At 42.3% G+C, this 277,260-nt stretch overlaps 7 protein-coding genes across 16 annotated transcripts; 3 read left to right on the forward strand and 4 right to left on the reverse strand.

The window, feature by feature from the left end:
- Positions 1 to 5,629: 5,629 nt before the first annotated feature.
- On the forward strand, positions 5,630 to 44,908 carry RHBDF1 (rhomboid 5 homolog 1). 5 transcript variants are annotated; one of them, XM_075059428.1, is made up of 19 exons: positions 5,630 to 5,942; positions 23,058 to 23,199; positions 25,418 to 25,548; positions 28,315 to 28,419; positions 31,320 to 31,533; positions 33,309 to 33,515; positions 34,224 to 34,346; positions 34,509 to 34,669; positions 36,901 to 37,152; positions 37,769 to 37,880; positions 38,790 to 38,864; positions 39,465 to 39,626; positions 39,734 to 39,834; positions 40,587 to 40,650; positions 41,114 to 41,208; positions 42,188 to 42,263; positions 42,781 to 42,881; positions 43,148 to 43,301; positions 44,151 to 44,908. In XM_075059428.1, the coding sequence occupies exons 1-19, from the start codon at positions 5,857 to 5,859 to the stop codon at positions 44,568 to 44,570; spliced, it is 2,781 nt and encodes a 926-aa protein (XP_074915529.1). In that variant the 5' UTR covers positions 5,630 to 5,856; the 3' UTR covers positions 44,571 to 44,908. The 5 variants fall into 5 exon arrangements, with proteins under 5 accessions (XP_074915529.1, XP_074915530.1, XP_074915531.1 ...); XM_075059429.1 differs by having other exon boundaries at positions 28,318 to 28,419; XM_075059432.1 differs by lacking the exon at positions 5,630 to 5,942 and adding an exon at positions 6,662 to 6,930.
- Positions 44,909 to 45,040: 132 nt separating this feature from the next.
- SNRNP25 (small nuclear ribonucleoprotein U11/U12 subunit 25) lies at positions 45,041 to 48,719 on the reverse strand. Its single transcript, XM_075059434.1, has 6 exons — positions 48,587 to 48,719; positions 48,402 to 48,492; positions 48,167 to 48,272; positions 47,983 to 48,057; positions 46,643 to 46,705; positions 45,041 to 45,247 (listed from the first exon to the last, which is right to left on the reverse strand). The coding sequence occupies exons 1-5, from the start codon at positions 48,695 to 48,697 to the stop codon at positions 46,651 to 46,653; spliced, it is 438 nt and encodes a 145-aa protein (XP_074915535.1). The 5' UTR covers positions 48,698 to 48,719; the 3' UTR covers positions 45,041 to 45,247; positions 46,643 to 46,650.
- A 1-nt stretch (position 48,720) lies between these two features.
- On the forward strand, positions 48,721 to 49,919 carry POLR3K (RNA polymerase III subunit K). Its single transcript, XM_075059435.1, has 3 exons — positions 48,721 to 48,853; positions 48,939 to 49,026; positions 49,115 to 49,919. The coding sequence occupies exons 1-3, from the start codon at positions 48,743 to 48,745 to the stop codon at positions 49,240 to 49,242; spliced, it is 327 nt and encodes a 108-aa protein (XP_074915536.1). The 5' UTR covers positions 48,721 to 48,742; the 3' UTR covers positions 49,243 to 49,919.
- Positions 49,899 to 95,249, reverse strand: GTF3C1 (general transcription factor IIIC subunit 1). Of its 2 annotated transcripts, none has more exons than XM_075059427.1 (37): positions 95,026 to 95,249; positions 94,128 to 94,337; positions 93,776 to 93,952; positions 92,496 to 92,639; positions 91,820 to 91,916; positions 91,194 to 91,317; positions 87,003 to 87,161; positions 86,259 to 86,374; positions 84,365 to 84,689; positions 82,383 to 82,594; positions 81,512 to 81,648; positions 79,609 to 79,762; positions 78,549 to 78,652; positions 78,126 to 78,310; positions 77,474 to 77,749; positions 76,369 to 76,514; positions 75,852 to 75,949; positions 74,159 to 74,255; positions 73,231 to 73,408; positions 71,634 to 71,769; positions 69,681 to 69,816; positions 67,782 to 67,863; positions 66,910 to 67,095; positions 65,660 to 65,817; positions 64,794 to 64,936; positions 64,514 to 64,595; positions 63,173 to 63,285; positions 62,126 to 62,188; positions 61,497 to 61,590; positions 60,479 to 60,651; positions 59,545 to 59,829; positions 57,230 to 57,483; positions 55,467 to 55,753; positions 54,300 to 54,960; positions 52,744 to 52,783; positions 51,798 to 51,990; positions 49,899 to 50,289 (listed from the first exon to the last, which is right to left on the reverse strand). In XM_075059427.1, the coding sequence occupies exons 1-37, from the start codon at positions 95,244 to 95,246 to the stop codon at positions 50,068 to 50,070; spliced, it is 6,468 nt and encodes a 2,155-aa protein (XP_074915528.1). In that variant the 5' UTR covers positions 95,247 to 95,249; the 3' UTR covers positions 49,899 to 50,067. The 2 variants fall into 2 exon arrangements, with proteins under 2 accessions (XP_074915528.1, XP_074915527.1); XM_075059426.1 differs by having other exon boundaries at positions 81,512 to 81,651.
- Positions 95,250 to 95,341: 92 nt separating this feature from the next.
- On the forward strand, positions 95,342 to 160,378 carry KATNIP (katanin interacting protein). Of its 5 annotated transcripts, none has more exons than XM_075059333.1 (26): positions 95,342 to 95,611; positions 96,211 to 96,287; positions 98,230 to 98,399; positions 102,802 to 102,884; positions 106,151 to 106,285; positions 108,314 to 108,575; positions 109,958 to 110,107; positions 112,226 to 112,389; positions 114,465 to 114,577; positions 115,023 to 115,137; positions 115,570 to 115,776; positions 120,089 to 120,229; positions 125,557 to 126,421; positions 130,967 to 131,701; positions 132,276 to 132,484; positions 136,286 to 136,349; positions 139,973 to 140,150; positions 142,637 to 142,802; positions 147,436 to 147,593; positions 147,914 to 147,978; positions 149,167 to 149,277; positions 151,138 to 151,277; positions 153,873 to 153,974; positions 154,630 to 154,790; positions 157,134 to 157,222; positions 158,573 to 160,377. In XM_075059333.1, the coding sequence occupies exons 2-26, from the start codon at positions 96,226 to 96,228 to the stop codon at positions 158,626 to 158,628; spliced, it is 4,701 nt and encodes a 1,566-aa protein (XP_074915434.1). In that variant the 5' UTR covers positions 95,342 to 95,611; positions 96,211 to 96,225; the 3' UTR covers positions 158,629 to 160,377. The 5 variants fall into 5 exon arrangements, with proteins under 5 accessions (XP_074915434.1, XP_074915430.1, XP_074915433.1 ...); XM_075059329.1 differs by having other exon boundaries at positions 95,474 to 95,770; XM_075059332.1 differs by having other exon boundaries at positions 95,474 to 95,770; positions 114,468 to 114,577.
- Positions 160,379 to 171,283: 10,905 nt separating this feature from the next.
- On the reverse strand, positions 171,284 to 229,261 carry GSG1L (GSG1 like). Its single transcript, XM_075059285.1, has 9 exons — positions 228,961 to 229,261; positions 212,104 to 212,151; positions 195,720 to 195,872; positions 191,413 to 191,524; positions 186,632 to 186,887; positions 185,810 to 185,941; positions 173,559 to 173,746; positions 172,228 to 172,833; positions 171,284 to 171,710 (listed from the first exon to the last, which is right to left on the reverse strand). The coding sequence occupies exons 1-9, from the start codon at positions 229,259 to 229,261 to the stop codon at positions 171,284 to 171,286; spliced, it is 2,223 nt and encodes a 740-aa protein (XP_074915386.1).
- Positions 229,262 to 242,498: 13,237 nt separating this feature from the next.
- On the reverse strand, positions 242,499 to 257,434 carry IL20RB (interleukin 20 receptor subunit beta). The gene is made up of 8 exons (XM_075059286.1): positions 257,321 to 257,434; positions 256,724 to 256,805; positions 251,032 to 251,158; positions 250,127 to 250,317; positions 247,205 to 247,329; positions 243,855 to 244,005; positions 243,389 to 243,534; positions 242,499 to 242,789 (listed from the first exon to the last, which is right to left on the reverse strand). Exons 1-8 carry the CDS (start codon positions 257,432 to 257,434, stop codon positions 242,664 to 242,666), a joined length of 1,062 nt encoding a protein of 353 aa, XP_074915387.1. The 3' UTR covers positions 242,499 to 242,663.
- Between the last annotated feature and the right edge of the window lie 19,826 nt (positions 257,435 to 277,260).

Genomic DNA, 277,260 nt, shown 5'->3' on the forward strand with positions numbered 1-277,260 from the left:
TTTTTGTAAGAAATGTTTGTAATAAAATGCAATACATGCAGGGGTCTTGGGTGAGAGTCAAGATTAACAGTTGCTTTCTTCTTGGGTTTTATTCCTTTCTTGCCTTCCCCTTGTTTGGCATCTTATGACAAGCACAAACAGAATATTGGTTAAAAACTTCACTGGCGGGTTCCTCTTTCTACCATGTCCTGCAGAAGATCTGGAAAGACAGACAGCTCCATCAGTGCTTCCTCATTTAAGGTCGGCAGCAGCTTCTTTAGTTCCTGCACCGAAAAGTCTGCTGGAAAATGGGGAGTCTTTACAGCTTTGTGCCTTTTGACAGATGTTTGTAGGCTCACTGTTGATGGGGTCTAATTACAAATAACCTTTCTGTTCCTGTTAGCATAGCAGCAGTGTTTCTGTGTACATGCATCATGTACATGAGGATCCTGTTTGGGATCCTCAGTAGAGGGGAGAGGAAGAGAAACTGGAGAGCCCAGCGAAGGGCCACTGGGATGGCTGGGGCTGGGGAGGAGAGACTGAAAGAGATGCTTTGCTCACCCTGGAAGACGAGGTGGAGGGGATTGAAACCCACCTTGTATGGCCCGTGGGGGCTACACGGACCCTGCAAGGGCAGGAGACATAGCAGCAACAAGGGAAACTGGCTGTACACAAAGACGAGGCTCTTCCCTCTGAGAACGGCGCAGCCCTGGGACAGGACCCAGAGAGGTGGTGGGACCTCCATCCTCAAAACTCAACAGCAAGGCCACGCTCTAGACATGCCAGAGACAGAGCTCATAAAACCTTTGGAAACTGGTAATCCCCTCCTCTTCCTTGGCTCCTGTTTCAACCTGAAAAATCAGGAAAGTGCAGGAGGACCAAACCAGCAAAGCAGTGACAGATGGGGAAGAGGAGCCACCTTTCCAGCCATACCTTTTCCCATTTACCAGGCTGCGCAGGGGGACCGGAACCCTGCGGTTTAATTTAGACCAGAACCCATGAAATTAGATTGTTTGGAATAGTTTTCACATTAAATATTATTGTTCCTCAAGTCTAACTAACTACAGTATGACAAGGTTAAATTATTTGTTGCTGGAGAGTGGATCAGTATTACTGAAACAGGGACAGTGGATTTTACTTTGAAATTTCAGCCTCTTACTTTGTCTTTTACTTGCCTATGCCAAAACTGTTCTTAAAGATTTGTGTAAAGATTTACTGGATTTACACAAAGCACTGTTATTTTAGCTGAGCAAGTTCTTTACAAGGTTGTTGTCAGTACCTGAATTATTTTTTTCTCCAGTTACACATATTTTTACATCAAGATAGCATATCTCTGCTTTTTCTTCAAAAATGTAGTTTACTTCCGGCAGACCAATCAAAATTCCTCGGCTCTTTTATGAACTCCTTCAATTCATTTATGAGTAACTGAACTGGAAATTTATTTTTTTTTTTTAAATTCAATTCCCTTTTAGTTAATATGGGAACTTATGAGACAGTGAACTTCATTGTGGTTAATGCTGGGTTTGAGTCCTTTTCCATGACGCTCTCCTTTCTGAACTGAACTAGACCACTCATTATTTCCAATTTTGAATGTTCTCCTTCAAGGCTTGTCCCCAGCAGCAGGTTAGAAGCCGCATGGGCTAGCCTGGAGGGATGCACTTACTGGCTGCAGGCTACCAAACCTTGCTTGTCCACTTGACGTCATTTCTTGCAGTGCTTTGGGGATGGGCTTCTTTGGCATCTGTCAAGCGGATGTGTTGTGTTCCTACCTCTTGTACACCTCTTCTTCATCAACATGAGTAACTATTAGTACTGGAAGCAAGTTTGACACCAATGGCTGCTAAGCAGCCTGGCAGGGGGGGCAAGCAAGGACACCAAACACCACCATGACATTTAACTACTGGCCACAGAGCTCACACTCCTTGTGGCTCATCTTTCCCTTCTGGCATCCATTCCCCATTAGCAGAAGTTGGACATTTAAATGAAAGTCACTGTTCAAAACTCAGGCACCCCAGAATTACAAATCACCAACTAAAAGGTAATTTGCACAATTTGAATTCAGCCTCTTCCATGCCTGCATTCTGATAGCAAGGTTTGATCGCACACTTGGCGACTACACTCTGTATTCAACTTCTTTATAAGAGCCCTCATGTGTGTCTTGGAAATAAATCTGTCTAGTTTTGAAATTCTGAAGCAATATTATTTCATCTCTTGCCAATAGTGGATTAGAAAATGATAAGAGTATTTCAGGCTACAAAACAGATATTTTGGGAGTTTCATCTTACTTCTTCCATGACATTTTTATTCCTTCCATATGAAACATACATATATGTATGTGTTATATATCTATGTTAAAAGCTCCTTTTTGTTGGAGTAAACTGGGGAGAAGGAAGCTGTTTTGCCAAGTGACATTTCCTAAGTGTTTTGGAAATAATAAACTTCTTTACACAGGCTTTTTTTTCCTTTTTTTTTTTCTCAATTCCCCCAATGGGTTGACCAAAATTAAAATTGCCATTTTGATCTGAATGGATTTTCTGGGTGAAATACAGTTGAAGGTAAATACTTCTGTAAGGGCTGGCCATGAAACCCTAGTTTTATGTTATTTTCACTCCTCTACCTCCTCCTGGCACTGCAGACATACACATTCCCTGTGGCTAGAGCTAGGAATGATCAATTGCTTTTAATCTGGGTGGAAAATGAAGGGGTTGAGTTTTGATGTGATTTCCTTGTGCTCTGCTGGGCAGCAGCTCCTGTGGCTGTGAGCGGTCTGGGTACCATCGCCTTCCCAGATCCTCAGCATTTTGGCTCCTCTCCCACCTTGTCTCCTGGTTTTGGTCCCCAGCTCTACATGGACTCACTGAACATGCCTGTGAAGTGAATTATCCATCCCGGTTTGGGCTGAATAAGCTATGGACTAGGACGGTGGGGCTTGGTTTTATTTTTGGGCGTCTTCCCTGGGCTTTTAGTCCTGGCTTAACACCCCATCCCTGCTCTGTGTGCAGCCCTGTAGGCCTGCTGCCAGCTCAGCCAGCAGCACATCCAGCGCCTCACCAGGTGCACGAAATTTCCAGGCTAAAGTCACCTCTGTGTCCCTCCTTGCCACTGTGTGATCCCGCATAACAATATCTGCAATGTCTGCTGGTGCCTGAGGGTGACAGAGGCTTCAAAAGACTTTCTGCCTAGTGTTAGGTTTTTGAACTTAATGTAAATTGAGTGGATTATAAGAAATTCAAGTTGCAACATAGCTGATTGTTAGTAGGCTTTTTTTTTTGAAAGCAAAAGATAATTAATTTGCACTCCAAAAAGTGTCAATATTTTTTTTTGCAGGTCAGCAGCACCGTTCTCAACTTGGCATCCAATCTGGAGAGGAAGCATGTGCACTCCAGGCATTTTGCACCAACACTCCAGATTGATGGGCCGTTAGCACCCATCTCACCGGAGAAAGGGCACTGCTGGGGCTGGGTGCTCAGAGCAGCGGCACTGCTCTTTCTGGCCTGAGGTTGGGGCAGAAAGCATTAATGTCAGCTGCACACGCAGGAGCTGCAGGGTAGCAAGGAAGAAGAGGAGACAATTTGTGTAGCAGCTCTGGTGAACAGATCCCACAGTACTAAGCCCACTTCTCCTGCTCACAGGATCCCCCGGCGCTGGGGATAAAAACCTGACCTGCCGCTGGTGCCCAGGAACCTGGTTTGTTCCCCAACAAGGGGATGCAGGTGATCTCTGATCCACCCTGGAAATGCATTCCCCAAGGGAATTCCCCGTCCTCTCACTTCTGGCAGTTCCCTCTCTGGCTCCTGGCCAGGCCACCTGCGTTTGAAACTCCGTGGGACTTCGCTTGGGTTTCTGTGTTATTAATCCTCCCCAGAAGAAATCCCAGGCCTTTCTGGACCTCTTCCCTGTTTGCTAGGACAGCTGCCAGGGCTGCGCCGCTGCTTCATGTCAGCACAGGAGGTACTGCAAAGCCCGTGTATTTCCAGAAGGCAAGGGGAGCTCTGCTTTCCTGTTGAAGGCTGCAATCTGATGCTCTCCACTGTGCTTGCTGGACACTGGGATGCTTTCTTGGCCTAAACCCTGAACAAGGCAGGTCAAAATCAAATCATCTGTCTAGATAACCAGCGATCCAGATAAAAATAGACCTCTGTGCTCCTGGTGTGTCTGAGCTGTCCTTACATAAACTGTTAGGCAATGCACGCAGGCTGTAAGAAGGTAAGGGAAAAGGGTCTGCGCGGGCTCGGAGCATTGCACGGCTCCCCAGTGCCACGTTTCCAGCGGTGGCCATAAGCACATGCCAACACCACCATTTGCCTACTTGGATGTATAATCAATATACCGTGCAACCCAATTTAATACTCGATGACACAGGATCAGTGCTCCAAGGAGGACCGCATACAAATGTGCGTGCAGGAGGGAGAACTGTGGGGTGCTGATGAAGATGAGGTATTGAACAGACGTGTGAAGTACCCATGGGCTATTCTGCACCACTCCTGGCCAGTGCAGACCCACCAGTGCTGGCTGTAAGGTGGCAGGTGTGTAGCTCACCTGGCTTTGAAGGAGCAGTTTAAGCGAGCTGCAGCAGTAAAAGTGCTGCACTTCACATGCTGATGGATATCTATTTCATTGGTTCTTAACCATGTCTTGTGGCAAGATCACAGTTTCTCATGGGTTTCAAGCAGGAGGGAGGAAATTGCAGTTTCCAGCAGAGAAGAACGAAGCAAATTAATGTAATCACATGTTCATGTTAAATATAACAAGCACCAGAAGAGAGCTCTCCTTCAGCTGGTCCTCAGAGGCCAGGTTTCAAACACAAGTACTCCCTGCAAGCATTCACGAGGGAGAAAAGAAACAAGGCTGTTGGGCTGGATGACGTGCTCCGGACCAGGACCGGTGGATCCTCAACACCAAACTGCTGTTGTGTACCAGCTTGTGCTTGAGAGAGCAACAGTCAGAAGCTGGCCTTAAGTCACCCTGTTCCATGTATTTTAGGCTGATAGGACTCAGTGCACTGAAGGAGAAACGCTTGGTGGCGATGGGAGCAACGAGGGCGTATTCTTGACCAAGAGGGTAGATTTTATCCTACTAAGTGCAGATGCCTGCAGTTGGGTGAAAGAATCCCAGCCCACAGACCCCGGGGAGGGGGCTGGGCAGGGAAGCACTGGGGGAACAAGAGCTTGTGGGATGGGGTTAGCGGTGCTGTCTGCAAGAGTGTTATACAGGAGCAAGAAACCACGTTTCAGTGACAGAGCTTTGTTTTTCTTGCAAAACGCACGTACTGTTGGCAGGAGAATAAGAAAGAACAGGGGTGGGTCAGAGTCACACTCCGGCTCCAGAGTGTTCCTCCTGGGAGATGCCGAAGGGCCCCGCGAATTCAGCTCTGCTCTGTTACATTACCGGACGCTTCTTTTCCTTGTTTATGTGGTAGAAACATCTGAGAATAATTTGTGCTTGTTAAGCTTTGCGGATGGTCAGGGTTCTGTGTGCAATACGGTCTCCACCTCAGCCAGGACTAGCTGAGGCTGATCTGTGTTTGCTCATTAGCTAACAAGATGCAATGTAGTTAGCAGGTCTCTCTGGGGGGCTGCCTTCGAAGCGTGGTTGCTGTTGCTGTGCGTGGGCACGAGCAGGGGTGGGTGCGGTACCGATGAGCTCACCCTTCGCAGGGAGCGCCGGCCCCTGCAACAGCAGCTCTCCCGCTCGTCTCAATCGCTCTTGCGCGCAGGTCGGCAGGGAAGACGCCGTAAGATGGCAAGGAATATGCGGCCCCCCAGTTATTACTAATATTAAAAGCATCTGCTGCTGTGGGTTGGGGACCTGCTGAAGAGGGATGTGCATGCTGCAGGCCTCGCTGGAGCTCTAGGAAAACCTCTGCATGAGCAATACATGTTGACCGATGCTCCAGAGAGGACGGGTGGAGAAATCTTCGGCAACGATCCCAGGACAAAGGCAAGGACGGCTGAGCAATCGAGGTGGGAGGATGCCATCCAGAAGGGGAAAATGTTTAAGCTGGGAGGAAAGAAACAGCTTTGGGAAGGGATGATATGCTAACCACATGGCTGGAGGAGGAGGTGTGAAGAACTTGATGGGAAACACAGGACTAAGTGGCTGGGGGGGTGGGAACGAGGCAAGGAGCAGGTAGAGGACAGTGAAGCAGCGAGAAAGAGTGAGGTGGCTGGGAGCAACCCAGCCACGCGTTAGCTGTGCTGCGTGAGGGCAGCGTGTGCCACCACACAGAGAGGCTCGGCGGTGAGGGCTCCCCGTGGGTGGCAGCGGGGCCGGGGCAGGCCGGGCCGGGGCCTGGCCACTCAGCTGTGCCCGTCCCCTCCGCTGAGCTTGACTCCCGGCCCCGGGACTCCCCCACGCGGGGATCACCCCAGCTCCTCCCGGGCACCGCCGTGCTATCGGAGCCGGGCGCTCCAGGGGGAAGCAGGGCTTCCAGCAGCCGCGGGACCAACCCGCGGGCCCGGGGCTAACGGGACCTGGAGCTAAACACCGTCACTGCAGCTCGGCTGGGGGGGGGGGGGTCGGCGGCTGCACGCCCGAAAGGGCGATGCCCACCCCCCCGAGGCGGACCCCAAAACCGCGGCGGGGAGGTCTAGGCCGGGGGCCACGGGGGCCGCGCTGCGGGGGCCGCGGGCGGGCCGGTGGCTTCCGCCCGGCGCGGCGCATTCCTACACCGTGAGTCAGGGCGGCGGCGCGGCGGGGATGCGTCGTCCCGCGGCCCCGGGCGCTGGCAGCTCCCCGGCGGGACTCACGCCGCCGAACCCGGCTCGGTTCCCGTCTCCCATTTGCATGCCTCGGCTGTGAATGGCGTGCCCGGCCGGCCGGCCCCTGGCACGGGGGAGGAGTCTCCGCGCCCTAAGCGGGCCGAGCTCGGCGGCGCCGGTCCCTTAAGCCGCACTGGGGGGCGGCCCGAGCCGAGCGGCGGCTCGCCGCTGCGCTTCACCCGCCTGCACGGTGAGTGCGGACCGCGGGGCCGGGGGGAACGGGAAGGGGGGGAAGGCGCTACGCGGGGCCGGGCGGGGGCTGCCCCCGGGGCACGGCGCGCACGTGAGTTGCGGGCTCCGTCCCGTCCCGCGGCCCGACCGCCTCAGCCCGCGGCTCGGCAGCCCCCTGCTGGCGGCCCGACCGTGAGGGGCAGCCTCGGCGGGACGGCGGGGCAAGGCCGGCGCCCTGAGGTGGCGGCCCCGAGTCCTGTCAGCGGGGAGAAGCCCTCAGCAAATGGCCTCCCGCCGCCGGGCACCGTCGCCCGCCCCGTGAGGCGAAGCGCAGCGGGGATGGGGGGGGGGGGGAGGCTTTGGTTCGTGTCCCGGCGCCTCAGGTGGAAGTCCGGCCCTGTCAGTGACAGAAGTAGCGGCGTTGGACCTGCGCGATCTCGCGTTGCCGGAGAGCCGGGGTCCGGCTTGTCCACGGTTCTTTGGACGTCGGGGGAGCTTGGCGGCCCCGGTGCTCTCGGCCGTAGGCGAAGGTGCGCGTTCGTGGCTCGTTTTCAGCTGACCCGAGTCCACGCTGGAGCTGAAAGGCCCCTCCACCCCCGTCTCTTGCCACGCGTTCCCAGCCGCCCCTCCCCTGATGCTGGCACCGGTGTTTTGGCAGCCGCTTTCGGGAGCTGATCTGGTGGAAAACATACTGCCTTTTACGTGTAAAGGTTAGTTTTTCTCTGGATCGAGTCCCTGAACTGACTTTTCACGCCGTACGCTGCTGGCACAAGGCAGGGGATCCCAGCAGCCCAGCGTGAGCCTGAGTAAAGCTTCCGCAGGATTGCGCCCTCCGTACTGGGTCCTTTCGGGCTCCTCGGAGAGCGACCTGTCCTTTCCCCTGTCGTAGCACACGCACACAGCTAGCTCTGCTGTGCCAAAGTGCCCCTTGTGCATATTCTGACTTGCGCTTTTCTCTCGTGTAACTCGGGAGCGGTGAGTGGCAGCACAAATGAGTTTTGTCCCGTGCTTGTCCTTGTGCACGACTCGGTTCTGGCTGCTGATTCTCTTGCAGGTTGCCTTCATGGTGGGGTGCACAGTGTTGGTCAGGGATGTCTCCAGGCTGGGTCTCAGAGCGAGCAGGAAGTTGTTTCCTTTCTTCCTGTTTTTGTCCCCATGGCTGCTAATTTCCTCTGGGAAGAAAGCTGTGCATTCTGCAGTAAAGGAAAAAATAGTCACACGTAACGGGAAGGGACAAGGCAGCAAAGCCAAAGGTGCTTCTGAATGAAGCATGGGACAAGGAAGGAGCACAGGGTGTTGACTGCAGTAACGATGATAGAGCAGCAGACAAGTAGCTGCCTTTGTGCCATGACCACAGGGGTAACAAGGGCCCACGTGGGACAAGCTGGGGAGCAGACCCTTGGAAGGAAGGAGAATTGGATCTCCACTCCGGTGTGTGGATATATGTTGCTCTCCAGCTCTTCTATCTCAGTGGTGCAGAGTTTGCAAGAGGAGGTGATAACTTGTGTTAATTGGTTGTTACAGTTGGAAGAAACAGATGAACTTTCAGATACTTCCTTCAAGTTTTGATTGTTAAAAGGACTTACAAAAGGCCTTGTATGCCTGAAAGCTGCTCTGCTTTTTTTTTTTTTTTTTAACCTCTGTTGCTCTGATAACAGCTATCGTCCTTCTTGTGTCCTTACTGGCTACTGCTGGGCAGCCCAGGTCTCCACTGTCTGTGTGCGGGCTTGGGGGGAGCCCGCACCGTTCCTGAGCTGGGACCCCGCCAGCGTCCCACGAGGTGCCGTGGATTTGGAACAGTTTTGTTATGGTCTCTGTGCTCATCGGTCCTGAGCCCCCTGGAAGGCAGTGGCTCTCATGTGTGGTCGTGTGTCAGCAGTGTGCCTGCTTTGTGCATTCCCACGAAAGGAGGTTAATACTGTACAGCGTAAAAGCAACTCCCACAAAACTAGTTCTGCTCTGGGACTTCCCATGACAGGCCTTTTTTTTTTTTTTAGCAATACACTTGCAAGAGATCTGCCTACAAACTGGCTTTTCAGGTTCTGGGGAAAGCCATGGGTTGGCCCTGGTCTCAGGAATGTCTTGCTCTGCGCTGTGTAGGCTTCAGCCAGGGTGACGAGCTTTGGATGTGGAGGGCGCTGCTCTCCTGCAGAGCAGAGCAGGCACTTCTTCTCCAGTGAACTTCTCATGGCTTGGTTCTGAGACCGCGTGGCCCTGACGTGTCACCTCAGTCAGGAGTTACGTCCCTCAGAGACGGCCAGCGCCTCGTCACTGGACTTGGCAGATGGCTCGTTTCACTTTTGTGGCAGGGACTGCAATGGGCCTGCAGCTGAGCAAGGTCGCGAGGCAGGAATAGGAATTCCTTTTGGGGTCATCAGTCCTGTTCCTCTGGAATCCAGCCCCGGAGAGTAGCCAGCAAGTCTGAGCACGTTCCCCTGAAAGAGGCAGGGTCTGCTGAGTGTGGCATGATAGGACAGTTTATTCTGGGCACAGAGCCCACATGCTCAGCTATAATTAGTAAAGATTTGATTCCATTCAGTGTGTCGGATCTCTCTGCAGTGCAATCACAGCCTGGTTAGTCCTGAAGGCCTGAGATGGGCAACATGACCGGGAGTCCTGCGTTGTTTTCCTCTTCCATTCAGTGCACCCAACAAAAAGGCTGGGAGAGCACCCTCTGTGCTACTGGGGATGCTGCCTGCTGAGTGGGACTGGCTGTGAGCTGAAGATCCTGATGTTTCTCTATCTGTATCTCTAGAGCTTTTATCCAGCAGAACAGTCTTTGATAAGATTCTTCCCTTGTGGTTGCTGCCTTTCTTCCTTAGTTACCTTTGGAGGCTTTGGCATCCCGTGGAGACTATGTGCCCTTCTCGGAGGTTCCAGCATTAATTGTGACCCAACACAACACTTCTATTAATGGCTGTTCCCGCAGCCACCTGCCTGTCACCAGTATATGACCATTTCAGTAGAAATACTTAAAACTTGAGGATGGGTTCCTTCCTTAACATTTTCCCTGAGCTCAGACATAGATTAGTTTCCTTTCTTTTTAGCTGGAGAGGTTCTGGGCTCCAAGTCTAACTTTATCATCATCTAGTTGGAATGAAACAGACATGAAGTGTGCAGATCTCACACTGTTATTGCAAGGTTGCCTCCCTGCTGCTGGGTATATACCTGATGTAGTTTTAAGTAACCCGCAGAATGTATATGTTACCTGCCTGCTCAGAGAGCTGTGTTGCATCTTCTCTGCTGAGAATGTGACAGCGTCTCAACGTGCACTGTGGGTGCTGGAACCTGAATGTAGTGGGACTTGCGTCTGGGTCATGGGTAAAATGTCCCAGTGCTGCTGGAAAGTAGAGTGAAGGTAGTTTCTTTCTTCAGAGGAGGGGAAGCCCTGGTGTCCAGGGTCATGCAGGTAGTTGTCTCCCCAGTGGTGGGGGTTATTTTAGCTTTGTGGTTGTTGTTTTGGCTTTGGGGTATTTTTTTTTTTGGTCTTTTTGTTTGTTTATTTTCTGCCTTTTCAGAACTAGCAGATGAATCATGTGAACTGAATGGACATCAGGACCTGTTGTTTACTCCCCTAGTGTCCAGTGACTCCCCTCTAAGGTCAGCACCCACCAGGCAAGTAACAGAAGAATATTTAGGAGGGTCAATCCTAGCCCTGCAGCTATTAGTCCCAAGAGATTAGGGAGGCAACAGGCAAGATTTAACCTTGGAAGGAAATGGCTCTATTAGACAGCATTTCCCATGGTCATGCTGGCAGCTCTGTTTCTGTGTCCTTGAAGAACCCCAGACTGATTTGGTGTGTGGTGTGTGCTCTTGCCATCCAGGCCTGCTTGCACAGAGTTGTAGAGACCCTCACTCCCACTCAGGGCAGGGCGGGGAAGGCTTGCTTCCAACCTCTCTGTTTTTACAGGCAGGCTTGACTATGCCATTGGGAAGGTCTAGGGGCAGCCCTGGGAGAGTGAGGTTTCCACAGTGAGTGGTGGAAATTGTGTCTGTGTTGAGATTGCCTATTGTCATGTCCTTGTTAGTTGAACTTCAGGGGTTTACGACTGCTTGCTCCTTTTCTTGGTCCTGCTCATCTAGGTGCTGTCCAGCACTGGTTGAAGCCCACTTAAGATCACATCTCTCATACTTGTTTCAGTCCTTGCTGCTGTAGGAATGAGGAAGTGGTTCTTTTTTCAATGTGTGTTGGGATGATGCCACAATGAGCAAATTAGTAGCTGAGTTTTTGAACAAATCATCCAAACTATGGTCAAATCCTTTTGAATAACAAACAGTGGCTGTTTGCTACTTGGTGAAGGCGGAGAGCTTATTCTTCATGTTAACTCTAACTGTTAAATCTCCTAAAGCTATAGAGTGCAAGTTTCATTGGTTGTGTGCTCTGTTTGCTGCAGAGACAGCAAATGTCAGATTGACATAAGGCTTGCTCTTGCTGAAATTTCCTTTGGGTGCACTCTTCAACTATGTAGATAAACCTTTTGTTTCAAATATAATTAAAGCTACTTTTTACACGCCATAGAAATGTTAGAACTATTGCAATATAGACCTGAGCAGTGGATACGTTCTCAAATTCTGGGGCCTTTAGCAACAAACAGACCTTGCTTTAGTAATCAGAGCATCTCTAAAACACAGTGATTATTAAAGGAAATGTAATTTCTTCTCAGTGAACTAAGAAGTATCATTTCAAAATACTTCCCTGGCACAGTACAGCCTTCCCAGGGGCAGAAGAGATATCAAGACATGCCTGATCTTGCCTTTTCTGGAAAGCCTACCTTTGCCGCCTCCTCCCCTTCCTGTTTCCACTTCGCTGAGAGACAGCCCCTTGCTCTGCTAGTCAGCAGCTATCCCTGCTTTGAAGTTTTTTTTTCTTTAAAAAGGAACAATCCGTATGAGGTCGTCCTGAAGCTGTGCAGGACACTGCTTTTACTGTTCTACAGGTCCGGCACTTGGCTTTGACTGAGTGAAAGTTATAACAGCTTGAATTTTAAAATCTTGAGGGCTCAGATGGCTGGGTTGACGAATACAGCTTCTGTATTTCAGGAGTTACTGCCCTGTAGCAATCAGCACACGGGAGGTGTGTTTCTCTGTCGCTTGAATTCAAAGCCCAGTGCTTTAAAGTGAACTGCAGAAGATAGCAGGCTGTGAGTTGTTTTGCCAAAAAGTGTGAGCATATCTTCCTTTTCTGTGACTGCTCTGGGACTGTAATTTCAGGGAGAACAGTGAGAGAGAATGGCATGTTCACTCAGATTGAAGTATGGTTCACTTAGATTTTAAATTTTTTTTGCTAAAACAAAGTTAGAATTATGATTATTTCTATTTGTGTTATAAATGATTTGGTGCATTGGGCACACATGAACGTGCACATGTGTACACAAACCTGCAGAGCAAGACAAGCTCTTCCTGCAGCTGCTTTCCAATTAGACAAAGTAGGAGATGGTGTGCGGCCAGCTGTCGAGCACTAGCAAGAGTAGAAACTAGAGCATCAGAGTGGCAGGCTAGCTCTACTATGTCCCTGGCTAAATCAGCTAATGGTTAGGAAGAGCAGTTCCAGCCGAACCAGCTCTGCTCTGAGTCCTTGGCTATTTAGTTATTCCTTTGAAGGGTCTCCATTGAGCCTCATTGCTGTGGGCATTGCTGGTGGATGCAGGCTTGTTCTCTCACTTGTATCCAGGTGAACAGAACTGTGGTCGTGTTGGAGAAAGCAGGTGTGTGATGGTGAGTGAGGATGCTCTGAATTTTAAAGGAACACGCAAAGAAAGCTGGCCTGAATGGCTCAGATGCTGTGGCTTCCATCCTTCCTGAATATAAAGTCTGTCTTCTGGTGGCTCCAATGTTTGTTTTTGTTATTTCCTCTAAGATTTTTTTAGATAGCTATTCAGTGTGGTTTTATATAACTTTCCATAGGAAATGTTGTCATTTGCGGCAGTTTTGATCTCATTTGCCAGTGAGGCATTTTTATTTAGCACAACAAACAGTGATTCTTAGCTGCTTTTAGTACTGAGAGTCTTTGCCATAGAGGTTGGGTGGCTTTTGGTCTAATGTAATTTTTGGTTTGGGGTATTGTGTTCCTTTTAGGGGAGGTTGCTAGTTTTGGCAGTTCCTTTTCCATCAATTGTTTATTGATGTCATATTTTCTAAATGAACAATGTTGTAATCGCTAAGAGGCATTAATTTACCAAGAAAATTGCTCTTGAGGTGGGTGCATAGGCAGCAGCTATTCCAAAAGCAACCAGAGCCAGTGTTTACTGCTGTCTTGAGAGTCATACCACAGCTGTGTTCTTAGCTTTCCTTGTGTCCCGAACCCTTACGGTACTTGTGATGAATATGAGAGCTGATAGAAAAAAAAGTTACAAATGCAGAATTTCAGTGAAAAATGATATCTTTGTTAAAATACAGTGTTAGGATTTTGTTGGTTTTGTCTTCTGTTTTCTAATGTGGGGTCATGGCTGCACCGACAAAAGCATTTTTGTGAATCTTACCTTGCTGTAAAATTGAGGCAATGTCTGTGTCCATGGTACTCGTGGATCAGCCAGTAATTTACAGTGCATCTATTTTACTAGTAATGAAAATAAATCTGGAACAGGGTCTTCTGGAGCCCCATTGAATTGTTGCTATGAGTTAAACTCGTACTAAAATAGTTTCTGTGATCACTCTTTCCTGCTTCTTTGTTAAAGAGGAGCTGAAGAACGTGTAGACCCAGGCAGAGTACTGAGCCAACTGTGCTTTGAGGCTGCTGGGGACCCTAGGGCGAAGGGCTCTGCCGGCTCTGCACAGGTACTGCTAACCCAACAGGCAGCTGTGGTTACCTTTGAATAGGGTGCAAGAACAAGGCTTGTGTAGAGGATCCTTCCTCTGGATACACTTCCAGTGCTGGCAGTCAGTTGTTTATAATTGGAATTGTTAATATTTGAGTTGTTAATGTGATTATACTTGATATCCATTCTGGCTATGTTCACTGTGGCACTGGACCAGCAGTAGTATCCTTGCTTTCTGCATAGGCATGCCGACATGCATCAGCCATCTGGTAGCTGGTAATGGATCTCTAGGTAGAAGCCAGCTCCTTTTGAGGACCAGGCAGTGCTGACTCTACAGGCTTCCCTAGGGAATGGGAGTGCTGGTCAGTGCTGGCTTCTCATGCCCTGTGCTTGACATACCTGCTAATAGCTCCAGTGACAGTATCGTCATCAGTCCATGCCCAGATGTGGCCTTTAAGTGGTGTGCTGTGACCAGACTATTAGGATGTGGGTGCTGGAAATACGGCTATTGCATGGGGTGGCAGGCCGGTGTTCTCTGTGCAAAGCTGCAGGGTGTGTTCATGGAGAAACACAGAGAGGATGAAGACGCCAAGGTACTCCAGAAGGTTTTCCACTGCTGCCCCCTCTTTTCTGGTTATGTTTTATGCTCAGACTGTTGCCCTTGCTGGTATCTAGGTAGGTTGTAGATGGCTCTGTATTGGCTTTACTCTAGAAGGTGGAGTTGGTTGCTGATTGCTCATCGCCTGGGCCCTGCACAGGCACGCTGGCTAGTGCTATGAACCTGCTTCTGTCATCTGGGTTACACGTGCTTAGGAGATGGAAAAGGCAGCCCCTCTGCCCAGTCTGCTCTACTTGACTCCCTTCCACCTAGTTGCTTTGTGGGTGCCACAGGCCATAGGTGAGCAGGGGAAACTCATCCCTTGGGAACTCTTCTATGGAAGCTGCCCATGCATGAGGCTTGGCTGTCAGCTCTAGAGAAATCTGTGGATGGTTTGGATGTTTTTGCATCTAATGACCCCACCAAAATCTCACTCTGCATCTGGTGATATAGTAGTATTTTATTCCTGCTGCACTCAACACCTGCACTGAGGGTGCTTCTCAGAAGATTATTTAAGCCTCAAGAGGTATAGAACCCACCACCTCCCTTGTGATAATTGCTAGCTTCCCACAGTGCTACAAGTGTGAGTTTTTGGCTGTGTTTTCACGATTGCTTTAAACTCTGTTGCCTTGAGAACCAGTCCAGTCGTCTGGCTCCAGCTGCTCTTTTTGTTCCTGCTTCTTCCCCTTTCCTTCTGCTGGCACAAGTGTTTGTGGAGCCATGTGGTGACTTGGATCAGGGAAGGAGCTTGGGCTGAAACAAACCATTTTCTTTGCTGAGCTAATGTGGGTTGGTTCCCAGTGTGGATCACCCAACAGCTGCGGGGATGCTCGTGCCAGCACGAGGTGGGGGGCAATGCAGAGGGCTGGGGGCACTGCTTTTTCTGTTGGCTTGCATCTCTTTCAAGTGGCCATGACTTCTTTATAGCTTGAATTTTGAGCGTTGGCTTCTGTGTCCTTGTAACTGTTCTGCCTTTTGTGTGCTCCAACAAAAGGACCTTGAAGGTCAGAGTCTGTTGCCTGTGTGAGTGTTCACAGGTTGCAGTTGGGGGGCATCTTTTAACCTGTATTTGGAGAAGTTCAACTACAGATCTGGGGACTAACAGGAATCGGAAGAGTTTTTTGAGCTCCCTGTTTTTCCTCTCTCTTCTATATGAGGGCACCAGACCTGGACACCCTTCAGGTCCTGTGTGAAGCTGCTTTGAAAGCTTTTAATGCTGGTGTTCCAGTAGGCTCTCATTTATGGTTGATTTCCATCATGACCCACATCTTTTTCTGAAAATCAGGAAAAACAGTTGCTCAAAGGGACACCAGATCTGCTTTCCTGATCATGGGATATGTTCAGACTTCACTGGCAGATGTTTTTATTACCTCTATTTAAAACCCTGTGCCTTTGTATATAGCTGAACCTTCTCCAGGTTCAGTGGGTCCCAGCTGAAGCTTTGCACTCTTGGTGTGCCTCTTGCATACTAGTATCGTTCTGCAAGTCTTTGCATGAAATCCAAACCCTTGGGTTTTTTCTAATGTAGCTTCCTGTTTCCTGTCTAGGGGTCTGCCTGGCCTCTTTTAAGCTGGGAAGTTTCCACTGGTATTTCTCAGCTAATTAAATTAAGTGGTTCATGGTGAGATTCCTCAGCGCGCTGCCTTGGTTGCTTGGGTAGCCGCAGAAGTTAAAGACCTTCTCCATAGCATTCACCCCACCTTGGTGGGTTCCTGCTGGCACAGCTCTGTGGTGGTGCTTGCGTGCTGCTTTGCCACAATCTACTTGCATGCTGCTTTTATGGCTACCTGCTCAGGTGTGTAACTCCTGTTCTAGCTCTTTCTAGAGCACTAGTTGAAAAGAAAACTCCCAGGAGGAAGATTGTGTGCCTTTTAATTCACTCTCTACAAGGCGAAGGCCTTTGTTCCATTGGAGCCAGGACGAAGGCTTTTGCTACTCCAGATCCATTTCTTCTATGTTGTACTTCGACATAAAGTTTCAAAGACAGTTTGGGCAGGGACAGGCCTTTCCAGTGTGCCACAGTGGCCTGCAGGAAAGCTATGTCTTTTAATAAGAGGTTAGCTGTTCCCCAGCCCTCCTGTCTGGTCCTTCTTCAGAGGAGAGTGCAGGGGCTCAGCGTGCTGCATGCGTGGTGGTGGGGGCAAATGCAGTTCCCTGAGCACTGGTCTGCTAGGCTGGGGATGGAGGAGCACTGTTTCACATAAGCAAGGGATAAAGGCTAGGGCTGTAGTTTGATGTTGCAGCTAAGCTGCTATCGTGCTGAGCTATCACTGAATAGGCTGGTCCTACCCTTCCTCTCTCAGGTAGCACAGAGCTTATCTGAAATCGTCTGAGCCTCTTCAGGATGCCAGATCAACAGGAAATAATTTACTAGGGTTAGTTTTGTGCTGATAAAACACCTTGAAGTGGCTCACTGGAGTAAGGCAAGACTGCTTTTTGGGCAGCAGCTAGCTGTCAGATTGGCTTGCTTGCAAGTGGAAGGCAGGGCCTTGGGGAGCTGTTGCCTGTGTGATTTGGTGCAGGCTGTTGTAGGCAGCATCAGTCTCTACCAGCACCCAAGCAGAGCTTGTGCGTGGCAGAGGGCGGCGAGAGGGGCAGTGCATAGTGTGTGGGAATGGTAGTCCTGCCAGATCCCTGCTGTGCAGGGCTAAAAGGGCAGTGTGTCTGCCTAGCTTACTGCCAGGCTTGTGCGCAGACGTGCCTGGATTACTCAGACCCCAGCTTCTGCTTGGCAGCCTGTGGGTCTGCAAAGCCTAACGGCATCTCCTCTGAGCTTGGCAGTGAGGGTCAGGAAAGCAGGAGAGAGCCCTCCACAGGGCCGCTGCCAGGGCAGTGCCGATGGCCTTGTTTCATTTCCAAGGTAGTTTCTTGGGGTGGGACATGGTGGTGGTCTCAACCGAAGCCTGGGTGTTGCTGTGCCCTTGGCAGGTTTCCCCAAGAGTGCAGGGTCACAGGCCTATTCCACCTTCCCTGTCCCTGCCTGCCCTCAGTTCCTCCATCTGGCTTGTTTTAAAGGTCTGGCTCACGCCTGGTATTTGAGATATTATTCGTAACTTGTTGGGTCTGATCCATGCTAGATGGTTTTATTGGCAGCCACGAGACTGAAACCCCACTGCTCCTCTTCTCCTTGGACTTCCTGCCTTTTCCCTGCTGTGCCAGCAGAAATCCTCCTGGAGACAGAGGCAAAGCCAGCAGCCCGCTGTCTCCCCTGGCTTGCTCTGTCTGGAGAACACGTTTAGGATCCTGGTTGCTTTGGTGTCTCTCCACCTGGATGCCTTCTGGTGTGCCTCAACCAGAATAGCTGCATGGGTAGACCCCTTCAGGTACGCGGGACTTGCCTGGGACTCTGCATAGCAGGCACTGCAAATACAACCTTTGCAGTGATGGGGGTTTGAAAAATGGAGGAAAACAGCTGGAGGCTGACCATGGGACGTGGTGATTGGATTGCAGTGGAATAGCCCCCGTGTCTGTTACCTCCTGGGGGTGTCTGTAAGAACATGCAGACGCTGTGCTAGAGAGGAGCAGTGTTGTTGGAAAAAGCAGATGATGTGTATTTGTGTGGTAGAGTTGAATGAAGTTTTTTTGTTTTGTTTTTTTCATTTGGAATTTTTTTGGGGAAAAAAAAGTGCTTTATTTTAAATGAGAATACTGGTAAAATGGAAATTTTGGAAGAAAAAAATCAACATGGGCATAGCTTCAGTTGTCTTTTTAAATGGAAGGATGGTCTGTCTTTGAAATGACTATGCAAATCCCTGAATGTATTTGAGATGCCTGTCAGTTTTAGGAGCATGCTGAGGCTTCTGTACAAGGCTTTTCCTTCTCTCTTTGGGTCAGTGGATTTCACTAAGCAGCTTTTCTTGATCATGTGCCAACTTCGGAATTCAATGCGCTCTCCCTCTTTCTTAGCCTGACCCACAGCACAGTGGATTTGGCTTTTGTTCTGGTACTGTGACCTTGCTTTGGCATGGAGCTTTTGAAGATGACTTTCCCAGGGTATCTGCAACGTATAAGTTTTTTGTTTTGTTTGTTTATTTTAATTGAAATGGACTTTATTAATAATGTTTGTGCTGCTACCACAGTTCTACACGCAGCTGATCAGTTAGAAGAAGCTAGATTTACAAATGCTGTGCGTTCAGCCTGTGTGCTGGAGAAGAGTTTGTATTTCCAGATTCCTCAGTTTTGTGATGCTGAGGGAACAGCTTCTGAGCTGACTGAGCAGTGCAGGTGGTGGCACCAGGACTGGGACTGTGCCAGCACTGGGAATAGAAGTCCAGGCAGGTATTGGGCCATTCCACCTTTTTCCAGTCTCTTCAGACAGTCTCCTTACCCACGTCTCCAATGGCTCTTACGTGGGTTTGGTAATAATGGAGACCTCTCCTGATGCCACCTGTTGGAATTGCTATCCTGACAGTTTACAAAAGTTGAGTGTCCAGCCCCAGTGACAGTTCACAAAAGCTTGAAAGCATGAACATTTCCACTTACCCAGGATGAAGATATTTGGCTGTTGTCTAGGTTGGTGGAGCATTTTCTGGACTTTGGGAGACACTGCAAACCACAAGCACAGGTGAGAAGTCTGGAACAGCTCCTGTCCAAGGACTGAGCCGCTGGATGTGGATCCCGCTGTGTTTGTGGGAAGAGAAGATAGTAGGAAGGACATGGAAGAGATCTGTAGAGTCAGGATTGGCATGGAGAAAGAGGATAGGGAAAAGCTGTTCACTCTTCTAGCCCAAGAACTACAGGGCATCAAGTAAACCCAGGAAGTGGCAGGTTCAGAGACAAAGTGAAGAACATGGCTTGTCACACAGCATGTGTTTCAGCTGTGGAGCTCTTTGTCACATGCAGTTACAAATACGAAAAGTTTGCTTGGATTAAAAAATGAGTTGGATAAATTCTGGAAGAAAAATCATTAAATGGATATGGAGATGGATACAGACCCATTACATGCAAAGACATCTCTGGCACAAGAAGCCTCTGAGTTATTCATAGCACATGCCATGGCTCTGTCCAGGGAGATATGACTGTTGAGTGATACTGTACTCTGTACATCCTCTGTTGGAAATGAGATACTGGCTTTAGATGGACATTTGGCCTGACCTTGCATGGCTCTGCTGTGTATGTTCCTATCCTGCTGCTGTCAGTGACCTCTTGAAAACCCTTGTTAGGACAGTACTGAGAAACTGGGATTGAGAATATGGGACTGCTCAAATGAAATATGGTCAATGCAATCGACTTTGAAACAAAGCCCATTGGCCGGATCAAATATGTGGACACTGTATCCAGAGTCGCTAACCCCTAAGGGGTTAGTGTGAAACATAGCATGTGCTTTTAGTGCAGTGCTGAGACAGAAATCGGTGACTGCAGCACTTTGAGTGAGGACCAGGTGTAATAAGGGGTGTCACCTACCTTGCAAAGACTGTGTTCAACCATCCAGCTGTACATCTATGTACACTAGTCTATACATCTATGTATACAGCTGGATCCACGTTCAGTCTCACTGTTAACTTCCTGGAGACCTGCCTCTTGTGTCCATACCCCAGTCTCTTCTGTGCCCTGGGTCAGAGGCAGTTGGCTGACTTGTGCTGTGGCCGTGTATTCACAGCGTGCAGGGAGAGAATCAGGCCCTGCTAGGGCAAGTGCTGCAAGTTTCATATTCTGTCTTTGTAAGGTTTGTTCTTGACCACTCCAAATGCACACATGTAGTGGGGAATGCTGAACAGCTCTGCCTTCACTGCACTCTTTTATTGGGAAATGAACATTTTTGTAAGTAAAAAAGGTCAAACTGATAGAAGAAATTGCAGACGGTTTGCAGTCACCCTTGAAACTCACCTGGTTTTTAAATACTGAGTGCACTTACACAATTATATATGCATTTTGGTGCTTTGCTATTTAAAGAACTCTTTAACTGCTGAAGTTGGGAGAAAGCAGTCCATTGCTCTGTCAGCAATGTGAATTTCATCTTGAGATCTTCTTGCCTAAAGTACAAAGTTGAGTCAACTTTGGGGATACTCACAAGGCCACGGGCTTGACCCCATGATTGTGCATGCTCTGTTCTCTTCTTCTTGTGTGGCATGTGTGCATGTTGCTGGAAATCCCCATGCACTAGCCTGCAAGGGTCGCAATGAAGCCAGTGTGATGGATACATGGACATCCCTGCCTGTGGCAATTTAGGAAGGGGGACTGAAAACAGATTTCATTGGAAAATCTTTCGCAGAGTGCAGCATTGTTGCAGCAGCTTTTGGGCAATACAGGAGTGATTCATGCACTGCTTTCCTGGCTTGGCCTCACTGTTTGATAAAGCTGCAAATCTTACACGTTTGTATGCTTCACATCCAAAGCACCTGCTCACAAAGGCAGCTCTGTAGGTGGACAGGAAGGAAACTGAGTGATGTTTGCTCATTGAAGAGATGCTGGAAAAAGAAACGTTGCTAGTTCAGAGGCTCTGAATTTGCCCTTGAAGGCACAGAGAGGAGGCTCTTGATTTGTGCCATGAGGGGCATGTGTGAAATAGGTTGTGTTTGGTCATGCCAGAGTGGTGGCAAGTACCTCTTGGCTGGTCTCTGATTAGAGCATCTCACGAAGGTATGTGTTCATGATCCTCATGGGTAAATGCTGGAGCTCTTTGCATTGCACCAAGGGAGTTTTTCAGATATGAGAAATCTGCTTTGTTTTCTGACCTCACAATGAAGACAAATTTGCCCATTCTGTATGTAAGACTGAAAGCTGTCTTGTAGTGATTTACCCTTACCAAGAGCAGGCGGGAGTTCCCCTAATACTCTCACTATTCTCATCTTATAGGAAGTTAGAACAGATGCATTTAGTCATCCCTGTGGCTAGGGGTGGAGGGAAGGAAGGAATTGTGCCCCTGTAACGTACAGCACTGCGTCTGTGCACGCAGGACTGTGGTGCATGTAGAAAGGGCATGTCTGTACAGGCTAGCTCATGAATTCCCAGACTTTTGGGGGCCTGTGGTATTTGCTGAAACCCAACCTTCATCCACCTACAGCTGAGTCCTCCCTTTCTGTCATTCCGGCTCAGCTGAGCGTGGCGCTCCTGGCAGCAAGCCCAGCTTGAGGGACTGAGCTAGCAGCTGGTCTTCAGCTCATTTTAGATGAGATTCTCTTCTAACCCAATCCAGATCATCCCCCACTCCCTTTTGCTGACCTATTTCCCCCCCCCCCCCACGCCATGTATCTTTTGCAATGGTAAGCTTCACTGTTTGGGTAGCTTCCTTTCCAGAGCAGCTGCAGCGAGCTGTGGGAATATGGTGGAAATGTCGTGAAAAGTAGTGCGTGTTTCAGAGAACCAGTCCCTGATTTAGGTTGGGAGGGACCTTTGCAGGTTGTCTGGGTCAGCTGCTGTGCAAGGCAGAGGTAATTCAGGCTGCTCAGGGTCTCTTTTAGTTGAGTGCCAAATGTCTTGTAGGATGGAGGTCCCTCTGCCTCTGGTCCTGTCCTAGGACTTGGCTAATCTCAAGGAAGAATCCTCGCATAATAAACTCATTGTGCATTTAAAATAAATTGACTGTGTTAACATTGTGAGTGCACTGAGTTTTAATCCAAACGGAGAGCTTTTCTCCTACTCTCTTTCAAATCATGTGTGCCTGCTAAATTAACTGGATGCTTATTTCATCCGTCCACCATGGTGGGGGAAGAGGCTGGGACTCTTGGTTTTTTTTTTGGGGTGGGGGGAGAGGGTTGGTTTGGTTGGTTGGTTGGTTAGGTTTTTTTGTCCCTTATGGGGCCTGTGGCCTAGGACAATGCAAGGAGGGAGCTGAGAGGGAATGGATCAGTTTTCCCATTCAGCACACATACTTACCACTGCTAGCTTGTGGTTGTGTATGTGCTAGGAGAGAAAGAAATATGGGCTTGTAGAATAACTTAGGCTGGAAGGTACTTGTGGAGGTATCTGAGCTGATCTCCCTCCAATGAAATCTATTTTCTTAATTGTTTCTCTGAGCGTGCGCAGTAAAGTTGGTGCTCTGCCAGCCTGAAAGAGTCACAGGGTCCCTGTCCTACTGCATGCAACCTAAACAGGAGGAGAAAGCTGCAGTATAGTAGAGTGGGCAAGGTGACAGTGAGTCACTCTGGTTACTTTAGCATTTTGGTAACACAGCGGTTTTTATTTAAATACCGTATCATTATTATTTATGTATGAAAACCACTCTTAGTTCAGGATTAGTGCCAGTTCTCTAATGTTCATACTATACTTGTATTACTCTGTGCACTATGTTGTGTTTCTAGACAATTACTACATCTAAAAGAGATTAGAACCAGCAATGAGAAATGGCCACTTGCTAATTGCTAAGCAGTAAAGTAGGAAAGTGTGGCGCTTGGCTTTGGGTGGGCAAGGGTGCCTGTGTGAGTCACAAGCTGTTTTTAGAGGGAGGTCAGTGGCTTTTGGTACTGCAGTTAGCTGGTTGGACGGGATCCAGATCTCATTAAGATTTAATTCATGACTGGTTCCTGAGGAATCTGGATCTCACAGTAGTCTCAGCAAAAATCTTAATGGGAGGTGACTCTCCAACTTGTGACTGTGGTCTCTGGCACCTGGCTTGAGGTCCTGTGGGCCTTAGAAATGCCCCATGTCCTCCGAGTGCCTGGTCCTGGCTGACCAGCACGGACACAAGCTGTGACACCGGAACCCTCACGAGGCACTTTGGGAAGTCGTCCAACGTGGGGCTTGGGTCCCATCAGTCACAGCCTGGAGGAGGGTGCTCTGCTCGGCCCTGCCGACACGTACCGTGTCAGGGATGAGACTGGCCCCCTCCTGACTGTGATTTCTTCCCTCTCCTAGGCCTGAGGACAAACGTGGGACAATGTCGGAGGCACGACACGACAGCACGAGCAGTTTACAGCGGAAGAAGCCACCATGGTTAAAACTGGACATCCCGGTGCCGGTGCCTGTGTCGGTGCCAGAAGAGCCCCAGCCTGTGCAGGTACAGAGGCTGGGGGCAGGAGGGAGGGTCTGCGGAGCCATGGAGGGGGTGTGCAGAGCCCCACTGCGCTGAGAGCCTGCCTGTGCCTGTGGTCTCCGGCAGTCCTGGCTGAGAGAAAGGCAGCTTGTGATGGCAGGTCATGAGGCCATGTGAGAAAGGGCAGAGCCATTGGGTAAATTTATGATCAGTAATTAACTCCCCCTTGAAGGGGATGTGGGAGGGGAGAGGGTGGGTTGCTGATGTGCTCAGATTAGTGGACGTGACTGTTTGGATGTGGGGATTGTGAAAAGTGTCCTGGCTGGGGGATGTGGGAGTGAGGTATTCAAACAAGCATTTCTTAAGGGGACTGGAGGAGTGAAGGGCTCCTAGACAAACACGAGGGTCTGGAAGTGCTGGAGCTTATGCTGAAATGAGCAAGGAATGAGTCTTGACTTATGAATAGCCAAGATAATGACAGGCTCTCATCAGTAACAGCAGAGAAAGAACAGTTACTGGCAACACAAAGCTGTTACCGGCATGGGGAACATAAGAAAATCATGTGGGATGAGAAATAAGTAATATTGAAGAGTGGTGCAGTGGAGATGGGGTGATAGGTTAATAAGAACCGTGCAAAGTATGAGAGTAAACCATCTGTATTTGTGCTGGGAATAGGAAGAACAACAGGAATTTCTGCTGCGAGGTGGCGAAAACTCTCATGTAGGGGTGAGACCTGGGTAGGATGATTGCTGGCTGCTCATGTGACCTTACTGCAGGAACAGAGACTACCTGCGCCAAAGGCAGAGCTGGAGGGTTCTTACTACCCAGCTCCATGGGTGGGATGCAGTGCCTGGGTTCAGTTGATTATGTGAAAGAACAGTTTAGCCATCAGAGAAACTGAGGGTTATACAGCTCCGCTGGAGGGGAGTTGAGGACAAGCTTGTCTTAAGAGGGAACTAATGTTGTGCTCGGAATAGCAAGGACTGGTCTCTTCGCCATTCCTTGATCCAGGGACTAAAATGCACTTCAGTTATGTGACAGCTTCTGGCAGATAAATCTTGGTCCTGGTCTTCCCGTGGAAGAAAAGGGATCGGGGTTCATTCTGCAGGAATTAGAAGTGGAATGCAGGGTTTTAACAGTGCAGGCTGAAACCTTCCAAATAACTTATTTAAGGCTTTGATGGATGTTCTTTTACCTGAAATCTGTAAATCCAGCTGGGCACCTTCTAGAGAGACACTCTGTACTTATGAAGGAAGCTGGCGAAGGTGATGTTCTCCGGAGATCCGGTGTGCACAGCAGAGGCTGTTGGGATGAGTGCATAATGGGGTCCTTTGCTGTATAACCTGAGTATCTGTGCATTGTTTTTACATAAAACATAACAAAAATGTTAAGATTAGTGGAAATTATTAGCTTTCTGGGCTAGAGGGGCTAGAGCAGCAAGTAGTCTTGAGGCAGAGACTGTGTCTGACCAAAGAAACAGTTGATCAGGCATTTCCTTGCCAGAGGAACAGTCTGCTTAGCCTGCATTTTACAAATGGGAGATGGTGTCTCTGCCAAGCTGATGAGAAGTTAATCTGGGGAGGCAGTTGTGTGAGCTGAGAACAGTCTTGTGAGTTGTGTCATATTTGGTAGGTGACATTCAGCCAAGACATGCCAGGAGCTTTCAGATCTGAGTGTGTCCAGACAGTTAGGTTATGAACAAAGCTGATGTGGCTTTCCCAGCTTGCTTAGCCTGCACCAGGCAGCAGCTACAGCACAGACCCACCCACAGCTCTCGCAGGCTTTAAATGCAGATTCAGAGTCACTTATGAAGCCAATCTCACTCACTGTGCTTCTCTTTACCTTGTGGAGTGGTCTAGCATTGTGTGATCTGGGTTCCTTCTGGCTAGAAAATAGCTAGAAGGATATGTTGCAGGAACTCATGTAATACACCCCATCTACAAATGGACTTCAGTCCATGGGCCAGGCTAGAGCTAGTCTGAACTGAAACTCACTGCAACATGCAGATGCTGTGTCCTTGATACTAACTATGCTGTTCAGCAGAGCCATTCCTCGCTAACATGAACACAGTCCTTGTTAGCCTGATTTTGCTGCCCAATTGCATGTACCCAGCTTGTGGTTGGGGTGTTGGGTGGCTGTTGAATTGGTAACTAAATGTTTTGCAACCTGACTGGCCTTGTAGAGCATCACTCTGAGAACACTTACTCCCACTCTGAGAACACTGACTGCCTTTTCTTCACAGCCAACGAGACGTCAGGCCTTTCTGCGAAGTGTGAGCATGCCCGCCGACAACACCCGTGTGCCCTCCCTGCCTAACGAAGTGAGGAGACCGGTGCTACAACGACAGACCTCAATCACCCAGACCATCAAGAGGTGAGACACTGAGTTCATGGAGCCTGCTTTGGTGGATTCTGCCATCCATTGCCATCCTTTATTAGTGGATTTATGGTCCTCTGCTTGTTCCATTGCCTGGCACTTAAGTGGCATGCTATCACAGCAGGATTAGGTTGTCTCCTTTGTTATTTATGATGAGGTTGTGGAAAAGGGTGGGTGCAGATAGGTCCCCAATATATAAGCCCAGTGGTGCTATGTAGCCTGTCTTTAGTAAGTGAGGAGACAAGTCCTTGGAGGAATGTTGTGATCAGGACAATGAATGATTCTTGCCACTTAGAGATTAATTTTGACTGCCCCCTTGCCTCAGGGTGCTGGCTGTTTCTGAGTAACAGGATGCCTCAAGCCCTGATGTTTAGCTGAGACTGTATGATGTGGTGTGCTGGGCTTGCTTTGATGCGGTATCTGAGAGCATATGATTGCTGTGGGAGGCAGAAGCCTATCCTGAGCAGTCTAGGGCTCTCAGCAGCTTGGCTCCTAGCACTAGCTCATTGGCAGGTCCTTGAGATGGCTATGGGGGGGTGATGGAGAGTAGGGAGAGGCTGCTCTGGTCCTGTCCCCCACACCTGCACAGAGGGTTATCATTTGTCCCCACAAACCAGGGGTCTCTAAGACCCAGCCTCATAGCTGGATGCTCTTTCTCTCCCTGTGGCAAAGGCTTATCCCCGTTTGTCCAAAGGGAGTGGCTCTTCCAGCTGCTCTCCTGAGATGCCTGGCTTGTATCCCTGGCAGTGTGTCAGGCCTGCCTGGATCCCAGGAGCATCCCTGGAGCTCCACAGGTCAGAGGCACTTTCAGCCAGCCAAGCTTCGCCCACTCACAAAGGAGCAACTTTCCAGCTATGGGAGAGACTGACCTCCCATGCACTATCTTCCTTTGCCTCAGACATTCCCCAGCTGCCCTTGGCGGTGAAGCTCTCCTGCAGCAGCTCTCTGTGATCCTGCTTCTTGTGAGGCTGGGAGGGCTAAGCCATGAAGCAGTGTCTGCTCTTTTCAGGGCTATGGGCAGCTTCTGGGCCTCTTCCCTCATGTCCCTGCCCTTGTCCCACTCCTTGCCAGGACAATTAGGCAAGAGCATGTCAAGGATGAGGGAATATCCTGGGAGGGTGCTGCCGAGGCCCTGACAAGAAGCATTGTGCAGGAGGACCAGGGTAACCTTCTCCCCGAGAGGTCCTCACAACATGGAGTGTGTGTGTAGGGTGGAGAGTTTGGGGAACTGTGAACAACTTTGGTGCTGGGGGAACAAATTTGCCCCTAGTGCTACTACACTATAAGACAGACAAGGCATATGTACCTACAGTGAGCAAGGTAGGAGTGCTGGACAGTGGTTGTGAAGCTCCCACACACTGAGGGAGATGCTAATGTCCTGCCTAGCCTTGAGGCAGTGGGCAGATAAATGTGACTGTTGCACCAACAGACACTGTGACATGTCTTCCTCTTGCCTGCCCCCGCTGTAATGGAAGTGCTGGGGCTCAGGTTGGTGGCTGTCTCCCTGCCTGTGCTTGATGGTCTGTGTAGGCATTTTGTACCCTGGGAGTACATGTGGTCCCACAGGGAGTGGCCCAGAGGTGCACAAATGGTTTTGGAATTCCTGGGAGTCTCCTGCTCAGAGTATGTCTGTGGGGGGTTCAATGCTATTGCAGTGCTGAGTTGTCTCACGCAGGTTATTGTGTAGCACAGGGGGTGGCCAAGTATCTTCCTCCTGGAGGACTTGCAGCTTGTGGGCAACTTCTACAGAGTGTTGTGGGATGTGGGTAGGAGAGCAGGTGCAGCAATGGGAAGGACTTTCCAACGGGCAGAACTGCAGGAAATGCACATGTGACATGACACTAGCAATGAAAGCATGAAATAAGTGGATCAGAAACAAGGACAGGGAACTGGAAAGTACCAAGGAAAGGCCTAAAAACTGCTCTGTTTAGCAGAGCTAGGTATGCAGTGGTGAATTGCAGACCATGCATCCATAAAGGTGCCTTGGGGATTTGTTTTGTGAGTCCAGGGAGACTGACTGCCAGGTTTTCTGCTTAACACAGCCTCCAGGATGCACAGAATGTGAAACTGTTCTGGCAGCAGGACTCCACACCATCCTGTTCCCTGGGGCTTGGAGGATGCAGATCAAATGGGAGCCTAAGGTCAAGCTTGTGTGGTCCAGAACATGGCATGAGAGTGGTTCATGTGCCTTAGTATAGGCATCTAACACCACTCGCAGTCTCCCAGGGTGTCCAAGATGTCCATGCAAGGCAGCAGATGTGACACAGATAGACTGGTGGACCAGGCAAGATCCTGCCAGGGTCCACCAGAATGGGCCCAGGGCACTTCCAGTGGCATCAGACACCTGTATCTAAGCAGGTCATATCTTGGCCTGCTGACACCTCCATGGTTTCACACTCTGGTGTCCAAAGCCAGCCAGTGGGATCTGTAGCTGGGCATCTGGGCAGAAGGCAGCAGATCACAGAGGTCTGGGGTTGAGGTGGATTGCAGTATCTCTGGTGTCTTCAAGAGCAATGGGAGACGTACGTCAGAGGCGCACCAAAAGGGTTCAGCAGCCTCCTGGGTTCAAAGATGGTGTTGTGTGGCTTGAGTTTGGTTGGTTGTCTTAGGTCATGCTCTCAACTGGAGGCCACTGTCATGTGCAGTGTGGCACAACTGCTGCTGATGGGGCTATGGAAGGAGATGGGGAGGTGTTGGATGCAGGTCGCTGCTCCCTTCCACAGCCCTGCAGGCTCCTTCCCTTCAGCTCTCTTTTCTTTGCAGCAGACAGGTACGGTTTCAAAGGAGTCAGACCCTGCCTGTTCATGGGCACCGGGTGGGCAGGAGTTCCCTGAGAAAGCGGCAGTCCCTGCCCCGATCGTTTTTCAGGTACTGGTAGCACTGTGTGAAACCCACCCCTGCATGTGTGTGCAAGGGCTGTTGTGAACTGCACAGATTCTGGCTGTTGCTGGGACCACATTGCCTTCCCAGGGCTGGCCAGGAGGCCTACAAACAGGCAGGAGTGAGAAAGTTCATGTGTGCTTCTAACAAAAACCAATTGTCACTCCTACTAAATGTGTAGGCAGCTGTCAATAAGTAGCATGGACTAACAAGCTGTCCACCCACCAGCCTCACTCCCTCCTGCCTTTCCTAACAAGCTGTCAACCTCCTGGTGTTCACCGTAGCTGGAATATCTCCCCAGGGCAGCCATAGCACAGCCTGCCTTTGCTAGCATCAATGCAACATGTGGCATATGCATATGTTGGCCCCAAAGCCTCCTTGGGGCAGAAGGGGAAGGAGAGGAAGCAGCACTGAACAGATGCTAGTCATGTTGGTCCAGATGCGGCTCAGAAGCTGGTGAATGGAAGCGTCCATTCTTACCCTGTTGACATCATGGCTTTTTCTAATCCAAATGTGACTGTCTTCTTTTTGAGGTGGAGGTCTTCGTTTACTTAGCACCAACAAGATGAGCCACTCCGGGAGTCCAGGGCACAATAGCCCATTGACCACCACCCCAAGACTGGAGCTCAGTAAACTTTTTTAAATCAGGCAGACGATGTGACTTTGTGCGTGGCAGGGACTGGACCTAATACCCAGGAGTCCATTCCTGTCCTACCTTCCTCACTGCTACCCTTGGCCAGATGCCATTCTGGCACTGTGTCCACCTTTGGTGACTGCTTGTGTTTAGTCTTGGGCTTTCAGGGCTGGTTAGCTCAGCACGATAGAAGAGCTAGAGTTGACCTCTGATGTTGGTTTGTTCCTTGTTACAGTGCTCCAGGGAGTCTGTAGGATGTGATGGGGCTCCCCAGCTGGATAGGGGCATTCAGCATCTTCCCAGGGCACTCCCAATACCTTAAACTCTGTAGTCAGCTCTCCTGGACTATCTTGACTGTGATCAGAGAGTAGGACAGCTCTCTACCCTGGCCCTGGACCAGTAGTGGTCTCTGGCAGTTCAGGAGTGGTCCTCAGAGTGCAAAACAGCTGTGGTGGTGCTTGTCCTTCCAGGCTAGCGGGAGCATAGTTTGAGGGCTCTGAGGTGCTGCTGTTGGCGCAATGGACCATTCATCAGCAGGCTTATATGGGCACAAACGACCCTCAGTCCTCTCCCTTTGAGGAGCAGCCCCCTATACGGACTTGTCATCCAAGGTCACCTTGGTGTTGAAATATTGGTTACGGCAGTCTATGAGAAGCCTTCCGAGTTGTAAGACTTTTTTGTGGAGTGTGTTGTGCCTGTGCATCTGCACAGCCAGAGCATTACCTCTGTGCTATAGGCTTGGGTTTGGGTCTGTCAGGCCAGGTGCTGACCCTAGGCCCTTCTGCTCTGAATGGAGACGAAGATTGCTCCGACAAGATGTGGGTCTGTGGGAGCAGAGCGGTGCTTTGAGACATGCACGTAGACCTGTCTCTGAGGTCTGGTTCCTGTTGACTTGCTGGAGGCATTTGGAGACATTTGGGTCAGTGAGGTTAGGTGAGATCTAGCAATGGCCCATGTGACCTCATGCCTACTGAAAGGTCTGTTCTGGATCATTGGGAAACAGGGAAGGCTGAGGGCAATGCATGGTGGTTTGCATCTGGAAGTTTTAGCTGGAAAGGCTGTGGGTTTCAAATTCACATCATTTTACATGGTGGCAGGACACCTTCACCTGTTGGTTGATGTATTTTTGCTCGGTAGGGTGCAAAACACAAGACTAGTTTCCTGTCTCCAATGCACTGACGCAGTTCCTCTGTGTGACCTAATTCTAGATTTAATGCAACCTTTACTTCAGTGTATGTTTTAATGCTCCCTTTGTGATGTGTGAGGTCTTGCTTCTCAGCAGCTGGAAATCCTGCCCCTGAGCAGGGGTCTCAGGCCAGGGTATTGGGTTTAGCTTGGAAGGACTTTCAGGTTTCGACACCTGGCCAGACAACTGTAGGCTGACACAGCTTGTCATCTTCTGAGGAAGGATTAACCAGAGTGGGAAAGGCTTGGCAGGGCTGCAGTGATCTTTGTAGGTTTAGGGTACCAGCTGTCTGTCCTGCAGTATGTGAAGTAGGTTGTTAGTCTGACCTACCCCGATCCCTATCCACCTTCCTTGAGATTTTGCTTCTGATCCACTGCTCTTCTGTGACAGCAGCCACTTGGCAGCAAACCTACCTCATGGCTGCAACGTTGAGCTCCTACTTCTGCAACCAGCAGCTTAGAACTGTGTGTGTCTGCTTTAGCAGAGATGAGGACCACAGCAAACATTTGCCATTAATGTTACCTTTGAGGAGGATAGAAATCCTGCAGCATGAGATGGAGAAGTTAGGGGTATCCTGGGAGTGTGGGGGGAGGCTGGGAGAGAACAGTGAATTCTGGTGGCTCCTGGGAGAAGCTACAGAACCATAAAACAGTACAATCCCACATGGGGACCTAGAGCTGGCCTGAAGATGGTAAGTGTTTTTAATAGATGGTTTTTACAGAAAAATCCAAACCTTTCACCAAGTTCTTTTCTGTATTTCTGTCCCATCTACTTTTCTTTGTTTTTAGAAAAACTCAGAACAAACTGTCCTTTACACACAGTGAAATCTCTGCTGTCATTTTTCTTTTGTCTGAGATAGAATGCTGTTGATGGTTGAACATTTCTGGCCAGCATCTGTCAGGTTGCTAAAACCAGCTGAGGACAGGCTGCAAGATGCTCGTGGGGAAGAGTTCTGCCTGTCTTTGAATTGGGGTGGGCTGGCAGTGACCACCAGGGATTTTGTCTTTTCATGTGTGTAGTCCAAGCAAGCATAATGCTTCTTTGCTCTTGTATGCTGGCATCTTTCAGAGGCACAGCAGATTGGTTTGGAGTGAGCAAAGACAGTGATGCTACTCAGAAATGGCAGAGAAAGAGCCTCCGCCACTGCAGCCTGCGCTATGGGAAGCTGAAACCTCAGGTCATCCGGGAAATGGACTTGCCCAGTCAGGACAATATTTCTCTAACAAGCACAGAGACTCCTCCTCCACTCTATGTTGGACCCTGCCAGCTGGGCATGCAAAAGGTGAGTAACCTGGGACAGAGTCAAGGGCATTGTGAGTTTCCTGCACAGTGTCTTTACCACTTTGGCAGCTGTGACCTATCTGCGAGCTTAGTTCTGCCTGAACATGTCTGGGCTCTCTGCTCAGACACTTCTCAAGTCTCAGATACAGTTTGGCAGCCTCTCTCCTTCAGCAGCCTCTCTCTGGTCTCGTTGGCTGAGATCTCTCAGCTGTTTTGGTGATAGGTTCAGAGCTGTGTTTGTCATGTTGTGACTGTGGTGGTGACTAGATACGTGCAGTGTGTCCAAGAGCTCTCAGCTTGGGCTTTTTGCTGCCATCTTGCAAGGACAGAATTCTGTTTTACACAGAGTGGCCAGTATCCTGGACCCAAATATACAGTAGCAAGCTTGGTATCACTCAGGACGCTTGCCTAGTGTATCCTTGTCCCAAGCAGAATGCAGACAGTAGCACAGCTACTGGTTATGTTTTAGGACTTTGAAAAGTGTTTCTTGCATCAGCGGTACTACAGCTCTGCTCATGGGTCCTCAGAAATGGTTTTGAGTGCCTGCACAGGGCATCTGGTAGCCCCCTACTTGCAACCTTCAAGTGTGATCCCAGGGGACAAGACCCAGTCAAGCACATCCAGTTACTAGCACTTCAGAACTAACCCACAATATCCCAGCTCTTCCCTTTGCTCCATTCAGCTATAGTAATTGATATGGTTGATTACTGTGCATTAGTGAGCACCACTGCAACCTGCGCAAGTGGGGAAACAAATTCCTTCCAAAGTAGGTTAGTCTGTGACCTGAAACCTGGCTGCATCACTGAAGCAGAGGAGAATATTTTGCATCTTTCAGTCAAGTTTCAGCTCTTGCTCTTTCCTGTTTTCTTACTAGCTGAAGTATCTTGCAGTTGATCTTTGGTCACAGGAGACTAAGAAATACTGTTGGGCTCTATGTGGGCTACATGAAATCAGAACATCGTATCAGTAGGTGTAAGCCCATAAAGCTTCCTGTTGAGTGTGCAACTGTGGATTAAAAAAAGCTCGTAAAACATTAGGATAAAGCATAGAAGTCTTATGGAAACCACAGCTGTGATGATGTAAGGACGGAGGCAAGGTTTGTAGCTGAAGGCAATATTTTCATTAGGTTGATTCGTATGTTTGAAAGAAGTGAGAGCTTTGGCCTGAAGAGTCCCAAAGAAGGGCTTGCAGCTCTCGGAAGCTTGTTTGCTTTTTCCAGCTGTTATAACTTAATTAATGGAAGTGGATGTAAATACACAGTTAAGCTTCAACAGGATACTGTTAAGTCCTGGGCTGTCCAGTATCAGAGAGGAAACTAGCTGGAGAAAGAGAATGGCTGTTTTCAGGGATTTCTCAAACTCCTGTTCAGACAGCACATTCTCTGACTGTAGAGCTCACTGGCACAGGAAATGAATGAAACCAAGAGTTTAGGAAGGGCTGAAGGAGTTTTGGAGTCTGCTGTGAACATCAGGAACATTCTGGGTGAAAATAGTCAATACCAACAAAACAAGAAGAAGAAAAAAAAGAAAAGGGGGGGGAGGGGGAGAGAGAGGTTTGAGGCCTTAGGTTTGAGGCTTACAACTAGGGCTTAGCTTGCAACAGGTTATTCCTTATCTCCCTATTGTAGAATTGCTTGTTGGTCTGTCCTGCCTGGTTCTTGGTCAATCCCAGGACCCAGACCACTGTCATGGTCTCAAGATGTTTGCCTAGAGGGAGGAGGGCTTGGTACAGAAGGGTTTGGGGGTGAATGGACTGATGGGCTTCTTCTTTTGGCAGATCATAGACCCCTTGGCTCGTGGCCGAGCTTTCCGTATGGCTGATGACAATGATGGCTGCAGCATCCCACACACACCTATCACACCAGGCGCCACATCACTCTGCTCCTTCACCAGCTCACGCTCAGGGTTCAATCGCCTCCCACGACGGCGGAAACGGGAGTCTGTTGCCAAAATGAGTTTCCGAGCAGCTGCAGCTTTGGTGAAGGTACTGTCTGTGGGAGGGCAGGGACTAGTCTGGCAGCAGGATGGGGCTCTGCCCTGAGAGAAGGGTGAGAGGGAAGGAGCTGCTGAGCAGAGAGGATGGGGAGAACAGTGGTGGAGGGGAAGAAACCAAGCCATCTCCTGTTCCATTTCAGCCATGTGTCTAGGAGGCAGGATTTGCAAGAAATGGGGATGATGGCTAGGTTTTGGTACAATTCTTGGCTCCCTTTTATTGGCCTAGGGGCTTTGGTTCCCACAGCTAGCAGCCTCAGAGGGTTGCAGCAGGTCCAGTGCAGCCTGCCTGGACCTCTGGGTGCAGACCAGGTGCAGATGGAGCAGAAGTACCTGAGGCTCTTACTATGCAGGTCTCTTCATCCTGCCGTGTGTCTGCTTTCCTGGGCCCAGTGACCTTTCTGCTGTGTCCAGAACCACCCATCACTGCGGTTTGGTCAGAGGCATTGTACAATATGTGGTAGAGGAGAATGTTGCAAGCCTCACCCACATGAGAGATGGGCACTGTGGATTGAGGAGTGGGCTGACACCTGTGAGTCTCACCAGGAAGGTGTCACACGTCAGCAGGTCTGCTGTGTTCCACACAGAAGCATGAATCAGCTCAGCACTTGGGCTCCCTGTGCACTGGCTGGGGTGGCCCTGCATGTGCGTGGGGTTCAGGTTTCTGGCAGCAACTTGATGCCACTTTCTCTGGCTACAGGGGCGCTCTGTGAAGGACAGCACCCTGAGAAGAGCGCAGCGGCGCAGCTTCACCCCAGCAAGTTTCCTGGAGGAGGACACGGTGGATTTTCCAGATGAGCTCGACACTTCTTTTTTTGCTCGGGTGAGGGGCAGGGCTCTGGCATGGTACTGGCCCCAGAGGCAGTGCAAGACTCTAGGTCTAGCAGGACTGTGTGTTGCAGAGAGCAGCGCTGCTTTCTGCCAGGGCTGGTGTCTCAAATGTGATGTTGGCTTCTTCTGATGGGATTTCTGTTTCTCTGCCTAGGAAGGAGTCCTTCATGAGGAGCTCTCTACTTATCCAGATGAAGTGTTTGAGTCGCCATCAGAAGCTGCAATCAAAGATGCTGAGGTGAAACCTTTGGATCAGACAGATCTCACAGGTGGTGCCTTGGACAAAAATGAGCTTGAAAGAAGCCACTTGCTACTGTGAGTATCTTCCCGGAAGCTGCCAAAGCGTAACATGGGGTGGCCAACCCATTCAGAGTGGGACCTCCTGCATGGAGGAAGCCAGGATCTGAGTGCTGTGGGTGCTTGGTGCAGAGCTCAAAAAGCAGTGCAGTGATGGGTTTTCTTTAAACCCAGCTTAATACCTCCTGTCTCAGCTACCCATGCGTGTGAAAGGTGACCCTGAGGCCACCTCTGCAGTCTCTCCAGCAACTTCCAGCCTCATGTGATGTGTTTTGGAGACTGTTTCATGCCTTGAGGAAACAAAAGACACTTTAAATCAGCTGTGAGGATGCTGGAGGCCCAGCTTTTGGCTATGGAGAACCTAGCAAAGACGAGAAGGCTGTTGCCATTGCCACAGTCACCAGGAACTGTTGTCTTGCTCCAGGGAGCAGCGTGAAGCCTTGCTGAGTATCGAGCTGGGCTACATTCCTCGCTTGAAAGGAGAGAAAGGTGTGGCACTGATGCTGAGAGCCCTACAAATATGTGGGTGGTACTGTACTGTATACCTAGATTTTTTCCACCTGAGTAACTGGTACTGAGTAATTGCTCTGTGTCGTTTCCGAGTCAGCTCTAGTTTGGCTGCCAGCTCACCCCAGCAGAGAGCTCTGCTGGGTGTGAACATGGAGCAGACAGGGAGGTCCTTGTTGTGGTTCTGTTGCTAACAGCCCATCTTGCTGTGTTGGCGCTTTCCCTTCAAGTGTTTCCAAGAACTTGACTCGGTCTTAACATAAGTGGAAGTGGAAAATGGTGGGAGTTTGTTGTCACTCCTCTGAGATGGTCTCAGTCATCTTGGCTCCATTTGGATCTCCTTAAATAGTTTTATTTATTGAGGAAAATAAATTTCTTTCACACTTCAGAGAACTGTTATCAGAATCATAGTTGGGTGTCCTTTTAGGTGGCCAGGTATTTATTTTGGCATAGGCTGATAGCCCAGCACCGGAAATATTGGGAAACAGCACATCCATAACACAGAAACCACTTGAACTTTTGGGGCAAGAGCAGGCTGCAATGGAATCCGTGCTTTCTGTTGAAGAAGGACTTCCCAAGTGGAAGTTGGGACTTTCAGCTTTATAAAAATGCATCTTCTGCAAGGTGCAATATTGAAAATAGCTGAAGTTTCACAGCAGTGGTTTTGGCTAAAGAGGTTCAGATTCTCCCTCATCCTGTTGCTTGTCCATACTTCAGAGCTGTCATGATCTCTCCAAGATGCTCTGGTGACTTCTGACAGAAAAAAGTTTGTCAGCTGGTTTCTCTGACCACTTCTGACAACCATTGTCTTTGTGCAGAAGGGGTCATTTAAGAAGCCAGAGGAGGTAAACTAGACTAGAATGCATGTCAGGGACATGCCTACTGCAGTGCTAGGCAGTGAACAAGGGTGAAATGGTAGGTAGGTTTTTTTGGTCAGGGTCTGAATGCTGCAGACCTGACCTCCAGACTTCTGTTGAAGAGCAAAGAAATACAAAAACATCTGAATATGATGGAGACTTACAAAGCAGGTGCTATTCACCAGTAGCTTGTGCAACATTCATCGCATGCTCTATTTTGGTAGAAAAGCCTTCCTTTAGGCAGCGATGCTTGGGATTTTTATTGTGGTTTTGAAGCCTGGTTTTGTTATTCTCCTGAAAAATGCATGCGTCACTGCAAATAAAGGGAGGAATGGAAGACAGATCGTGAGAGGTAACTGGCACAGCTTGCAGCACGTGACAGTGTTACTTTCTTGGTCTGGAAAGCTGCTTGGATCCCTGTTCTCCTCTGTCAGATTTGGTGGGCATGGGGGTTTGACTTGCCAGTCCAATCACAGTAAAGTGCTTTAAAAGGTGGGGATTTCCACTGCTGGGCTAAACTACACTTCCATTTCATAGCAGAAAGCAGAATAAGAGGAATGAAGTAGAAGAGGAAGTAGATGTGCCTGAGGCTGCAGATGTGCCTGGCTGCAGCCTCCCCATTTTAGCCTATTGCTGAAATACTTCTTCAAAGCCTTGAGAGCTCCTCGTCAGTAGGGCTTAGTTTGGCACAGCTGTCTTGTGCCACCTTCTGTGTGTAGTCCTGCGCTTTCATCAACTGGCACTGTGTAACCCTTTGAAATACAGCTTCCACTTCAGGGCACCTTGTCTGACATCAGCTATCCATCACCAAAGACCAGGGAAGGGCTGGTCCCCATTGTTGTGCCATGCAGAAGGAAACCATTGCTGTCCTGCTTTTTATTTCAGCCCACTGGAGCGAGGCTGGAGGAAGCAAAAGGATGGGGCCCTGGCACAGCCCAAGGTCCGCTTGCGGCAGGAGGTGGTGAGTGTCAGCCCACAGAAGCGTGGCCAGCGTATCGCCGTCCCTGTCAGGAAGCTCTTTGCCAAGGAGAAGAGGCCATATGGCCTGGGTATGGTGGGGAAGCTGACAAACCGTACTTACCGCAAGCGCATTGACAGCTATGTCAAGCGGCAGATTGAGGACATGGATGATCACAGGTGAGATCTGTAGTCGTAGAAAACTAGTGAGTGAGTGATTGCTGTTGCCTCTTGGTAACTCAGGTCACTGCCTCAGGGTGGTTGGGTGAAACCTGCTGCTAAGACCCCCCAGTCTGTGTCCCTGAAGTACAGTGCAAACTGGAGCAGACAGCAGCATGTTAGCATAACCGTGCACTGGGAGCTCATCCTGCTCCTCACGTTGCTTTGGGTGTCTCTGTCTCCGCTACCTGGAGGGACTGCAGATCTCTGCCCCATCACCATTGTCCTGTGACGAACAGGAAGGCTCAGGTATCTCTGCCTCTGATCATTCCCCTAAAGTCATTATTTCAGACACACAGCACACTTTGGCATCAGGCTTAAGTGTTCTCATGGATGTTTTCCTGGGAAAGGCTGGCTTGCCCAGTGTAATGGGGGAGTCAGAGTAAGCAGGGTCTGTCTGCCAGCAAGACCTTAGTCATTGCCTCCAGTCTTGTGCATCCCTAGGTGATCCTGGCCTGGTACCCCAGATTCTGCCAAGGTCCCTGGGGAAAACCAGCAGCTTTTCTCCTGTGTTCTGTGAGTTGGTGTAATATGCCTGGGTTTCTGGCTCTGATATTTTCTCTTTCCCTCCATCCAGGCCTTTCTTCACTTACTGGGTCACCTTTGTGCATTCTCTCATCACCATCCTTGCTGTGTGCATCTATGGCATCGCCCCTGTGGGGTTCTCACAACATGAAACTGTTGATTCAGTAAGTAAATCCCCCCTGACTTGCCTGGAGTCTGATTGTGTCTCAGCCTTCAGCTGCTGGCTCTTGTGTTACAGTCTTCAGCATATTGGCTACTTGCCTGAGGGCCTTGACAGCTGGGTGCTGGGTGTCCTGCCTTGGGGGACTCATGCAGCATCTCTGTGAGCCCCCATGCTGTTCTCTCTCCTGCAGCCACATTGCTCTTGACATCAGATTATATCTGGCACAAAGCATGATGGGCTCTTTGCAGGCTCTCATTGTGTCTGTGCTGGAAGCCCTTTCAAACAACTTGTTCCCCTTCTGGTGGAGACCAGAAGGATGTTCACGGCAGGGAAATATTTCAAACCTGAGTTAAGTTTTCACAACAGTTGCAGGGTTTTGCTTCTGCCAGGAGCAAAACTGACCCGTCTGACTTTGAGAGCTGATCTTGAAGCTGTTTGTAGCCTTTCCACGTGTTGTTAAAAGGTCTCTGGGGTACATACCTCTACAGCCATATCCCCGCTACATGCAGGGGATGCCCTGGGGAGCTTCTCACCTATGTGTCCGACAGCTTTCAGAGCACTGTCACCAGCACCTGGGCCTACGCTGTCAACAGGTGCTGCTTATGTTTCTGAGTGCAGGAGGCTTTTTGCAGGCTCTCAAGCCTCCCAGGTCTCCAGGCCCTGGGATTTCTTGAAAATTGAAATAGCCAGAGATAGATATTTTAAATGAAATCTTAAGATGAAGGTGCCCACGCCTTGATGGGGGTTTACCTGTGATCCTGCAAAAGACCAGTTTGAAAGAACTGTATGCCCAGCCATTGGCTGTGGGGATTTCTGTTCAACCTGGGTGCTGTTTTCACCAGCCCCTGCTGCTCTCCCTGTTGACCCTGTGGGCAAGAGCTCATGGGGCTCTTGCTTTCTCTCCTTGCAGGTCTTGCGAAACAGAGGGGTTTATGAAAACGTCAAGTATGTTCAGCAGGAAAACTTCTGGATCGGCCCCAGCTCGGTGAGTGCCATTGGCTGGGACTGTTGGTGGGCTGATGGGCGACTGTGTGCTGCAGCCATGCCACCCCAGGGACCAGAGCCCTCTGCTGCTTGGAGCTTGGTGCTAGCAGCTGCCTTTGGTTGGACTTCCCATGGGGCCCTTCCATCAGTGGCAGGTGCAGCAGTGCTCCTGGCCCCAGCCATCCTGCAGAATGGGCTACCTGGAGGCTGGGATGGACCTTAGCACTCCTGCTTTGCACCCTGTTGCTACGAAGACAAGCATGGGGCTAGAGAAAATGCAGGAGTTGTATGGTGTATGACAGCTTTCCTGATGCCACTTCCTCATGAAAGGCTGTTGAGTCCCAGAGATTCCTTTCCCGGCCACAGCAGTGGCCTTTCTGGGGCCATGGGCAAGGAAATCCCTGAACTTTTGTTCTGGGCTTGCCTTCTTCAAAGCAAATATTGAGAGTGTGCCTGATGTGTGTTGGGCTTCATCATACAGGACTTGTCCCTTGTCCCTTGTGTCCTGATAGGGGTACCCCTCGCAGTTCTCCCAGCCTGCTCTGCCCCAGGCAACCATTGCCTGCCCCTTGGCTGAGCCGAGTGTTTCCATCTCTGCCAGGAGGCCCTGATCCACCTAGGGGCCAAGTTCTCACCGTGCATGAGGCAGGACCAGCAAGTGCACAGCTTCATCAGCGCCAAGCGGGAGAAAGAGAAACACTCGGCTTGCTGTGTGCGGAATGACAAGTCGGGCTGCGTGCAGACCTCGGAGGAGGAGTGCTCTGTGAGTGCGGTGGCCCCTTTTATGCTGTCCATGCAGGCTCAGGGCCACTTCTGTTGACGCTTCTCCCACCCTGGGCTTCATGGTGACACCTCTCCTCTCTCCTGCAGTCCACGCTGGCCGTGTGGGTGAAGTGGCCCCATCACCCCAGCACACCAATGCTGGCAGGAAGCAAGAGGCAATTTGGGTCTGTTTGTCATCAGGACCCCAGGTAGGTCCTGCCTAGCCCAGCTGCCATCTTGCAGGGGACAGCTTGCTGTGACAATAGAGTCAGAGAGACATGGAGTCCCAGGCCAGTTGATTGCTGGATGGCACAGGGGCTGCTCTGGAGACCAAGGGACATGGGGGCAGTGGTGTCCCTACCTGCCCTGATGGCTGTAGGGGAGGCTGAGGCAGAGCGTGATCATATTTCCGCTCGCCCTTAAGTCTCCACTGTTGCTGGCTGCCCACCTACCTGCACAGTGGCCTGTTGTGAGCTCTGGGTGCCTTCCTCGTCCCTCTCCCCTCCTCACCTGCTCCTCGCACAGGCTCCCTTCTTGGGGTACAACGGTCATGTTCCCAGCATACCTCTGCCCCAGAGCCCTGCCAGCTGCTGGGTGCCATGGCACACCTTTTGTCCTTGTTCACCATGGGCTGATGTAGAGCTGAGACCAGCTGAATGCCCACCTTTGGGTTTGTGTCCACGTGGAAAGGAGCCAGTGAGTTGCTGGGCAGCTGTGTGCTCTTGGACAGCTGCCTTTGTGCTGAAGCCGTGATCTCTGCTCGCTGGAAGGAGGCTGCGGCTTTGATCAGCACAACCTTGGCTGATGTGACGTAGCATGTCACCAGCCCCTCGCCAGGGACAGAGGGGAGCTCTGGGAACACAGCCTGGGGGTAGGGACAGTGTGGTGGCTCCCTGGGGGATGCTGCCTGGTGCTGGGGAAAGTTATTTCTCAGGCTGATCTCTGCTTTCTGTTGCTGCAGGGTGTGTGAGCAGCCAGCCTCGATGGAGCCACATGAGTGGCCAGATGACATCACCAAATGGCCGGTGAGCATGCCAGTGGCACAGAACCTGTACGGGCAGCTGGAATATGGCATTTGCATCCCACAGTGCAGAGCCACAGCTGTGTTGGTGGAAGGGGGGGGCTCTCTGGTGCAGCCTCCTGCTTGTTGTCACAAGCACCAGATCAGGGCAGCCATGGCTTTGTCTAGCCAAGGCTCAAAGCCCTCCAACAACAAAAGTTCCCCTGTGCTCACTAAAGCCCTGGGCCCTGCCAGGGTAACAGAGTGATGGAGACTGACTTAGCCTCAGGGCTGTTTTCATCCCTCCACAGAGAGGTGTTGATTGAGCCTCAGGCAGGTGGAGTGTCAGGCACTACCCTGCTGTGAGAGGGAGGCCTTGGGAGGCCTGTGTCCGTGGGGCTGGCTTCTTCCCAAGGGGCTGTTTTGACTTTACCCAGGCAGCAAGCAAAGCCATGGCTGTCTGACTGCAGCCTGTTGTTGTTTTCCAGATCTGCACAAAAAATAGTGCTGGGAATTACACCAACCACCTTCACATGGACTGCGTGATTACAGGCCGGCCCTGCTGCATTGGGACCAAAGGAAGGTAATGAGTTTTACCTGGACGGAGAGGGGCTGGGTGTTGGGGTGAGACACAGAGGGCCCTTTTCAGGTTGTAGACACAGCCGTTTGTCCTTCTTGTCCTTCCCACACGCAACCCAGAGCCCTGCTGGGAAGGGGAGTTGGACTGGGAGCTATGACATGTCTCCCAGGTGGAACAGGACTCTGGGATGAGGAGGAGATAACAGCCAGCCTGAGTCTTTAGTGCAGCAGGGTATCTTGCTCAACTGGTCCTGCAGATTGAAGGGACTCGGATACCAAGGGATTAAATACTTCTGCTGGGGAGTTCTGCACTTTTCCTTGGGAATGGCCAGCTTGGTCCTGACAGGCTGCATTGGCCACAGCCTGGAGTCCCTGAGCACGCAAGGAGTTGTCAGGAAATGACCTGCTCTGGGTTTGCCAAGGAGGAAGATGCTGTTCTTCTTCACGTTGCTCCTCAGCTTGAGTAGTTACCCAGTGCTTGGGCCTGGCTTTCCCTGCTAGGGAGAAAAATTGATGTTGCCCCAAGGCGTTTCTCTGTCCCTGAAAGTCATGACCAGGATGCTCTTAGCCTAGCCCCCCCCTTTCCACTCTGTCAGCTACAGAGGCACAAGACTCCTCTGGCCCCAGAGACACAGCTTCCGCAAGCTCTGGTGGTACTTTCTCAGCTGTAAATAGCTAAGCTTTAGCACTTGTATTGGAGCTGCTGTATACAGGGTGTTAGTCTGTGGAGGTGACTCAGGCTTGCCTGTGGGAGAGAAGCAAGAGGGGTGTATGGAGAGTGGCACTGGGCTCAAATGGGAATGTATTAGTGCATCTGTTGCAGAGACACTACAGCATGTCAGGGGCAGCTGAAGGCATCAGTTCTCATAGGCAGACCTGGGGTGAGACAAGGGGGAGTGGGTGGCCTGGGCAGGCACAGGATGGTCCATTGTGCCTTCTGTGTGTAACTTGTTCCTTGCTTTGATTACTTGTGCCTCCTCCAGGTGTGAAATAACCTCCCGGGAATATTGTGAATTTATGCGGGGCTATTTCCACGAGGAGGCAACGCTCTGCTCTCAGGTAAGTGCAGAGTTGGGGGTTTGTATGGCTGCCCTTCTGCCTCCTGTTCCCCTTAGCAGCTTGGCAAGGTCTGGGGGTGCCTGTGCTGCAGTGTAGGTGGGAGTCATGTGTCTTGTCTCACCCTGAGCCCAAGGGAAGTTGCTGACCCAGACTGTAGTGGCAGAGCTGGCTCCGTCTGCCCCTCCTTAGAGACCAGTTTAGGACTTGGGCTGGCAGCTGCAAAAGCCCAACACAGGACCACTGTGGAAGCAGCGGGAGAATGCAACCTTCCTGCTCCGTTGGCGAGCAAATGCTGATGTCTCAGTTGTGTGTGTGGTGCGTTGGGGTGAAGAATGAGGGCATAAAGCTGCTGCAGGGAATGGGTGGGGTCATGTGGCGTTGGAGACAAGGGTTGGGACTTGATACAGCAGAGAAGAGGGAGGAGAGCCCCTCTCAAAGCTAACTGCAGTCTCTGCCCTGGCCTCAGTGTAAAGGGCCATGCTGGCTGGCACACCTCACAACCCCACTTCTGCCCTAGGTGCACTGCATGGATGACGTCTGTGGACTCCTCCCTTTCCTAAATCCAGAAGTCCCTGACCAGTTCTACCGCCTCTGGCTCTCACTTTTCCTCCATGCTGGGTAAGCATAGGTGTAAAACTTCCACTATCTGGGTGGGGGAACCCTGAAACCTGGGACTGCTGTAAGGTTTGTTCTGGCAGTCCCTTCCCTGGGGGACACCGGAGTGCTGAGCTGAGGTTTACCATGCTGCATTTTCTGGGAGGGATATTAGAGGCATGGGCAAGGCCAGACTAGGAGCTCTCAGCAAGGCTCGGCAAAGAACACCAGCCAGCACAGGGGTGACTTCAGTGGCTGCTGCTTCAGCTCTTGTACTCTGAACTTGGCAGGATCCTGCACTGTCTGGTTTCAGTCTGTTTCCAAATGACGATCCTGCGGGACCTAGAGAAGCTGGCAGGATGGCATCGCATCTCTATCATCTACCTGCTCAGTGGCATCACTGGGAACCTTGCCAGTGCAATATTTCTACCCTACAGAGCAGAGGTGGGTCTCCTGAAGACTAGGGTCCTGGTAACTTGCCCTGAACACAAGCCTTGTCTACATGCCTGTGCCTCTCTGGCAGAGGCAGAGACACCACAGCTGGGCTCACCTCTGCAGCATGTGCCTTGTGCAGATTTGTAGCTAGAAGATGGCACCACACCATCATCTAGCTGGTGAGCAATAACATGGCCCAGAGTACCCTGGGCTTTCCAAGTGACTGGCCTGGTCTGGCTGCAGTACGAAGGCTGCCTCTCATAACGAATGCGGTATTTGTCCAACCACAGGGTAAGAGAGGCCCCTGGCAGGCTGGGAATTGAGAGTTGTAGCTGGTGCTAGAGACCCTCCGCAAGTGAGTGGCAAGCAGGAGAGGGGCAAGGAGCAGAGCTCACCTTTCCCACAAACTGTTCAGGACTGTCCCTGTCCACATGCCACAGCTGGAGAGGTCTGATGTGACTATCCGGCTTCACTTTAGAAGACTGTGTGGCAGGACCTGGAGGACTATCTATCTTCTGGGTCCTTCAATAAGGAAAAGTGCATGGTGGGTGGGGAGAGCCAGGAGATTGCCTTCAGGGGCTTTTCCTCTCCAGTGAGTTAAACCAGATCTGCCCTTCTTAAATATAAAGCCTGTTCTGGTGATTGCTGGCCTCACACCTACCTTGATCCTAAATCAAACCAGGTCCCTTTACTCCTTGAACCCCACTATAAGGATGAAGTTGCAGGCTGTGGCATCTCTTCCCCAAGAAACACTGAACAGGGCGTTGAGTAACAAAGAACTGTAATGCCTGGAGCTGGTTGCAGAAGCCAGGCTGATGGCATGTGTCTGATGTTACCTGTAATGCTCTTCTTCTGCAGGTTGGCCCTGCAGGATCCCAGTTTGGGATTCTGGCCTGTCTCTTTGTGGAGCTCTTCCAGAGTTGGCAAATCCTGGCACGCCCATGGAGGGCTTTCTTCAAGCTGCTGGCTGTGGTGCTCTTTCTTTTTGCCTTTGGCCTCCTGCCTTGGATTGATAATTTTGCTCACATTTCAGGATTTATCAGTGGTTTCTTCCTCTCCTTTGCCTTCCTGCCCTACATTAGTTTTGGGAAGTTTGATTTATATAGGAAGCGATGCCAAATTATAGTTTTCCAGCTCATCTTCATTGCACTCTTCTCAGGACTTGTGATTCTGTTCTATTTCTACCCCATCAAGTGTGAGTGGTGCGAGTTCCTTACTTGTATACCATTCACAGACAAATTCTGCGAGAAATACGACCTGGATGCACAGCTCCACTGAAAGGCAAAGACTGGCTTCTCGAGCAGGCACTGGAGATGGATTGTCTTTGCGTTTGCTGTGCCAGTTCCATGTGGACAAAGCCTCTAATCCAATGACACTTCTAACCCTGCCCGTGGTTAATTTAAACTGTCTCCTTAGCACTTGGCAGGCATGTTTTGCCTTATCTCAGAAGACTCTGAAAACAGAACGTTTGTGCCTTGTTCAATTGTATTGAACCTTTTCTGCTGCCATTATTTTTATTACACTAGTTTCAATACTACATTTTTAACCAGAGTTGTTTACTACTGCTAAGGTGGTGATTAAATGGTAAGGTAGCGTTTTAGCTACTGTTAATTGTTCTGCATAGTCTGTGGCTACATTTGTTACTTTATCTCACCTATGCTGTTTCATGTACCAGTAGAATCAATCCTTTTCTAGCACCCAAAACAGCCGGACACAGATTTGCAGCTGGAAATAAGGGCCTTAAAAGCCTCAGAAAACTAAAGCATCTCTTTAATCTCTGAAAGAGCATTCCACATACAGCTCTGAGGCAGACATTTCAAATAACAACTGCAAACAACATGTGAGAGTGTCCATTCAACTGGAGTTTGTTTCCCTTTGAAATGTTACCACCTTTTCCTCCAGGAACGTGCTGCATCCACAGTCTGGTCCTGGTAGGGCTGGATTCTCTGCTCTCTCTGTTAAAGAAAGAAAATATTTGGCAGTGACAACAGGTACTGCATGCTGGGCTCTCTTATCACAATACCACACCTAGACAGCCCCAGGGTCTCAGCCAGTGCCATAGGTGACCGCTGGTCATAGGCACCATGGGGCAGATGGCTTCTGTTATGGCACACGTTTTATTACACTGGATGTTGCAGATGTAGCAGCGTTGAAAGAAGAAAAAAAAAGTAACTGTGGTCACAAAGCAACAGTTTCTAACCCAGCTAGCTGGAGCTGCAAAACAAAAACCCAAGTGTTTGGAAAAGCTATTACCACTGCTCTTCAGAGACTGTCATTGTGTTTTTAGATGTGGAGGGGAAGCAGAGATAATTTTAAACTTTCTAAGCTTGAGAGTCTTGGCCACATCTTATGTTTGTGTGCACAACTTTCTAGAAATAGCAGTGTAATACCGGAAATATGTCGACGTAGGTTACAAACAGGTAAATATACATGCTACTAGTGCTTCCTCTGCTGGAAGTGTTCTTAAATGCATCAGTTGGACAGAAATGTCATGACCAAAAGTTGTCTAGTGGTGTGTCCTGTCTTCTGAGAAGAATGAATGGGTTGAACTCAAGTTTCTATAAACCAGAAACTGGAGAAACTGGGAGTGAAAAACTACAGGATGTGTAAGCCGAGATCCCTTTTCCTAACTCCTTATAGCTTGCAGTAATTGAGAAAAATGGCTTAAACTACACCCACTGTGGAACAGCAAAGAATATGCTGTGTTTGCTTGTTGCGTTTGCTTACGTGCACCCATGGGATATTTCTGTTAGCTGCAGGTGCTCTGAATGGTACAGGAGCACTAGGAGCAGGGTGGGAGAACAGTCCCTCAGGTATGAGAGTCTGAGGCACACGGAAGGACCCAAACAACCTGGGTGACAGCAGTCCCCTGTAGCACAGACACCTCCATACTCCTAGGGATTAATTAATACCTAGCCACATTCCTGACAGTGATTTCCAGACATTCAAGAAGCCCGAAATAAAGCAAGGTCCTAGAAGCAATCACAACAGCAAACAAAGGAATGCTGCATTTAATGAGTCTCAAGACACTGCAGGAACAGATTCAGGGTCTAAACATAAAGTAGGGTTAGAGCTCCACCATTGCCAGCACTAAGATGCTGCTGCTCCTGATGTATGTTAACTGAAATAGCCAAATTATCATTCCCTGCCCTGAGAGAAGCACAAACAGCACAACCAAGCTCTAGAATCAGACCACAGCAGGGCACAAGCCTAATGGAGACACAGGCATTCAGAAATGCTCTGCTACGCTGTGGAGAGCAGCAACACCAGCTGCTACGAGCCTGAACACTAAGGCCTGGGGAAGAGGAAGATGAAGCATTGGTAGCCGTTAATGGATATTCAGGACTTACCTGACAGCTTACTTTCGCAGTTTCTTTACGAAGCTGACCTCATCCCGGTTTCTGATGCCATACCTGAACAGAGAGTTCTGCTGTTATATGCCAGTTTCCCAGGAACCATAACCTTTGAAATCCTATAGCCTCCTCTTTCCCAGGGGGAGATGGACTCCTATGATCACATGCTGTGTTCTAATACAGGACAAGTTAAAATTCTTACTTGTGTATGTAGAACATGCTGCCAGCAATGAAGGACCTGATCATCTGCAACACCCCCTGAAATGCAGCACCTATCAATCACGCATGGCTCAGTCTTTCAAGGACAGCTTTGATTAGGGCTGTCTTGCTAAATTTTTGATACTCGAGACAAGCTTTTCTTGCTGGTCTGCACACAGGCTGGCATATCCACTGCTGCTGTATGTAACAGCTAGAGTGCTCGGAAGCACCTCGTGCCTCCTTGCCCTGAGAACGGGCATGGCAAGATGGGAGTCATGGTTGGTGTTGTTAATGGATTGTCTCTGATCAGCGGCTGAGTGGGTCCAGAGCCCAACACGCTTATCCTTGGTTTGCTCTTTGCTTGGCATTCTCCCATCATCCTTCCTACCTTTCTACCTCAGCAGCTCTGCCAAGCCCTCTGTGAGGGTGACCGAGCACTGGAACAGGTTGTCCAGAGAGGGTGCGCAGTCTTCGTTCTTGGAGATATTCAAAACCCAATGGGACGCAGCCCTGAGCAGCCAGCTCTAGCTGACCCTGCTTGTGCAGGGGGTCGGACTAGATGACTTCCAGAGGTCCCCTCCCATCACTTAATGTGTCCTGACCCCAGCCTCTGCTGAGTAGCTGCTCCCCAAGTGCTCTCCCTTCCCCTGGAGATGAACTAATGTGCTTCACGTCCATGACACCATCCCTGGCCTTCTCTGTGTTCTACTCCCCTCACGCTCGTGCTTTTTCTCACTAACCTTGTCTCTGCAGGGTACCTCAGGTACAAGCTTAGTAAGCACAACCTATTCTGCAGGAGTTTGGCATGGACGGCTAAGGGGCAGTATGTCCAAGTGCCTTGGGGTGGTTTGAATGGGACGAACACACTCGGCACAGGATGGTTGTGGCTGAGGAACCACCCGGGGCCTTCCCGTCCCGCAGACACCCTCTCAGCCTGTCAGGGCAGGGCCTGTCCCGCCTCTGTGTGCGGTGCCGGTCCCATCTTGGGGTGCTGGTCCCATCTTCCAAGTCAATTTCAAGTGCAGGACCTAGCTGAGCCAGGGCACAAAGTCCCAAGTTAGCCCTGCCTGTGCAGATGCTGTGTGGACTCCAGCCGGCCTCTCCAGCCCCCAGGACCCAGAAGAGACTGGGTTACTCACTCTCTCAGCTTCTTTCTGTCATCCGCCAGTTTCTCTCCGGCGTAGGTTAAGTGGTACGTCCTCCATATGTACTTCCTAGAGGAAAAACGCTTAGGGAGAGCAGCAGGAGGAACCGCCGGCCGTGGCAGAGCGATGAAGGGGAGGGTGAGCAGCCGGAGCCCCCCAGCCCCCGGGTCCCGCTCACCAGCTGAGGTGCTGGACGCCGCCCTGCCGTGCCTGCCGCAGCTGGACGTGCCGCCGCAGCGCCTTCTTCAGCTCCAGCACCGAGGCGTTCTGCACCACCACCACGGCTGGAGGGCGAGGGGAGAGCCCCGTCAGCGGCCCCCGCCACCCCGCACAGCCCCGCCGGGCCTGGCCTGGCCCCGTCCACCCTCCAGGCCGGCTCCGCCCGCCCGACCCCCCCCGGCCCCGGGACGCACGCATGGTCTCGCCGTCCGCCTTGCAGACCCGCACCGTCATGGCCTGCCCGTACTCCAGCGCCACCTGCGAGCCGATCTCCTCCGCCGTCACCTGCGGGCGGCAGGGAGAAGGCGGGCGAGCGAGGCGGGCCTGAGCCACCCCCCCCCGCCGCCGCCGCCGGCCCCCGGCCCCCCCCCGGCCCCACCTGCGGCGGGAGGTCGCAGAGCAGCGGGTCCTGCACCAGCCGCGCCAGCGCCGCCTGGAAGAGCTCCAGCACCTCGGCGTGCGCCAGCTCCTCCTCGGCCTCCGCCGCCATCGCCGCCGCGCCGGAAGGGGCGGTCGGGGCGCCGCGGAACCGGCGATGCTGCTTTTCTGCCCGGCCTGCGGTAACGTGCTGGTGGCCGAGGAGGGGCCGCGCTGCCACCGCTTCGCCTGCACCACCTGCCCCTACGTGCGCAACGTTACGCGGAAGGTGCCGGGGGGCCGCCGGGCGGTGGTGGTGGGCGGCGGGGGGGGGGGGGTTGGCCCGTTCGGCCCTGACCGGCGGGGTCCCGCAGGTGACGAGCAGAAAGTACCCGCGGCTGAAGGAGGTGGACGACGTGCTGGGCGGCGCGGCGGCCTGGGAGAACGTGGACTCCACGGCAGGTAGGGCCGGGCCGGGCCGGGGGTGGTGGGGGGGGGTCGTCGGGCCGGGCCTCGCCTCGCCTCACGGCGCCGCGCCTCGCCCCCGCAGAGCCGTGCCCCAAGTGCGAGCACCCCCGCGCCTACTTCATGCAGATCCAGACGCGCTCGGCCGACGAGCCCATGACCACCTTCTACAAGTGCTGCAACGCGCAGTGCGGCCACCGGTGGCGGGACTGAGGGTCCCTGGCCGCCCGGGGCCTGAGGAGGGGGCCTGAGGGGGCCGCGGGGCCTGGCTGCCGCGGGAGGGGCCCGGCCCGCTCTCCCCCCCGCAGGGCTGAGGAGGGGGGATCGCCCCCGGCCCCCGCAGCGCAGGCCCCGCCGGGATGGGGTCGGGGTGTCTTCTGCAATAAACGCGTCGCTGTCTGGAAGTACCGGTCTGCTGCGTGGTTGCTTTGAAGCCTGACCTGGAACGCAACGGGGAACGACAGGCAGAGCCTCTGGCAGGGTGCGTGTTCTGCCCGTCCTGGGGCAGGGGGAAGGGTGGAGGTCCCTTCTTTCCGCACACGGGGCCGGGGTTCTGCTGAAAGCACGCATCGTAAACTAACGCCACGCACACCGAGACGCCAGCGTTTAAAATGGACGCGGACCGTAAGCTAACTAAGCTAAAGAATAGTTACCAAACCTGAGCACAGAGCCAGCTGCTGCGCAACAGAACAGAAGGCAAAGCAAAGGTAGAGTGTTACCGCCCGGGCCTTAGGGGCAGGAAGAAAAAAAAGAGAGGGGTCTTTGCTACGACCTGCGAAAACCCCATAAGGTAAAGCAGAAACTATGAACTGCATGCTCTACAAGCACTTAGCGGTAAGAAGAGAATGTACTTAAAGCAGGATCAAAAATTACCCGTGCCTTAACATTAACCTTTATTTTCAGTTTAAATACGCTCAAAAGTAAAAAGGATAAATAACTTAATAAAAACACGATGGAGCACAAATTGTAACATTTAATCTGCATTAACACTCACTCCTACAGGCTAAACCACTTTAACAGGACTCGGCTTTACCTCTTTTATACAGGGATGATCTGCACCCATTTATTCCAATTCACTTCAGAGGGGAACACTCTTCCCAGCCTGAGAGTACAGTCTATTGTAGGCTCATAGTATATTGTTGGGGTTTCGCTCAGTTTGGGATTGTTCAGTTGTTCTTCCATAACTGGCGGAGAAAAGAGCGACACCAGGGAGGGCTTTTTCATGTAGAATCGTCTGATGCAACCAAGAGTTTCCAGACCCTGCAGAAAAATTCACGTATTTTAGCTTGAGCAGTTGCAGCGAAAAAAAGGCACTGAATGCTGTTCTATCCACAGTCTTCTCAGAAACTTGACAATTCATACTAAAAGTGGCTTTGCTTCACCCCCTCAGAAGGCCATGGGGATGGCAAAGATTTACAGCACAGCAAAGCAAGTTCACATAGCTTGATATATGCTCATTTGTTCCTTTCAGCACAGTGGTTGACATCTGGCTCCTGACACAGAACACAGGTTCAACAACAGACCTCAACATTTAGGACCAGTTACAAGTAATTTAAGGCTGGTATAGATGTAAATCCCAGACTTCTGGGTCAGTTCTTGCTAATGGGTTAGCATTCATTCCCACAGCAACAGGCGGCAAGGTGTATTCAGTAATCTTACATAGGTATGCATCTAGATTTACTAATATTTGGTATATTACAGATACAAGCTCTGTCTCTGGTTTCAAAACCAGTTCTTATAAAATTTATTGGTAGAGAAGTTAGATTCAAGATCTCCAGTCTGGAAAATGTACAGGTAATTGCTTGATTTTGTGGATTTGAATTAAAAATGCCTAGGAATCTGTATTGCTGTCCCACATGTGCATGCCTCACCACTACACACTCAGTACTGCAGTCTTAAACCTGTCCCCTGATCCCAGCTACCCTCTTGGCAGTGCTGCTGTGGCATAGGACATATGGACAAGCTGTGCTGGAACACCTAGGAAACAGGATGGTTGCTCAATGTGTGATCAGTAGTATATACAACTTGCAATGTTACCAAAATTTACGAGACTTTGGACAGAACCATGGCATACATACACTGGAATATTGATTTCCAGTGTTAGTAGGGGAAGCCATGCTTATGGGAAGGACTGCAGTATTACTGCTATAATTAAGATTTTGAATCCTTACAGGAAAAAAAAAATATAAAGTCAAGGTTTCATTTGCAAAGTAGCAGTGGTGGCAATCAAGCTTCAAGATGTGGGGAAAAAAACCATGAGAAACTCAAATTTTCTCACCATGTATTCTTTTACAATTAAGGATGTATGCCTTTAAGCCAGTCTGTCAGGACAGAAGGTCTGTTTACAGTATTGTCTAGCACAGACACATTTCAGTCTGAAAGGTATATAAGGAAAAAATTAAGATAAACTCTATGGTGATTAACACTGCATTAAGCAGTCCAGCCTAGTATTTCACAGTGACAAGCCACCACCCTTCGGTAACCAGCTAGAATTTCAACTGCATGTACATCCATTTCAGAAGCAAGCTCAAATTTTAAGATCAGTAATACGGTAATTTCAAGGACAGGTAAAGCAGGCTTCCTTCCTTCCTCATTGTGAACAGCAACTTGCTCTGGCTTTGGTTAATTTACACTAAAGGGAGAAGGTTGCTTTTCATGGTTCATTCACAATTCCCCTTTTTTCCTGGGACTTCCATCACAGTGGTTGCTGACTGTTACATGTGGAAGCTGAACCAGATTAAAGTTCACACAGCTGATGATTCACATACCTGCAGTATCTCTAAGACGGCAACAGGCTGCAGTACCCCCATGTAATGCTGCAACAGCATGTCCTCCGTTATGCCTGGTTTTGTCATGATGTGATAGAGCACAGCTTCCATCATCCCCTTACACACAGGTTTATTCAGATTCCCATCCACAATCCTCCATGGTCTCCCAATGAAGCAGACCTTCTCGCAGGCCCTGCAAAAGATGATTTAAGTTCAGCTCTGTCAGGAGTTACTCCTCTAGCTAGATTTCCCATCATCATAATTTCTGCCTAACAGAGATTCTTATTACATCCATTGCCAGTGTTTGCTCACATGCTAGGTTTAAATTCTGCAGCTGCTCTGAGTGGAGACTGGTGTTAATCTACTAGACAATTTCACAGACCTGAAGTATTTGACACCAGGTGCTCACCACCCCAGAAGCACTTCTAGCACTGTTACACCACCCAACAGTTACCTTGAGTCTTGGATGACCAGGAAAGCTTTGTTTGTTACTAGCTCTAATATCCTCCAAAAGTTATCCAAGACCTGCAAGAGTGCTCAGATAGGAAAGAAATTACTCCTTTTTAGCACTTTGGAGTCGAAAGACAGACCCTGCATGGAAATACACGTTTCCCATGTTGCAGTTTCTCCAGGCCTTTCCTGGGCATGTGGAAGCTGAGGCTTTCTGGCACTGGACTTATTTGTGAAATAAAATTAGTTTTGTTTCTCTGATACTTGGAGCTAGTTGTTTTTTGGGGAATAAACATCTATCAGAGAAATTTTTTCAGCATGCATATGAGCACAAGTAACATTAACAAGAACAATGGAGGAAAACGTGGATTTTCTCCATCATCAATGCTCACTGCCTGTCAGAGCATAAAACTAAGGTTTCCACATCATTTGCTTCCAGATATTATTTTGGTTGTGCTAAGTGTTTAATTATTTTGCAGACATCTCTGTTACTCACCGGTCCCGGGCTGCCTGGGATACATCTGTCATAGAATTTCCTGGAAAGAAAAGAACACATAGTTTTCAATTAACCCAAACACTTCACCTAGTGGAAAGAAAGTAAAAGGTGACTAAGCTGTAAAAACGCAACAGCTTATGTTAGAAAATAACACAAGCAAACCATGCTGCATGTTGTTCTCAGTTGCATGGGGAGTTCTACACTTCCACTCAGACTGCCTTTACCTGTCTGCAGCATACTCTTCTTCCTGCACCTCTTCTCGCAACCACGTCTGTCTACTCCAACCACACCGTTTGTGGTTCCATTCCTAAATCACAGGAACCAGCTTTATTCCTAGAAGTCTGATGACATGGCTGAACAACAGGTAATTCTATGGACTGAAAGAACTGAGTTTCACACAGAGCGCTATGCAGGGTCTCAGCTTGCAAGCACTCACATAGGTTTGTTTAACTTAGTGCTCCTGGTAATCACACGGAAGTTGAGCAGAAGCCCAAGTAGCTGTAGACTTGAGAATGCAAACTGAAGATTTCAGCAGAGTTCAGTTCCAAAGCGAAGGTTGTCTCTGCAACTTCCACTATGCATTATGTCATGGGTTTTAATTACACAATTACTTCATGTAGGTATTTCTACCACACCCAGAGGCTAACAGCTTTGGCTTAAGCACATGTAAACCCTTCAGCTGGCCTTCATCAGGAAGACCAGAAAGAACTCTATGCTTGATAACGTAACTACTATTTTTTCCCTCCTGTGCTACAAACAAGTAGAGGAAGTTAAATCCCAACCAGTACTTTAGTAGTTTCATGTTCCGAACTGCTGAAGTCTATGCTGTTTACACAGCCCCGAGTCTATTTCCTGCAGGAAGGCTCCAATTAAACAATACCAAACTCTGAGATGCTACGGATCAGTCTGCACTGATTCACATGGCAATCTGCACCTCTAAACGTGGCTAATGGCAGATCTTGGCAAAATACCACACAAGCAGTTAGCTTGTGATTCAATCTGAAATCAGAGCTGATAAAAACAAAACCAAAATAAAATCCCCAACAATCTACTTAATGTAAAGCTTGGCAAGAACTACTAGCTATTAAAAAAGAAAACTGGCAGTAAAAAGGACATGAAAATGAAGTCAAATTGGGTTACAAATGAGGCTATTAATCTTCTCACTGGCATGTACTGCTTTCTGGTGAATGGTTTAATGACTTTACAACTTTCAGTCACGGGCAATCTAGTCAAATGTACACCAGTAGCGCTATGTTTTCTAGGTTTAGAGATGTCTAGCCTTTGGACTGAAGCCAGAGATGAGAAACTTCAGATCCAAATACGTTTTTGGAGAAGAGTAAGACATGGAAATGAGTTTCTAAGGAAAACACATTCCTGGACTAGTCATGAACATTCCAGTGTAGTGTTATGCCACTTCATCTGTGAGAAATGAACCTCTCTCTCTGGCACGGCTTCATAAAGAATCTACTATTTGCTTATAAAATGCAGCTACCCATGTGGGATCAACTGATGATGAGCTAGTCTCTACTTCTTGGATGTAGAGTGCTCCTACATACCTTTAGAGGCTCCTGGGTTCTCCTGTAAGTAGGAAAGATCATCATCCTGCTCACTAGCTGATTGTTCAAGGCTAGAGATCTGCTTGTTGTGCTCAGTGTTGAGCTCATCAGTCTCTACTTCAAGTTCTTTGTCCTCAGAACAAGATTTATCTTGTTTTTTGTAAGTGTCCACATTCACAGCATCTGGAACACACACTGGGTGTTCAGCTAGGTGTTCTGTCTGCCCTCCCAGGGAACCTGTTTCTTCATCCATGATTAAAGCTTCCTCCATTGTAACAGGATCAGTAACACCTGCATCAGAGTTATTTTCATTTGCACTTTTCAAACCACTCTGTGAACCCTGGCAGAGTTGACTGGCGTCTTGAAGGACATCAGTTTGAGTCTTACATCTCTTTCTTGGGGGTTCTTCGTCACTGACAGACTGTGCGCCTTTTCCCAGCTGCTCCTCCTCTCTTGAACATTCCTCTCCCTTCTTTGGTTCTGATGGCAGGCAATCCTGCTGTACATCTGGGAGAGTGGTGTCTGCACCTTGCTGATCAGAATCGTCTGGTTTATTCTTCAAACATACTGAATGTAATAGCCATGGCTTGGAAAATACTATTGCAACCAGTCTTACTGCATAGCCTCCTACTTCTAAGACCTGCTGCATTTCAATAAGGTCCTATAAAAAAAAAAGCCAACACAAAAATTGTCTCAGGAGCTTTCACTGGAAAATGTCAGTTTAACCAAATATCAGGGAATTGCCATCTTTAACTGGCAGCAAAGAAAGAGGAAGAGCTTAGTAGAATATTCAAATTTCTGTCTTGCTGCACTGAAAAGATGTTTTGCCCCTTAAACTTTTCTGCAACTACAGCACAAAACATTTTTGTTCAGCTTAAATTAAGTTAAAAACTGGGAAAGAGTATTTTGCTTCCAAAGGTGAATGTTGGTACCTCTACGTTTCTGAAACAGTTCATTCCTATCTTTCAGCAAGTGCTGCTTTAATTTTTGGCCTTCTTAACTCTGAGGCGAGATTGCTATCAGGTATTGGTATGTGATCTCTTGCCTAATGTAAATAGCTTTGTTCAATTTACATTTGCTTCCTACAGTCTGTAAGATTGTCCTATTTCAGGGGAATACTAAGCATACAAACATTAATGTATGGAAAGCAGCTGGCTGTAAAACCACCTGAATGTACTGCTCCAAGCTCCTGGTGCGTTCAGGTTCCGCCTCTTCGTAGCTGCAGAAACGTTTGCTCAGCTCAGCTTTGCAAATTCCAAAGTGGGAAGTTGCCTCTATTGCATTACGGATCTCCAAAACAGCAGCTACGTCTCTGGGATTATAGCCATAACGTTCTATACACCCATGAAGAAACTGATCAACCTCATAATTTTCTTCCTGGACTTTTATCAGCCTGGTAAAAGTTTCAGGGAGGCAGGAGACTCCCACAACCATGTCATCAAGCAGAGAGGAAACTGCAAAGCAAATAAAAAACAAGTGTATAAGCTGTGAAGCAGTTGTTACTATGCAATACACTACAGAAAGATAAATATTCTGAGACAGACAAACAGATTAGAGGTGTTCTAGACTATTCCAATTAAAAATCAGAGCTCAGTTTTCCATCTTCATTGCTGCAGTTTCCTTTTTTCTTTCTGCCTTACATATTTGTCTCTGAGAAGACCTGTAGAAGAAGAGCAAGTTGGTTTACCAGGGCTTACCCCTCCTATCAAAGTGAAGTATTGCTGAAAGACAGTGTAGACTTACGGGTATTCTCTCTAACAGTGGGTCAGCTTAACTCTAAGTTAATGAGGGAATTTTCTCCTCTTTTCTTGAAGAAGGTCAAGTGAAAAGTCTAGGGCAAGGAAATGCTATGGACAACTCTATTAATTGAAAAATTGGAAGCAGCTGATCCATGGCAGAAAGCTATTGGCCAAATATGGTACAAACTACAAGCTGACAATATCTTAGTACAATTAGTGTAACAAAGCATCTCTGTGTTTGGAGACAGGTCCATCGCTGCACAAAACTGACCCCCACTGTACAGAGTATTCAGAATTTGAAGCAGCGTAACACCTTTTTCCAGTCCTGGATGATTAGAGGGTAGCTTTGGCCCTGTTCTTACCTGCTCCCCACCCTTTTATCTGCAGGCTGCCTTTACATCATGCCTTGTGGGACACTCATATGACAGCTGCACTTCTTTGACAGGCAAGGAAAAATGAGAACAACTGTAATGAGCCATCAGCTCAGCAGACCTGGAGGGCATGTGTGGCAGCAGAGATATGAGAAAGAATTTCTATTACCTCTATGACAACAGCAATAAGAATGGGCAGGGACAGCACTAGACCTTCCAAACTAAAGAGCTAAACAACTGAAGGCTTTCCTGGGTACATCTGCATTACAGGTGAAAGGAAGATGCTCTTGAAGAAGGTGGAGTGCTGATAAATTGCAAATATTCAAGCTCTAAATATTATCAAAATGTTTTAAATTACTGTAGGTAAAAGGCCAGAGATTGGACACCACTATTTCAGGCACTTGCATGAGACAAGTAAATGTGAATTTCCATTCAAGGAGCTCTGAAAGATTTTCTTTTCTCTTTACAGAGAGGAAAGCCTGGGTGTGACATAATATGGTATTTTAAGTTGCAGAAGGGACTGAAAAACCTCCTGGAGAAGGGATAACAGAGCAGAGGACAGATTCCCTCTTTGGATTAATAGTTTCACACAACATGGAATACAGGCTAGGACTTGTTACCAACAAAAGGTGCCTCTATAAGTCAACCACCTGTTTGCTTTAAGTCAGGAGACAAAGCATTACAAGGCAAACTGCATGTATAATAACAAAAGAATGTTCCTATTAAGAGGCTTTGTTCAAATCAGTTCCTCAGCTGATGAGTTCACTATCTTTCCTGCTCCAACCCTCTTCTGTGCAAGTTAGGGCAAACAGAAACTAACCTGGAGAGCTGAGTCTTCCTGGAACTGGCGTACATCGCAGCTTAACCTTCACTTGGCAGGAATTGACCACGATATTGTCACTGGGACTCAGGTTGCGCGTGCTGACAATTCCAGGGGCATAGTAGCCTCTCATCAGTAAGTAATTGGTATGAGATGCTTGACGAGCTTTTACTTCTATTCTCCGTTTGCCTCCAGAGCTGTCATCTAAGTCATCATCATCGTCATCATCATCCTCAAGTCCTTCTTTTCCCAAACTACAGCAAACAGACATGTTTTGTTTGTTTGTTGTTTTTTTTGTTTTCTTTTTTTTCCCCAAAATAAGAAAGGGACTCATTACACTGAGCAAAGCAAGAACACATGTGATTCTGCATTCTAGTATTTAGTCATGAACAACTGCGGGTATGTCCATGGCAGGCTGATTTAAAGTGCCGAGAACAAGCAACTACAGAAAAGAAAATACACTAAAAATCCCTGGAAAAGGAAACTCACTCTCTCTTTTTTGCATGCATGTTGAAATGAACCCAAAATGTCTCAGCTTACAGTGCTGAACCTCTTTGGTTCAGCAGACACTTCATCATGAGGGAACATCTGTCAGAGCACAAAGGCTGAGACCATAAGGGTTACTGCAGTAGAGGGCAGACTGTTTATTTTTAAGGAAGAAAAGGGGAAGAATGAATTACGGACCAAAGACTTCAGTTACTTAAAAAAAAAACCCCAACACAAAACTGCAGACAGCCTCTAAGTAAAGAAAGAGTAGTAGTAGCAGCCAGGATAAATTTCCCAGAAACAAACTTAGAGAAATCAACACTGTTTCTTTCCAGGACACAATAAGAGCCATTATGGATAAAGGTGAAGGCTCTGAACAACCTGATCTAACTCTAAAGTTGCCTCTGTTTTAAGCAGGTTATACCAGAGGCAACCAAAGGTTCCTTCCAGCCTTTTCTAACATGAGTTAGACTTTATGTACCTTCTCTTAAAAGATATTTAAACCCAAAAGGGAACACATCATTTAGAAAAAATAATGCAAGTACATAACCAGTTGGAAAACTGGACTCAGATGCCTGTACTCAGAAACGGGACTAAGTCCAGGGTTCAATGTATTTTTGCTAATGACCTGGGTGATAAAATAGCTCATTAAGTTTGCATAGGATCACCGAACTGGAGAGACTGCAAGTATATGAGAAGACAGGATTTGCATTCAGAACATTATCAGCAAACTGGAGAAATAGTCTGGAAAAGAGCAGGAAGCAATTTCATATGGACGAATGCATGTTATTTCTATTATAGTATAATACAGTATGCACCTGTCCCTCCTCACTAAGAAGAAACAGTTAACTAACTAAAGGAAAAGAAACTTATTAGAGTGAATCACAAGCTGTACATGAATCACTGCACTGGGGGGTTTTGGCTCGGGTTTTTTTGGCAAGACCATGGCCATTCATCATCTTGGGATGTATTAACAGGCATATCACCTATATAATATGATGTAATTGGCACAGACCTACCTGCAAGAGCATGGCATTCGTTTTTTGACATCACAGTTTAGTGCAGAGGAAAATAATGAGACAGAGAGAGATCTGGATAACTTGAATAACGTACCAAAAACAGAAGTAAAGGAACTGAGGCTGCTCATTTTAAAGAATAACATATATTATGGGAGGAGGACTATGATAACAATCTTCAAATTGGTAATAAGCTGCTCTAAAGAGAAAGAGAAACAAGTATTTTCCATGTATGTATACAACAGGAAGCAACAGGTTAAACTACAGCAAGAGATTTTAGTTGCACTCTAAGAAACACATGATGATTGTAAGGATAACTATTCATAGGATTAGACTGCCTAGGGAGAGAGTTTCAATTTCAGTGGTATGCAATTACTGGAGGCTTAAAAAATAAAAATAAAAAAATCAAAGAGGAGACAACACATAGAACTGCTATTGTGGAGACAGGTTTCACCGATAAAGCTGAAACCTTGTTACTAATCCTTCTTAGTCTTTGAAATGGGAAGGTACAACGTTGATGGAAATGCTCATTGGTAGAATGCACACTGCTCTCCCTTCCACATTAGCTCTGATGGCAATGAAATGCCTAGCAATTTAAATGTCACATCTGTGAAGACAAATGCAGTCCAAGGCTATAATGACAGGCACTAACTAAAGTGCCATTAAGTCTTCAGAATGCTCCCTCAGAAAGAAAAATCTAAACAATATCACAGTAAAACATGCCACAATACAGTGCAGAAAATGCTAATGCCTGTCCAATTTCGTTCAAGTTACCCCCAAACCATATTTACTAATAGGAATAACAGTGTTTACCTTTTTATCACTTCATTTTCCACCATAGTGCTGTCCACCACAACTATCTGCTCTGGGATTCTCACATTCACAGATACAAGTCCCAGGGAGAATAGGGAAAGCATCGCCACACACTGGCCACCAGGTCCATCCATAGGAAATGCAATCATGCCTTCTGATGCTTTGTTTTCTTGATCTTTAAATGAGAAGTTATCTGGCTGGTCTGATTTTTCAGCATCCTTGAGCTTCTCTAGGAACTGAAAGGACTCTGTACAAATTGTACTGGGAAATCGCCATGTAAAAACTCTGGACAAAGAGACAAATTTGAAGCAGCACAAATCTTTCACAATCTGTTCTTACCGTATATGAATTTTAGATCCATGGTAGCACAGAGCAGCCAAGTAGCTGAAGTTCCACCCTAGAGCTGGTGACCAAGTACCTTCTACATCTGCTTTCACAGTCCTTTTACTAGTTCCAGAACATTAGGTATTTATACACCACGTAAAGGTCAGGTACTATATAGCAAATCAAAGCAAAGATGTCATCTGCTTGAGCACTGAATACATTTACAGTTAAACTCTTCTCCCCCACCCCTGACATCCAGGTACAGTGCAGCACAAAGTAACTGGAGAGGAAAAGCAAACAACCATCAGAATGACAAGAGTGCTACAGAAATCCTTCCACCACATCTAGAACTTTGGTGCTACCTCTCCTCTCCATATGTCTTTGTAAAGGCTTGTCCAGCAAACTCGGCTCTATTCCCCGTACAGCCCTAACTGCTAACTGAACAAAGGGCTAACATACATAGATGTTACCTCCACCTCTTCAGCTTCAGCTGTGATGGCCAGGTTCCTTGCTCTAGATATGTCACGTGTATTGTCTCCTCCACACCAAGCATGCCTGGGTATATTCTTTTATTTGCTCAAACATAAACAGTGACCTTTCTGACACCCACCTGTAGTAACTCTGAGACAGCTGATAGGACATGGGGACAAAAGGCAAAGCCCGGCTTTTCTTTGGACCCAATGTGTGGTTTACTCGACGGCGATTGACCAAGCTTCTCTTCTGACACTCTAGGAAAGCCTTCACAAGAATGTCATCCCGGTACTCCCGGTACAAACGAAATGTCTGCAAAAAAGGCCCGTTCAGTGTAAAAGGCAGTGTTAGCTCTGAATCCACTGTTAGACTCATCTACTTGAGGTTTACATTAACTAAATGATTATGAAGCTGCAAGCCAGAATGTAAATGATACATATAAATTTACTTAACTACACTATTCTATTCCTTTTATGGGCTTCCAGGCTCTCCACAGTAAATGCCAATTAACTAAATACTATAGATCACTTGATATTCAAAATGGGATCAGGCTCCCACTAGAATTATATATGTAAAAAATGCTCATCTGCAACACATTTTGGTAGATTCTTCCCATCATTTTACCAGGAACACATGCTTCTATGAACTTGGCTTTCTAGGCTCCACTCTTGCCTGCTGATGAGATATTAAACTCCCTTTGAACTTCTAACTTTATTTTTTTAAGTGCCTGACTGATAGATGATATATTTTTGTGGTCCCCAATGCTGGAGAGGCTCCCCAACACCAATGTCAGCTGGATACTAGCACTGCCTTTGTGATATCTCCTCCAAACTGTAATTCCAACTGCTCGAGTGGGCACTAAATCATGATACAGTTTGACCCAATTGAAGAGATGTGGTGTTTATTTAATATGTTTTTTTGGGGATTGCTTCAACCTCACATCTTGCAATCTCATCCTCAGAGAGAAAAGCAACATACAGAAAATCTGCCTAGAATATACCATTTCCTAAAAGCAGAAGAGAATAATCCCCACAGAATGGATACAAATCTAAGTTTCTGGGTTTCTTTTCTCCCATTTGAAAAAGGCATATATCAAGGTAGGAAGGACAAACTCTGTAGGGTTGTACAACCAGTAAAGTTTAGTCCAGATACTGTACCTGAAACGACTGGCAAGATTTCATCTGGTTATCCGAGAGTGCCAAAGTGCTCTGAATCAAATTCTGTAGCACTAGAAAATGAATATCATAGACACTGAAAGAAAAAATGGGTTTATTCACAATGATTTAAGCATGAGTTACCTGACTATGAAACTAGCACAAAAATATACAAACTCAATCACCTGCTTCTGAAATAGATGCATAAAGGCATGAGATCACTCCAGCTGAGGATCATTGATGTAAAGGAGCCCGTTACGTTCTTCCCTGACCTTCCACCCTGACTTTTTGGATCAGTCCAGATAATCAGACACAAAACAAAGTTCTCTTTGTTAACATCTCCTCCTCTTAAGGTATAGCACCCACACAGAAAACATACACTGTTGTCCTAATGATAACAGAACACTACTTTGAGAAGGGCATTGCTGCTGTCATTTTGTTCATCAAATCTATAAGCTATGTCAGAGGTCCCTACAGCCTTGTGAGAGTATTTTCCTATTAATAAATTTATACACTGCAACAAACAGATGAAAAACATACTGAATTAGAAGACTAAGTATGACTCTCACAGATGTGAGGACTGACATGATCTTGGAAACCTAATGGGAAAAAATGGCGCTACTGCTACTCACCTGCTTAGACTATCCTCTTTTGTGTTTTGACTTGTGTCTTCTCCAATCGCCAAAACTCGAAATCTAGTTAAGGGAAGGGAAAGGAAAACACTGAAACAAAAGTAATATTCTGTGGTTTTGCATCAGCCCTGAAACCCAGAGGCTGACAAGTGCAACTGCTAACAAGGCAAGTGCTGAAACAGCACAAGGGAACTATCTGCTCCAGCAGCCCTGGGTGTAATTGTCAAAAATTAAAGGAACTGTTCAGATCAAATCTCCCCCACTCCACTAAACTGTCTGCTGACAGGAGATAAAACAAATGGACAGAAGACAGTACAGGACTGTATGGATTTGCTATTGTATTGACGTTTTAGACTTCCAGTTACCATCAGCAGCAGTTCTGCTCTAACATACAGCTCTTCACAAAGTAAGAAAATTTATAAAGGTGCTAAATTTGTTATCATAAAATAGTTTGAGATCCAAATTTTCACACTTCTCTCCAAGTGTTATTCATCACGAAAGAGCTTGATGATCTGGGGCTGGAGAATGCTATACAAGGCTGAGTGCTCTTCTGTATCAACAGTTTTAGCAGCACTGACATGATTTAGCTGAGCAACCAGCTACAAATTGTGATATAAAATGGGGCTGGTTAATCTGGAGAATGGTAAAGGGAAGTCTTCTATTGCATTAAAACGTTATACCTGAGTACCAACATCTCTAATAGCAAAGTTGAGGATTTGACAATTTATGAAAATCTGACATTGTGAATTTCTGGTTTACAAAGTCTTATTTAGGAAAATGGGAATGGTTTAAAATAAGCAAGCATGTGCAAATAACTGAAAATTAGTTATATGTATTTAGGAAGTATGGATTTGAAAGAAATGTTGCTTGTTGTATTTACTGAAACTTCTTTTGATACTAAGAGTACAAGTAACAGAGGGTGTAAATCATGCATAGCAGAGAAGAGGTCTACTCTGAATTGCCCTCCTCTCTCCCTGTCTCAGCCCATGTGCAGAGTCAAAAGTACCTGGAATACCTAAAATACCTGGAAAAGGGCACCTAAAATACCTGGAAAAGAGTTCCTGCAAAGTATCAGGAATCTCAAGCTTGGGATTCCCCAGAGTTGAACTGAATTTCTCTTTCAGCCTTTCCACAAATTCTTTAAACTCCTTTGCGCAAACCTTTGAAAACACGAGATAGAAATGTTATCAACCTCAATTTCTTAGACTGGGAAAAGACCCTCTACTTTTAAAGTGTTCATAGAATATTCTAGTAGACATATCTGGTTTTGAATTATCAAATCAGAAACAGTATACCAGACAAGAAAATGCATCAAAAAAGCTCTGTGGAGATTGTGTGTGCTGATTTACTTAACAGTTGCAGGTTCTGTCTGTAACCATGCTTACAGCTACATGCAACCCACCACGCACATATTTTCTGAAAACAATTACACTGAATTAACAGTATAAGATCTCTTGCTAGAACTTTGTTTAAGCTTCTGCTTAAGTCTTTTTTTCCTCTTCATACCCTTCACAATCTTTATCATGTTCTCCATTAAGTCTGTTTGTACAGTCATGGCTTGGAGGACACCTGTTAACACTAGAGGAATGGTCCTGTATCTCTCTGGAAACATGTTTTTATTTGCTTCCAAAGACAGACTTTAGGGATGGGGACACATGCATTTATTTCAGCAATGTCTCATCAGTGAACAACTATTCTTCCTTGAAACAAAAATGAATCTAACAGAACTGGTTGGGATTTTCTGACAATAATATGACTTGTCATTCCTGAAAAAGAACAAAGAAAATCTTGGTGTGACATTGTCCCAGTTGTGAAAAAGTTTTGAAATTCAAAATCAAATTGCTTGCACTCAAAGTGTAAACAACTTTTCAATTTGAAATTGTGGTTGATTTAAGCCATAAAAAGCTCAAAAATCAAACTTTTGACCAATCAAATCAAGGCTTCTCTCAGATAATTTGCTCACATTCCTGCACTCAACCACAGAAGCTAAGGCAATATTTCAACGTGTGCCAGAATAAAAAATAAGAAATTATAGAGCAAAAATGTTTTCTTGCTCAGATAACAAGGAGGCTGAGAGGATTAAAAAACCCCTAAAAAAATCAGTGCACATAGATGCTCAGTCATGCATGTTTATAAACAAGCATATTGAAAAAAACAAAATTTTTGTTGCACAGCAGTAATGTTTATGTGCCTTTGAAAGGCTGCCTGGGTCCACTTTACTCTCAAAATAGCAATGATGCTGCATTTTTACGATGATGCTATTTTTAACATAGCTAAGGGTATGAGGGAGAGATAAGATATGAAATCACAGTAATTAAAACAGTGCAAGAACTCAGTAATCCAAACAGCGTAAAGTACTCTATGACCTTTAGAATACTTCCCTCCTACCTGTGGATCTTCATAATTATTTTCTCTATTCATGAAATCTTCAATGAGGGCTTTATCTTGGTAAACCTCAGCAAGGCAAACTCTGCAACAGATACAATTGAATGTGTTGTACATAGTTGAAATTTCCCCAATTCAATATACATTTTATAGCACTAGGGTGCAAAAAAGTTGAAATTTATATTCACATGAAATCAGACAACAATGTAGAAGGAGCATATGCCTTCACTTAATTTCAGGAGAACTTAGCCTATACCTAGAACATAGACAGAAACCTTCTTACTTATAATTAAGATAGGTCTGTGGATTTCTGACAATGTAACGAGCTCTTCGTCCAACAGAATGAGAAGTTTTATCAAGGGACTCCTCAAAGCTGGCATGCATGATATCCCGAACTACTTGCCATGGAACAAAGGGCCCTTTTACCTGTGTGAAGAACAAAAGCACTTGGAGTTAAACTTCAGCTTTTACGTTGTCCTGGTTTCAGCTGGGATAGAGTTAACTGTCTTCCTAGTAGCTGGTACGGTGCTATGTTTTGAGTTCAGTATGCAAAGAATGTTGATAACACTGATATTTTCAGTTGTTGCTAAGTAGCGTTTAGACTAAAGTCAAGGATTTTTCAGCTCCTCATGCCCAGCCAGCGAGAAAGCTGGAGGGGCACAAGAAGTTGGCACAGGACACAGCCAGGGCACCTGACCTGAACTGGCCAACGGTGTATTCCATACCATGGGACGTCACATCCAGTATAGGAACTGGGAAGTGGGGGTGGGGAATCACCGCTCGGGGACTAGCTGGGTGTCAGTTGGCGGGTGGTGAGCAATTGTACTCCACATCATTTGTACATTCCAATCCTTTTATTACTACTGTTGTCATTTTATTAGTGTTATCATTATTAGTTTCTTCTTTTCTGTTCTATTAAACTGTTCTTATCTCAACCCACAAGTTTTACTTCTTTTCCCGATTTTCTCCCCCATCCCACTGGGGGGCGGGGGGGGAAGTGAGCGAGTGGCTGTGTGGTGCTTAGTTGCTGGCTGGGGTTAAACCATGACACACGTATACGAATGATGGTTAAAACCAGGATGAATTCCTAGGACTGATGAAATGTGTGTTCAGTACTTAGACCCCTTAAATAGAGGTCCTATTAAATACCTTTGCATTTAGCACATGACTAGCAATTCGGCACAGCATGAGCAGACTGTCTTCTTGCACTGTCCAGGTGACACGCAGACGTGTCATTCTCTGCAGGGCACTCTGGTCAGCTTCATCGTGGTAGCGGAGTCTTTTGCTTTTTTCTACAGAATCGTCTTCTAAAAAATACAGAAAAAACCAAAAAAACCCAGTCAGTTATCTCAGCACTACATATTTTGATTAATTCAAACTATCACAGGCAGTAGCAGCACCAATTGGAGTTTATAAGAATAAAAGACAAAAGCAGAGAAGGAAGTAGCAGTTGAGAAAGTAAAATGCATTAATACCTCTCCCAGGAATGAGAAAACAAGCACTTTAGTTAGCAAACTGATTACCTAGAGCATCATACCATAAAGCATCTTTAAGCCAGCTATCAAAAGTTGATAGTGAATTGCAAGGAGTTAATCTGGCATAGACACGATTAGAATTTCTTTAGTTTGTACAGTACAGTAGTGCAATCATGATTCACACACAGGTAACAGTTACAGCATGCTGCTCTTTTTCTCCAGAGCTAGTATACAGCCCCAGGACATCTGAACCTCTTCACTAAAAGAGGCAACCCAAAGAGATGCCAGTAAGTTTCCATTTCCCACACTATGACAGTCATGTCAACTTCCCTAAAGCAACTTACAGCAGGTATATGCATTAAAAAGAATGCTTCTTTTTCCTGATTGTCCTGGTTTCAGCTGGGATAGAGTTAACTGTCTTCCTAGTAGCTGGTGCAGTGCTATGTTTTGTGTTCAGTATGTGAAGAATGTTGATAACACACTGATGTTTTCAGTTGTTGCTCAGTAGTGTTTAGACTATAGTCAAGGATTTTTCAGCTTCTCATGCCCAGCCAGGGCACCTGACCCAAACTGGCCAACGGTGTATTCCATACCATGGGACGTCCCATCTAGTTTAGGAACTGGGAAGGGGGGGGCAGGGATTCGCCGCTCAGGGACTGGCTGGGTGTCGGTCGGCGGGTGGTGAGCATCATTTGTACATTTCAATCCTTTTATTACTACTGCTGTCATTTTATTAGTGTTATCATTATCATTATTAGTTTCTTCTTTTCTGTTCTATTAAACCATTCTTATCTCAACCCAGGAGTTTTACTTCTTTTCCTGATTTTCTCCCCCATCCCACTGGGTGGGGGGGGAGTGAGTGAGCGGCTGCGTGGTGCTTAGTTGCTGGCTGGGGTTAAACCACGACACTGATGTATTACTTACCTTTCTTTTTCTTTTTTGTCTTCTTTCCAATGTCTTTCCTAAGCCTCTTCCTCTTTTGGCTTTTTCCACCTCTCACTCGTTTGGTTCGATCCTGGGTTTGTTCTTTACTTATTTCAATACATTCCTCCTTCTGGACAAGTGACTCTGATCCTACCTTTCCTTCTCCCAAAATATTAATTTTGTTACCTAAAATGACACATTTATAGTAGTGGAGCTTTATAGCAATTACATTCTACAGTACTAAGGTATAAAGAGCAAATGCCAAAGTTTCAGTATATTAAAAGACAGATGCCCTCTCAGACTTGCCCTTTGTTAGTCACATCATTTCATGCATCTTCTCAGCAGCTCACACAGAATAAAATCCCACAAAAGTGAGGAATCGTAAGTAATTACTAAGTTTAGCGCACAGTGTACAAACACAAGGGAACTGAGCTGAGGTTTTATATTCAACCTGAAGCATTTCTTCCTCCTTAGCTTAAATGTTAGGCTATGCAATTTTAACAGTGCCTAGTTGTACAAAACATTGGTCCCTCTAGACTTCCTGCAAACTGCACATCAAAAATTACAAAGGATAAAAATTATTGTTCTGTAGGAAAGGAAATTATTTACATATCTATTTTACTGCCCCAGAAGCATCCTAGATCATTGTAAGGAGACAGGAACAACCCATGTCATCAATACTAGATAAAAAATTATTGTTCCATATACCCAGAAATAGGGAAGGAAATTTTTTATCTATTTTTACTGCCCCAGAAGCATCCTAGATTACCATAAGGAGACAGGAATAACCCACATCCTCCATACTGGGTTTGACAAAGACAGTAACAGCTATAATACAGTTACAGACCCTACCACCAGCATCACCACCTTACCTCCAGTACTGAGTGGAAGGGGGTGTTTTGTTAAGAAGGTTTGGAGTCTCACAGTCAGTCCATTTTCAGAAACTGTACTTTCCTAAGACAACACAACTTTCAAAAAGGTGATATGCAAAAGGAGCGTGCTGGTTTTAACATCACTATAAATGATATTCCTTGAGTGGTGTCAGAAATAAATTTTCAGTATAAAGGAAAAGATCCCTGGCTACAACAAAGGATTCATTTCTCTTATTACTACCACGTATTTGAATGGCTCTAGAGCTTTTCTTAAGTCATACTATAATGACCACTAGATTATGAAGGTTAGAACTTCAGCAAATCTCCTCAAGTTTAAAAGAAGTCATCACTGGAAAAGAAATGCTTGATTCTTTCACTGCTACAGAGGCTGAACAGAATTTTCTGTAAAACAGTATTTTTTCAAAACATTTTACATTCCAAAGGAACTTCTAAGGAGCACAAAACCAAAATGCCAGCACAAACATTGAGAAAATGCCTCCTACACCGTATTGTATCCATCTTAAATCTGAGCCTGAACTGATTGCAATGTATTTGGAGTTTTGCCATTCTCAGCAAAACCCATTCCTCTTGTGAGGAGTTCATTGGTGATAGAAGCTGGTCAGACATAGAGAGGAAAGCCAACACTGAAGAATTGCAGGAGGTCCTGTTAATGCTGAATAACTAGGTGACAGAACAGCAGATGAAATTCAGAGTGAAGTGATCCTGCCTGAGGTCAAAACTGAGCAACTCTAATTTTACATATACACTGATAGGCTCTAATCTGACCACTACTTAGGGTAGGGTAGTTACAGGCAGTTCTGTGAAAGTACTTGGACTTGGTAATGGTCAAAAAGCAAAGCAAATGTAAGGAATTCTTAGGAAAGGAGAGCAACAACTATGCACCTATAAAAATCTACAGTAGGCCTCAGCCTGAATGCACTACATAATTCTATTTTCACCTTAAAAAGGATATAGTAGAACTAGAACAGGTTAAAAGAAAGGGAACAAGAATGATTAAAGGCAGAACAGGTTCCATGCTAGGAACAGTTAAGTAATCTAGTAGATGCTAGTCTTTAAAAAGAGATGATAATGGGAAACATCAGAGATGTTTACAAAATCAAGTGAAACTGAAAGGGTAATGGAGAATATTTTTTACAGCTTCCCTTAGTACTGCAATTATTAGAGAGCTTAAACCATCAAAAAGGAAGTGGTGACACATAATAGGACTTTGAAACACGTTGCTACATGAGGTTGTGGATACTAAAGATTTACATGTGTCCAAAAAATGATTAGACTATTAATGATAGAAGAAAAAAGCTATTAGCAGCTTTGAAACATCACCCTTGAGTTCAGAATGTCCTTGAGCCAAACTTGCAAACAGCTAGGAGAATATTCTGAGGAAATACCACTACACTTCTACCTTGGTTTTACAACCTTCCCTACAAACCTTTTACTGGCAACCATCAGAGACAGGACATTAGCCAGAACTGGAATGGCCATTCTTATTTGCATATATGGGGCTTCCTAGTAATTTTTTTTTTTTTTGCTGTGTGTATTTCCTTGTTCTGGATGTTTCAGTTTTCATCTGACAACTTCTACATTTCAGACAGGGAAGAGGCACCATAAGTAATCTAAACTGTTTACTTAATAAAGTATTTCTCCTTTGGTTGAATGCATTATCAAATTCAGTTCAGATAAAATTTACATCCAATTCTTTCATTCACTTCAGCACAAAGATTTACTGTGTTTGGCATGCGTTTCTTTCCAGTGATGCAAGCCTTACTGAGACACGTGACTAAGAAAGCATGCAAGCAGTAACATTTTGCTATCGGTATCTCAACCTTAAGAATACTAAAATTTGGAAAAGTCATTACAGCATGTAAATTTTAAAATACCCACCTTCCTAGTCTTATTGATGATGTAGCTTGTCCAGATCCAATTGCGTTTTAGATGCCCATAAAAGCTGGAATCCAGACCTGCAGCTCCTAACCCATCTCCAGGGATAGTTCCATCATCAACCACCTCTCGGCTACCTCTAAGAGAAAAAGTAACAAAATATACAGTCATTATTTTGTAGGGAGTACCTTCTCAGCTGCTCTTAAGTGATGTGTTTGCAATGTGCAGAACTCCCCGTGCCTTGCCCTCCCAATTTAAATAGGGCTGGGAAAGAGAGGAAAAAGAGAGATGCTCCTTCCCTTAACCCTGTTCCAGAAGTAGCATGACAACAATGCTTTTCCATTAAGTTCTAATCCTGGATATTTAATGACTGAGCTTTCAGTTTAAAGATTACACCCAGAGCAACTTCACTATTGTTAACTTAAGTTCCAATGGCAATGTTAAACTGTTCTCAGCACTATTCCTGCCACAGAACTAGAGAAAATAACTGCTCAGAAGAAAAACTTTCTCAGGACAAGTGTGGGGAAAATCTTCCACAGGAACTAAAGGCAATCATAACCCTGCATTTTTCATACTGACTGTAAAGCACTGGTCTCGCCAGTTTTCTAACAAGTAAGTTAAAGCATGTCTTAATACACATACAAGCCAAAAAACTACAATGCACCACAATTCTCTCCCTGGAAAGCGGATGAAACTGACAATGAATAGCACGTCATGGATGAACTGGTACCCTTCACAAATGAGCTATATAGTTTTTCTTCTTCAGAAATACAATACTTTGCAAGAAATCATGGAGACAAACTTAATTCCTCAGAAAATGAAAATGAAAATCTAACCATGAATGAGCTTTGCATATGCAGTAGATAACAGCTCTGACAATTCACTAATAACACCAAAGAGTATTTCTGAAATCCTGTTTCACCTTATGAAAGATTTTTTGAAAGCTATGATGAAAAATTATTTCAGTCAAGCTTTCAATAGACAACTCTTTCATTATAACATAACATTAAATAAAAAAACCTGTTTCTTGACCTTAAAGATGTTCCAGTCATCTCCAGCTCAACTGCAAGTCAACATCAGATACCCAATTTAAAAGATTTCTTACCATACAATGGAGACAATTGAAAGCTGAGAAGTGGACTGAACAGAATTTTTTTCTATCAGCCACGATCAGTGGAATTAGGTTCCCTCAACTCCATTAATTTTTTTTAAGATAACTTGATATATCTACCTGTAATACTGAACTAACCGAAAATACTTTTAAACAGACTGTTTATTAAAACAGAATAGCATATCAACAAAACTAAACCACAGTACACTGCTCAATATAAAAAGTATAACTGGCATTCTGCATGGCTGTCACAGTTTCTGAGTATGCAATCCTCTCAAGCATTCTGGTTGTGATTAGGCAGCAGATGAATTGCTCCAGAGATCACTTACAGATTTCACCAGTGTACACCAATACCATATTAGAAATTATTCTGTGAACAATATGCAGCAGATTGCAACACAGAAGGACAGATTTCAAAATGTGACACTGGGGAGCTACTGAAGCTATAGGGTATTTGAGATACCATGTTATAAAGCACAGGAACAGAGAATATTTAAATTTTTCCCTTGCATTAACTGTACTTAGGAAGCATTCCTTCCCTCTCAACTTTACTTTCCCCAAGACTCTTGCAACACACGTCTGTACTACTTTGGAAGGAAATCTGTTCCTGGTTTTCCCATTCCTCTAGCATGAGGACCTGCTTGGTAAACAAGTTACTTGTAAACATGATACATAACTACACAGCTTTTTAATCAGATAGCCTCTGAATTACAAGAAAACCCCAACCCCACAACACTCAACTGAAATGCTAGAGTCTTAACTGCATTTGCTATTAAATAACATCCTCAAAACCACAAGTTCTTTTTGACCACTCAATCAACAAAACAAGGATGAAGATGACATACGTGGTATATTCCAACATTGCACACTTTCGTTCCAGATTGTGTTTATCCACTGCTGACTCTTGTTCCATTTCTACATCTAGTGCAGTCTCCTCCCCTTGAAGATTACTTCTCTTTGAACGAGGACAGCGGACGACTCCTAGAAATACAAATGGTTTTGACTATCAGCGTAAGTAAGACTTCAATCCATTTTCAATCCACCCTGCTATGCCAAACTACTGCTCCCAAACAGTACTAATATTTTTACCACTTCCCAATAAAACATGCCACCTTCTTAGAGAGGCTAATGGTGTTCCAGTTAATTTCCAATACAAGGCACTAACTTGTCCAAAATTGTATTCAGGGCAGAAATTATGGGAGGCTGGTACCCTTTATAAGGAAAAAAAATTCAGCAGCTGACTGATATTTTAGGCATGGATTGATCACAGCCTTTCAGATGCTCAAGTACGTCAACAATCCTCCAGAAACGATTTGGCAGGTTGTGACTGCTGAAACACAATGTGAACGTTTTTCATGTCCGACACCTTCATGTTGGAGATACATTCAGGATACAGCAGAGGAGTCATGTGATGGTTTTATAGTAACAGAACTCAAAGGTAGGAAGAAAACCCAATTTCTGGCTTACTACTGCTTTTAGGCTGCCCGTGCTACAAAGACAATAGAGCAGGACTGGATCTCAGGCAGGTATCTGATCTAGATGCTCAATATTAAAATCCAGCACAGAGTAATTTTCCCCTCAAGGCTCAGCATGGAAAATACTTAACTACAACACAAAAAAGCTTTCATAATCATGCAGACTGGTGAAACAATATCATTCCCATATTTTGGGGGCTTAAAGTAATCATGGTCTGACTAGCCTGCAAAAGCTGCAGCAATCACAAACATGCTACCATTTGACAAATGTGTAAGGAGCCTTTTGGACATGACTGCTTCAATGCAAAAGAAAGACAAAATTACAAATAGATCCTTTTACCTGGCTGACTAAATTACAGAAATACAGAACAGTGTTGTCTAGGGTTTCAGGAGAAGTATCTTACCTCCAATTTTATATTTTTTTTTTTTTTTAATAATGTATACTTGTAGCTGTATGTCCTGTTTAAAAATGTAAAAGGACTAAACACAAAAATAAACTCCAAAAACCTGGGGTACATAAACTCCTTTACCTTCCACTTCTCATCTAACTCGGGCTATCTGTTAGAAGGTTTAGCAACATCCTTCTAAGGAAAAGGGCTCTCTGTTTAAACTGGTAGAGAGCTATGGCAAAAGTATACCAGGAACTATATTTGAAAAGGCTTTTTCACAACTGGATTAAAATCTAACAGGGCTATTACCAAATTTGATACTTCTAACAGGACAGCAATGCTTTTCCATTAACACTGCTCTGAAAATTTCAAGTGTATAGGTCTGTTTCTTGGATCTCAATTTCATAGAATTGTATGGACAGAACTTCTAGGTTTTTCTGATGCACAAGGAGACCAGCCAAGAGAACAAAACATTGGAAGTGACAAAACAGAGCCTGCCTCAAGTTTTAGGAAAGGAGGAATTGTGACATGAGCAGAATAAACAGTAAAGGTGATAAAAGTGTACAGTTATACCATACCCAATGGTGTATTAAGGCAGACACACTGCAAATCAAACCAGAAGTTTTCCACATCCTGCATGGTATTCAGAACATAGTAGCGTCTCTCAAATGGGCGGCTACTTTGTGCCAGGTTATAGTGGGGGTCACAGATAGTGGTATCAACAATCACAGCATTTCTCTTCATATACACAAAGACCTGTCAAGTACAGTATGTTTCAGGCTGGTAGGTAAAAATAATTGAAACTGCCTAATCTACAGGACATACAATTATTTTAGGACTGTTTAGCATCTTCTCAGTCTTTGCTATTTTGAGACAGTGCTCTGATAGAGGACACACCCATCCCCACCCTATTGCACTGTATTCCCAAACCTCCCTTGTCAGCAACCCAGAAATTTCCTTTCTGAATTTAGAACAGTTTCTTTTCCCCCTTGTGCACAGGATATTACGAGTTTCCACAGAGAGTGACTATTTCCTACAAGCTCTCATTCAGGATTTGAATAGCTGTGTTTGGGGTCTAATCATCTTTCTTATCCTCATAAAGTATATGTTGGGACTGCCTTCTCCTTCTCTGTTTATAAAAAGATGCGTAAGAATGTAATTATTTTACTCTGATCAGTGACTTTATTCTGTGTCAGATATCCAATGCCTAACACCTTGACAGAACAGAATGCTCATTTTTCATGAAGTGCTGCCAGTCTGGAACTTCCCAGATCATTATTAAGTGCAACATCCAGCACTATACATTTCAGTAGCGTCTTTCCAGATGAAGAGGCAAAAATTATCAGCACAACTTGCAATATGTCACTTGGATCTGGAGGTTTGCATATATACCTGAAACATCAGTGTTTTACTTAAATACTTAAGGTAATTACAACCCCCAAATTTTGCATGTTTCACTGGACAAATAACGTGAAGGATAATGGCTAAGTTTTAAAAAAAAATTACCTGGTCTTTGTCTTGAAACTTCTCTGTTGGGCCAAACTGTATCAGTCCCATGTAACATAATCTTTGAAGGTTTTCTACCACTGAAAAGATATACCTCCTGCAGCAATATTAGGAGTATTACAATTAGCACTCATGAAGACAGTAACGACACTAGAAAACATACCATTTCCATGCAGCAACCTGAAGTTTCAGGAAACCCTGCTTTTTTTGAAATACTGAGTTTCAGAATTTCTGAAGTGATATTTTGTTTGAATTGTCAGCCTATGGAAAATATATAATATCCCAAAGCTCCAAATTTCCTTTCCTCAAATCATAAACACAATATTTTAGTCAAATACTAACTAAAACTTTGCTAGCAAAGAACAAAGTTATCCAGAAATACCATACGTAAAAATGAATCAAACAAGGTCAGGACATCAACAGATCTGCAGACAATTTCATGTTATGAAAAGAAGACACGAGTAAGAAAATATGACTGCTAAATATGGGCTGATAAACCTTCACATGTGTGCATACAAAGAACCGGGCAACGATCCTTGCAGTTAAGGTTGTTTAGAATCACTGCTCCAAGAAACTGCTTTCAGTTGCTTATAGCTTTGGCAGAGCAAAAAGTGCAGCATTTCCCATGCTGCATATCTACTTATATGACAAAATTCTGGAATTTTCAGGAAACTTTTGCAAGATCTAGTTTCTGAGAGAGAGTTTGTCAAAAATTCAGCTTTGCCCACATTTAACTCACTAAGATCCGTGCAGTTAAATGCGAGTTGTATTTTGGCAGGAGTTTTCTCTGAGGCTTAAAGATCATTTGACAAGCCTAGAAATACTGATGCAAATTTGGCTAAGTTAGAAGTTTTAGTGAATGGGGTGGGGGCAAAGAGACAACTTGGTTATATGTCATACTGTTTTGCATAAACCTATCAGATGGAGCCTGCAGATTTCAGAAAATACAATAAATCCAGTTTCCTTGTTACTAAGATTTAGCAAGTAATAGGTTAGGAATTGCAAACCTGAACTGACCACGAGTCCTGACAGCTGATACTGTTGTCTAGCTCTATTCACTCACCAATTACATGTTTGCAGGTTTGCAAAATGTTGTGTAAGCCTCCCACCATTAAAATCCCTGCCATTAGCAATGACTTTCTGAGGAAACTAATATGGTGCTGTAGATTCCACATATTCAAATAATTTTCATTTAATGTTGCTTTCCCTTCCTATCTTCAGTCCAATCTCAATTTTTAAATCTCCTAGATGAGGAATGGCAAACAACAGCAGACATGCCACTGAGAGCATGAGTAGAAATTGAATGGTATGTATGAGAGACAGGAACTGCAAAGTGTGGCATCTTCTGAAAGATTTATGAAGGACAGCAACATTTACACTCTATTAAATTCTGAATTTAGCAGCAGTCAGGAGTGTGTTTTATACAGAAGTAACATCCTGCTGATGAGTTATGAAGGACAGAACCTCCCAGCTCTCAAACACTCCTGACAGCATGCATGAATATTGTTTATTAGTTTCTTATTACCTTCTATTTGGGAGAGAAAGATACAGTTTGGCACACTATCCTTAGAAGATTGATGATCCTTGTCTTAAGTAACAAAGTTCTCTTTGACACAAACAGGAAATAACTGAGAAAAGAGTCAACCACTGTTGTTTTCTCCCTAGAGCCATTTACTTTGACTCATCTGCTTACCTTTTGTAGAGAAGCTGCTGTCGGACTGACCTTGGAAGAAATCTGATCAGAGTGTGCTTTTTTAGTGGATCATTTAAAAAATCTTCCAGACCATCCACCTAGAATTATTTTAGAAGTTAATCAAAATGTGAAATATAACTATCTTTTAAAGTATCAAGCTTTGCTACCAGAACTGTCGACTGAAATATTTTCTAAGCAAACGTTACTGCTTTTGTAAAATGCTTAAACATTATTCTTGTTAATCAACGAGGCAGAAGATTCAGTGAGATTATAAAAGGCTCTTTGAAAAACACTAGTTTAACAATTTGCAGTATTACAGGACTATGCATTTTTTTCAGTGTGGCTGTCAAAGCAACTAACTTTTCTCTAAAACAAACTATCAAGAACTGAAGTGTCTACTCTCCAAAGGCTAGTTTTGTTAAAACAGACTAAGAGGGTATTTGTTACTGCTTATAGGTACAGTTGGTATTATCAGACTTTAAAGTAAAACAAATGTAAAACAAAAAAAGCACTATACCTTGTAGCTTACTTGTACTATCTGAACAAAGAGTGAGAGAGGCAAGCAGAGGAGAATGTCACTAACAAGAGCCCATCCAAATCCAAACTCTCTGTGAACTGGGAGAGGAGGGACATAGCGCATCCATGACACATCATCCACGTACACTAGGAACAAGAAGACTGGCTTAGATTCAGACAGGACAAACCTAATAGTTATACTAATAGTTTTATTGTGAGTGTTCAAGCAGAACACATTTAGCAGTTCATAGTCTGGAAATCTGAAAATCTAAAATGACCTGAAAATTATGTAAGCCATTGACTTTCAATCTTCTTTGAAGTGGACTTTTACAGGTTTTTTTCAGTGTTGGTGAGGACTCTTGAAAAGCACATTTAAGCCTACTAACAGTAAGTCTGCACTTCTTTCTTAGCTTACACAGACATTTCAGAGGATGCCTGAAAGCAACAAATCCAATGAATTCACATGTTCTGAAGTATGAAGATGGCAGTTACAGTAACCTCGTTAAGACTGTTTTTCACTAAGATAATCTCTTCCAAGACTTAACTATCCTTACAGCATATTAAAAAAAAAATCTTCTGGATACTCAATCCAATTATTTCTTTTTCCATACCCAATAGCATGGAGAACAGTTTACCAACCACCTCTAATATCCTTTTTCACTTTGGAAGACATGTATCCTGACTCCCTTGCTACAACTTCTTTTTGGGAAAGAAATAGAGGGTGGCAACATTTTCTAAGTTAGTTTAAGCAGTGATTATGTAACTATGGTTTCAGTGTAGACCTATCCCTACAAAAATTAAATCTAAACTATTTCTCCAAATTTACTCCAGATTATTCTGAATTTGAATCCTGCTCTCCAAATTACTATCAAACTTTACATTATCCACAATTTGAGCCTACTGTATTTCACTATCCAGAACAATGCCCCTGTAGGATATCCCTTTCAATTTGAGAACAAGCCATTAATAATATGAGTCATTTTTTCAAGCATTTCTGTTCCTACCTTGAAGTGTTTTCATTGAAATCATATTGTCAAACAGTTATGGAAATACTACACGGAACCATGGCAAATTCTGTAGGAAAGTCAGGATGTGCCATTTCTTACCTGTTTGATTAGACAACTCTACTTCAGTCTCCTGTGCAGAGATTTCAGGATTCACCACAGTTGTTGTAATTTCTAAGATCCCATCTGGTTGTGCTTCAAGTACAGCTGCATTCACATCCAGCCCTTGTTTGCTGCCTTTTTTCTCAGCATCGCTACCTCCTTTTTGCTGTGTTCCATTTAAAGGGTGCCCATAAATTAAGTACCAAAGGAACATGTGGACCATTCTTAAACGGGGCATTTTGGGAAGAAAGCCAAGAGAACGCCCAAGTCCTGGAACTGAGAGGGAAGATTAAGTAGCAAAGAGAAATAAAGAGAGGCTTAGAACAGAATTAGGTACCTCTGCAAAACTGATGCAAAACTGAAAACCTGAAAGGAAGACGGGCAGTTGAAAGTACATATATAAGTTACAAATACTGAGTTACAAGTAGTAAAGAAGTAGTAGTGAATGCAAATACTCCAGTTTGCAATTGTAAAAAAAAATAAGCATCTAAGAAAACATTGGATAGTGAGATTGCTTTAACGTAAACTCAATTTTTCTTCTATAAAATAAGAAAAAACCCGATTGTATCTTAGGAGAGCCCAACATCTGAAAGTGATTATCAATAACAAATGGGAAGTGAAAGATGACAGAAAAAACCAAAGGTAGTTGTACCTGTAACAGGGTGATAGTTTTTTAGCTGTGTTATGCCCATTTTTTCATCGGTTTTTCTTGCCCGATTATTATTATCAGCTTTACATGAACTTTCTTGTGTTTCTCCTGAATCAGGAGCTGCCTCTTGCCCCAAGTTTTCTTCCTCAGCATGGTCCTGGGATGTTGGTGTCTGGGGAACTTTAATCCTGTATTAAAACCACACAGCACTTTGGTAAAAATTAAGCAGAGTTCAATTCCTCTTCTTTCCTGACTTCAGGAGATATTCAGCACCTTGCTTCATCTTTGTGCTTCCATTTCTCTGTTGCTAAAGAAGAGATTTTTCTTTTCTTTTGCTTACTTTGTGTTTATTTCCTCTGCATATTTTTGCATGTACTAGATAAGCCAAGTTCCCCATAAGCCATCCAAACCATCATTGCAACTTGCCTGTTTGCGGTGCTTGAATTGGAGATTCGGAAACGCACCTGCTCAATGGCACTTTTTACAAGGGGATCATTAGGACTCACTGAAGGATGCACAACAAACTCCACCTGTTCAGAGCAGCAGAAAACAAACAAAAGGTATTTATGGAGATACTGGCTCTTAATCAGCTGCATAAATTATCAGAGATTAACAGACAGTTAATCAACAGTAGCCATAATGGATGAATCCTATGAAGGTTTAATAATTCACAGAATATTAACACTTTTGGATCAAAACTCCCATTGCTAGTTTGTATTAAGCAAGAGGCCTGACTGTATGCTCTCTGTACCAATAAACAGTTAATGTCATTTCTACAGACATCAGGTTTTTTGATTTTTAAAATCTGAAATATTTGGGGAACAAACACTTAAACTTGCAAATATTAGGCTGAAAGGGAAAAATGAAAAGTCATACCTCATAAGGCCAAACTCATACATATTGTTGCTGAAAGTACACACACAATTCAGACTGTGCTCTACAGTAATTGTGCAGCAGGTAATTTTCGACAGATTCTCTCCCTGCTTATGAACATTTCACACTAGAGTTACAATGACAAGTCTCAGCTTTACAGCTACAGACATTTTACTTCCATAAACCTCAGTAACAGTGGATTTTTGTTTTTAAAAAAATAGATAGCGTTCTATAAATTTCAACTCAGAAGCTAACTTATGATTTCTCCTGGCTTTCAAAAGGGGATTAAATAGAATTGTATTGCAGCCTGACAGTGCAGGGAGAGAACCATGAATTGCGTAACTGATAAGCAGCAGAACCTCTCAGAAGGGAGATTCAGAGACTTTGATCTCTGGACTATTCCTTGGTCTCACAATTATCTGCAGCACAATAATTGAAAGGACTAATCTGGTTTTCACAGTAGCTTAGTTTGGGACATGTAGCTTCTGGGCAGCTCAACTGTGGGTCCTGCTACAAAAAGTGAAGTCATCCATATTTTTCAGGCCCAAAACATTTTGATAAATCAGAAGGTTGTGAGAAAAGCCGCTTCTGCTGCCAGGGTTTGTGCAGTCACCTTTTTACTAATGCCATCTTGAATGACTGTAGTACGATAGAGTCTGAGGAGTCCTTCCTGCGCAAGCTTCTGTACCAGTCGTACGATAGACTTTTTGCAGCATTTAGTGGAGACACCTTCTTGCTTCTCTTGATCCATGACCATTTTCTGAAGCCTAAAAGATGCAAAAAATATCTTGCATTTTAGGCAGTTTGGAGCACTTCTGGGCTTAAGCAGTTTGTTAGAGGATATGGGGTGAATGGATATTTCCCTACTTCCTGCTATTACTAGTCACTTTTCCCTTTTGCTGTAGATAGCTGGTAACTTAACTTTAAATTTCAGCTGTATTTTCTTTGTAATTAAGCTTATCCTTTTTATGTGAGGACTGCTGTTCTGGTGACAGCAAATTCTCAATGCCAGATTTCTCTGTGTATGGCTACAGTGTAATTATGAATCCAGCCTCCCTAAGGCCAGGAAAACCTATGGCTTTTTTTAAGCGGTTATTAAACATATGCAGTTTGTATTTCCACTTGTGAGCTCAGTTCAGCTTGGGGCAGAAAGAGTTTACTTGGTGGTGCTGAGAGCTCAGAAACTACACGGGCATTCACAATATAGATACACATATCCCATCACTTGAAGCCAGCTCACTTCTTCCCTTGTAGCAGCCTGCAGGAGCGTGCTCATGCCCTACTCTCCTCATGCCTGTTTTCATGCACTTTTTCACAAATGCCCCTCGGCCCTATATCTGACTTTCAATCCTGGAGGGTCACTTCTGAAAAAGGTATGGAAGGGTATTAAGGGAATGAGGCAATAAGTGAATGTACACATGGACTTCAACTTTTTCAAAAGACTACCACATCCTGGTAACTAACATAACTGGAGTGACAACACCAGCAAATTTCCTTGCAGAGATTGGGAGGGGCAGAACTTTCACTGGTGCTGGGGGAACCTGTGAGCTACCTGTTGGCAGCACTGAAGGGGACAGCAGAGACCTGAAATATCTTCTGAGCCTGTACTTAGATGTGGCTAGATGAATCAGTGATGAGGCTGGTACCAGAAGATGAGGCTCTAATTTTACAACACTCTGCATTTGAACTACATGACAGAAGGTTTCAAAGTTCTCAAACCAGAGGAGAATAAGGCCATGATTTCTTACTAAATTCCTACAGCTGGCAGCCCTGTGTGTATTGACATGCCAGGATCTTCTGAGCTGACACAGAAGATGGATAGAGCAATCCTATTTGCAACAACAGTCCTGCCAATTTGGAAACTGGGACTCCAGGAGAGCACCAGAATTTCCATTTCTCTTTGGAAGTGAATCTCAAAAGGCTGAAAGACCTTACAACGTTCAGGGAAGTATCTTTAGTCCAGACAAGGCAAGTCAGGAGAAGACATACAACCGTACCACATAAAACTGCAAAGAAAAGCAAACTTTCAGGACCTTGCTAGAATCCTAGTGACCAATAATGACTGACACGAAGATATGAGTCTCTACACTCCCTGGCAGAATAACACATGAACAACTTTTGAAATCATGTGGAAATAAAACTTATGCAGATAAAAGAATCCTCAAGCAGGGAAGTGCTGTATCTTACTATGTGGCCCCAAGCACTGGCATACTGTGAACGGAGGAAAAAGTTCTCTGATCTCTATTTATGGGACATATACCACATAAAAATCCACTTGTGTAATTATCTCCAGAGAACTATTATTGCTTCCAAAAAGCTGATTAATTTTTAAGATTCAGTATAACTGCAACCCCCCACACCTTCCGTGTGCCATCCTCTCCAACATTATAGCATATAGTGCCATTGGGGACAAGAAAAGCCAACAATGGAATAAGCACACAGATGGCTTGCTAACGTACTGCTTCTACTACCAAAATGCATCAGGCCCCCAGTACACTGTTTTCAGATGGACTCACGTGAACAAGCTTTCAATTAGCCGGAGGTTTCGAACAGCTTCCACAATGAGATTTCGGCGCTTCAGCAGCCTGTACGTTTCATGAGATCTCTCCACTGCTGTAGCTTTGGAACGCTTTTCCTTCTTTTGGCCACATGTCTTCTAGTGCACAGTATGGATAAAATAAAAATTTTATATGAACTATTCAATGTCTTCAGTCTAAAGTAGGTTCCTCGCACAGTAGCATCTGAGGAATTTTGATGTATTTATTTGTAACAAAGTAGTCAGATGGGGATTATCTTTTATCTCCCCTTCTCAGGCAGGTAACCAAGGCAAAAGCTAAGAATTCCATGTAATTAGATGCAGAGATTTATGCCAATCCCACATTCTGAGCCATTTGGACTTGAGAGTTTTGGCCTAGAAAGCTGGTAACTGCCTTAACGTCGTGCTGAGTCCAAGCCAACATATCCTGTTCCTCAAAAAGGCTTCTTGTCCCAGGCTCAGTCCTGCAGCAGTGAGGCTACACAACTTTCATGTCAAAACCCATTTGCTCCTCCTGGTTTAGAGTAGACAGACCAGATGATATGCAGCACTTGTGTGCACAGATAGACATTAAGTGATGACACACACTAAGTCAACACAGGGAATTTTGAAAGCACCAGGGAACTAACCCAGAACCGTATTTTGGACATCTACCTTCCTATCTCCTGGAATAATTTTCACTTATAACTACAATGCAGCCAAAAAGTGAATGTACTTAGAAATTAAATTTAAAAACCCGAAACAATCCATAAATGAATAAAAATTCTATAGCTTGGAGTCTTGCTGTAAAAGTACATAACTTAGCTCAGACAGATGTACCAACAAGAACATATTAAGACATGTGGTATTACCTTTGGGTCTTCAAGTCTGACCTCCTCCACCACAGCCACATCCCCATCTTCATCAATGGAATGAGCACAAGTGGAAATATTGGACTCCTGCTTTAGAGTTTCCAAAGTAGAACTCTCCCCCGAAAGATTGTCTGGGAGCTCATCGGGCTCTTCAAGAATTTGGGGGGAAGGCAGCTTCTTCCCATGAGACTTCACAGCTTTTAGCTTTGAGCCTGGTTTAAGAGCAAAGAGCCTTGTAATTTTTCTGCTCTCAGAGTCTTCTGTAAATGTTCAGCTTCTCTCTCTATTAAAGGCATTCCCCCATCCACCCAGGTAACTGTACTAAAAAGCATTCTGCTACATTTTTCACGTATTCTTCTACCCTGCTGGAAGCTGTGGTTTGACCATGAATGACTGCATTCAGCCTCCAAAAGTAAAGTTAAAAAAAAAGTGAACTCCCTGTCATCAAATAATTTTCTCCATGCAGAAGCCTCTTCATAGGCAGACTTAGAAGACTGTGAAGGGCCAGATTAGCTTATCCAGAAACTGGTGTCTGAAGAAAGAAGGGTTTCTGTCACAAAGATTCTCAAGTTCTGCCAGAAACCTAACTTTTCTGACTCAAAGCACAATAACAAGGATTTAGTATTAGTCCAAAGATAATCTACATAAGAAATGGAGATCTGTTCTCCTCCCTTCCCTTGGAGTTTATCAGAGAAGTTGTAGGGACATTTAAATAATTAAAATAAATAAAAAACCAAACCACCATACCCTCTTTAAAATATGTCCCCAAAAGGCTGGTAGCTTTCACATCAAGTTGTTCCAAATAACTAAAGAAAATTATGAAGGAATTACCTTCAGGAGGTAAGACATTTTTGTTACAATATGCTTAGGTGAGTAAGGCTGTGAGTCAAGTCACCCCAAGCTTATTGCTGCTTGAAAGTAGTTAGTTAACATCTTATCTGGTCTCAGACAAGAAGTCAGTATTACTCTACATATACTCACCCCACTGAAGGCTCACAACAGTACGTGAACAAATAAATTTTGCACAGACTCTAAGGCTCAATATCAGACATTTCCAACTGAAGAAAAACACTGCTAAAGGGGGAAGAATTTTTATATGTTACAATTGAAAAAAAATGTTAACTGGCTGGTCTGTCAGCTCCTGTGCTATTTCCCATACCTAAGATGACCTTTGCATATCCAGTGGAATGAAATGATGTGTATTCACAAGAGGCACAGTCCGCCTTTTTTGTTAGGAAAAAGTAAAATATTTAAGAAATACAAAGTGTGTTCAAATCCCTTCTGAAGTCTTCAGGGACTTTAAAAAACCTGAAGCTCTACCAAGATGGTGCTCCTAATGGGCACAGCCTGAACTGCAAGATATTTTGAAAAAAGAGTTTGTGACAGATACCTTGTCAGTTCACCATAGTATATCCAAGGCAGATACAAAATTTACCCAAGGATACTGTTTCTCTCAGCAGCTTAAGCCAACCTGAGTAATATGTACCACAGTCTCCCCACTATGCTTGTTTTTAGCTACACAGTCCTGCCTCCTTACTTACAACAGTTTCAGAATTTGTCTGACCTTCTGCAGAATCATTTCAGCCCTTGGAGCCACCAGAAAAATAACTAAATATCCAAGGAGCACAATGTGTGAGCACATTTCATTTGCATGGGGAAAAGAGGAGAAATGACATAGGGGTAAGGAGAAGCAGACTTTCCCAGTGATTGGTGATAGTCAGAAACATTCCTTGATGCACACAAACGTCAAGAGCACACTTCAGCTCTAAGACACTCCAGAGACTACCACACGTACAGTATTCCAAAACATAACACTTTTGGTAGAAAAAGATAATAAAAACATGGAAATAATCAAATAAGTGTAAAAATAAATATATGATTAAAAACTTTAACGGTAGCTAATAGCATATGATTTTTTCTTTAATAAAAGGATCCATAAGAAAAATGCAAGGTTCTTTCCAAATTTCAGAATCATGATCTACCTTTCACTGGTGTTGACTGATGGGTATCATCTTGGAGACTTAATTTCAACAGAGAGCCAGAGTTGGCCTTCTGACCTTTTCCTCTCTTCTTGCCATCTTTCCCTCCTTCTTCATTGTCAGACTCTGAGACCAAAGTATCATCTTCTCCAGGAGACACATCTTCCACAGGTGCAGAATCTTCTGGCATTAGGGCCAAAGTAACGGTAGCTAACTGCTCACTTCTAGCCTTCTCTCTCTCAAACTGACGGTTTAAATCACTCTCCTCTGCAAAAATGTATGAAATATACTTTGTTGTCCTCTGCCGACCTTCATCCTCCATAAAACCCTAAGGAAATAGTTGGAATGTTATTTTACCACCTTACTCCTCCATTCTTGCAGTCTGTTCTCCAGCATCAACAGTGGGAAAATTTTCTAACTGTTCTCCCCTCACATCAAAAGGTATCATGTTATTCTCCTTTTTTTCTAAATAACAAAAATGTTGACTAACCTTAACATATAGAATTCAAAAGAAATACCATACTTGAAAAATAAATAAGTCTGCATTACCTGCATACTAGAACGAAAAGCCTACAGTACGTGGGATGTAGAAAAGTCTAAGGATGAACAAACTATATGCATTCAGACTGGAAATCAAATTTTTTTCAGAAAAAAATTTCTGTGAAATAACAGTAATGCAGAAGTAACCAGAGTGAATCAGACTTAAGTGGAACTACTACAACAGGTGCTTTCAATTATCTAGAAACACAAACACTTGGCCTATCAGTAAGGGAAGATTTCATCTTCACAGTTGACTTCGAAAAAAGTATGTTTAGATATTCCAATGGTTTATATAGCTTGTTTTTAATTCCACAGAACTTTTTACCAAATGACAAGATCTTAGTAAAAAAATTCTCTATTACAGGAAGATGGCAATTATCCTGCCTTTGTGAAAAGGGGCAGGTGGGTGCATGTGAGAAATGACAGCTGAATTTGTCTTGTTGAAATGAAAAAAATATCAAAATATCTGGAAATAAGGAGTTTAATCACCATAACCTCTACAAAAATAACCATGTTTTTTTAAAAATTTAATGGTATTTTCAAAAGGCAAGTAGATTAATGATTTTAAATGTAGAGAGGGCCTCCGACAAGGTCCTTTCATAGAGGATCTTGCAAAATAGAAGTTGTCTCACAGTCAAAAATCAAGCAAAGTGGCTATTTTGAGTTGAGAGACATTTACGTTCAACTCTATAAAGTACCAGCCCCCAGGTCACTTGGGTTACCACTGAGTACAGTGAGTGATTTAGATGAGTCATTGAGGCCAGGTGAAGCAGGGTTGAGGCCAGTTTCTCTGCCCTGCCTCTTTTTGGAGGGCAGACCTGTGTCAGGGTGCTGGAAACTATGTTCCTCTGGAATGCTGTGAAGCGGTGTCCAGCAGAATCCCACTGGTTTGGGGTGGGTGTGTGGATCACCAGAACATGTGGTCAATACAGACAGAAAATATGGGGCCATGTGCATTTTTCCCCATGACCTTTATTACTTACGCACCCAGTCACAAACCAATGTAAAATACTTGTACATCTGGGTCAGTGAACTATTAAATGTCAAGACAGCTAACCAGGAAACAATAAAGAAAAGGTACGCTAGAAGAGCAGATCTGTTAAATTCTAACAACTAGGCCTAGTCCTCTGATTACAGTAGGTTAAAATCTCAATACTTTTTGAACACTTGTGTTATATACCTTTTCCTCAATTGAGCCATATTCTTTTCAGTCTTACCAGGACTCTTTCACTGTCAATTCTCAAACCACTGCTGTTTCTATTGTTTGAGGTTAGCAATATTATAACATATTACCACAGTACCCACAATTGTATCTCCAGTTTGAGTAACTATCTAAATTATTTTATCTTAACCTTACCTTGACAACTTTGTACCTCTCCAGAAGACGACAGAGCATCCTTGCTTCTAGCTTCCCCACATTCATAGCCAAGCGAATTTCTGCCTGAGAAATACCTTTGGTTCCCCTACTTTCAACTGTTTCAGAAAGGCAAACCAGAAAATATCTCAGAGAAATAATCTGACCAAATTATATGTACATATATTTGTACATACATTCATATTTGCTCTGAATAATGGTATATGACAGAATATAAAATTTAACATTCCCTGTAACAACTAAAGACGTTTTCACAGATACATACAATATACAGTCAAATACTGTCATAAAACATAATTTTACATGAAGCAGCGCCCCAGCAGAATGAGGTTTGAAGGCAATAGCTTCAGATTAAAAGCAGGGGTGAATTTTTCCCTGGAGAGCTTTCCACAGTTAGATATTAATTTCTCCATTATGAAGGGAAAAGAGATAGAAGAAGAAACACTTTTTCTTCATCACCTTTTCTCACCCCACTACAACATCCTGTTTCTACCACACTGTGTTATTTGGGTGGTATCGAACAGTTGATAAGCTTCCAGGGAGGGCTAACTGGTGCCAGCAGTCTAATCGGAACATAAAGCTCATCTTTTCCATGAAAAATTGACACTTTCTGATACATAAAAAGCAATCGGAACTTTAAAAATCCCACAATATATACCTTTCTTTTATACAAGGAGTAAGAAGGCAACATGAAAAATCTTTAGCATGTCTTACTACATCACCTACTTAGCTCATAAGCCTGGGTGAGCATATCCCTTTCGCAAACAATATCCACAGGCTGAACAGCTTTTGTGATGATCTCTTCTTCATCATCATCATGATAATCTTCCATTTTCTTCCGAAATTCCTTCAGTAATTTAAGGCAACGGACCATGACATCAGTCCCTGTGAACGCGAATGTTAGTAACAACTCTTAACAAAATGCAAGGCGCATGCACATGTTTAAACCAGTTTATTTCTTTCAGCAGCACGAAGTAGTAGTAGTGCAATGAGGAACAAAGACAACTGTTTATTTCTAGTAAAGGTTTGCAACAGCTTTTCCCTATATACGAATCTGTCAAAATACTGACTAGCTGAATTTTTGAGGTGCTCCAAACCTCCACGTCTGTGTCAACATTAGGACTGCCCAGTGCAGTGATTTATGAGCAGAATGGAAACCACTGCAGTAACAGAAGAAATTTCAACAGCACAAATAAATCAATGAAAGGATTAAGTGCTTATCCACAGTATTACATCTTCAGAACATACATCTGACTGTGAGATCACTCACTAAGTATAAAACCACTCCTTTTTTCTATAGGCTCAAAGCGTTTTTCACTTTCTATAAATGCAAGTCACATAATGAAAGAAAACTGTACATCTGAAGGTATAGAACTCATACAATAAGCTACCTGGTTACAAGACTGTTCCTTAACACAGGACTGGCCCTTCCTCAGCAAGTGATCAAAGTGGATATCAGTTGGTGGTTCCTATCAAGGGCTGCCATGAGTTCCTGATACTTAAAAATCCCAGGACCTAAAAGAACTGTCAGTTTATCATATGTTCTAGCACCTTCTTCTATATTTGTATGCATGCATGTTGGAGGAAGCATACACCAAGCAACTAGCACACTGAAGAAAAGGATCAGAAGAGCCCTACCCCATCCAGTAAGCTCTTAAAGCCTAACTAAAATGCAGTTATGTTGCACAGGTCCAACATCACTTTGAGAAGACGTTCTTCTCAGCATTTGTCTGCTGATGCCACAACCCATGGTATCAGTTATATTATGGAGGCTTTGTGTGCAACCGCATATGAGCAGCTGAGCTTCTAGATTTTTTGTCCAAAGTCCTCACCTACTCCCTGCACCTAGGGAATGGCTAGGTTTGTTAACACATACAGTGTACTATAATTACATGCAATGAAAACAGACACACAAAATCTAAGGTTGTTGTATACAAGGACAGAACACAGCACTGCCCACCAACCACAAGAATCTCATATGTGATTGAATTCCACATCTTAACATGTTACTGTGCACTGGCTGTGCTGTAGTAACTCTCCACCCACTTTTCTATGAGATCCCAGAAGGGTAGAGTGGGGACAGATGACTTCAGGAGAGCTGTAGTGATCCTGCTCCCTGATACAAGGATGACCTATTATCGTCAGTGTCATCTAGCTCCTGCTGAACAAGTTAAGTGACCAGTGGTAAACTAGAACTAGGTTACTGTACATTGCCAGCTTATCAAGTTGCAGTGATTCAACAGCTACTGCGGAAGTAGCCAATTCATCCTGCAGCAGTGGGTGGGAACATCTAGAGCCACCTCTACTCCTCTGGTACGGCCCCACTGTGAAAAACACCAGGTGAAAGCTTTAGTTGAAATCATTAAGGTTTCAGCTGATGAATTTTATCTTGTGTGTGTGTGTATATATATACATATATATGACCAGTTACTGAAGCCTAGCTGACATGAAGTTAATCCACATTAAGTTAACCATGGGACTGACCTCCAGTCCAGATGATTCCATTATTTTTCCTCAATCTGAATCCTTTCCCTGCCAGTATCCTAAGATACTGCTTAGGATAGTAATTAAGTGCTGACATTTTGGTAGGGCTGCAGGCACTGTTATCACATCCTCTGTATTTCTACAGCCCATTAATTTTCACTTGAAGCAGTATTTGGAAAAAAACCAACAACCAAACAAAAAACAAACAAAAAACCCAAACCAAACCAATTCCTTTTACTTTAGCTCCTGCTGCCCAATAACGTGCTTCCCATAGCAGATGCTCTGGCTTCATCCTCAGCGTGTCCCACATATTTCTATCTGCTTTCCTGCATAACTCCAGAGATTAAACTATCTTGATCTCTGATGAAAATCAGCTATTATTAATTCATCCTCGTTTAATACCTAGTGTTTTTTAAGGCATTTTTGTGGATTTTCAGCTTTTACGTCTGTAAGATGGAATTATCATTCAAGTGAAAGATTCATCAGGTGGCATCACTCATGATAAACTTAAGTAGTAAATGCAGCTGCCATTGTGCCAATCTCTGACAAAACATGAAACATCTACTGCCTTCTGCATTGCCACCAAGTGTATAAACAGACTTGTATTTTCTTGTATTCTAAGTAAATACTTTAACTGGAAGTTAGATGTTTTTACTACTGATTATAAACTCTATCTTTTAGGAATACTATCTAGTCTTCCGGGTTTTATTTGCAAGCGTCTTCAGTTCATTGGAACATCTCTGAAACTTAAATTGCTATGAGGAAGTATAAACAAATATAACCTGGTGCAATACTACTGAAAGACAGTGTAAGAGAGAATCTAGGTTTTTGTCAATGACAATGCTAAACAGTGTGACTAAAGGTACCGCTGTCATACAAGCCACTGTACATTGAGACACTTGCTCAAACCAGAAATGCATTACCTATGTACAATACATATTCTGTAAAAATTTCATGCTAATTTTCCCCATATATTTTATTGTATACTGATCTATTCTAGAATATTTTTTGAGGATCTCCACTGCCTTCCTGAAACTGTGAACTTAAATGAATTCTCCTGTCTAAAACTCCCTCCGACATTCTTATGGGAAGGAGGTGGACCTGTGTATTTCATCACAAATGAACTCGTTCAATCAATCCCTTATTTATTCAGTACAATGTGGGAGATTTCTCTCTGAACCATGTTAGATGCTGTACCTACTTTTGGCCTACTTTGACCTACTTTGTTCGTTAAACAATTTCCCAACAGAGAGATTTCCTTCCCCCAGACTTAAAAGATTTGAAGGAATTTGTTGTCTTATCAAAAGCCTTAATCCAACTCCATGTAACTGGCATTCACTTCTGTCTTCTCAAAGTTCTCATGTTTTTACTGGAACTTTCATTTCTTCCTTTATGATCACTCCTATTTGCAAAGACTATATAATTTAGAATGTTTAGTTCATATCAGATTTAATTTTTTTTATTTTTATTTTTTCAGAAACAGTTCACCACATCTCTGGAAAACACACTTAATCTTTAAGAACTATTTTCTTTTTAACCCTTGCAAATCTGCCTCTTAGGATTTTCTGTGATTAAAGATTTGGTTTAGCTTTCCTTAAGCAATTGCATTAATTCCATTGGTGATACTATCCTTCCTCATACTTTCTAGTATTAATTCTATGTAGGTTTTTTTTCCCCACGCAAGTTTTATCTGCATCTTTTTCTGAGAGCAGTTGCTTTCTTTTGTCCCCTTTCTTCATGCAGTTCTGCTCTTCTTTGCCTTTCCACTACATGTTTGGAAGTTATCAGCAATTCTTGCAAACCTATTAAACTTGAATTCAAAGTTGGTTATGCATTAAACTATCCCTCAGTAGACTACTGCTTTTTTGAATAGTAGTTGTTGGCTATCTTGCTTACTTCAAGAATTCCAAGGTAGTGCTGTAGAAGCTTACTTACATAATTTGATATGAAACTTTCCAAAGAAACTTTGCATTCTCATCACTTTCAGCAAAAGTCATAATTTCAGCAAAAGCCGTAACGAAGATGGTCTGTTTCTTTAGCTTATTTTGTAATGGTCTTTTTTGGTTTATATAACTTTTTCTATATTTTTTGTCAAGTTTATTGATTTGTCATTCAACTTCAACCTGAAAGGTCAGCAGACTGCTCTTTGTCCCTATTCTGTATTGGCTTGAGCAGTGTTATTAGGAGTCATAATCTACAGAAACAGCTTACATTGATATACAACAAACTTGTCTGCATCCATTTCTTAAAAGCCTGGAACATATGCTTCATTCAAGTGGGTTGCAGTGTTCTAGCTTTATTAATACATTTCTCCATATAATTACATAGAGAGAACTTCACCTATGCATCTTTTAATTTAAAATTTGAAGCTTATAGATAGAATGGCATGAATGTAATTACACAAAAAGAAAGCAAAAATATGGTCCTAGTTACCTTTCTTTGTCTTGTAGGGTCCTCCATTGGGATGTATATCTTGTAATGGGATGGATATTACCTTGGCTAGGCCAGCATTCATCATATATTGATACAGACGTTTGAAAGTTCTCTCACAAAGACCCTAACGCAAAGAGAAATAGCAAACATCATTGTAGCCCAAAGGTCTTGTCTGTAGGTGATTAGTATCAAAGACAGACATTCATACTGCCTGTTCTTAGAACACAGTATTTTGGAGTAGGATATCACAGAAGGATCTTAAAAGCCTGCTAGTGCAGACAAAGCAAAGACAAGCAAAGCGTGAGGTGCTTCTGGAGTGTGTTCTATCCCTCCAACTCTACTGTCCAAACAAGCAGCAAGAACCAGCAGCAGCATTGTGCAAGTAAGAATTGCATGATGATATATCCATTGACAAAACTTTTCTGAAACTGTGGATCGAATAGAACTCCTTCCTTATGACAAACAGCAACAGTAACTTGATCTAGTAGGTTTTTAAGATCCTTCTGTTGATATCCTACCCCAAAATTTTGTGCAACTTTAAAAAACAGGCAGTATGAATGACTGCCTTTGATACTAATCATCTAGATTCTACGTGAGTGAGAATTTAACAGAGTAATTAATCTCACCAGTTCTTCCCTCAAGTTTCCTAATGTTTCCATCTGGTTTGAACGAGCACTTAGCATACTTGAGAGCTTCTCCATCAGAATATCATATTTGCTCCTCCTAAACAAGAAAAGAAAATTATTTTACAGGTAACCATGCATATAGCTTTATAAACACGAGTTGTACCTTTACAAAATGTCAGTCACTAGAGAAAGTATGTTGAAGTGTTCTCAGATTGTTTTAGGAATTATAGTTTTCTCTTCCTTCTCTGAATAGCATATGACAGAATTTGTCATTAAGAAGAGACCCCATCCAAGGGAACAGTGAGTAAGCCCAGGCTGTTACTTCATTGGCAAGCCACAGAAGCGTAAGTTCTAATCATAAACAAGATCAGAAAACAAAAAAATCTATTAGAAATGTGTTTGAAGTGAGAACACTCAAAATTAACAGAATTATTATTGCTACAATAAGAAGAGTTAGGCTTATCTAGGTAGGTGACAGGCACTAGCATACCCTATTGTTTAGTGCTCTGAGATAAGTTTTAAACTCTCCGGCATTTGGAAGAGGAGTTAATAAAGAAATTGAGAAGAGTCAATACCAGTAGGAACTTTGATGATTGTGACAGGAGAGCAAACTTTCATCATAGTAAAAGGTCACCGTCTACCCAGGAGATCTTTAAAACATCTGAGTGGCACATACCTATCAACATGAAAGCGAGTCAGAAGTAGAAGAATTGAGTGTTGCTGTGCTCCACTTGGTAGTCTTATGACATGGGACTGCATTGTTATGAGACCATTTCTGTCCAATACTCTTCGGTGATAATGAATTTTTCCAGCATCCACTCTAAAGAGAAGATGGCAAGATATCTATAGGCATAGGAACTTCCACAAATAAATTCTAATTATCCAATATCCCAAAACACTTTACCTAAATTACCTATGGTCTTAGTGACGTTATGTTAATTTTCAAAGCGACAATCTCAAAATTACAAAGTGCCAAAATTAAGGTAACCTGTGAAATTGATTTTCATAGGTAATCCAATTAAACAGAGAAATACGTCTGATTTTAACCTACAGTCTCCATGCACATTCACAGTGTCATGACATGGTTTAATGAGATAGCTGAACCAATATTGTATCCCCATACCCTCTTTCTCCATCCTCTCTTTCTAACTCCTAGCTACACTACAATAACTGTTCCCCTTGTAATAGCTCTGGTACACATCTCACTCCTTGATGAGCTGACTCAGGCCACTGAACTGACAAAAAAGTATCCACAAAAGATTTCCCCTCCGCCTCCATCATCTTAGTTACCTAAAAGAGCTTCCTAAGTGGCAAAACCCAAATCCAGTGTGGTTTGCAAGCTACATATGCTTAATCTCCTAAAAGCAGTGAATCTTTAACGGCAATGCTAATATTCTCCAGCACTGCAATACAAACCCAGAAGTTCCCTAAGAAGCTGTGTAATGCTCCTCCATCAATAAAATACATGGTCTAGTTTGGGAGCTGGTAAGTCAGGCTCCCATTCAGGTCATATAGAGGAAGGTATCACACAGGGCAAATGCTGGGGACAAAAGGTGGGCATCCAAGAATCTCTTCCGAACTTCGGCAGGGTAAGATGCTTACTCAGCAGTTTAGAAAAGGAAATTAAAATCATCGTTCCATCCCAAATTTGAGGAAAAAGTGATTTAGAGAAAGCAAGAACTTCTACAACTTAGAAACTTGTGTATCAACCCAACAGACAATCTCTGGTTCCATGAGAAAATATCAGGAAGTATAATGAACTCAAGGAAGAGACCACTATACTTCTAGCAATACAGGCTCCAAGAACCAAGTGCTCCTGGTAGTAAGGATGAGATGCTACCAATAGATATGAATTTAAATCAATCCACAGAAATTCTGAAGTGGACAGATCTTTATAAATAACCAGTGGAAACTTATTAGCTTTGATTTAATTCATACAGCAAGATATAAACTTACTTGAAAGCCCCACTGTGAAGGTCCCTCTGAAGCTCTCCTTGCCACCTAGCACGACCTAAACGCTCCAATATACAGTAGGAGAAGTCAGGGAGTTTTAAGTCAGGGTCCCCCTCCCAGCCTATTAAAGCTCTGTAACGCTGGTCCTGGGAAGCAACAATGACTAGTTTCTCTCCCCATCTAAGAAATAGAAGGGAAAGTAATAAATTATTATTAGTTTCATAGAAACAGAGAGATCAATCACTTTCCCCCCACAAACACCATTCTTGATATAATCTGCACAAACTGGGTGAGGACTAAATTTTAAGACTTCAGTTAAAAATCTTTTAATGTCAGATATAAGGATTTCACTCACTTTTCAACAGCTTCTGTGTAAGTGTAACAAGGCTGCAAATCCTTCCTCCTTATTTGATCAGTGATATCTATTCTCTCTTTAAAATACTGGCAGGAACCTTGTATGCCATCTTTATTATCCAAAATCATGTGGACAGGATAAATATCATCTGAAGGAACAGGATCTCTTTTGGTTTCCAGTATTCCTGTTTCAAGGTCTATTTCCTCATATCTGAAATAAAAGCAGAGCGCCAACATTTAACCAAGCAAGGGGAATTTGGAACTGAACTATAAGATTGTCACAAACAATGCTGATACCTCTATGAAGTATCTTGGAAAAATGAGACCCTTTTGAAACCTCAAAACTGGAAAAACACAAAGAGCAGAGCTGCACTCCTTGAGTATGACCAAACCTTATCAGCATGCAGAGTGTATGAGGCAGGAGGAAGGGCATACGTATTTGATCTTCAAAAATCCAAGGATATTGAAGTGGTAGGAATAAAAGAAACATATAGAGATACTAGTTTACAGAAAAGGAAAACAGCAGGTACGTCTACCCTGATGAACCAGGACGTATAAATTCAGCTTGTACCTAAGCAGTAAACAGATACTAGAAGGGAAGCCTAGCCAGGACTCCTACACAGGTCTCCTAAATAGCCGTGGGGCTTCAAAACCCCACTCCGCCTTGCCTGCCGCCACCCGGCTACCTACGTAGCAAAACCTGCAGGGCTCCAGAGAAGGAGCAGAGGCTGGAGAACCAGGCCCGAGTTATCCCCGGCAGCGGAGCAAGCCCTCCCCCAGCGTCCTGCGGGGTACCCGGCCCGGCGGGAAGGGGAAAGCGCGGCGGCCTGAGAGAGAGGGAGCGGCCCGGCTCGGCTCGGCGGGGCGGGGAGCGCCGTCCCCGCCGGGGCCGCCCTCACCGATCGTGCAGGCGGAGCGGCGGGCGCGCCCGCGGCAGCAGGTAGAAGCTGATGTCGGGCTGGGCGCTGAGCGCGGCCCAGAGGAGCTGCTGCGTGGCGGGCTCCAGCGGCAGCGGGAAGGGCGGCGAGCGGGCGCCCAGGCGCTGCCACAGCGCGCCCGGCGTGACGCCGTCCAGCCCCTCCAGGGCCACCTCGTCCAGCAGCGCCCACAGCGCCTCCATCCCCGCCGCCGCTTCCGGCGCCGGGCCGGCGCGCCGGAAGTGAGGTCACCGGCGCGGCGGTAACCAAGGAAACGCACAAACAGGGCAGCGGCGGCGCGGCCTGGCCCGGCCCGCGCTCGCCGCGGTCCCCGCCGAGCTGTTGCGGGGGTCTCCGGCCGGCGGCGGCGGCGGCCCTGCCCTCGGGTTTCTTCTGGGCCCGGTGCCTGCCGGCGCAGCAGAGGCACGGCGCAGGGGGGGCGGGCCCGGGGCCCTGCTCTGTCGTTCGGGAGAGGTGTCGGTTCGGCCCCGACGCTGCGTTACCTCCGCGAGGGCGCGGGAAGGGGCGGTGGTTTAGCAGAGAGGCGCTGCGGTCGGCAAGAGGCAAAGTACGGGGTTTCTGTTTTTTTGCGGCGTGGAACTAAATTAAGCGTTTTGGTAGCAAGTTTAAACTTCTGGGTGTGTAAGAGGGCACCCTGCCACAACTTGCAGCCGCAACTCTGGTGGGAATTGCTGGAAAAGTTCGTATTTCCTGAAAGGCAAGCAAGGTAAAATCTGGAATTAAACACTTTAAATGTATACAGCCTCTGCAGTGAATAAGTTCCAGAATTAACGGACCTCATGAGCAGTAGCAATTCAGGAAAATCATCCCACAGTTGGGCTTTGGACGTGGCCCTTTCAGCTTGTGACCCAGAATTGACTTGCTCGTCAGTTCTTGGATAGTAAACTCATCATAGTATATGCCTTCCATTTTTAGTATTTTTAGGCTCCTCAGCAGAGTGCGAAGGGTTCTGAAAAGTAAGCAGAACAAATAACGTTTCCTCTGTTCTTCAGGAACTTTATGTACTACACTGACAGTTTTATGCTTTTTTGAAGGAGGAACTTTTTTCAGTTTATAATGTTCTTGTCTATTGAGAGTGAAAAAGCAGTAGTACTCTATAATAAATCATTTCTGTACTTCAGTGTGACAATTATATTCTCATTTCAGCTTTATATTAAGGACATGGTGACTGACTTTGATGAAAAACATGATGAATACTTAATATCACTTCAGCAGAGAAACCGGTAAGATACAGAATTGTTACCACCACTGAGTATGTAATATCTGTCAGGTATTATCTAATATAGTAGCTAATATCAGCAGTTGTGAATATTAGTTTAAAATGTTGGGTTTTGAACTTGTGATGCAAGGTCTGACTTGCTGTGTCTTAAAGCATTCAGGTGATTCTCTTTTCTTCCCTTGGTTTGCTAAGTACATCAAAGTTCTTATTTCTAGAGGAGATCACAATATTTCTACAGCATATGTTAAAATATAGATAAATTTATTAATAAATTAGTTACCATTTCCATGGCTTACAGGGAAGATTTTTGTTTATAGAGCAAGAGGTTCTAGATTCAGAAGTAATTGGCAGCTCACACTGTGTGAGGATGTTGTTACGAGGCAAGGTTTTTATGTTGTCAGAAATACAGAAAATTGCATGCAAAAGTTAAGTCTGCAAAGTTAGGTTCTGCTAAGGTGGGAGATAAGGACATCTAGGTTGCTTTTGCAAACTTCAGTGTCTTTCAGACAAGTTTAAAACATTTCTTTTAATCTTTGTCATATGGACCTTCCTGTCATTGTACCCTAGACAGATGAATTTCACAGGTAAATTCAGAAGGGTCTACAGAACTTTCTTGCTGGATTCCCTCCTTTACCACAAGCCATAAGATTTTTACTCAAATTCTATAACAAACTGAATGGGTTGGTGAAATGACCAAAAAAAACCTACAAAAGCCACAATTATGTTAGAAGAACAGCCAATTTTTGTGAACACGGGTTTGTTTTGTATATAGTCTCCCAAAGCAGTTTTAGAAAAGGTTAAAAATATTATTTAATGATTGAAACAAGTTGCATCCTTATTATCAGAGCTCTAATTCTGAATTTTGGTGGAAACAACTGCCACTGAATTACAACACGACAAGCAGGTGGCAACTGTACCTTGCAGAAGAGGCATGCTGGATGCATTCATGTATTGGACATAACTGGCAGTTTTGGATAGCAGGGGCTGCAGAATAGCCAGTGTGGGAACAGGTCAGGTACTGCCCTGGGCCAGCCACAGCCGGTTCCTGCTGGATGCAAAACTAACAGAAACAGCCCATTGTGTGCCAAAACATCACCTGTCAGAGTAGCCTGGGGTAGATTTAAGAGAGTGGTGGTTGCAGGAGGGTGGGGTGCTCCTGTGGAGGCATGCTGCCTAGGAGGACTGCTGGCCACAAGGCTGGGGACATGCTTTCAGAAAAAGGTGACTTGTGTCAGAACAGATACACCCTGGGGAACTTTGGCCTGTGGATTGACCCACATTGCAGTCAGAGGGAAACCAGGAAGCTGTGTGCAGAGGCAGGCACAAATTGTCACCCACATGACCCCAACTTCCTGGCCTGCATGTCACCTCACTGAAGGAATTAGGACAGATCGAGTGTAACCCATGGTGAAAGGAGGAAAGATGAGACTTGGAAGAGGAAGGGGTAGGTGTTTCACTGAAACTGAGCCTGGAGAAGGGTGTTTTTTTAATATTATTTTAACCAGAGTTTAATTTTCTGGTATATCTAACTGCACTGTTGACTGGGGGCTTTCCCCCTCAAATTTCAAAACACAAGTAATCTTTTTTTTTCTTGAAAAGAGCTCAACCATTTTTAAGCTTTTTGAAATTCTAAGTAAAAATCTTAAAAATTCTCAAGAAGAAAGGTTAAATATACTAAATACCAAATGGAAAAAATAATGTGAAATGAGAAACAACATGGAAAAAATCTCAGAAGGGAGAGGCTTGGTCAAACTTCATATGTCACAATGTGTGGGTACTCATACAAGCATTACAGAACAGGTCCTGGAAGCTATATTCTGAAATTGTTATTTGAACTATGAACATATTTTTCATCTGTGTGACATAGTGTGTTTTTGTGTTTATTGCTAATCTGACCATCTGTATACGCACTGCATCTGGATGAATTATTATCCTTTCTACTTCAGGCTACTGGGACGTTTAAAGAGAAAGGATCCTATACAAATCAAACTGGAGCAGTTAGAACAAGGATTTTCTCTGTATCTGAATGGAGCTAATTCAGAGCTGAGAAATTACCACAGAAAAATCAACTCATATGGCTACCTTAAAAATGAGACAAAGACCACCAGGGCAAATGGTGAGTTATGTGAGAGTTTTACAGAGATTGCAGTCTAGAACTATTTTAAACATTACTCATCAGAGCTGTAATTCAGTCAGTGAGGTTACTGGTCAGGCTATGCTAAAGAGACAGCAGCATTTGAGCTTGGTGGAATGAAATTCCATGAGACACTTTCATCAGGGTACTTAAGCTGGTTGTATGTTAACGGTCTCTGCAACACGCTATCAATTTCTCAGTTGATCCTTGACTAATTCCAAAATTTAACTTCCCTGCCTCTCCATTTGTTAAACAGTAATAACTAAAAGTAGAAGATTAGAAATGTATATAAATTGTCAGTGTAAAATAATGGTATACCTTTGTCTGATATGTAACACTGTTAATAGGCTTTAAAAGCTGATGGACTTCAGTGTTATCTAAGTCCAATGTCCTGTAGACAAATGACATTTGATGACATAGACTATAATCATATTAAACCCAGTAATAGCTGCATTAAGATCATAAATTATGTTTAAGCTATAGTAGTAGTCTTAAAAAGACAGTTAATCTTTATTTAAATATTTGAAGTAAAGAAAATCTACCATTTTCTGCCAGTGATTAGCTGGCTTTATTTAAAAATGTGTATTTTGTTTCTAATTTAAGCCTGTCTGTCATGGAGAGCAATGTAGTGACAGGAATAATTTTGCATATATGAAGGTATAAAGTGTGAGCTTACTGGCCTTCTAATCTATTTAGCATAATGGAAATAAAGTTGATTTCACTAAATCCCTGTATAAAGCAGTTTACCAACCTTAGTCTGTTATCCTCATACTTGCTAGAACCTCTCTATCTCAGAGTGTATTTTTTTAATCTGTTGCTGTGTAGGTAGTGTCTGCTTAAGATTTATTTTCACCTAAAAATGAAGACAAAGAGTTTAAAAAGTTACTTAATATGATGATTTATTATGATTGAAAGTTTATTAATCTCAACAATACTAGAAACTAACTTTTATTTCAGTAACTGTTCTAACTATGACTCTAACCTCAATCTCTTTTTTCCTTTGTTTTCCTGCTATACTGAGTACATACTATTTGTTTTCAAGTTTAAGTGTGTTCAGGCTTAGCTGTCTGCTATATAATTTCTTGCAGGTTATACAGGATGGTGATGGGGAATCAACTAGTCACCTAGTTTCACTATTCTATATGAAAGTAAAAACTTGTGTGTAATGATGCAAAAAAGTCCATGTTCTTGGATATTGGAAAACAAAGGAAATTGTGTGCTCTGTCACACTGGGACGATATACCTTTAGGTAGCTAAAGAGGGTGTAAACCAACATCTTTGAGTTTTTGGTCCAAAAATTATGCAGTGATATTGTGGCAGCAGCTGTAATAGAACTCTGTCAAGAGAAATTTCCTCTTAAAGTTCTGCTGTGCAGCTGTTATATCTAAGCTTAACCAAAGTTGTTTGGTTTTATGGTTGCTTAATGCCATTTGATTCAGTTAAGGTAAAATACTTCAGCTTGTCTATAGGGATCTTTAAAGACTTCATTGGGAGTCTCTGTTCCTTTCCTCAACTCCATCAACTTGGAGACAGTAGCATTATCTCTGCAGAAGAGAACTCAGTGTTTTGCTGTTCCTTAGCTATCCGATGTTGTTATTTTAAACACGTGTAGCTGCAGTGAAAGATATCAACTGAATAATCATCCTGTCATTTTTCTTCTTCCATTTGATTTTGCCACTAGAGTCCAGAGTGGGAGTCATTGGTGATCTGTATAAGCTTCTTGCCTGGGGGTAGTACCTTAGCAATTTTTTGGTCTGTTTAATTTCTAGACATTTCTTCTCAATGATCGAATATGATTTTACTTACAGAAATGATTTCTAGCTGAGATACAGCACTGAATTTTCTTCCCTATCCATCTCCCATGAGAGTTATCGCATTATTTATTACTTCTAAAGCATCCATCTATAGGACTAGTCTTCACTGAAAAATTAGGGATGTGTGATACTTAATAACACAGAAAGGACACAAATCCGTCTTTGTTGTTCCTGAAAATATCATCATAAATCTATTTGTCTGGACTATTTTCTCTGTCTGTGTTCCCTAGGAGTAATTCATGATAATAGTGATTGATAAACTTCTTACACTTAGGCTTGGTAAATGAATTAAAGTAAATGATGGGCTTATAAGGTGGTGAAGGTGGTCTCTAGGTATGCTGTCATTTCTTTGGGTGTATAACCCAGACATAGTTTCACAACCATGTATGTACTTCCAGTGAATGTTGGTGTGGTCACAAAGATGTGCCTTAAGGGTCTCATGGGGTCTCATTTGATTATGACTAGTATTTTGATGATGTACTACTTGGTTCTTGGCTACTAGAATAGGCACTGTCAGCTCAGGCCTCCAAGGAAGTGACAGCAGTGGACCTATTTTGTGTGACGAAACAGATAGTGGTTGGTATTCACATCCCATCCATCCCATGAGAAGGATATTTTTGTTCTAAAGTAATGTTTGTAGCACAGATGACTAGCTCAGCTGCATCAGCTTTTGCCTGGGATTTGAACTACTGTTTTTCCTGGTTTAGAGAGACCTGGTCACAATCCCTCACAAAATACTCAAACAATTCTGAGAAGCAAATACTCAGTAGTGGTAGAATGAGTCCTACCCTGTCCCCTTTTCCTACTTAAATTTGTAGCATACATGAGTGGCCTTCTGGGCAGTTGCTTAGAAGAGATGAATTGCTTAGGAAGTGAAAGTGAAAGATGGTTCTAATTCTGTCCCAAAGCAGTGACTGAATCAGACCATACTTCTAGCATTGTAATCTCAGGACAGTTCACTCTCAGTGCCAGAAGAGCCCCATTGCAATCAGGACCAATGCTAATGACTGCAAAGTATTTCTGGAGTTACTTAGGAATAGCCTAATGGAGTAGCAGGAGCTCTAGTTCGAAGGGCTGTTTTTCGAACTTGGAGCAGTCCATTCCTTTTCCCCTCTGTTCTTAGTCCTGTTTCAGGCCTAAGAGATAGATTCTTTGTGCTTAAGCAATAGAACAACATCTTGTTCTTCTTGCTCTGTAATTTTATGATCACTCTAAATTGACATAAGCAAACACTGTTCCCCCAAGAATGGTCCTACCCTGTGCCTGTTGTCTCCAATCTGCTTGTACCAGCATTTGTGCAATCTCATGGTGAACCAGATTACACAAGTGACTACAATTAAATGTAATCTTTCTTTTATGTTTTTCCTCCATTAAAACTTGCCCATATCAATTCTTTGAACAGTTCACTGCACAGGTGCATGCAGGGTTGTCCAACCCAAAAAAGAAAATGTGGTATTGAGAGTAGTAATGAGCAACCCAATCTAATTTTGAAGTAAGCCCTGCTTTGAATGGAAAGTTGGACTAGGTGACTTCCAGAGGTTCCTTCCAAACTAAATCTTTCTGTGATTCTATGACCTTTGTAGGATGACTGCTTCTTTTATTGGTAGTGCCAGTTTCTGCTGGCTTAGGGTGACCATTAAATTATGGCTTAAAGAAAAAAGGTTTTGCATCAGCTATTTTTCTCCACTGAGAAGAAATGGAAGCTGTAAATCTGTCTTGGACATAGGAAATAAGATGCCTTTATTTAGGATGCTATTGAGAGTGTTGGTGATGTCCTTGCTCCATTGAGGATGCTGATGTGTCCTGTAAGATGTTTGTCTCTGTCTCAGTCAAAGCATCTTCTCAAAAATCCATTGTTCCACTGTAAGTTGGGACCATTTCCAGCACAGAAACCCTTAGTTCTCCTTGACCATACACAGAATTATTGCAGAAGTTCTGGAACCAACTCTTCCTTGCCTTGGAAATGAAGGAAAGTGATTGTTTGTCCTTCATTTATGACTTGTACATGAAGAATTCTTCTCTGCACAGTATGTTAAATACCTGGTACATTCTGTTTAATCTGCCAATACCTTGTGTTTCCTTAGTTTGAGAGTAAATACACACAATTCCTTTGTAAGCCCAGAATATCACTTGTTCACCAGGACCCTGCTTATCAGAGTCTGCCTTCAGTAGTTCTGGGCTTAGTTGGCTTCCTAAGACAGCTTACTGTCTACCCAGCTAGGAGTCAGAATGATGTGTACCCCTATTCTAGAATATATTTCTGTACTTTCGTATCAATGAATGTGGGGCTACACTTGCTATTAAGCTAATGTATCTTTAAACAATGTATGCTCTTGAATGCAGATGAGGATGGCTGTCCCTGAAGAGGTTCAAAACTCCTGCTACTAATACACAACTAGCCAGTATCTGAAGCAGAATGTCTTTTCAGTTGTTGCTACCATTCACATGTCAAAGACTTACTCTTCTGTCCTCATCTGGGAAAAAAACACAACTCAAACCAAGCTGTATATTGTCAAATACCATATTTCTATTTTCTGTCTTCTAATTCTTGTCTCTACGTTCTGAAAAAGCAGCCCAGCTAGAAGAGAGTGAGTTGCGAGGACGCAGCACACAGACTGCACCGAGCAAAATACAACGCAGAGGTTGGCTTCAGGTAAGAAACAGTTTGAAAGAGTGCATCTTTGAACCAGTTCTTAGATCATAAATAATTTTAGGGGAAATTGGTTGCAACTAGTAGATAGTGGGCAGTTGGGACTCTCATAGAATCTGTCTTGGTTTGGTCTCGATTCTGAGTGACAATGTGAAATGATACCCTGACCAGTTTTGTATCTACTTTGAAGCCTGAAGAGGAAAATTTCACTGAAAGGGTCTGGTTTCAGTGACATCCATCACAGAAACTTTTGTAGTATAGACATGATTGGCTCAATCTGTCCTCCGGCAGAATAGCTGTTGCTTGATGTCTCTGATGGCAAGACTAGAGAGCTTATCTAGTGCAAAGGATGGAGAATCTCATTTTGGACATATATCCCTGCCTGTCACTGCTGTTATTCACCCTGCAGTAGTATTAAGGGACACAGAGGTGTAATTTGCATAGCTTGAGTTGTAATTTGTGACAGATTCTTGTAGATCAGAAGAGAGAAAAATGCATATAGATAATAAAAATACCCTGCCTATATGAAATTTGGAGCCATTAGCTACATAGTTGTTGGTTCACTGAAGAAACCTTAATGGTCATTTTTTCTTTTGGCCTAAAGAAGGATTTGACTTAACCTGTCAAGGAGTATGAGTTAATTAATAGAACAAATGTGAATTCTGAACAACTGAGACATGTCACCCAAATAATTACCCTACGTGATTAGCCAATTGCCCTGGCTGGATGTCCAGTCTGTGCTTGAGTGATAGGGTATCAGGGATCTGTGTCACTGTGGATCAAGCATTCATGTCATGCAGGTTTTCTTTTCTTTCAGCAAATATTGCACATTCAAGTTTTAAGGCTGCATTACTTTATTTATCACCCTTACTGCTTAGCTGAATTCATTTTTTCAGCTGCTGTTTCTCAGTAGATCATTACTTACATACTGGCCTGTCAGAACTTGATTGCTAAATTTGCCAAATGTGTGGCTAGTCATAACCTATGTCATTCTAATCACAAGAGCCAAATGAAGGAGGTATCTCCTCTGACTGGACTGGAAAGTTAGCCAAATATAGGTAGCTATACTAAAAACTAGCTACTACTTGAGACTAGCTTAGAATGATACCTTAAATCTTTTATCCAATTGGATGGAAGGATAGCAGATTTATAGTATCTTAATGAACAACTGGAATTGTTTAGCTAAGGAAATGTGCAACCATTGAGTAAGATGCAGGTTGTGCCACACAGCAGTTTACTTTCACAGTAATTTTCCCTGTGGGTTTTCTGGATAGCTAGAGGACCTAGCAATTCATGTTCAAAACTGTCAAACTTAGGCTGTCCTAAGGTATGCTATGAGGTGGGAAGATAGACTTATTGAAAGAACACATTCTATCAAAAGCGGGGTTGCCTTAGGATATTCTGTCTGGGACATCTCTGCTCCTGGCACTTACAAAATGGTAGAGGAGTGTATGAACACCAGGTAACTAAGTTTAATATCATTGCACAGATTTCTGGATCACGTTACCTTTAATGAAACAGTGCTCTTCCCATCATTCACTTATGAGATTTCCCCCTATGGAATATGTCTGCACCAGAGTTCCAAAGTGGGGAGAAAAAGTTACTTACAGATAACTTTGTTCCTTGAGAGAGGTATATGCACTTCCTGCTTTCTCTTTTGTCATCTTTTGGAGTACTGAAATTCTGTGGTATGGAAAGATGAGTTTCTCAAATCTTCTGCCCCTCTTTAACCATGCTTGAGTAACTGACAGAGTGCGTGCTTTGATGGCATCCTAGTTACGAAGCAAAACAAATTCGTTTGAACCACTTTCACAGCCATGTCTGACATTTACAAAGGCAAAGAAATCTTTGTGCTTGAATGCTTATGGCATAACATTTCCCTCTCATTATGCTATACACAAAAGTAATAAATCTTCAAAAAATTGCTGTTACTTCAAGTAGTCATTTTCATACATAGATGTTACAGAATCACAGAATTATTGTGGTTAAAAGGGAACACTTGAGATCACCTAGTCCAATCCCTGTGCTCAAGCAGGGTCAGCTAGAGCAGGTTGCCCAGGACCGCGTCCAGTCAGGTTTAGAATATGCCACAGATGGAGATTCCTCAACCTTTCCAGGAAACCTGTTCCAGTGTTTGATCACCCTCACAGTAAACTTTTTTCTTCTGTTTGGATGGAATTTCATGGTTTCTTTAATTTGTGTTCATTGCCTCTTGTCCTGTCAATGAGCAGATACCTGTCAGGTATTTATACACATTGATGACATCCCCAGGCTGAAGAGTCCCAGCTCTCTCAGCATCTCCAGCAGAGCACCTTTGCTTGTTCACTCCTCAATCCCATGTGCAATCTAGAAATTTCCTAGATTGCTTGAGCCCTGCTGTGTTGTCTTTCCAGCAGATACCAGGTTTGATAAAGCGCCCCATGAGGACAAGGGTCTTTGAACTTGCGGATTCTTCCATTTTTTTGAGGAAGGCCTCATCTATTTCTTCCTGATCAGGAGGTCTACAGAAGATACTCACTATAACAACATCCATGCTGGTCTGCCTGCTAGTCTTGACTCAGAAGTTCTTGACTGGCTCCTGACCTGTTCCTTGCAGAGGTCCATACATTCCAGCTCTCTCACATAAAGGATGACAATTCCTTCTCACTTTCTCAGCCTATCTTTCTTAAAGAGCCTGTGCCTGTATCCATCCATTGCAGCATCCCATCATATCTCTATGATCCCAGTGAGGTCATAGCCCTGTAACTGGATACAAGTTTCTAACTCCTCCTGTTTGTTCCCCATGTGTTTGTTCTCCATTAGTGTAGATGCATTTCAGAGAGGCAGCCAAGCATGCTGATTCCCCAGAAGAGGCTCGAGAGCTTTCTCCACAAGGTTGTTCTGCCAGCACTTCTTCACATGCCTGTGCTTTAAGTGATTCCACTTCAGCTATTTTGTTGATTGCTATGTCCCTATACCTATTGTTTTTTCACTTACCTGGTGAGGTGAGGGGGTGAACCCCAGTGGGCACTCACTTTGATGGCAAACACATAACGTGTGCTGGGCCTGACCCACTCTGGGAATAGCAGCAGCAGGTGGGGAGTTTGACTAGGGCAATTAAACCATAACACAGGGGCCCAAAGGTGAGCTCAGGGAGGACAGAAACCTATAGAACAGAGAGTAAAAGTGTTACTTGATCTAGATATTGTTATGTAAATGTGATGATTATTCTTTTTGTACTGTCGATAGCACAAAAGATGTCTAATTTCTCTGAATACTTCTTTTAACAGAAAACTGTGGAGATTAAAACAGAAAGGGGGGCTAAACTCTGCATTAAACCTCCTCTTGAGTACTCTGAGGATTTTGAACCTTATGAAAGCTTGAGTGTGGAGACAAATGGTGATGATCCTCTCTGTTACTCCCAGGTACAATTGGCAGTTGCCTTCTATTGTTCATGGTAATGTCAATTGAAATGTGAATGGGCCCAGGTATCAGTCTTGAGTAGAGCGTGCAAACCCAGTATATAGTATTTCTTTCACTAGGCGATTTTGCATTGATGATATGTGACAGAAAGAAGGAAAAAATGAAAAGTAAAACTACTTTGAAAATCTAATCTCAGTCAGCAATGCTGTAACATGTTAAGTCCTAATTTAAAGAGGTAGAATATTGTCTCTGTTGGATAGAGCCAAGGTATTTCATGCAGGGAGACTATTTCAGTTCACTAATGGTTGTCCACATGAATGTCACTCTTGGCTGTCAGGTTAGAGAAAGTTTAAACAACCACTTTTTCTGGGTTTAGGTTAGTTTTTGAATAATTGTGCTAAAATTGTGGCATGTCATTGTTTTATCTAACAAGTCAGAGTAAAGTTTTAAAAATATTATAATCAATACAGTTGCTTTCCATCAAGGGTTGCTATGGTATTGATTCTGTTGCTTGACAGTTCAGCCTTCCATTTGGTTACTAATTGCAGTTTGTTCTAGCACACTTCACAAATATCCTGTCCTTAAAAAAAAAGAATAAATGAACAAAAATTTATGAATGTTTTTCTGCCTAACCAATTAATTACATCAATAAAGTTTTTCTGGGTCGTGGAGTAGCATCTATATATGAAACTGTCTACAGATCTTACCACTGACATCAGACAAACTTCCCAAGCATGTTTTCCTAGCTTGCATCTTCATACCTTTCCTATATTGCTTTTGAGCTTATGATTTTTTTGCTCTACAAATCAGTAACTTGTTTACAGTGATGGATGTTTATAATCATTTATGTGTAAGTAGTAAGCTAATAATTTTAAACCAAAACCCCACTTTTCTTTGTATTCCAGATGGAAATGCTTTCGGTTTTCCTGAAGCTATAATGTATTTTCTTGAATGTCTGGTTACAATGCAGATGTCATGAGGTTTCAAACTAAAAGAAAGCCTGTACAATTCCCTGTCAAATAACTAGAAATATTAGTCCTGACTGTCATAAAGACACGCTCAATATCAAGCCTCAGGTTGCTTTTAGACCCTCTTTGAACTTAAGTTTGCCTGCTCTTTGTAATATGTTTCTGTCAACATGGATTTCCTAACAAGTGTAATCTGTAGCAGAAGAGCAGCTTGAAGCTTTCATTGCAAACTGAACATACATTGCCATAGTTCATTTGTACCTAAGATAGCTTCAGGTTTTCATTTTGCTCATACAATTTGCTTACCTATACTTATCTCAAAACTCTAATACCAACAAACTAGGAAAAAAAAGTATTTAAGATATGCATGTTTTTTCCTTTTGCATTCATAAAAACACAAGGCTCTGCAGCATTATCTATGCTCTTTGTGGCATATGCTGAGAGAGGCAGGGCAGTTCTTTCCACAATAAGTTTCAAAATAGATTAATTTTTGCATAAAATCCTGTTATGGGTTGTCCACTTAAAAAAAATCTGTGCAAACTGGAAGCTTAGTCCATTAGACGACAACTCCTTTCTACTGTTTTTTGAAGTACAGATGTGTACAAGACAGCACTATTATCTATCCAATTGCTTATAAAGAAATTGCTATTACATTAGCTTTGCAGTCTTATGAAGGCATTTGGAAAATCTGGATTGCAGCTAGTCTTCAAATAGCAAACCAAAAGATATGGTAATCTAACTGTGTGAGACTGGAAAAATATATGCCCTTGCCCTCTCCATTGCTTACCTCCTGTTTGTAACACATAAAAATTCCTTAGCCTACAGAATTTTTCTGCAAGGATTCTGATAAGAAGGACAGGAATTGTAGGATGATTTTTCTTTACAAGTCCTCATCAGAGGAGTGAAGACGTGACATAGGAATGTGAATATTTTTAGCTACATCATGGCTCTGAGTTCATGAGAAGATTTTTCTTTCTCCTAGGGGAGGAAGAGGCAGCCACATTGGTTTATTTTAAAATACATGTTTGAGCTTTTCTGACAAATCTGTTTGAATTGTACCAGACGTTGAAAAGAAGCTTGCAAGTCAGTATAGAAGACAAAAGGATGGAAGAAGACTCTCTTAGTGATGATTATGACTCTGTTGAAGAGGATGTGTTTTCAGAACCATCTCCCACTGAGGAAACAATTACAAGCCTTGGAGCCCTTCAGTTGCATAGTGGTAGATCACTGCAGAAAGAAGCTTCTGAACATCAGGATGCTGGGAGGTGCTCTGGCCTTTATTCTGGTGCCCTTACTGTGTTGGAGTTCAACCAGGATCAAAGTAGTAAGTCTCTGTGTATTATACACTACTACACTACTATAATAATAATAATAATTCTTTGAAAGCATTACTTTTAAAGGAGTCGTTGCTGGTTAATCATTAATGGTTACTCCATACTCTCAGGATTTTTCATGCTCTTCAGCAAACCTGTTGTTTTAATCTCCTGATTTGGGAGACTTGCATCCTCTTACTACTACACTAAGAAATCTTTTGCAAAGACAAAGATATAGCCCTGGTTAACGCACTTGCATCACCAGGCCTAGACACTTGAACTAAGATTGTTTCAGACTGTCTGTGAGATTTCTCAAGAGATTATTATTATTTTAATATATTTTTGAACTGTTTTTGCAGTAATCCAGGCAGCTAAATCTTCCCAGTCTCAACTTCCTCCATTTCACATCCTGGGGGCTGGATACTTGTCATAGCATGTGCTATTCATCCCTGATGAAAGTTATATTAATTCAAGAAAGCAAATCTATCTGGCTTTGAGCCCCTTCTTTTTGTCAGGTCGTCTTCTTTGGAGACCTCAGTGTCCAAACCCAAAACCAGTCACTAGGTCTCAAAGATGTTTAGCTTGTTAAAGGTAGAGAGTTCAGGCAGAAGCCAGACTTTGACCTATGTTCAGTATTTCTCAAAATTCCCTCCCCACTCATTTCAGATACATTCACTGGTTTTGGGGTTTTGTTTGTTTGTTTGTTTGGGTTTTTTGTTTTTGTTTCTTTTTTTTTGTTTCCTTATCCATAGTTAATTGCTTAACTTAAAAGGAACAATCTTTGAGTAAATTGAGTAAAGGAGTATTCCTCTCATTATCATAGAGGTGAGTGGAGTGTGAATGTGGAGAGATGGCAGAAGAAAAGATGGGAACAAAGGGTGGAGCAGCAGTGAGAACAAGATGCTTGGGAGAGTACCTGATTTTTTTTTCCAAAGAGAAATTTCAAAGCTGTGATGCAAACAATGGAGGCATTAATAATTCTCACATAAAAAAGTGAAGAAGTACTCTTATGAACTATGCTAGGCAACCCTCTCCCTCTTTGAAACTTGTAAATAAGACAACATTTTAGTCTGTATTTTAAGAATTTATTTTGGTATAACTGTGTTAATAAGTGTAGTGCAGATAAATATCTAGTACTGATGAGATATATTGGTACCTTATAATGATATACTTAATTTTGTTTCACTAAGTCAGTGTGAGCCATGCATATGTGCTTCTACATCAATAGAACAGTATCAATGAAAGGGAGGAAGGATGGAGGTTATCATTTTAACTATGCCAGCATAATTAAAGTGGCAAAATTTTAGCAGTTAAGATCCAATAAGTTTTCCCTGGCTGGCTGCTCCTAAATATCTCTGAAGTTGATTATTTCTGTTCCCTTATTATCTTGCAGAAGTGAAGCCACTACGAGTTCTCTCGGCAAAAAGAAAAGATAATGCTGAAATGTACATTCCTATCAGACCAATTGTGGTAAAAAATAAAATCACTCGGCCACTCTCTGCTGAGTTCTTGCACCAGGAAAGACATGAAAGAATTTGTTCTAGTAAGAAATAAGAATATACAATGTCAATAAGGAGAGTTTTCATGCTTTTCCCCACTCTGGCTCAGATGTAATTTCAGCACACATCTGTCATTATGTGATTTTTTTTTTTTTTTTTTTCTTAGCTGTTGTCCTCTTTTTTTTTTGGTGGGGTTTTCTTCAGGTTTTTTGTTGTTGTTTTCATCACCTCGAGTGTTTTGACTAAGTAAAATTGTGAGAAGTTCCAGAGCCTGTATACGTTAGTCTTCTGTTACATCTTTACTACCTTCCTTCTCTTTTTACTTCCACAGCATAAGACTTTCCTCTCCCTTCCAGTCCTTGGGCTTGCTCTGTTTCCCCCTTTCCTCATGGAGATCTGTTCCCTATGGTATTAACAGAAGTGTGTCTTCTCAAAATCAGCAATTGGCACTTTGGTGGAAGATTTTAACACAATGCATTTATAGGAATAAAAGCATAGTTTTCCACAGCACAGCAAAACTAGTTCTGTTGCTGCTTGGGACTGTACTTGATTTACACAATGAATGCTGCAGATCAGTCTCCAGTGCTGGGTAGATAGGCCAGTATCTAGTACCACACTGAAAGATGTTTTTCCTGGACTGGAGAACACCATTTTGAAGGCACTGCTGCTTATTCTAGAAATCTGCTGCTAAGGTGTGGTCTTTACCTGGGCTAAAAAAAAAACACAACAAAACAACCCCCAAGTCTAGGGGCTGAAATCATGTTATTTCAGCACAGTCCTTAATTGAATGAGTCTGATGAACTTGAGTTTTGAAAGGTCTGAGATAAAGTTTTCAGCTTTACCATACTCTGTGGTTAAGACATCCTTTTCAAAAAAGCAAAATCCAGATATGTCCCAAGAAAGCAGTAAAGCTAAAAGTTTTGAAAAGTCAAAATATTAGTTTCTTAATTGGCAGAACACCAAATTGAGGGAAAGAAGCTAATTCTTTTTGGCTTCAGAATAAATCCTCTTTGTAGCTTCTGAGACCCTCACCCACCATCTGTCTGAGCAGATGCTTGCTTTGACCGCTTTCCAAAGATGTGCGTAGCATTTTCTCAGGTTATAATAGTGCTTGTTAGAACTGTTTCTGTCCAACTATCACTTTAAATCCTTAAATTAATTTCACTTCAGGGTGATGGTATAGTACAGAAAAATAAAAAGGATTTTATTCTGTCCCTGTATTTGCAGAGATGACTAATGCTTGTTGAAAGTTTTTATGAGTGTAGATGGCATAGGGCTTAAAGAGTGTGAATGCACACAAATCTCAGTTCAGTTTTAACTTCCTGTCTTTTCAAGGTAGACTTCATGTTCCTAGCATCCACTGCCATTTTACTCTCCTGCTTAGTAAACCTTACTGCAGCATTATGAGCACTCTTGCATATCAGCCTGTTCTTCGATATTTTCACTTGATCTAAATGTCTGTACAACTTCAGTCTCTTTTCTTCCCTTGACTTTTTAAGTCCTTGAATATAACCACTGTGCTTCTCTTTTGAATATAACCACTGTGCTTCTCTTTTAGTCCAATCTCAGATCCTCTATTGTTAAATTTTACTGCCTTTCTTTTAAGCCTGTTTATAGGCTATGACGTTCCTATTTCTCCATGATGTTTGGGAAGACTGGGATGCATATGGGCATTTTGATGACTAACTACTTAAATGATAAGGCCATTTATTTTATGTTGCAAATAGCAATTCCTGACTCCCTTTCTTTTGCTAGAAGACTCTGGGGATTCCTCCAAAATAGCTGAGCACCCCAGTTACACTGAAAAATTCCGGTGTGTTGAAATTATATATACTTAATTTTCAATGAACTGTTACAAGGCATTTCCATTAAATACTGGAACAAAGCAAGTACAAAAAATCTTAAAGCATAAAAACTATGTTTCTCATTTGTCAGTTTTCCTCCTCTTATGATACTGTTTCAGCTGTTGTCTAAAGTAGATGTGACCCGGAATCTTAATATAAAAACAAACTGGAGCAATTCAGCCTTGCTTGGGATGGTAACAGACTGCTAGCAAAGCGCTGTGTCAGTAACTGTATCAGGTGTTTCAAACATATGCTGTTGTAATGTTCCATACTTGTATGTCCAGACAAATGAATATTCCTTCCTTCTTTTGGTGGCAGGACCATTAAGTCGACCAGAAAGACCACTTTCAGCAACTCGAAAGAATGTGTGTGAGAGAGATCCTGATCTCTCAGTTTCAGCTGTGATTAAAGCAATGCAAATTGAAAATGAAGTCTTGCAGAGAGACCTGCAAAGGCAGACAGTTTCCACAAGCCCTCAAAAGGTATGGCAAAATACAGAAGAGGGCTGTTTGATCAACTAGCAAAATCCCCATGAATTACAATGTCTTATACTTTAAGATTGTGTATGAATGAATAGTGATGCCTTGTAAGTGTAACTGAATTTGTATTATTCTTCCATAAGGTGGTTTTTGTTAATCTCTTTCCTCAGGATAGCATTCCACAGCTCTCTCCTGATTTCAGGGATCACTGAGCAACTGATAGACCAGTCACATGATACAGTCAAATGCACAGCTGCAGGCCCAGTTGAGCCATTTTCATTCTGGAAGCTTCTTAAGCAATATAATGTGTGATTTCCATACTAATAAATCCTACCTTTCTACTGGACTTATTAATATGGGCACTGTTCCCTGTTTTAATACATTCTCTCCTTTTGGAGCAGAGCTGTCACGTACACTGCTAGCTCTTAGTGAGGAGCTAGTATGGGTTTTCTGCACCAACATGTGTTCATCTCTTATCTCCAGCAACCATGTTTAAAAACAATTAAAAACTCATAAACAAAGAAATCAACAAAAATCCATTCCCTTCTGATTCAGATCAGACCATTGTTCCTCATTAAGTTAAAGAATAAGGAGGTTTGTGTTGACAATCCTAGCTAAACTTTGAGCATAGCCAATAATTGGGTTCTCCTAATAGAAAGAAAGTATATAAAGAAATTTGAGCATAAACTGAATTTATGAAACTATCTGTTTTGGACAGTGTTCATGGATTCAAAGTCTGCTTCCAGTTTGGTGTTTAGGAGGCTTATTTTTCTTGAAGGAGAAGAGATATGCCTAGACATTCTTGGAGTTACTCATTTGAGTTCTGAGAGCTTCCAAGACAGTTGACTAACCTAAGCTGATGCTGCCTGAAGTTGTGAGTTGGTGCTATGATGAATATATATCCACTGTCATCACTGAGCCAACATTAGGTTTATGGGGAGTTTTGGTTAGGAGCAAAGGTGAAAATGTTCCTTTACTATAGGTAAGTACTTTGCATATGATTTCACCATCTGGGTCAACTTTTCAATCTTATTCCTCTTGGTTTTGAGATATTTATAGCTTAGTGGTTGAGAGAACAAATTCCTTTGAAAATTCTTACATAATGTGTCTTCCTGCTAACTTTAGGACTGATTTTAATATTGTGCTTAAATGAAAAATAATGAAATAATACTTAAAATAGATGTAATTTTACCCTGACACTTGAGATGGAGTTTCAAAACCCCACTGTGAGTTCTCAGTCTTAAAGCTGACCTAATGATCTTCCAGCAGTAATTTAATTTTGCTTACACAATTAAGGGATTCTGGAACTTGGCCTTTGATATTTAAATGTATAACAATGCAGAATTTTTAATTGTAAAAAAGTAATTAACTTCTAAGCATTTCAAAGTTCTCTTACTCTTCAAAAATAATAGAAATGGAAGTGACCTAAGAACAGAAGGACTGCCATTCCTCATCTGACTGGTTGTTCACTGTGCTGAGTATTCTGTCTTGTGACAGAAGCTACCCAAATTTTTAGGAAAAATAACAAAGGGAGCAGGGTATACTTACAAAGTGGGGTACAGGCAGAGAAGGAGCCCATAGCATTGTAGGAACTGCAGGACTTTTCCTCGGTTTTCTCTTAGATAGTCACTACTGATAGTTCTATATTTAAAAAAATAAATCAAGATTTTATTCTAATAAAACTGAGCTTTTGGGGGTTTAAAGTCTTTATGATCCTTTTTTGGAGAAGGAGAAAGTCTAGGCAGAGCTCTGCCAAAGCTTTGGCCAACTCTGAGTCCTACCAAATGTATACAATGAGATTTCAGACATATATATATATTTTTAATAGTCATCAGAGAATGCTTTTACATTACTTTTTTTCCACATAGAATATCAAGTTTCAAGTTCAGCTTTTTCATTGCAAATCCAGACCAATTCTGTTAGATGTGCTTTAACTCAGTATAGAGTTACAGGTTAGCTGAGGTGAGCTGAGACCAGAGCTGGGCCCAAACTCTTACTTATTGCAGAGATACAGACTGATACTCCTTGGTACATGGAGAGCAATGTGAATGAAACGTGTTCATCTTTTTCTTACTTAGAAGAAATTTTCTGTTTCATCTGTTGCTTCTGCAATGGCTGAACCTCCAGAAAAAAGCCAGACAAGGACTGCAGTCACAAAAGGTGTTGAGAGAATTTGTCCTTCTGGAAGCAGGTATATCTATTTCCTTTAAGGCTAGCTTCCTTTTTTGAAGAGATATTTTTCAGTATACCACCAGGTGTAGTGTAGTACCACTACACCTGATAATCTTTAGATATCTGAGACATCATGCAAGTAGTAGCAAATCAAGGAGAAGGTTGCAGCCTTGGCCTAGTCTCTGTGGATCAGGGAACTGCCAACATCTCCCTCTGTTAGTCTTTATATTACCTATGTATTACTTTTGCAAACTGCCTCACACCCAGCTGAGAACTGGAGCCCAGTCTTTTAACCAAAGGTGGGATGCTGCAACAGTTGTCATTCGGTGTAGGGGTACATGGGATTCTTCCGTGGGGTGTGTGGGTTCATCCTCTCATCTCTTCCCCTTTGTACCAACTAAACTTTTTTTTAAAAATACAAGAATTATGAGGAAGTAACACATAAAAGAATATGTATGTTTCAGACAACAGAAGAAACTTCTGAAAGTCCTTCCAGAGCCTGAGAGCCCTTCTGCCTGTGATAATGAGATAACCCTGTCTGATGACAAACCTGAAGTAGATTCCATGTTGAGAGAGAAGGTTTGTGTACATATGCACCAGAACTGATGCTTCCCAGTATTACTGAAACAAAAGTATATCGAATGATCTGTATTCCACCAATTCTGCCCCACATCAACTAATAAAACTATGGCAGGGTAAGAGAAGAGAATTTATCACCGTTCCTTTGTTCGTCAGAATGACAAAGGAATCAGACAAAGAACAGAGACCTGTTTTCTCTTTAGACTTTGTAAGAGGGTGATATGTTCTCTTCTCTTACCCTGCCATAGGTTTGTTAGTTGATATGGGGCAGAATTGGTGGAACCCAGAATGATTGAATGTCATCCAGATAGCCTTGAGTTTGCAAGCTTTTTGCTTCTGACTCGTCAGTACTGCAGTCTTAACAGTCTTTATTGTGTTCCGTATTGTATTGTTTTGTCACTTATGTTTATACCATATTTCATTTTGATCCAGGTGACAACCAGTATGGAAGTACATGATGCCATTTATGTGACTATGGAACTTCTTTCTAACTGGGGAGATCCAGTAAATGTGGGCCTGAGTGAGGTGGAATTCTTTGATTTGTACAACGAAAAGATAATTGTGTCTCCTCATGATGTGGACATTCGAAATGCTGACAACCCAGGGGATTTGTGCTGCTTGGTCAATAAGAACTTAAATGTAAGACAGCTTAGTCCTGAATGTGAAAATTTCTCATTATAATATTTCTTTAATATTCTGTTACTAGGTTTTTTGTTTAAAAACATGATTGCATTTGGAACCTGACTAGCATAACAACTATCTGATAATTTAAAAGAATACAGATATTGCTTATTACTAACAAATCCAGCTTTTCTGTCCAAGATGTTGGTATTCAGTTATAATTTTGCTTTAGAGCAGAATTTGATTAATTTGCCTGACTTACTTAACCGAGCAACTGTAAGGAGGCAGCTTTAACTCTGCCTACTTGTGTGTCAACTCTGTGGTATTGTCTTGGATGAAAGAACACATTCAGTTTTTAAAGTATTGTAGTGTAATCATAGTATCTGTAGAATGACATCACAAAACTCTAAGGACAGGGAATTTCAAATTTTTACATATGTCTGCCGATAAATGATAAAGTAATTCTTGTGATCTGAAGGTATAGGAGCTTCACTGCTAACTTTTTCCAGATGTTTAATATTAATTTAAGTAAACTTAAGAAGGAAACACACTTATTTTCTCCTGTCCCCTTGTTATTCTTTTATCTAGGGAAGAATCATGGAAGAATAAGAATGCATAGGTAGGTAGTCTCGAACAAGAGATTAAGAAGAATGTGTGGCATGGTAATAAAAGTATTTCATGGCTCTTCTGTGAGATAGTAAGATGAGGAGACATAAGGTGCTTGCATACTAAAGAATATGGACAAAAGACAATAACTGGTACGAAATTCAGATGCTGCTGAAGAGCTTAGCAAATGTCCATAGCCCTTCATATAGCTATAATTTCATTTGTGCTGTACATTCACTGTGTGTCCTTTGTCTCCATGGGCCTTTAGAGCTAGGATTCTAGTAAAAATTAGTATGATTTTAGTGGATGAGGCTACCAAATGACTTAGTCTATTAAAAAATATAGATTGTAACTCATTTTGTGCTAGAGATACTTTTCAGTTAGCAGGGTGAATGAGAATAGAAAGTGGGCAAATATACAATATTTTGAAATTTAGTTGCAAATCAGTATGGAGTATTATTTCCAGACAAATATTTTTACTTGAAACATCTTTCTTACATTCTCTTGAAAATTGTAGTTTGGGTGTCATAAATACCCATTCTCCTTTATAGGCTGTGCTCTCTGGCAGATGACACTCAGTAGTAGTAGTAGTAGTAGTGACTCTCAGACTTTCTAGATAATTATAATTTCTAGATTATTATAAATTATGTAGTAATATATTCATTAAGCCATTATAAACCTGTTATTCTCAGCATTTCTCATATATTTATATATCCCATTATTCTTAAGTAATGAGGTTTTATATTTCATTGATTAATGTATTCCTTTGATTTGTGACACTGTAATCTCCTATCTTGAAGCTGGAAAGGTATTGCATCAGAGAAAAGGCAATCTGGACAGGGAATATGGTCTTAGAATGTGGATATGTGGTAACTGAACTGCAGACTCCTTCAGAAGTCAAAGCAGCATTTCCAGTTTGTGTACATTTCAGATCATACAGAAAGCTTTTGGGTGCATAAGAAAAAGCAACAAATTAATGAATCTCCAAGCAACTAATATTTTCAACAGAATAAAAATGTAACATGAAAACTTACTTTGTGGAAAACTCACTTTACCACCGATCATACAGATCATACAGAAAGCTTTTGAGTGCATTAGAAAAAACCAACAAATTAATGAATCTCCAAGCAACTAATATTTTCAATAGAATGAAAACGTAACATGACAACTTACTTTGTGGAAAATTCACTTTACCATGGTTAAATCACTTCCATCATTTAGGTGTACATTTGTCTTTGAGAATAGACATAGTCTTATTGAAGATCAGGGATTTTATTTATTTATTAGTTTATTTATTACCCTTGCAGACTTTTAAGAACACTTAAGTTGCCTCCTCCCTTATACTTCATGATATGCTGTAAAAGAGAAAAATGCCTAGCAGAACATCAGGTGCTCTCAACTAAGGAAGTAGTGCCTGATGGGATATAATGCTTAATAAGACATAGATTAGGCATTTCATTGAAATTGTTTTCTGTAAACTTTTTTGATTCTTTTATGCATATATAGATCTTTTAAACCTCAGAATAACAAGGACAGGTAACTGTAATTCTAGAAATATCTAACAAATGTATTTCTTCACAACGGTGAACCCTCAGACCCACATCATTCCTCATCACAGTGCTTCAGCCTTCCTTTACCCTCCATCAGGTATACCTTCATTGCCCACATAAAGCCAGTGTCTCAGGCCAGTCTCCCACAAAATTTAAGACCAAAGGTTCCCACTCTCACTTTTTTTTCCTTGATCCAGTTCAAATGTAATTCCTACTCCTGACATATCGGTTCACCCTGATGGTTCAAAGAACTTTTGGGCTAGATTTTTAGTGCTAGTTGCAAAGACAGTAACTCCAGACTCGAGTACATCATGTGAAGGCAAAGACATCACCGTCACTCCTAGTGATAAAACATGAGAGTCCTCCACTGTCTCATGAGTTTTGGCATGGATTCATCAAAATGCGTTCCAACTTCTGGTGTCAGATCTTTGACATGCTGATGGAGACTGTAACACCTGTGAGTTTGTGTATCCTGTTCTAAGCGGTTACTTCTACTGATAAACAAAATGATCTTTACAGCTGCCTCTCACTCAAGACCCAATACTTGGCCTGGCTCTGATATGCCTTCTGTTGTTTGGAAGATCACGTGCAACTTTACAGAGAAACTAGTGAGAAGCAGGAACAAGTCTCTCCAGAGTCCATTTTGCTGCTGAATCTGGTGCCCTCCTGTGAAGACACCTCTGGCAGTATCTCAGTATGCACCAGAAGCTATCGATTTCTAGGGCATCAGGTCCTGACCTGAGAGGACTGGAGATGGATTGCTCATCAGATGATGTCTGCTGTTGGGAAATGATTTTTTTTTAATCATTCTTGTTCATAGTATAACTTCAGTAATGTGATCTAGCTTTGAAGTTGATCCTGGAATTGGGTTCACACTGGTTAGAGGGCTATCCTTCATTTCTTTGATGTTAAGAGGCTTCTTTCCTCTTTTTATATAGAAAGTATTAAACCTGTCTGGTGCTCTTACGACTGTTTATGCCCCAAACTGACATTCAAAGCAACGACAGTCTCCCAAAGCTTTTTGAGAGGCCTCTGGGGCAGAGGCATTGTGAACCATCAGAGCTTGGAATACGAAGATGAGCACTCTGAGAAGTGGACCTGTTCATGATATCATTGAGCTGACTGGCAGAGCTCTGTCCTTACCATCATTAGGCACACATCTGAAGTACTCAATAGGAAAGTTTTGTAGTTACTACCTTCAGGAAAAACTGAAAGACTCACTTCAAAGTGCAAGGATATGGAAAAATACTGACTTTGTGTACCTACTGTGTGACTATATGTACTGTGTATCCTTGAAAATAGAAAGGGAGCTAATTTATCTGCTAATCTCAGATCACTGAATTGTTGGCTGCCTGTATATTTACTTTGTGTCCTCGTTCATCTCTGGGTTTTTAGGTAACATTCAACATCAAGTATATTAATATTCAACATTTTGATTCTGAAACTTTTTACTCCTTGCTTCTTTCTGAGCTGCCACACATCCTCTTCCTCCATTTCTGAACATGTAGAGGTAGCAGTTCTGAACAATGTCCAGAATTAGGCATTCTTTGGTACTTTAAAATGTCTTGATTGTCAGTTGTCTGTAAAATTAATGTTGGGAGTTTCTGTGATATCTTAGAAAATTTCAAGGGTAGAGTCCTATATATAGCTCTGAGGAATAGATCTGTAAGTGAAATTAGTTGTCTGCAAAATCTGATTAAAATAGAGGTAGTGAAATAAAATTCTATAAGATTCCCCTCTTTAGAGGGCAAAACAGAAGTGTAAGCACTTTAAGAAATCATAAAATGATTATGCAGTGTCCGTTGTGCTCAGTGATCCCCTCTAGTGCCTGCAAAGCTGATTAATTTGATTAAAATAAACTGGGCTTGCTCTGACCCTGCAGTTACAAAGCATGGCAGACTGCCTGTCGTTTGTGAGCATGCAGATGTCTTACTGGGACAGCAAGCAGCTGACCTTTATCTAATTGTTAGGTTGTTGTGAGGTGGCTTACAGGCAGGAGAGTCGGATTTGCTGTTTGGAAATGAGGTTAAGGTTTTGCTCCTAACGTAGCAGTTTTTATTAAACAGTTACTTTTCTAATTGATGTATATTCTTCTGTGGGTTGGTGAGTAAATTAAAATATCCTGCTTTAGGAGAAAGAGTATTAGTGACAGTCTGCTTGTATGTGTTTTTTAGATCACGAAGGAAAGCTTCCTTTGGATGTGCCCTTTCTATCCACCTGTCCAACTTTACTTTGTTATCCGCAATCCCACCCGGTCACATGACTTTGGTATATCCAAGATCAAGATTTGGAATTACAACACAACAACTCCCAGTGTAAGTAGTCTTTTCTCAACTCCTCTGTTTGTATGCTCTACCTTGCCTAGGGAAACTCAGTTTGATCTTCTTTCCGAAAGTATGAAATAAAAGTAGATAGCATTTTCTCTAATAAAATAGGGAGCTAGGAAGGGTCCATGTCTACTGTGAAATTTGCTTTTGTCTTAATTGTAAGTGGTAGCAATGTAAGTGTTAATGCATTTTCTTTCAAAGCTATTAAAGGTCTCTAAAGACCTAATAAAAGGCTTGCATATTCTGTCACTTAATCCTTTAGTGTGGTGAGAAATAAAGATACAAAGGTAAGTGCATCTTAATATTCAGGACTTTCAGTTGTTTTATCACAATATAAATAAATATGTTTTAAAATATGTGTTTTCTCATGTATATAAGTATAAACAGGTTGACTATTGCTCGATCTCAGTTTTGTCACTTTAGTTAAAAAGTATACTAACTGTGTGTTCATAATAAAACAAGCAATCTAGTATTACAAGAGAGACATCTCATGGCAGATGGTCTCTTGTTTGTGTGTTTGAATGTCACCGTGAAAATTATTCTTGTTTGTACACTGCATTGTTAAGAAAAAAATCCCACGTACTGGATCAAAGAGGATTTGCTGTCCTGGATTATAAATAAGAGGCTTTATCCCTGTGGTTTTGCTCTCATCCATGTTCTTATATAAGCACACGTGGTAATTTATACGTATGGAAGTGGCCATGGAAGGGACAGCTTAAACAAATTTACTATAACATGATTTATATTTATTTTCTGGCATTTTAATAGCTTTTTCTATTAAAATGTGGGCTACAGAATGTTCCATCATCATTAGAGAGTGTGAAAGGGACTGCTGTTTTTTGGAGGTAATAGTATGATTTGTTACCAAACCTATTGAATATAATGCAGGAAATACACATAAATGTATTTCCGTGTTTCAAGGCACTGTTTTATAATAAACTGCTATGAGGCAAGCTGTAAAATCCATTAGGAGTATAATCCCATGGATTTTGGTGGAAGTGTAGAAGTGTACACTGACTAAAGAAATGTCTTATTATCCTTAAGATGAAAGAATAATACAAAGCAGTTCTGCCTAATTCTGTAATTTGTCATGTGGAAGTTTTGTCTGAGAAGTATAAAACCCAAAAATATAATTAGCTAACAATTTTCTTCCTGCTAATGTAAATCCAGAGCCAGACTCCTGTGGGGGTTTTTGGTAATCATTCTAACCTCCTTCTTTCCCCTGAAAACCATGTGAGAGGTGCCCAAGTACTTCTTAAAAAAAAAATAGGCAAAAAATGAATTCAGGCCAGTACTATTGTATATTTGAGTTTTAGAACTTGAGTCTGGAAGTAGAAAAAATATGTCTGAAGGAAGCTGTAAAAGTCAGATTACATCATTGTCATAGTTTCCTTGATTCACTGAATTACAAGGAAAGTCCCAGAGAATGCTTCCTCTTGCCTTTATTTACTTCAGATGAGGTCTGCGAAAAAGGAGGTCATATTTAGTCTGCAAGAAGAGATCAAGTGTAAGGGCAGCCAGTTCTTTTCAAGTTTGAAATATCCAGACATTTCATAAATACTTACTACAGCCTTGAAATTGCATCGTTACTTGATGCTGTTAAAACTCTTTTCATAAGATCCAATATAATGTCTGTTGTATGTCTTCACAAATCTGTGAATGGAATTAATACTTAAATGCATGAATGTCTTAGTTGCTCTCCAATTGGACCATTTTCTTCTTCAAGCGATTGCCTATATGCATGTTTCTCCTGTGTGTATATTCATGTCCATTCTCTTGAGTTGGAGATTTTTTTCAGTGCTGGACTACTACTAGGGTGCATTGCCTGTAAGGATCCAGCAGCTTTGTTCCAGCAGAGTTAGGTTTACAGAAGAACTTTTATCTTCTAGTTCTTTACTTCTTTTCTATTGTTCTTTCTTTTTCACACTTCTGTGAGAAGTCAGGCAGAGGCAACTTCAAGTCCTCTGTCCAGGTATAATTTGCAGAAAAGTGCCTCTGGTTTTAAGCTTTGTCCTTCGTGCACAAATATCACTGAAATGGCCAGAAATGCCATCCTTGTTGCTTCATTGGAAGGCACTATCCCAGGAGGCACTCTGTGAGGGCTGAAAGTGCAAGCTGGAAGGAACATTAAGAGAAACTGTAGAACTATTTTCACAAAATCTTTCATTTTTTTTCCTCTGACGTTGATCATACCTATTTGCTTGTCCTGAGACATTGTGTCATTCTAATTACTCTTCTGGGAGGAAAAAAACCTGCCTTGGATGGAGTATTGTTTGTTTACAGGGTGACTTCTTGATGGAATTACTCAGGAGGAAGGGATTTCTCCAACCTCCTCATGCTCAAGGAGAGTTAAGCAGTGGTGCTAGGGAAGCTAACCATTCTGTCAATCTTTCCCACCACATCTGATCACTAAGCAACTGGAGGCTCAGAAGAGGGGTGGGAGGGAATGAAAAAGAGCAGTTCTTAGTCATGTGCCTGCATATGTTTGTTCTTGGAGTCCCCGAGATCTGTTCATATTTTTCCTCTCTGAGCCTCAGTTTGCTTAGAATTTTGGTGCAAGAGACTTTCATTAGCTCTTTTACTGGTTCTTCATGAATAGATGGTTCTTCTGAGCTATCAGCTGTTATTAATGCATGCCCCAGTTCAGCCTGTCTCTATCGTCGTAGAAATGTCTGTAGCTTTGGCTGATTCATCTTGATACAGTCCAGACACCTCTTTTGCTTCCTACAATACCTATCCCAGAGATTCCAAAACATCAGAGAATGGGAGCTCATTTCCCGCTGACTGGAATAGTAATTTTGAAGTGACTGGCCCTTTTCTGTGCTTGACTGTCCCTCATTCAGGGATCCACCATCTCATTTTGTAATGTTTTCTCTGTCTACCTGTCCTCCTCCAGTACTGGTGGGTGGAGTGGGATTCATTTCAAAACATGTTGTTCTTAAGAGGTTGCTGATTTTAATTTAAAAAGATGAAATTGACAAACACTTTTCAAAATATACATGTGCATGTTTCTGTGGTTCCATGCAGTTTATATCTGTTCCCAGGTCAAAGTACAGAACTAACAGCAGTAGAGGCCAGGATATTCTATAGAAATGTTGCAGGTATCCCAAGTTCAGCTGTGACTATCCAATATCTCTAGCATTAAAGGAGGACATTAACAGTCCAGACATACAGAGATTCAAAAAATAACACTACTGGAGCATCCTGATAGTCTTTCTCTTCTCCATCATAATTTCAGGCAAAGCCATGTAGTTAGTTTTTAATATATATAATTATTAAAGTGTTTTGATCCCCAATTAGATTAATTTAGCAGTGTCCTTTTTCAAGGGGAAAAAATATCATGTTTTATTGCCAAATGCATCAGTACAGACGTATAGCGCTTTATGATACTCTAGGAGTAACACAGGCAGCCATGACATAATGGCCAATTAAACTGGGTTTACAGCTGTTCTCTGAGAAGTTAGTGAAGGTTATCATTTTCTATCAGGAATGTATCAGGAATGTGTCTTGCATTCCTACACGTACTCCCTCCGCTCAACTGTAGCTTTCTTGTTATGCCTGCATCTTCTGTTTTTCCTCCTGTGTAAGTCTATATTACATTTTTTGCCTCATACATGTTATTATTTGAAAAGCAGTAGAATGGAAGTTATAAAGACTTGTAAGCTGTAAAGAGTGCATGCAGGAGTGAAGAACTGGAGATACTTGTACTTGAAGGTGAAAGGAGTAACTGGTTGAGGCTGGGAGCGGATGAAAATTTAAATCAGTATTCAAGGAGAACTGACATCCAGGAGATGAGCAAGAGGGATGAAACTGAAACTTCTTACTTTCATGAAAAGCTTCTCAGTTTCCATGAAAATAAGGAAAGAAAAGAGAGTCTTTAAAGACTCCATGTGATGGACACGTTACTGAAATTTAGAGGGCAGAAAAGAGATGGATTTTGTCTCATCTTCTGTGTTTTCTTTGAAGATACCAGTATTTTTGTCAAGAGGGAGAAAAGGTTAAATGGAAATGATAAAGAGAATAGAAAAAACACTAGTTCCAACTTCAATGGAATGAAAAAATCGGGTTTTAGTGGGTGCCACAGAAAAGGAGAACATAGAAATAAGGTTGTGAGTGGCAGAGTTGTGTCTGCCGTAAAGACCTTCTATTTAAAAGGCTAGTTAAGTGTTGAAATAGGCTATCAAGGCAGATTATTTGAAAACTGTTAAAAACAGATTTCTTCACAATGGTATAGGTTATTTTACTTTCTTCAGTGGAAGGAGATGGACCAGGTGATTTTTTTTTTTATGTCCTTTCCAGCCCTGTATTTCTATAACTCTTTATAACTCTAGTGGCTTTGATCAGGGTGGTTGTTTGCTGTGGAACATGTCGTGAAAGTGGTGAATCGTAAATATGCTGAAGCAAAATGTGCCTCTGGAATTTATATCTTGATCAGATATAATTATACTCAGTCTAGGCTTCTTTGCTCAAGCTTTTCTAAATGTTTAAGCCTTGTCAGCCAAAGTGGTTCATAGTAGTGCCTAGCAAGGTTTTTAGCACTTTTAAATAAAATCTTAAATATTCCACAGTATTTTTCAGTTGTTTGAACTTTTGATTAAGAAGTAGTGTGCTGGTTTTGGCTGGGATAGAGTTAATTTTCTTCATAGTAGCTGGTAGGGGGCTTTTTGCTGAATTTGTGCTGGATTTGTGCTGAAAACAGCATTGATAACACAGGGATGTTTCCGTTCCTGCTGAGCAGGGCTCACACAGAGTCGAGGCCTTTTCTGCTTCTCCCCCCACCCCACCAGCGAGGAGGCTGGGGGGGCACAAGGAGTTGGGAGGGGACACAGCCGGGACAGCTGACCCCAACTGACCCAAGGGATATTCCAGACCATATGACGTCATACTCAGCATCTAAAGCTGGGGGAAGAAGGAAGGGGGAGGGATGTTCGGAGTGACGGCATTTGTCTTCCCAAGCAACTGTTAGGTGTGATGGAGCCCGGCTTTCCTGGAGATGTCTGAACACCTGCTTGCCCATGGGAAGTGGGGAATGAATTCCTTGTTCTGCTTTGCTTGCGTGTGCGGCTTTTGCTTTACCTCACTTTTACCCTTCTGATTCTCTCCCCCATCCCACTGGGGAGGAGTGAGTGGCTGTGTGGTGCTTAGTTGCTGGCTGGGGTTACACCATGACAAGTAGTCAAAAGCATGTTACTGATACAGGGTTTTAATCGTTTTCATCTGCTTATTGATTATGTGTTCAGATGTCAGAGTTCCAGGACAGTGATACCTAATGCTTGAATAGCTTAACTGAAATCTTCATACTTTCATTTTTCTAGGACCTTGATGTTGGAGCAAAGAAGGTGAAGTTATATGTTAATGAGAACCTTGTATTTGATGGTGAATTAGAGAGAGCCTCTGGAGATCTCCTCACTGACTATAGCACTACAATTGACCTTACAGATCACAAGCAAGATATCTCTGCATATTCTTCAAATGAAACAAAAGCAGTAGATGCACCTACAGTCACAGAGAAGAAAGCAGACCTACATTTTAAATGCTTACAGTCAAACAATACTTCTCTGCCAGAAGAAAATCTTCTTGAGCATAGGATGAACTCAATCAGCTTTACAAAGAAAAATTTGTCTGAGTTGGAGGATGATCTAAAAGTGGTACCATCTCAATTTTGTATAAAAGATGCCAAAGATAATGTAACAGTACAGGCAGTTATGGAGCATGTTCAATGTGATGATGAACTTTCTTTGAGTGAGCAAATGGAAAAGCTAACAGGAAGAAAATTGTCTGATTCTACAGGTGCAATTCCTTCTTGGTTACAGTCATCTTCCCAAGTAACAGAGAATAATCAAGTCACTTACAGTAAGCAGAAGCCTCCCTGGCTTGCTACAGAACATTGTTTAGGCTTGAGATTTCAAACACAGTCAGATGGAATCATGAAAAACTTTTCAGATCTGACTAATGAGGATGTCAAATGTCAGAGAAGTAGTAGAAATGCAAATGGAGATGAGAGATCACAAATGCTAACCAGAAAGGATGGTGATGTGGGCTTGGACATTTCGGAGCAACTTTCTAACAAAAATTGCTGCAGCCTGCAGTACCCTACAAGTGGAAGGAGAAGTGTCAGATGTGTAAAAAAGGTGGCATTAAACACTGAAAATCTTGGAGAAGATGATTCCGCTCTCAAAGGTAAATGCTCGCAATAGCAACCTTAGTGTAAGTGCTGACAGGTTCTCCATTTTGCAGAAGCACAGAATCATTTAGGTGGGGAGGGACCTCTTGAGATTCCTGGTAGTATAGACAGGGGGATTTTAGTTTTGCTACTTGCAGTATTCAGTTTTTCTCATTCATACTATGACAATGCTCAGAGTCTCTCTCCTTATCCTACACCTGATGTGAAATGCTCTTTTTCTGAAAAATTTACATTCTGAATTAGTGTTTTTAAATTTATTTGGAGAAGATTGAAGACTAAATTTCAGTAAATTATATTCTAAAAGTTGACAGTCCTGCAGACAATTTACAAAAAGATAAAGAAGAGTGTGACCTCAAGGTAGTGAGTAAATTTACAGTTTATCTGTGTAGTAAGTTTGTGTCTTTCTCAGTGAGAATATATGCTGAATATGTTTATTCATAGCGAATGGAAAACTCTCCTTATTTTCCCTTATCCATTCATGATGTTACATACCTTTCAAACATCTTTCTTTCAGACATCTCTGGTTATTTATGAAGAGTTTTGTAGTAAATTTAGCTGTTACCTGCTCCATGTTTTTTATTATCCTTGTCATCCTTCTCCAAACCTTTTTTTAGTTCACCTGGATCCTGTTGGAGCTGGAGGATCTAGATTCATGTAGTTATGTTCTGCCTCTGGCAGTAGCCAGCAGTGTGTCCTCAGGGAGGAGTATGAGAATTGGGCAAGTTCTGAAGTTCCTGCTCTCTCCCAACCTCCAGCAATCTATGGCTAAGAAATTTTCTGGGCATGGGGTAGTATTTTTGTGCTTAACAACTGTAAATAACACAAGAATAGAATTTCTTACCCACAAGATCTACTTCGTCTTGCTTTTAACCAACTTTTTTGGATTTTCATTGCTCAGAGTATATCTTTAATCTCCCCTTTTCAGTTTCTAGCCATGTGTTACTCTGACTCCTTTTTTTGGACCCTTCATACTCCTTCTTTGGCATTCTGTAATTCTTAAGCACTCAATAACTTGTCTCAAATGAAGAGTGTCTGGCAGAACAAGGACAACAAGGCCCGGAGAATTGGAAGAAGAGGTTACAAAAATACAAATTGAAATTTTGGGAGTGATTTAGAATCAGAACAATTTACATGAAAGTGTAGCTTGCTGTATATTATATTTGGGTGTTTACATTAAAGTTGTGGTCATAAGGGACAGGAAATGTGCCTAAGCGCAGAAATACCAGGTCAAATTTTACAGCAGTTACTGCATGAATTTTTCAGATAAAGGTGAGGAAAATGGTTCTTTCTAAACTTAGAATGTCTGAATTTTTTGTTCTCTGCCCCTCTGTGGAGAAAACAGCAACTTTATAAGTATATCTGAAATTATACCTCAAAGAAGAAAAAAGTATGGAAGTGGTTGAAACAACTGCCATCTTCCTTTCACCTACCCACTCACTGCAGCCCGTTTGCTGTTTCACACATTTTACAGTATCTCTGTTAGATTCAAAACTTGTGAACATTATGGAAACTGTAAATAAATCCTACCTTAGTAATTTCTGGTCAGGTGTAAAAATGGTAACAATTCAGGAGTTTTAATGTAAACTATGAGTTGAGGGTTATCATGATTCTAATTATAATGTCCTCTAATTTTGCTCAGAGCAGGTTTTGTCACCTGGTGCTTAAAACTCCTAATATGTGTTTGTCCCTGGGAAAATTGCATGCCATCTAACAGCTTTTGTTCTCTCTGTACTGTGCAGGGCAAAGCCATCTTCAAAGTGGGACTGAGTGAGCATTAACAACAGGGAAACAGTTTTAAGTGTTTCCCTAAGAGTGGTGAATTTTAATTGGCATGGGGCTAGGGGAACTGCAGCTTCCCAATAGCAGTATGTGACAAAGGGGAGGCTGCACAAGCTCATATGCAATGTCACAGCATGCCTTTGGTCACTAAATGAAGAATAATGAGAACAACAAAAATTTGAAATAGCATGTACATGCATACTTGGCTCCAGTTAATGTTGCTATAAAAACAATTTTTCTTTGATAACTGGTTTAATGTGCAAAGGAAATGATGGAAGTATACTGGTAAAATTTGCAAATAACATATAATTTGGGGTATTATGAGTTAAGAAGATTGAAGAACTGCACAGAAAGATGAACTTGAGGACTGGAATAATAGCAATGGAATGCAATTCAATAGTACTGCTTGCAGGGTCATTTGGGGACTAATAACAAAAAATTAAGTTGTAAGCTGAGTAATCATCAATTGCAAATGACGGAGGAAGAGAAGGATCTTGGTTGAGTAGTTGATAACAGATTGACCATGAAATGCTAGTGTGACGCAGGCATGATTATAGCAATGCACTCAGAGGATGTATCAGCACAGGCATTTCTGTTAGTTAGGGAAATGTTAATATCTCAACACAGGCACTCGTGAGACGTCAGTTGGAAAACTGCAGTTCTGATCATCCATTTTCAGGAAAGCTGATTACAAAGTGGAACAGATACAGGAGAGAGCTTTTAGAATGATTTGGGAAATGAAGCGTGTGATTGCAGCATGGAAATATGATTGCTATTTATAACTGCAGGGAGTAAAAATGAGATTAACACAACAGAGGGAGAAGAAAGGGTTTTTTTCAAGCTAGTGTTGCTGCAAAATGTAGTTTACTAAAGTTTTGAGAGAAATTGTATGGTGTGTGTTGCCATCAGATGCAGGATGAGGGACTTGGTGATTCAAGACACCCCTCTGAAACCCACAGGGGAGATGCACGTTTGAGGTGTCATTATTTCTGGACTCTTTATAACATCCATCATACAATCCTCTCAGGCATGCAGAATGTGTCTGTAACATCTGCAAGTGGGATACTCTTTATCTACATGCAGAGTTTATTGTTCACATGGTTCCAATAAAAATAATACATTTTAGATTCTAAAAAAAGTGTCAAACCCTGTAAGCCATCAGCCATTGACCTCTGCTTTTGGGCTATTCTCTGCTTTCCTTTTAGAGCTCCACTTCTCCTGTTGTCACTCCTTAACGTAGCTAACAAAACTGTTAACCTCCCATTGAAAATCACTTTTATTGAACTGCTGTAGAAGTGCTTCAGAGTTGTAATCTCTGTACTGCTTGAAGTACTTAACATTAAAAAAAAAAAAAAAAAGGAAACCCCTCCAAAACAAGGAAAGCCAATGAATGTCAAATACTCTTCTGTATGTGTTCATTCTGAAATTTTCAAGCTTTGACATTTTAAAGTGGTAAATATATATACAGTATCTTCTTCAGGTAAATTGTGAGGCTCTGAGAAGTACTCTTTGGGATCACTCACCCCATGAGTATCCATATGGACAAAGGTTTGAACAAGAAAGTGACTTACAAATGACTGATGTTCTCTGAAATATGTACCTTTGCTTCCTATCTGTATTTCCCTTGTGGGGTAAGGAGGAATGGCCAGGTTGGTCTCCAGCCTTTCATTCTGGAAGACAGCCCTCTTTCAGGTAGTTTCCCATCTGCTTTGAAATTCTTATTTTTATCTCTCTTGTCCCCAGTGTAAATGATTATTGGCCATAGATAGATTAGGAACATTGCCTCTTTCCCAGTGTTTCCAAAAACAAAGTTAAAAGTTAGTCTTGAGCAATCTTTTGGGAAAACATTATTTTGCATTTTACGGCAATTGGCATTTATTCTTGATAACCATTTGTTTTAGTAGCCGCTCAAGGACATTGTACAGAAATAAAATCTAGCCCATGGGCCTGTAATTGTTTAGTACTCCACTTGCTTTTCTTCATTTATTTGAAGAAAATACATAAGTGACAGCTTTATTGAAAATCTTTGGTATTATCTGCTCTTAATTGTTCTGAGATGGAAATTAAGCAGCTCTCCAGTGCAGTCACAAGGAGAGCATGCTTTGCTCCCACTGGGCCCCTCTAATTTGTAGTCCCCACTGCGTTCCCATTAGATACTTTGTCATTATCCCCCTTCTACATCTCACACTTGCTGAAAAGTGAGAAAAATATTTGGATGTTACCTGCATGGAATGCAACATTGACCTCATCCTCCTTGTATACTGAACCTACTTCTTTTCTGACCACTTTTGTTTATATTCACGTGGCTGATTTTGACAGGAAGCCCTAGCTTTTCTCTGTAATGCTTTAGAAACTTAACCAGTTCAGCCATTTCCAACTGTATGAAAGATTTTCTGCAGAAATGCAGACAGATGATTTAAACTATTGTGGCAGCCACACAAAAAGTATCACTGGGCAAAATCCCAATTTCTGTAAGTGTTGAGTCAAGAATTTGCGGTCTCAAACTTAGTTGCGCTTTGTATCTTGGCATGTGCTCTGCTCTTCAATAGTTAAAAGTGATTGTTTTCATTATGTCTAAATGGGGAAGGGAAATTGGGACATGTAGCCTTCATAATAGGGAGGCAATACAAAAGTGCTACTGTAACAGAATTTCACAGTAAGGGAACACAAATATGACCAGCATAATTCTGGAAAGTCAGTGTTGTAGTCGTTTGCTTCCGGTCCTGTTTATACATTAAACACCTATGTAATGTTGTTTTCAGATGAAGACTTTTCTATCAAGGACATAGCAACCTCTAGAGCAAAGTGGCACAATGAACAAGAACACACTCTGCAGGAGTCCTGGAACTCCTTGGTAAAGTTTAATTATTCACATCGTGGCCGAATCTCTAACATGGATTTTCAAGGGGATATCTTTGATGAGTTTCTTCATCAACAGAAAATCAACCGGCCTGGAGAATATCAGCAAATGAGAAAAGATGGACTACAAACACTACCAAAAAGGCAAGAAGAAGAAAATTCTGTGGAGGCATATGATGGAAATGATTTTAAAATTCCTGTTTTACCTTATGGGCAGCACTTAGTGATAGACATTCAAACAACATGGGGAGACAGACATTATGTTGGTCTTAATGGAATTGAAGTTTTCAGTTCTAAAGGAGAGCCTGTTCAGATTTCAAAAATAACAGCTGAACCACCTGATATAAATATTTTACCAGCTTATGGCAATGATCCCAGAATAATAACCAACCTAATTGATGGGGTAAATCGGACGCAGGATGATATGCATCTCTGGCTAGCACCATTTACCCCTGGAAAACCTCACTTCATCTTTATTGACTTTGTGAATTCCTGTCAAGTAGCTATGATTAGGATTTGGAATTATAATAAATCTCGCATACACTCTTTCAGAGGAGTGAAAGACATTATAATGGTGTTAGATGAACAATGCATCTTTAAAGGAGAAATTGCGAAAGCTTCAGGAACCTTATCTGGAGGTATGCTATCATTTCTTATTTTCTTTGTGGAAACAACAGTACAATACAAACAAATACATTTAGCTTGTTTGTTATCACTTTCCACTTCAAAGCAAGCTGGCACTTTGTATAGTATTTAGTCCTTTTAATTTCAAAACGCAATGCAAAACTCACCAATGCATTTTTCAATGATACTGTGAATTTTAGCAGCATACAGAGCTAATCTCTATTCTTAATGATGTCTTAGCAACGAGACCATATTTCAATAACATCAGATAGTCACTAGACATTTAAAAGTTGTGGATTTTTACTTGTTTTCACAGATACAGTCTTTTGGAAAAGGTAATGGAGAAGCTTCTTTCCCATTTTCTTTTATGTGTATTTGAAATTTGTCTGACTTCTCTAGGTTTTCCTGCTGTGCAGTGTAAGTTTGAGAATGAACATACTAATTGTATCAGTAGTCTGTATCAATTTACCATATATCATCTTTAAACACTACTGCAAATTAAATATAAAGAAGGACTGAAAATAGTTTTTATCACTCTGCATATTCTTTTGTATGGTTTCTCCATTTAATTCTGTATGTTGCCTTCAGCTCCAGAGCACTTTGGGGATACTATATTGTTCACTACTGATGATGATATTCTTGAAGCTGTATACTGCTATGATGAGACATATGATGGAGAAATGGAAAATGCCAGCTCCTTGAGATATGAAGAAGAGCTAAAGAGGCCAACAACTGCTGATAGGGAGGGAGATGAAAGACCTTTTACACAAGCAGGGTTAAGAACAGAGCATCAACAGGTAGGGGCCCCTGTGTTCAGAACTCTCTATAAATGTCTTCATGAAACATGACACAGAAGTAGTAGACACTGATTTCCATGATAGAGTAAAGCTCTGCAGAAGAACTAATACTGCTATCTATTTTGAAGATTTTTTTTTTCACCAGCTCAATAATTTATGCAATTTTTTTAAGGCCAGAAGGTCCTCCAAATTTTAGTTTCCCTGATTAATTAAGAAGACTATAAGGAAGACTACACTGGATTGTATTTTTTTTTTTACTTACTTGGACAGAGATCAGAGGGAGTTCATTTTGATTTAGGTACTCCTGAATGTTTATGCCACTGTCAGTGATTTTTACGATACAGTTATTCATGTAATGAGTAACTGTACTCCCTGTCATTCCAAACCAAAGATTTTTCCATGTTTTCCACACAGACTATACTCTTGCTTGTTTCTTTCTCCACAAATTAAGTATCTCACATGAGAAGGATCTCCACCTCTCAACTTTCCCCTTATTTTTTCTTCTTTCCTTTTTTGACTAGCATCTCCACAGGTCTGTGTGCATTTTGCGGCATAAAAACGGCCCTTTACTATTCCATACAGTAGATATTTAACTACTTGGAGGAAGGCCATATTTTCAAGCACTGGAGTCTTGTCTCATACCATTCCAGCCCAACAGTCCAGTGTCTGAGCAAAGATCCTTCAAGATTTTCTGCTTAAGATGGTGTGGGGCAGTCTTTGACCTGATTTCCATCAAATCTACCTTCTTAGAATCTTCATGAGCACCTACTGTTGCTTCAATGAGGTTATCTTTTTCTAGAGGACACCCTCTTACTTCTAAGGCTGTGAGGAGATCCAAAGCTGAATCAATCCAAATTCCAGCTGGTTCAGCTAAAGTGCTCCCAGTGATACATGGTTCCTAATGAGTCTTGTGCTGTTGTCAAGCCTTCCTGTTCTGTCTTGCCCTCTTTTCCTGGTGGCTTATAAGGCAAAGGAAAATGTCGTGACATTGGAATTTAGTCTCACTGTTAAGATCATGAGTCAGTGACTCTGACTTCTCCAGTGCTAGTTAACACTGGCAACAGTAATTTTGGTCCCATCTTTGCTTGCGGTATCTTAAACTGTTCAGACACCTTATGCAGTGCAGGATCTCATGAACACAAATTGAAGTTCACCTTTCTTTTCTTGATCGCTTGTTTATTGTGAGCATTCACCAGGACCGCTTCCATTGCAGAAGCCTAGACCTGGACTGACTGGTCCTTACTCAGAGCCTCTGCCTTTTATTTCTGTGATGCTCTTCATACTCCTTTTCCAACTCTGAAACATGCTGTCTCAGCAATGGAATAACAAAAGCTGTTGTGACTGAGCTATTGGTCTCCCTGTCATTCTGTGTTTGCTGGTACCATCAAGATTTTATAGATGGATGCTTATGCTATCCTGTCAGAATGATACAGATCTACTAGATGATTTGTCTTCCCTAGCATAACGTTGTCATTCAGACTACTATTGAGTTTGAACAGTCTCTACCTGTTGATCATTCACCCTTCTATCCTGTAGCATGTTCAGTGGACGAAAGAGCGTTGTACTGCACTGACTACAGAGCTTTTCAAAAGCTCTTACAGAAGTGTCTGTCTGTCTTGTCAATATTATCCATGGTCATCTGTCTTGCCATGAATTCAGTAATCCTTAACATGTCAACTTTTATAGCAGGTCAGACCTGTAACTAGTGCACTTGACCCAACTCTGACTGTGGCCAGTAGTGGATGCCTAGGGAGAGTGTAAGAATAGAGCAAACATGCAGTGCTGTTTCTCTGAAACACTCATCCAGCCCTTAGAAATTTGTCTCACAAGGACTTTTTGACTTAACCTCTGTGTTTAGTATCCTGCCGTGGATTTTTATTGCGTTAATTCGTCTACTAGCTTTTTTAAACCACATGCACTTTTACAAATTAAAATGCTCTGTAGTAAGTTTCCCTTGACTGGCATAGCACAAAGAACCTCTTTCTGTTTGTCTCTAGGTTCATGTAATGTCCCCTGTTTTTTGTGTTGGAAGAAACTAAACAATTATTCCCCATTCTCTTTTTCAAGCCACTCGAGATTTATGCCCGTCTGTTACAATCTCTTCTAAATCTCTCTTTTCCAAAATGGTTAGTCCTACTTTAGTTATTCCTTGCATGGAAAGTGCTATACAGTATGGTCAGGTGTAGGAGCATGGTAACACTTTCTACTATTTATTGCTTTTCCAATAACTCCTGTACTATGGTGGTATTTTGTTCTAGCCATAAGGATCTAGCAACACAGGACAATGTTCACAAGCAGAAGTAGTTAAAATAGTAGAAAATTAGACCATATCTGAAAGAAAAGTTAGTGGGCACCATTGGAATGAAGGGATCTGAGTAGCCAAGAAAGGAGGACAAGGGAGAAAAGAGGTGATAAGGTGGCTTGGCAGAGACAGTTTATGGCCTGCAAGGGAGGGCATTATTCTGCATTCTGTAAAACCAGTAGCTTTACTGTATCCTTGGGTTTTGATATTCAGTAGAGTTGCAAATTTTAATTCCCAGGCTGGTATTTTAAAGTTGTTCTGAGGAAAAGGCATCACACATCAAAGACAGTGTACCCCCAATAGGAGGGTTTTTTCCCACCTTCTGTAGGTTATCTGAGTGTGTTTTTTTCAGTGTCCCGTTCTTGTTCAGTTTCACCTGCTTAGTTACCACAAGGACATGTACTATTACATGACTTCATTGCAGTCTGGGAACATACACATATAAGATCAGGATGTCAGTGGTTATACTGCACAGATCTAATATAGCCGTAGGAGAAAAGTGTTGACGAGTCTTTTATATTTTTTTAGGCACAATGTAGGTCCATTTGATGTATTCTGGATGACAGGAAGTCTACTTCTAATGATGAATAAAACTGTAGAGATGGAGTCTGGACTTCTAATTTCCTATTTGGCTTTTTGACTACTAATGAGGATTGAGCTGACGTTTTTGTAGAACTACTTATAATAATGCCAAGATTTCCTTCTAATCTGCTATTATTTTGTTTGGAGCCCAATACTGTATATGTAAAGTTAGGATTGTTTTCCTCATGGGTAGCATTTTTACATTTACCTACAGTGAACATAATTAGCCATTTTATCATGCTCATTCAATGAAATGAAGTCTAACTGCAACCCTTTGCAGTTGTCCTTTGTCTTTACTACCCTAATTGCCCCAGTATAATGAGGAAATTTTATTCACTTTCTGGTGTGCCATGCTGAATAGCATAGGTTACTATTAATTAGTATTGTCAAAGAACAAATGCAAGCTTTTGGACAATTTTTCTTGCTTGTTCTGCTTCTTGATTCTTGAGAAGAAATTGTGGTAGCACTCTCTGAGGTCTTAACTTCCTTCCAGATTTCTTGTCTCTGCAACGTATTTGCAACATGTAGCAAATACAGCATATTATCTTTCGGCAGTCTGCAGGTAAATAAGAGTCACTTAAGAATTTCAGCCTCTTTGAGAATAGGTAGCCCACATTAGGGAGTCTCCCATATAACACTCCTATATGCACTAACAAAAAAACCCCAAACCCTAAGAGTCTTGACTTTCTAAGGATCCATATGATCTTCTACATTTTGGGGCATGTTTTCCATTATTTGCAGGACAGCCTGGGTGGTAAGGCAAAGGGGAGATTAATATACAAAAGGCTGGATGTAAGAAAAAAACAAAAACAAACCCAAAGAAACAGACAAAAAATCCCCCCCCCCCACTTTATAAACAATGTCTGTAATGTATATATGATATACATGTTCATTGCACCTGTTGGTTTACTTCTTAGGTTCAAGAGCCAGACCCTCTTTCTGAATGCATACCTAAGGAATCAGGAATATTTACTGGAAAATGTAAGTTCTTACATTTACTTCTTGCTTAACCACCCTCCCCCCTAACATGTCATTGAGGAGGATCTGGTTTGTCAGAGCTGTACAGAACTTTGTGACAGATGTCAGGTCTAGAATGAAGAAGAGTAATAGAATATTTAAGGCAGAAGCTTTGTTTACTATGGCATTTAGAACATTATATCATAACAGTTGGCTTTTAATCTCAGAGTAATGACACTAGCCATTTGCCTAGTCCCTGAATGGGATTTGTAATAGCTATGTCCCTTACCCAGTAATTCTCTCCCAATCCTATGTATTTATGTAGATTGACTGAATTTCTCAGATCGGATTGAGAATAGAAACCTTACAGTAAAGCTAGACCAGAATGTTATAGCCATACTTAAAGTACCTGATTTCTTTATCTTGTACAAAACCAACTCTCTATGGGCCTTTAAATTATTGTCCATAGAGCTTCTGGATGACCCAGAAGTTTCAATATCAGTTCCTGGTCCTTTGACCAGCACAAGAGAAATTGGGTTCTTGGGCCTGGCATAAAGTCTTTAGCAACCTGTGATGTGCTCTCTGAAAATATACACAATGCTGTAGCTTAGTCAGCCACACATCTGTGAACTGTACCTATGATCTGTGATCTATGACCTATGAACTATATCTGGATGTGTGAACTTTTATCTATGAACATGTCTATGATCAATTCATATGTGTGAACTTAAGATGCCTTTCCCTCCTCCAGTTTCTCAAAATGGGTGAAAAAGATAGTGAGGGTGTGATTCAGAGCTCAGCAGATGCAGTGTCTCACACTGACAAGATATTGTTAATCAGCTGATTGGACTAACTTGTCTCTGCCAGACAAAGAGGTCCTGATTTCCATGAGTTCTTACAGGGAAAGAGGTGGAGAAAGCTAGCTGTATTTAAGGGAGGCTTTCCATGTCTTATGAAACACAAAAGAAACTCCAGTTTAGTCTCTTACACTGAAAAAAATGCCATTAATTGCTACAAGGGACTATCTTTGTAAATGACCTTGCACAAAAGCAAATAAACCAACTAGAAGCTACAACCTCATTTTTGCCAATGATTTTTGCATACCCTGTCCTGCCTGTGTATATTGTTCCTTGTTCTCCTTATTCTGTGGGGTGGTCTCTTAGACCTGGAGTGAGAGTCCTCTTGCTTCTTCTCATTCTGGGAAATTACTGGGAATTGTGCAAAACTTAGGATCAGTACTGCCTTTTTCATCTGGGACTCCTGGTAATAAAATGTGTATGGAGTCACTGAGGATTTGTATCCTTGACCTGTTGTAGGTAGTTTTCATCTCTTTCATCCTGCTACCAGTTATGATGTCAAGGAGAAATAGTGCCTCAAAGTGTGTTGATCACTGGTACAAAGTCCAGCTAGTGGCTAGTTACTAGAGATGACCCTCAGGGATCAATACTACTATAGTTTGCACTGATTAATGTCTTTTTTTTAAAGAACTTGGATGATGGGATAAAGTGCAATCTCAGCAAGGTTGTGGATGATACCAAAGAGAGGGCAGTGGTTAATATGCTGGAGGGCAAGGCTGTTTTTCAGAGGGACCTCAACAGGCTGAAGACATGCTGATCTCAGCATGTTACCTAATGTAACCTCATGAAGTTCAGGGCAGATGCAAAGACCGGTGTGTGGGATGTAATAACCCATGCCACAGGAGAGGCTCTGGGGGCCAGCTATCTGAGAAAGCAGCTTTGCACTGAAGGGCCTGAAGTCCTTGTAAGACCACAAGTTGAACAAGGGTCAGCAGCGTGGCCTCTCAGTAAAAGCAGCCAGCTGCCTCCTGGGATGCAAAAATAAGAGTGCAGCCACCTGGGCAAGGAAAGGGATTCTTTCCCTGTATTTGACACTTGTGAGGCTGTATTTGGAGTACTGTGTTAAGTATGGAGCTCCCTAGGACAAGAAGAAAATTGACATACTGGTGTGAGTCCAGTAGAGGAGGGTCACCAAGGTGGTCAGGAAGCTGGAGTACCTGACGTGTGAGAAAAGCATGAGAGCGCTGGGTTGGTTTGTTCATCCTGGAGAAGAGAAGGTGAAATCTTGCTGTTGATAGCTATCGGGAGGGCATAGAAATGACAGATCCAGGCCGTTCTCAGGCATGGACATAGGACTGGGTTGAGAGGCAGCAGAAATAGCAAGGTAGAAGACAAGAATTTCCAACTGGGTATTAGGAGATCTTTTTCACCCTGAGGGCAATCAAACACTGGAACAGGGGTTCAGAGAGGTTTTGAAATCTGCCAGCCCTGGAGACATTCAAACTTTCACTGGATAAACTCCTGAGAGATCTAATCTAATGGACATGCTCTGAGTTTGGAGTCAGACTAGAGACCTCCAGAAGTCCCTTCCACCCTGCATCATTCTGAGATTCTGTGAAGGCATTGGCATGGTGATGTGAATACTAAACTTTGTGTGGATAGCTGCTTCACCCTATCTTTTCCATTTTGTTTGGAACTATACTCTGGTTTTGCCTGAGAACTCTTGCATGCTTGTATCCTAAGCAAGTTTAGTCTTAGCAATGGCCTTGGGAATAGCATCTAATATCAATACAGCCATATTTCCAAACTTGTCAGATAATAGAACTATTTATTTCTTAGTGTCCTTGCAAATGCTAATGAGATCTTACACCCAAGTGAATTTATGTGTATATCAAGATTTAGTCTCATGTAAATTGCTATGGCTATTTAGAAGTAATTGGGCTGGATAGCTTACTAGGTTTAATGCTTGTTTGTTTTACAGGGCATCATGACTACTGGTGCTTCTTTAGACATTATCCAACCTGATTATTTCTGGGCTTCTGTCACGTGTGAAATGAAAGATATTTTTAATTTACAGTGATAGATTTTTATGGAACCTGATCAGATTGGAATATTACTTGTTATATCTGTATATGCTATTTATATTTTTTCAGTAAGGCATGAAACAGGTGGATCTGAAGATACACATACAATCTTTTGTCTGCCCAATTTTTCTTTCCTATTTATTTTCTGGAGATGCAGGCTAATGAACATTGCTGCTTTTCACTAATGCTGTCCCATTAAAACACTTCCATGTGTCCAGTTCTGACATGAAGATAGTAACCTAAACACATTAGTAAACCAAATTTGGTTTTTGCTTTAACTATGAGTTGGTGTTCTCTAACAATTTATGGATATATGAGAGACTGGATTTATATGAATCTATATAGTCATTTAGCTTGCAAAAGATGATAGCTAGACTTTAGACTAATAGGTCTTCTCTGTGTCTGCTTAATCACAAAATCTGTCATGTAACTGCTTAAATGTATCTTTGAATTACTGTCAGTCTACAATCTAAGTAATGAGACACTTGATAACATGCTTGATCAGGAGTTGTATAGTTACAAGCGAACAAGATGTTGGTAGCCTACTAAAGGGGACTAACACAGATTTACAGAAAATACTATGCTATTACATGGAGGTAGGCATGCAGACCAGGAAGTATCCAAATACAGCATATAAAGTTATTTAATCTAAACAAATTACACATCCTGCTAATTGGTGGGGCTTGCATGCATGCTGATATTGGCTCCTTACTTCAAACCAGTAAGTATGTATATGTATATATTATATGTATATTCTTTTATATAGGTCTGCAACTGAATTTTACTATGACCTGGGGAGACTCTCATTACCTTGGACTGACAGGACTTGAAGTGATAGGAAAGAATGGTCATGCACTAAAAATAAGTACAGAACAGATTTCTGCTTCACCCCAAGACTTAAATGATCTTCCAGAGTATACAGGAGATTCCAGAACGTTAGAAAAGTAAGTAGTGAAAGAGTTGGATTGTCCAAGCATTTTCTGCAGGGCTCTTTTTTTCCCTTTGTGCCTGTTGTTTCCACAAACAGTTTTGGAGTTTATCAATTTTAGATGCATTTTACATCAGACTTTATAAAGTGACAGAATTATATAAACTTTTATTATGTTAACACGTGTTAATGCGAACATGATTTTCATACCATCACTGCTCATTCTTGGATTTCACAAGCTACCCAGGAACAGCTTGTTGTAGAAACATGAATGAGATGTTTCCAAAGGATGGTGTTTGAGTTAGGAGATGGTAACATGCCTGGTTGGTATCTCTGCTAAGGACTTTCCAGGCAGAAATGTGGATGTTCTGTAGCATCTGTCTATGCATATGCAGTGATATTTATGCAGGATTTCAAGATAATCTCAAGGACAATTTTCAAGTTAGCAAAGGGTGAGGATGTATTAGGGAATTACACAAATAGGTGCCATTCTTTTCACAATTCTGCAGCTTTTTTTTTTGTAATTCCAGTGAAGTTTTATTAATTGACAAGTATACTTCCTCAAATTAACTTGTATTTCCTAAATGGTAGCAGTATAGAAATCATAGGCTATAGGTCTGGAGAGGAGTTGGCATTTGGTTGTTATTGAAGCTGTATGCTGTTGTTTCCAACTCATATCTTCATTTTAAAGGGTATTTTCAGTTGTAATCCTGTCCTCTGGCATGTCTGTTGTCTGTGAATAGGTTTATGAATTAGGACTTTTCGTTTCAAAGTCTTTGTTGAGCCTTGCTTAGAGTGTTGTATTTATCTACATCTACACTAACTCTGTTCTTTGTAATTTCTGCTAATCTGACTAATACAGATGTCAAGCTTACTTGTATATAATGCGTCAGTTCTTCTGCCTATTTGTATGAAAATCTCTTCTGTAGGCACCAAGATTTAAGAAATCTTCCCATTAGATCCCCTGTGATGAAGAGATTCTGGTGGTGGAGTCTGTCAATACCCCACCATGATGGACCCAGATGCAAAGAATTCATTTAGCTTTTCTGTTGGTGTCTTACCTTCTCTGAATGCTCATTTTCCAGCCTTGTCATCTGTTGATCCTACAGAATTTCTGGCAGGCTTTCTGTTTCTGATGTATTTGAGGAATTTTATTTATGGTACCTTTTGCTTGCTAGCCTTCATATTCTTTTTTGGCCTGTGCATACGCACTTAGCCTTCCAGAGTTTATGATCCTATCAATTTAGGGTTTTTTGATCATTAATTTTGTTGAAAGATGGCTTGTAATACCTTTCTTTATCCTGCCACTGAGCCAGACTGGCTTTGATTTTTCAAATCCTCCCTCTTTCTAACATCTTTCTTAGTAAGTGGGATACATTTGTTCTGTGCTTCTAGTATGATATCCCTTAATATTCTCTCTGCTCTGTATAATGATTTGATTTTATTTTGTTGCTTTTTTTTTTTTTTTTTTACGTACTTCGTCATTTTTGCTTAAGAACCTTTTTGGGCACAAGAAATAGGGGCTTTTTTGGCTTTTGATATTTCTGCAAGCATGTTGAATTTGAGTATACTACAGTGCTCTTCAACTGTAGCATTTGGAATAGGTCCTGTGTATTATTCAGGACCAAGGCAAGGATTATCTCTTCTCTCATGGGATCCATAATCAGTTCCTCTGTGATACAGTCATTATTCAAGTCTTTTTCTTTAAGGAACTGCCAAGTCTGGCACTCATTCTTCCATTAGACTTTTAAATAAATAGTAAGTACCTAGGGCAGTGTACCAAAGTAATTACAGTGGATAATTAGTTCATATTCTCCTTTACCCCATCTTTGTATGCCGTAGTTTGCGGTAGAAGAATTTAAAGTCAGGATTCCAAAATGAGGAAATAATGGAAATAACTTTATCAAGTCAGCCTGAAGTCTGTGCTCTTATGACAAGACATTGTCATGCTAATAGAAAGCTTTTTAAAAAAGTAGGAATGTGCCTAACTGTGTGCATGAAGAAGGACGTGAACAAACTCTGCTTCTTCTCTGGGTTATCCAGCTGCCATCCAGCTCCTTGTTGGATTCAGTATGGTTGCATTGGCATAATAACACACCGCAAAGTGCCAGATATACTAGTTTAGGCATGGAACTATATTAATAAGTTATATTGTGTCTGGGCCTTAGAGTTTTGCCTTTGGCCATTTTGGTACAAAAGTAGTTGAGCTTTCCTCTGCCTGCCCTTTTTCACACATGGAAAACCTAAGGATTTTTCTGGTTTTCCTCAAATGGGCCCAACTAAAGGAAATACTGTTTTTTCTCCCCCCACTGCCTTTAATTCAACAATCGCATATTATTTTTTATGTTTACTTTGCTTTTTAATTGTATACACATGAGCACAATAAGCCCTGGGAGCTGGAAGAGGCATCTAGAAAAAAATTAACACCTAGTAAAGTACCTGATTTTCATGAGAAAAGCAAGCTTTTCTTTTTTTGCAGCTAATGGATTTTTCTCTTTGTAGGTTAATAGATGGGACTAATATCACAGTAGAGGATGGCCATATGTGGCTCATTCCCTTCTCTTTTGGAGAAGATCATCTGCTTACAATCCATTTTGATAAAATTGAAAGTATTGCAGGGCTTCGCTTTTGGAACTATAATAAATCTCCAGAGGATACCTATAGAGGGGTAAGTAAAAGAAAAGGAGCAGTGCCAGCAAAAATATACAGCAGTGCATTGGAAAATTGGTACTGTGATGAATGAATACAGCTGCCTTAATGGAACACCATAAATCTTTCTAGATTGTCTGAGTCTGAATTTTGTGGCAGGTATAATGCATTTCTGTCTCCACAAACAGCAAATATTGAAAAAAAGCCAGAGATAGTTTAAAGAAATCTTCACAGCTAATTTTTCTAAGAGACACATACAATAGCACATATTATTTTCAAGATACATGATTCTGAAGTGGTATCCTCTCAGTATCTAGTATTTATGCCTACCATATGATTCTTTATTTCCTGGAACATGTGGAATGATGGAACAGGGATGCTTCTCCAACAGAAATTCTGTTTAGGTAAGTTACAGAACGCTGGTCAATCAATACTACCTTTCCACAAAGCAGGAAGAGTCTCTAGAATTCCAGTGTTTATTAGGGAAAGTTGACATTTTCAAACAGTTTGGCTAAAGTAGTTTAGCTAAAATGGTATAACATACCTCCGTTCTTCTTTTTCCAAATTGCTTGTTTTACTTTTTTTTCATATTGAATTATTGGAATTGACTGGCAGTTGACACCTGTTGGAGATCATGTTACATCTTGCTGGGACTCTGAGTTTGGCTGTCCCTCATTTCCCTTGTTTTTCTCAGAAGCTATACATGCACTTGTTATGATAATGAAGAAGTAGTTGCTGTTCACTACATAGAAAGTTTATGAATCCATTTGTTTCCAGATCTTTCCCTTCACGTATAACTGTTGCATTCTTGATGTCCAAACTCAGTCAGTAGATAAGAAGAAAAATGTTGGTATGTATTAAACTAGAGAGAGACAGGACAAAAAGGATGAGCAAAGTACTGGAAAAAATTTTAGAATTTAAGTTGGAGGCATGGATCCTTCATAGGATTGGGAAACATAGTGGCAAAAGTTGCAGAACTGCTTCTCTATGTAAATTTACCTTCCAGGAATTGCTTTAATATGAACACCACATAAATGTGTGGAGAGGTGTTCCCTCCCCACAGCAGAGCCCTGGCATCTTTTAGTATCAGCATGGGATGTTGTTGAGTGCCAAAGACTGGCCAAAGACTCCCAGAGGGCCAGAGCATAAGATCCTTCATTTAAGCCACAATTGATCTAGAAATTTTAACCTATGGCACCTGATTTCATAATACATTGCATTAACCCAACCTGTTTGACACATGGGAAGGTTCAGGAGCATGTTGAGTTTACCATCTCAACATACCCCCTGTATAACAACTAGGGGTTTTTAGTAAAATCTGTGTCCTGGTTTCGGCTGGGATAGAGTAATAGTACTTTAGTAGTAGTAGTACTATAGTACTGGATAGTACTTTCTTCCTAGTAGCTGGTACAGCGCTGTGTTTTGGATTTAGGATGAGAATAATGTTGATAACACACTGATGTTTTAGTTGTCGCTGAGCAGTGCTTACACTAAGTCAAGGACTTTTCAGCTTCTCATACTGCCTTGCCAGCGAGTGGGGCTGGGGGAGGGGGGTGGGCAAGAAACTGGGAGCAAACACAGCCAGGACAGATGACCCAAACTGGCCAAAGGGCCGTATGATGTCATGCTGAACAATAAAACTGGGGGGACTTAGCTGGCGGGTGGCAGCCCACTACTCGGGGACTGGCTGGGCATCTGTCAGCGAGTGGTGAGCAATTGCATTGTGCGTCACTTGTTTTGTATATTCTTTTATCATTATTATTATTCTCCCTTCTTTTTCTGACCTATTAAACTGGTTTTATCTCAACCCACGGGTTTTACCTTTTTTCCAACTGTCTCCCCCATCCCACTGGGGAGGAGTTAGCAAACGGCTGTGTGGTGTTTAGCTGCCTGCTGGGTTAAACCACAACAATCTGTTACTTAATTGATATGATTCGGCATAAAGAAAGAACTTCTCCCTATGAGAGTGGTACAGCTCTAAGAGCTCTCAGGGAGCTCTCTACTCCCTGTATGTGTGTCTCAATTATTAAAGGAGGGAAAGAAATAGCCAAATCCCTAAAATCTAACATGGAATTTGGTCGTTGGAAGCCAAACCAAGAAAGAAAGGAAGGTATATTTTCACAGTTTACTTTGCTAGGAGGAAAAAAGAGGTGAGTCTGATAAAGTATGCATGCAGGTGGCACACCTCTAAGTCCCATAAGAGTTAGTGGGTACAATTTAAATGAGGAGTTCATACCTGCAGTCCCGTAAAAGGGTGAAATAAATTATTTGGAAAACTGAAGATGAAAAGATATCTGCTGGGCCACAGTGAAGAAGCTTTAGACTATAAACCTAGGGCATCATGACATCTGTCTATTGAAGTATTGCTGTTCCTTCTAAGAAACAGTCCCGGGGTATGAGATATAATGATTTGCTAGGCAGCTGTAGACTGGTGGATTCTATTCACAGCTTTAGTATGAGAGGGTAATGGCAGTGAACTGTCAAAATGAAGGCTTGTGTGCTATTTCTATGAAAAATTAGCTTGTGAAAGCTTTGTTATGCGATTTGTAAAATGCTATGTGTGACGGTTGAGTGCCTTCTCAGATGATGAAAATTACTTAGAAATGAGGGCTGTAAAGGGCACATAAATATAAGCAGCTGTGGTATAATAGGTAAGATTTCATCTCTAAGTCTCTAGACTTCCCATTCAATATGTGTTTCCTAAACTAAAGTGTATTTCAGTGGGTTTTTCACTTCCTCTCCTTAGCCTGGCAGACTGATTCAGCTGGAAAGTAGCATGCAGAAGAGATATGAAAAGGGTATTTCCTTTCTTTGCTCCCAAGCATATTAAAGATGAAACCAGAAATAGTTATTTCTCCATACTTGGTACTCATAAAAACTTGGTACTCATAAAAACATTCCCTCCTAATTAATCTTCATGCAGTTTGGAAATGAACTGAGCATCTCCTCTACTCTAGTACAGTACCCGAGGTTTTCAAATCAAGAAATGTTTGTGTAAAAAAACCCAAACAACTTCCTGAAAATTATTTGCTTTTGGGATATTGCATGTGTAACTTACTGAAATTGTAACTTAATAAAAAATCATTACAAATGGAAAAAATATGAAAACTGTTATGAATATCAGGTCACTGATAATATACAGGCTTTGCAGAAAACTCTGAATGTTTTTAAGTTCTTCTCAGATAGACACCTGAAATGGGAATTTTAACTATAAATATTGCATATCTATTTTTAATAGAAATCCTAATAATGAGAATTAAATAGTTGCATATAAAACTAAGTTAACCTCAAATTGTCATGTATACATCAGTCAGTATAAAATCCAAAGATTAGAAAACTGACTCACATTACCTTTAGACTACATTAAGTCTTTTCTTAACTAAATGAATCTATTTTGGTTTAGTCCATTAATCAGCAAGCTTTAATCATAGTGCCAGTTATACGGCCATGTTGTTATATTTTAGAGGTATTCTTCCTTCCTTAACCAGTAGTTAGTGAAAGACTCAGTGCGATAAATGGTGCTTGTGATTAATGTTAAGTTATATTTAACATATTTCAGGGCAAGATGCAGTGACAATTGTTGCTGCATGATTGAATGTGACTGGGATCATGCATACAACACCAGATGGTGCTAATGGGGAGGGTGAAGGGGCCAGGACTCCTGCGTCATCTGAATAAGTATACCTGAATTATTTAGTTTAATCTTCAGAGATTGTATAAGACGTGCATGCATCTATGATGTGGACAAGGCTCAATTGTTTCTGCCTGGTACGGGTGCCTCTTCTTTATTCATATGCCCTTAGGTTACATGCAGCACTGCTGGGTAGACGAGTTTGCATGATCCTGGAAAAGTCCAAGTGCCACCTGCCACAAAGACAAATAGAACTTGTGAAATACAGGCTTTCTAGAAGTGCAACAGAGACACAAAAGAGTCTGCTCGAGAGAGAGTACTGGGTTATGTGATTTCTTAAAGGCTAGCTTATGCTGAGCAATCAGGCCTGATCTAGCAGTACATTCAGGTGCATGATGACTAACTGTCTCCTCAAATCAGCTTTGTGACATATGCTGACTTGAAAGACGAGTCTCTCCATTCTGTTGATGTGTATGTGTTGCTGCAGGCTCAGGAATCATAGAATCATTTAGGTTGGAAAAGACCTTTAAGATCATTGAGTCCAACTGCAAACCTAACGCTGCCAAGTCCACCACTCAGCTGTGTCCCTAAGTGCCACATCTACACGCCTTTTAAATCCCTCCAGGGATGGTGACTCAACCACTTCCCTGGGCAGCCGGTTCCAATGCTTGATAACCCTTTCAGTGAAGAAAGGAAACTTAGGTTTGCTGAGATCTAGTGAGATGCAGTAATTGAAGGATCTCTTCAGTACATTTTTATTTGGTTGGTTTTTTCCCCCAAATCCTCACTTCTCCCATCCCCATCAATGTCAGCTGCAATGCTCTGAATTGCACACTATGAGTTGCAACTGGTATCTGCTGGTTTAGGCTTTCTTTTGCCAAAGGATGTCATACTATAGAGGAATTCAAAATTATTGAAATTATTTCAGCCTCTGAAGTGAATGCAATTGTTTTGGATCTATTTTATTTTATGTAATGTAATTTAATATCATGTCATGTAATCTTACATTATTTTAAACCAGGCTAAGGTAGTCCATGTGTTGCTGGATGGTCACAGCATCTCCCCACCGGAGGGTTTTCTTATCCGCAAGGGACCAGGCAACTGCCATTTTGACTTTGCCCAAGAAATTCTCTTTCTTGACTATCTGCAGCCCCAGCTGATTAATAAAGTACAAAGGAGGTAAAGTAGGATGTTTTTGCTATCTGAACCACACAATTTCTCGTAACTGTTCAGTATTCTTTCATATTCTCTGTTGAAGCCAATTGTATGAGGCACCTGGATGAAGATATGAAGCACTTAGAACAAAATGTTTCATTGGGTTTTAACTATGTACAGTTAACCAGATTTTACTGAGATTAGAGGACAATCTAGTCCATAATCGCAGGCAGGGGGGTTGGGGGTGGTGTTTGTGGAGGCTTAGTTCTTTCGTTTTATTCTCTTCTTTTCTGAATGAGCCAAGGGTACATAAAGAAAATATTTTGTCTTGTTTCTTTTGGTAGGACTGGCTCAAAGAGAATGGAACAGGCTAGTATGGACTACGAAGCACCGTTAATGCCATGTGGTTGTATCCTTCTCTGTCATTTTCTTACTTGTCATATAGAATATTTTAGAGTTATATACTATGATTATGAGTCCTGAGCTTTTTGAATCCAACAATTTCTGGTGCTTTAAGAAATTAACAAGATACCAAGAATATGAGGAAGGCTTCCATTAAGTATGAATTAAGAATAAAAAAAAGGAACATAATATATGAATGTGTGACTTGTTTTCAGATACTCTGGTAGCTTTTTCTCCTGCCTTTTATAATCCATCCAGGCTAGAGCTAGAGATCCATTAGCACAGTATCCAGCCAGTCTATCAAAGATAGAAGCAGCCTTCGTATTTTTGCATATCTTTGAATGTTTGTATCATTTTATATCTTTATTAAGGTTGATCAGAACTGTGTAATATTTTTGTGATTTTTCTTAATGTTTGTGGATTTTTAAGCTTAAGTTTTCCTAGATAAGTACAGCCTTTTGTGATAATACTTACTGTCATGCCATCCATCTATTTGATGGGCCTTTTAAATCCATTAGGCTATTCTAACCAAGTTTGGAGACAATGAGGTCTCAGCAATACTTATTTCCTACCAGTTTCATGAAAATTAGTGTCGGGGTAGAGCAAAGAGATACAAATGAGTGCTCCATTAGAGAAATGGACAGCACAGACTCCATCATTACGTTTTCTGCCATTCAGTTTAGGGACATATTTGCTGGCTGATTATCACCCATATAATTCAAAACCAGGCAAAGGCATGTTCAGGAAACATAGGAAGGCAGTAAAGACTCCAAATAGGAGCTATGGTGTTAATAAGTTGCAGTGTACAAGAAGGTAAGACCCACAATAAAAAACTTCGGTAGTTCTTCATCTGATGGAAGAACATATATGAACATGTATATATGTGAACATGTATAGATGTAAACATATATGGATAGACTTATGCCTAGTTGTGCCACCTGCAGATGTACATTTGTGTATTATCAGTGATGGAAAAGGCAGACTTCTTGTCTTAAAATAGTTTATTCAGAGATGTTTAAGACATAGTGAAGTCAGAAGTGAAAAACAGGGTTTTTTTCACTGTCTTAAACTGCAAATAAGAGTGTCTGACATCAAGATGTGAGCTGCACAATAATTTTTGAAACTGCAAATTAAATAGTCTGCTAGGACGAAGTATCACTATCAAATTTTTCCTTAATAGCTTTTTGCTTTTTAGTTGTTTTTCAGTTTCAGCTTCTGACAAGTTGGGGTGATCCATACTACATTGGTTTGAATGGACTTGAGTTGTTTGATGAACATGGAGACCAAATCTTACTAACTGAAAACAGTATCCTTCTACAGACCGAGCGCCTCTATCCCTTTCAGATACACAGTTTGCTCCCTGGCACATTATCATGTGGCATCACTTGCTACTTCTTCCAAATTGCCAGTTTATCCCATGTGATTACTCTGCTTGTATTTCTCTATATTCATGTGATGATACTTGTTTCCATATGTTTTAATGTATTCTGTATACTTTCAGAACATTTGTTCTCTGAATGGGATGCACTAACAAAGCAGGACAAGGTTAGAGAAGGGAAGGCTTAAAAAGGATATGGTATTTTTTGCTGTCAACATTTATTTCTTCTATAGTATGGAAGGACTAGAAAGTTTGATGAGCTATAATTCATAAGAAAAGGTTGAGCTCAGTTCTTTGTTATGGAATCTTTCATTGTGCTACAAGAAAGAAATTTTTCCTAACTCTTGTTCTGGAGCTTTAGGCTATTCTAGACACCCAATCCAGTTGTGAAGATAAGGGTTGAGACTTTGAATTTGATTCAGTGTTCCCTGGGTAACCAACAGAAGGAATGAAGGACATGTTTGAAAGATTCGTAGTCATCAAGGTTACACTTCAGTGCTCTGCATCAGCTAAAGTCTCTTAAGAGCTGAAAGCTTCATACCCCAACATATAATTCACGTAGCTCAGTCACATGGAAGAAACAGTTTCTTAGCCATCTAGAAAGGATAAAAAGCATGGATACTGCATGAATTGTATGTCTCTAAGGATCGTCATTGTCTAATAAATAGAGGATACGATGAAAAAGGTGATAAAGTCTTTTTCCTCAGTGCTGTTTTTATTTGTATCTTGTATGATACATGATGAACTCGAAACATCTGTAATGGAGAAGAAGCATTTTGAAATTGAAAAGTGGTAACAATTTTTTTTTAAGAACAAGGGATCCTTAGCTTTTAAACAGTATGTCTTTACAGTACAATACAATGCCAGGTAAAGATACCTTAGCTCATTTTGAAGGATCACCTGTTTCTGCCTGTACAGTAGTGTTGCTTGGATAGATTAGGATCCCCAAAAGAGCATATTTGTCTTAGTACAGTACTAAATGTGATAATTCAGTACTGAGTCTGGAGCAAGCTTTTCTTAAACAGTCGAGGCATTGCTGTGTTATTCCTTTAAATTCTTTATAAGTACTTACAGACTCAGGCCTTTTAGAAAGCAGGACAAGTGGAAATTAATGCCCCTCAAAGTGGATTGCTAGGGATTTCTAATTCTGAAGACAGTGCCATCCATCCACATTTCTTTGCATGTCTTTAACATACATATGTTTTTAACATAAATGTTCTCTTATGGAGAAAATCTGGTTACCTAAAAAGCCTGTTCAATAGAAGGTTTAATCTTTCCCTCTCAAAGAACTGAAAGAAGGCCTTATTAGACAGTTACTGATTTTTATCACAAAACTTGAGGAACTCAAGTGAAACCTAATCTGACTGATGACTACCTCCTGCAGGGATACTTTTCTTGAGATATGTTTCATATGAGGCGTTTTCACAAGTTCATGCTAAAAAAATGGGGCTTTGTCACAAAAAAGCTGGGAAGCGCCTATTCCTGATAAGGGAACTTTATCGATGAAGTCATAAATACATATTTGAAAATAAATTAAATGCAGCTAGTAAATTTATTCCTATTTGAAAAATAATTTTGAATGCCAGAATCTGTAAGGGTTGTCCTGCTTTTAAAAATGTGCCCCCAAGTTCCTCAGCCACCTATGTGAAGTAGTCAGAGTATTTTTAAAGTTTTACTGCTGTGGTGGTGAATACTTGCTCATGGAATCTGAAAGAGCAGTCATGAACTTTTGAATATGGTGTTTCTGAAATGTTCTTTTTGGTTATTTACGCTTAAAGTTTTTTTCAGATATTGCTGCTTTTCCAGATAGTGTCAACATTTTAGAAGATGTATCTGGAGACATCCGAACTCCAGACAAACTAATTGACAGAGTAAATGACACAACTGATGGCAGACATATGTGGCTTGCACCAGTCCTTCCTGGTTTGGTACATTTTCCCTTTTCATTCCATTTTAGTGACGTGCATAGATGTAGCTAGAAGCATAAAGGAAAGGGGGAGCATACATAATTTTTAGGTAAATTTGATATTAGTAAATGATGCTAAATCACTGCCTTTTAGAAGTTCTTTTTATTCCAGTTTCTCTTCACTGCACAGATAGCAGCAGTATAGACTTCCCAAGTTTGTAATCTCCTTCTGTCTCCATGGTGCAACAGCAGAAGAATTTCCAAGGCGCCCATAGATGTTTTTTCAGTTGCTATGATAAAGATACTGACAAAAGAGTTTAATATGCGTGTTTTGTGCAATAAACACCTTTCAAATGGGAGCAGAGTGGGATCTTAAATTCATTTTTACAAAAAGCAATGAATATTGTTCCAGCAGTAAGAATTTTTTTAATCTCATTATCTGTGTTGAATTCAAATTCATAAATTAGAGATGACAGACTTAGTATTTCATGTCCTAAGGCCCCAAGTGATTCAGCCCTTTTAGAAGCCCCATGTTTAAAATATGGAGCATCAGATACCTAAACAGGAAAAGCAGATAAACTTAGATGAGTTCTGACTTTGTTTTGGGAGAGGACGTTTTTTATGAGCCTGTTATGGACATTGTTAAGATGTATTTATTTCTTACAAGAGGATGGATTTCAAAAGTAACAAAATGTAAACCTGACGTGTGGTATGTTGTAGCTTACTGTGTTGGAAAAATCCTTGCTCCATATGTTACAGTTATTAGAATATTAAAAGCAAAGAATTAAGTCACTTTTGGAAATACTTCATATATCATTATATGTTGTAATGCAGTGGGTATAATTAAGATAAAGCTTTTAAGTATACTTGAGAATACTGACCCCTTGCATTTCTTAGAAAAATGGAAGGTCTGTGTAATGCTTGAGGCTCCTGCTGTGTAGATCCCGCATCTTGAGTCCTGGTAATTAATTTGATGGCATGCTCAGATATCCTTTATAACACCATGAATGGTTGATCTGACAACCATCTGAGTTTGCTCATGTCCTTATAAAAGACATGCTTGCAGAGACTCATTTTGGCAAAAAGGAAAGTAACAGTACCTGGAGTTCTAGCACATATGCATACACTGCTTTGTGTTGTTATGTCTAACACCAAAGTTCTGTAGAAGAACATAAGAACAGTATTAAAAGGGTAAATTGATAAAGTGTGATATGCAGGAGGGAAGAGTAAGCAATTTAGTGGTGCTTTCTGTCCTTAAACTGTAGCAAATGATACCTTTTCAGGATCCACATAGTACTTTTCTCTCTTCCATCTTCCATGGTATGGTTGTACAGCCAGGAAGTGCAAGTGGATTAAGCAATCAGCCTATCCGTGATCATCTTCTGTAGTTGGGATGCTGAACCAAAGCTTGTGTATACTTACATCCTCATTGCTAGTCTGTTTTGAAACATGCTGGTTGCCTAGAAAGCTGAATAAACTCTTTGCTATATTGGAAGGTTTGAAAGCTTTAAGGAAATTTTACATTATAGCCTTTCTTTTCCTTTCTAAACATCTTTTCCTTTCTAATTCTAAAAGTGTTTTTATCTTTTGCAAATGTATTACTAATGTAAGTACAATTTGAATTCTTTGTTCCCCTGTTACTGATTGTCATTTTATTTATTTGTTTGAGCATATTTTCCATCAAATCTATCATTTGCTGTGAGACTAACAATTGCTATTGGAGACTATGCCCAAATTGTCTTCTGGAAAATCACAGATACAAACATTTCTATTGATCACATCTACATTTCTTTCTTCAGTAAAAAAAATGCATAATGATTTAATACAATTAACAGTATCTTCTCCAGTGCGTCAAAGGATTAAAACTTCAGAGGATGCTGGAGATGAAGCTTCTGATACGACGGCCCAAAGTTAATATGGTAGCTCATAAAAGGAATAGCATAGAATTAACTGTAATAGGCAAGATTGGTTTCCTACAGCCTAATCTTTGGTCTTAACTTCTTGACATTAATGTCACTGAAAATAAAATGAACAATACCTCAAGCAATAATTGGTTAGCCAGCATCTGGAGAATTGTCTCTACATTCCTATTAGTGTACCTCACACAAAAATTGCAAGATTTCTGCAAGAGCTTTCAAAGTCAGAGGATATAGGAGAAATTTTAGTCTTGCAAATAGAAAGGTGGATGCCATTCATGTTTGGTAGAAAGAAATGGAAGAGAATTAGGAATAGAATAGAACAGAACTGAACCGAACCTAACCGACCGAACCCCAGCTTGTCTTATCCTGAAGCACATGTCTGTATTTGGTTGATGAAATACTCATAAATGTGTCTCTCTACCCCTCCTCCAGTTGACTAGCAGTCCAGGATGACAAGCTCAGGTGTAGATGTCATCTTCTGATGAGTTATAGGTACATTTGAGAGGGCAGCTCCGGGGTAGAGACAACATCCATGAATTATCAACAGAGATGATAGCTGAACTTAAATCCTTAGCATCAGTTATCTGCTCTTTAGCTATATTACTTTAAATATGGACCTCTTTTGATGCAACATACATGAGAATTTAATTTCTTTGGGGAATTTGTGCTGTTAAATATAAATTAATTCTCTTTTACAGGTGAATAGGGTATATGTAATTTTTGATGTACCTACTACTGTGTCAATGATCAAGTTATGGAATTACGCCAAAACTCCTCAGAGAGGTGTGAAAGAATTTGGTGTAAGTAGTTTTTGTATGCATTTTGTATGTTCTGGTGAGTCAGCTTGCTTGATTTCTGTACTTATTTTCACAGTTTACTGAAGTGTGATTCCATATAATCTCAAAGGAGGGGATTCATCTCATTTAACTCTGCATTTAGTATTAAAATGACTAATCTATGCCAGTCATCTGTCCTCCCTTTCTTGTCCGGGGAAAGAACACTTTATCTGATTTTTTTCTTAGATAATTGTCTTAAGACAGGATAATGCTTTTCTTTTTCCACTGACTATAAAGCAGGCCTGGAAGACTAGTTTAAACTACAAACCCAAGTTTTAGACAGCTGAAGTGAGGTGAGATTCATTAATTGGTAGATTTAAGAGTGATTCACTCCAGTTAATAGAATGGCAATTATGTAAAACATGAAATACGTTTTTAATTACCTACTTGAAAGCTGCATTAGAAACATCAGTGAGAAGACAGAAATTTGGGGGAAAAAAAAATCAAACCCCAGCAGCGAATAGAGAGAAATGGAAGTTTTAATGAACAAAAGCTAAACTAATGACCGTTTGTGAAACAAATAGGGCAAAACGATTTCTAGGTAATTGATAGAGACAGCTGCTGAAAGTGATGCCTGATTTCTGGATGTTTTGTTTGTTTGTTTCTTAAATATCTTTAGCTTCTGGTGGATGACTTGCTTGTCTACAATGGGATTCTGGATATGGTGAACCATGTAGTATCAGGCATCCTACCAACCTGTGATCCAGTGGTCCCGTATCATACCATTCTCTTTACAGATGATGAGAAGATTTGCCATCAGGAAAAGAGAACTGTTATTAGGTATGTGAGTGGATCTTGATCGGAAGAAAGAATCTTATTTTCACAAAATGTTTTTATGTGACTTATGTCAGTAATATGTGTATTGCTGTAGAAAATTCCCTTCCAAAGCATACTCAGCCTCACTTAATGAGAAATAACCAATATTTTTTTAGGTAACAGGATCAAATTACCAGCTTTATTTGTAAGCATTTTTTTAGCACTTACTGGGATTCATGATTCATATTTACATACGTTTTCATGGAAGCTTACAGTAATAAAAGAAAGACGTTAGGCTTCCTTAGAGAAGAAATAATAAATCCCAATGATATTACATGGAGGAAAAAAACCCCAGAAAGTTAATGAAAAAGAACCGAACATCAAAAGTAAAGAAAAGGAAGTCCTCTGATTTGGCACAGATACTAATTAAGGAACCCGAATTCTACTATTTTATAAATGTTCTAAAATAATGAACTTCAGAAATGAGAAATGAATTACATTCAGAGGAATGACACTTTGAAACCACTAAGTTGGCAATCTCACAGAAATTGTGATGAAATGCAGTGAAAAATGCACTTATATTTAGAAGGTCAGGATTGATAGGGTCTAAAAAACAGTCCTTAGCAAGGAAAATAAAGATTGAAAGAATAATTTATTTTAAATGAGATTGAAAAGTGAAAAATCGAAAGCTTATAGAAATAAACACTTTCTTATACATTGCACAGCTAACAAATAGAATGTCTTGCACATACATCACTTGGAAAAAAAAGGCGACAGTTTTGCATTCAAAAATGGCACATAATTAATTCAGAAGAATATTCAGGTATTTAGAAATAAGTGGAAGGAACGTAAGCTGTCCTGATTAAGAACAGAAGTTCACATTTGCCCACAGGATTTGTGTTCCTGTGTTTCTCTAAACCATTGGTTCTTGGCCACTGGTACTATCAGATGTTGAAATAAATTATTATTGTTTGGATGTATTGTGTTAGACTCATGGTTTTGTACAAGTGGCTGTGTTGTCATGGTAAAGTTGGAGGTAAACAATTTTTCAAATGAAAAGGTTACTGAAAGGAAAATGTCTTGAGAAAATATGAGTTTTGAGAAATTTTTCAGTGGGATATAAAAAGGAGGAGGAGAAATGAACGTTTACTTTCTTTAGCTTAGCATCTTTCTATGAGTAGTTATTTTATTGGAAGCAGAGAAGCACCAGCTGTAATCCTAGATCTTTTCCACATAACCTCCTTTGCACATATTTATAAGACATATATCCTTTGATTTAGTTTTAAGAGGGGGGTCATGTAAACTGCATGATCTATTTTCCAGTCAAGAACATGCTGAGTCTCTTCTCTTCTAGAAGCTCCTCTGTGCAGGAGCTTTCCTGGTCTTTCTTCTTAGCCTGTTTTGCAATCTTCTTTTCCTTTTTTTCACCTACTACCCTACTAAAATATAGGGTACTTTAGCAATAGAAGACAAATCCCTTACTACATGCTGGATAATATCCCTCCAATTTAAAAATACTCTTCAGCTTTTATATATTATTACTTCGGATTTTGGCCTATTCTCTTTCACATGTCACTGTTCAGTATTTTATGAACTCCAAACTTGAGTCTGATATTATCAATAGTGCAAGTTCTGATTTACTGCAGTATTGGTTCTCCTGTTTCACTCTGACAGTTTGAGAGACATTACATTTTTCTCCAAAAATAGAAACCTATTTTGTGCAGTATTTGTAGAGAAAAGAAAAATATACTTTTTTTTCCAGAGGCACAGATGTTTTGGTTTTGTCTGTGTGAAAGGGAGATGTTATTAGTGATGTTTTCTTTAACTTTCAATTCAGCTCACATTTTTTCTGTAATTTGTTTAATTTAACCTTGAAGTTATTACTACTTTCCCAAAAAGGAATTGTTAAAATTTTGCAGCAGCCTCCTGCAAACAAAATTTGTCACAGTAAATTAGTTTTGCTTAGTTCAGAAAATTTTCAAATAATGCTATATCAACACTACAAGACACTGTTAAGTTCCATATAGGGATTTTTATACCCTCTTTGTACAGCACTGATTTAAAATCTCACTTTGGTTAATGTGGTTCAAGCTGTGTAGGCAAGCAAGAAAATTGTAAGTGAGTATGATACTTATATTTGAATGTGTGCCTGAATGAATGCCACTAATTAAAACTGGCAAGAAGTCCTTCAGGTGGATGCAGACAGAATGCCTTTCCTTTCTAGATAGTCTCATATAATGTGGCTGTGTTTCATAGCTTTGTTTAGCCTCCAGGACCTAAATAACTTATTTGGTAACCTTTTTCATGATACATAACTTTTCACAATGTTGATTATTTTGGCTATTGTACTGATTTAAATCTTTTCAGCAATCATGTGGGAGATCAGGATGTACGAATGATGAATGAAAATGAGATTGTCACAAACAGCAAGAAGAAACAGGTTGTGGCTGATCCAGGTTAGTTCTGTGTTCTACAGTTTTCTTCTGCTCACTTTCTGCTGAGATGGGATGGATAATGAACATTGTTACAGACCTAAACTGGGAAAAGTGGGGAGACTTACACCTCTTTCATATATCTAGCTCTACTTTTTCTAACATAGGAAGGCAAACCAGGAATGTCAATACTCCGGTGGATTTTTATTCTATATCTAAATCTGAAAGTGGATGATATAGCTTATACCAACACACAGAGAAGTCCTCAGGAAAGAAACTGACCAAAGATAAACTGAAAACTGGTGTTAATTATGCAGGTTCATAGATAGCTTTTGGAATAATAGGCTCATTGCATCCCCACTGGCCTTCTAAGCAGCTTCTGAGATGATGCATATGTGTGTCACGATTAGCTGCTTGTTACTCCTCAAGCAAATCCAAAATCATGGTAAGTGTAACAAGGGGGAACACATGTTGACTTTATTCTTCCCACTGTCTTTCTGGTTGGCCTTTTCTCTTACAAAGTGATAATTAAAAAGACAACCTCTTTTTTTCCCAAGGAGAAAGAGTAGATTGTATTTATAGTCTGAAAATTCCCAGTCATTCATTGTAAATTACTCAGAATAACTCCCTAAATACATTACAAATTCTCAGCCAAGCTGGTATATTCATGATTGGTTTTCTCTCCTGAGCATGACACTTTCTCCAATTAGTTCCTCTAGAAAGTGTTAACAGAAATTATTTGATGGCTTTTAATAACAGTTGTGTTGGAGAAGGATTTGAAATGCCATTGCCTGTACAAATACAGCTTCAAAGTTATTACTATATTAGCGCTAGCTGCATCAAAAGTGTTTTGAACATCTCTGTGCCTGTTGTAATGGCATCCTGGGTTCCAGTACAGACATACCCTATGTCCACTAAAGAATAGCTGTCATCGTCATGGCCATCACATCTATTGCCCAAGCATTAAGGATGCACAACGCCTCTGAAGTCATCAGTTGAGGATTGCCTATCACCATCTGCCCCATGTCTCCTCTGAGTACTTACTGGTATCAGCTGCAGTGGTTGATAACAGATTCGTAGAATGATTTGGGTTGGAGGAGACCTCACGGTTCCCCTCCTGAGGGAGGGTCCAACCTCCTACTCAGAACAGTGTCAACATTGAATTCAGACCAGATTCCACAGAAATGTGATTCCATAGGACTGTGAAAAAATTGTAGCACTCACTGTCAATGTAAGAAACATTACCGAGAAGAGTAGCTTAGTTTTCATTCTGGGATGGAAAGAGAGATGGGCATGTTCCTTCTGTATTTTATTCTATGGCTTCACTGTAAATACAGGTACAGTCTTAAAACAGCACTCAATTTTCCTTAACAGCTTTGCGTCCCAAAACCTGCATATGTGAAAAAGGACTGCAGAGGAGGAAAAGATAACATTGGAAAGTCCTGAATACATCCAGCCCTAAATAACTGCAATCTAGATCTCCAAGATATGTATCATCCAAATGGAACATTTTTCCGTATCTGCTGCTGCTGAACCACCTCCTGTCTTATGAGAGGAAGTTTTATTTGCTACAGGAAATTTTCTTCAGTAATGAAATTTAAAGCATGAATTCAGTTTTCTGGGTTTTTTAATTGTCATTATCTGTCTGACTGTTTTTTCCTCCTCTCTTAATTGAAAATCCAGGGAGAAAGGAACATAAAGGAGTGAGTGGGAACCTTATTGCTAGCTGACAAGTGTTCCTGCCATGTACCAAGAACTTGGGTGAAGCAGGATGGTTATAACAAGAGCTCTTTCAGAGTATTTCTCAAACTTTAATTCCTAAATCCTAGCTGGATGGTCACAAAGCTCCGCACTAGAAGGAAGTGTCTGCTTTGTTTCTGATGCCTGTAAATAGTTCCTTGGGAAACGTACTTAAAGGAAATATTCTTTACCTCTTGATTTCTGGGCTGCCACTGTGTTGATGCCATGGCTGTCTCTAGGGGCTGACACTGTTTCTGACATCTGGAGCATGCAGAAGTGTGTTGAATGCTTTTAGAAAATGGAGATCAGGAAGTGGGTTTATCAAGGTTTAATAAGTAGGTTTCAGCTGTCACTTCCTTCATCTTTTGCAGTGAAATAATTATTTCTTTCATTATTTCACTACCATGAAAAAAGAAAAATAGGTGTTTTGCCTGAAATGCCACTAACAGGCGCTCTACACATTCTTCAGAGTCCTCCTGCTACAGAGCAATGTTATTTTCTCCTATTTTGCCTGAATTTATTATATGAATGAGGAGGCCATACCTCTGTGCTGCACCAAGCAGATCTGTGGCCACCAACATATCATCACTTTTGACAAATAGTAAATGGATTTTAACTAGCAGAAGGAGTAAACCGCATTTTTAAACACAAAGTACCCTGTATATGTAGTCATTTAAACAAAACCTCTAACCAAATAATTATGCTGCAGGATTTGTAGCTATGCAAAAGTATTTTTCACTGAAAATTTGTACGTTGTGACAACCTGTAAATCTCTTCCATAGAAGATTCTTCCTTTCTCGTTTAGAACTCGCTCATTGTTTTCAGAGAGAACTGAACACTCTGAAGTCAGTATATACTTTTAGACATGAAACAGAGATATACTACTGCAGCTCCTGATACAGAATTAAAATGTTCTGTTTCCTGTTCTGTACTGAGTCAGGAGTGCAATATCTTGTATATTGCCTATGAAAAGCGTACTTCTTAACTGGTGTTGGCTAAACTGAAAAGACACAGGATAGCAATGCATTTCCCAGATTTCTGTGTATTGATGGAGCAACAAAATGTATTTTGTACTAAATACAAAACACTTCTAAATGTAAAATAGTGTGAGTATATTGTACTTTGTTGAAAGGCTCTTCCCAAACTGCACTGACAAAAGAACCCTCTGTCATTCTGAGAACTGTCTCCCCTTGTGTTCTCAGATAACCATCATGTGCAACTCCAAAATGAAAAAGAGGAGAAGCTGCAAGGGGGGTTACTAGTAGAGCTAAGAACAGATATAAATGTATGGGTTTGGAAGAGGAGAGGCTATAACAGCAAGGTTTTTAAGACTTAAGGCACAATCACAGATTTGTCATGTAGGCAATCTCTAGATGAGATGAGACCTGTCGCGTTGTTTGTTCTTCTGAGAAAATTGCATTGAATGTGAAGATAAATGAAATCCGTCATGTTTCCTGGCACAGAATAGCATCCTTCTTATTGATTAGAAAAGGTATGAGGGGGAGAGTACTTTCTATGCTCATCTGTCTTCTCTGTATCTGTCTGGAGCATTTCAAGTCCTATGTGATACACTAATGATTTTTCAACCCTAAGCCTTTGAGGTAAGTCCAGGTTTTGTAAATTATTGCAAAATACCCGGTCAAGCTCAGATAGGTCACGGTTCTCTCTATTGTCTGTTTCTCTGCCACCAACTCTTCCTCACCGGTCAGTTGGTAACTGCAGCCAGTTTTCACACCTTTTGCCTCTGGAAATCTGTAATGTATCCAGTGCAGCTGGTCTGGCACAGAGAGTATTGGCTTGTACCTTCCATCAGACTCTCCTAGCAGCTTCTTTTACTCATTCAAGAGATTCCCCACAATTGCCACGCTGTGGAAAGACCATGAAAGTTTTTAAAATAGTTCCAGAAAATTGTTAAGTTGTGGAACATCCTCCCCTGCAGTGTCCCTGTCTGAAAGAAGGGTTTGCCAGCCTGCGCTCTGCTCTGGGATGACATACGCCACCAAGGCAAGGCCTAATGAAGTCCTTGAGTCTAGTCAGTCATATATAGAAAGTAGCATAATGTTTAGAAAATACTTCATTCATGTCTAGGAGAGATGTCAGCATTTGCCCTCCTAATTGGAGCCGAGATGTAATGACCCTTTATATAACCAAAGATAATTAAGTGTCCTAGTCAGCCCTATATACACAAACATAGATACTTGACTCATTTCCACAGTGAATCAGGGTTAAAAAAGAAAAGTTTCATTCCATTTTTCACCTTTTTTTAACTAACTAGTCACAAATACATTCATGTCAGACTAGCATTTACAGGAGGGAGAAGAGGAAGAGTAAACACGCAATCAAGAAAATCCCCACGGAGCACTTCAGTCAATGTCAGGCACAGTTTCAGCAAGAGTAATTCAGCAAGAATGTGCACAGTAACATCATTCGACATTGTCAAAAGCATGGCAAAGGAAAAGGAGGGATTAGTATGAATTCTTGCTGAAGCCTTTGATGTAAATTATTAAACTTTCGCCCAGTTCCAATTTCTGCACCGCTCAAAAACCTTTATGTCATAGTTGCTCACCTTTACCTGTAGTGACTTGCATTAAAGGGGTTGGATCAAGATAACAGAAATGAGTTTGTTTGTCCCTCAGTGACACTGAGAAGGGCAGAGGATAAAGAAATAATCTGTGAGGAAGTACGTGTCATGCTGCCTAGTTTTTGGTCTTTAAAAAGATGTTTTTATCAGTCTTCACTGTGTAATCTGAAAACCGGAATGCCTGGGAAGTCCTGCAACTTCTGTTATCAATTTCTGCCTTTTGTGGTTTAATCCAGTAGAATTTAAACAGCAGTGAGAAGTACCTGTCTGTGGACAAGGGAGCAAGCAGTGATGCAGACAGTGTAAAAGGCAGCATAGAAGACACTGAAGTTTGTGTATTACTGAGTCAGGACACTAATCCTCATTTTGGAGGATGAACCCATAAGAGCTATGTGAGGAGCTACATACGGCAGCTAAATTAAGCCGAGCTCTTCTCATGGCTTAGGCTAAGCCTGGACATAAAATTGCACCACAGCATTCTGCGTAGGTGATGCTGCTTTTTCTGTAAGATTTCCTGGTCCTGCTAGGCTTTTACTGTGTTCCTGGTGTGTTGGTCATTCCCCATAGTGACGTTCAGCCCTGTCATTTCAGGGATGTATGCTAGACTGGTAACATCTGCAAGAGCCTGACAGTGCCAATGAGCGACTGGGTGTTGTGAGATTGGACTGAGATCTTGTACGCCAGGTAACACACTGAAATGACCAGCGATAGGTCTCGCTGCCAGTGATGATGTGAGTATGAGATCAGTGGTTGAGGGAGGTTGAATGTTGAGTCTTTAAACCTTCTTGCGTTACCAGGAAAAGCTCACTTCTCAGCCTAAGCCAGGTAAGAGCAAATGTGAAGTGCTGTATGGACATCTGAATTCTGGCTCATGCAGGGGATGAAGTCTGCTTTCCCTTTGGTTGAGTCAGTGGCTTTTACTGTGTAAGACAGAAACATCTCCCATTCCCTCCTGCTATCTGCTTCAGCAATCCTCACTGTTGGAGGCACCTCTCTACGGACCTGGGGAATATAGCAAGTGATTAGAGTTCAAACCAGCAGTGGTGTGAGCAGACACGTTGTGTAGGGATGCCTTGGGCTGGCCTCCATTTTCTGGGGCTGCTGATCCGGGAGGCAGAGCTCTAACAGGAGCTGCTCTTCTGGTAACAGTCACTGAAGTAGCCAAATCTCTTACACTATTCTTCAAAAAATGTGAACTCCAGAACACACTGCCTAGTAATGGCTTCCCCAGTACTATAGATACTGTAACTATGCAGACTAGAGCATTTGACGCACCTTCCTGTATTCCCTTTTAGCTTTTTTCGTCATGTCTATCTTTTAGCTGCATCATTATGCTTAAAAGATCACGCCTTTTGTCTTCCAAAACAGTCCCAAAGGACCTGTTCAGAATCATTGTTCCTTGTCTTGCAGGTGTGACCAACCTGGTTCGCTCTTCAGATGTATGTGCTCAGGTGTATTACAACATTGGTTTCATTTCATCTAGTTTCCCATACGTCGGCCACTTGCTATCTGTGATCTGTGGTGTCACCAACCCCTCCGATCACAGCACAGTGGCTCCCGTTTGCATGGGGCCCTCCTTTCTAGGGGTGCTGGTGCTCCATGTCTGCCTGCTTGGCTATTGTCCATTCAAAAATGCTGCAGAGATAAGTGTTCATTTTGGAGATGTGCACTGACAAGTCTCCTCTAAAGAGCAGAGAGGGAAGCAGAGAGGAATATAACATACTGGAAGAATGTTTGCTTCCATTTGAGTGCTGAGGTCCTGGTATTCAGAGCACAAGAAGGAGGGTTCCTGGCTCAGTGTCTCTTTGCCCATTTCTGTGACTATTTGCTTGTTTGCTGAGAAATGACTTACAGCCCATGTGAGACACAAACATCCCTTTATCACGCAGCTTGTATCACCCTAATGGAATTCTGTCAGCTGAGGATAAAATGTGGACTAAGAAAGCAATTATAGAGTGAATCTCCTAGCTGCAGGAAGAGCTGAGAGATGGGGACAGAGTGCCCAGCTGGAGTAATTTCCTGTCCGACTGGCCTCTAAATCTTGCTGGGAAGAGATCAATTTTCCACCCTTGTCTAATAGCATCAGCTCCAGTCACCCTGGCTCGGGACCCTGTGAAGTGCTGCAGTGTTGAGACCTAGGCATAAAAGGAAACATTCACAATTTGTGACTTCTTTCTTACTGACCTAGAAATTACTGGAAAAAAGGGGAAACAAGGCTTACAGACCCTCTGGCCGATGGCTCCCCTTCTTAGCTCCTGGTTGAAGGAGAGGACTGACCATCCCGGTGATCAGCGGGGTAGGAGTTTCCCAGCCTGGACTATTTCTTCCAACACTACACGGTCCTCCACCCATAGCTCACTGCTTTGGCTCTAATTAGGAGAGGAAAACCACCACCTCATGATCTGAGGTGATCTAGCAGCCTTCCCCAGGTATGATATTTATTTCTGGAAGGTCCCAATTATACAGTGAGACCGCAGTGAAATCTTGCCTTTAGCTTTCAGTTCGCTCAAGGTCTCTTTGGTGTGACTAAAATCAACTCGACTCGCAAATTCCTAGTGTGCATCTCTGCTCTATTGCTCATGGGACTTCCAAAAATGTCAGCATGCACAGATTTTGTGCAGTTTTCCCAAGAGGTCGGGCATTCTGGGGAACCATAAACCTAAGGAGATATGTCAGAGAGATACACTTAACTTGTGCTCTACTCTTCCCTCTTACTCATATGTGATCTGTTGTTTTAGAGCTCCGTTGCTTGTGTTCCTTAGCTTATCTGGATTTAACTGGAAAAGGGGCTTCACAGCGGTTTTTGAAAGTTCATCATGCTGGGCTAAGCATGTGGAGGAGAATGTCAGAGGACGCTAAAGGAACTTAGAAATAGCCAAATCTCCATCTTCTCAGCAAGGAAGGCGGTTGCTACCTGAAAGTCTTCTGGCCCTGGGGGAAGCAGGGGGTGGGCGCAGTGCTAAGGAGAAGGTTTAGGTCTGGACGCTACATCTCAGAGCCACTGTAAGGGCCAGGAAGAGCCTGGTACTCAGCTGCTGCCTCCTGAGCGTGTGAGCCCAGCTGAGTGTTACGGACTGAACTGATCTCCAAACTGTATGCCAGTCAGTACAGCTGGAGCTGAAACAGATGTTGGTCAAAGGTTCAGACGGAAAGCAAGCGTGGTAGGCATAAGGGTAGGGGAACACAGAAGAAGCTGGTATGGCTGTGAAGTTTTCTCAGGGAGATGATTCTTCACCCAAGGGGAGCATTGTGCTTGGGAGAAAAGATGGTCCCTGTGGTACAGATAATGAACTGGGAGCAGTTGAGCCCTTTTGCACTAAGATTTCTCTTCTGCCTGATAGCAGCATAAGGTGGCTGCCAGAAGAGATGTTTCTGCCTGTAACAAGCCGGGGAAAGAACTTTCATCTTGAGCAAGAGAGAGCTTTCGTCTTTCATCAGAAAGGGTGAGGACTGAGGCAGCGCTGGCACAGCAGCTTTACGGAGTGTACAGAGTGGTTGGCAGAAAAATGAGTCAGCCAGCACAGCGAACTGAGCTGAGACGCTGACGGCTGTCAGCCCCGCTTGCTTACAAGTGTGGCTTAGCAAGTGTAAAACACTGATGGTGCTGTTCCTGCCTGTTATTATTCATGGCTCTGTGCTCCCATTCATCAAAGATTTCCCTGGCTGCTTTCTGCAATTACACACCTTCTTTTTTACCTTACAAAAGTCAGACCAGGTCATACTGGGCTTCATCCAGTTCGATGTGGAAAACCTCTAGGGATGGAGGCTGCACAACAATCTGTTTTAATACTTGACTGTCCTAATAGGGAAAAAGTTTTTCCTTTGACACATAATAATCTATAGTTGCCCCCACTGATTAAAGGCCTAGATCAGTGTGGATAAGACTTCTGGCATTGTGGAAAGGTCATCTCTGCTGTCGTCATCTAGCCGTATAATAATAAATTCAGTGTCCCAACTATAATATCAGATTTACAGATTAGCAGAAGTCTCATGATCTGCCTCTTTCCTGGTCTGCTGGAAGCACTGCTAAAAATAGAGTAAGTAGCAAAGCTACCTGAAATGGTATAAGCCTAAACAGTAGTAAAAACTAATCTACAGTGAATGTCAGTTCTGGCTTGTTTCCAAAGGAATGCTTTTGGGTGGCTTGCTGTATACTGGAAATTGTTTGGTAAGGATTAGTTGGTGAACTGATGAATCAAACTGACATTTCCATTACCAACAGGAGATCTGTCTGTGGCCAGAATTCATGGAGAAGGATGTGGGACGATAGTAAGACTTTTCATTATGTTTGATATTGTCAGAGAAATTAAATAGCTCCTATTATTCATCTGTCTGGGGTGGTAACATATCTGAATATTAACATGAAATGGGAAATCTGATCAAAACCCACTGACCCAGCAAGGCATTGATATGTATTTTAATCACTGTCTTTGGGACATTGAGAAAATGTACTCTTCACAAAAAATCTGCAAGAAGCTAAGATCTGCTCAGTACTGTGCTTGGGTAGATCAATGCATGTTCTGTCCTTGTGTATTCTGTCTGAAGTCCTTTGGGATCCCCCAGTGTCACTATTTTTCCTCGGGGAGTAGCATTAAGGCCCTAGGGAGATCCGCACCTTGGTCATCTGCTTGTGGTTTGAGAATACGGGTCGGGGAACGACTTGTTGGACACTTGTTTGCCTGTCAGAGTCCGAGGGGAGGCGAGGTCCGTAGGGGAGGGCTCCAGCTCATAGTGAAAAAGTAACCACCTATAGAAGCATATGGATATAAGAAATGGAGAAGGGTCTCTGGACCCAGTTTCACCTTGGGAAACAAAGACTGTAGATTTAATGTGAAAATTACTGAAGTAAAGTTGAATTGGAGTGTGCAAAAGGAACTAGGTATATAAATGTATAGAGAAAGAGAACACATCATGAGAAGCAGGCATTCACGTAGGAAGAATGGAGAAGGGATTAATGGTACTGCCCAAGCCCTTGTGACTCAGATTTCAGTTAGGATTTTGCTGATAATTAATATAAAGATGTTGACAGTTGCCTAAAACTGGTTCTACTATATTTTAAGTCATAAACCAGAAGGCCTGGTGGACTTGTTTTGCAGAAAGCGTTCATCTTATGCAGGGGTATTATTATTATTAACAGTATGAAGGGGTAAGCATGAGGTCATAAAATGTATGATTCAGTGACTGATTTTGACTGCAGTTATGCATTAGAGATATTAATGAGAAATCTGAAAAATGAGTTGGCAACGCATGTAGATCTAACCATAGTAAAGGGTCCTCCAAAACAGGGCCACAGAAACTTTGCCATTTATTCTTCTTTATCCAGTGATGCAGACATAAATTAAGTTTCTACAGGCTGATTAGCCTGTGGAGAGCTCCCATCTAGATGATCTCCTAGCACAGTGCTACTGGGAGAAGAAAAAGCCTCAGATTTTCCTGGGAGAAGAAAAAGCCTCAGATTTTCCTATGCTGGATCTGATCCACAAGTGATTCCAATGCAGGTTGTTTGTATGGCTTCTCTCTCTTTTTTTTTCCTTTTTTTTTTCTTTTTTTTTTCCTTTTTAATTTTTGTCAGATGTTTGTTGTATTGCAATGGTTTGGTTTTTGCAGCACAGATATTATTATTCGGTTTCTTTTACTAGAACACTATCTGATCAGAGGGGTTGGACCAGTTGACCTCCAGAGGCTCTTTGCAGCCTAAATTACTCTGTGATTCTATGACCAGTATGGATCAGGACCCTCTGTTTAACATAACTTATCTGCTGTAGAATCTGTCTGCCAGCTGAAGCCTACTGAGCCACAGCATGGTGAATATTAATAGGTTGCTTATTTAATGCAATCAATCAGTATAAACTGCAAATCGCCTGAGGCTGGAAGAAGTATTCATGTCCTCGCACTTCTGACTAGACATCTGCTCCTAGAGATGACACAGGGGAAGACAACCTGTGCCGTGGCTCTTAGCTCCTCAGGTTACATGCAGGGATGAATACATAAGAGAGAGTGCATGTTACTTGAGTAAGTGTAATACTAATGAATCTCTGGATTTGGGTGCGACTGGAGAATAGCAAATGTAATGCCTCTAGTTAAGAAAGGAAAGAAAAAAATCATTTGGTCTGGTATTGGGTCTTCAGACCTGAAAGTACATGTTCAAGGAAAAAAATAGAGTTATATAGTTTAATGGAGAATAGATGGAATGCAACATAGATTTATAGACTAATTTTTCACTATGTGTCTGATTGCCTTCTCTGTCTGTCTCTATGCCAGTGAAGGTGATTACGTTTTGGAGACAAGGCTTATTTAGGCTAAGGAACAATGCAGGCACGGTGCAAATCAGTATGAATTGTCCAAGAAGAACAATGGCTGAATCTTTTTAACTGTCAGAATAATGGGACTGTGTAATTGCCTTTCTGTCTGAATACCAGGCAGCTAGACCTAAAGTCTTGAGGCAAAGCATGCTTGTAACAGGACACATTTCTGGCAAGTGCAGGATGCTGAAAGTGAAAGCAAAAAAAAACGCTTTCATGCCCGTTTATTTAAGATACCGCTGTCTTACTTCTGTTATGCTGACTCAGTTTTGTTGCCCTCCGAGGAGAAGGGCTCTTTCTGCAGGTGTAGGCGGTCAGCCCTCACCCTCCTGTTCTGTTAGGAGTGGGTGACTATAGAAAAAATAGGCTGGATGCAGCAAAGCTCTTCAGAATTGTGGGAAGACAGCTGTGTTTCTCTCCCCCAGCAAACCTAGGTAAGCAAAGCTAGCAAGGAAAGCTAAGGCTTGTAAAAGGATGAAAGGACTTGGTAGTGCACAGGAATACAAAGAGCAGGAAGGGCTCAGGAAAATGAGTAGAAAATTAGTGGGTTTTTCTCCCTGTAGAAAAATGAGGGAAGGTGGCTCAAGTACTGGAGATGGTCACAGAAGTGCAGATAATGTAGTAACCCAGGAACAAACCATCTTCGCAGAGGCAGAACTGCCTTCAAGGTACAAATGCAGCAGAGGAAAAGAAGGAAGCAAGGAGGCTGTAAAGGACAAATGTAGTGGGTATGCCCTATTGCTTTTTTCACAGGTTCCCTGCAGCTGATCACTTGGACTGCTGTGGCAGGTAAGGCACTGGGGACAGACTCTAGGGCTCAGAAGTTGCAGATACCTAATAATTATGGAAGGTCTGGCAAGTCTGGCCAACTCTAGTTGGATGCAAATAGCCTGGAAGCTCCACTGGAATGGCCAAAAGCCATGACTATCAGGGTAAAAGATCTAATGCACTTCTCTCAAATGGGCAGAAGTGATTCATACCACAACTGAATGAGAAGGAGGAGGACACTGACACCTGAAAGGGACCCAGAACTGACAATATCGAACAGAACCGGCCTTGATGATGCAAGGCTAATAAAAATAATTCATAGACCTGTACTGGACCTTGTTACTAGTAAGCATGAGGACAACGTGGCTAAAAGAGATAATCGGAGCATGTTGCCTGGCCTCGTGAACATGAGATGCCACAAAGCCTGTTCTTAAGGGAACAACTGAATTAAGATTTTACGGGCAGCGAGGACAGGCAATACAACGTATGAAGATTGATATTGCTAATACCTACATTGCATTTTCCTAAATTCTGTGTCCACTGGAGATTATGGAAAGCTCTGAAGAGAGAGATCTGAGGGAGTCGGGGGTCTGGTCTGTCATAGAAAAGCCAGTCTGGAGCAGTGCCTACGTGAGTTCTGTGAGAGGAGGGCCAGCCTATTCCCACCAGTCTGAACCAAAGGGACACATTGTCCTCCAAAAAGGAGCCGTGAAAGCAGAACATAAATGCTCGCAGGAGGGGCATGCTTGTGTGAGACACAAAATTCCCCTCCATGGTGCACGGAGCCGTCCAGACGATTTGTCATAATCCGCCGCAGTGCTCACTGGGGAGTGTGATTTGCTCGCAGGGGACGCTGCCTCTCCAGCAGCTCCGTCCATCCTGCACTCACCTCCGTGCCCACCTGCGAAGGGAGCTGCCTGTGTGTGGGGACGCATCCTTTCCCCAGGCCCTTGCTTTGGTGCTGTGACCGCCCCGAGGGCGTGCGCTGTGCACAGCCCCGCGTATTGCCGTAGCTACCTGGTAATTTGCCAGATGTGGCTGTAGATCTTGGCTGTAGCGTGGTACAGAGAGGCTACGTGGGCAAAGCGCTGTGCCTGTGTCTGCACATCGGCTTGTAAGTAAAATCAATTGCTAATAACAAGGAGCTTAAAGAAATGTATTTGTAAGCCCAGCAGAGAACAGTATAGATAGATCGTGCTGAAAGGCAGGTAGGATCTCTCACACAAATGTCAGAATACCCTTGTGCAGAAGAGTGCAGAAGGTACACAGCATGTCCTTGGAGCATACTTCCCCCTCCCATCTCCGAAGATGTCTGGAGCTGCGGAGGAATGATCTGCTTTTATTTTTTTTTTAAATTGTTTTTATTCTTCTCCTCCCTGTTGTTTTTGGAATAAGCTTAAGAAGTGGATTATATCCCAGCAGAGGGAAAGGTAGACTGAACTCACAGGTTACCCTTTGCTCGTCTCGCCATCCTCAGTGGCCTGGCAGGGAGCAGCAGCAGTGTGCGGGACAGACACGTTCTGGGTTTTGATGTATTTGTCACCTCGAGACCAGGGAAGCGGCTGTTTCCAAGAAGCGTCAAGGACTCTCTGAAAGGGGGTGCGTGAACCAGGAGGGTAGGGAAGCAGTGTATTCCAGTGGTACGGAGCGAAACGGCACAAGGACATCCCTCCACCCCTCCACCTTCACCAGATCATTGCAAAGCGGGCTGCAAGGCCAGCCCTGTGAGCAGAACCTGGTGGACAAACTGTTGTTCACCCGCTGCGCTTTGCTGGCTCCCAGACGGGGAGGAAGGGGCCCCAGCGCCATTCTCCCGTGTGCCCTCCGTGACCAGCAGCCCCCTTCCCTTGGGGCAGGCCCCACAGCAGCGCTCCCTCGTGAGACCTTTGCAAGGTCGCAGCCTTTCGGCAGCGTTGCCGCAGGAAGGCAGAGCGCAGCGGGTGACGCGTGTGAGCCGGGCTGTCGGCTCCGTCGTCAGAGGCTGGAGAGGTGGAGGTCGCAGACCTCTCTCTGTTTCACTGGTGCCTCGGTGATTTAAGGGCATATTGCACACCCTTACGCCCTGGCCCCCAGTTACCCAGAGGGGAGACCTGCTGGGGGGCACTGCAGCTGCTGACCTCTCTGCCCTGGTTTTCTGCCCGTGCAACCCAGGGTACAGATGGGCAGAGGAGGGTGGTTTGCTGCCTGGGTCTCATCCCAGTGTGTGTTCAAGTTATGATTGTTGATTGATGTGCAAAGCATTTTTAGACCAAAAAAAGAAAAGAAAAGAAAAGAACAGGCACAAATTTCTAACAAGTAATGTCATTTAATGAATGATATACTCTAGAAAATAGAAACTACCCAGATGCTGGTTGGTTGGTCTGTTTGGGGCTGGGAAAAGGCCCTTGCTTGGACATACAATGCCTTCTCTGGATTCTTTTGTCAGCATTTGTAGTTGCTGGAAACAAAGAAATGTCCATAGATTGAAAGAGACATTAAAGGGGCAATTTTTTTCTAAAATGTGGGAAGTATGCAGAATGCCTTCCCACCCTGTCTCACTGGGCAAGTGGCATGAAGGGCTCAGAGCTCACCAATATCTTTACAGATGATTCACACCTAAAAGGGATAGACTCAACCAACGGTACGTACCACAGTTCAGCCCTCTAAAATCATCGGAGACTTCTCACTTTGCAGAACATCTTGTGGGCTCTGGTGTTATGGCACTTCTTTCTGGTTGCTTTTCTGCACGTGTTGTGTCTCTTCCCTCAAGGTCTGGCTGCTAATTCCAGGGAATATGCTTTTCAGAATGTCACAGTACACCGTGTACAGCTCTGGGTCTATTTTGGGCTTGGGCAGAGATCGGGAGTTGCAGGCCTGTTCAGTGACTGAGTGCTGTAGCAAGTAGACATCGCTGAAGAGCGCGGTTAGGATCTTGTGTGCAGCCTTGTAAGGGTCGTCTTCAAACTGCACCATTGCCTTGAGCTCCGTCAGGGTATAGCCGTTGTAACGCTTGCTGTCTTCGGCCAAGGGCTGCACAGTCTCACCAATGTGTCTCACTTTCCACTTCAGGCATTTCAGTTCTTCTTTTACATCCTCTAGTTCTTTCTCCATGGCTTGGAATTCCTTCGCAGTTACAAATATCCTGCCAAGGAAAGAAGTGGCAGACACAGTGTGGAGTTCAGAGGCTCAGAGGAGTGAAATCAGCCCAGCTTGCCTGGGGTCGGACCACAGAGCCTGAGGTTTGAGAAGGGAGATACCAGCCATGTCACTGAATACCATCCCCAGCTCTTAGCTGTCAGGCTTCATCCTAACAGCAGAGTTTCCCTCTGCTAGTATAGGGAGAGATGCGCTTTCTCATTTAGAAGGAAATGCGGCACCTTAAAACTGTGCTCTGTTGGAGGAGCTGAGGTTGGCAACCTGGCCCAGGGATGGTCTGTAATCAGGTCTGGAGAGCTAAATGAATGTATGGAAAATACGGTATTTTGCTTCTTGGATAATAGGTTTAGTGGGAGCACAGGGTAGTTACTGCAAAACAAACACTGGGAATACCTAAATCACAAAAGATATTTAATTTTTTTTTTTAATCAGGGGCTCTTAATGACCCTATACCAAGTTGAGTCATCTGAGGACTTAAACATGTGTATGATCCAGATACGTACCTTTCATGATCAGGATCTTCCAGATCTGATTCAAAACCCTTTCCTGTATTCTTTAATCCAGTTTTAGAATAGCCAGGAGACTGGGAACTATCTTCAGGAGTCATTGTTGCTGGAGGCCTTGTGCTTTTCCTGGTTGGGGTCAGTGTGTGATCTGATGCTGAAGCTTGTATGTTTTGTGCTGTGTGAGGACAAAAGGTGTAGAAGGAAGTTGCATTGATCCCTGGACTGACCGGAGAGGAGTCAGAGTATTGCTGTGGCTTGGCTGAGCTGGGTGTTAGACTGAGCCTGGGGCTGGCTGGGCAAGGTGCTGGAATAGTCCTTGCTCCGAGTGGGCTGGAACACGATATTGCTAAATTTTTATCCCTTTGCTCAAATGGTTGAGGGTTTGGTGATTCTCCCGGGGCCAATCTAGTGATGGAGGCGATGTCCAGCAGGGTTTGATCCTGAACCATGGAGATCTGGCTGGTTGGTTCTGATGAAAGTGAAGAGCTGCTTGATGTGTCACTGGAAGAGCTTGACGTAGCGAATGGGGGTATTTTCTGAGCATTATGGTCACTCCTGTTCCTCTGCGTGCTAGTGACATTTAGAGCTGGGTGTTGTGAAGCCCTAAAGAAAGACAAACACACTTTTTCCTCTGGACTGGGCTAAAGGCTTATAAGACAATTTTAGGCCTTATTTTGGGACAATTTTAAGCCTGTTTCCCATAACTGTATTTCCCCATAGGCTGATTTGCTTCTCATGTCTGTGTAAAACCCTCTGCTTCTCATGACCAAAAACAAGTGTTTGAGAATAAGGCACATAAATTCAGCACCAGTTTCTCCCTGGTGCCAGCTAAGCATTCGTCAGCTATCATCAGTGTGATAACCACTGGCGTGTCAGCGTTCTCCTTCCCAAAAGTCATACACCTCTGCGAGAACCAAGGATTTGCTGCTGGGGAAGGACAGGAAGGGAAGAAAGCTACTGACATACTGACTGTGACAAATTCCAGTCAGAACACAAAAGGATAAAGCCTGGCTTGCAGGTTGCCACAGGACCTGCCCTTGATCATCCCTGCAAAGTGTGAAGACCTGCCTTCACCCTGGAGCCCCACACATTAATCTCCTGGTAGCTCTGCACAGTTACCCAGTGAATTAGGGGATAAATAAACAGGCAAGATAAAACCAGAAGGGCCACACAGAATGACATCGTTGTTCCTGTGGTGGTATTATAGGACATTTCTTTTATACAGCACGGTGTGTTAAGGACTTTTCTTCCCCCCGCCCAAAGCTATAGACTGTGTACAGGGCTGACCAGCTATTTTAGGTGGCTGAAATGCCAGCTGCAGGGGATACCAGACTACCCCTCCCGAATATTGTTTCCTGTACTTTTCTGCTGGCTGCTGCCGGGCAGGAGACATCCCAATGCTTTTTATGGCTAAATTTTGCTTAGTTTGGCAAGACTGATGGCAAGAGAGGAAGATGTACCCCTGTAGACTGGAATTGTCCTGATGGGTAGCGGATGCAGTTAGAAACGCCTTGACCTTGAAGGGGAACAGAAACATACGCACTGTGCAGATCATGATTCAGGATTTCTAGCAGCCAAAGGACATGACAAACTTTTGTAGCAATACCAGTGACCAACTGAGTATTCTTGTGCATCTGGTATATTCGTAATCCTCTTGTGGTGGAAGACAGCAGAAAATCCTGGTCTGGATGGGTTATATGAGTTCTAGTGCATGAAGTCCTGGCCTGTTAGTACCGGTGGCTTGAATTAGCAACATATTCACTTTTCCACCTCCCTACACCTTTCTCAGTGCTGGATGCAATTAAACACCAAATTTTTAAGGTCCTAATGAGCACGCCTCACACCTATTGGCTTCAATAGGTTTAATTAAGGCCTTTGCTAGATCACAGAATAATTATCAGGTTTAAATCAAATTTAGAGTTTTTATAATTGGAAAAGCAGACAGTAACAGAGCTACTGCATAAAAACAGAGCCAAAAAAGAAGCATAAAATGAGTTATATAAAAGGCAGCAGAGAAAACAAGAACACACATGTCAGAGGGAGCATCCTTCCCCAGAAGTGCCTTGCTTTCATATACTGGCTGAACAGGGGTGGAAGACAAGAATTGCCAACTAGATATAAGGAAAAGCTTTTTCACCTTGAGGGTGTTCAAACACTGGGACAAAGACCAAGAGAGGTATTGGGATCTCCATCCTTGCAGGTATTCAGAACTCAGCTGGACAAGGAACTAAGCAGCCTCATCCAGCCTGGTCTAATGGACATGCTGTGAGCAAGGGACTGGACTAGAGACCTCCAGAGGCCCTGTCCACTCTGTGTTATTCTGTGAGTCAGTGATTCTGCCTAACTATAAAAAGAATTTATTTCGCCCCCCCCGTTTCCCTTTGTCCTTTCACTTTTCTCCCCTCTGAGTCCCATCTTGCTTCCATTGGAGCCTCTGGGCTGTCCCCTTCCGTACTAACTTTATAGTGCCTGTTGCAGGAGACTCCCTCATAAATAAAGTTTTTTAAAGGAAAAACAGTGTCCTTGCAGCCACCTGGCTCAGATGGATTGCTATCCCTTCTTGGCATAAGTCAGAGTCGGTAGCTCAGGCCTTTGGAAGAGTGGGCTGTGGGAGCAGGGGAAGCCTGGAGCTGGGCATCTTTGTTGTGTTGCCTTTGTAAATTGAGTTGCTGTTTCTTGGTCTCTCCTGGAAGCAAGGAATAATGGCTTGTGGCGTGTTTGGTCATGCTGTGGAGGTGTTCAGAAAGTTGGAATTTGGCACAGGTGAAGCTGATTGATTGTTCATTTCTCGTCAGAGAGACTCCAAGACCTGGTAAACTTGTGAGGCTCTAGAGCCAGAGGTTCTGGCTGAAGGAGAGCATCCCTACGCCGCGGGGAGCAGGCAGATGGGGCGAGAGCTGTCTGTTGGTTTGTGGGCTGCTCTGGGACTGAGAGGAGTGGAAAAGGGTGATCTTCTGGCCCAAAGAACACAAAATTACTGGTTATTTAAATCAGAGCCAAATCTCAGGCATTCCTTAATCTTCACTACAAAACCCCACATTCAGGAAATCGTTTTTGCTCTAGCAAAGTGTAGGAAATTTGTTCTGACGAGCAAATCCCATTTTATGGCAAGTCAAATCAAAATGCATGTTGTAACTTTTTTGTTAAAAATATATGTACTTGTCCTCAAATATCTACTGTGTAAAACTACCTGAACATTAAGTGAGCAACAATCCTACCTACTTTCTGGGGGGAAAATATAATATGCACAGTAACCTAAAGGCTATTTGGGTGCATATACAATCTGAAACACTTCATTTTACATCTTTAGCAGTGTTGGACAGGGTTGGCTTTTTTGTGGTGTTTTGTGGTTTGGGTTTTGGGTTGTTTTTTTTTGCATAAATCCAGGATTAGCTGTAGGAGATGGAACATTTATTGAAAGATGCAATTTAAAAGAGTGGCAGAAAAGACGTTTCATAACTAATCTCACTGAGATTTATATAAAAACCATTTCTAATTCACCTGTGTACTGGAGGAAACAAAAAAGTATTGTGAACTATCACTTTATTTTGCTTTTCTTTTCCACCCTTTAATTTTCACTGGCTGCAGTGCTAAACATGGGACTGAATTTACTTTTATCACCATGCTTATCTCAGAAGCAGAGGTGCTGGTCGCTTAAGAAGCAATCTCAAGCTTGTTAAAGCAAAATGACAGTCTGGATTTTAGCAGAAATAAATGAGGAAAGAACTGAGACCTATAACTTTGGAGTTTCCTAGTGGGCAAGGGTTTGCCTGAAGACAGGAATGAAATTCCCATCGCTTTCAATATAGCGAGACTGGATCTTAGATCGGTAACCATGGTGCTTTATCAGAGGGGATTTTTTTCTACCTGTTTTTATGTAGTGAATCACTATGAACTGAATAAATTACAGGAAGAATTGCAAGACCTGGAGTTGAAATCAATGCTGACATGAAATAGGAAGGTGATTGCAGCTGTCAGGTACCTCCACAAGGAGAAACCTTGACTCAACTTTGAGCGACACTTCAAATGCGTCAAGCCCTTGTTGTCTGCCTCCTTCCAGCCCCGTGCTGCTCAGCATATAAAGCATGTTCCCCGTTGTCAGAGTGACCTTGTCTGCCGTCTGTGCCTTGCCCTCTCCAGCTGAGCTTGTGCAATAGACTTTTTGTAGCACTGAATATAGAGACATTTGAAAGTTGCCTGCAAATCCAGCACCACTTCCCTTCTGTGGCACTTGAGACCAATTAAAAACAGTGGATATTCTTTTTTTTATGAATAATTTCCAGCATGTTTTAAATCTAGAGTTCTTCTGATGATCTTGTTTGAATAGAAAAAAATGACAACGTGCTTTACAGTGAAGCACTGAGGGGCTGGTTGCCTACATCTTACTGTAGACAGCCAGGGGTGGGAGGATGGTAGAAGAGCTGTGGGATGGACCCAGGGGAAATGCCTGCAGGGTGATGATATGAGAATAAATTTTTTTTTTGAAGGCCTCCTCTTTGTCAGGTGGACCTCCTAAAATGCCCACACTGCCAAAACAGTGACTATATTATTTTTTTAATGCTGAATTCATTTTGAATAGTCTTTCAGTTTTCTATGAGAAAAGCTGGTATCCTGGACCCCGGTTTTATCTGCCTCAAACAACAACCAAGGCTTTTAGCCACAGACAGTAAGTATATGCTGTTTCCTGCTCAGCTCTTGGCTTTTCTGAACTACCCGTCTCCTCTTTAGCTTTGCCACCATACCTGTCCCTCCTTGGCCTTTGTGACATTTCTCCCACCTCTCTCTTACCCCTTGTTCTACATCTATCATCCATACCTCTCCCACCTGCCCTGGGGGTCCCAGGCACATTGATCGAAGCAGCAGGCTCATAATATTAATGCCTAGTGGTGGGAGAAGACTGGAGGAGAAGGTGGAAGTGGCATGGACATATAGATGTCTGAAATCAGGTACAACTGCTCTGGAGCCTAATAACAGTGAGCATTTCTTGGTAATAAATAACTGCAATAACAAAAGAAATCCTGATGTGAAACTTCTTCTATTGTCTTTGTGTAGTGACTGTGCACAACTGGTGCACTGAGATCACCCAGCCCTGCACTTCTGAAAGAAAAAGTTGAGACCTCCAAAGTAGAAAATGAGAGCAAATAGACTATTAAGAGTGTTTAGAACTTTGCAATGGAAATGCCAAGTTTGGTATGAACAAAATATGACTGGGGATATTAGATGCATAGGGGCCAGCGCCATATGTTTGCACAGGAAGGGAGCTTGGTGAGAGCAGAGGATGCCAATTTATAGCTAGAGCTCCCTGATGCTGTTCTTAGCCCAGCTCAGGCAAGTTTAAACCCTTTTAAAGGAAAATTATAGTTTAGTGATGAACATTAAATGGTTTAATACAGAATTATCAAGACTGAATATTGTATTGCCCCGATCAAGACTCCTCTGGAACCAACCTTCTGATGAAATTTATAATTTCAGGCCACTTGTCAAAATGGGTAGCTTAGTCTCTCCAACAGAGGAACCTCCCCTGGTCCCGGCCTGGCATAAGGCCCTTTGTGCTACCTGTGCTCTCACAGTGACCTGGGCTGCTCACAAACCTTTAATATTCTCTTTCCCAAAATCACCTGGCCAGCTGGTGTTTGTCTTCTACAACTGCTCAGTCTTGTTCTTTTATTTAAAGTTTTTAGTGTTTCACTTTACAGTGACACTCCCCCAAAATCTTTGCCTCACAACAAGGACCAGATGACCTGTTTTGTCTTTGTGGAAAGACAGAAAAAAGCATGATGTCTGAGGAAGAGTGAGTATTCCTTATATGCTGTTTGGTTCAAATTAGAACAGTCCCAGAGCATTTCTAAGCGAGGGCAGCTGACAAGTCCTCCAAGGAATGAAATGCTGGTTGAAGCGAGCAGCCAGAATAACTTCTGGTGATACGTCCTTGTGTCCTACTGGTACAGGACCACCTCTGCGTGAAGAGTTCAAAGTGCTCAAAATGATCTGCCGGCATTTACTCTGCTAGTGGAATGCAGAGGGTGAGTTGACCAAGCAATGGTGAGGATTTGGTCTGTTCTGGGTGATGTGCCCTCTTCGTTCATGCAGGCAGGTCCCTGGATGACCAAAGGGCCAGCGAAACCTTTGTGGCTGCTCTGACTTTGGCAAAGCACTTCCCATGTCCTTCTCTTGCCATTAACAGTTCTCTGCTGGCCATGAGCCTGTTGCATGGGTAATGCAACAAAGAAGAGTGGGAGTATATGAAGCTAGAAACAACATTAAGGAAAATCCTCTGATCAGGTACAGGCCAGTCATGGCATAATGGGCCTTGTTCCAGGAAGGAGACTTTTATCGGAAGGTTGTAAGTCTTTGTGCCATTCTGAGCAGCAGTAACTACTGTTTTTTCCTCCCTAATAAGCATGAATAACAAAGATTCTGAAGCTTAAGTTGGATTCATAAGTAAACTGTGAACTGAGAGCAGAACTTCACTCATGTCACTTTATTAATATTGATCTGATTTCATTACAGTAGGTAACTAATGTGAAGCTGAAACTGATACAATATCAAAGAATGGACACTGTACTTTAACCTGATACTGGACTTCTTGTTTGCCGTTCGCTTTTACAGCACTGTCAGCACACCTATGGAGGTAAGCTATGTGTCCTTTAAATTGAAGTACTGGGGCAGGGCTGGCTGTAGGACCAATAGAGCCTTGTTTCTATTCCTTAGAACACCTAATGTCAAGAATTGTTATTTGTTCTTTGAAACAAAGACATTTGGACAGTCTTCATAATGAAATAAGCACATTTGAGCACTAGCCAGTAGCTTGGCAGGTAGGGAATTTTCTTGGGAAATATGACCCAGATCAATTTTGTACTAATAGACATTTTCAGGCCTGTGAAAATGAAGGATGTGGATCTGCCTGTGGAAAGGTCCATAAGTGACATGACATTTTCAAGGAGCAGGAGTTACCAAGTGAGCTGATGACAAACCGAGCTGGAAAGCAGTGCTAGCACTATCATGCCTGTGAGGAGACCACCTGCAGTGACATGGGACTGGAGAGCTGTTCCAGCAGGTCTGATGGGGGATCAGGACCCTCAATTATTAGGTTTATGGACATCAAGCTTCAATAAGTATGTGGCTGAGACGTGCATCTCAGCAAGACAGAGGCAGCAAAATGCTATGAGGTTTCCAAAATTTAATAGCGCAGAGTCAGCAAGTCGCTTTCCCAAGTCTCCCTCCTGCTGACTGAAGAATCATTTGCTTTCTTTGCAAGGAAATAGATGCATGAAACGGCACACATCTCTCCTGGAGAGTAAAGGAAAAGTATAGTATTCAGAGCAGGGCAGGAGCCATGCTCCAATATTGCTCCGTACATTGAACCACTGATTCCCATAGCTTAAAATAAGAATTTTTGCAAGCACTGAATAAAAGCATAGCAATTTTCTGAGTAAGTAAGTGCAAGAAATGGCATTAATTATGCTAACATTATTGTCTACCGAAGCTGCTTTCAATCATTTTTATATTCAATAGCATGCATCATCATGAATTGGTGATAAATATAGATGAAAAAAGGTAGTGATAATGAAAATTATACAGGTGTAAATTAGAGCATATTTTTAAACTACTATGAAGTCACAGCTTCTTGAGATAACATAAAATTATAGGATATGTGCACATCCTAAATTGAATCCTGGAGACTTTTTTACTGTTCTTATGCAAGTTGATTATCATTTGGGCAACACTGTCTGGGAAAGTTACAAACCTCTATTTCCACAGCTTCCTACTCCAAACCTTATTCTTAACCCCAAGGAGCCAGCGTGGGGACAGTACAAGCCATTGTGTGTCGGATATATTCGAGCCATGGTCACTTACTATTTGGGGAGCAGCTATGGAGGCACTGTAACCTCAGGTCCCCAGCCTCAGCCCTCTCCTCCTCAGTCCTGGAAAAGAGAATATAGAAGTAGCACCTTTAACAGAAACAAAGGCTGCTCCCAAATGTACAGAAATGGAAGGGTCAAAATCAATAGGAGTACAACATACCTGGGCTCCTCCCTCTATAGCCAGCCAGGCCCATTATGGAGATCGTAATGGTCTCGGGAAGGACTCGGTTCCATTGGCTTTGCCCCTCTCAGGGGAAAGCTCATGTAAAGAGGCCATGGGGAATAGAAATGAGGGGCTCAGGGCTGCGTCTCTCCCACTTTTTCACTCTTCAGGATGAATCTAAGCGTCGGGGACTAACAGCATTGTACAGTACGTGTGTGTTGGAAGTGGGTATGTTGCTAGCGCTACACCATTTAACTGCCAGTCCGTGTAATTTTCCAGAAGGAACAGCTCTGCGGATAAACCTTCCTGTGTTGCAGAATAAAGTACAGAATAAATCCAAGGCAGAATGTTACACTCATCCCTGTGTGCTAATGAAAGGTGAATAGTCAGATTGGAAATTCTTATTGATGTCCATGTGAAAAGATACTGACTCTGTAAATGGGAAGTATGGTAGGTCAGTAGCTTAAAACGTGTTCAGGTATTTAGGTGACCAAGGAGGAAATCAGAGCAAAAGGTTGGCATGTCTTTGGAAAGTGTTGATATGATCTGCACAACATCTTATATGAGTACAATGGAGTTAGAGAAAGCAAGATGTGAGTAAGATGCATTAGAGAAATGTACAAAAAAGGAACATATAGCATATGCGAATGATGATTTGAAAAGTTCTGATTCTCATAAGGTTGGGAATGGTCCTGATTTATTATCTCTGCAATAGCTTTGGTCCCGCTGTCTGTTTCAGACTGCTCCTAGTACTTCAAACCTGCATTTTCTATCCCAGCAGAGACGTTTCGTCTGCACTGGCATCAATGGCAGTTTGAACTCAGTTCACTCTAGAATTTCACCAGTAGCATCTGCCTGATGTTGGGTTGGTTTTGCAGATCAGAGTAAGGGCTCAGTCAGCAAGAAAAATGTTGTGAAATCAGCTGCAATGCTACAATGGGTGTTGATGGACAGCTGCAAGTTGGCAAATGTTGTGCTACGGATGGGTGAACTGTGGAAGGCTGAATCTTCCAGATTTACTTGCTGAATTTGTTTGTTGGTTTAACAGCGTCTAATAAGTGAGATTTGCTTCACAGCAAGCAAAAGGCTGGATAGCAGACTGGAGACAAGGCTATGCTGATCTCTAGGGTCCCCTCTCCCACTGGTGCCGGGGTGGGCTAACCTCCTTACCCCAGTCTGCAGTGGCTTCAGTTCCAATGGGACTCAACCCCCCTGCCCTCACACAGCCTGACCAGGCACGGATGCATTTCCAAAAGCTGCTACTCTTTCTCCTCTTGTCAACAGTAAAAGAGGGCAATGGGGAATTCAAGTTTTCTTGTATCACTTTACTAATTTTTTATTCCTTGCTCAAGGCAGTGACTGGCTGTCCACAAGGATCCGACCTGCATTTGATTTCCACCCTTTCAGACCCCTTATCCCTGACCCCAGGCTCCAATCCTCACATACTCTCACCCCAAGCCTCTATGTTCCCTTGCCCCAGATCTTCCTCCCCGTAGCTACAACCTTCCTTGTTCTGGCAGTGGTGACTATTGCCCTAGGGTCTCCATCTGCCCCACTAACACCTTCTGCCTTTCCTCCAGCATACCAAAGAAGCAGAGAGGAAAGTTTTCGTTCTTTACCTGAAAGCAAAGTCCACCAGAGTTCTGGGAGCAAGGAAAGGTGATGGGGAGTGACTGAAAGGGGATTTTTTAACACATGAAAAAAGGAAGGCAAGAAACTGGGTACAAACTTGGGAAAGACATTCAATGTGAATAACCTAGCTGCGCTGTCCCTTGCCTGAACGGATGTGACTATAGTATCGGTGTAGCCAGTTGGTCTAAATGAGCGCAATTCTTCTGAGTGCGTCCTAATTATTACACAGTCATATGGGCAAAGCTGCTAAACTGCTACTTCTGCTACCGATTTCCATCTTGCCTTCCTTTCACTGCCTTTTTAGAACCCCCAAACTAGATGGTTGTCCATTTATTAGATGTTACTCTAAGAAAGCTGAAGATTCGATAGGCTGGGTGCACTGAAGTTAGTGCTGCACTGGAAGGGTTACCCCAGGCCCCTGCTTGTGGGTCTCATTTTCTTATGGCCTTACAGGTACACTTGTGCAGGGTAGGGAGGAAAATGTGGGATGTCATGGCATGACCCCACTGTGGAGCAGCTACATCTCCATGGCAGCAGGGAGTAGCAAAGGGACAGCAGTCCTGCAGCTGCTATCTGTGTGCTGCAGGGCATTACAGAAGCCAAATAGCTGGGCAGTGGAAGAGGAGAAGATCCTGGCACATTGACATTCCTTCAGCTGACTGTCACATATAACGTATCAGACTATATAGGAGATAACAAAGAATCCCTGTCCCTTTGACTTATCTGTAAGAATCCTCAGAGCAAAGGAAGCAGAAAGGTATATAGAGGGTTCCTCCTCTGCTAGCTGGTGTGAACTGTAGACAATTGCCCATGCTCAAGATCAAAGGGGCAAGAGTATTCATATGAAACAGAGAAGAAAGGGAAATTGAGAGGGAAGGAAGGGAGATACTTATTAGTAATTGACACCTAAAAACCTAAAATATTTAAAAAGGTAAGCAAAAGATGTAGACAAATATTCAGTTCAAAGGAAAACCAGAGAAAAAGGGAGGACAACGAATAATAGGGCAAAGACTGAAAGCTGACATGTTGCAGATAATTCTACTGATAATTTTTTAGAACACTTAATATATGAATAATACCTCCAAGCCTGTATCATTTACCTGTTCTGCTTAGAGTTACTCTGAGAGCTATCATATCTTTTATATCTGAAGAACTATAATATCTTTTGATTTTATGGTGTGACCTACAGAGTCTATTTTGTCTGGACTTTTCAAAGTATCCCAGGCCTGGGAAGGAAATAATTGTTGAATGTAACACCATGAATCTTTGATTTTTCAGCAGCTGTTTAAATGTTTCCCCAGTGATAGAAACAGTAAGATGCTTAGCTGTTGAGAGGCAAAGTCTGTGTCTTTGCAGTTGCAGGTAGTTGGAGAATTTGGTTCCCTCCGTGTAAGCTGTCTGTTTGCGACTTGGTTGTGCTGATGTGTGGACTTAGGCTGGATAACTATATGCACCATTTAAGGTGGAGTCAAACCAGGCTGTGGAGCAGCATTTGGGGAGTACACATATATTCGTGTCATTTTAAAGGTCTTTCCTATGTTCTTCACAGCTGAGGCAGTTCTTAGGATGCAGAGACAGGAGTTAACAAGCAGCAGTTAGGCAGACCGTGCAAGGCTGACATGCTAGGGGAGGGGATGGCATGAGCCGCTGGAGAAGGAGGGGGTCAGGACAGCAAGCCGTGCGTTGATGTGGCTTATCCCCTGCATCTCCTGCACTGGGTGGTGAATGTGGTGCACGCTTCTTGAACTGGGAGCTCTCAAGAGAGCATTTCAGCTCTTTCATCTAATACGTCTCCAGTAAATCTTCTGTTGTTACATGCGATTAAAATTAAGTGAAGTACAATGATATTGTGTTCGGCAAAGTACTTGCAAGATTAGTGGTATTTTACTGTCAGTATTTTTCATAAAGCAAGTTTCTTCTCTGGGAGCAGGGGCCTGTAGAAGAATATTCCAACAAAAAACTTTTATCAGGCAAAATGGGGCTGACGCTTTTCTTCCCTGTCTCCCAGAAGATAAAGTGCAGCTGTTGGGAATAATGATTAAGCTTTAACTTTCACTAGAAATTTATTGCTCTTAGAAAACTGCCTATTGCATGAAGTCTAGTCAACACAGAGGCTGCATGTGCGTGTACAGTGGGTGCTGGATGTGTACTGAGGCAAAGGAAAATGAAAAGAGGGTAGCGATATGTACAAAGGAACTGGAAGGAAAAAAGGCTGGAGGGTTTTATTTATGAGGTATGAAAAGGAACATGGAGGTGTAGGAGTAGGAGGGAATGTGAAGTATCCCTGGGTATATGCACAGGAAGGAAAGAGAATTTAAGTCATTTTCTATTTGTGCAAAGGAAGATTGGAGCCAGGGGAAGTTGTGTGCTTGCTGGGACTGCTGGCGCCCACAGCATGTAGCAACATCGTGTTGCTAACTGATGACCCTTGGACCCCTGGCAGTGTCCGAGTATTCCCAAGTCACAGTAGTGATGCTGATCATGAATATGCTAACTTAAAAAAAAAAAAAAGGATGTAATGCTGCAAAGCTTTAAATCTCTGGAATGATCCCATGGTAACACTGTCTCTGGGCTTCTTATTAGGTATTCAGATACAACAATTAAAATAATGTGATATAAAAAAAGAAAGTCATAATCATGAAGTTTGGGAACACCACATGCTTGAGCTGTGTTTGCCAAGTGTGTGTGGAGGGGCTTGGAGGATGTGACCGACAAGTGAATTGTTCACACAAATTCAAAATGAGCAAGGAAGCTGGAAGGACAGAACAAAATATACGGTCCAGTCATAAAGCAAGTGGTAGAGATGAAGCATTGTCTCTGTATACTGGTCAGGGTGGCTCTGACCAGTATACAGAGCAGTCAAGGGAACAGGCTGTTCTATATGCATGTTGCCTAGTATGGAGCTTGTTTTGAACGATACATATAAAATAAGAGTTAAAAACCACATTGGTTTGTACTAGCCAAGGTGGGACTTGTCACTTGCCTTGGGCATATGTGTGTTAAATACCCTGCTAGTTGGGTAGGTAAGTTCTGACTTTCCTTCCAAGAGACCTGAAAAAGCCTTGATGCTGCATTTGGCTTTTTGTCATTCCTTGGGGCCCTTCACCTATCTAGCATGTTGAAGTGAAGGTCTCTCAGATTACAACTAGTCCAACATGGATTTGATTGTAAAATGTTATGTGGTATTGATTTACATGTATATAAAAATGGGGAGGGGGGGGGGGAGAGGTTGTGTAATACGGTGAGTGCAAGAGGAATCAAAATCAAACTGCACAATACCTGTGTGAGTAACTGTCCTCTATGCCATTAACGTTTTTTGCTATTTAGGGTTCCAGAATGGGGCGCAGTGGTGCGTAGTTTCCTTAGCATTTCCCAATGTAACATAACATACTCAGTTGCTTACAATTCTGCTGGTCTCTCATCTGCAATTCTCACTTCATTAATTCGGCTGACTGCTTTCCCTCAGCTGACTGTTTTCCCTCACTGAGTGTTGATTTCTCCTGAGGCACATGCTGACCATTTCCTCTTCACTGTGTTTGGGTGGTTTTTTTCTCACACACAGTATATTTTAAAATTCACTGTCATGTCTAAATGCAAAATTAGGAAAGTCATGGTTGTTTGAATAATTTCTCTCATCCTTCCAGACTGTCTGAAAGGTGGAGTGATAACTTGGAAGTCATCAGAGGAATAACTGTAAAAATAGAGACTGTTAGTTAAGGTTGGGTAACTGAAGCAAAGTAATAAACATGGAAGTTCTCTAGTTCCTCCTGCTCAGTAGAGCTCCTCACTTTGATACTGAAGTGTCTGATCATTTCCAGAGCTTCCCAACAACTCTCTCCTATCACTGAGAAACTGCCACATTGATCAGAAGAACAAGAATGAATCTTCCTTATGTTTTCTGCCCCCAAAATATCTTTACATTATCTCCAACAATAGGCTTTCGGTGAGGATTCTCTGTACTTATCAGCTCCTCATTCCGCATAGGTATCCCGATGGAGTCCATCACACCTTCCCTGCTGTGCGAGGTCGATATTTGTGTGTTCTTCACATTCTGCGATTTTAAGCAAAGCCTTAACCTTCTCACGAAAGAGCGAGGGTGGCAAGTATCCCAGTGCAGCCTCATGGGCCAGCTAAGGGTGCATGGGGCCAGCGGTGTGGCAGGCGGGCAGTGCGTGCTGAGGGCCAGGGTGAAGGACCCTCTCTGGGCCTTCAGGGCTCACACAGGACTTCTTAGCGTCCATCTAAGCCCCTGGTAGCAGCGTGGGTGGCACTGTGTGGATGTTCCCGCAGTGCATATAATGTATGCGCTGTATTTGTGTGGAGGAGCTCAGGAGGATGGGTTGTGTGGAGGAGCCTAGGATGGGTTGGAGGCGTGTGACTATGGAAGATGGCAACTCCAAAGTGGCCTAGCGGTGGCTGGAAAATGTCTCAGCAGCCATTAGGATTATTGGGAGGTGCCTATTACATGTGCTGAGAAAGGATGGCTGTAACATTTGTTATATTGCCACAGCTTTACCTTTCCAGAGAGGGAATATTGGCTTGCATTGGCAGCATAGCTTTTATGAATTGCTATGAATCAGGTGCATACTGTAAGGACTTGTGAGTTTTGTATTTAATAAGTATATGAGAAAAGGCAGGCACTGGGACATCACAAAATTTAAGAAAAAAACAGATCAAGGAGGATCTTTTGTGTTTGTTTTTAACACACATCTTCTCCAAGTATCTCAGAAACATCACCCACATGCGCTGAAAAGGGTGAGAGCCTGGATTTTCTGAGACTAGCAGAGTCCATGAAATCCTCCACTGATCGAGCGACTGACTGCACTGACCTTTCTCTGAAGTACTTGATGGCTTCCTGGTCTAGGAAGTTCTGCTCTTCTCGAAAGCCCTGCTCAAAGATTTTGCGCTTGTGTCTGAACTCAATGACAGTCTTAGTGTAAGAGTTCAAGGTAGTAACGGAGGCCGCCATGCAGCAGGTGAAAGAGCCCCATGCCAGACTGTGGAGAGAGAAACCAGCAGACAGAGCTGGGTTAAGACAGCAGCTCATGTTATACTTCTGACGCCAAGAGACACACATACACAGGATGTGACTAGGCAGGTAAGTCAGTGGTGACAAACCCATTCTCCTCATCTTACCTCAAATGACCTGTTGGCACATGCTCAGGCATGCAGGCAGGACGCTGGGCTAGGGGCTGGGCATGACTTCCATCCCATGGAGAACCGTGTGGCAGAGTGCTAATGTGAACACACGGTGCACACTGGCAGAAGAGTTGAACACCTCTTGATTTCCCTTTGAAATGTTTCAGAGCCTTGCAGACAAGTGCGAAAATCTATAAAGCAGTAAGGAACTCCTGGGAGGAGTAATGCCCCAGAGAACATGTCTTTTGGACGAGTGGAAGTTCTCCAGCATCCATGGGAAACTGACTGCGCAATGCAACTGCAGGGGTGGTTTCTATTCTGTTTTTTATGCCTTCATGAGACTACTGTATTTCCTTCTTTCCTGGTTCATGGACATTTCTAGCATTCCTGGCTTATATCTGGTCTCTGAAAGCCTGACCAGAATAGAAAACAGCACTTCCATTTTGTGGAGAGATCGCATCTGAGGGCAGTGCCCCGAGTGTGCAGGCAGTGCTAGCCAATCTTGGTCAGCCAGTGGCAGGACACCTGCAAGTACCAACCAGGAGCACGGAGAGACAGAAGGAGAAGGAAAGTGGACAAAAAAAAGTGACTGCCCCAATGCCAGGCTGGAAAAGCAGCAAGTGTTGTCTGGGTCTCCTGGTAAGGAGAGTTCAGCTGGGAGCTGCTCTGCTCCCTGCTCGTGGACTTGGGTTTCTCCCCTGGTGCCTTCTGCCCTCCCTCCACATCTCTCCTCCAGCCTTTACCTCACTGATCTCATGTTCAGATGTGGCTGGGGGGAACTCATGGCCCCAAGGAGTTTAGATGCTTTTTGAGCATGAAATGGGGCTGCAAAAAAAGCACTGAATTCCTCCTTTTGTCTGCAGAGCTTATCTGCGTTCAGGCTCCCCTTGACTTCACATTCAGCCCATCAGCTCCAGCTACATATAGTTCACAGTGGCTTCCTAACTAACTCGGATTAACTTAATCGTCTGTGTCAGCTCCACACTTTACCTGCTTCTTGCTTTCACCTTTTCTATAACCAAATTGAACATTGATATAAATTATGCAGAACGGAAAGAATACAGCCACAGTAGCATTATCTTATAAATACGCATTATCAACAGAGCCCTCAGCATAAGCTGTTTTTCCCATTCTGCAAAGGATCTGCAGAAAAGGAAACCGTTTCTAATTTCAAATTAGACAAAACTTGAAAAAGAACACATATTCATGAACTGAGAAACCTGGGGAAAAAAATGGTTCAAGTAAACAGAAATGGCTCATTTCAATGATTTCAAAATTCAGTGCGTAGCAAGTCCTTTAGGGACTCCCATAGCAATGAAGCGTGTGGAGGCAGCCCTCTCCTAGTCATTTTTGAACTTGTTTGCCTGATGCAATCAAATGAGAAGGAAGTGTAGTGAATCCTGTGGAGATGAAGTTCCCTTAGGTTTCCCACCGAAGTGGAAAGGAAACTCGTGCTATGTGTGAGTGTCCAGGCACAGGGAAGCCTGGCAAGTGTCTTCCTCTCACACAGAGTGTGTGGAAAAGCTCCAACAGCTCCAAACGTTTCCAGCTGGGCTCCTAAAAAATATCAAGGAAGAAGCCAGCTGAAACCACACGCTTCACTGTGCCCGGCTGGTGCCTGGGGAATGACATACAGAGAAAAGTTTCTCTTGAAAGTTTCTGATAATTTCTAATCATTAACTCAGAAATGCTGAAAGGTTCAGAGAAGGAAATACAGAATGAAGACTCTCAGTGTGACCTTTGGTCTGGCATTTGGTAAAACATAATAATGAGACAATTACGACTGGTATGTTTTAGCTTTTATGGACCTTGGTTAAATGTTATTTAAGTGTGAAGAGTGGTTCTCCTCCTACCTGTAACAGTTACATCCTACCTTAGGTGAAGACCTCTTTAACAGCAATGTCCCTCCGTGCCAGCTGTGCCCCAGATGTGGTGGGACTGTACCTATAGTGCCTCTGGCAGCTGAGCTTAGAGCTGCGCTCTCAAGTTCCTCTGTCACTCAAACAGCTCAGGTTTTTGTGTTTTTTCTTTCTAGAGGGGCTGAGCTTCAACATCCACTGATCCTCAGCACCACTGAAAGCCTGTGCCTGGAGAATCCCCTGGCCCACTCCTGGCTTGTGCCAGGGCACAGACCAACCTCGAGGCTTTGCTAATGGCTTGGGAATGGGGTAAAGTAACAGGGAACAAGTGGTGCTTTTTCAGCCCTGGGACATCTGAGTAGATCACAAGCAGCCCTTCCTTATTTTGAACAGAAAAAATCGTTTTCTTATTGGCACTTGGGAAGTGAATGGCGGTCTAGATCTCCACTCATGCCCTTTGGCTCGTGGCCATGGGGAAGCTGTTCCCTGGCCCCCCTTTTCAGTGGTGGTACAATTCTCTGTGCTCTGACACAGCACAGGATGCTGCAGTGGTACTTTTTATAGAAGGCTGTAAATAATGCTGATGTTTGCACTGCGGGTTCAGGGGCATTTAAAGCTCACGCTTCAGGCCGTCACCTGAACCAAGATGGAGCAGAAGGAAATTCCTACATGTGCAGAGTTTCCAAACTCCACCAGGCTGGTGGGCATTTGTTTTTAACCCTTCTAAAAGCAGGTGTTCAATTCTGGGCGATGCCAGGGGAGGTTGTAGCTCTCTAGTCTGTACAGCAGAGGTAGTTCAGTGTTAGCTGGAAGGCAGAAGCCTTGTTTTTGCTGCGTTTGACTTTCAGACCTTCCTTTGCCAGGTCTGCTGCCAGTCACTGGCACGGCATGAGGAACCCCATGGCCTTCCTCAGGCTGCTGAGCACCACTGCAGGCTGAAAATGCTGCTGCTGTTCACGTGTGTCCCAGGGGAGCGGTGACCGAGCTGATGTTTGCACCTTGCCCAGCGTCCCGCATAGGGAAGTATGTTGCCCTGGAAGGCAGATTACCAAATCTGAGAAGCTGCTGGCCTTTAAAGCACAGCCTGCTGTGCTGGGGCTGTGACTGCCGGGGGGGAGCCGCAGGCAGGGGATACACCGTTTGCTCTGGGACGAAGCTGCGGTTAGGAGAGCAGACGGCGCGGTGAGCTGCCGTCGCAGGACGGGATGCTGGGCTCGGAACAGCTCGCTCGGAGCATGCGAGGGATGAGTGGGCACAGAGGGGGCTCATAATGCCTTACTGGACCCACGAGCCTCTGGTGCCCGTTCTGAGACGTGGGGCTTCTTGTCTTTCACAAGATGAAGGAGAATAATCTAATGAGCGCTTTATCATGCTAGACATTTAACAACATTCTGAATTTTGAGTATTGCAGTAAATTATAAAATAGATTACGGAAGACAAATTAATAGACAATATGCCTTATTATTTAAATATATTAATAATTATGCAATTATGACAGAATTGTTATAAATATTTATAAAAATATTATAAATATATGAATGCAGTATATTTATAATTCATCAACATATGCAATAAATATTCATTATTGATACACAAAATAAGCTGCATTTTAAATATAACGTGATTTATATTTTGTAATATGTTACTAATATGTTTGTAACTCCTCCCATGAAACACAGTATGGGGATGGGAGAAGGAAAGACTAGTAATTCCCTGCAGTGCTGTGCATAAGAAGTATTTGTATTTATTTATTGGTGTTAGCAAAGGTTGTTGTCTCTGCTTTGAGGTGGAATGAAAATAATATGCTATATTTAGAATTTAAAAAAAAAGGAAGTATTTTCCCTAGCTATCCAAAGAGACTGATGCCTCTAGAGGGATGTGAATGTTGTTTGCAGGTATTTCTATTCTCCACAGTCCCCTATTCTTGTTAAGCTTCTTATAAACTTGCAAGCATTATAACACAGTTGATGTACCTTGGCCAAATTATTTTTATGTGACTTTTAGAAGATAAATGGGAAAAGAAAAAAAAAAAAAATCAGTCTCCAAATGTCATGTCAGTTCTCCCAAGTCTTTTCCCCGTGATCCACAAGGAAGTATCACGGTGCCAGGAGCACTTCGCCTTCCTCTGCGGTTTTGTTAAAAGTTGCACTGTAAGGTTCAGCTGAGACATTAATTAAAAACCAACCCCCTCCCCCAAAAGCTAAAAGTCTCTGAAATGCCATGGCAATTATGTTCCTAAATTGAACTTTAATGAGAGTGCTCAATCTGTGTTGGTAATTGTGGCTGCTGTTTACTTACAAGTGCTATGTACCTGCTGATATGCACAGCTGCTGCTGCACAGTCACCGATAACTGTCCTCTACACCTCAACAATTGTATGGCCATGGTGGTTTTTTTGCTCCCAGCATTTTGGCAGCTGGAAATTCACATGCATGTTCCTGGAAATTTGAGATGATATGTACAATCTCCCAACAGACTGACAGAACAACTCAAAAATGAAGATATTAACTGGTGGTGACACTTACCAGAAGGACCATCCATAGTCCCATGAATGTGGTCGCCAGTCCTCTGGCCCAAGGCTGACTGTCACTTGGAAAACTTGAGTATACATCATGTGTGCCACCATCCCCAAGAGACCTGAGAAGCAGGGATTATAATAGGAATTTTTGTGCTAATGTTTTTTATAATTCTTGAGATAGCTACTGCTGGAAGTGCTTTGAAAGCTCCAGAAAAGTCTTTGTTGTACTTTTATGCCTCCTATTCTACTGTGGAGGAGGGAGCTGCATGGGCAGAGGAAAGGTGTGACTGAGAGCTCATTATTTTACATCATACTGAATTCTCAATTAAGAGAAGAGTTAAAGAAAGAAAATCGTTGAAGAAAATGTTGCACAATTAGCATCACCACCAACCTTGCTGCTGCAAAACAGGGGTATGCCACCCACAAGTTATCTCACTTAGCCTATAGCAGACAGGCCTCAGGTAAGAGAATAAGGAGAGAGGCTTCTGTAGGCAATGCAAGATTAAATGTGTTAATGACAAACAACGATATTTTATCCGAACAGTTGCTAAGATTTATAAATTTGAACACTTATAAAACACTTAGGAGTTACACAAGGAAGTTAAGTGAACTCAGTATTCCTCATGATGTGTGGTGAGAGGACACCATAGGAAAGCTTTTGAGGGTACAATATTGCTTTTGTGACACCATTGTATTTTGCTGAGACAACTACAACTGGGTGAAGATTAGACAATGTATTAGACACTCTACACACAGTGATGTTCAAGAACAGGGTTGCAGTTAAATCACAGGGTAGCCTGAGTTTGCTCTGCCACTTAGCTGGCCAGCGTGGATCTTCAGCTTAAGCAGAAGAAAACTGCCTGAACTTCACATTTAGACATCCCTCTGAGGAAAATCAAACCCCACTTTTCGGGAAGTGGTGGCCAGGAGCACTTCTGATGCTTGGAGAATTTTCTAGCTACAATAATGTGGGATGTGTCTGCTTTAGTACCTAGGCAGTAAAGAATGAAGCTCCCAGCTGAGCTCACGAAAAGCATGGGTTCAGGCAGTTAGCTAAAGAGTGGCGCAGGATCATCATGTCCCAAATAGACCTTGGACCTACAGATGTCAAAAAGCCCTTGTGCTGCAATGACAGTTCAAGGACAGTTCAAGTTAGAAATACTGATGTTCTGCCACGGTGGGGTACAATGCGGTCCCATACGTTACACTTTGCACCTTAACCAAAGTCGCCATTTACTATTCTCTCTGACCATCTACTTTTTTCCACAGTTGCCCTTCCTCCATGTGGAAGATCCTGATTTTCCCTCCCCAGACCAAAACTGTGACTCTTCTTTCCTGCTTACTTTCAGATTCTAAAGCACCTCATTAGTCTCACCAGACATGTGGATGATTCAGGGCAATTCTGGAGGAGGGAAGTTGGGGAATGTCATGTTTGTGTTGTGGGTATGTTAAGCAGGACCTTCAGCAAGAGAAATGTCATATTTGATACAAACAGCTGCAGAGGCTGAAAGAAGACATTTTAATACAAGAAGCTGTGGTGATTTGCTCAGCTGCTTCATGTCGGTGTGACACACTGCAAAGTTAGGAGGTGGAAAGAGCAATTCACATTGGAAGAAGTAATATTTCGGCAGTGTGGGCGGCCTAATGGGAGCACAGCAAACTGGTACACACCTTGCTTGTTTCTGGCTATATTTAATTTCCAGAATTCACTGGGAGCTTGCTGTACTTTTTAAATCAGTGGATTTTTCTCGAGCTGACAGTTAGGGCATTCATCTTAAAGTTTGGGGTTTGCTGTTCCTGTATCTACTGTCAGTAATTTTTCAACCTTAAGAAAATATTACAGACTGCCCTGAGACATGTCATAGTCACTCAAAGCCGTCAGAAGGTTTGACACGGCCAGGACCAGCTTCAGCAAGGCTGGTCTGCTCTGTTCTGTCGTGCGAAACCCGAATGGGGTTTCAGCAATGTTCAGACCTTTCGCTATGTGGGAGGCCAGGGTGACAGTCCACTGATACAGGTGAGAAGGAGGTCATCAGCAAGTCCTGCTGCAACACAGGGACCGCAGTGAAAACGTGGCATTTATTGCTTTATCTGCCTAATGGTGGGGAGGGTCAGGGGTGGGCATATACGTGGCTGTGCTGTCAGTGGCGTTATGCCATGTATAGCAAAACAATACGAGTCTTTCTCGCATGTGCGGCTTCATGCGCTTTTGGTGTGGTTTGTTCCTGACTCCACCCATCGGTTTGGTCTGTTTTAGACATGCCTTGTGAAGTTCTCTGTGGGGATATCCTATGGTACTTTTGGTTGTACATTTAATGGTCGCATTTTGGATGAAATGAACTGCCTGTAAAATAAATCAACAAATGCTGTGTTTACAAGGTCATCTTTTCCTCCAACTGGCTGCTTAAGGCTGGACAGAGGACAAAATGCCTGTATGCCCACCCACCTGGGGTCCAGGGCAGCAGATGGTTGAAGATGGAAAATCCTGATAAAATGGTGGATGGGAGTGCAGAAACACTGACCATTTATAGTTGGCTTGAGATCATTAGCTTTGCAGGACTAGAGCTGTTTCTAGGTGTCAGTAATGGGAGAGCTTAAGGAACTAAAGTTGGAAAAGACAATATATTTTAAAGCATTTTTCAGACATCTTTTCTAAAAATATTATTTATGAGATATCACATTAATTAAAATGCTTTATTATAAATATTACATGAGAAATGTATGTAAGTTTTTAAATTTGTATGAGGTTAAGAGGGGTACAAAAATCACGATGTTGTGAGGTTTTTTTAATGACTTGTAAGAGGTTAAGAAACAGCAATAAGTGGCCACACTGTTAGGATAATTTTTTGTAACCTTTAGATGTTGAGCCATGAGAATATGAAGATCCCATTGCACTTTTAGTAGGGAACTCTAGCATGAATTTAATGAGAGGTGTGTTGCTCCAAGGCAAAGTCCTCTTCATTACCTAATTTCTATTAAGCTGTGTCATTATAAATATGCTAAGCTTAAATAAATAAAATAAATATGCTTTTCTTCTTTCCTCTGATATCTCTGTCACTGAAAATAACAGCTAGCAGTGTCTTGGGTTTTGGGGTTTTTTTTCCTTCTTCCTATTTTGCTATGCTTTTTCCCTGTAAAATTTTAAAGTTTATATTTGGAACATCATGGCAACGTAGTTATAAAGAGGGAAGGACAAAATAAAAATAGAAAGATGTGTAGGAAAGAAAACTTCATAATTCTTACAAAACTTTAAAACTGCAGTTAATGGTGAAGAGAAAGAGTAACAGCATAGAAATAATTGTTTGAATGCTGAAGAATTACGCGTAGTTTGATTTTGAAAATTGAACTGACTTTTTTTTTTAAAATCTAAATTACATCCAAAGCTGAAAAATATCCTTTGACAGGTTTTACCAGATTTTTTTTCTCCTCTCAGCTCTACTTCTGATCTAAGTTTTTATACCACTAACAGTATTTCACAATTTGAAGCTTTCCCTGAAGATACAAACTCCTTCACAGAATGTACACTGCCTGTTATAATCTCTTTCATCTTGAAATACAGCCAAATAAAACGCACTTTCATTGCGGAAGTTCTTTCTGCCAGAGAGGTCCATGCAGGAGTGCTCACAAAAGCCAGATGTGGCTGGCTGCTTGTATAAATCCTGGGAAGTAGAGTTTTTAGCCAGCACAGAAGTGAAGGGGCACTTAAATACATGGTTAGATTTCATAACTTTAGAGAAGTGAATTCCTCAACTTCATATGCTGAAGGGCTTCAAGTACAGACTGAGCATGAAAATAGCCTGAAACAGTTCTTCTGAGAGATGTATATGTCCCCAAATTACTCTTGGGGTTGCTCCTAAGTGCGATTACTAGAACCCTTTCCATTCTCAATTTTGCTAATAAACAAGATGGGCTTCTTTCTTTGGTTTGAAGCATCAAACCTTCACCTACTTTTAGGATTAACATGGAAAAAATCATTTTCAACACTATGTTTTTCATCCTCCATTGAATAATCAGTGTGATGATGCTGAAAATGGACGGTCAGGCTATGGCTATGGTAATGGCTGTGCGGGCTGGGGGAAAGCTAATTACTGCATTGCCGTTGTGAAATAAGGAATATGTATTTTCACTTCTCCCTGGCAAGAGGCAAATTTATCACGTAGTCTTTGTTCCTAAGGAACAAAAAATTGTAGCGGAAAATGCGATAGCTAAATGGGGACAAAAGAGCCTTGTAGCCGCTGGTTTTTATTCTTTCAAAGTTTTAGAACTTGATTTTGTTGTGCCTCCTCGGGCAAAGGGGAAAGGGAAGGTTCATACCTGAAAGCACAGTGAAGACAGCAGCAAAGGCATTTAGCTTGAGCCCATCTATCACGCTGCTTGAATGAAAGAGCTCGAGGCACATAAGGCTGAATCCGACGACTAACAGCATGATGTATAACACCTCGGATACTACTGATAACCACAGGACACCTGCAATCCACAAGAACAGCAACCAGTCACTTATTCTGTAAATACTTTGAAGAGGTTAAAGTTTGTTAATTGGGAAATCAGGAATAGCTTGGAGTAATTGTGTATTCAGAAAGTTTAAATTTAGCAAACCACCCAAGCCCTGAAAAATAGAAAAAGTAGTGAATGAAGGTATGAACAGCGGCAGAGTGGTAAAGATACTGCAGAAAGAAGCAGCTGTTGCCTAAGATCCCAGCTTGGCTAAAGAACCTCTTTGGGTAGATCTACAACATCTTGGCTCCTCTGACCCAAAGCATAGGACACAGAATCTATTTTCCCTCCATGTGTCACGGTTTAGATGAGCAGAATCTCGCATACATGGTGGTGATAGCACATAATACCTTACAGTATACGGGCCTGGTGGGAGATAAACAGGCTTGGATACCTCTTTTTCACAAGACTGTTCAGAGAAAATGTTTTCAGTCCAGGTTTTAAAATGCTTATCACAGCATAGTGTTGGGGGCTGTTATTAGTAACTCTTTCACAGAAACTGGTGTCCTACAGAATGACTGCTCTGACTTTTGAGGTGTTTGGATCCACTGCACAGGTCTCTGCTGTTGGGACAAATATGAAATCTGCCAGAATACCGGTGTGGTGGAGCCAGTTATTTGTAACATACTCAGTTGAAGAGCTGCAGATACGAAATTTAGACTGCCTTCTGATTTCTCAAGCCCTAGGCACAATCCCTCAGAGGCAGGGCAGAGTTGACGTGCCCTATTTGAACCCCACGTTCTGCAGGACTTTGGGGTTGTGCACAGCTAAGTGGGTCTGGCAGTGTTTGGTAGTGGCCGGCTGAGACCGATTTGTCCACTGTAGATGTCACATTTGGAAATTTCAACACAAAACCTCTAGCAGGATCTGCTGAGTCTTTTAAAATCACGAAGCCATGGGGTAAATTTCAGAGGATGGTAACAGATGATAATATTGAGTCCCTGCCAAATTTCCAATCGTTGTTTCAGCATAAGAATCTGCTAGAATTCTTCAGTACATTTGCTAACCTCATTGCTAGAGAATTCACCTGGAAACAATGAGCAGTGATGGAAAATTTCAGCCTAAGCAGTTGAAACATGGAAATTTAAGCATCTGAAGACAATGGCTTATATTAGAAAATGTTAGCTGTAACCATAGAGACTGCTACAGGCTTCACTTATATTAATACTTTCTCTCCTCACTGTAAGAACATACGTGTGATAATGCCTGTAGTTAAGCTTATCAAACCAGATATGCGGTCTCACTTTTATCAAATATTTGAGTGTCCTGTTAATGACCAGGTTGATCCCAGCTCACATGTTGTCTGGGAACTTGTCTTTACAATTGCATCTAATTAATACGTGCTATTAGTTGTTGCCACCATATCTGACCTTTTGACTTTTTAAACAATACTACAGAAATAGTAATAAATGAACATTTTAATTCCTCACAGTGACTGTATGTGTAATATTGCATCTATCAGCAGCAAATAGCTGTTTCTCTCACTCCTGTTAGTCAATTTGGTATCAGGGCAACCGGCACACTCTTCCAAAAAGAAATAAAAGTGAGAGAAAGCAACGGTGCTGTTCTGCGATACAGCAGGATTAAGAAGGGGGTTTGCCTCATTGTCATAGAAGTTTCTATGACAAGAGAATGATTAAATGGTTTGAGTTGGGAAGAAGTAGGTTATGTAAACCTGACCTACAAACTGAGGCAACAGAGACCCCTAACTAACACGTTCTAATGCATAAGTGTTTCAGCCCAAACTTGAAAGAGTAATATACAACATATCTGCCCAGATTTTTATTGCCCTGTTTCAACTCTTGAGGATACTCACTGCTGATATCTACACACAACGGCAGGGCTGTAGTAGTGACTGCAGCTCAAGACTGTGGTGTGGCTCTGTCCTCTACTTGCTCGGGTGAACAACTGGCTGAAGGGTTGGGCTCAAAGAGTTGTAGTCAATGGAGTAGTGGAGTAACATCAGGCTGGTGGCCAGTCACCAGTGGTGTTCCTCAGGGCTTAATTTTAGGGCCAGTTTTCTTGAATGTTTTTATCAATGACCTGGACACAGGAGTTGAGCACATGCTAAGAAAGTTGGCTGATGGTACTAAATTAGGAGGAGATGTTGAATCCCTCAAGAGTAGAGAGGCCTTAGAGAGATCTTTGTCGATTTGAGTGCTGGGAAATCACCAACCGTGTGAAATTTAACAAGGACAAATGCTGGATTCTGCTCCTGGGACAGTGTAATCCTGGATGCATGTAGAAAGACTGGTGGACAAGAGGCTGGAGTGCAACCCTGCCGAAAGAGGTCTGGGGGTTTGGTTGATGGCTTGGGGGTTCAGCTGAGGTACATCAGCTGTATACAAGTGTTATCTATTGCCCACCAAAGAAACAGTGCTTGAAGCTGGAGGCTGTGGGCACAAGTGTAGCGTGCTTGAGAAATAACAGGAAGCTGAAGAGATGCCCGTATGTCTCTATGGGAGGCTCCAGGTTAACATGTCCAGAAAGCAAGTGAGGGGCTACTGCTAGAGGCAGCCTTGTGCACATTCAGAGTGACAGGAGGGCTCTGGGAGGTGAGGGTGGAGGGCATGGGCGCCCAGCTGGTGTTCTTTCTCCTGCTGGTGAAGGAGAAGGGAAGAGGAGGATGGAACACCCGACTGTGTGGCTGGTGTCACACGAAGCGCTTTGGTGTCTCTGACCACAGGGCCCTCTTTGAGGAACAAGGACTGCTGAGAGGACTGGGACCCACCTGGGCAAACGGGACGAGAGTGGTTTTGCCGAGAGGATAACCTGGCAAGGAGATCTTCAAACCTGATATGCTGGAGAAGGCTTGTCATAATTTGAAGAGCTGTAAGGGCATGGGGGACAGTGAGGAAGTGTCAGGGGGCTGGAGCACATGAGGAAGTTAGCTGGGGTAGGGATAACTGGAGTAGAAACAGAGTTGAACTACAGCTCTGATGAACAGCTCAATGAGACATGAGTTTTGCTGTCCTGTGAAACATTTTTCCAATGAGACACAAAGACTGGGTGAGTGAGTTTCCCATGGAAGGCATAGGCAATTCTTTCTTTTTTTTTGGGCCCTGTTCCTATCTGGAAAGGAACTCTATGTCTAATTCTCATGTTTTATTTCATGGCGTACTCTGAATATCTGCTCTGTGCCTTTTCTAAATGCATTTAATGTGGGGGAAGGTCACACGTGGAGTGTTTATACAGTTCTGAGTATGTCCTGTCCTGCCTGCTTTGATTTTGAATTTTATCTGAAATAATAACATCCAGAAAATGCAAGCTATATCTAGATTTTGCATCTTCCTGTGGCTGCCAGAAGCAGAACAGTTGATTCAGGTAATTAATTCAGGAGACAGTGTCTTTCTGCTCTGTGCTGATGGTGAAGTGATCTCCTACTGCTCTTCTCTCAACATGAGATTCATGAGGCAGTCACTTGGCATCACTTACTTCCACTTACAATCTCTTACAGCTTTCTTCCCGCAAAGTAGAGAGCTCCTTCTCTTGAGGAGACCTCAGTCATTCCAGGTGACAGGGAAGAAGCTCTCCAGAGGATTTTTCTCTTTCCCTATCTTGTCTGCTGTCACCTTTTCTGTCTGTCTTGTTTTCCACCAGCCTGTGTCCTCTGCTTCAGGGATTTGTCTGGCCTAACTCAGCTTTTGTGAAAAACCTTTCCTTCAGAAGAGTCAGCACTTGATTCATTTGGAGACTCCTATGTGGATGGCCTGTATATGAAGGTCTGTATTCTTATAAATCACCAGCTTTCTCTCATTTTTTGGTCCTCACCCTGTTTATGCTTTTTCCTTGCCTGTTCATCAAACTGACTCTTACATGTGCAGAGAAGGTGCTGTGGGTTTATGTACAGAGCTCAGCTGGGATGCGCCTCTTGTGCCAAAGACGTTCCATGTTAATGCAGAAAGATTTCAGGTTCTGACCTGCCTCCTCCTCACTGTGTGCAGAATTTGTCAGACGGTGTGTCATCCCTCCTCACCTTGTAGGAAATAATGCTGTGACATTGTGGCAGCAATGTGAGACCTCCTAGGAAAGGAGAGTCTTTTACTTTAAAACAAAACTCATTTCACTTACACTCCCATACACACATTCTCACAAACATGAGTTTGTGCCAGAAGTCCATCCAGCATGCAAGCACCAAGATGCATGTAATCAGTCAATCTTTCCAGGATTCCCTGAAATAATACAGAGGATGCCAGCTGTAGAGTCCTCCTCACGTCTTCTGGGCTTTTTGTAGGTTAGCAAAAATGTGCTAGGCTTGCATGTTCCTTTTTGTCCCGGCTGGGAGCTGACAGTGATCTATCTTGCTGTTCTGTCATTTCTCTGTTACACGTCATGATTTAACTCTTGTGCTGTGTCTCCCAACCTAGTGTCTGAGAAGCTGCAAGTAGATGGGCACTAGGATCTTGATGACCCACTAATCTCATTTCCATCAACACCTGGTATTCTAATATACCTTATCCTGCCATTTTTCACTCTGGTGTTTCTACACCAACCAGTCTATCATGTCCTCAATGGTGTTGCTGACAATGATAGAGTTACTTTTGTGTACTGTGGGCCAGATCATTGCTCCTGCCCCACAGATATTATGCTGTATGTCACAGGTGGGATTGTTCTGAAGCTGAACACCACAGACTGTTCCTGGAGGTAAAGGGGTCACCATCTTCAGGACAATGTCCTTGTGAAGCGAAAGCACTGGAGAAACAGGACCTGGACTGAGATGCTCATCTGGAACTTGAGATGGCAAAGCTGGGACTCACTGAAAAATTTCATATAAGTCAACTTACATCATAGGACTCCTACCTCAGAAGGAATCATATCACCTTCATATCATCTGAGGTCAAGACAGATTGCACTCCATATGATCACCAGCTCTGCCTAAAATGAAAACATAGTCCTGCTGAAAGCACATTTTTCAACTGTGCTTCTGTCGTTGTCCAGAGATTCTGATTTCACAAGAAGATCCGTAAACTAGCCAGGGCATTACTGATCTTCTTTGTCTCTCTAAGCTATTGTTACTTCCTCAACAGTGTGGTAAGGGATTGTCTTCACTGTGGAGTTTATGGTGAAAAGCATCAGTGCCACCTCCTCATGGACTTCACAACTGCATCAGCATTGTTACATGCCAAGGAAATTCATTTTCCAGCAACCCCAAGTGAGGTGAACATACTCTTTGTTGTGACTGAAAAGATAACTGTTACCCACATGATTGCTGAAATTTTAGGAACTCAAGCACATCATGAACCATCTGACGAGATCAGTCCCTTGCATTTCTGTCAGACAGTGGAGGGCAGCATCAACATTTTGAAAGAAGATTCATAGATACTGAGTGCATTTCTGCAAAGCTGGTCATCATGTTAAGTGCATCTGCCAGAGACAACATGTTAACAAAAGGATGTTGCAGACAGTTCTGAATGAATGAAACAAACTGAACATTTTTCTGACTGAGGTAAAGAAGCTTTACCTCAGTCTGCAGTGAGTCTCAGGGCTCAAAACTTCTTCACAAAACCTGAATGTATTTCAAGTCAGCCCCGATTACCAGGGAAGGCACTGTAAATGAACACACTATTACGTCTCACCAAGGAGCGCTCTGAGTCAGGAATCTCCAATGCTAAGTTTCCTTTGAAATAGGTATTCTGAAAAAAGTCATAGAAATTCTGCTTAGAAGAACTGGAGGCATCATACCACATTTTAGTGAATTCCTGATTAAGGAATCCAAAAACCAGTGTGGTTAATGACTTCCAGGAGTTTTGAGCTGATTTTGACTGTTTGGTATCTAAGTTAAGAAGGGGTAACTGGTTTTGTTGTCATAGGTTATTCTGTTGGTATGCATCTGGCCTTTTTCCTTTGGAGTACGAAACACTAAGTACCATTCACAGTACCCTGAGCGAAAATAAATATCAAAACATCAAGTATTCTTTGTTCAAATCCACTGCAATTTCCTGTCACAAAAAAGCAACAGTTGCTGACTCCAACTTCTCTGTCAGAGCACTCTGGTTAAACTGACCTCAAGAATGTCAAGAAGTTACTGACATGGTCCTCTGTGCTCCTTCCCCACAACATGTAAAGATGATTCTTAGCCATCTTGTGTTGCATTATTAAAGCCATTCCCAGACTGAATAGAAATTTGGATGGAAATGCGAAGAACTTGGACACCATCTGAATGGGATTACATGCAGGATGATAAAGAAGCATTTGCTGCTGTTTCTGGAACCAAAAAGTTCCATAATTTCAATTACTGTTGAGCTTTTGAGATTAATTCAGCTGACAAACTAGTTTTAGAGAGGCTAAATACACATCTATACCTCCTACCACCTACATTCACATGCAGCCATGGAGTTTTATGCATACTTGTTGGCAAATTGGAAAAGTTGATTTTTGGTGCCAGCTCACTATGCCAACAATTTCTGGAGCTGGATTGTAAGGTCCTATTTCCAGATGAAATAAAGGTATTGAAATCCCCTCCTGGCTGCTTCTCCAGGCTGTTCAGGTCATGAAAATGACTGTCAAAGATCCAATATCGGTGCATGTTCTCAAGGCAATACTGAAAAGGTGGCCAGCAGAGAAATTGCTGTTAGAGTTCAAAGCATTTTTAATCCATAAACATGAGCTGTTTGCTCATAAAGGACCTCTTCTGGGAAAATCATATTGCTATTCCTGAAGGAGATTGCTGAGTCATGTTAACTATGTTATATGCAGTATAGGCAGGAGTTGTGTGCATGAAAATGTTAGTCATGCATTTTGGCTAGTGCCTTGGAAATTATGCCAGCATTAAAAAAAAAAAACATAAATGAATGTATTACCTGCCAAGCTATGTGATACTGCCTGCTGAAAGCCCCAGTGTTCCCTGAGCAACGCCCAAGAAGCAATAGTCCAGAGTCTGTATTGACTTCAGAGGGCCCTTTCAGAAGGCAAATTAGCCTCCTAATTGGGGTAAACTCATATTCAGAATGCCTCAGTGGGATTTCATCCTCCTTAGAAACACCTACTGCCTCAGCCTCTGCTCCCTGCTGAAGATGATCTGTGGTCACTGCTTACCAGCCCTTCTAATAGCAGAACTGCGCTCCTGGCTGATGAGTTCAAGGATCTGACCAAAGCAGCCTCATTTGAACTGTCACACTGTGCCATGCTGTCCCTGAGCAAGTAATCAGACTGGACAATGGTGCAGGCAGCCAAAGACATCTTGAAATGGTTTATACTTGCCACATTCCTCATAACTTGGTGTTACCCATCTGCTCTGGTAGTTGGAGTCTGTCTGAGCTACAATGAGACAACATCTCAAGTCACGCCTCTGTCAGCTCAACCTTGATCTGTCTGAGAAATTCTGATACAAGCAATTAGAGGTTTTGGGTTTTTTTTCTATATCACAGTTCATTACATGACAAAAAAAAAATCTATATCCTAGAAACAGTACAGCTGAGCAATGTGTGCTCCTAAATAACAATTGAGATGATTACTGCACTTGACTGAGATGAAATCCAGAGCAGAGCACTGCACTCAAAGGACAAGCTGCTGACCAGCTGAAGAGACATCAGTGTCCAAGCAACACTGTCATGGAGAGTGCGCATCCTTCTTACCTCCTCATTGGCATTGCTGCTAGCCCCAGACACTGATGCTGTTACTTGAGGAAGAAAGTGCTTCTGTTAGCCCATGGTACACAGTCATTGTCCCCAAGATCCCTGAACTGCTGAACAACATAGGGAAACCACAAGAGGCTGTGACAAGTCAACTAGATAGATGTCATCCAACGTGGGAGGAAAAGAACAGTGAATGAGGGCAAAGCTTGGGTTTGGGTGGTATGAATTTGCATGGACGAAGCCATGGTGCAGGTGTTGTTCCTTCTTTGTGCAAAAATATTTTGCTATTCTTCTTGGTCTCCATGCATGCTGCAGCAGCCATGGAGGTGGGGGAGTTATTACCTGTGTTCATGTTGCCAGCAACAAAATGTTATGCTTGCTTGCCTTTGACAGCCTCAGGTCCATATTGTCTTGCTTTATGAACATAACACTTGCATTGGAGATGGGGAGAGAGCACCTATGCGTCAGATGGGAATGGGTCCTTCTGCCTGGTTTGTTTTTTGATGATGAAACTCTAAAGAAGTCCTGTCTTTAAAGTACTGTGTTAGACCTAAATAGTGTGCGAGGGACCCAGAATTTCTTAGTAACTGAAAAATTGGGGTAGGCCCTTGTTGTGACCCTTCCTGGGAAATGAAGTGAAAGGGAGCAGAGATTGCTGTGGAAAGAGTGACCCTAATGGTCCTCTTGCACTGCCTTATTCCTTATTGAGGTCTGATTCTCAGCAAGGTGCTGACCATCCATAGCCAGTGGCACCCAACACGATGGTCTGCCACATCATGGAAAATCTAGGTATTTCTTTAATACTCAATTCCAGAGTTAGTAGTGTGATGCTGCGAGAACACTGGCTGGTTTTTGTGGTGAGTGCTTAGTAGACCTGATGGGTGTTTGGTTTTCTTGCACTACTGATTTTTAAGATGTTCTGTTTACCTATATAGAAAGGAATTTCTCTGCATTTTTGGTCCTGTCTGCTTTGTTCCTCCTGGTCTATATTTGCTGTCCCTATGTTTCTTGATGCTGTCATTGCTCTGCTTTTCCAGACTTACCCACTATGTTGGAACTGACACATGGATCTCATTTTAATCTCTCCTCTTCACATTCAGTGCAAGACAGAAGAGAGGAATGGATACACATTGAGAAATGTTGTGCATCTTGTTTGGGAAAAGCACTAAAGTAAGCTTGAAAGGGCCATGTAAATCTCATGTTTACTCTTTAGTCACATTCTGATGGTTTTAGTCATTTGCTCATCTCTGCTGCTCCAATACTGGGAATTACAAGCCAGAAATATTGGAGTGATCAATAAAAAATGGTGAAAAGAATAAACATTGAGCATGCTGTTGTGGCTGGCGTAAGCACTCAGCTCTGAGCAGTCAGCCCGTCTGTTGGTTAATGCAGTCTCATAATGGCAGACCATCTGCCTGCTCCCCTTATGCTGCAATGTAGAAAAATTGGGAGAAGTAGACCACGGAGCTATGAGAGATGTTCCTCCAAAACAAAGTAATGGTCTTAAAAGCCATCAGAGATACCTACAACTACCTGTTATTGTAAAACAAATAAGACAGTCAAGATAGATAAAGGGCCAGCATCCGGATAAGACACTGCAGTTTACAGAATGTGAGAGACCATATGATAAGTACCTGAAACTACTTAGGTGAGAGAAGAAATGCCAGCTGTTTTGATTTTGTTTAGCTTTAGTTCTTCATTAGTTTCTTTATTTTGAAAGGTGAGGTGGAGCTGTGAATCACAAAATTATTCTCTTCTACATGATGATGTGTTTTCTATGACTTTTTAAGGTTCTGACATTGAGCTTGATTCTGAATTTAATCCTGTGTATGATACTGAGCAGACTGTGGAATATCTTTGTGCCTATATTCTCTTTTTCCTGGTGTAGTACTGATATAGTGAGTAGAGTAATATAGTGGAAAAGACTATGAAAAATACTCTAAATCAGGACTATCCCGCATGCCTTAATAAATATATTTGGGTTAAAAGTTTCCCTTTGAACACCTACAGTTCAGTGTTTGTCCATCCTCAGCACTGGGCTGAGAAATTAATTATGTTCAGACCTTGTGGATAGCATTGCTCACAGCAGAGAACCAGTGTTCTCCATGTCTTTGGCATCACCAGCATGAAAAGCAAGACTGTTTCTTCCTTTTAGGAATTAGGAATTTAGCTTGAATTTTGCTATTAAGCATGGTTTCATCTTTGTATATCTAATTAACTTTTAAAAATAAATTCAATGATTCATAATAGATGTGTGAGAAAACACAGATAAAATGTTAGTAACACATTTTTTTCCTGCATACTTAATCATAACTCTCCCAGTACAAGTGCACAGGTACTTGTCTGTGTGGGTATGTATATACCCTATTGCAGATATATTAAGAATAAAGCAAGCAGAATACAAAATACGCAAAAAGTAGAGACTGTTTTGGAAAGTGTATAGTTCTTCTGGGAGACCCAGTTACATTTCTTTTCACTGGTTGCAGGTCTCTAAGTGGTCCCTCTAGAAAAATCATCCTCTTTTTTTCTTCTCAGGAATGGCTACCCAGTACACAAAAAAGGAGGTTTGCTTTTTGACTTGGCTGTTACGAGTTTTATTTGCCTCTTTTCCAGCCTGAAATCTGTTTGTGTTGTCCTTCTCATACAAAAAATTATTCCCTATCTTTGGCCATAACCGTCAAAATCTTCTCTCTATCTCTTTAAATTTTATCATAACTTTTTTGAGCTGTGCCTGGCAGGGGAGGGATGAGAGGTGCACACAGAGTGCTGCGGGTGGGTACATCATGAATACATGTGGTGGCATGGTGACTTTTTTGTTTTGTTCTTTATTTCCTACGATGATTCTAATATTTCTTTTTATCTTTTCTTAATCTCTGCAGAGCAGTGAATTAGTGTTTTCATAGAAGTGTCTGTCATCACTCCAAGAACTCTATCCTGAGGGGTAAAAGCTAATTCAGAACCCATCACTATATATGTAAAGGTAGGATTACTCTCATGTTCACCACTTTCTGTTTATCAACACTGAGTATTACCTGCCATTTTTTCTCAGTCAGTCAGTGACTGAGAAAGATTTGTGAATAGTTTAGATGCCTGTAGTATATCTAGTGTCTTTAAAGTTTTCAAGCTCCATGTGCCCTTTTAGATGAACCTTTTTCATTTCTTTTAATCAGCTCTTGGTTTTCTTGCATTTCCTTCTTCATAACTTCTTTTTTAAACTTTTATTGCTTCTGCAAGGATGCTGAATCTTTCTCTGTTAATCACGGATACAAGGTATCTTTTACTAATGTTTTGAACCAAGATCCCCACGCCACTCAGGAATAAGTCAAGACTTACAAGTTTCCCAACTAATTTCTCCATGCTTACAAAGTTTGGCCAAATTTTAGTCTCTGTATCATACTGAGCATGACGTTTTCTCAGTCTATGCATGGTGTTTTGAGGTCTGCTCCTACTGTTTTGTTTTCTGCCCTTATACCTTCTCTGATACCAAGTTTAACCCTGCTACTGTAAGTCATCCCAATGGGTGATCACTAATATAATTCTGTATTTTTTATCTGAGCATGGAATCCATCCATAGAGATTGTGTTGCTTATTAATGACATTACCTTACTACTCTGATTCAGCTTTAGTACGTGACATCTGCTTTGTCTTTCAGTGTAATCAGTACCAAGATGTTATGGTCTCACTAATTATCTTTCTCCCATCAAATTTCTGGTACACCTATTATGTCAGTATCCATTAAAATCTAGTTTCTCTTCTCATTAATTGCTGTTGTAGTGCTAGTTTAGAAGCGTGTATAGATTTGGCTCAGCTTTCTCTTTTTCTGTGCTGCATTTAGGTGAGACTTTATTTGTTTATTTGCTGTTTGCCATGTGCTATCTTAGTTTTGCCAGCTACTTTTTAGACAATACAGAATTTTTATTGCTTCATCTCTACAGGATGCATCATCATGAGCTGTGTAGAGGACATGCAGAAGGCATCTCCTACCTCTGCCAGTACAGTCTCTAATTTAAAAAGTCCCCTGTAGCATTTTGGACTGTTAAATGCTCACTAGCAATGAGCATTTTCCTTCTGCAAGGTTTTGCCTTGCCTCAACCTCCATGGTCTCTAAAACGTCTTGTTCATTTTATGCATGTGAATGTCCCTATAAATAAGTAGAAAACACTGCAATATAGGCAGTTCCTGATGACCTGCTGCTTTGCCATTCATTGTGGGTGTTATTCCATAGGTATCACAGCTGAAGCAAGTGAGGTCCTACAGAGCATTAGAGTAACTTAGATCAAATTGTACCATACCTGTAAGGAATTTGTCCTGTGAATCCTGTCCTATGTTGGTGCGGCCATCTCTAAATTTTGAGCCAACTGTGACCTTTGAGCCTGTTCCTGAAGCAAATTCCCAACAGGACTCCTCAGGCCAGAGCATGTGCTGCAGGCACTCCAGGTGCTTGGAAGTGCCTGAATCACAGCCCCAGTGAACACCATCCTGAAAACTCTTGGGGGCACCACATTTCTTGCAAACCCTTGCTCTTTCCCAGCAAAGTTCTTCCAGAAAAAATGCTGCTTCCAACTGATTTCCACTGATATATCCCAGCCTTCACTTACACCAAGAGTTCAGCTGGTCATGACTCCTCATCCTTAGGCTCTCACTGTATCACTGTGGTTGACAGATGACATTTATGCATTTATAGAAGGATGTAGGAGTTCAAATCCCCACACAGTTCTAGGCAGGGGGAGGAACAGACCTGTATATGTATGTAGCTCTGGTGTTGTGCTAGTCAATGAAGTCATTTATCAGATCAGTTGATGGGACATATTGCTACCTTTTCCTTTCCATTGTGGTGCGACCATTCCCAGACATAATATTTGGCTTTGGTTTCTTCCTTTTGAATGTATCTTCCAAGGCCTCTTGGAAGTCGTCTTGGGTACAGATTTGAAGCAATGGGAAAGCAGAGCTAGAAGGCGCACCCAAAAGGTGTGATGAGAGGAGGAGAGTGGTGGAGTGTGTCCCAGCCTCAGTGTTCTGTTTGGGCACTGCAACAGGGAGCTTGACAGAAAATTGTTTTAGCAAGGTTTGCAGCAGCCCAAAGGGAGAGGAAAGGCTGCAAGCTGCATTCAAAAAGGGGCCAAGTAGCTGAAAACTGAGCATACTTTTCAGTGTAACACATAAGTGTCCCTCACTAAATATGTTATCCTTTTCTTCTTTGGACATCAAAATCCCCAGCAGGAACAAAACTTTGATTAAGTTTTGTGGAGAAGATCCCAGGAACAATTCAGAACTGAAAGATCAGGTCTAGCCTACTGTGGCAGTTTCCTTCCAACTCCTTTTGGAAATATTTGCTATCTTGCTACTCACATCTGTAATGAAAATTAGAAAGTAGAACACTTCGTGGGAGCCAACAACATCTGTGCTGTGAGAGCCCATTAAAAGTCCTGGCCAATGTAACTAGCTATTGCCCTATCATCCTTCACTGAAAGCGAATGGAAACTGTCATAAGAAATATTTGTGGACACAGAAAATGTTTTTTTTCTAGTTATTATCTACCATCACCAAGCTGATTTTGATAAGCAGATTTGGCACTAACAACCAGCAATAGCTAATAAATTCAATGTTAGGCTTAGAAGGTTCTGACAGATTGTTGGCAGCTGCCTTAAATGCAGGGAAGAGCTCTCCTACTGTGGGTTGGAAATGCTTATTTATACCATACTGTGGGTCTGTTTGCCCCAAATTTTGCTACCTCCTTTTAGTAGATGTCATTGGTGTGATATATGCAAAGGGTATAATAACTGATCAGAGATATAGTATCCAGCTACACTAGAGATCAGCACAAATGGATTAAAGATTGGAAGCTCAAGCATAAGCTATTACATTTTTACAGTAAGAATAAGAAACATTTTCATTCATGAATGCAAGATTTGAGGTAAGGATGTAGTTAGGCCTCACTATAGATGGTTTTATTTTACTGTGAGTTTCGGTGACTAGCTTTTCTATGCTAAGAAAGTTTTAAATATTATGAAGGAGTTTTATACTGGTGATGGACTCTAGAAGAGACTGGCTGTACAACTAGACCAAGTTTGTTCTTAGGCTTCCTTTTAGCATGCCTTAAAAGTGGAAGATGATGTGCTCAGAACTAGGCACAGGCTTCAACAGCCTGTATTTAGCTTAGAAGTTGTTTAGACAGAGGTCTTCTTTGGATCAGGGAAAACAAATTGAAAAGAAAACTTTGGAAAGCCTGAGTGCTTAATTGCAGTAGCAGCGCATGTACTCACAGAGACATTTTAGATAAATGAAACCCTGAACAACCACTTTTTAGTGGTAAGTGATGCTAAGAATATGTACAGAAACTCAATAAGCTGAAGTCTTGTTGTGAAGATATGTTTAGTCCAAAAATTCCCAATTACACAATGGACCGTGAGAACCACAATATGTTTGTATAACTGAACTAAAATTTTGTTATTCACTGCATCTTATCATATCTCATTTACTTGGAAGAAGAATCAAGAATCTGTCCCAGCACTGGGTGTAACCGAGTAGTTGACAAACCTCTGTCCAGTAAGTCAATGCTGAGTGAGGGGATGAAGAAATTAAAGGAGTAGGAAGTTCTTTCTAACTGGAAAAGAGCAGATTAATTCAAGAAATTAAAGAATTCGGCAGTGAAAGTAAGTTGGGCATCATTGACACACAATTTTCTCTTCACATGTGGTGAAAGTATCACTGCACAGTACAAGACTGATGGTGAAAAATTCAGATTAACTATGTTGCAGTGTCCAACTTGATCTACAGTTGTGGAATTTATCCTGGTTTTGTTTATGAGTCAGATGGTCAGCACTTTCCATCTCTGACAGAGCATTCCCCTCTCTTTCTGTCAATATACCTTACAACTCCATGGAAAGACTTCAGAAATAGATATCATTTTCTTTATACCACTGCACCAAAAGAGCCTTCCTTCCTCAAAAAGGAAAAATAGAATAGTCTAGAAATATGCACTGACATGGTGCAGCAACTCTAAAATTTTACTGAAAAAAAAATCGCTGACAGCGTTTCACACAATCAAAAGAAATACTTAAAGTACTCAATGCTGTTTTGGAAAGTGTGTGGGTGATGCAACCAAGTATTACACACCGTAATGAACTTTCACAGAAAATGGATAAAGAACAAAACCATCCCTTTGCCTTTGTAACAGGCACCTCATGCTTATTTTGAGTCTGTCTCCTGCAGGTGTCATGCAATGCTCACTAGTCCTTGTACTGGGAAAGGCAGTGAGCTACCGTTCCCCAGGCTGCCTTTTCAGTTCCTCTTACATCTTTGTCAATGTCCGGCATATCGCCTCTCACAGGCTGAAGAGTCTTAGTCTTGTCCTTGTACAGAACCTTCCAGAACTCTGATTATCCTTCCTGCCATTCTGTGAGCTAGACTAAAAAGGACAAAATGCCACACTATATTTTATATAAAGGCAAAGCTTTCAGATGTATACAGTCCTCAGGCAACAGGATACTCTCTGCTCTGTTCTCAAGTCCTTTGCTAATGTTCTTTAACAGATAGTTTGTTTTTTGACCGCTGCTGAGTATTGAGCTAGTGGTTTCATAAGAACAGTTATGCCCCAAGGTCCCATTTGTGTGTGTAAGATTTAACTCAGAGCCCATTAGTGGCAGTAATCCCAGGATTGTTCTTCCTTTATGTGCATAATTTATTTAGGTTTACTTACAATGAATTGCACAGAGACTGTCTCTGTTACTAGTTCTCTCACTGAAATACCCCACTGCTTTATTAATGGTAATTGCCCTTTTCTTTCAATTTGTCCAGCTGATCAGCAATTCAGACAAACTAAGAACAATTGTTCCTTACACCACTTACTGCCTCTCTGTCAGACCTGATGAAGGTACTGTATGCACAAAAGGTTTTGTGATTGTCTCAAGTGATCTAACAAAATATATCGCTGCTTTGTACAAACATGAATTTTCACCTGTCCTTTGGATTCTCCAGAAGCCCATTGTTAGTGTGAAGGACACTGCAAGGCTCCTGCACCTCTTCAGCTGTGCGCAGAGCGCTCTGTCTTGAGCAGGGAGCAGGATGGGCTCAGCTGCCCAATTAATTGAACTCTACCCCTTTTTTCCCTGATAAATACTATTTTGAAATATGGGTTAAACTGCTATTGAGAATTTACACTCCAATACCAGGGTAAAGAAAACCTTTGCAGCCTGCATCTGTGGACTTGCATATACTTTTTTTTTTGGAAAGTGAATCAAACAAACAAGCATCTAGATGATGCCCTCTCACAAAGAGACATTTGGTACTGTGACTACAGTTTTCTGACTGTAAATGTCTTCATGGCCTGAGGGAACCACGTAGCATGTCCTTCCTCACTGGAGGAAGAAGGGAAATGTCTGTATTACAATATAAATCTTTATTTTGTTGAAAAAAAATCAGTTGAATGAAGAGAAAATGCATCTGAGAAATGACAGATCTGCATAAACTGAGTAAACAGCTGTCTTAAACTCTTGGCATTTGTTTCACCTGCCTGTGTGTAATCTGGACGACATGTAGGTCCTTGTGTTTCCCCTGGCACTCAAGTACAACAAGAAACAATGCTGATGCGATTTGTAAAATTGGAAGAAGCCTTGACTGTATCATCTTACCTTTTTCAGAAGCCGGGGCAAGGTCAATAAAACTTCGACATTTTTCACCTTTAAAAGAAAAGGATTATTTTAGGAGACAGAATTTGATTGGGTTTGCTCTGCCTCCTCTTTCTGACTGGTGTTTCTGCCATCGCTCCCACCTGAGTCTCTGCAGGACCACTAGGTTGTCTCACGCAGAGAGCAGACATTTACCTGTGCCTCCGTCCTGGACCAAAACCACTATGCTTACAAGGCTGGACTCTCCCTTAGGATTACAGTCCCTTCATCAGGTGTATGAAATACAGTTAATGAAGAAAAATGTTGTCTCTGATGGTTGGGTCCCTGCTGGGTCAGTGACGCTCTGGCCAGGAACCGTGTTGCACTCCAGGTGGAGTGACACAGTGCAAAACGCTGCAGAGGGGTAGCGATGGGAGGGCACAGGCCTCTTTCACCAACACCTTTGCCCTCCTCCTCCTCCTCATCAGGACAGTGCCCACTGGCGTGTGACCGAGCCTCCCAGTGCCAGGAAGCATTGCCATGGGAACAGATGTCTCAATAGATAGATATGACACATGTGACTAGGACAGACAAAACCTGAAACACAAAGCAAGCTAAGCAATTGCATAGCATTTAAAAAAAAATGTTAAAAAAGAGACAAATGCCTTGCTATGACCATCACACCCTGTGCCTCTCCCTCTGCTTTGTGGCTGCTGCACCCACTTATCATTGTAAATTAAATTTTCTTTGTTTAGGACACCATCTCCATTTTTGTAGGCATTCTTGAGAACCCTGTATTTTCTGAGCAGGAAATGTATCTTAAGGGTGGATGTTTTGACCTTTCTGTTTACTTCTTCAGGCAATCAGAGATAGTAAAATAATTCCTCTGCTCTAGGTGCATCCATCCACCAAGTGTGTTTCCATCAATATGATATGTTCCAAGGTGAACCAATAGCCTGCCTGCCTCGAGGAATCAGAGACCAGCACGCATGCCAGAGGTAATGGAGGAGAATCCATTTTGCTCTCTAAGACTTTAATTGATGCAAAGATAGCTATAGGAGTAGGTTTTTTTATTAGTTTTGCTCAATTTTAATTGCACAGTCAAAAGACTGATTTAGGAAATGTGAGCCATTAAAAAAGAATAAACAGGGAAATGCTGTAGAGATGTTGAAGTCAGTGCGTAAATTTTTCTTAGTTGTAATTAATTATATGTACAAACCAATATAAAATGTTAATCTTTCTGGTGTCTTTGTTGGCAGGATTGAGATAAACGTTAACCATTCAAATGATAGCTGTGTTGAAATAACGATCTATTATTATAATGCTATTATTAGCACTTTTTATTTACTTTTTGCAGTTTCAAACCTATGCTAAATATGCTAAAAAGTGTTGTATACAGTATAGTCTGTAGTCTGTTTGTCTATGTATAAGTTGCTATAAAAGAAAAGGTTCACTTGACATTGAAATTGATGTTTCAGTATCTCCATGGCAGGGGGATGGATTTCTGCTCTCTGAATCCAGGCACTATCAAGAAAAGGAAGTGACACTTGACTTATCAAAGCACCATCTCTCTTTCCAAAGAGGTAGGTAGGGCAGTCTGTATCTGAGCAGAAGGAATGTCAGATGAGTAAGTTATTAAGTTTTAGGGCAGACAGACTGAAAGATAACTGATGGATCACAGAAATCACAGCTACCCAGAAGTGTTGTGTTGACAGGGCCCTGCAGGTTTCTCGTCCAGCTTCCTGTTCAGAGCAGGACTATCACTAACACTTGATCAGGTCAGCTGTGACTTTTCCCAGCCAAATCTTGAAATACTTCAGGGATGGTGATACCCATTATTTAGTGACTCCAGGGATGGAGTTTCTCCTCTCCTCTGGTCCCAGGGCCGTACCACCCTTTTGGAGAAGTGTTTCCTTACACCCAACCTGAACTTCTCTAGCTGGTCTGTCATCTTTGTAGTCATCGTTTCTCTATTTGCAGGGACATGGACAAGCCCGGCTCCCTCAAATTCTTTTCACATGTGGTGTACTTTAGGCCCCTGACCAAAAAATCCAGAGAAATAGGTGGATTATAAAAGATACTGTGCTGTAAGTAGGAATCATTCATATCCAGAGACTGAGTTTTAAGGCATGAGGTGTGTCAGGAATGCATTGACATATAATCAAGGGAGAGTGACCTTTAGATTTGGACTTGATATAAGCAGATTAAGCAGGATTTTTCATTATAGCCATATCGATCTGTGGTTTGGATTTCGTTTTGTGGTTTGTTTGGGTTTTTTTTTTCAGATGTAAGCTATTACTTTTATCACAGTTTTATTTTAACCTGACTTCAAGCTAATGGGCTAGCACTGAGTCATCTCTCACCTGTGGTTGCAGTGAATCTGAAGCCAATCTGGAAACCTTCAACAAATACCTGACTCTCTAGTATGTTATCCCAAGACAGCCAAAGGGGAATGGCATTTGCTACTACAGAAACCGCCCAGGCTGTTCTGAGAGCTGGAGATACATGGTGCCTTTCAGATACGTGGCAAGGTACAAAGCCTTTCTGACATGTGTGGGTACTGAGGAAACTGATAGTACCATATTGTTTGGCTGCAGGTGCCTTGTCTGCAGGACAGATGTAGAGTGTGATCACAGGCTATTTGGAGGAATGTGCATCCTCTTCCTCCCTCAAATTAGCTTGCCCAGAACACCAGCTCTCCCAGGATTGCTGCCTGTGGTTGAGGCCTCCAGTTTAAATACTATGGACAGAAAATGCTGGAGTGTCTAGCAAAAGTCCTTTTGGGACTCATAGCACAAAGAATGACTGTAGATTGGAGACAGAGAAAAGCCTGGAAGGAGGTCACCTCACTTTCAACGGCTGATACCTGGATTGTGCCTGGCTTACTGCTAAAGGTTGTGGTAGGAACTGCACAAGCAGTTCCTGATGAAGAACACTTCCCTTCGTTGTTCCTGTTGCTGGAGCACTGGAAACCCCTCCTCCATTTTCAATGGTAACCACTGGTGGTATTTATAGACCACATTCATACTTCAACATGCAGACATGCATCTCACTGAGAACTGAAGATGTCAGCAGTGCTTTCACTGTTCCTCTTAGGATTTATTCTAAGTTATTTTTGGGTATCTTGTATAACTGATCTCTTAAGCCCTCTTAAGTTTAATTTTAGACTTGGCAGAGTTTATCCTGCTGTGCTGCCCTTTTCCAGATGCATCTTCTCCTCATAACCAGGCTCCTGGAGAGTCTTCAGAGAATACAGAAAAGGCTGTTTAGAGATGCAACAAGAACAGTATCGAGATGCAACAAGAACAGTATCTAGGATTCATCCCCCTGATAGTCCTGCCTTCACCCAGTTCTGGCAGTGATTCCGACAGAGGAGAAAGCCAAGGAGTGATCTCTCCTGCACATAACTCGCATAAAAAGAAGAGGTGTGACCTGACTGGAACACTCTCCACTTCCATGCAGCAGCAATAGCCATGTACAATGCATGTGAAGCTCTCTGGAGCTCAGCAGTGTCAAGCTGTTGGAGGCTGAGGAGAAGAGGACTGATCGACCACCTAAATGTCAATAAGAGCAAAGCACTTGGTACCAGCTTCTTCTATGGCTTCCCAAGGGTGAGGTAGAAACATCACCTATGCAAGCCCTTGCAAATGCATTCCCTCATAACCAGACTGGCTCTGCATGGGCTCAGTTGTGGCTCTGCTGGGCTTCCCAAGAATGGGGCATAGCTCACAGGGGCCCGTAGGACTGGGTACCAGTAACAGCCCAAAATTTGTGTGTGTTTTCCTCCAATTAATCCTAATTAATTAATCTAATCCTTCATATGTTCATGTCTATGTGTATTTGTAATTTGCTAGGGAACTTCAAACTGAACCAGCCAGAGAGTGGGAGGAGACATATCTGGAAAGACCCAAGGTCTGAACTGGTGGCTGGGTAAGAGTCTTGAGGTCTTGGTATGGATAATAGGCTTAGAGCCCATGATAATATCCGAGGGACTACTAGTGTGATGTGCTTGTGCATCTACAGAGGGAAGGGGCATGAATGTTTCAGTCCTGATCTGCAAACCTGCTCAGCCAGAGAGGAGGAAGAGGAGGAGCGAGCTTGCTGATGGTAGTGATCTTCTTTCTGTGGGTACTGGTAAAGGCACAGCTCTCTCTGGGTTGGTCTGTGTGGCCAGCCACATTGGTGTCATGCATGCTTGCGTGTGTGTGTGTGCGCGCGTGTGCGCGCGCGCATGTGGGTGCACCTGCATCTTGAATACGTGCCTAGCCTGAACGGGGAAGGACACCAGCAGCAAACAGGCAAGGGAGGAGAAATTCCCTGGGCCCTAAAGTCCCCTGGGCTGAGCTTCCCAGGAGCATGCACAGCGTTTCCTCAGACAGGCTCATTGAGACTTTTCCCATTTCATGGCTCTGCAGCTGTGGAAGCTCCCGCAGCACTGCAGGTCAAATGTTTTCCAGCTCCTCAGGAGTTTCTACTGAAGAAAGCTCAGCTTTGGGCTTCTGCATGTTCTTAGGAAACAGTGTACAGGAAGATGTGGATTTTATCACTGTGTCAGTGCCAGGGACACAGAAAGAATGTTGTGGCAGCATAAGGAGATGATCTCTCTGTCTTGCTTCCAGCATGAGGCCCATACTCTTTCTTCTCCTTCTGCTGCTCACAACATGGTGGGAAGGCCTGAGCTTCAGCCCTTCCAAGTCTGTGGCACACACTTGTCATGCAAATCATCTCATGTCTGCAAAAGCAAATCATTTCGGGAAAAAGTAGAAGGCTGTGTGAAAAGCAGGCACTATTCTGGCAGAGCTGCATTCTGTAGAAAGTAAATGAGCTGGTAAGAGTAAGACTGCTGCAGGGATGGGAAGGAGGCACTGCGGGACACTGCTGGCAAGCAGTTGCACATGGTGGAGGGGTCACCCACGTGTTCTGTCACCTCAGATAGGCAGACCAGTCCCCCAGACACCTCCCTTTCCCTAGCACATGGAGGTAGTGGGGCTGCTCTCTTACCTTCTCCACTGAAGAGTCCTACTTCAGTGTCACACACTTTGGACAGCTGGGACTCTGTGCTGGAGGCAAATGCTTGTTCCTCTTACCTTCCTCAGGCAGAGTTCAGAGACATCTGTACCTCCCTAGCCTGAACAATAATTTGAAAGCAAAAGCTAAGAAAGGGAAATGGCTTCTCCAAACCTCCCAAACTCAATCTTGCCAGAAAATTAAGACAAACAGGTCCCATAGAGCCATCAGGTCTGCACAGTATACTGGCTCCAGGGCTCTGGGCTACTTTCCCCGTTATGCTCTGCACACCTTGCCATGAGCACAGTGAAACTGCACTGCAACAAATCAGATGTGCCTAGCTGCAGCTTCCAAAGTGGATGCAGGCTGACGTTCTTCTATGGGTCACTAGAAGACACTAGAGAGCAATTAGAGAGCTATATAGGGCAGCTGGAAAGCCAGGTCTAGGTGCACATAGATTGGGTCTAAACTACAGCACACAGACGTACTTCCAAGCTCAATGTGCACACTGGAATCACTCTGACTTTAAGCGTCTGTGAAACCCACATGTATTTTACTGTTTCTTCCACCAGTTGTCTAAAATATATGGTTTGTTTGCTCCTGTCTTCAGGACCCCCCACTGCACAGCAGTGATTGGGTTTGTCCAGAGTATACCTCAGTAAACTGGTGGTTTAGACTAGAAATTGGAAAGAAGGCAGAAAACAGACCAAAACCAGCACAGGCTTTAAGACAATATTCTAAGTTTATAACATGGCTGTTGCAATAGCAAGGACCAGAAGCTGATGTCCTGGATCATACTCATTGGTCCTACATTCCTGTAGTTCTTTCCTCTCTAAGCCGGTGATAAATGCCTAATTGATAACCAGGGCAGCAAAATAAAAACAACTCTGAAAAAATCCTAGTTTGTATGTCTTCCAACTACATGATTTCAAAATATTCTAGTTAAATAATTTGACTTAAAAGAAATCCGGTAGTTCTGACTGAAAGAAGGATCTCTGTTGTAACTCTGCTTTTCATCTTGCAAAAAAAAGAAAAAGCTGTCTGTATTCACTTACTCTGCATAAAATTTTACGAGTTCAAAAGTACAGGTCTGATGGAAATTTAAATGATTAAATTCCATTTAAACAGCATTCCCTTTTAGTAACACTCTGGCTCCCAGCCTATGAAAGACAAGGTCCGCTTTTTTCCCAATAGGCCCTAACAAATCTTTATCTCTCCAATTATATCTGGAGTCATGTGATTCTGATGAGATCCCACATCATCTACTGAGAGTAAAGTCATTGTATTTGTCTAAAAAAAGATATAAACCTCAAGGGATCCCAGCCTAGATGAGGCTGAGGACTCCAACACAACTTCAGTGAAATAAAGTACTACATTAGGGAAAATACAGGTTAATAAGCTCACTCAAACTGAGTTGTATCAGGTTAATTAATGAGTGAAATATTCCACTTTTGATTAAACTGATCCTAGACAGAGCATTTAACTGAATTTTTTTCTAGTTAAAAATAGAGTATTAATCTGCAAAATCAACATTTTCCAGTTGACCATGTTGATTTTGCTGGAGCGATATTTTCTTCTGGAAAATAAACAAGTTCATACAGAATTACACTAAATTATGTCTTGAACTATGAAAACAATTGTTTTCTCTTACTCTGACAGCTGTCATTCATAGCTGCTGCCCGTCAACATTTCTTTTACTTCCAAATAACAAGAATTTGTTCAATTTCTCAGCCTCTGCTGAGCTAACTCACAATCTTTTCCCCTTTTGGGGTTGTTTTTAAATCTGAATGATCTACTACTGTTCTCCTTCAGCAAGCTTAAACTTTTAGAACTTTCCACCTTTTAAAGTGGAAAAGCTTAAAGCTTTCCACTTTTTCATGTCAGGTATGTGTTTTTCCTCAATTCACATATGCCCAAAGAAATGGTCATAATTTGACCAGAGTGGTATCATCCACACTGTGGAGTTTCCTCTTCGGTTCGTTGGAGCAGGAGGTAGCTGTGCAGGTGGCAGAGGGTGCGGGCAGAGCAGGGAATGCCCAACGCGTTTGTGCTAACGGGGACTGCGTGCCATGGCAACTGCGTTTTCTGCACTGAAACTCTCCCTGATGTGAAAAATCTTGCACAGTATCTGAAAGTAAACATCTCCACAGGCTGCTCTCAAATCACGTCTAATTCAAACACATCCAAGTCACAAGACTCATCTGATTATCTTGGTAAGACCTGATGGATGTGTACACACATCTGTCATTTGGAGAGCTGGAAAATAGTTCAGATTTCTAAATGATTGGGAGAATCAAGCAAACAATGGTGCTGAGAGAGGCTTTCAATGATTCTGGTGTCAAATTAGACCTGACTTTATAATCTGGAAAACATTAAATCAGACAAAGTGTTCTGTGTTGCTTTAAGCATTTCAAGCCACATTATGGGAAGAGGAAGGTTTTCACCTGTTCACCCCACAGGTGGCCATCTGCCACGCTGTGCTTTCTCTGTGCTGATGTAAATATGCCAAAATAAACTAGTTATCGGCGGTTCAGTATCTGTGGGACTATAAGGTCTCCCCACAAAACTGTGAAAGACTAGAAACTATGCTCTTCACAGAAGATGTAGCTGACATATATACTTCATTGTACGAAGTACAGCATGCCTTCTATGATGTCCCGTGTGGCTGCATTAGTGGTTCCATTCAGGCTGGTGATTAACAAAGATCAAAGGAGTAAGTGACCAATAAGACCCTAAAGCCCTGGTTGTAGAAGACATGTGGTTCAATAGCTCCCACTCCTTCCGATTATTAGCTGTGGATCATGTGGATTCTCTTTTAACCATGCCAGTGCTTCTCTCCAGATAATGCCCAACCAGAGTATTTGCATTGGATCTGTACCCTCGCTCCAAAGGTACATGAGCAGGGCAGGCAGAGATGAAAGTCACTGACAGCAAAGAAGGAAACTCCTTTTCACAGATGGGATTACTCCAGAAAATGAAAACATCAAAAGCTGACGTGTGCCAAAATGGAGGGAAAGACAGATTCGGGACAGAGCATTACTCTGATGGCATGGCACATCGCTGTGAACACGAGTTCTGAGGTTGCAGCTTGAAACATGTGCAAGTGACTGTAGGTAAGAGGCAAAGGGATTGCTGGAGGAGAGGGGACCTTGAATGTCAGAGCCTGTACTACATCAACCTGTATTTCTTCTCCACAGTTAACACCATAACAATATTTCTCCCCTGGTTTGCACATCCATCCACTCTCTGTTCCTCTTAGCCATTGCAATTTAGGCTGCCTGTTTCAAAGTGAACTCCAGAAACTTCTCCCACCTTCCCTATCCAAAGATGCTCAGCTGCTTTTTGGGTTGAAGTGACCTGTTTTTCCAGGCAGGCACACCTGAGTTGGAGTATGGAAACTGAGATAACCTTAACCTTTCAGCCACAGACTTTTAAAGGAAGTATGCTGCAGTACACTGCAAATGAGTAACCAGTTTTTGAAGTCAAGTGAAAAACGTTGTGCTAGTATTTCTTCTTGTGAACCTTATTTCCAAGATTGTATCTAATAACTTTGCAACAAATTCTCATTTAGTGGTTTTTGTCTGGCCAGGTGATGCACAGTGAAACCAGGCTGAATGACAGTACGATGTGTTTTTTGGTCTCTCCAAATCTACTGAGTCTAGACATGATGGAATGGCTCTGCTTCTCAATCAGTTTCCCACATTGTAAGCATGGTTTGTGTCCTTTTCCCCACCAAACGCAACCGAATGCAAGGTGGAACACCTTGAAGTGAATTTTGTTTGCCTGTAACTATTCTACAAGGCATGTCATTCCATATTAATATCATCTGCTGCTTATTATTTGCAGTATTCTGTAGCCATTTGTAAGCTAGATCAGCAAAGATTTATATTACCATTTTGTTTAGCAACAAGAATACTGAATAACATTACACCAATTCATGATTAACAGAGGATCCTGCTAGAAGCAGCCCTGTTCCCTGGTAAGTCCCCATTTTGAGATCTGTCAGTAAGTCAGTTCTGTTAATTCCATATAAGGAAAGTTTTAAATTCAGGATTGAGTCTGGTGTAATTTAAAAACCACGGGGATACCATGATGATTGATATTCCATCCCATATTTATTTCTGTAGCCCTGAATGGATCTGTTCATACCTTGCACTAACTGACACCGGGGTAAGCATCCCAGTTCTTTTTGAAATATGGGACCTATCTGTTAGTCTTCCAGCACTCTGAAGTTTATTCCATTTACAAGGAACTACCAGAACTCCTCAAATGCCTCCTTTAAGGCTACTGGGTTAAATGGTTGAGGACAGATGCCTCCGAAGAGAAAGCAACACAGGTTTTGCTCATGAGGTAGAGAATAACTTATCAAATAAGGAGTGGTTCACTCCCTAGTCCTTTATTTTACTCTGTTATGAGTCTCAGCCTGCAGGGACTTTATATCCACATTTTATGTATGATAGATATTGATACAGCTAGTCTGTCTAGCAGGATGAGAAGGACCTAAAATCCAAAATTCCCAGTGCACTGCAGACACAAAATATTCCCAGCATCCTATAAAAAACCTGAATGTCTATAATAAAGCAATCACCACCACAGAAATCACAGCTATCGTATCCCAGGAAGAGAGCAAGAGTCATCGTGAGGAACATGAACGTATCTGAAGACTCTTATGATACAGCTTAAATTCCTACGACCAGGCCTATCTTACCCTGTAAGCAAAAAACCAGGGATTTGTTAGGAGGAATTTACACGTGCTTTTCTGAAATGGTCCCTTCTCCATGTTGTAAAGGAAGGCAAAAATGTGTTACTATCCCTGTTATCTAGCCTTAGGGAGACTTCCCTTCTGATCCCAAATTAGATCATCAGTTTAATGTTCAGTGCATGAGCAGACATACCAATTAGATACTGAGAAGCTGTAATAATGTCAACGGCAGCAAAGCAACCTCCTCACATACTGTCTCCACCTGTAGCCAATTTCTGATGCTTTAGAGAGGGCATAAAACCCTCCAGAAAACGTGATATGCATCAAGTCAGCAACTATTTTTTTCTTGGCTTCCACTGGTGACCAGCAACCACCCTGAAGCATGGATGTCGTGTCATAGAATATAGAAATAGTGTGAGCAAGGCAGTCAAACCAAGATGGCTCCTTTCAGACCTCCTTAAGATATCAACAAATCAGCTATGCAGGACTCACTCCAAGCTTCCTCGTGCCAGAAACATTCTTCTTCCCTCCTGCAGTTCTTTCTGCGACTTTAAGAAGTCTCCATTTCAGCCCATGAATTCCTTTGCTCACACTGCCCTCTGTGGAGGTGAAGTCCAGAGATGCACTTTCTGGGAACCCCTCCTTGGATTTTCACTTTTTTTCTCAATGACAAGTTACTTAAATCATATTATTTTCTTGATATTTATCCATATATATAAGGTACCATCACATCCGCTCTAGATCTTCAATTTGTTATACTAAAGAGGACCAGTTTTTCTTTTCTTTTCTTGAAGGAGATTCTCTTTTCCTTACCTACCTGGGAAATCCAACTCTGCATCTAGTTCACCTCCCCCTTTTTCTTACCATAAGTATGCACGATGGCATTAGCAAAATGCACTGGTGTTACCTGTGCCTTACACAGTGGTGCTGGTTCTTCCCTAGAGTAACACCTTTCCTTTATATCGCAACACTTTGCAGCTCACAGTCACCCCACAGTCAAACACTGGCCCACAGCCTGTTTCTTATCTTTTGCCTGCAATTGATAACTATCTGTGACCTCACAGAATTTTATGCCTTAGCACTGGGTGCTTTTAACCTTTTTTTAAATTTTAATACTATTCTTACAACTCTATCAGACCAGCTCACATTTTTAGGTATGCAGAAAAATCTCTGTAATGCCAATATTCCCAGACTTTGTGTCACGGCATATGTAAAGAGTGCATTTAAAGTAGGATTATTCTCTTCAAATTAAGACTTCTGTGTTAGAAATGGCAACTTCTTAGACAGATTCCTTTTTGGCCAATGAGCAAACTGTAATCCCAGGGCTCAGTTCATCCCATATGAGGAGGAATTTAATCTCCCAAAGAAGTAATCACTAGTCTCTGCTGACTGTAATGATGATGTTGATCAGTTTAGGCACAGACATCTACATTTGCTAATGGTTTGCTGTAGGATTCATATTGCCTTTTTTTTTTTTTTTTTTTTTTTTACAGATCAGGTGACTTGAATTGTATCCCTAGTTCTTTTTCCTGCATCGCTAATCTCAGCAATAACAGAATCAGTCCCAAAATCAAATTTGAGGACAACCAGAAATATCTGATCTCCATTGTGATAATTTCCCTTTTTATATTACTTGCCACAGCCTCCTTGTAAGACTGTTCTTTAGTCAGTTTACAATGTCTCTATTTATCCCCATCATAATAAATAAAGTAAAATCTGCACCACAGGTTCAAGCAAAAGATCTACCTACTTCACTATCTTTGTATCTTCATCCTATGACAGATAGTTAAGGAAGAACAAAGGGTTGGGTATAGGGTGATTCTGCTCACATACTCCCCTTGTGATATCAGTACTGCATCACTAGTTTGGGGACTTACTGGTCCGAGGTTGCTCTCAAATTGTCATATTAGTAACACGAGTGGATGTTTCCTCCCTGGATCTGTGCAATCCCCAGTTTTGGCCTTCACAACATTCCCTAGCAGGGAGCTCTGTAGGAAGGAGTATTTCATTTTGTCTGTTGTGCCTTATTGTTCTTAAATCATGGAAGCAGTCAACGATATTTCTTGTCTGATCTCTGTCATTCCCAGTTGATCCCCACCAGTATCATAGTTCTCTGTACGTTGTGCCTTCCTTCCAGTCTGAAGAGGCTCAGGCTGTTTAGCATTCCCCAGGGTGGAAGCATGCCTACATTTATCACCACATTGCTACCATTCTTTCCGGTCTCTGTAGTTCTTCTGTAAAGAATTTTCAGTGGGACATTCCATCAAAAGCTTTTTTGTAAATCCGCAGAGACGGGGTCTAATGCATTACCCTTGTCTAAGAAGTGATTCATCTTGTTAAAAGATTTACCTTTAATAAAACTCTACCTTTGATAAAACCCATTTGCTACCATGTACTGAGTGCTTTCCCTGAAAACTGTCCTCAGGTTGCTGGGTCAAGTGGCCTGTATAATTTTTTTCCAGTCTTCTCTGAATACAGCAATGTGCAGATTCTTGCTACTAAACCTGCATTTTCATGTGCCAATTATTTCAACATCCTCCAGTGGAGATTATCCAGGCCCTCTGGGTTCAGTTACTCTATCGCTGGAAATTTTATCTTTAATATAGAGCTCTACCTCCTCAATTCCTTTTACCACTTCTTCCTTCCTAAACAATTTATAACTACCAATTTTTACATTCCAGTCATGCAAATAAACCCGCCAGGTTTCAGTCATGCCAATTATATTGTATTTCTCATAATCCAGCAAGAATTCCCAATTCCTCTAGCTTTTAATTATATACTCACAAGGTGCTTCTCCCCGGTCCGTCTCTCCGGACAGCCACCTACAGTGAATCACTTATGCTTATTATCACGTGGTGGTGAGGGAGAAGGGTGATGCAGTACCGCTCTGGATCTGTGAAAGTGTATGGCAAATTCTTGTCTTTATATGTTACAGATTTATTAATTTCTGCAGGATATACCTCTCTCATTCCCTGGCTCCTTCTCAAATGTGCATTTAATGTCCATATTTATGGCCCATTTTGATGCATCCTAACATAGCATGTAAGTTCCACTCTGCCATTTACTCCTTAAAGAGTGCTAAGGAATATGTGGTACAGAGCATACAAACAGCTACAGACACCTTGCCCTCAAAATATCATTCCAAGAATAAAAAACAAGCCTATGTATACCCATTCCTGATCTCCCTGACTTCTATGGAGCATGGGTAAGCAACATGGAAAGACTCATTGTTTGTTTAATGGGACAGCACTCTCTTAAAAGGCACCTAGGCAGCTGCTTTTCCCTCTGAATGTGGATGCTATTACTGAGATTGTCTGTTCATTAGCAACTAAAAAAAGATCTGAGTTCATGTTTTTTTCTATTAAAATCAAAGCAAACGCACTATTGAGCAAAATCGGCTAACTTGTTATTGCTTCCCAGCTCGCGAACTCCTCTACCTGTTAGAATAAGGTATGCCACCTTGCCTACTTGATGCGTTAATTTTTTTGCGCTATGTATGTTCTTGAGTCACGGAATCTACCAGCTAGTTTACCACTGTTGCTATTAGCACATCACTTGCCTGGTATCTTGTGAGGTGTCCAGTACTGACACAAGCAGACACCTAGGCTGCAGGTGTGAAATCAGATACGCACTCAAAGTCATACTCAAACAGAATTGAAATGGTAGAGAGCTTGGCTCTGAGACACCTGGCCATAGACAAGGAATTCATGGCCCAGGAGGAGGCACCAAGTGCCTGGTGCAGTGTGTGAGTGCAGAACAGGACTTGTGACCAGCACAATCTGCAGAGCTTGTAGGGTATGCTTTAGCTTCATCCCTTTCTGGAGATTAGGTGCATCGCTCTTACAGAAGGTACCTCCACCCACATGGGATCCAAAGCATTGAACCCACTCTGAAAGGGACATCCTTCATCCTCTTTTTGGTAGGCTGGGATTCAGCATACTTTTGAGTCAGAAATTGTGCTAAATAATTACAGGACTCACCCACCAATGAAATATGTATGCTCCAGTCCCTCTGTTCGCAATTATATTTCTCAGGTGCTAAATGCTTTTTGGATTCTTTAGCCATCTTAGACCTGCTGGATGAAAATAAACTCCAGATTTGCAAATTATTTCAGAAATAATCACAGCACTCAATCTCTGTTAGAGATGTCTGTGAAAACTAGAAACTTGCAACAAGATGAAGGCCTGCTTTGCTAGTCTCTGCACAGAGGGTGGATGGCATGATTTTTGCACCTCTACCTCTGGAATCTAAAGGGACATTTCAGGTAAACAGTGGGAGGACAAGACACGCAAAAATTGGTTTCATTCCAACCTAAATGTCGTTTTAAGGTGTGACTGAGTCCCAGCCCCTCCAGCCAACTGGAAGCCCTACAATCCTGCCCGTTGCAGTATCAACCTTCTGGGAACTGGTCCTGTTGTATCTGCACTACAAGATCTGCTGTGTTGCAGCTGCACCAGTGCAGAGAGCTGGAAGTTTTGACAGTACTGTGAGTGCAGGGAGAGAGAAGTCAAAAGCCTGGTGGCTAGATGAAGAAAGCGGCTCACAGCTGGGAATGTTAGGAGTCTCTGGAGTGTTTTGACAGTATCACAACCACAGAGAGCGTTACTGGCATTCATGTGTTCCTGGTGGGATTCATGTTGCTTAACTTCAGGCACCAGCAGTAAGGAATCAGGCATAGTTCAGGAGCTGTAAGAGTGGTGCTGACCATGGATTGTGGCCAGATGTTCTGCTGACAGAGGTGTGAGGCTATGGAGTGGCTACTGAAAGGACTTTGCCTGGAGGAAGTTTGTTGTTGCAGTCATTTTCAGTGTGATATTGGTAAAGCTTTAAGAAAGGTGTTATTGAATGTATGGAGTGCATTCAGGCTAGGAATTTTGACTAATTCAATACACTACTAACTGTGTGCTTAGTGGTATTTTCTGGATATTCTCCTGACATCCTAGGGTGTTTATGAATGATATGGTGACTGTATGACTTGTGATACCTACAGGACTGTGGTCATTAAGTGTGCTGTGGGCGGTGTGATGAGCCTATGGAATGCATTACCTACAGATACCTAGAGCATTGGAGGTGTACGTATAAACCTGATCACAGTGCTGTTGTATTGAGGCTGGCTGGTGCATCGCTGCCCTGGAGCTCAGGTAAAATGATCACCAGTCAGGCTGCAAAAGGCCGTGACAACATACTGACAGTCTGGTATTACAAACCTGTAAGTCTGAATGAAGACCTTTCATGGTTATTTTGTGTTGACACTCTTAGGGACAAATTTAGACCTGTGTCCATTACATTGTTCCTGTCCTTACCAGAAAAAACTATGGTAAATCCTGAATGAGGCAGCTGCATGTCTAAGCCAATATATCCCTGTGCCTGGCTGGATTCTTTCCAAAGGTTGGTCACTCCTGGACTGCTAACTGAAGAGTACTTTTCACCAAGTTAGTGTTTCAAATAAGAGGAAACACGCATGTGGCTGCTGTGGCCGTGTGGGGAGGGAGAAACAACCCCTTCTTTCCTGCTTTCACCATAACTTTCTAAAGCTGGCTTCCAGCTATCTCCTGAAATCACCCACTACAGCACAGCTTTGTTTACCCAGTACAGAATAGATCACTGTGTTTCTCTTCTCCCACATATAACTCAGTTTTCTGAGTGGGCTAGAGTCACACAGTTACAACTTACCTCACACATAAATCTTGGCTTGGAAAGCTTTCAATATCTGCCAGAAATTTGGGCATGCTTGATTGTCCCCATCCCAGTTAAGACACTCAAAAAGTCAGAGAGTCTTACGCTGCTCACTCAGGCTGCTGTGGCCTAAGTTTATTTCCAAATCAGTAAGACACAACATCTTTTTTTCTATATTTTTTTCTAACATCAAGAGGGTTACTTTGGTGCTTTCATTTCAGCATGGAGCTGTTTATCGACAGTCCCAAGGCTGGAGTTCATGAACTTTCCTTTTCATACATTAAATTGAATGTTAATGACCAACTAATTCTTGAAGCACTATCCTCAAAAATACCAGTGGGCATACACAGCACCTTGGGGTGAAATGGACTGTGAGCTGCTGCCCAGGTTTTGCCCCACTTTATAGTACATCCTTACAGAGCAGTTTTACCAGGATCTCATAAACTTCCCATTATCAGGGAGGTTGTGTCTTCAGAGACACAACATGTAGGATGATTAACTGTTCCTCTCTCCCAACAGTGGCGAAGGACCAATTCCTCAGTCTACTCCTTGAGCAATGGCAGGATGGAATAGAATGGAAACAGCCCAGCAAGGAGGAACCAGTATCCACGAGCCACCATCATCTCTTACTGTGCCACATTTCTAAACTTTATTTTCCAGTTGCGTAATCTAGAAAAAAGCTCTTTCAAAAGCAGAGTTTGGATGTTAGCTCTAACAGACAGCTCTGGGAGTAGGGACTATCAGTTTGCATCTGTTGAGACTTAAATCAGTCCCATGGCTGCTACCTTCCATCCACCCTCCAGTGTTTTATTTCTTGGTAAGTGCCAGGGTACAGCAGAGGAAATGAATGCACTGATAAGCTGGAGAGGTGTCTTCTTGAGTGGTTCTCAGCAAGTAAATGGTTGGGCAGGGAACAGAAATGAGCTTTCTTGTGCCCAGTTGTGTCCTTTCACTGCCATTTCTGTACTCTACCTCAATAAACATACAAACCAGCCACCAGGAAGGGTTTGTGGGTGGTCATTTGCTTAAGGGATACCAGAAAAGATGCGGTCTAGGCTACAGCGTGATAAAAACTGTGACCTTTGGGCTTTCGCTGTCATTCAGACCACTGTCCTAGGGGTTATTTCAGGGGCACTTCTGTCAGAACCTCCTTAACAACTACCATCCGCTGTCTTTTGTGCGCTCCGGGGAGCAGCTCCCAGAAGGGAAGCACTGACCAGTCTCTGGCTGCAGTGCCCGTGAGGGTAGCACATCCTGCTTATCAGAGGTTCAGCTGGCTTTAGAGCATAGACCCTGCATCAGCCAGCAGGTAAACAAGCAAATCCTTGCCCTCGCTGGAAACAGGTTGCTTTTCAACAAAGAACTGTTAAAATCCTGCCTCTCTCTGCAGGGCGAATCTGCTTTAAGATACAGCACAGAACAGCTTGCCTGTGTGTTTATCACACTGAGCCAAACACAAAGCAACACAAGCTGGAAGGAAGTTGGTTTATACTTACCAGCGGCATTGATATTTTCCTCACAGGAGTACCAGATCCCAGTGTGGAAATACCTGAAAAGGAAGCGGTCATCTCCCGTCTCCCAGCTGTAATGAACCACATTCTGGTTTGTCTCATTTGCAGTCTCATTCCCGCTGTAGTTGAGGCAGTTTGTCTTCTTCTCTTTCCCACAGCTCGGCTTAGGGACCCTCTGTGTGCCCTCACACCAGTGGGTCGTGATAAAAGCTGTCGTGGAGAAAAGGAGAGCCATCAGATTCAGACTCACTGCTAGCAGGGCTCTGCATCTTCGATTTGTCTTCATGGTAAATCCGCCCTCCCTCCCCCTCCTGCTGAGAGAAGAAGTCAAAGGGGTTTGTTTTATTTGGGGGGGGGGAGGTCAAAGCCTCTCACGATTCAGAATCCAGTTTTCCAAATATCGAAACTCTCAGGCTCTTCCACTCTGCCGTTGTAGCAGCGAAGGAAACGCCGCAGCCAGACTCCCATTCTTCTCTTCACTTGAAATCCTGCCTTTGTACGTTAAAGGAGCAGCTGCAGGCGCGGGAGTGCGGCCGTCCTCTTGCAGTCGGCGTGCTCCAGCGGGCGGACGGGATCAGAGAGGGTCTGCCTCACAGCGAGCCCCGAGAGCGAGTGAACATCTGCTCGGGTACCACACATCATCCCGAGGGGCTCCGCAGCCTCCTCCGCCGGGAGACACCTGCAGGCTGCGGGACTCGCTCTCCTCTGCTCCCATAGGATGAGGCAGGAGAAACTCGGCGGGAGGCCGGCGGCAGGGCCGGCTGCTGCCGCTGCCGCTGCCGCCGCCGCCGCCGCCGCCGCCGCCGCTGCCGCTGCCGCTGCTCCCACCGCCGGCCGCGGCACACCTCGGGGACCGCTGCGGCGCGCTGGTGGCCGAGTCGGGCTGGGGGGGGGTGTCACATCTTAGTCGCCAAAAGAACCGTTGTTCCGAGCTGCGAAGTACATTTCGTAGGTTACCGGAGGGTAGAGGTTTGTCCAGGAGGAGGGGTGAAGTGGTACTTTAGCTTTTCTGCTCTGAGCTAGTGAGGAGTAAATCAAGGGTTTGATTTTGCCGGCAGCGTACCGGTGTAATTCTCTGTCTTTAGGGGCTTGCTCGGGCAGTCAGCAAAGCCCCAGAGGAATTTGGATTTGCAAGAGTGCAATGAGTCAAACCCACGTCCTTCACAATACCAAGTGGAGCCCCTTTCTCAGGCTTTCATTTCCAGACACAGCCCACGCAGATGTTCTGTTTGAAGTGGGTCTGTAGGACATTTTGTAGGCCCTGGTTTGTGCAGATGGAGAGAGCAAGCCCCGGCCTTCACTTGCCAGATGGCAATGCTGTGAGAGCAGGGAGCGCTGCGTAATATCCCATTGCCAAAGAGAAGTATGTTGTCCTGTCTTGTTGGTTGGATGATTGTAGAGTTTATGACCTCTTTCCACATTGCTCAGCGCTATCTCACTAGATACTGAGTGCTGTGAGGAGACCAGGGCACCTGATGGTGGTGGTGGTACAATCTGTAAGACCTTGCATCCAAGCACTGAGGTTGGCCACGTTTGTCATACAGCAGTTCTGTGTCCTTAGTAGACGAATGCAATTTTCTGCGGTGAAGAAGTTACACATACCTCCTGGGCTTTGGACTGAGTGAGATTTCCTTCCAGTCTTGTTTGGAGTCCCTGTCCAGCAGTGGGTTTCCAGTAAGCCCTGGAAAAAAACATATACCCCCACAGGGGCTCGTACTAATAGATGGGACAATGCTCTCATCTCACACCCTCTACTCTGTTAAGTCAGCACATTGACTCAACACACAAAGCTCATCCTGTGCCTTACTGCCCACAGACATGAAATGTGGTGGTAGTTTCATCAGCTCCTTGAATAAAGCCGGGAAAGACCAGGTAGAGTTCCTCCTTAAGACTTTAGGGACCAGTTCCTGGCTCCCTGTTGCCCCCCTCACAGGTAGCCATCAGACTCTGTGTTATGCCTCTTGTTGGTGCCTGTCCTGCATGTCTGGTTCCAACTGTTAGTGACATTTTCACTATTTATACAGAATCACTTGGCTTTAGCCATTTTGTTATAAATAAACTAGCAAATTACTAGAAAATGCTGCTCTGTGAGAACAATTGTGATGGCAACTTTGCAAGGTTAGTGCAATAGCTTTGTACTGTGGATACTTTCCTACCTAAGTGGCCTTCATTTTGCCCACTCCTGCCTGTACATGATGACTACTACCTCCTCAGCACCAGATTATTCCAGTGGCCTGTGCTAGCAGAGTGCCTCTGTGCACAGTCTTCCTTGTCCTGTTGGAATTGCACCACGCGTCTCCATGTTCCAGTCCTTTCAGCATTTTATCTTGCAGCCAAATAATCAGCATTACTTGGTTGGTTTTAATGTGTGCAAGAGATACGGATGATAGCTATTTAGAGGACCACAGGACTATTACTTCAATTATTTTTATGTTGCAGGACATTCCACACAGAAATGCATTTGTACGTTCCTGTGTTTCTTAGGCTTATCTGCCTGCTTAGAGGAATAAACAATGCAATTTAAACTATGACAGAATACCTTCACAAGAAACCTAGTGCTCTACTTCAGTATTATCTTTCAAGGGGCTGTCAGCATCTGAATCATCACACTTTTTCAAGTGCAAATACAGGTCTTTACAGGTCTTTTCTCACAAATCTTCTCTACCTACTGCTCTGTGGCTTGTGTTTTCTGGTCCCAGCACCAACTTCTGCACACTGTTTCTCCCCATGCCCATCTCCCTGAGGGGTGGGCATCGAAGAGTTTGTTTATCTGTGATAATTTTGTCCTAAATATTTTTTAGATTTTGTTTTTACTCCTAATCCTAACAGATATTTCTATTTCTGTTCCTCCTTATCTTCTTCATTCTTGTTTTTTGGTCCGACAGGGCTGTTGAGAACAGAGATGGTGGCAGTAGACATAAAAAAACAAAACAACAAAGTAAAGTAAAAATTTGGTTTCTTTTGTGATACAGACCTTTTAGAATCTTAAGCATTTAAAAATATTCAGCACAAAGTAAAGTACGCCCAAAGTCAGGGAATTTTTTTAACATGAATTATTTTCTTTTTCCTAACAGAAGTCAGTTTTTTTCTGATTATTAGACTCCTCTGGCTGTATACGTTGGGATTACTTGAAAAGAAGGAAACTAGTCTGTGCTATACTCATACCGTAATGCTCCAACGATTTCTCTTTATATAATCTTTGTTTATCAGATTTGTTGGGTATAAAAATGGAAAGATCATACATATGTTGCAGAAGGCAGTTCAGATGCCTGGATTAAGTTGTATTTATGTGGTATTATCTTTAATAGTAAAGCAGAAGGGTTTGAATGCTATAGAGAAGTAGTTCTCATATTGTAGCTACAAGAACCTTTAAAATCCTTTTTGCAGCAATGGCTTTTCTCTGATGTTGTGAGAAAAACTACTTTCATGAGTTATAGCTAAATCCCTTTTCCTTTACTATTTCTTATAGGATCAGTGTAAATTGTTATTACTCAGTACTTACTTGAGTACAAAAGGAATTTGACCCAGAGGATTTAAAATAATGATAGCATTTGCAAAGGAACCCTTTCAATCAGGCAGTGGTTTTCACTAGTGGGAAACAGAAGCAACATTCACTAAAATGAGAGGAAGCCCTATGTTTGGGTCCTCTGGTGATGATGGGGGCATGGTGAGCTTCATCTGGTTGTTTATTTGATACCAGCAGTGTCAACTGCATGGGATTATATGCTGGTTTAAAATCAATATTTACAAACCCCTATAGCTTTTCTTTAAATTCTCATTTCTTATGGGTCTGTCCTCCTGGGCTTCCTCACATGTCTGTATTGTCTTCTTCAGCTGACACTGGACTGGGCTTCCCGGCTACTCCTGCAGCCTTGGCTTGGACCTCTCCTGGTTGCTCATCTTTGCTTTTTCTCAGCACCACAGAGCCACAGAGCCACTTGGTCAATTCATTCGTCTTGTGAATGGTTCAAAATCTTTTCTACTCAGAATTTTCCTCCTTTGACATAGAGATCTGCATAGCTCATCTTTTTCTGTTGTCTTACTGTGGCAAATATGAATTGTTGGTGTGCCCTCAGTATAATTCCTCTGTCCCCACTCTGTCCAGCAGAATGGCAGTTTTTTCCTTACCTCTGTCACATAACAGGATTGACTTTTATATTTGGAGAAGAGGGTTAGGATGGAAATGTTCTACATACTTCCCGCAGCTCGCTACCATGTATGTTAGTCAACTATGCATAGTTTGTCTTCTTTCCATTCCATATGTAGGCTACCTTTTGCTGTTTTCACCTCATTTTTAATTTTTTTTCTCAGAATTCTGACCCAAAGTAGTCTGTGTTCAGACTGAGCTGTACAATCCTGTTCATCTAAGAGATGCTGCTGAGAACCATTACTAATTTTTTAACAGAAATTAAGCCTTCAGCAAATGGACAGTCCCACTAGCATATATTTGAAGGTGGGTTGGATATTAATACTATATGAAATCTTGGTCTTCAGTTTGACTTTTGACTTAAAGTGTGTCTTCCGTGCACTTTGCTTGTGGGCATTGAGTCAAGCACAAGAAGATTGCTCAGGAAATTCTTCCTGTTCCTAAACTGACCAGGCAAAAAATGGTTTCTGACAGTACTGTAGCAAAGACCTTTAGCAGTCTTGACAGACAGGAAAGCAGTAAAACAAACTGTTGATTCTCCTGTATGTTTTCCCCATAACAATTTCCTTGGCCCAGTGTCACTGGTCAGTAGACAAGACATTCCTAACTGCCCTGTTCAGAATAGCTGGTTTGGATATTTTAATCAGTTGTCAGTGTTGCTTATCTTTGCTTGGACACCAGGACTGTGCCATTCAAAGAGTATAGGCACTCTTTCTTCTGCTAACAAACGGGGTCTCTGCAGCTCTCTGATTTGCAGTCTGTCCCAAACAGAGTTAGATTTCCAGCACAGCTCTCTGTGTAAAAACTGGGTGGTCCATGTATTTGTGATTGGACTGGGATGCTAACAAATTTGTACTTATCTGTATTTAATTCTTCCAGCAGCTGGTGGAGAGGAAGGGAGATGAAAAGAAGTTGCAGGCCTGAGTCATGCTGTAAATCGTGTCTAGGAGAGTTGACTGGCTCAGTTGCCTGAAAAGGCAGTCCAAAAGGTCATAGCTGAGAAAGTAAGATATTCCTGAGACCATTCCCAATAGGTTATTTACATGTGTCCACCTACTCTGGGAGTGAATAAAATGTAATGGTATCCTACTTTTAACCCTGAATTAGAAATTTTTCTGTCTTGGAATCTTCTCACAATCAAGATGCATACCATTGGATTGGATTAAGATGGAAGTTTAATTAATATTTGATACTTCTGTTAAGGCTAACTTTGCTCAGATATGTTTGTTATTAAAAGAAGTTACAAGCTCACTTACTTAAGAACTCTAGAAGCATAACTCAGGTTCTTTATTGCTACAGTTAAAGAAGCATTCTTGCACATCAGAGCCTTAATGGCAGCTTGTGAGCCTTTCAATATTCATAGACTCCTTAGCCTGGAAAAATAGTAGCCCCAAAGCAAAGGTGGCCCCAGTAAACATAGCAATGCTGAGAAACCTCAAAGGGCCCCTTACACAAATACGCTCTTTTATAACCTAGGCATCTGATTTCCACATTCATATAAAGTAATATATTGTCATATCCCACTATGCCTTTGGAGGTGCCTAATCTGCTAACTGCAGATGAATTTGTTTATATCACTTCCATTTTTTGAAACATTGCTAGGGTTACACTGACGCTGGTTGATCACTGACAGTTGATCAAAATCTTTTGAAATCATATAGATCTCAGAAACATTCCATCCTAGCCCTTGTGGCAAAGCAACCAAATTGGAGATGGATTTAATGAAAATCTGGCTTCTTCCTCAGAACAGACGCAAATGCTGAAATAGCATTTTAACTCCTCTCAGGTATCACCTTTCCCTTCCTTTTTTTTAAAAGACATTTTTCCCTTCTACTATCAATATATTTTTAGGGACAGAAGCTAGAATGTTTAAATGACTGCAATTTTCAGTTTCTGCCTGGCAAAGGAGTAAACTGTGTACATTTGGTGTCATTTATGTGCAGAATAATGTTGCTTATTTCTATGTCTGTGTATTTTATTCCCATACTTAGGATTCATCTGTATGCCTAGGCATTGTAAGTGGTAGAATATGATTTGGAAATGAGATTTTAGTTCAAAAAGGGGTGGCCAGGCAGATTTGTCTGAGCAAAGTCTCTACCCTGGGATTCATGTTTCTGTATACTCTCTGCAGAAATTGTACCCTGTACAAAATATATTTGGGAAAATAGACTTTACCAGAGCAGAGCAGGAGAGGCTACTTATGTACAGGGATGGCTTTTCGATGGGGCCAGTACAACTTGCAGAGAATGAGCATACATTTTGTCACTGAAGGCGTATTCCAAGCCAATGGATCAAGAGCCCCTGGGCTGTGCTCATGATCTCAAGTAGTGTTGCTGGCTCAGAGACAAATGGAAGCAGGGTAGTGAAGGTAAGTGCAAAGTTTGGCAAGTGCAGGAAGGCAGGATAGTCAGGTTGGCTCTAGAAGCTGAAGCTGAATTTTACAAAATACTGCATTCAGTCTACATTGAGACAGAAGCTACAGAACACAGCAAATTTATACATACAACAAGCAGATTTTAATCATTTCAGTACCAAATCTCAATTTGAGCAGAAGTCTTTCCCCCTGGGATGACAGTAGAAGACGAAGCAACAAAAGTAAAAATCAGGAGATCGATAGTAAAAGCAAAACAGAGAGGAAAGATATCTTTTCATGGCAAAGCTAGGTAATTGCATAACTGTTCCAAGTGGAAGAGAAAAGGTCAACAGGCAGATGACAGGCTGGTGCACAGAAAGCTTGTGCCTAGCAGGGGACAATATTTCACAGTGCATTGGAAGAGAAATGAATGATTATGCAGACGTGACTAAGAAAATGCCAAACTGTATGGACAATATGAGAAGCTGAGAAGGCCTAGGTAAGACTATCCCATAATGACACACAGTGTCATGGTGAGAGACATCCTCTAAACTGCAGGACATTTGAGGTAGCACCAAACTCAGCAGAGTGATGGGAATGATGTCAAAATTAACAATGAAGTTGCACCAGATGGCAGAACAGGGAGTCAAGGCCAGGACTTGGCAAAAAGAGGGAAAATGTTAGCCATCAGTCTGTCTGGATAGCAGCAGGAGGGATGAGATATATGAGCAACCTGGAGGACGAGAAGGACGCTACTTAACAGAATGAAAGCACAGCAGTGAACAGATAGGGATTATACAGTGGGAGGTTGGTTTGAAGACCACAATATGTTAAAAAGTTTAGAGCTGCAGCTGGTTTGTATCAAAGACCACTTTCTCAGGACTATGTGAACTCTTTGGCCTCAGCAGGGGGGAAAAATGAAAGACCAATTGTTCAAAGGAAAAATGCAATAAATCTTCTGGGAACTTAAATGGGAATGAAGTTGCAGGAGGGAAAAAGTTCAGCAGTAGCATAAGGACTGCCTGCTCAGATTGGGAGCCTCAAGTTGTATTTCCAGGCTCACAGCTGATCATGAATATTTACTCTTTCCAGCCCCTTCCTTGACTGAGTTTTGGATGGGGAAAAGTCCTTTCTATTCTCAGTTTCCTGCAGGGTCTCTGGTAGGGAACACTTCACCTCTCTAAGGTTGTGTGCATCTTTGAAGAGATCCCACTTTTCTCCACCATGTGCTCTACTGGTAGTCTCCAAGTCATTCAGGTTTCACTGAATTCTGTTATTCTGAGTATGTTAATGTAACCCCCATAACACAAAATGGACTGCATAATTTGATATAGAGCACTCAGTTAAAATAGTTCTGCCAAACATGAAGTGTAGAATATTTGTGGTTGGAAGGGCTGTCTGGAGGTCTTTTGATTCAACCCCCCCATGCCAAGCTAATGTCAAACCTAGACCAAAACTACCAGGGGCCTTGAAAAGTTCAGTATTATGCCCAGTATAACGCAACAGTGCTTCTGTCCAGACTTAAGGAGACATTTCTCCACCATGAGGACAGCCAAGAAGGTGAACAAGTTGCTGAGAGAGGTTGTGCAGTTTCCAGTTTTGGGGATTTGCAAGCCCAGACTGGATAAAGCCCTGAGCAGTCTGGTCTGACATGAGAGTTGGCCCTGCTCTGAGCAGGAGGTTAGACTGGAGACCTGCTGAGGTCTCTTCCAGCCTGGATTATCCTGGGATCCTGGGATATGAGGAGTTGTGCACCACAGCTGGTATTCAAATCTCCCACCCACACAAGGAACTCCAGGCTGAATATCAGAGTAATTTATCCATTTTATTCCTAATGAACAAACATTCCAAGCACATCCACTTGTGAAAGGTAATCCTATGCTTTCAGGCATAAAGATTCAGCATGGGAACCTTCATAAGCTCCTTCACAGTAAGCAAAATTATTACAAATTTAGTTGGTTTTTCTGACATGGCTCTAACTTCTCTCAGAGCTCCTTTGATACGTGATCATCTGTTGGCCCTGCAGACTCCCTGGCAAGCATCCCATTTCTAGGAGCTATTATTAGTTTAGATGTTTGTAGGAAGTTGTATCTCAAATTCTTTTTGTCCTGATTTATTGTGTGTTTACATTTAATCAGATAGAAATTGTGTTCCCTCCTTTTTTTCTTGTTTGGATATGAATTAAGGTTTTTGAAGGATGCCTTATTGCTTTTACTATCATCCCTCACCTTGCTATTTCACCATGCCAACACTTCTCTGCTCTTCCAAAAGTCTTTTTTGACAGGTGGAAAGCATTTACTTTAAGCCTCTGCTGTATCTTTAAATAGGTCTCATGCTCTTGATTCAGTCGTCTGATTAAAAAAAAAAGGATAATGTAAAACTAATTTAAAAAATTCAAATGCTGTTAATGTCCCAAGGGACAATGAAGACATAGATCCTTCAGCTTGCTTGTAGGGGAGGTTGATAAACTCCCTGGAGTCAGTGGCTGGAGGGCCTGTGTCCAAGACCAGCTCAGATATGGTGCATCCATATCACCGGGGTTCAGACTCCTGTGCGAGAGGACTGTGAAAATTCTTACCAGGACCTTCTCTCTGTTGGGAACTGCCTTTGAGCTCAAGCCCTGGTCATTGCCAGAGCCACGCTGTAGCTCTGTCTGTGCCTGGCCACGTTTGATGTCCCAGTCCTGACCAACCAACCAGTCTCATCACTGCAGACTTGTCCAGTGATTGGGCCTGACACCGGTCATTGCCCCTGGACCTTCTTGTGTGGGGACTGGGGAAAGTGCACTTTGTTGGGAGACGGCAACGCTTCCCACCTTGGAGCCAGCTCACCTCACCTTGCAGAGCCACCACTCTCCTCCTGAGTCCGTGGTGAGGAATGACAGACTCTGGGGTGGCACAGCAGACGCTGGTGTGGGCAAAGTTAGCCATTAACTTCATTAAACACAGCCGCACCAGGAAAGTTCAGGCTGGAGGATTCCTCTTTTCTCTATTTTATTCAAGCGCTGAAGATCTGTAAAGCAAGTGCAAGCTTCTGTCAAACCTCGATCTGGAACTGCAAGCTGTTGGGGTGAACAGGATGTCTGCAGGGTAGGATCACTGCCTGCTGGCCTGCACCAGCAGAGTGTGTCCTCGGTGTTAACGAAGGTCTGAGTTTGATCCCAAGCAAATCACGAACATTAAACTCCTCAGAAGTAGCCATTTCTGTAGTAATAGCTAAATTATAGCCCATATGCTGAATGAAACCAAATTAGGTCTCCATGTGTAGTATTTATTTGGGCAATTTCACTTAACCTTGCCATCTTTTAATTCCTTTTATACCTTGATTTAGTAATTTCTGAATTTTTTTATAGTTCCATTTATTGAGAAGACCACAAGAGATCTGAACTGAGTAATTTTCTGTTTCTGCAGTTTTGTACTTTAATAGCAACAGAATCATCTCTACATAAACTCTTTAAACAATAAACTTCTTTGTCTGCAGTGGTTTAGATGTTTGTCATCTTTGTAGCACTTCATTTGCAGGACACAGTACGACCTTCACAAGAAGTTGAATTGATTTGTAGTCAAAGTAGTGATTTTGGTTACTTTTTGATTTTGCAAGAAAAAAGGTAACTTTTTAAAGAGACAAGACATACTGTAATAACGCAGAAAATACTTAAAATGGTGATTTATCAAATTAAGATCTCAGTTTGATTGGACAGTGAAATGCTGGACTGTATATTAATATCAGCCCTTAAAAATTGCCAACAGTAATATACTTACTTCTAAGGAGCTATACTTCACAGGAAAAATTAGGCTATATTCCAGCCAGTTAGTGTCATGGAACAGATAATTGAATTCCTTGCTTTCTTGTCAACCCAGTAATACCATGTAACTCTTTTTAAGTGTTCATGTAATCAATGGTCTTTATGCTGGTATGCATTTAATAGACTGAATCATTTTTTCTTTGAAAACCACTCTTATCAGCATTTCTTCTGTTCTTACAAAGTCTTCAGGAAAAAGTTGGATTTTTGGAATCACATCCCACAGGTTACATGCAGCTTAGAAACAAAAGTCACTAAAAAGGTGATATAGGTTTGTGCTTTGTTTTCATGCAATATTTTTTGAGGAAAGTAAAAAAGAAGTATATTTTGAAAGAAATGGAGCCACTTACTACCACATCAATGGAAAGAAACAGAGCAAAGTTCATCAGTACATATTGCTCTTCGCTGCAGTTACTTGTCTGGTCCTTTGAAATGTAGTATCATGGTTGTGGGAGCAAAATCAGTTATCAAAGGCAGCCGTTGCCATGACTGCTAAGGCACAATTAACTCTTGCAATGCATGGGAAAGAGCTAAAGAGAGTGACTGATGGCAGCTGCCTATGCCAATGCCACCATCCTACTACATACATGGATGACAAAGGAATTGCTCTTGTTCTATACCATGATTTTCAGGCTTAACAAAATGCAGCACATACTTCAAAGCGAGAAGTTTTCCAGGGACTTTCAAACAGCATCTCAAATTTGGCTTCAATTCTCCACAGATACAAACTAGAATATCCTGATGCAAATTGAATATGGTCTTGCTAAGATGGCAGCGGCCACTTAAACAGTTCCTTTCCATCTCCCTATCATAAGAATTTTTTTCAGATGTTTCTTTTGTTTAACATTGTCTGGGCAGTTTTGTACTGTCCTCTTTAACCATTTTATTGGCAATGAGGAAGGGCATAAATTCTGTTACTGCAAGTGGGAAAGAAACATATGCTTAATATGCAGCTGGAAAATAATAATTTTTAAAGCCCTTCACATTCAAATTAACAAGCTTCCTCCCCCTGCTTTCCTCTGTATCCCTAAAAAATTGCTGGTCCTGCTGTAATGCAACAGTGTTGGGGATGGGGGCAGGGATGGCGGGGGGAGAGATAGGAGGAACTGCTAAGGCTTTTCAGATCTATAGCCATGGAATGGGCAAGTCCTGTATGGGGACACCCCTGTGGGGCACACTAGAAACCAAGACACTGAACTCATCCAAATCAACGGGAAATAAAATAAGAATAAAGGAGAGGCATAGGAGCTCTCTAAACCAGCTTTACCACCAAGGCCTCGTGGGTGGAGGAGCACCAGCCATGAGCTCATACACACCAGCTTTGGTTTGCAGCAGCTTGTAGACACACAAGACCTGCTGGGCCTTTCAGCACTTGTCATATCAGCCCATATGCATGCCCTTCTCCTCTTTGCTCCCAAATCTTCTGCTTGTCAGGGCCCATCATCGTATGGGTGTTTGCAACTAGGCATTTCTTAATTAACTATCAACAACCATGAAAATCGACCCTGAGTCTTCAGTGCTCAAACTTGCACAGATTTTCTCCCTGTGTAATTTGCTACCAATTCAGGAGTACCAATCTTTCTATTTAACACCAAAGCACTATATCCTAATACTGTCCAGACAGAAGCTAGCGAGACAGAAATAAAACAAGCAACTGGGCTGCAACATGAAAGTGAGGTGCTAGCCAGCGACTGGGGCGTGAACACAGAGGTACGAATAGTCCTGAGTCACTTCTACTTTTCTCACGGTGCTTTGTTGCCACCTGATGGCCTGATGCAAGATTGCAAGAATTAAATTTAAAAAGGTACAGTCTTTAAGAAAGAGGTGTTTTACATTTCATTAGTTCCACTGATAGCTTTAAAAAAAAGCTTTTCAGCTCGAAGACTTCTCATGCCCTGCTAACACAAGTCTCTGCTCCGCAGGTAATAGATTACTTTTCTTCGAAGTGACAGTCATAATTTCAATATCCACAGAACAACTATAATTCATTTCTATTTAGCAGGAATTTATCTTTGTCTTTTGCAATTTCCTTCCTTAAGATGATGACAAGATATCTGGAAGATAATGAAGTCATCAGGCCTGGAATGGCCACTAACACAGTAATGCTGGGATGCTTGATCCATCTATCCTGATATTCCCCCACTAGCCATGATAAGCACTCCAGTTGCCTCTCACCCTGGCCCCCCTGACTGCAGAATCAGGTTTTCCTTGAGTGACATAATCAATGTCCTGCTTCAGGTGTGGTGTTGAACCACAGGGATGCTCTGCAGGCACCCTGGACGATCCTGACCACATGATTTGCACATCTTTTTGTCCCCTTTCCCATTTCTTTTCCCATTTCTTGATCTCCACTCCATTTCTCCACTCCATTTCTCCACTACAATTCCCTCTCATTTAAACAATTCACCTCTGATTATCTTTTCCCTAAAGATCCTAGTTTTCCTTCATGCATATCCAGCTTTTGTATTTTTGACACTTGCCTAGGTCATCTTGGCCCTATATAGCATGAGCGACGCTGCTGGTCTTGCAAAGCTTTGCTCCCCAAAAGGTTCTCAGTGCTCCCTCCAACCATTTTTGAAGTCTGGCTGTTTTTCACATCACTCCCCCCTAAGCACTGGTGAAACCCAGCCATCCCTCATGGTGCTGTCTGTAAGTTTTTTTGGCACCATACATTGTTATCAGTTACATGCAGCAAATTATTGTGTCCAGCCACTGTCAACATCCTTTTCATTGAGTGTAACCTCAGGTCAGGGCCTGCAGCCCTAAAAGCATTTTTTTTTTCCTGCTCATTCCAGCTGTTTTAGCCATGTAAGGAGCTCTTACTAGCTGCTCAATTTCTCTTAAAAATACTGAGGCTGAAATGGTTTGGAACTAAAAGACTGGGCTCTACATTTATTGCTCTGGTGAAATTTTGGTGGCTGATGGGTGGGCTCTGCCTTGGAACCATCGATGTGGTTGACAGAGGTAAAGGGAACATGAGTTAACTCATAGAATCATATAATGGTTTGGGTTGGAAGGGATTTTAAAGATCATCTCGTTCCAAGTGCCCTGCCATCAACAGGGACACCTTCCACTAGACCAGGTTGCTCAAAGCCCCATCCTCGTCTGGCCTTGTCTGGTCATGGGTATGTGTATGAAAGGAAAGTATAGAAACTGGCAGTTGTCACCTGTGACCTTTACTGGCTTTTTATGTAGATGGATGAAGATGTTACAAAGTGGAGGAGCACCAGCCATGTGCTCATACACACCAGCTTTGGTTTGCAGCAGCTTGTAGACACAAAGAAAACAGTGTTACTTATTGACACTCTGAGGAAAGTGGCTGGGGCACAATCTGCCAGCTCTGCTTACAAGATCGGTTTCCACAGGCTGTTTTTTTCTGGGGTGCTCTAAAGTGTTTCTTGAATCCACAGTCGGAGAACTTCTTCTGAGGGCATCACACACACCATCACATCACATTGCTCAGCTTCTTCACTGCCACACAGTATCAGCTGGGTGGGGGCCTCTGATACTTTCTGTAAAACAAACGCACACACTCACCCACAGGCTGATGAATTTGTCTGTCTCTCTTCTACTTTTCCCCACAAACCGTTCTTCTCATCCTTCCTGGCACAACTGCCCAGAGACCCAGGGCTCAGGAACCCACAGCCACAAAAGCTGCTGCCTGCATTCTCACTTGAACTGGACAGCACATTTAAGCTACTGACTGAAACACACTCCTCCTGAGTGAGCGAGAAAAGAAGCTGCTTTTAATGATTGATTTCTCCTCACCAAGGAGTTGAGAAGCTCAGTGCTGGAACCACAACACATGGACCACTGTTGCCAATGACGCAGCTGTTTTTTTCAGGGAGCAGCTGGTCAGGCAGGCTCAGTCCATGCCTCCCAAGCTGCTTCCCCACAAGCACCAGCAGCACCTTCCCTGTTCAGGGCTGTAGGCCGAAGGCAGTGACAGCTGTGCAGCTAATTCATGTGGGCTGCTTGACCCCTGCAGCTCAGCCCATCACACGGGAATGAGCAAGGCTTCCTATGCATGTGTCCGCTTTTTCTGCCTGCCCCATGACCCTGTGACTACCCAGCACTCTAAAAACCGATAAAGCACAGTAAAAAAACTTACCAGTGTGTCTGGCAGGACAGCAACAGGGCAGCAGGAATACTGAAAGATTTTACATGTTTTCCAGGTAAGGAAAGGCAGGGTCAAAGCAGCCACAGCTAAGCCAGCAGAGGAGAAGAGGGCAGTAACCAGCCACATGGATGTGCCACCTAGAAATAACAGAAGCAGCAAAACTTCTCAGAGAGACTGAGGACAAACCACTCAATGCAGTTAGCCTGCACCCTCTGTGGCTGCTCTTCCCACCCATCTTGGTGAGATTCTTTGTCGGCACACTCCAGGTAGGATACCAGTGCCAGTGTAGGGGGCTGCACTCCTGAGTCTTCCTTTTTTACCTCCCCCAAGGAACAAATGGGCAGCACATTTGCAAACAAGACTGGAGTTATTGAGTGGAAATAAAAGGAAGAACTGCTGGGGTATCCTTCTCAGGCACGACTACACCAGGGGAATAGGAAGGAAGGCCGACTGTTACCTTGTGCTCTCACGCACTGTGTCTGGCTGAAGCTGCTGCTTCTGTTGATCGCCTCAACATATGTCTGAGCTTTTACACAATAATCAGGTCCTGCCTCCATGGTGTCCAGGTGAACCACAGAGCTGACCTCTTTCACCACCTTCTGCTGTATCTGCCACAGACCCAGGAGAGAGAGCATTAGAACATAGGGCAAGGAGCTAACTGAGAACGGGAGTCCTAATGTGATGCTGTCCCAGACTTTACTGGGAGAAAAGGAAGGAGCAGCAGGAGGTGTCAGAGAGGACTGTGTGAATAAGAGGAGAGAGGGAGAAAAGCAGCAAATGAGGAAGCACAGTGGAGTGCAGAATGAGACCGCACACATCTGGAAGGGTAGGAAGGGATGGAAAGAAGGAGCTGTGAGCCAAAGAGCCATAATGGTGATGTTGGGCCACAACACCTCCTCCCCTGGTGTAAGGGCTTGATGACTAAGGTCTTCACTGATCTGAGTCTTTGCTGGGGTACCAAAATGACACTAGAGCACAGAGAGAGGATGGACTGGGCTAGTGAGGAGCAAGTGAATTTGGCATGTGCAACTGTAACACATTTCAGCAACCCTCAAACAGCATATGACCACCAGTACATTATTTTTTTGCAATAAATAAGACTCAATTAACTGCTGGCAAAATGAAGTTATTCCCAGAATTCCTAGTCCTGAGAGGACAGGTAACAATTAGCTAGTTGATCCTAATGTAACAATTAGCTAGTTGATCCTAATGTTGCTGTGTTGCAGACGCAAAGCCTGTGCTCACGGGAGAGCTCATTAGCCTCCAGCATCACACACATACAGACACCTCCAACAACCCAGTAGGGTTGTCCTGGCAGGGCAAGTCCTTCTCACCATCAAAACATCCTCCTTCACAGAAAGATGATCTTGAGGGCCATTAGTTTAAAAAGATTTCAAGGACAAAATCAGGTCAATCACTACCGGGGATGTGTAACCTCTTGCAAAAACCTCAAGTCAGACATGTCAAATGTGATAAATATTAAAAAAAAATAAAATAAAAGAGTCCCAGCAGAGAACTGGACATGTACTGACCAGCAAACCTGATGCTTGTGACAGTCCAGTTGGTAGAAACTATTCTGAAGTTTGGAATTAATGTTTAGGTGATTAATATCATATACTGAAGAAGACTTAACATTTAATTCATAAAATGCAGTCAGATACAAACCTATATGATGCTTTCTAAGGTGTAAGAAAGCTCATGGACAAGGTTGATCTCATTTACTTGGATTTCCAAAAGGTAGTCAAGAAGATCTATTTCAAAAGCCTATTAAGCTAACAGCCATGGGATAAAAAGGCATTGGACCTCTGAGTGCACTAACCAGGCTGCAATGGCCCTGACCAGCCCTGCCTGCCCCTGCATCTTCAGCCTTCTGTCCATGGCCCAGGAGCCCCATTTAAGCTCAGCCCAGGGCCTTCAGTCCCAGTCTGAGCTAAGCTGGAGGTGTGCCTGTCTCCAGCTCTGTCTCCTGGATGGACCTTGTACCTACATTCTATGTAGCTTGTCTCCTGGATGGACCCTTGGTTAAGTACATGGCAGCCTTGTCCTCCAGCCCTGTCTCTGGTCCTCCTTTTGCTCCTGGCTGGGGTCTCTGTATGGACCCTGGGCCTGGTTCATCACTTGTCTTGTCTGGGGCTGGTGATGGACCCTGTTACCAGTACCTGATTCTGCCTACTGTGGTCAGACCATGTGGGTCTGTGCTTCATTGGGGAGGGCACTGCTTGCACTGGGATCACCCGTGACTCCCGACTTCCTGCTCATAGTGAGCAGACCTGCTCCTGCTGCTTCCTGATAGAAGAAAGACTTTTGTATTATTAATTGCTAATCCTTTCTTGGAGTGGAAGGAAGTCATGGTGGAGGCCCATGCAGATCTGTGCTCACCACTGTGTTACTACAGATGATCAGGAAGAAAAATGAAAACTAATACATGCTAATGATACTAAAAAAACACTTCAGAATAATAAAGATGACAGCCAACTGTGAAGAACTGCAAGAGGATCTTGTAATAAAATGACAAATTAAATTCAACACAGATAAAAGTGAAATGATGCTCATGGGAATTTTTCCCCTTCATTTTTACAGTCAGTGACTGGACCTTAAATTGAGCATCCCCCACCAGAAACAGGAACATGGGGTTCAGGTTTCATGGGATAGTCAGCTGTGTGGTAGTCACCCATGTCAACAATTTCTGAGAAAAGACAAGACTGTGAAGACTTGTTTTGTTTTATGGTGCTAACTCATAGTGCTCCTGCACCTTGAACTGTGCAGGTTTACTCCCTGTCCACCTTGGTAAAGGCAAAAATAGCTAGACGGGCTTCCACAGGGAACAACTAAGTAGTCTGGGAGTCCTTGGCCTGGAAAAAAGATACACTGTTAGAGTGGTGAGGAAAGTGAATAGGGAATAACTGTTCTCTGTCCCTCTCTCTCCCCTTTAAACCAAGACTGAGACTGCACAGCACTTAAGCTGCGGAAATCCTGACTACAGGAAGTTGTACATGCTAAAAGTTTACATAGCTTGAAAACCAGAACAGATAAATTAATGGAACAAAAAATCACCAGGGGCTATTAATGATATCATTTCTGGCTCAGGAATTTCCTGGACCTGTGTCTCTGAAATCTCAGAAAATAATCTAAGTGTAATTACACACAGGGTCTCTCCTTACTATCTTCCTTGGTCATCTCCATTGCCCACTGGCAGAGAGAAGATACTGGGTTTGACTGTCCCTGACTTTATATGGCTGCTTTTATGTTCTTAGGTGCTATGGAAGCACCAAGTTCCTGGGAGGAAAAAAAAAAATCGATGTCTAGTGAAAACAGAAGGACCTGAATGGAACATAAATTGTCACTACTGCAGTATTATCCAGGTGTAAGCAACACCCTCAGCTAAGCAAGTTACAGCTCACTGTTCCAGGCAAGCTGTTTTACAAAAAACTTCTGAGAAAACTTTGTCAGCACCTCAGTGTAACACCTTAATCGTGGTCTGAGTAAACCAAATGACGTTCAGAGAAGAAAGTCAGCATAAACACCTTCATTTCCTGACTTCTGGTTTCTTTCAATAGTTGACATCCCTGGGGTGATTCCTCTTCTCAGGGAAGGAAATGTGGAAAGAACAGACAAGCTTCTCCATGGGGGTAAGAGCAACCCACTGGTATGTGTAGAGGAATATGGCACATATTGATGCCAGGCAGGCCCTCAAGCCTCACAGCAGGAGCTTGGACTGGCAAACAGGCCCTGGGCAATGTCTGTATGCTTTCACTCTAAGTATGTGGGCTCTCTGTTACTGCCCAAAAACCCGAGGGTAAAACTCACCCTACTCTCCTGGCCCTTCTTCCAATAGACAACACAAAACTGAAAGGCAGGCCCCATGTCTTCCAGCTCCACTAGTAAATGATACCCATCTGCTATGACCTTCATCAGAGGTGGGGTCAGGGAAGCTGCCAACACAGAGAGAGCACCATTACCACATCAGAGGCAACCCTTAAAAACTGTCTTCCTTTTCCCAGCTAGGAGAGGAAGAGAAGCTGACATCTTGAGCACAGTAACATTAATCTGGAATAATAGCTGGTTGTTTCAGTGGGGTAGAAACTTCTCTCTGCTCTACCTCCTAGTATGTCTAGATACAGTAGCAGACTTTAAGCAGGAGGAAGACCATGACTGGCATTGCGAATAGGAGTTTGGCAATAGCTGAGTTGCACAGAACTTGAAAGGTTTTGAATTTTCTCCAGTGTGATCAACAGCAGAAGAACCAGCTGGGCGACCAGAAGTTGAGACACCAGATCAGGCCAGTTCTTCTGCTCCTGGGCATTAGCTTAGCACTAACACACAGAACAGGAGCTGTGAAACCACTGCTTCTTCATGGTAATTTTGGCACTTATTCAAAGGTGAAGGAAAAAGCAACATGAGCCTCAGGATAACTCTGGCAGTTCATATGAATCCTGATTTTCCTTTAGTATCTACATGGTTTTAGATAGACTTGGGCTGATGACCTGCTGTGACTTAAGTTTTTGTAAATGTATGCAAGTAAATCTGTAGGTGATTTGGTTCTTCCTTACTTTGATATTCAAAGCTTAGTTTGGTCTGGGATTCTGCTGTGAGGAGTACTAGTGAAACAATCAGAGTCAATCAAGCATGGATGAAACTACTCACTGTACATTTGTGAATTGGGAATTAAGGCAGTACAGAGATCATATCTGCACTACTTATCTATGCCTTTCTTTACCATTCTGTTGTCGCTGAAACTAGTTTCAACCTCCTTGCTTTCAAGAAAGAAAGGAAAGCAATGTATAGCCACATACAAAAGAGATGTTCTTAATAGAATTTGCTCTTACATCCAGTGAATTGCCATCAACACTGAGCAATATGAAAACATAAAATCCAAGTATGTTCATGATGAGTGTGACACAAATGAGAGGCCTGGAAAACTACGTTATACATTTAAATTAAAAGCTGAGAATCAGCTTAACACAATGTCTCAAAATAAAAAAAAAGTGATAACATCATTTGGAGGTTAAAAAAAAATACTGGGCTAATGTATTAATAAATGGACACTGCAACTACCAACCGAACAGGAGCACTTATATTTATCTCTGTGCTGGCACACTGGATACCAACTAACCTTCTGAATTTTGATAAATGAAGAAGTAAGACTGAATAAATTGTTAGTTTTAGGAAGATCTTTTAAAAGTGTTTTCCATGTGTTATCATACTTTATGTGTATCTACACCTAAGGCTTTGACATTAGAGCTATTTAGTCTAGAAGTACTGTGGGCTGTGCTGATGCCCTGACTGTCTATGAACCACATATGGAACCTGTGGGCTGTGCTTTGAATTCCTTAGTTCCTCTCAGACTTAATGCCAGGTTTCCTAAGAGATGTGAAAGCAGAGACAAGGGAAAGTGAGCAGTAAAAATGTATAAGGACAAGAACTTAGGTGACTTTTCTTTCTCCTTTAAACATTTTTCCATATATGCATATTCGCACTGCAGCCCATTGAAGCTGAATCCTCTGAACTTTTACAGCTTAGCCAGAGGATTGTTTTGAGGTCTCTAAGACACAGGACCAAGCTGTCAAATACTTCACTGTACCATGAGAAAGTTGCTGCTTTTTTTCATTAAGAGGGTTAAGCTAAGGAATATCCTTCCCCTATCTCTGCCTGACAGTGTGGTCTGTGTCTCAACTCTCTGCCTTTGTAGCTGCTAGAAAAGGGAAAGATTTTTCATGGCTCAACTCTATGCCACCATAGCTCCTGGAAAAGGGAAGGATTTTTCACCTAAAGCGCTATCTAGAAAACATTTCCATACCAAGAGACACACTCACCAACTTAGGCAGCACTTCTGAGAGGGCTGCTTTGACTAAGTGCTCTGTATGAGTGAGGACTGCTCACTCATGAAGTAGTAGATAACTTCCAATGACTGATGAAAGTTTAAGATTGGGTCAACTCTGGACTCAGACAGAAAATTTCTTCCCTGGCTAAAACTGATGACTGCTGCCCATCTCAGACTCAGAGTTGCACTCTAATAGTGACCTCAGCAGAGTTTTTCCACCATGTTTTTTATTGCTGAAGGCAGTTGACGACATAGCAGAGAACAGAGGTAATGATTCCAGAGAAGCACTGGAAATAGTATGCTAATTTTAGGCTGCAACATGATCTTTGGGTTGACCTGGGCCTCAAGTTTTGCAGGAGTTGGAGGGAAATGGAGAGAATACCCTGCATTGCTAGGACTTCAGCAATGCTACTGTTTCCATTTTTCATTCCTCTTCTGAGGTTACTTCATGAGGCAGAGAGAGGGTGTCACGGTTGTTTTCTAGAGTAAGTGCTTCCATAGGATCAGGTTCTGGACCCTCAGAAGTGACTAGATGACATGGATTAGATGGAGCATTGACAGCAACCCTGATTGATCAGAACTCTTTGAAATCAGGGGCAAGAGTGGCCAACATGCCAAAAGAAATGCCTATAGTCCTATTACCTGTCTTTGAAGCCCTTGAAATTCAAGCCCTGGTAAATTCAGCCCTGCCTCAGGAGGAACTCATACCCAAGAACACAGCATGGCTGTCTAAGAGTGTAACATCCCAACCCAGTATGACAGGACCTGAGAAGTAGTGTGTGCTCTGTGTGTTTATGGGCTTTGTGTGACATGCACAGTACACAAACATGCACGTCAGCAATCCCTCAACACCGAACTCTGAGAAATTAACGTGATCGATGTAGCTTAAGCCAAATAGCAGGACTCACTTGTGACACGATTGAAGAAACCTTTCAGGGTGCCCCACTCTGATCTTCTAGGACCAACATCTGCCCTTACACGCAGGTTATAGGCCACAGTGGCTGAGATATCCTCTGTGATGTTACACACCGTGGCTGTGATGAGTGAACATTCAGAGATGGGAATCCAGCTTTCATTGGCGTACTCTCGTTCGTACTCCCTGAGGAAAGGAAAAGAAAGCAGACAGGCAACAGTCTGATAGGAGATGTATCTGTGACATGGGCTAAGGCTGCTTACTGCTTCTTTCCAGCTAAAACCAGTACTGGGATACATTGGGGTGTATGAAACCAGTATGGGTGTGTTTTAGATCTTATCAAGAGAAAATCTCCCAGAGCCAGCTTGTTCATGAGCCAAATGCAGCATGATATTGTAGGAGGTGGGGATAGCCAACGCAGTGTTAATGCATCAGATCCTGCCCACTCACTTGACTTGATCATCCCTGGTAAACCAGAATTCCAAATCCATACTGTGATACAAGCCATTGCTCAAGATTATCAGAAACCTCCTGTAATGTAGTTTAAATGTTTAAAAGATTAATGCTGAATAAATCTCAAATGTTTTCTCTTTCCTCTTCTAAATAAACTGTTGCTAATCTTCCTAACTTTTGAATTCTTTGGACAGAGGCAGTTTTCATATGTGGGCTTAATACAAACCTTGGATTATTCAGGTATCTATTAACCTGTAAACAGTCTCAGAATCAGAGCAAAAGGATACACCACACCACCCCTCCCCCCCTTGTGATCAACAGTGCTGGATTATCAAACTTCTTTTGCTTGTGAACTGAAGAGCACTCAAGACATCCAAACAGTGCAGGATTTTAAGTCTTAGTAAACAGTGTTTAAAGAGCAAAGAAGAAAAAAACCCCAGAAGTTACCCCTGAAACTCGACAGAGTATCTCACAGTTTCTCCCTGGATGATCACAGGACTCCAAGTTAAGAAGTGTTTCATGTTGGTAGAAAGAATAGAGATATTCTGAGGTGCTGGCAACAAAGCATCTTCACCTAAAATTCCCAGCAAAAGAAAAAAAAAAGAAAGAAAGAAAAAAGGTATATGAATGTACTAGGAAAAAATTTAGATGGATAGTGCAAAACTGTGTTTTGCATCAGAAATACACACTCTTCATTTCACTACTGTCACTTCAGTGTTTGAAAGTATTTTAGAGAGAAGAAGAAATGACAACCAAAGAGCCAATGACAGAGCAGTTAGGCTGGCACTGCTTACAGAAAGGCAAAGCATGCCTTTTAATTATTTCAGAGTTTTTCATTGTATCAGTAAAACAGTGAGAAAAGTTCAAGCTTTTATAAAGCCATCCAATTTGATTTAATGAAGTCAAGTAACAGATACTCTGTTGCATCCCATAGACTGTTCCAATGGATGTAATGGTTCGAAATGTGTTGTTTCCAGGCTTGACTGGACTGGACACTGTAGATCCTAGCTCTGTTACACCTTTTTTCACGTTGCAAGATTCTAATAAGTTCTTGTAGGCTGTAATCAAAGTGCCTTTTAATAGAATAAACTTATTCAGTGGACTATAAATGAAATTATTACATTACTCTGAGATTGTCAATGCATAAGCATGGGATGGTACCAACAGTGTAGTTAATTTTATCCTACGGCATCTTAATGTAAAATCTGTAGCAGTGTTTGGACCAGAGCACAGAAGGCACTGTGCACAATCTGCACTACACTATGGGAACAGACTTATCTCTGTTCTGCTACTTTCCAGTCCCAAGAAAATTATGTTTTCTCTGCTTAGCAGGGAATGGTTCCCAAGGAACCATTGGAAGGGAGGAATAGATGGAGCAGTTTCAACCAACCCAGTGTAGCAGTGGTCATTTCAACACTCTCCCAGAAACAAGGTAACTGTTCTATCACAATATATCTATGTTACCTAAAGATTATGTCAAAATTATTTTTTTTAATAACATCTATTTAACTTAACAAGGTCTATCTTCCATTAGGCTTTAACTGTCATTAAAAGAGGGTATCTTCTTTTAAGCTGTGTTTACAAAGTTAACCAGCTAATGTCAGTTATTCTACCCAGGATCAAAACTAGGTTGACAAGTCCATAAGCAATGTTTTCATGATTATTCTTTTAAAGCATTGGAACAACATTGGTCCTCTTTCTGCCTTAGAATATTCCCTGTATTCATACCTTTATAAAATCACTAATGACGTGGAGAACCTTGATGCCAACTCTTCTATGAATTCTTTGGCATGTTACATGGATCTGTTGACACAATGCTCAGCAGTTCTTTAAACTAAAAGTCAGATATCTCTGGATGAGAAGCTTTATTCCTTGACATTTAGATAGCAGCAGTCACTGTCTGCCATGTCAGCAGTTTTATCACTACTGGCTGGTTGGAGGTCCCTACTAGCGTCAAGGCACTTTTTGTCTTTAAAAAAAAAAAAAAGTCTTTATTGACCTTTGCTCTGCAGCTTAACCACCCATTTGGTCTCTTGTATTCTCCATGTTTCTCAACATTTAGAGTGTTTGCTACTACTTTTCCTTGTACTCTTGGTTCCCATGTTAATTTTGGGAGTTGGCATACCTAAGTATGTGAATTACGTAACAGACTTCAGTTACATGATCAGACACTAGTTTTTCCACATGACTCACACACATAAAGATGTTCCAGGTCTGAACAGGGGTGAACTGCACTGGAGTGTTTCCTACATTTTTAAGTCCTTGACTTTAGGATTTTATGGATATATATTTTTTTGTATTCAACAGTACTGAACCCTGTCTTATTAAACTGTCTAGAAACCAATTTTAAAAGAAGAAGAAGATAGTTCTGAATTGGACTATCTACCTTTTAATGGCCTAAAGATTATTTTGTATCTGGTTGAGACCATTCTTCATTTCCTGGCTATGCTTAGCTTAGTACACTGTTCTCCTGGTTTGCTGGCAAAACCAATGACTCTCCTACTGGCAGAGTGAGACCTGTGACCTCACTTCAGCTGAACCACAAAAGTTCATATAGAGACTCTAAGGTTTCTTTCTTCATTTCATTAGGAAAAACTCTGGGCCTAATGACAGCGTATGTGTCTCTAAAAAAAATTCGCTGATGTAAATTTCTGTTTGGTATTAACAGATTGAGGATGGGCACAAATTCTGCTACTTGTAAGAACTCTTCTCCAAGAAAAAAAAAGATATATAAACCCCTAATGCTCATATGTGTTATCTCCAGAGCATATTTGCTGATTTTTACAGGGCCACATATCTTCTGTGGCAAAGCCGTACCACACAGCAGCTATTCATTCAATGTCATGGAGTGTTTGCACTTCAGTGTCAGAAAACTAAGTCTCCAGCACTGCAGCTAAGACAGTGGTGGTGGGGTATAGTGTTATGGACATGTAGTTCACGTGAACTGTGCACTAGTTTGGACATCTGCCTTCAGATGAAGGGAACTGCATCCCTAGAGAAAAATATTCTTTACCTTTCATAATCAAAGAATATGGAAACAGATATCTGTGTGGGCATAAGTATACACACATATGTATGTGTGTAGCTGTGATGTAAAAATTATAAGATTTTGCACTTGTAAGGTTAAATAATTAAATAACAAATACACTAAAGTGAAAATTAGGATTCAGCTTTAGTATGTCTCACTTGATGGTATGTACAGAGATTTTTGTAACTGCATAACCATGCCTTACTGCAAACACAGTGGACAGCCCTCAGGACTGAATTAAAAAGGTGTAAAGCTAAAACCTGAGATCTTTTCATCTAGTACAGAAATTAAATGGGGTCCCTGAGCAATAAAAGCAATGATGCACTTCCCTGCTTTCTGCCTGGGACCCAGAGCCATGCTGAAAGCTGTTTTTCAGAAGAGAGGTTCATGCTTTTCCAAAATACTGTTGATGTAGACATGACGTATCCTGTGTCATATCCAAACAAATTATATTCACTGTTTCACCAATCCATCTGTTGCAACAGCCCACAAAACAATTGCAAGCAAATCCATGTTTAACACTGGGAGAAAAGACAATTCTAGGTTATATAAATAGGGAAAGCAGTGAGTATAAACAGTGAAGTATGTTGTTTCAGTACTAAAATACTTCACTAAGTCTATGAATTTTGAAGGGAAAAGAAACAACAATCATACGGAGTGCAGGAGACAACTGAACAGAGACAGCAGGCAGGACCTAGAAGACTGTTAGCCCAGGGCTGCATACCACTTCCATTTGATTTTGGATTCACAAGCAATATGTAAATAGCTTCACAGGAAAAGCCAAACTACAGTCTTTCAAGCTAGGGTACTGACTCTTACCCTAACATCTCCAGTCATGCCAAAAAACCCCACATGTCCAGATTTTCTCTGTAAATAGCATTTTTGCCTCCTATCCTATCAGCAGTATATTCCATTTCATTTGTTACACAGAGAATGGATTTCCATTTAAAATGGTGATGACTTCCCTGCTTTAATGTTTTTCTCCTCTTTGTGCTAAATTTAAAGAATTTACAACTAAAACAAAAAAAATTTCATGACCAAGTCCAGTACATTTGTCTGTCTCACTTTTCAGTTTAAAATGCCTTAAATAAACCCTGATAAAATTTCATTGCTCTGGGATAGATTTTGATACCTTTCTTTCTCTGTGAATATAGAACAGAATAATATTTCATTACTACTGCTTCATCATTACTTGCTGTTACTTCATCACTACTATCACCACTACTTACTGTTAAATGTAAGTGAACACTGCAAAAATATTAATAAAATTACTTTATTCATAATAGCCTCTCTTTTCAGGGGCTCAACAAACACAAGAAGAAACAGTAACTCCAGAATCAGTGTTGCATAGTGTTCAGAAGTGCTTAACCTCATCTGTTCTTTTTCTGGCATGCCCCATAAAATTTTAAATACAGGGGTGAGAAATCCTTCTTTATTGCTGTGCTAATAAGCATTGTCTTCTAACCTCCAGCACTGTACCATTTAATCTCCTTTTTCTAATCTGGAGGACAACAGTGTCACCAGCTTCTTGTATCTTCAAACGTACTCTGCCTCTCTGCATTTGAGGAAATATCAGTGAAGGGGAATCTGACAAGGGAATTCTGAACTCTAAATATTGGTGACAAGAAAATAGAGTAATGTCTATAACACCCTCAAAAGCTAAAGGAATTTCTTTGAAAGCTAAATGGTGAAAATGAAAGCCATACATCTTTAACTCCTAGAAACATAACATTTTACACAACAATAATAGATTATGCTAAACAATCTCTTTGGCTATAATTAACTGACGGCTCTGGGAACATCCTCTCCCTCATTTGCCGACTGCACAAACTGACCGCAAAAGGCAAGATCTCCCCAGCACCCAGGATACAAAGCCTAGACTCCCAGGCTAGACAGGAACACACTATCTTCTAACCTGGTGTCTGCTCTGTGCAACCACAGGGGCAGATTTAAACATTCAATCAAAAAATGTTCTTTGCTCAAAAAGGAGACTAGGACACAAATTTTCATATTTCAGGTCAAGTCCAAGAGAATGGGGGACATAGTGTAAGTTATCCCACCTTTCTGTCCTACTGTCTGTCACAGTGTAGAAGACAAAATTGGACGAGTATACAGCTGAGCAAGGCTGGCGGTCACTACTCACGCAGGCAACATGGCACCTGTGCAGAAATATCACACAACTAGCCAGACCTTAAACAAAAATATGGTAAAAATAACCCCAAATTTCTTTAAACAATAGCTGCCCAGCTTTGCCATTTTAAAAAACATTTGTCATAATCTTCCCTATTCCACAGAAATTTTCAGAGCATATGCAACTTGACGCTGAGTCAGTGGTTTCCGTACCTAGCAACTAAGAACTATAAATAGTGATCCAAAGTGTTTTGCTGGCCAAGGAAGCTATAAAACTATTTTTTCTGAGGCAGAGAACAAAATGGAGCAAGACACAACCTGAATTCAAGAGCTAAGAAGGCACATTTAGAAAGACAGAACTGAGTAAAATCCAAGCACACTGGCGAGCCATGTTTGCTTTCTAGAGGACGGGCCATTGCAAAAACACTGAAGTGTAATCAGGAGATCTGAGTCCAAACTCCTTCTAGGAGATCTGTTTGGAGCCTAGCATTTACTTGGAGAAGCAGATTACAAATTGCACTGCCTTCTTCCAGGGTAAAGGAGACCCTCAGTGAACATTTTTGAGCTATTAATTAGCACTTTGTACCCTTCCTCTCTGACCCTGCATCCACTCCACAGGCAGGGCATCTCCTGTGCTCAAAGACATCAGCATTACAAGAGGACTTCAAAGTTCAGCTTCTCACAGAACAGCGAAAGAGCAGAGACAAATACAGTATTAGTAAGTTAATTCCCTCCAAATTGAAACTCCCCTTTAGATTTCAGAATTGACTTGCAGAACATAGAATTTATGGATTGTCTTTTTCATTTGCTTATTCTAGTATTAATTTTAGACAAAGAATTAAAATTCAAGATCACTTGACCTCATACTATTTGGCTTAAGTTTTGTAGAGGCATGTTTAACAAAAGGATGAAAGACTTTTTGTTTCTCACAACCCCTTCGTCTTCTGCCTTAAGTCAACTGAAGATATTTTAGCCATTTACCTGTGAGATTTGGTGCAATCAGAGCGCAGAGGAAGAAACAGATGAGCTTTAGTGACATTTTGCTCACGCTTGTTGACTTTTCCTACATTCATACCCTGTTGTGCAGCTCAGAAGTTCCCCTTCCTAGGTAGGGAGCCCTATCTGAGCCAGCCATGACGCGAGTGAAGTGGAGACTCCAGGGGAATATTGCAAACACCACTTCTCTGCGCCAATGCCACAGACCTACATACATTGTTTGTAAGGGTGTAGTTAGAGGGAGTGCCCAGGTTATCTAATGCCAGTATTTCTTTACAGGTCTGTGCAACTGCTCAACTAGATGGCATAACTCTGTTTCACTTAGTTAGCAATTATATGTATTAAACAAAGACATTATAAAGAGGAAACAGGATTCATTGGATATTTCCATGTAGGTTATATATCTGTAAATGCTCATTTTCCTGCTCAGCCCCCAGAATAGATAAATCCTGACGCTTCCAAGCACCAGGAAAGTTCCCCAGCATTACTAAGGGATGCCTATAACCACAGACCTTACACAAAGAACTGTGTGCCTCTGAGCTGGCAGAAGGGAGTTGTGTGCTTCAATTTATCTTCAAATACTATTTTTATGGCAGCTGTGTTGGGTGTGTAATGAGGAGGACATTCTGTTTTCAGATCTGATTTGGTGCATGTATCCCAAGGTTCTTCCATCTTCCAAGATCCATTGCTCTCCATCTCGCCTCTTGAGAAAAGGCAGGCTCTTCAGCTGGATGCAGCTCTTGAGATCTTCTTAGAAACCCAAACCACCTGCTGGCTTCAAGGCTGCAGCAGCAGCAGCTACCTTTGTGCTTGTGAGGCTGGTTTCTTCAGAGGCCAAGTGAAAGACAAAATTTAGGTGGAAGCTTTTTATGTTCTACAAAAGGTTATTTAAATTAAATGAAATTCTGACTGTATGGATAATGGGGGAAAAAAGCCAAATCCTATCAAACGCTTTTAGCTCTGATGAAAGCGAGTATTAGAAACCTCTCCTCTAAAACCTCTTCCTCCTCCTTTCTGATACCTTTTAATAGCAAATACATGCCTACTGTTTTCAGTGGTGAACTAAAGGGATCTGTCAAAACGTGTTTAGTCCATATTGTCTCAGGAAATAAAGGAATTTATTTATTTATTTATGAAAGAATAAAATTAGTATTCAGTTAATCACAGTTCTTCAGATTTTCAGACATACAGGAACAGCACAAGCAGCTACATCCCAAAGTTTGCTCCATCCTTCTGTCCTCTCCCTTCCTTCCCTCTTTCTTTCACTTCTTCCTTCCTTTGCCTTCTCGGCCCTTCCTTTCCTTTCCTCCTTTCTTCATTCTTTCTGTCCTCTTTCCTTCCATCCTTCCTTCAATTCCCTTCTTCCTCCATTCATTCCTCCCTTCATTCCTTTATCCCTTCCATCCCTCCTCCCCCTCCTTCCCTCCCTCCTTTTCCTTCTTCCCTCCATCTTTGGGACAAACTGAAAGTCACATGCTTCTGTATGTTTCCCAAACATGGGAATGTTTTCCTTCCATGGTTGAAGGATGTTCTCTGAAAGTATTTCATAGCTCTCAGGTAAACTTTTATCTTCTTGCTCTTCATTATCCCAATCTCCTGCTGTTTTTATCAAATGTCTGTACTGAGAACCAAAAGGTGAGTATTGTGGTGAGTGACTTCATTATTGTTGTGAAATGCATGCAATGTCCAAGAGGAAAACATGGATGTGTTTAACAGTATTAGCAATAAGATACTGTGCTTTTCTGGAAGCAAAATAAGTATTTGCAGAAGACAGACAAAATTTAATCGTTAGTTGAAAAAAATCTGTTCTCTTGTAGTACCAAGAAGGTATAAATAAGGCAGTCCTGAGTTTTGAGCTATCATTCAGTTAGGCCTCGATAGCACACCTGATTCTTCACTAGTTTATATCTTGTGGTGCCATAAATATGTGGATGTATACTCTCTGATGAAACATTCAGACCTGAGTTGAAAAGTATCTCAGAACCCACATGACCTGTAGTGAATTATGCCTCATACCATTCACTTTATTACTGACACAGATGTACAGAAAAGAGCTGGTGTACAGTTTAAAATAAATTTATTGGGATCAGGTACACAGCTAGAAGTTTTCCTTTCCAAAGATTTCTCATTGTCTGTGAGCCAGTCAGCCTCCTTTTCAATGGTGGGGAAAATGAATACAGCCCCATATCACAGTTAATCAGTTATGAGCAATAAAAAAGGTAGAGTGAGTCTGCCATAATAATGAGGATTGCAACTGCTCTGAGTTATCAGCAAGACTCTAAAATGAAAATTATAATATTATTCTACTGTATTTCCTTCCTAGATTATAGCCACCTAAGGCACAACATAAGCATAGAAATGGATTTGCGTGGAAGCTGAAGGTAGTGCATACACAGGACTAAGTTGTGCAAACAGGACGCTTGGGCTAGAAGTGATTATTCAGACTACAGCAACAATAAAATAAAAGTGACAAAATACCTTCTGAGATTTTCCCTTATTTTGAAATGCTGCATGGAAATATTTGGCTTGAAAGAGATAGAAGCAGTCTTTCAATTTTACTGTTTTGCTTTCAGAATTTTATCAGTTTTACAAGTTATTTTGAACTTGATGAAACAAATATTTCAATAACTTTTCCTTCACAATTATGGTTACATTAATGTTTCTGTGAAATATTTTTACATTTTTAAGCATGTATTTCTAAAAATAAAAGTTATTAAGCATGTATTTCTGAAGATAAACATCTGATCAACTTTGGTTTGTGATGCTTGCCTTGTATTTCAAGTAATTCAGGCCAGTAGTTATGCCAGTAAGCCTGTATGTAGAGACCTGATTCAGTTCTTTTCTCACTTGCAGATTTGTGATCTTGGACAAGCAACCTGATTTTTCATCACAAGATGAAGCATTGGACTCAGTTAAAACAACAACTTAAGGAGCTAAGAAATGAGAAAAAGATTAAAAATTCACAGATCAGTTGAAGTCAGTCAAAACTGGAACCGCATCAGTAAGAAATTATGGGTAATTTCCAACAATTGCCTACTTTGGAGGTATTCTGGATTATTTTTGCTCATACAAATCAATGCCAAATGTTCCAAAACTATTTGGATGGTCAGTTTAGCACAGTTTACCATCAGCATCACAATCATTGGCTCAGGAGGTGGACAGAAATGGGATTCTGCTACACTGAATTTGACTAGTATAATTTTGATGATACTCAAAATCTACATTCAGAAAAAAAGCCACTGTACAGCCCTTGACATGCTGTTTCAAGTCAGCCACCACTTTAACCTTACAAAGAAATAGTGGAGACCTGGATAGAAAGGAAATGGGCACAATATGCAAACAGAGTTGAGCTTTTGGTATGTTTGATACAAATGAGGACTCCTAAAATAAATTGGCAATAAACTGATTTATTAATACTTGGGTAGACTTGGCTTTGCAAGTGAAAGTCAGTAGAAGAAAGACAAAGACATACTGAGAAACTGTGGAATTTGCTATAGAGTTTTAACAATTTTTGTAGCAGCTCATGAGGAAATAATGCTGCCACTGTCAAGAAAAGGAAAAATTGACTGCCCTAGGGCCTGTGAGTATAGTTCTATTTCTAGTATGTGTGATTGAACAGGGGAATTCTAAAATAGGCCATGACATTTGCCAAACATATTTGCAACAATGATCATTCAGTTTGTAAAACAGAGGAAATCAGTAATGCAAAAAGTTAAGGAAAACAGTTTAATTATTTACTACTATTCTGAAAAAAAAACCAAAAACAAAACAAACCACCAAACCAACCCAAACAAACCCTGCTCAAAACTCAGAAGGACATTTACAAACATAAGGCTTGCTGATAGATATGTCAACATTTCCTAAGGGAATACCCAATTTAGAAGGATATCAAAGCAAAATATGTAAATCTGATTGGTTCATTTACATTCTTAGTAAATCACAAGAAGTTTAGCTGTGAGACTAGCTATTATGTGTAACATATTTGCTAGGTGAGTGGAAATCACAGAAATGGTTAAGAAAGCTTGAGAAAAACCATGAGTGCTGGGGAAGAAGTAGTTACCAAACTGAGCTATGCAATTAGTTGCAGGAAGAGATAATATTTATGAAATAGGCACTTACTTGGAAATAGGTTTGAAATGGGTGCTGCTAGAACTTGGGAGGGAATTACTGATAGCCAAAGAGATAACTGCTAAGAATACTTGCTTGGATTTCCTTATGATAACAAACATATATAAAGGCTCAGTTGGTATCTTATAAATTCTTTCTGAGGAAGATCCTTTTAAACATGTGCATCAGGTGAAACAAGAAGTTGACAGACTTTTCAGTGATGAATGGTCCTGCATCTGGGGACAGACTTTTGGTACTATTGCCACTGTGGTAGCCAAGAATAGTGTTCCGGCAAAAGATGTACAGGGATGGCTTGTATATAACTTGGAGTCTCAGGCAAATCTTTTCTGTATCTAAAGCAATGATGACAGAGACCTGTTCTCTTTGCTTAGCTTTTTTGGATAAGATGCAAAGAGCGAAAAGGCATAGTTGCAAAATGTGAACTGGAAGGCCTTGTTAAAACTTGCCAAATAAAATAAGTTTAAGGGAAAAATGGATGAACATGTGCTTCCAGAGTGCCTTCTGGGTTTGTTGCGACACAGAACTGAAAACTCAAGTTGCTGCAATGTAAGGAAGCAGAGTGGTCTGGCTAGGAATCTGTTCTTGTATAGAGAACAGGTCACACTGCCCTGGCAAAGTGTATAATTGATATTGTAGGAAACCAGATTATTAAGTAACCTCCTCACCATTTATCAATAGAAAAGAAAGAAGTTTGACAGGTAACTAAGAAAATGCATGAAGAACTGCCACTTTAGTCCTGGAACATAGATTTAGGCAAAAAATACATAGCTACACTGGCTCTTATGTGAATTACAGAAAATTATTTTAAATTAATTGATGGCTCTTACTGCAAATAAGCAACACTGTGGAAGCCATACCTAATTCAATTTGGGTTGTTCACATGTGGTTATTTGCAAGGAAAATGGATTGAAGGAACAGAAAAGAGAAGACCCAGGTAACAATTTTAAAAGAAAGCTTTCAGCTTTCAGTCATATTTGAAAAGCAAGTGGACAGGGTTTTATGTAACTACCTATCACCGCCTCTTTGTTATACTTAGATATCCTGGTGGATGCCAGAACATTTGAATAACTGACTTATTTACATATGTTTTGTGATAAGCTTAAGCTGTGTATCTGTGGCAGAACTAAATAAATGTGAATAGTTTAGAATGAGGCAATTTATCAAACACTGAGGAAGAAATTCCCTCTGATTAGGAGAAGACTTGAAGCCTTGCAAAACTAACCAACATGTGTGTAGACTGTCTTCTGTAGACTTCTGCAGGACTTTGTTGTTATTGCAGAACATTTGCTTAAGAATTTACAAACATTGCAAAATGATTACATGAGATATGAGGGAGAGGAAAACCATATTTTGAGAAGCAGTGTGTGGTTGTCATTCTCAGGATTGGAAACATTTCTAGCAACCACTCTTATTCCAGCTTCCTCATAGTTCAAAATCAGTTTCTTACTGGAGACATGACTGTCTGCAATCCTGTTGAAAAGCAGCTTAGGAGTTAGCAGAGCTGGTTGTGAATACAGTAATTCTGATCTTGCAACTATTTTGTTGGCAACATAAAGCTCAGTGTGGACTAACATAACCAAGCATCAGCATAAATAAGCTGCTGAGCTTCCTGCTACTGATAAATAAGCTACGTTGATCTGGCTGAATCGGGTGTCTCTACACTGCACTTCAGTGGCATACCAACTAGTACTGTTGTTTACGAGTTCGGAACAAGGCTGACAGAAAAAAATAAATTACTAGAGGGAGAATTACTATATTAAAGCACAATTTTAAGTTCTTCAAAGAGAAATTACAGCACTACCTGAAAGAAATTCCTGGCTATGGTTAAATCCATAAAACATTTTCAAAGCTCTTTATAGGGAAGAATTTTGGTCAGGACAGACACTACATCCCTGAAATAGCCCTTTAAATTCAGTAGTCTTGAAGGATAACTTTAGTACATGGCTGGAAAAACCGCAGTGCTGTGCTTTCACAGCTGCCTATGGGCTCGGGCATACAGGTAATATGAAGATTTCTCCAAACGGGAACACTAATTGCAAATACTGCCTTAAGTGGGAAAACAAGGATTTAAGTGCTCAATGAAATGAGTGGACTCAGCAAGAGATAGTCATGTTGTTTTCCCATAATCAGTCTAATAGCAAAACTGCCTGGTTTATCCATCCAACTCTCTCCCAAGACTCTCATCTCTACTCTTTCAATGCTTCCAATTATGTAGGTATTAATTTACTCCTTCCATTGAATGGCAGTGTATAATACAGACAAAATGAGTACAAAAGCTGCTGCGGTACTCAGAATGACATTAGCTGAATGTCTGATTTTCTCCTTTGGTGTTTCAACAAGCATCTTCTCTATGAGTATTAGAGACCCAGTATGGGACACAGGATAGACTCTCAGAAGTTTACACATCAGTACATATGTGGAACCTGTCAATGGGCTAAGCTAAATAATTCTGTTTAAAAACAGGGCAAAAAGCTCTAAATGTCATTTTTATGTTCATATGAGCATTATCAAACACCTGATCTCCTTTGTTAAAATGTATGGCATCCCTGAAATCAGAGTGAAACAAAACAGAACAATCACTCATATTTATTTAATGCTTGTAATCCCAAAGGAACTCATAGGCTTAATTTCACATGCAGCAGTCTATTAACCCTTCACTGAAGCTGCTTCTATATATGTAGGGAAGTGTAGTTGGCATCTAACAATACATAGCAATGTACACACAAGTATATATGAGGGAGTGAAACTTTAGGTGGACACTGAATTTGGACAGGCTGTAACTTCCAGAAGAAATGTGAGGAATAGTATGTAGGTTCAAGAATGTACGCTGGTGTTCTGGTATTGAAGCATTAGGCTGCATGCATTCAGTGTTGACTGTTTCTTCTCTTGGTGCTCTGCAGAAGTGTTCCTAAAACCTACATCAGAGGGCATCTATGTCTATTATAAAACAGAATAACTTTGAACTATTGTACTGGCTATTAAACCTGGTTGTTCACTCTGTGCTGACAGACAGACCATGGCTTGGATTGTGCTGCAGAATAAGTGATGCCTTATGTTCCTGAGCCTGTGGCTCCTAAGGTCAGGAAGGGAGCTGCTTGTGGTGTTACAGCATGCCAGCTAAGACAGCTTTAGCTCTGCTCCTCTTTCAGTTTAGTTTGTACAGTTCTACAGACATAATTTAAAATTGTATCAATAGGGGTACAGATATCTGGGAAAAGGGCCTTCCTATGAAGTGAAGTAGGAAACAGGGACTTTGAAGGATCAAGTATGTCTTGCTCAGGGTTTAAAGCAAAACCATAAATCAACAATCTGAGCTTAATACCAGAATGTTGAGATAACTGAGTGAAAAATTAAGGGAAATAATGGTTCTATCAAATACTTGCAATTTGATTTGTACAATGCACTGCTTTGGTCTGATTCTCAAACAAGTTGGGATTTATTTAATTATTATTAGGTATTTTATCATGATATGCACAAGAGTTGACTTTCAAGGAAGACCCTCAAAACAAAAATTTATGTTGTTAAAATGCCTGCGGTAACCTATTACAGACAATAGCTTTTTACTCCTTTACAAATAGTACATTCCAATATACAATATACTATATAGGGATAGAAGGAAGAGGAAATTAACTATGAATCACAGAAAGGGTGACAATGAATGCTGAATGTTCCCGGGGTCAGTAAGACAACAAAGGGTCAGCAGGATTTAGCAATTGCTTCAGTCACCACTAAATGTCACTGTTGCTCCACAAAATGGCTGTAGGCACCTTACTTTGTCAAAGGTGATTTCTGAAGACAAAAACCTTTGGAAGTTGTAATACACGCTTGTGAATGTATTTCTGTTACTTCTTGATGAGACCTATTCCCAAGTAATCCAGCTAAGAAAGAACATTAATTTTAGAAAAACGTGCACTTTGTTAACCTTGTCCACAAGATTAAAGAAAAAAAGGAGCCTTTTTTTCTTAAGACCCCTTGATTACTGGTATGTTTGCTAGAATCACAAATAGAGGAAACCTACTGTATGAAAAAATTTTTTTTTCAAAATTCAGTAGAAGTAAGAGAAGGAAAATAAGGCATCTTTATATAAGAAAAAATTGGTTGAATGTATTGTGGTAATCTCTAAGAGATACATCCAGCAACTCAGTGCCAAAAGATAATCTGGGAGTCTTGATTTTGGGAACAAGCCTAATGTATATTCTAGTGAGGATTAATAGTCTCCTGTTTGAAAACAAGTATCTCTGGGTTGGATGTATGTTTAAATAATTCAAACTGGTCCAAGAATCCCAAGCACAGTGAACAAGAGAGTCTTGCAAAAGACACAACAGAGCTATAATTAACAAAGAAAATACCTTATTTCTATAGGGTGAGACGTTTTCTAGAGTTTTGCTGTTTATATAGCAGTTGCTTTTCATGAATTCCATCTTAGACTTTACAGAAGTAAGGAAATGAGGAAAGAGTGTGTAGAAGAAATGGAATCTAGAAGGATTTTAAGAAAAATTGAGTTAACAGGAAAGAAGTAAATATGCTTTGAAGTATTTATGCAGGTGTAGGAGCCAAATTGCAGTATTAAAAGCCTCCTGCAGTTCAGAAAATATATGTAAGCCTTCAGCTAAGGGACAATTCTTATTATAAATCATATTTCTTTTCTTACTCATCTCTTTTTTTTAATCTGGTTATTTCTCAGGACAGTAACATGGGAACGGCATACTTGTTTTTCTCAAGTTCATCTCCTCCAATTACTGTCACTTTCTAATACATGACCTTACATTCTCTGTTTCTTTACAAACTAAGCCAAATTTAGTGGAGTTGCAGTAGAGTTGGTCTGGGAAGAACTTATTCCACATATGAGGTTATAGCCTGTGGCTGGAGAAATCATTGTGCAATCACTAATATTAATTTTTGATTCTCTCATCTTTTATTATATGCAGCACTATGGCACTTGAATGCCTTCTGTAACTGCAAAACATGTTCATAAACATAGGTTTATTCTCTGATTTTCAGAAGCTAAAAATGGCATGCATTTCAAGATTATATACAATATATGATATATACTGGGACTCCATGGGTGAGAACAGATTGCTATTTTATACTGTAATTTAAAAAGAAAGTCTCCAAAGCCATCACTGTATGGTCCCAGTAACTGCCTGTAGAAGTCCGTAAGATCATGCATACTGAATATTCTGGGCAGATGCAGGAGTGTGCATATGGATGTCTGACTCTTCTTAATGTTTGTAGGTTTATAAGAGAGATCATCCATTATTGTTGTCTAAATTCTGTGTTTGGCCTGATGGTCAGATATTGGCAGATGAATATGAAAGTAAACTTAGAAAACACTTCTCACTTAGCCTGCCATCAGGACTAAGGATGAGAATATAAGAATTTTTAAAGAAGATAATCCTGTTTGTGCTGAAGATGTCTTCAGGAACAAAAATGAAGAGAAAAAAGAAATATGTCGGATAGTATAGTTGTGACCAGTCAGAATAATCCACCTGATATTCAAAAATTTTATTCTAGACAGTTTAAAAGATGTGCTTAAAAGCAACCCCTTTAATTCTAACAAATCAGCTCAGAATTACATTTCCTATTTTAGTCTGTTACAGAGGTTCATATACTTCTCTTCTGGTCATCACAGGCTCTCTAGCTTATGAAGTGTTTTGCTTAGAAGAGCTTCTGTTCCATAACATGGTGCTGCTGCTACTGATGCAGCAGTCTCCTAGTTCCCCTAGTCTCTAACACTTGTTTAAAAAAACACTGGCTTGGATTCTCTGCTGTTGCTATTCTTTATCAACTTCAGCTACCAATGCTCTACTATTCCTGGAATACCATTTTGCTACATGCCATGTGAAGCTTGACAAGATCAGAAGGATTCTCTGACCTCTGCCTGACATTAATAGGTTGGACAAAGCTATCTGCCATGTGGTAACAGCTGAAGTTCAGCTCACTTATTTGATACCTCTTATTCTTGCCTGTACACAGTAAGTGAGCTTCTGATCCAGTTACACAGGTTTGCCACCACTTGCTGACATCTGTCTGCAGTCTTGACTTAAGGTGAAACACCACACATTAAATAAATGGGTGGAGAAATGGAAGAGGAAGGATAAGAGAGACAAGGTGCCCTACCCTCTGTTAGCACCGTATGCAACAAGCACATACTTGGAAACAGCTAATATACCATTAGCATAAACTTCATGATTTCTTATTACTACATGTGAGCATGAGGAATTGAATGAGCATGGGTGTCCTGGTTTTGGCTGGGATAGAGTTAATTTTCTTTCTTTCTAGTAGCTGGTATAGTGTTATGTTTTGTATTCAGTATGAGAAGAATGTTGATAACACACTGATGTTTTCAGTTGTTGCTAAGTAGTGTTTAGACTAAGTCAAGGATTTTTCAGCTTTTCATGCCCAGCCAGCAAGAAGGCTGGAGGGGCACAAGGAGTTGGGAGGGCACACAGCCAGGGCAGCTGACCCAAACTGGCCAAAGGAGTATTCCATACCATGTGACATCATGCCCAGTATATAAACTGGAGGGGAGTTGGCTGGGGCATGGATCACTGCTTGGGAACTAACTCGGCATTGGTCTGCGAGTGGTGAGCAATTGCATTGTGCATCACTTGTCTTGTATACTCCAAATCTATTATTATTATTATCATCACCATCTTCCTTTCTGTCCTATTAAGCTGTCTTTATCTCAACCCACAAGTTTTACTTTTTTTTGATTCTCTCCCCCATCCCACTGGGTGTGAGCGAGTGGCTGTGTGGTGCTTAGTTGCTGGCTGGGGTTAAACTACAACAATAGGCAATATATATTGAATTATTACCTTCAAGTTAGTGGAACTGACCTTAATAAAATTTAAAATATAGTTCTGTCTCCTGCTTCTGTTCAAGGAGCCTGCTAATTTTCTTAACATTTTCATGAAAGAAAAGTTAAGGCAACCTTAACTTAACTTAGAGTGAAGCTTGAATTTCTAAGGGCCAAAGTGTTAGTTTTCACAGATCATTGATCTATTTCAAAATAGCCTTAGCCACTTTGAATCATTAATGAAAGGATCACATTTTCTCCTCTGAAGGTACAGGGAACAGTGCTGACACACAGAAATGTTTTGACAACCTCTCAATAAATTTACACTAGATACAGACTCTAAAGTTTTATGATTTCTCTGGTCATCTTATGCTTAACATATCTCAGAAGTTCTGAACTACTGCCTTTGATTGTGCTGCACCTCTTTCCTACGTTAAAAATTGAAAGAACCAGAAAGGGGACTCATGAACCTCCCTCTAGGTAGCTTCAGCTTTTGTCCCAACAAAAGATATTTTATATGCAGCCAGATTCTCATCTCAAGTAATAATTCCATTGCATTCAATGGTCCAAAGGTAAAATCCCTTCTCATTTTTACTGTTCTGAGTGACAGTGGCAGTTAGTTCTGTGAAACTCCAATATGGAGATGCAGAGCTGAAACCACCATAGTGTTTTATTTCCCTTTAAAAACTAGGCTAATAACATGGACTAAAAAAAATAAGTAATCCTGCTCATTATGAATAATCATCTACAGATTATACTGACTGACAAACAGACTTTACATCTTTCTGATGAAAGGCCTCAGGTGATATCTAAGTGAACCTGCTAAGACAATATATAAATTCAGTGATCTTTCTTTATGATAAACTTCATTGTTTTAAGGACTTAGAGAAACTATAGGTCTTCAAAATGCTTTTACTTGGAAAATTTCTTTTTGCAGCTTAAGATGTCTAAAATGCCTAGACTTCTAGAAATGCAGTAAAAAACACAGACCAAAATGCATCCTTCCAATGTCTTCTCCTGTAATCTATTATCCAAGGCCTTCATGCATACTACATCATCAGAGCAATGCTCTTTGATGACTACTGAGTTCTTTTATAAATTATTCATACATCTTTTTATATCATCTACTGTGGCATCAGCCAGGGACAAACAAATATTACAAACATGACACCAATAAAAAAGAATGCATAATCAGCCTCTAAAAATTCTTTATATTCTGCCAAGTCCTGCACATTGCTGTAGAATTCTAACAACCACTGGATCCCTCTAGTTTGAAGGTCCCCTTCTACAAAAAACATGTTGCTAAATATTATTTGACAAACTGCAACCCATTTTCTACTTTCATAGATATGATTGATTCCTTTTGAACATGGCGGGGTTTTTAATTTTTGTTTGTTTGTTTGTTTTGGTTTTGGTTTGGGGTTTTTTTGTATTTTAATACTAGATTTTTAAATGTTACTAACATTTTAATTCTTTTGTTACTGATGAATAATAGAGACTTCGAAACACAGGTAGAACAGCAAAGCACGCAGAAGCTTGCATGAAAGACATACACGCTTGCTGATGCCATTACTACTACATTTTCAGTAGGGTGAAAGAATTAAGAGAAAGGTAGAGAAATGTAGATATGTGGATGTTGTGAAAAGGTACTCCAGTATGTTGGTATTACTTCAATAGTACAGATTCCATTCTGTATTTATTTCATCAGAAGGATGGACACTCAGACAGCCTTGGTTCTATACTGTTTTCTTTTCTGGTCTATATGTTGGAACCTAGATATCCGATGTTCAGTAAAACTGCAAAGATTTTGGAGAGCAGTTTAGAACTATCTTGAATATTGGAGAAATGGTCTAAAAAATGATAAAATGAAGCAGGGGTGAGTACAAGACAAAGGGCACTATTAGATCAGTCAGTTGCATGGATGGAAGGTGGAAAAAACCTATTACTTGGGAAGTCCCCAATAGATCTACACCATCAGTCACAAAAGCGCAAGCAATAATCCTTGACTTGGGGCTACCACAATAAAGCAAGTTCAGGAATGACACAACTAACAAGGATCACACACAATTAGGGATTCCATAGGTGTCCTGTCCTGCAGCCATCTTCATGTCCCAATACAATTTCTGAGCACAACTGCAGCCACAAGCACAGATTCACTGTTCTGGAACATGAGGATGATTTTCAGAACAGGTCAATGAGAAAGGAAGAGTCAGGAAACAAAAAACAGTACAGGGCAGGAAACAGAGCAGTGTTTCCAATGTTTTGTTTAGAAGGGTTTAATGCCCAGATCTCATCCCTTTATTATGCCATTGCTGAAGTTTCTTTTCTGCTACCATCTGAGGTAATGAGCACAGTAGATCTGATGACATAGGCAGTAGTTTGTAGAGTTGACCTTCCTGTGGTAAACACATCTGTTTGAAAATTGTTTCTTCCTTCTTTACCTTTTGAAAGTGTAGTACTTTTCTGACTCAAGGGATGGGAATGGATGCTTTCCATCTGACTCTATAAGCTCGCATGATCTGTTCCTCATTAAGGATTGAGCACTAAGGTATAGATAGGAGAATGTAGACTCATTCATTTATTGCTCTACTGAAATAACATATATGCTATCATTTATCATTCCTACAACATTCACTTAGCAATACAAACCATTTCTTGTGCTTTATCTTCATTCTTTTAATTAGCACAACCTAAGAAATTCCCCTGGAATTCATAATCTCTTTCCTATTGCCCCACATAAGTTATAAAGTTGTTCTCAGTCACCCAGAATTTAATGATTCCTTTTTTTTTTTTAAATGAAATTAAACTCTGCAGATTCAAACAGCAAAGAAATGAGGCTTATGAGAACAGAACTGAAGATAAGAGCAAACAAGACTGCAAGGACAGCCTCGATCAGCTCTAAAGCTCTTTCTGTAGTTGCTGCTGCTTAAAGTCCCTGCACACCTTTTACAAGTGTGGGAATAGGTTTGAATATGTTTGGCTACCATACTGCAGCAGTGGCAAAAACACTGTCTATATCACCAGTGCAACCAAATTCACCAACCTTCCCCCAAAGGTGAACAGATGTTCAGTTCTGCCATGGACAGGTATGACAGAGACCCCTGGGGTACCTCCCAAATTCCAAACTGAACTGTCAGTATCTTCAGATCCTAGGGCTTTTATTCTCTGCCAAAGGTACAATATTTTTAAACATCTAAATTCAAACAAAGAAGGTTATCTGCCCCCCCCCTTTTTTTTCTCCTATAAGTAATGTCTTTTTTAGTTCCTGTTGCTGCTTTGTCTTTATGACACATTTCATTCTTGGTTTTTCTTGTGATTCATATATGTATTGCTGTATAAGCTTGGCTGTTCTTCTTAGCTATTCTTCATTCAATGAAGACTAAACAAAGTGGTGCCAAACCATTAAAACAATTTGAATTTACAAGGTGAGGCACCCCTCTAAATGATGAATGGCTGAGATTTTGATTTATTACCTTTCTTTTCCATATAAAACGATGACTCCATGAATAAATGAAAGGAGTTTCCTTAAAGCTGAAATGCTGCCAGTATACTACAATCATAGAATCCAAAGCAGATGGCTGTTCTTTCTAAAACCATAAAGTCTATAAAAGCCCAAGATAGAAATAACTGAAAAACAGTGCAGATACAAGTGTTAGAAGTCACCTCTCCATTTATAAACACCAGATTATAGATGTTTCGGTAGGTCTTAAAAGAAAGACCTGATAGCTGTGCTGTACTTAATTGAAGTTGTAAGTTAACTCTGTATAAAAATTAGAACAGGTCTGGTGGAAGTTAAATGAGTAAACAAACCTGTTAGTTTTTGTTTTCTTTAATATTAACTTTTTATCCTTCTTTTGTTTCTGGTGAAGATGAATGTTCTTGCAGTCACAAGACTTACTTGTGTGTAATTCAGACTTGAGCACCTCCAAGAGGAGGGAAGAAACCACGAGCTCCAAATTTCAAGCCTCATTAGCATCATGTGTAATCCTTACTCTGGACATAACGGGCTCATGGCCTTGTTGCATTCAGTGTAGTTATCTATAAAGAGAAGGACGTCAGAAAGTAGAATGAGGAAAAACTGTACAGAGTATAACTGAGATTTTTATTTTCCTTTAATTACATACTTTGTAAATATTCCTTCTCTAAAAAGGCAGTTAACATTGCAAAGTGATCTAGAGTGATCTATACATTGTTAGGCCCAACATCAGGCATAAATGGATAAAAAAATATGTAGTATGTCATTAGTGCTGCTGTGAAGCTGAAAAATTAATTTAACACTTTATTCAACTGTGAAATACAACCACAGGGAATATACTTGCTGAAATAAACTGAAATAAAGCATATACTACAAAAGGTTTCTTTCTGCAGCATTGTTTCTGACCGAGTCTAAGAAAAGAGTCTAGAAAAGAGGAAAGCTAGCTCTCCAGCTACTATCTTCTCTGCAGAGTTGACATACACAGGCTCATTATTGCATTATGTTTTATTCAACAAAATCACTTTAATGTTGCAGCTTAAATTGAATTCACTAAAGCATCTCCATCTCTTGCCTAATGTGTATCAAGTGTCTGCTTGCTGTTTGCATTTTCTTCAGAATTATGGCAGGGAATCTTTGGAAACAGCAAAATTATATGCAAGCCACAAAACAATGTGGCTGTAATGGGGTAATCGGCCTTCAGCGTAATTAAAGAAACATTCCCTCATCAAAGTAATTCTGCAAGAGACCTAGAGGCTGTATTGTACAAATCACCCACTTAGTAAAATTCTTTATCTGACTTGCATTTAAAACCTAGTTATGCAAATAGGTTTGCTCAGCAGATCACAAGAAATGTAATGACTTAAAAAAATTACAGTGATTAAACAAACCTGCTTCTTCTCCATAAATCATGTTGTGTAATTCCCTTTTATTCACCTAGAAATATTTCAATTAGTCTGTTATATAAGGTCTTCTGGAAGAGAGGAATTCCTTTGATGCATGCACATAGCCACGTATGACATCCACTCTGGACATGACAATTCTACTTCTCTGAAGTAAAATCATCCCAAAACATGGGAAAAGGCAAATACCTTTTCCTTATCTAATGATTTGTATCAGAGCAGAGGAATTGCATTTGCCATTTCAATCTGAAAGCTTGATTCCCAGTTTAAACTAAAGCAAATGGCAGTGAAAGGTGTTGTGTCAGTGAGAATTAGTAATGCACCATGCAAACAGCTCATTTTAACGATGTTCAAGTTCACTTGTAGCAGATGGTAAAGTCCCATTTCTTAGACTAGCTTTAGCCTTGAGTACCAATACTGGTGTAAGTCTCTAAAATCAGGATATAAGATCTGCAAGTTGTATTTGTGTTTCGCTGCTGTTCCATAGCTACTAATGCTTCCATTCATGTGACCTTTTATCAAAACAGATTTTTTGTTTCTTTCATTGTTCATAGAATCTATACAAACACAGTACTCCTGTAGTACTTTTTTAATAGCAGGAATAGTCCCCTAAGCCATGTTAATCTTTCTCTCAAATGCCATTTCAGTACATGAACTAATGCATTTTAGACAAAACAGTGTACGAGGATGAGCAAAGAAGCTATATTAATGTCTTCTTCAGTCAAACTGTCTAATTTATACTAACAAATAGTCCATACCTTACTACTCCTGGACACACCATGTTTCAGTTGGAGTATCTCACAGCTAACAAACTCCAGGACTGGAATTTGGGGATTTGCAGCCATTTAAGCCAGTTCTTGAGCTACTTGTTTCAGCTGCCAAGACAGTCTGAACAAATAATTAGTCTCTTCCTTAGGATTATTCGGACACTAGCTGTTAGGTGACCTTGGGTACAGGCTCAGATTGTGACCTTGTGTCTTAAGCATTGGGAAATCTAATTTCATTTAAATGTGTCATTGCAACCACTGCCTCTGCTGCATTATTGTGCTCAACCCCTTGTGTTCCTGTGTTCCTTCCCTAGGCCAGGTTTCCTTGCTGCTCCCTGACACCATCTTTGAGATGTCTCAATCTTTAACAGTTCCAACCCTAAGGGCACTCACCCAGGAAATGGAGGGAATAACAGGATTTCCATGCTGCATCTGATGATTTTACATGCAGTCAGAAAGGATCTGACATATGGTAGTATTTTGAGAAGAGAGGATTTTAGTTTCAGTGGAGTTAGATGAGGTTACAAATTGATTGTTGAAAATTTTTAAGGACTACTGTTTTGTAGTGATTGAACACTTCATTATGTTGCTTTATTTTGATGTTACCGGGAAAAAAGTGCTCCTTTTTACCTTGAGAGAATTCCTAAGTTTCTCTGATATTTGTAGGTTCCCTTTCCACTTCAGGGTGTATAGACTTTATGGTAGCTAGTCTGTAAAACTGAGGTGAACTATCATTATCTACATGATTTACTAGATTTGCATTATCTGAGCTTTGGAGTCAAGGAAAAATATGGAAAAATAAAAAATACCACCAGAACTTATGATTAAAAATATGTTAACCATTAAATTCTCAAACTTGTGGAAGACTACAGCCCCATAATTCCTGTCAGTGTTAGTTTGCATCACGTAACTGTCCCCCAGGCACTATAATTTAGCAGCACATAAAGAACAAAAGTACAGTTCTCTTTTCTCTTCTTCCCTCCTCCCCCTTTCCATTTCCTACCAAGCCTTCAGAAAACGAGTGCTTGCAAAGAAAAGCCCAGAAGTGTATGAGGGTTCCTGGCAATGCTAGAGGGTGGAGGAGGAAGCAAGAAAGCAGCAATGAAAAAAATGAAAGTGACTCAAGCAGATATTAAATCTTGACTTTGGAAACAGGCTAAGAATTCTTATGTTTAATGAAATATAAAATATTAAAGTTAGCTCAAGGAGATTGGTCTCCTCCTGTCCTTAATGTTAACTTCTGTCACTCTATTCCCATTTATGTGAGGGGGGAATAAATATTTTTAAAGGCTCTGACAAATATGTTTTAGAACTCTCATATGAGTTGCCACTGAGTAACGTAACAGTACCTGTTTTGCTGTATGAAGGTTTCTGTTCAGTGCAAGTTTCTTACAAACCTTCTCCACCCAAAAGTGAACCATCTTCACGATAGCGAGTGTTGCTGTACGCCGGGCACCTCGCAAGCCTCACAGTCCCGTCAGCATGCGGGAGCCGCTGCCGCTGGCAGCTTCGGCTTCCGGCAGCTTGAACAGTCCGCAGGGACCACCAGCACCGCCCCCCTCTCGCCAGCCGGCAGCCTGCCGCCCGGTCCTTCCACACACACCGGGCCCTCCGGGCCCCAGAAGCCCCCTCACGCAGCCCCGGCCACCCCTCACGCCTCACACTCCCCACGGCAACAGCGGCCGCCCGCCTCGGCTTCCCGCCTTTTAAACCGCCCGCGGGACCGCCGGCACCGCCCCGCTCGCGCCCGCCCAACTCTCGCGAGACCTGCCACCGGCCGGCGGCTCCCTCCCACGGGCGGCGGCGCGGGCGTCCCTCGCGCGCCTCGCGCTCGCCTGGCTTCGCGCTCTTCTCGGCCGGCGGCCATCTTTCGGAGTAGTGCCGGTGGTGGTGTGAGGTGAGCAGGGGAAGAAGTAGAGTTACAGGCTTCTGGGGGGTGAGAAGTTACTCAGTGGTTAGTCGTACCCAAGAGAGAAGCCTGCAAAAGAAAACACTGGAGAAATCTTTGTACAATGCAGAACAGAAACTCTGTGTGTGTTTTATTCACCCTAAGAACAGCAGTCAAACTCTGGATGTTTTCAAAAACAAACGTGGCTGAATTTTTCGTTTCAGCTTTGGTGTCTAAATTATAATTGACTATCAAAACTTCCGTGTGAAAAAGAAATCTTATGTGTGAAAAGAAAAATTGAAACAGCAGAGTGGACACTGTTCTGTGTCAAAAATTCTGTGCAAAAAGAATAAAGTGTTTTAGCAGAGGGAACTCTGTTCTGCCTTGTGTTTGTTCCCGTGCTTGGATGCTGCAGTGGTGCCTATGATAGAAAAACAGGCCCTAATAACTCGGTGTCTTCAGAGCAGGATTTTTAAAAACAAGTATATGCACAGCCAAACACTGAACAGCAAGAGAGAAACAGAATACAAAATATCTGCAAATTAGCTGGGCACTACTTGTTCCAGGTATTGAGTGAGTGAGGAGTCTTGAAAGAAAATATATGAGAAGTCATTGTCATGGATGGCTGTGTCATCAGCCATGGTCACAGGGACTTGAGTATAATGTCATTATTTTTCTAGGTCAAGTATTAAACAAAAAATGAGTGTGAAAGCTTCTTGCTTTTTAAATTTTGAAACATTTCAGTGTCTCAGAAGCTTTTGAGCTATTTACCAAGCTTGGTCACAGTTTCAATCCCCCTGAAATCTAAATATTTTGACAATTCTGCTATTTGTCAGTGTGTTTCCTAGCTCTAAGATACATAAAAACGTCTTGTATAGCCACAAGACAAGGCTTTACACAAAAATCAATTAAAAGACTGCTGAATTTAGGTGCAAGGAACATTGGCTATATTTTATTGACTGTGAAAAATGAGATATTGTAGACTATCCCTTCAAACTCCTTGCAACCCTTCCAGGATGTGAGGGATAGTTTTTGTACCAATGTGAAAGATAGTATAAGCTGTTCAATTTTTGTTTGTTACTGTGTAGTTAAAAGGAGTGTGACTGGGAAGATTTTCTGGTATACAAGTCCTAGGACTGTGCTCTGGATCAAGTTAGATGCTCTGAAAGGAGCAGAACACTGTGTGCCCCTGAGACCTGTGCGTGCTCCTTGGGGTGACGTTTCCTTTCCAAAGCATGGCGCTTCCCGCAGGCAGCCAGGCAAGGAGGAAGGAGGGACAGAGCTGCAGGATGCAGCATGGGGAGATGCCAGAGTGGCAGGCAAACTCCTTTGACTGCAAAAAAGATCCATGACTGTGCTTCAGAAGCAATGGGAAGATTTTTCCTACCTAGGAAATATCTTATGGGCTTACTCAATTTGAAAAGCCTGAAAGCTATGGGAGTAGAAAGAAAGACTGCAGTAAAGGATACATCTTTGCAAGAGAAAAATAGGCATCAGAGAAAATTATTTTCAAAATGTCATTTATTCTGTTTCAAACCTTAGTGCTGAGTAAAGAGGTAGTAAAGAATAAAGAGATCATTCGTAGTACAGAGCTCGTATACTTATAGGTTCACTTTTTTTTTAATAAACTTATTTATTTTAATAAACCTTTAGTGACTGGTACTCTTCGGTATGCTCTCTGCAAAACATGAGGCAGATGCATCTAATAGCATTAGCAATGGTTACTGTTAATATTATTGTGTTCTAAACTGTTTTTTAGAGTATCTGTAGAAAATTACAAATTGCACTCTTTTTAATTCTAATTCCTTTTAAACAGACCAAACTTAAAGGGTTAACTCTAGTGTCACTTTCTCCAATCAGTAACCATTAAGATGAATAAACCCTCTGTGCCAGGATTACCAGTATGGGTGAAATCTAGATTACACCACAGATGTTCCAGAGAAAAATACAAAATCCTATAATGCACTTTTTAACTACAGTTCAGGTTAGTCATGGGTTGGTTTGTTTTGGGATCATTGTTTTTCAGGATCTTATACTAATTCCAAATTATTTCTTTAGGGAATCC

The sequence above is a fragment of the Buteo buteo genome, chromosome 29, assembly GCF_964188355.1.
Source record: "Buteo buteo chromosome 29, bButBut1.hap1.1, whole genome shotgun sequence".
NCBI classification, from domain to species: domain Eukaryota; kingdom Metazoa; phylum Chordata; class Aves; order Accipitriformes; family Accipitridae; genus Buteo; species Buteo buteo.

Bases quoted from the DNA above. Each gene is read 5' to 3' on its own strand.
- SNRNP25 (XM_075059434.1), bottom strand. From the start codon at position 48,697: ATGGCGGCGGAGGCCGAGGAGGAGCTGGCGCACGCCGAGGTGCTGGAG. The intron at 48,493-48,586 runs GTGGGGCCGGGG...TGCCGCCCGCAG, and splicing joins TCTGCGACCTCCCGCCGCAG to GTGACGGCGGAGGAGATCGG. The intron at 48,058-48,166 runs GTGAGCGGGACC...TTTTTCCTCTAG, and splicing joins GGCGTCCAGCACCTCAGCTG to GAAGTACATATGGAGGACGT.
- IL20RB (XM_075059286.1), bottom strand. From the start codon at position 257,434: ATGGAGAGCAATGGATCTTGGAAGATGGAAGAACCTTGGGATACATGC. The intron at 250,318-251,031 runs GTAACTTCTGGG...TCCTTTCCTCAG, and splicing joins TACTCTGTCGAGTTTCAGGG to GGAGTACGAACGAGAGTACG. The intron at 242,790-243,388 runs GTAAGTTTTTTT...TTTGTTTTACAG, and splicing joins CTGTCCTGCCAGACACACTG to AAAGTATCAGAGGCCCCCAC.
- POLR3K (XM_075059435.1), top strand. From the start codon at position 48,743: ATGCTGCTTTTCTGCCCGGCCTGCGGTAACGTGCTGGTGGCCGAGGAG. The intron at 48,854-48,938 runs GTGCCGGGGGGC...GGGGTCCCGCAG, and splicing joins TGCGCAACGTTACGCGGAAG to GTGACGAGCAGAAAGTACCC. The intron at 49,027-49,114 runs GTAGGGCCGGGC...TCGCCCCCGCAG, and splicing joins GAACGTGGACTCCACGGCAG to AGCCGTGCCCCAAGTGCGAG.
- GSG1L (XM_075059285.1), bottom strand. From the start codon at position 229,261: ATGAAGACAAATCGAAGATGCAGAGCCCTGCTAGCAGTGAGTCTGAAT. The intron at 195,873-212,103 runs GTAAGATGATAC...TGTGGATTGCAG, and splicing joins TGCCCCGGCTTCTGAAAAAG to GTGTCCTGTGGTTATCAGTA. The intron at 173,747-185,809 runs GTAAAGATATTT...TTCCCCTTCAAG, and splicing joins AGCCTATTGTTGGAGATAAT to GTCAAGGCGTTTCTAACTGC.
- RHBDF1 (XM_075059428.1), top strand. From the start codon at position 5,857: ATGTTGACCGATGCTCCAGAGAGGACGGGTGGAGAAATCTTCGGCAAC. The intron at 34,347-34,508 runs GTGAGGGGCAGG...TTCTCTGCCTAG, and splicing joins ACACTTCTTTTTTTGCTCGG to GAAGGAGTCCTTCATGAGGA. The intron at 39,835-40,586 runs GTAGGTCCTGCC...CTGTTGCTGCAG, and splicing joins GTTTGTCATCAGGACCCCAG to GGTGTGTGAGCAGCCAGCCT.
- KATNIP (XM_075059333.1), top strand. From the start codon at position 96,226: ATGGTGACTGACTTTGATGAAAAACATGATGAATACTTAATATCACTT. The intron at 115,138-115,569 runs GTTTGTGTACAT...ATTTTGATCCAG, and splicing joins ATTCCATGTTGAGAGAGAAG to GTGACAACCAGTATGGAAGT. The intron at 131,702-132,275 runs GTATGCTATCAT...TGTTGCCTTCAG, and splicing joins TTCAGGAACCTTATCTGGAG to CTCCAGAGCACTTTGGGGAT.
- GTF3C1 (XM_075059426.1), bottom strand. From the start codon at position 95,246: ATGGAGGCGCTGTGGGCGCTGCTGGACGAGGTGGCCCTGGAGGGGCTG. The intron at 75,950-76,368 runs GTATAGTGCTTT...AAATAATTCTAG, and splicing joins TAGTACAAGTAAGCTACAAG to GTGGATGGTCTGGAAGATTT. The intron at 60,652-61,496 runs GTACAGTATCTG...CCTTTTTTGCAG, and splicing joins AATCTTGCCAGTCGTTTCAG to ACATTTCGTTTGTACCGGGA.